This window comes from Schistocerca piceifrons, chromosome 2 (assembly GCF_021461385.2).
Source record: "Schistocerca piceifrons isolate TAMUIC-IGC-003096 chromosome 2, iqSchPice1.1, whole genome shotgun sequence".
NCBI lineage: Eukaryota > Metazoa > Arthropoda > Insecta > Orthoptera > Acrididae > Schistocerca > Schistocerca piceifrons.
Window position 1 is genome coordinate 989646317 of NC_060139.1, and position 288358 is coordinate 989934674.

At 41.3% G+C, this 288358-nt stretch overlaps 2 protein-coding genes across 2 annotated transcripts; both read left to right on the forward strand.

The window, feature by feature from the left end:
- Positions 1-36579: 36579 nt before the first annotated feature.
- LOC124777551 (farnesol dehydrogenase-like) lies at positions 36580-163512 on the forward strand. The gene is made up of 6 exons (XM_047253007.1): positions 36580-36751; positions 104651-104813; positions 124389-124518; positions 139470-139599; positions 161577-161726; positions 163400-163512. Exons 1-6 carry the CDS (start codon positions 36620-36622, stop codon positions 163451-163453), a joined length of 759 nt encoding a protein of 252 aa, XP_047108963.1. The 5' UTR covers positions 36580-36619; the 3' UTR covers positions 163454-163512.
- LOC124777550 lies at positions 62072-63989 on the forward strand. The gene is made up of 4 exons (XM_047253006.1): positions 62072-62663; positions 62760-62907; positions 62982-63057; positions 63221-63989. The coding sequence occupies exons 1-4, from the start codon at positions 62365-62367 to the stop codon at positions 63922-63924; spliced, it is 1227 nt and encodes a 408-aa protein (XP_047108962.1). The 5' UTR covers positions 62072-62364; the 3' UTR covers positions 63925-63989.
- Positions 163513-288358: the final 124846 nt, after the last annotated feature.

Sequence of the window (288358 nt, forward strand, 5' to 3'; positions counted from 1 at the left end):
CGCTCAGAGCCATTTTTTAAAGGGTACATCTCACATTAATCCGTTGCGCAGAATGACAGAATAGCACCCACCCGCTCAGAACCAGTACATTTCGGTTTAGCCACCAGCTCGATGTTCCATGAACGTGAATGTCGGATACGCTATTTTCTGGGCCTTTTACCTATTTCATGTGCAGCCCTGTACAATATCTGCATCCAGGTGACTTAGTAAGCACACCACAGTTTTGTGAATGGTTGTCTGTACAAAAAGATGTCATGCAATACACTTTATTTACAGGTGAGGCTACGTTTACAAGCAATGACATCATGAACACTCGCAGTTCTCATGCATGCACGATGAAGAACCCATGTGACACTAGGAAAACAAGATTCCAAGTTAGGTTCTCGGTGAATGTCTTGTGTAATATGATTGATGATAGGGCCTGTGTTCCTGCCAAATCGCACGACAGCCACAGCATATGCACTTTACCTGATACAAGGCCTAACTGCATCTTTGGAAGACATGACATAAGAGGAACAACGTCAAATATACCTGCAACATGACAGATCACCGATTCACTGTACCAGGTAAGTATCCCAGTATCTGAATGATACATTTCGTCGACGGTAGTTTGACCACAGAAAACCCATTAACTAGGCTGCCAGATCACACGACCTAACCCCATTAGGCTTCTGTTTATGGGGCTGGTTGGAGGGGGATGTGCACGCTAAGAAGGCGTATAGACACGAAGAACTTGTCGCTCGGATCACAGACGCTGTTGCCAGCATTTCAGCCAGCCGAGATGATGCTAACGTGCCAAATAACACATACTCCAATGCGTTGACAAGTGCGTTCAAATGGGTGGGGGACTTTATGAGCAGCTTTTGTAGGATGTCTCAGTCATCTATCCCACCATTATTCTGTTCACCACAGCGTATATACAGCATTTCGGTAAGTAATATTCGCACTTGAATTCATACTCATTTGTGGATGTGTGTACTCTTCAACCCACTCCAGTTCTGTAACGATCGAACACCGGACACAAGTCCACTGGACTTTTTCGGTTTGTTTTCACACGTAGAATCGCCTCACAAATTATGTAACGTTTCTCCTGAATCTTCCTCTCTGTAGTGTGGCAAGAAGAGAGGAGGGGAAGCGTGTGGGAATGTTGCTCCCTTCTGATTGGTCAACAAATAAGAAAGAGCTTCGTTTGGCTGACGCAGGTTTTTATCGAAGTTATTTTTGGTGGGACCCCAGACTCGGAGAAACGAACGGTACAGAGGGCATTCGATTTCAGAGCGTGGTGGAGAGAGCATGCTGATTCGGAGTTCAGTGGAGAGAACACTCTGTTCATGGGGATGGCGGAGAACAGCAGATTTCTGGTTATGAGACTGAGGGAAAGCAGTTGGTGTTCGTTCAACATCCAAGGCGGCAGCATGAATGGCAAGTGTTCCCGATGAGGTATTAACATTTCACTGAAACTGCGATCACACGAAGTTTAGGAAAGTTGTGACCAAGTTAGATTCGCTTCACAACCATAGGTAAGATTCTTAATTTTATCACTTCAATTCATTAGTGGTTCTGGACGCAACGTTTGTTACTGTGAACCTTGGGATATTTTGACCTGCTCGTTACCTTTCCCAGAGCACGTATTGATTCCGATGCGTATTTAACCTCTCCTTAATACGATGAGTAAAGCAATTATTTTTCACACTTCATTTATAGTTGATACAATCGCGATCTCTGGAAGTACCACTTCTTTTATACTGTGTTTCCCATTTCTTTGTGGGCCCATCACATGTATATTACCTGTAACTAAGTCAGTTTACTATTTATGTGAAGAACACTGTTTCTTACAAAAGATGCAAATCATTTTAAATAACAGATAGCTTCACATCCTCCTGCAGGCATTATGGTATGTTCCTTTATTTTGTGTTCATCATTGATGCTCAGGCATCTGGCGACCCATGTACTGAATTATTAGCAAAACCAAGTGACAGCATCAATAGTTTCTCCAGAGTAATAGATCACTTTCACTCAGAACACTCTGCCAGGATATTCTTCTTATAACTGGTATGTTTCACCATGTTATGTGGCGTGACTGGTACATCTTTCCTTGTAAAGACCTCGGGTACTTCCAAAAGATGATAACTCATTTCTGCCATTCTGTGAGGTCCCCACATGGACTGATCTAGCTGTGCTGATACCGCGCTGTCGACTGTCACGTACACATCACTTCATTATCAAGAATTGCCTCAGCGTGTGAGGATCACATGACCGTCTGGTATTAATTTTGCAGTATATACATCACTGGAAAGCGACCATTGTGCTCTTTTAAGCGGGTGACTAACTGCTCAGAGAGCTTACAATCGCCGTTGGCTGCAGTTAAGAGTTACGAAAATAGGTAAAACAAAGCACCGCTGAGTTAGAATCTGCATCGGAGCGTTGCTCTGTTCTTGAAATCAGCAGACGTGTCCCTCTGTATTCGGTGGAAAGGTACATTTATGTTGTGAAGAATAGAAATTCTGGAGCCTCCAATCATTGACTGAATAGTATTCGAATAGTCAGAGGAACTCTTCCTGGCTATTCAGTTCTCTAAACAAACGAACACTTCATAAATCACTTTCCTCAGCTACTCGCTTCGAGTAACATTAATCTGATATGGCGCTGGTCAAGGAGCGATTTTCCAGAGGCAGACTTTTCGAGCCATTTCAGCTGGAGCCACCGAGGAGATCCTGTTAAAAAGGGTGTGTGAGAGGATTTCAAGCAGTCGGCCACAGCCATCTCGAGATAGTGTCGTTTCGTCGCAAGTCAAGTGCAGGGTGAGGCATTTACTCGTACTTCACTTTAGATGCTTCTGATACGCTAAAGATATTGATAATATGTTTTCACTTCGATGATTAGCCACTTTGACCTTGTAAAACAGCAAATAACATGATATCGTAACAGCACTAACCACCGACCGGTAGTCGTCCAATTTATATACTTTTCTAGAAATGCATTTTTTTGTTTCATGAACACCAGTTCTGTATGAATTCTGCTGCTGTTACAATAAATACACTTCTGCATATGTCATAAGTCTGATCCACACTGTCTTTCATTCCTCTGTAGTTCCTTTAGATCTTCAGAAGGACATTACACAATTAATCGATTACCTGACTTACACAGACTTCGATTCCACACTACTTCACTCAAATCTTAAGAATGGCATTACGCAATTAATCGATTATCTCAAATTTCGACAAAGGATTTTGATTCTATCTGTTGTGGGTTGGCAGGAGAGCCAACACCGGGTACTAGAGGAAGCTTAGCTCACGTAGGCTGGCGTGAGGTCTGGAACAGGACAAGGAATTTAGACGTTAGAAAAACGGACGTCGCTGGTGGAATACTTAACTTTAATCCATTAATGATGAGCGTCGCTCTTGACGGAATATGATTACAGTATCAATAGTAACTGGTAATGGCGCCTTGCTAGGTCGTAGCAAATGACGTAGCTGAAGGCTATGCTAACTATCGTCTCGGTAAATGAGAGCGTATTTTGTCAGTGAACCATTGCTAGCAAAGTCGGTTGTACAACTGGGGCGAGTGCTAGGAAGTCTCTCTAGACCTGCCGTGTGGCGGCGCTCGGTCTGCAATCACTGATAGTGGCGACACGCGGGTCCGACGTATACTAACGGACCGCGGCCGATTTAAAGGCTACCACCTAGCAAGTGTGGTGTCTGGCGGTGACACCACATTATCCATAATGCATTATGTATAAAGCTTTCATTTTTCAAAGAAGTTTCACCGACCTAGTGGGTTCTACTAAAAATTGTGCAACATACTGCATACACTATGAAAGTGATACAGTGATTTTCAGTATGTAAAATAAGAAGGGGTATTGCTATGTGGAAAAAGGTATTTTAGAAGAGAAACAGGAACTCTGATTTTGCCCATTTATTGCCTTTCACGTGAAGTAGATGGCTGGATGTTAGGCAACACGCACTGCATATAACGCCGCCGAGTACCTCTCCCCGTCGCCTCTCAGGGGCATAACCAACATTAAACAATGCCTAGTGAACAGTTAGTTTCTAACTAACGTTGTTCCCCGTGACGTGACCCAGCACCGCTAGACGTTTGTTGAAAGAAAATTGAAACACCTTGTATAACATATCGACTGTGTAGCCGTGACACAACGTTCACAGAAACAAGTTCACAACGAACAAGTCTGCAGAAGAGCGCACATCATCCGGGATCACTGCCTTGTGTGGAAAGAATATACCGCAAGAGAACATACTTTCAGCAGTTTGAAGCATAAAGGATGCAAGAAACTATTGTAAAAGAGGAATATGAGAAAAAAGGCAGTCTCTTGGGAACAGCTCCAAATCAAGATTATACAGTAAGCCAGGAAGCTAATCCCGTGGAAAAATAACACGAAACACCTTTGTTGGGAGTCAACATATGAAGACACTTTGGAAGAACGACAGAAATCCCTTCTTAAATATAATAGTGAAAAATCATCTGAGACTGAACAAAAATTTTTTGAGTTCAGGAAGCACAGGTCCGAATTATCAGACATCACACAGGTGACACACAAAAGAATAACTGGACTCCGCTGAAAAGAGCTATGCCTCGGCCAACTTGACTTCAGAGCGGCGCATTGGCAGCATCATGTGCGGTCTGCGTAAACACAGTAGATCACACCTTCCTCCCCTCCTCCTACCCCTTTCCCCCATCACCAGTCCACCTACCTTCCCAAATTTCCACACCATCGTCGTGTTTTCTGGGTGCAGGTGACGACGTGAGGAAGGCATGTATTGTGGCAGAAGCAATGGAGCTGGATGGATGATTACGGCAGATGGCGCCGCTCAAACCATATCCCGACGTTCGTCTTGCGAAGTTCCTGGAAATATCTGCGGAAAAACAGGAAACAGAACGCACATCCACAATCACTGGAGACTGCAGCATTGGAGGTCATGATAAAAGCACTTACCGTGATGAAGAGTCAATGACTGAAAGACGTCTTATGAGTTACCACAGCTTGTGTTAGACTCACAGACAGCAGTAGCCTTGGAGGGTTTATAAAGTACTTCCAACGAGGGGGGGGGGGGGGGGAGATCGTTCTTGTCGTAATGTAATAACAGAGCGATTTATCTGACACTCAAAACGGCATTATCATTAGCCGGGCCAAGGGTGGAAGCATTTTCGAAACGTCTAAGTTTCTAAACTGTTCGCGTGCCGCCGTTGTTAAAGTGTACCGTGCATTTCAAAATGGTGCTTTCCAAAATCAGAGCCGAGACAATTATGATTCACCATGGACACAGGTGACAGGGATTAACGACGGCCCCGGTGATGTTTACGGACGAATAGACGTGCAACTGTTGAGCAACCGACCACCCAGAAGACCCAAGGGGCTACCAGTCGTCTTCTCAGCGACCACTCAGCGAAAGCTGCTGCGTATTGGCCTCTGCAGCTGGCGCCTGGTTCATGCACCCACGCTAACTGCTGTCCAACAGTGACGAAGGCTTTAATTTGCACACCAGCACCACAGCTGGACGTCCACTGAGAGGTGACTGGTATCCTTTACAGCTGAATCATGTTTTATGCTCCATCGGACAGATAGCTGTTGGCGTGTACAACGTGAAACATCTGAAAGGAAACACCCTGGAACACTCGTCGAAAGGGTCCGGGCCAGAACAGGGAGCGTTATGGTCTGGGGATGTTTTTGTGGCAATTCCTGGGTGATCTAGTCATTCTGGAAGGCATAAGTATGCATATATGCTTGGGGATCACATTCATCCCTACATTCAGTTTATGTTTCCTCAGCACCATAGCATCTGCCAGCAGGATATCATCACTTAATTCCGTTCAAATTATCAGTGGTACGATCTACAAAATAAAACCTTAATAAATTTTAAGTACAATTGCGATACTTCCTAATCGACTGTATTCCGTATTAACAGTGCAGTAACACTGGCAGAATCTCAACTTGTGAGCATGTGTTTTGATGTTCCAAGAAAGGGATATAAATGAAAATATAAATTAACAGAATTTGACGATTTTGGTAAGAAGTTTGTGCGCAGAACTATACTTCGATATGACGACAGAGGAGACCATCCCACAGCTTGAAAAATACAGAATGATCTCTGTGAAAATACTAATTTTCCTGGGTTTGTCTTCTCCGCTGACTTGGTTCTCGATTTAGAAAGTGTAATGACGGATAAGAAATTGTACTGGAATCCAGAGACCTTGCAGCAGCTAGAACGAAGTTTTGTGTAAAATACACTTACTGTGTGCTGAGGACAATATTGTTGTAATATACGAGTACTTAGGTAAAATTTGAGTTTCTTAAAACCACATTCAAAGACACATTTTGCTCGACTTCAAAGGAAATATTGGCCTGAAAGTACCTATCATTACTTTTGTATAACGTATACTGGCGATTTGAGTGCAGTGACAAACGGTCAGGAAGAGCTGCAAATGAAGGATTTTAGAGCTACAGACAAAGAATTTTCGAGAGGCAGGGAATCTTTTCGGTCGTATTACGGGCAAGCCGTCGGAACTCCACTGAAGCGCCAAAGAAACAGGTGTAGGCATGTGTATACAAATGCAGAGACTTGTAAACAGGCAGAATACGGCGCTGCGGTCGGCAACGCCTATATAAGACAACAAGTGTTGGCGCAGTTGTTAGATCGGTTACTGCTGCTACAAAGGCAGCTTGTCAAGATTTGACACAGCACCTCCGAGGCAGCGATGAAATGAGGATTTTCCCGTACGTCCATTTCACGAATGTACCGTGAATGTCAGGAATCCGGTAAAACATCAAATCCCCGACATCGCTGCGGCCGGAAAAACATCCTGCAAGAACGGGGCCGACGACGACTGAAAAAAATCGTTCAACGTGACAGAAGTGCAACCCTTCCGGAAATTGCTGCACATTTCAGTGCTGGGCCATCGACAAGTGTCAGCGTCCAAACTATTCAGCGAAACATTATCGATGTCGGCTTTCGGAGCCGGAGGCCCGCTCATCTACCCTTGATAACTGTACGACACAAAGCTTTACGCCTTTCCTGGACCCAGCAACAATGGCATTGGACTGTTGATGACTGGAAACATGTTGTCTGGTCTGATAAGTCTCGTTTCAAATTGTATCGAACGGATGGACGTGTACAGGTATGGAGACAACCTCAAGAATCCATAGACCCTGCTTGTCATCAGGGGACTTCAGGCTGGTGGAGTCTCTGTGATGGTGTGGATCGTGTGCAGTTGGAGTGATATGGGACCCCTGGTATGTCTAGATACGACTCTGACAGGTGACACATACGTAAGCATCCTGTCTGATCACCTGCATCCATTCATAGCCATTGGCATTCCGACGGATTGGGCAATTACAGCGGGACAATGCGACACCCCACACGTCCAGAATTGCTACAGAGTGGCTCCAGGAACACTCTTGTGAGTTGAAACACTTCCGCTGGCCACCAAACCTCCAGACATGAACAGTATCGAACATTTCTGGGATGCGTTGCAACGTGCTGTTCAGAAGAGATCTCCACCCCATTGAACTCTTACGGATTTATGGACAGGCCTGCAGGATACATGGTGTCAGTTCCCTCCAGCACTACTTCCACACTAGTCGAGTCCATGCCACGTCGTGCTGCAGCACTTCTGCGTGCTCGTGGGGGACGTACACAATGTTTGGCAGATGTACCACTTTCTTTGGCTCTTCAGCGTAAAAGCCTGGCGGTGGGACACAAGTACTCGCTCACTGTAGTGCGTGGAGTCCCTCATAAATAAAATGCGTTCGTTTGTGACACGATACAGCAATGATGTCTCAGATGTTACCAAAATTAATTTCGTAGTTTCCTTAACAACTTTCTCGCTGAACGTTTCCACTAGGTCCAACAAAACGCAGGTTCATCATCGAGAATATTTTTCATTACGCAGGCGGAACAGTTTTACACCTCTTACAGTATTTTCTTTTATCTCTCGCATTTTTTTTATATTTTCAAGATAAAGTGTGTATCACTTCTCTTTTTGCCACAGGCTGAAGTAAAACAAGAATTTCTTCAAAATTACCTGTAGCGTTACTTTTTATTTATTTATTTTTCGTAGCAGATGATAACAATTTTCTTTTGAAAGTACTCCATACTATTCTAAACTAAACATAGAGATGTCTAATATTTTTTTCGGAAGTTTCACTAGAATCTGAAATTGTCACTAATTAGCACTGCTGTAGAACAGTGAGATGCCTTTGAGGTGCCTAATTTTCGTGACGACCGCCATTGTAATATACAGGATGAGATTTTGTTGCCCGGCGGCCAGCTAGCCGGCGTTGGTGCTAACACGCAGCTCAAAAATGGCTCTGAGCACTATGGGACTTAACATCTGAGGTCCTCAGTCCCCTAGAACTTCCAACTACTTAAACCTAACTAACCTAAGGATAGCACACACATCCATGCCCGAGGCAGAATTCGAACCTGCGACCGTAGCGGTCGCACGATTCCAGACTGTAGCGCCTAGAACCGCTCGGCCACCCCGGCCGGCTGGCACACAGTATATTTCCCCTTTGTTGCTAGGCCTTTGTTTGCGCAGGTAGCACATGTTTATTTATTTATTTATTGCCAATTCTTCACATTGTGTAATTCAAAGTGTCTCAATTGAAATGGTGAAATGCGAGTAGTCTATTCGCCATAGAGTATACAGGTGTGATACACATGCATACGAAATGAAATGGAATGATCGTGTGGCATTAATGGCCGGGAGACCCCATCCGGGGAAGATCGTCCGCCGAGTTACAAGTCGTATTTCAGGTGACGTCACATTGGGCGACTTCCTAGTTGATGATGATGAGATTATGAGGAGGACAACACATGCATACAGAATCAACACGTAAGGAGATTATTGCAAGAGGAATTTCCTGATGTTAAGTTTCCTAACCGGAGTAAAATTCATAGATTGATAAATAAATTTCACAAAACGGGAAGTGTTCTTGACAGGAAACACAATACTGACACAAGATAACATTGACTATGCTCTGGAAAAGTCTTTTAGGACATCAGTTCGATATCTTTCTCAGCAAATGGAAATTTCCTATGTCTCTGTTCAAACGGCTACTAAGTTACAGAAGTTACAGTACTATAAAATAACTGCAGTGCAAGAATTTAAGCTGGGTGACGCTGCAGAAAGAGTGAGGTTTTGTGAACGGATTTGGAACAGCATGCATGATGAAGAAATTGACACTCACCTAACTCTCTTTCCAAACGAATTGTGGTTCCATCTAAGTGGATACGTTAATTAACAAAACAACCGTTACTAGAGTTTTGGAAAGCCTAACGTAATATACGAGACACCCTTCCGTGATCAAAAAATAGGAATGTGTTGCATTACTAGGGGTTAATGATTAATAGACCCTATTTAGTACAAGGAAACAATGAACAGTGAGAGGTATCGCTACCTCTCAGCAGTACTCTCCAATGGCACGTACAGCCAGTTTTTCATTAGAGGAAATTCATGATGTGTTTCAGGATGGAGGTATCACTAACAACAAATGCCCCTTCCTTCCCCCGATACAACGTCCTGCGATTTTTATCTCCGGTAGATATTAAAAGGGAAGGTGTTCAAATCAAATCCGCACACTTTAGATGAATTTAAATCTAACATTTGTCAAGAAATTCCTGCCATTCCTAAGAGTGATCTACAGAGTGTAATAAGCAATTACCTAAACAGCTGTTAGAAATGCTTGAACAACAAAGGGAGGCCGTTCCACCATTTCATTACTTAAAATATCTGAGTATTTTACTTTTCTTTTTAAATATTTATGTTATGTACGTTATAAATAACTGACGCGACAAACTGTACGATACTTACTGCGGACCTTCTGTCGCCCTCACCATCGGCACAGTGGTTAGCCTCGCCGGCCGCTGTGCCGAGTGGTTCTAGGCACTTCAGTCCCATAGTGCTTAGAGCCATTTGAAGTTTTTTTTTTTTTTAGTCGGCCTCGCCGGTCGGCAGCTCGCCTCGAAAGTGGTAGCGTTATGATTCATTACCTGGTACTTTCTTTCACATCTATTGTAGATTCTGAAGATGGTTATTACAAAGTCGAAACAGGTAACTCTGTTCAAGAAGCTTTGCTACCAACAGATTGTATTATGTACAATATGATCGCTCCCCATGTGTCGTTTTATGCCAATTCTGTACAGTAAGACAAGTGTTACAGTTAGAAACTGTGTATGTGTCTAGGAGCGACGTAACTCATTGAGTGCAAATACCTTGACTTTTTTTATTCAAGAAGTGAGAATGAGTGCAAAAAACTTTAAGCATAATTTCACACATTTTCGGAAGTTTTCTTGCTGACACTCCTTCTCCCTCGAAATGAAGAAAGCAAGGTAGTTTGCCACCTATTACATTTTCGCTGTTCCTGCCGTAAAACTGCCGCATCACACATGAGGTTTAATTTACTACTTCTCTACTGCTAACAGAGTTTCGCAACATGGTTTGCAGACGATATCCACTTATGCTACTGAATGTACCTGCAAAATTATATCATTGTACCTACCATAGTTCAGGAGATTTCACGTCATAAACATTGAGATGCCTGGAAAACTAAGTTTTGCTTAAAACTGGGCACAAATTACGCAGACTATACTTGTCCAGTGCTTGATAATGAGATCACCTATAGTCCAGTGAAATCAGACAAAAATTCGCGCCAACCCAGACATTACAAAAAACAAGCTGAAATTTGGCCGAAACGCTCAGGATGGTGTCGAGATCAAAATCCTAGAGTCCCCAAAAATCCACTTTGGGGAAAACCTGCAACTTGGAATTGTCGATTTTAACTGTGGTAACTTACCAACCGTCCGATTGGCTTTATTTTTGCTCCAAATTCTTTGTTTTGTCGACTACTATTACTAAAAGCAAAGATAAAAATATAACAAGATTTTAAACATGGCTGCAGCAGCAACTGTTAAAATTCTTCACAATAAAGGATGGCAGCCAAAAACAGTTGCAGGATAGAATTTTTTTATTAAAATTCTTGACCAAGGTTTCGGTACATATAAACATACCTTCGTCAGAAGTACATTTCTAAAATTACATCATGCACTGGAGAATAATGAAACAATTATGCCAAAAGGCGTCGTCAGTAATTAAAATATCATCTCCATTTGTACGACATGTGTAATGGGTACAGGATCAAAGCGAACAGTTTAACAATGTTACTTCACCTATCCACTGTTGAGACACGAGTGTGAAGGCACTATAACATTGTGTGTGAATTACTAGCAGATTTGTTTAAGCTGTTGTCTGTTGCCTTCACACTCGTGTCTCAACAGTGGATAGGTGAAGTAACATTGTTAAACTGTTCGCTTTGATCCTGTACCCATTACACATGTCGTACAAATGGAGATGATATTTTAATTACTGACGACGCCTTTTGGCATAATTGTTTCATTATTCTCCAGTGCATGATGTAATTTTAGAAATGTACTTCTGATGAAGGTATGTTTATATGTACCGAAACCTTGGTCAAGAATTTTAATAAAAAAATTCTATCCTGCAACTGTTTTTGGCTGCCATCCTTTATTGTGAATAAAAATATAAATGCTACAATGATCGATTGCACTCTGTTTAAACGTTATTTTAGATGCAAAAGCCGAGTCAAAAAGAGTTAACATCCCATGCACTTTGCCACAATATTTGTTTTGTGGCCTTTTGATTAAAAGCAATAATAAACACTGGACGAAGTACTCAGCGAGAGTCGCGCACAGAGTTTGCCATCGCATACTGTAGTTCTCTCTCTTGTTGCTAGGTGGCAACCTGTTTCCCGCTACGTGACCACAGCTCCTGGATCTCCTTGGCGGCTGCGACAGTGTGTCCTAACTAGCGCAAAATGTCGCTTGTTGACTGCAGTGTAACTGAAAAATTGTTGTGGATATTTGCATATGAAAGTGATGTTTCATGTGTCATTGTGTGTGAATTACTAGCAGATTTGTTTAAGCTGTTGTCTGATAAGGTAAACGGTTTCACACCCAAGACATTCAACTCATAAGTGTCGTTTTGATGAAAATTGTTGTTTTGATGAAGCCACGAATTGCACTAAGTGAACTTTGAGTGTGTTACTCCAGTGCACGCAGGTGAGGGCGAAAATTTTATAAAATCTTTCATATGAGATACGGTTTTGTTTTAGTTCATGTGGTTTTGTTGCTTCAAATGTGTGTTGTTTTAGGAGATGTAAAGTCTGTAGTTATCGGTTGCCATTGTTGTGGTGATCTGATTACTTCCTCAGTCCAACAGTCCAGTCGTCTGTGGTGGTTGATTTCAGTACTGGGAATTGCCTTTGGTGTAAGAGTTTTTGAGTTGTATGTGTAAATACTTGCAATTCTTGTAACGTATATAAACGTGGAAACGATGGACAGAATTTCGTGTGTGTTATGCGAAGATCTTGAAAGTGGTGAAGTTGTAAAAAGAGGCCTGTACACTTACTGTTGGATGAGTGTGGAAAGGAATGATGACATTGCTGGCTTACTGTATGACAAAGAAAGTGTTACAGTGCATGTCAGTTGTCTTAAGGCTTACACTCGTCGTGTTCCCTCAAGTACTAACAGTGAAGATGTACAGCAACTGAAATAAAGTACTCATCTGAGCTGCATGAGTGAGTTCGATTTCAGAAACACTGCGTGTTAAAGTATTCCTTTAGGAGGAAGTATATACTTTCGTTAATGTGTGTAAAGAGACAGTCATCTATGCGTAAGTTTTTTCTTTAATAGTTTCTGTATGAGGAAGAAGAAAAATCACACACAATGTCTAGTTGTACAATGAAATGTAATAATAAGAATAATAACTATTGTATTCAGTGGTTGGAGATTATGTCAGTCTTCGCCCATTTAAAACCCTGGCCCTCTTTAACAATTAGATGGTCCACATCTTACAATGATGTGTTGTTCCCCTGTGAAATTATAACGGTAAAGTAAAAGCAAAGTAAAAAAAAAAAAAAAGAGGTGCAACACATCAGTGTTTTGCAGAGAGGTCATTGACATTGTTGACATCCAAAAGCATCCAGTCGCCAAGTATCATTTAGTACTGTTCATGACATTCCCATTATTATAATCATTTGCGAGATAACTAAAAAGGCAGCTGACTTATGGGGAGAGGAAGTTTCACGAAGACTATGCACCGAAAACGACTCCAGGGCTGTTTAGGTACACTGACACTGTCCCTGCTACTCAATATTTTCCTGGCCAAGTTTGCGTTCATCTACCTGCGAAACTGCCGCATTTGGATCTACAAACGCACAGTCGTCTCATGCTGGACGCCCTGAAACCAGCGGTAAACTCACAGGCTTTCAGAACTTATCTGATCACCTTGAGAGCAATGGTGAGTGCCACCACACATTTCAGGAACTGGTCGACTTCTTGAGAAACGCCTGTCCTGACGAGGAACCTTGTAGCAAAGAGCATGTGAAGTGAACACTACAAGGTGTCTACAGAGAATGCATCACTATTACACAGGTAGTTTGAGGGATTCTCAGTGAAGTATCGGACAGGAAATGAAAGGCAAAAGAAACGGAAGAAAGGATGAGAATCGTCAAAACAGCGGCAAAATTTATTTACGAGGGCAAGCGCTCCCAAGTTTATGAGAGTTCTATTAGCGATTTCCAACAAACTTCAAACATAACTTGAAACCTGTTCTAACCTTCTTCTCACTTACGTGTTTAACATCAAACATTTAACACATTAATTCATCTATTAAGTAATTAGAAGTTTAGAGCTGTCTTACACATGGGAGTTCGATTCCTTAAAGAATCGCTGTTTCCTGGTTTCAAGTAATCTGAGACACAACATGGATGAATTTTCGTTCGGCTTCTATTGTTGTAAATATTAGAACATTTTCCTGAGTTTATACCAGGGACACGACTCTTTATCCTCTCTTCAAACCAAAATTGTCGAATACCTGGGAGCATCAGATCGCCCTCCAGAACGTCACCGACGCCCCGTTGCGCTGCTAGACCGTTGAAGCACCACAAACGACCTTAAGAAGAGGATGAAATAAAGTAACAAAAAACTCAAAATAAAATAAGTTCCTCAACCCGTCCCACTCACTGCCCAGTATTACACACAAAAATAAAGTTTAACACACTTCCCAATCCTCTGAAGATGAAGGAAATGCCTACCGGTAAACCCTTCACCAACCAGCTGTACACAGCCTGAAGAAGTGAGAGTAATAGAATGGTGCGGCAGAGGACCAAACAGTAGCTTGGCGCAATCGCTATCACATATATTGCTGTCTCTTTTAACAATTAGAGTCGTCACTCGTCATGCAAGAATCGTTGCTTCTCCACAACTGGTTTCATCTTTGCTAACACTTCAGCCTTCTTAAGAAAAAAATTATTTGTGTAAGGGACTTCACGAACGCACTGCCGATCCTATCCCTCCAACTATGACAATGAGACCTTCTACTGCTCCACAAAAATATGAAATAGATTTCAAACATTAACGATGACCTGCAACATTCTGCCACTGTGATAATTTACAAAATTACACTACTGGCCATTAAAATTGCTACACCACGAAGATTACGTGCTACAGACGGGAAATTTAACCGACAGGAAGTAGATGCTGTGATATGCAAATGATTAGCTTTTCAGAGCATTCACTCAACGTTGGCGCCGGTGGCGACACCTACAACGTGTTGACATGAGGAAAGTTTCCAATCGATTTCTCATACACAAACAGCAGTTGACCGGCGTTGTCTGTTGAAACGTTGTTGTGATACCTCGTGTAAGGAGGAGAAATGCATACCATCACGTTTCCGACTTTGATAAAGGTCGGATTGTAGCCTATCGCGATTGCGGTTTATCGCATCGCGACATTGCTGCTCGCGTTGGTCGAGATTCAATGACTGTCAGCAGAATATGGAATCGGTGGGTTCAGGAGGGTAATACGGAACGCCGTGCTGGATCCAAACGGCCTCGTATCACTAGCAGTCGAGATCACAGGCATCTTATCCTCATGGCTGTAACGGATCGTGCAGCCACGTCTTGATCGCTGAGTCAACAGATGGGGACGTTTGCAAGACAACAACCATCTGCACGAACAGTTCGACGACGTTTGCAGCACGGACTATCAGCTCGGAGACCATGGCTGCGGTTACCCTCGACGCTGCATCACAGACAGGAGTGCCTGCGATGGTGTACTCAACGGCGAACCTAGTTGGACGAATGGCAAAACATCATTTTTTCGGATAACTCCAGGTTCTGTTTACAGCATCATGATGGTCATGATGGTTGCATCCGTGTTTGGCGACATCACGGTGAACGCTCATTGGAAGCGTGTATTCGTCATCGCTATACTGGCGTATCACCCTGCGTGATGGTATGAGGTGCCATTGGTTACACGTCTCGGTCACCTCTTGTTCGCATTGACGGCACATTTCAGGTGTGTTAGTACCCGTGGCTCTACCCTTCATTCGATCCCTGTGAAACCCTACATTTCAGCAGGATAATGCACGACCGCATGTTGCAGGTACTGTACGGGCCTTTCTGGATACAGAAAATGTTCGATTGCTGCCCTGGCTAGCACATTCTTCAGATCTCTCACCAATTGAATACGTCTGGTCAAATCAAATGGTTCAAATGGCTCTGAGCACTATGGGACTTAACATCTATGGTCATCAGTCCCCTAGAACTTAGAACTACTTAAACCTAACTAAACTAAGGACAGCATACAACACCCAGTCATCACGAGGCAGAGAAAATCCCTGACCCCGCCAGGAATCGAACCCGGGAAAAAACGTCTGGTCAATGGTGGCCGAGCTACTGGCCCGTCACAATACTCCAGTCACTACTCTTGATGAACTGTGGTATCGTGTTGAAGCTGCATGGGCAGCTGTACCTGTACACTCCATCCAAGGTCTGTTTGACTCAATGCCCAGGCGTATCAAGGCCGTTATTACGGACAGAGGTGGTTGTTCTGGGTACTGATTTCTCAGGATCTATGCACCCAAATTGCGTGAAAATGTAATCACATGTCAGTTCTAGTATAATATAATTGTCGAATGAATACCCGTTTATCATCTGCATTTTTTCTTCGTGTAGCAATTTTAATGGCCAGTAGCGTATTATATAACCCTAATAGTCACAGGTTCAGTATTTCAATTAATATATTAATGACACTCTGCGCCTTTAACCTGTTCGCTGCAATTATTACCTCCATTTGAGTTTTGATTTCTACACACTTGCTTCTCCTCTTCGAAAAGGTGGTGAACCACCTCTTTCGTTCTCGATTAGTACCGTTAGGTCGATTTCTGACAGAACGATGTCTGTGGGAGACATTTATTATGGAAATGGAACATAAGATATTGAAGTTGTGTGACTAAAGTAAAAATGCGGAGCAGAGATTCATTCGAACTTGGCATTTACGAACCAAAAGCAGTTGTCAGTTACTCTCTAAACAAGTAAGTGAATGCAGCGCTACGTTCTTTCCATCAGCAACAAACCCGACTAAATACACTGACGGAAAAGAATCGCAACACCAAGAAAGAGTTGTGCAACATGTGGCGTGTTCCTAGACGGGAAAGATGATGCCCATTCAAATTTCGTGCCAGTGGCTTAAGACTGGCGCTAATACACGCTGTAACGGTCTTGAGCGGTAGTTACCTCTGGGGCTGGTCGTGCTGAGTTGCTATTAGTCAATAATACGCGAATTTTTTACAGGCGAATGGCAAAACTGGTAGAAGCCGACCTCGGGGAAGATCAGTTTGGATTCCATAGAAATGTTGGAACACGTGAGGCAATACTGACCCTACAGCTTATCTTAGAAGCTAGATTAATAAAAGGTAAACCTACCTCCTTAGCATTTGTAGACTTAGAGAAACCTTTTGACAATGTTGACTGGAATAATCTCTTTCAAATTCTGAAGGTGGCAGGAGTAAAATACAGGGAGCGAAAGGCTATTTACAATTTGTACGGAAACCAGATGGCAGTTATAAGAGTCGAGGGACATGAAAGGGAAGCAGTGGTTGGGAGGGGAGTGAGACAGGGTTGTAGGCTCTCCCCGATGTTATTCAATCTGTATATTGAGCAAGCAGTAAAGGAAAAATTCTGGCAGGGACAGCAAAGGACTTGGAAGAGCAGTTGAACGGAATGGACAGTGTCTTGAAAGAAGGATACAAGATGAACATCAACAAAAGCAAAACGAGGATAATGGAATGTAGTCGAGTTAACTCGGGTGATGCTGAGGGAATTAGATTAGGAAATGAGACACTTACAGTAGTAAAGGAGTTTTGCTATTTGGGGAGCAAAATAACTGATGATGGTCGAAGTAGAGAGGCAAGCAAAGCGTTTCTGAAGAAGGGAAATTTGTTATCATCGAGTATAGATTTAAGTGTCAGGAAGTCGTTTCTGAAAGTATTTGTATGGTGTGTAGCCCTGTATGGAAGTGAAACATGGACTATAAATACACTCCTGGAAATGGAAAAAAGAACACATTGACACCGGTGTGTCAGACCCACCATACTTGCTCCGGACACTGCGAGAGGGCTGTACAAGCAATGATCACACGCACGGCACAGCGGACACACCAGGAACCGCGGTGTTGGCTGTCGAATGGCGCTAGCTGCGCAGCATTTGTGCACCGCCGCCGTCAGTGTCAGCCAGTTTGCCGTGGCATACGGAGCTCCATCGCAGTCTTTAACACTGGTAGCATGCCGGGACAGCGTGGACGTGAACCGTATGTGCAGTTGACGGACTTTGAGCGAGGGCGTATAGTGGGCATGCGGGAGGCCGGGTGGACGTACCGCCGAATTGCTCAACACGTGGGGCGTGAGGTGTCCACAGTACATCGATGTTGTCGTCAGTGGTCGGGGGAAGGTGCACGTGCCCGTCGACCTGGGACCGGACCGCAGCGACGCACGGATGCACGCCAAGACCGTAGGATCCTACGCAGTGCCGTAGGGGACCGCACCGCCACTTCCCAGCAAATTAGGGACACTGTTGCTCCTGGGGTATCGGCGAGGACCATTCGCAACCGTCTCCATGAAGCTGGGCTACGGTCCCACACACCGTTAGGCCGTCTTCCGCTCACGCCCCAACATCGTGCAGCCCGCCTCCAGTGGTATCGCGACAGGCGTGAATGGAGGGACGAATGGAGACTTGTCGTCTTCAACGATGAGAGTCGCTTCTGCCTTGGTGCCAATGATGGTCGTATGCGTGTTTGGCGCCGTGCAGGTGAGCGTCACATTCAGGACTGCATACGACCGAGGCACACAGGGCCAACACCCGGCATCATGGTGTGGGGAGCGATCTCCTACACTGGCCGTACACCACTGGTGATCGTCGAGGGGACACTGAATAGTGCACGGTACATCCAAACCGTCATCGAACCCATCGTTCTACCATTCCTAGACCGGCAAGGGAACTTGCTGTTCCAACAGGACAATGCACGTCCGCATGTATCCCGTGCCACCCAACGTGCTCTAGAAGGTGTAAGTCAACTACCCTGGCCAGCAAGATCTCCGGATCTGTCCCCCATTGAGCATGTTTGGGACTGGATGAAGCGTCGTCTCACGCGGTCTGCACGTCCAGCACGAACGCTGGTCCAACTGAGGCGCCAGGTGGAAATGGCATGGCAAGCCGTTCCACAGGACTACATCCAGCATCTCTACGATCGTCTCCATGGGAGAATAGCAGCCTGCATTGCTGCGAAAGGTGGATATACACTGTACTAGTGCCGACATTGTGCATGCTCTGTTGCCTGTGTCTATGTGCCTGTGGTTCTGTCAGTGTGATCATGTGATGTATCTGACCCCAGGAATGTGTCAATAAAGTTTCCCCTTCCTGGGACAATGAATTCACGGTGTTCTTATTTCAATTTCCAGGAGTGTAGTTTAGACAAGAAGAGAATAGAAGCTTTCGAAATGTGGTGCTACAGAAGAATGCTGAAGATTAGATGGGTAGATCACATAACTAATGAGGAGGTATTGAACAGAATTGGGGAGAAGAGGAGTTTGTGGCACAATTTGACTAGAAGAAGGGATCGGTTGGTAGGACATGTTCTGAGGCATCAAGGGATTACCAATTTAGTATTTGAGGGCAGCGCGGAGGGTAAAAATCGTAGGGGGAGACCAAGAGATGAATACACTAAGCAGATTCAGAAGGATGTAGGCTGCAGTGCGTATTGGGAGATGAAGCAGCTTGCACAGGATAGAGTAGTATGGAGAGCTGCATAAAACTAGTCTCAGGACTGAAGACCACAACAACAACAACAACAACAACAACAACAACATTTAGGGCGATAGAGGAACCATTGTGAACACCCGACTGAGTTTGAAGGAGGTCATGTCATAGGGCTATAAGAAGCTGCATGTTCCTTCTGCGATACTGCAACCCCCAGAAAGACTTGGCAGGAGTGGAGTCATGGAGTCATCGCACATGATTTCTGGCAGCAGTGGTCACAAGAATGTATGGTCGCAAAAAGAGCAGGCTCCAGACGGCCACGTGGCACTACCGACAGCATCATGTCCAGTGTATGGCTCCGGCGCATCGTACTGCATATAAAGCAGCAATATGAGCACCTCTTGGCATCACAGTGACACAACGAACTGTTACAAATCAGTTACTGCAAGGACAGCTTCGAGCCAGACGCGCTGTGGCGTGCATTCCCCTACCCCAAACCACTGCCGTTTACGACTTCAGCGGTGTCAAGCGAGAAATTATTAGAGGTCAGGGTGGAGGTCTGTTGTGTTTTCTGAGGAAAACTGGTTCTGCCTCGATGCCAGTGATGGCCGTGTGTTGGAAGGGCGCCAGTTGAGTGGCTACAACCGAGCTGGCTGCGTGTTAGATGCAGTGAGCCTACTACCTCGAGTTATGGTCTGGTGTGCGATTTCATGTGACGGCAGGAGCACTCTCATGGTTATCACACGCACCGTGACTGCGAGTACGTACTACAGTCTGGTGATTTGACCTGTTGTGATGCCATTCACTATCAGAAGTGCAGCGGGTGTTTTTCTGCAGGACAATGCTACCTACATACCGCTGCTGTAACTCAACATGCTGTACAAAGTCAACATGTTGCGTTGGCCTGCTCGATCATCAGATCTGTTTCCATTCGAGCACATATGGGACATCAGTGGACGATCATTCCAGAGTCACTCAAAAACAGAATTAACCGTTCCTCTATTCACTCTATTGACCGTCCAACTGCAACAGGCATGCAATTCCATCCCACAAACTGACATCCATCATCTGTGCAACACAATGCACGCACTTCTACTTGCTTGCCTTCAACATTCTGGCGGTTACTCCGGTTATTAGCGTACCAGCATTTCACATTTGTATGGCTTATCTCGCACTTACATTAACCTGTGATGTTGCAAATCAAGCAAATCAACTGCAGTCGAACACAGCCTCGAGAACAGTTATGAAACGGAATACGACCAGACTAGTATCGTGGTGAAAATGCCAAGTATCTGAATCAGCGCAACTGTCAGTACAGCGGAATAAAGACGTCGGGAAAGCCAATAGTGGACAGATGTTTCATTGTAAGCAAGGCTCGGTATTCACTTCTCAGTTTATTAACATCTCGCCTGCCAGCTCATCAATCAGAACTTGGAGAATGAGCGTTTCACAGAATAACTTCAGCGGCCCCGAAAAACAAATGAGCATCAAAGCGTGGCGCCCAAGACGAACTCGGTGCAACGCCAATAATACTAATCGTTCACTCTCGGTCCGATGGCTGTCGAAGGGCTGTATTCAGGAAGGTGGGGCTTGACTTCGGCTCGATATTCACTTGTTTCTGGTTGCTTCCAACGTTAGCTTTCAAAACTGAGTACCAAATTTCCCTTCGTTGAACATATCAACAAATTTAAGCCGTTACTTCATGTAACATTTCTATAATCTTTAATGTCGCGTCCCACATATACAGACCGAACACTGTGTTGTCTCTAGCTGAGGCTGACTGGGTTGGTTGAGCAGAGAAAGCTGTGTTCGGTGTACATGAGGATAACGAATGGGTCTGTCATTGAAATATTGTAAATTAAAATGAAGTCAACATATCAGCTGAGTAACCGAAAGGACACCATTAATCAAGCACACCGTATAAAACCTTAGAGATCACGACATTCATGATTCTACTCAAGCCAGGTGTTATTGCTGGAGTCTGTAATTTTTTCTTATTTGCATCTGTTGTCGTTTGCAAGAAGAGAAGAACTGCTCTTTTAATAGGGAATCACTCACTATCTCTCTCTCTCTCTCTCTCTCTCTCTTTCTGCGCACTCGCGCGCGGATGTGTGTGTGTGTGTGTGTGTGTGTCGGCGCGCGCGCGTGTGTGTCTTTGTCAGAGAGAGAGAGAGAGAGAGTCAGAGAGTGATAACTGTGTGTACAAACAGATAAGAAATGATATTCAGTTCACATTAAGTAGCTCGTGATATCACTTGCTTCATCGGTTAGCAGAGCGTCCATGTCGTAACAGTACGACTAACTGAAAGAATACGCCGGACTGGATGGTTTTAAACTAGTATATTTGCCACGAAAAGAAACCACCCGGCAATAAAGGCCGTTTGTGTTATCGCCATCTCTCTCTTGGCAAGGACGAGATTTCAAAGTGGCAGAGTGTCAAAGCCGTGAAGATAGCCCCTGCGACAAACGTCGTTTCAGCGATAGGCTTCTCGTTGTAGTTTCTGGGCAATCAACGTTTTATACATTTATGTTGCTTAACTTCATCGATGCTTCGACTTCTTCGTAATGACATCGGTTGCTAAGTGTAAAAATCTTTTCCGCTTCTGTTTGTACATATACCTACTGAAGATCTGTGCTCATTAGCAGTTACATTAAAGACACCGACGTATACAACCAGCAAACTCTGGAATGCATGAAAGAGACCATTTGGTACCAATATTAAAAATTTTCTGACTTCTTCCGCCCGCGTACTGAGCGATACGAATGTGTCGCTTTGCGTCTGTACTCGCCCTACTGTCTCGTTCCGCGTAATGCCTGAACGGAATAAACGACGGTGGCAACGTCTTTTACAGCGGAATCAAAATATGAAGACCCATGGGACAGAACCCTAAGTAAATCTTACATGCGTGTTATAGGCAGTGTGCAGCCACAGCCGACATCCCTAACTCCTTTCGCTTCATGTGCCGCGTTCCCAACACAGTAATATGTCAGCGACTTTGCGAATAGTTTTGTTTACGTAGATGCCGCCACATTCACGTATACACTCACGAGCCAGTACATTATGATCATCAAGTTAATAGCTTTCTAAGGTCATTTTAGAAAAGCTTAAACCATTTTCAGCAACTATCATGGGAGAATATCAGACTGGGTTCCGTCCAAACCGTTCAACTACTGACAATGTGTTAGTTCTTAGGCAAATTCTTGAAAGAGAGAGAAAAGTTCAGCTATTGTTCATAGATTTTCAAAGAGCTTATGACGCTGTTCATCGAGATATCCTCTAAAAATCTTAAAGGAGTTCCGAATCCCAAATAAGCTTACTGAAATGGTTAAAATACCTATGAATGACTCTAGAGTGACAGTAAGAACTAGTGGAGTATACCCACAACATTTTCTTATAAGAACTATTCTAAGACTGAGAGATGTACTGTTGTGCGTACCATTTAATCTCACCCTTAACAAAACCATAAAAGAGAGCAAAGTTGAAGAGCGCAATGGGCTATGAATAGAAGGTGCCAGGTCTCAGATATAAACCGACGCAGAACACACAGTGTAAGTGAGCGACAGTGAACAAGATCTTGGTGACATGCGTAAAAGGAGTGCCATAGCAACAAGTAAAGTAGGACTATTCGTCGAGAAACAAAAAACATAAGATATTCAGGTAAGCATAACTTAATAGGCGCAAGAGACAGAGACAAGTTCAAGTCTGTTGATCAGTTCAAGTACATGGGAAGTAGGTACAGTTGTTATAACCAAATACCCATAGAAAGCCAAAGAAACTGCTACACCTGCCTAATATTGTTTAGGGCCCCCGCGAGCGCGCAGAAGTCCTGCAACACAACTTGACAAGAACTCGACTAATGTCTAATGTAGTGCAGGAAGGAACTGACACCATGAACCCTGCAGGGCTGTCCATAAATCCGTAAGATTACGAGGCGGTGGTGATCTCTTCTGAACAGCACGTTGCAACGCTTCCCAGAAATGCTCAATAATATTCATTTTTGGTGAGTTTGGTGGCCAGCGGAAGTGTTTAAACTCAGAAGAGTGTTCCTGGAAACTCTCTGTAACAATTCTGAACGCGTGGGGTGTCGCATTGTCCTGCTGGAATTGCCCAAGTCCATCAGACTGCACAATGGATACGAGTGGATGCAGGTGATCAGACAGGATGCTTACGTATATGCCCGCGTCCCCCACCATTACAGAGCCTCCACCAGCTTGAACAGTCCCCTGCAGACAAGCAGGTCCACGGATTCATGAGGTTGTCTCCATACTCGTACACGTCCGTCCACTCGATGCAATTTGAAACGAGACTCGTCCGACAGGGAAACATGTTTCCAGTCATCAGCAGTCCAATGTTGGTGTTGACGGGCCCAGGTGAGGCGTAGAGCTTTGTGTTGTGCAGTCATCAAGGGTACACGAGTCGGTCCTCAGTTCCAAAAGCCTGTATCTATGATGTTTCGTCGAATGATTCACATGCTGACACTTGTTGGCTCAGCACTGAAATCTGCAGCAATTTTCGTAACGGTTGCACTTGTGTCACGTTGAACGATTCTCTTCAGTCGTCGTTGGTCCCGTTCTTGCAGGATGTTTTTCCGGCAGCAGCAATGTCGGAGATTTGTGTTGTACCGAGTCCTGATATTCACGGTACATTTGTGAAATGATTGTCCGGGTAAATCCCCACTTCATCGCTACCTCGGAGATGCTTCCCATCGCTCGTACGCCAACTATAACAGCGCGTTCAGACTCCTCTGCCTCTTCTCCCAACACACACAATCGCCGTTTTCGGTGACATATTTGACGCAGAGCACGTCCTTCCGTAACAGCTGGAGCCTCGAAGGCGGCGCGGAGCGGACCATTCCCACGTTTTACAACATCAGAATAGCACATGACTCCAATGTGGAGGTCACGTAACCCGTATTTCAGGGACCCGACTTCCTAAGTAAGATCTCATTGGCCACATTACAACAAAAACACCCCTGGGCAGGCAAAAAAAAAAAAAAAAAAAAAAAAAAACAGATGGGAAGATAACGTAAAGAAAGATACAAAAGCTCTGAATGTATCGATTGGGAGGAAACAGCAACAGACAGAATGCAGTCTGATTGTTGACGCCGTGCATGGTCTACATGGCCGGTGGCCACTGAATAAGTAAGTAAGTAAGCTTAACAGCCTGTTTGTCCATATTTGGATCCCAATACGGCAGCGATTTTGCGTAGAATGGTTTCGACAAGTTATTGGTAAGTTTCCGGAGGCATGCGGCACCAAATAACTACGCGAAGTTGGGCCGATGGTTTGCGGGTGAAGAATTGGCGTCTGCTTCAGGTCAGGCGAATGTAGTGGCCGCGACATCAACACGAGTTTACTATCATGGTCCTCAAACCGCTGCATCACTATCCTGGTCCTGTGACATGAACAATTATCTTGCTGGAAAATGCTACCTCCATCGGGAAAGACATCAATAATGAACGTTTGCAGGTGGTCTGCAACAGTGTTTAGAATGCGCACACCTATCAGGGAGTCTTCGGTTACTAACACAAGTCTCTTAGAAACTCTGGTGAATGCCCCCTTTAGCATAATACATGATGTGTCAATAAGGACTTTGGAGCAATACAGCAATTTATTGAGATGACTTACAGAATCGGTAGATGTGTCATTTTGTAGGACACAATCTAAAGTTTATTATTAAAGTGTCAACTGTCATTTTGGTTCGATGTGACTATAATTTGTGAAGCGGGAAACATCCCTCTGGTTATCAGTTTCTTCCCACACTCATTGCAGCAAACCGGCAGCGTAGATTCGGTTTTTTCAGATCTGCTAAACTGGTCGATAGGGGAGGAACACAGACATGGTCTTTAATGAAACTGCAGACAAAGAAATCCAGTGGTGCCAAGGTAGTGATCATGGCCACACGATTGCCCCTTCAGGGCCAGTCCACAGATCTGGGAGACGATTATAGAGGAAACCTCGAACTTCTGTTAGTAAATGAGGTGGTACACTATCTTGCTGGTAGTAAATCATCCCGTCTCGGCCATTTTCATCGATCTGCGGAATTAAAAGGTTTTCAAGCATATTCAGATACGCAATACCAGTGACAGGTTTCTCCATGAAGGAGAAAGGGCCATGCGCTTTCGATTCATTAAGCCCACAGAACACACTAACTCTGAGGCCGTCACGAAAGTGTTCCAGTCTTGCATGTGGAATTTCGCTGCCCCATGTTCTGCAGTTGTGGGTGTTCACCATGCTACCGAAAATGAAATGGAAACTCATTGTCGAAGATTATTGTGTTCAGGAAGTCTCATTGTCCTCTACCCGATGCAACATTTCTGCAGAGAATTCGCCACGAGCATCCTTATTTGCATCACTAATGTGCTGTACAATTGTGAACTTGTATGGTGTCAAACATAAAACGTCTACGCAGTACTCAGAAAACAGTCTTTTGTGGAACGCTAGTCTTGCGAGACGCACGTCGTGCTGATTTTTGTGGACTGCGGGCAAAGCTCTCCCTAACCTTTTCGAGATAGTCATCAACATGCGAGCGGCCTGGTGATTTACCATGTCGCAGTGATCAACCTGTCTCAACAGAGTTCATTTCGTGAAACTAAAACACACAGCGAGCACACTCCGCACCAGTGAAAGTAGCCATTTTAACTGTACACTGCGCTGGTGCTCCTGATGGTGGAATGGGGTACTGACGCTCTCAATGAATCAAACTTTAGGTTGTGCGCTACAAAATTACATGTATCATTCCAAAGTTGTAAGGCCCTTTTTGACTCACAATGTACTGCCGCCACCATCCCGCCTCCTTGGCGCGGTGCATTTTTCAATCAGCCTTTCTTCTGGATGCCGGCGTATCCGTGCACGACGATCGATGTGGTGTAACAAGAGACATGATTCATCCGACCAGGCTATAGGTGACACTTTTCCATTGATCCACAGTCCAATCTCGATGTATTGCAATCCTCATCTGCTCCGAATCCCATATTCAACAATGTACGCTGAACGGCGTGTCCCGAAACACTTTTTTGCACCATCACCGCACTGTGTCGTTATATCGACCACAAATCACCGCCTACCCTGCTAGGGTGCAAGCGTCCACATTCATTTTTGTGATGCGAGGACGTCCAACAACTTGGCACCCACTTGTTGTTTTACTGCCGTCAGCCAATTTCCACTAATCTTCACCACAGTGCCACGCGAACAGCTAACCTCTTCGTCAGTGCTGCGATATTCATTCCGAGGTAGCGGGCAGTAAATTTTTTGCCCTTTGTCGAAGTAGTTTACGTCTGTGGATATCCCCATTCGTGACCTGTATTGTCGTCATACTGATTTCCTATTCATCCCTGCTCCTCTTATATACTTTCCTTACAGCAATGGTTCGCAGCCTGGGGGTAGTTACACCATCAGGATGAATATTTTTGACGGGTAAAACAACGAGGGATTCAGTTGCATTTCACCAATTTTTAAAAGATCATTATCATTATCACTGTGTCGTAGGGCTGTAACAATGATTACGTAAGTTATCAATAATTCTTTCTTTGAAAAACTTTTATAGACGGGTGACACGACGTGATTACAGTTCGTGAAACAAATGTATGAATATTTTCCTCACACAGTCCATCCGTTTCAAACATACTTCGTACTTTGTATCATGTATCTGTGACAGTAAAATTGATATATACCGTATTCGGGGTGAGCCACGTAAGAAATAACATCTGTTCCAGACACCTAAACCAAGTTTTCGCCAAACGATAGTGCGCAACGGGGTTTGTCATAAAGAGTCTTTACCTCTTGCATCGATCGAGATATTGAAACAAGTACGGTCAAAAGAAAATGGAAATAAAGGAATAAAGGAAGATTGTGTTTAACGTCCCGTCGACAACGAGGTCGTGCCAGCTCGGATGGTGTCAAGGACGGGGAAGGAAATAGAAAGCCCTCTTTCAAAGGAACCATCCCAGTATTTACCTGGAGCGATTTAGGGAAATCACGGAAAACTCAAATCTGGATCGCCAGACGCGGGTCTGATCCGCCTTCTTCCCAGAAAAACGAAAACATTAAGACAAATTCGTTAGAGAAGAATGGAAAAACTGGTAGAAGCTGCCCTTGGGGAGGATCGGTTTCGGAGAAATTTAAGAACACGCGAGGCAATACTGACCCTGCGACGCATTTTAGAAGATAGGTTAAGGAAAGGAAAACCTACGTTTATAGCCTTTGTAAATTCTGAGAAAGCATTTGACCATGTTGACTGGAACACTCTCTTTGAAATTCTAAGGCAGCAGGGGTAAAATACAAGAAGCAAACCAGACGGAAGTTATAAAGAGTCCAGGGGCATGAAAAGGAAGCATTTGTTGAGATGGGAGTGAGATACAGTTGTAACCTACCACCGATATTATGCAATCTGTACGTTGAACAAGCAATAAGGGAAACCAAAGAAAAATTGGAGCAGGAATTAAAATTCAGGGAGAAGAAATAAAAACTTTGAAGTTTGCCAACGGCATTGTAATTACATCAAAGGTAGCAAAGGACTTGGAAGAGCAGTTGAACGGAATGGACAGAGTCTTGAAACAAGAATATAAGATGAACATCAACAAAGCAAAACAAGAATAATGGACTGTAGTCGAATAAAATCAGGCGATGATGAAAGGAATTAGATTAGGAAAAGAGATCTTAAAGTAGTATATGAGTTTTGCTACTCGGGTGACAAAATAACTGGACGAAGTAGAAAGGATAAAAAATGTAGACTTGCAATGGCAGGAAATTTGTTTCTGAAGAAGTGAAATTTGTTAACATCGAATATAGGCGTGAGTGTAGGGAAGTCTATTGTAAAGGTATTTGTGTGGAGTGTAGCCATCTAGGGAAGTGAAACAGCTTAGACAAGAAGAGAGTAGAAGCTTATGAAATCTGGAGGTACAGAAGAATGCTGCAGATTAGATGGGCAGAACACGTAGTTAATGAGGAGGTAATGAACAGAACTGGGGAGACAATAAATTTGTGCCACAACTTGACTAAAAGAAGGGATCGGTTGATAGCACACATTCTGTGACATCAAGGGATCACCAGTTTAGTATTGGAGGAAGTGTTTGGGGTAAAAATCATAAAGGGAGACCAAGAGATGAATACAGTAATCAGATTCAGAAGGATGTAGGTTGCAGAAGTTATTTGGAGATGAAGAGGCTTGCACAGGATAGCGTAGCGTCAAACCACTCTTCGGACTGAAGTCCACGAGAACAACATAACTTTTTAACGGCATCCGAAACCGCTTGAAAAGATGAGTAGAGTGATATAATGCTTGTTAATTTTGAGGTTGAAACTCATTGCAAAAGAATCCGAGAAATATTCTAAAGTAAAAAAGGAAAATCGACCGGAATCGGTTATAGCACTGTAAACACGCTTATACCAAGCTACTTCGTTGTATCAAGCCTTTCGGACGCTTCGTGTCCTGCGACGCAAATAGCGAATGAAAATTTTCCTAACAGTTGAATAGGACAGAATGCTCTCTCATCAGATCCACATACCTGGCGGCAGACACTATTGTTTTAGGCATTTCTACGTGATCACTTTGAACTCTGAACTGAAAAGAGCGATGTTAAGCGATCGACAGGCACACTAAAGACACTGCCCAACACGTGCGTGCGAAGTTCCATCGTATTTTCACAATGGTTTCCATTTCGCGCCTAATCGGACCTTACTATCCGAATATGCCTCATAGCTTATTTAAAGCGTTGTTGTTGTTTGTTTTCAGTCCTGAGACTGGTTTGATGCAGCTCTCCATGCTACTCTATCCTGTGCAAGCTTCTTCATCTCCCAGTACTTACTGCAACCTACATCCTTCTGAATCTGCTTAGTGTATTCATTTCTTGGTCTCCCTCTACGATTTTTACCCTCCATGCTCACCTCCAACGCTAAATTTGTGATCCCTCGATGCCTCAGAACATGTCCTAACATCCGGTCCCTTCTTCTTGTCATGTTGTGCCACAAACTCCTCTTCTCCCCAATTCTGTTCACTACCTCCTCATTAGTTATGTGATCTACCCATCTAATCTTCAGCATTCTTCTGTAGCACCACATTTCGAAAGCTTCTATTCTCTTCTTGTTTAAACTATTTATAGTCCATGTTTCACTTCCATACATGGCTACACTCCATACAAATACTTTCAGAAACGACTTCCTGACACTTAAATCTATACTCGATGTTAACAAATTTCTCTTCTTCAGAAACGCTTTCCTTGCCATTGCCAGTCTACATTTTATATCCTCTCTAATTCGACCATCATCAGTTATTTTGCTCCCCAAATAGCAAAACTCCTTTACTACTTTAAGTGTCCTATTTCCTAGTCTAATTCCCTCAGCATCACCCGACTTAATTCAACTACGTTCCATTATCCTCGTTTTGCTTTTGTTGATGTTCATCTTATATCCTCCTTTCAAGACACTGTCCATTCCGTTCAACTGCTCTTCCAAGTCCTTTGCTGTCTCTGACAGAATTACAATGTCATCGGCGAACCTCAAAGTTTTTATTTCTTCTCCATGGATTATAAAACCTACTCCGAATTTTTTTTTGTTTCCTTTACTGCTTGCTCAAAATACAGATTGAATAGCATCGGGGAGAGGCTACAACACTGTCTAACTCCCTTCCCAACCGCTGCTTCCCTTTCATGCCCCTCGATCCTTATAACTGCCATCTAGTTTCTGTACAAATTGTACATAGCCTTCCGCTCCCTCTATTTTACCCCTACCACCCGCTAGAATTTGAAATAGAGTATTCCAGTCAACATTGTCAAAAGCTTTCTCTAAGTCTACCAATGCTAGAAATGTAGGTTTGCGTTTCCTTAATCTATTTTCTAAGATAAGTCGGAGGGTCAGTATTGCCTCACGTGTTCCAGCTTTTCTGCGGAATCCAAACTGATCTTCACCGAGGTCGGCTTCTACCAGTTTTTCCATTCGTCTGTGAAGAATTCGCGTTAATATTTTGCAGATGTGACTTATTAAACTGATAGTTCGGTAATTTTCACATCTGTCAACACCTGATTTCTTTGGGATTGGAAATATTATATTCTTCTTGAAGTCTGAGGGTATTTCACCTGTCTCATACATCGTGCTCCCCAGATGGTAGATTTTTGTCAGGACTGGCTCTCCCAAGGCCGTCAGTAGTTCCAATGGAATGTTGTCTACTCCCGGGGCCTTGTTTCGACTCAGGTCTTTCAGTGCTCTGTCAAACTCTACACGCAGTATCGTATCTCTCATTTCATCTTCATCTACATCCTCTTCCATTTCCATAATATTGTCAAGTATATCGGCCTTGTATAGACCCTCTATATACTCCTTCCACCTTTCTGCTATCCCTTCTTTGCTTCAAACTGGATTTCCATCTGAGCTCTTGATATTCATACACTTGGCTCTCTTTTCTCCAAAGGTCTCTTTAATTTTCCTGTAGGTAGTGTCTATCTTACCCCTAGTGAGATAGGCCTCTACATCCTTACATTTGTCCTCTAGCCATCCCTGCTTAGCCATTTTGCACTTCCTGTCGATGTCATTTTTGAGGCGTTTGTATTCCTTTATGCCAGCTTCACTTACGGCATTTTTATACTTCCTCCTTTCATCAATTAAATTCAATATTTCTTCTGTTACCCAAGGATTTCTACTAGCCCTCGTCTTTTTACCTACTTGATCCTCTGCTGCCTTCACTACTTCATCCCTCAGAGCTACCCATTCTTCTTCTACTGTATTTCTTACCCCCGTTCCTGTCAATTGTTCCCTTATGCTCTCCCTGAAACTCTGTACAACCTCTGGTCTTTCAATTTATCCAGGTCCCATCTTCTTAAATTCCCACCTTTTTGCAGTTTCTTCAGTTTTAAACTACAGTTCATAACCAATAGATTGTGGTCAGAGTCCACATCTGTCCCTGGAAATGTCTTACAATTTAAAACCTGGTTCCTAAATCTCTGTCTTACCATTATATAATCTATCTGATACCTTTTAGTATCTCCAGGACTCTTCCATGTATACAACCTTCTTTTATGATTCTTGAACAAAGTGTTAGCTACGATTAAGTTATGCTCTGTGCAAAATTCTACCAGGCGGCTTCGTCTTTCATTTCTTACCCCCAATCCATATTCACCCACTATGTTTCCTTCTCTCCCTTTTCCTATTGTCGAATTTCAGTCACCCATGACTAGTAAAGTTTCGTCTCCCTTCACTACCTGAATAATTTCTTTTATCTCATCATACATTTCTTCAATTTCTTCGTCATCTGCAGAGCTAGTTGGCATATAAACTTGTACTACTGTAGTAGGCATGGGCTTCGTGTCTATCTTGGCCACTATAATACGTTCATTATGCTGCTTGTAGTAGCTTACCCGCACTCCTATTTTTTTTATTTATTATTAAACATACTCCTGCATTACCCCTATTTGATTTTGTATTTATAACTCTGTATTCACCTGACCAAAAGTCTTGTTCCTCCTGCCACCAATTCCCACTATATCTAACTTTAACCTACCCATTTCCCTTTTTAAATTTTCTAACCTGCCTGCCCGATTAAGGGATCTGACATCCCACGCTCCGATCCGTAGAAAGCCAGTTTTCTTTCTCCTGATAACAACGTCCTCCTGAGTAGTCTCCGCCCGGAGATCCGAATGGGGGACTATTTTACCTCCGGAATATTTTACCCAAGAGGACGCCATCATCATTTAACCATACAGTAAAGCTGCATGCCCTCGGGAAAAATTACGGCTGTAGATTCCCCTTGCTTTCAGCCGTTCGCGGTACCAGCACAGCAAGGCCGTTTTGGTTAGTGTTGCAAGGCCAGATCAGTCAATCATCCAGACTGTTGCCCCTGCAACTACTGAAAAGACTGCTGGCCCTCTTCAGGAACCACACGTTTGTCTGGCCTCTCAACAGATACCCCTCCGTTGTGGTTACACCTACGGTACGGGCATCTGTATCGTTGAGGCACGCAAGCCTCCCCACCAACGGCAAGGTCCATAGTTCATGGGGGTAGATTTAAAGCGTATTTCCTATAATTACAATTAGAGTAGTATCTGTAGTTACATTTGTCCGGCGACATATTATGTTTTACCTTTAAGGAGCAATCAGGCGTCTGTAGGCAAAGACAGATAATATATTAGATTTTTTTTTAATCTAAGAAAGTTTCTTCTGTACTGCGAATATGGCAGTTTATCTTCATGAAGTATGAACGACCGACGTTGCTGTTTAGGCTTCGACAAGTAAGCAGCAACGGCGAGGGATCAAATGAAAAAGTGCCTGACGAACTGTAGCTGTTTCCACAATAACCTAGTAGCGTATACATTTTTAGAGTAGTTTTCCTAAGCCCCATCTGACGCGCACTAGAAGCTTGCATATGCGGTAGTTCCACGTACAAAAATTATAGCTGATATTGTGTCTATGTCGTATAGGAAACAGGGTTTTGTCTTACGTTAGTATCGTAGGCTGTGTTGGTGCACATAACGACGGAGCCGCGCATGAGAGCTCTGCTTGGCGGTGTTTACACCACAATAGCTGACTCTGGCCACATAGCTTTTCAAATGTAGCACGTTTCTTGTATTCTTTTGCGAAAGGTTTCGCGTATGTATTAAGAGGTGCTCAATCACTGTAATTGTCTTTCAAAGAGCTACTGAATGCAATTATGAAAAGGATACGCTTGCATTAGAAAAAATACTTACTTCATTATCTCAATCGTTATCAGAGTTAAGATTCAACCACATACCAAATTACGTGCCCCTTAGCGGACTGTCATTTGCCGAAAACCTCATTTCGATATCTGAAACCGTTAACTTAATGAAAGAGGTGATATGTCTTATATGACTCACGTGCCTAAATAAAGAGTGCGACACGTAAAGCCGGCCCGTTGAAATAACTGACGCTCCTCTTCAGTCAAGTTTGAATTAAACTCCTCCAGGATTCCCAAATATACTGTCGTGTCAAGAAATATGGGCCCCATAACGCGTGTGGCGGAAATGGCACACCAAACACCTTCACTATGTGATCAAAAGTACCCTGACAACTGGATGAAAATGACTTACGAGGTCGTGGCGTCCTCCATCGGTAATGCTGGAATTCAATGTGTTGTTGGCCCACTCTTAGCCTTGATGACAGCTTCCACTCTCGCAGCCATATGTTCATTCACGTGCTGGAAGGTTTCTTGGGGAATGGCAGGCCATTCTTCACGGAGTGCTGCACTGAGGAGAGGTATCGATTTCGGTCGGTGAGGTCGGACACGAAGTCGGCGTTCCAAAACATCCCAAAGTGTTCTGTAGGATTCAGGTCAGGACTCTGTGCAGGCCAGTCCATTACAGCGATGTTATTGTCGTGTAACCATTCCGCCACAGGCCGTGCATTATGAACAGGTGCTAGATCTTGTTGAAATATGCACTCGCCATCTCCGAATAGCTCTTCAACAGTGGGAAGCGAGAAGGTGCTTAAAACATCAGTGCCGGCCGTTGTGGCCGAGCTGCTCAGTCCGGAACCGCGCTGCTGCTACGGCCGCAGGTTCGAATCCTGCCTCGGGCATGAATGTGTGTGATGTCCTTAGTTAGGTTTAAGTAGTTCTAAGTCTAGGGGACTGATGACCTCAGATGTTAAGTCCCATAGTGCTCAGAGCTAAAACATCAGTGTAGGCCTGTGATGTGGTAGTGTCTACATGAAAAACACGAATACACCACAACACCACCGTCGCCGAGTTTTACTGTTGGCACTACACACACTGGTAGATGACATTCACCGAGCATTCGCCATACCCACACCCTACAATCGGATCGCCACATTGAGTATCGTGATTCGTCACTCCACACAACGTTTTTCCACTGTTCAATGGTCCAATGTTTACGCTCCTTACGCCAAGCGAGGCGTCGTTTGACATTTACCGACGTGAGCTTATGAGCAGCCGCTCGACCATGTAATCCAAGTTTTCTCACCTACCGCCTAACTTTCATAGTACTTGCGGTGGATCCTGATGCAGTTAGGAATTCTTGAGTGATGGTCGGGATATATATCTGCCTATTACTTATTACCACCCTCTTCAACAGTCGACGGTCTCTGTCAGTCAACAGACGAGGTCGGCCTGTGCGCTTTTGTGCTGTGCGTCTCCCTTCACGTTTCCACTTCACTATCACATCGGAAACATTGATCTAGTGATATTTAGGAGTGTGGAAATCTCGCGTACAGACGTATGACACAAGTGACATCCAATCACCCCACGTTTGAAGTCCGTGAGTTCCGCGGAGCGCCCCATTCTGCTCTCTCACGATGTCTAACGACTACTGCGATCGCTGATATGGAGTACCTGGCAGTAGGTGGCAGCACAGTGCACCTGATATGAAAAACGTTTGTTTTTGGGGGTGTCCGGATACTTTTGATCACATAATGTATCTTCTCCTCATGCAAGGTACCTGGTGGATAGCGGGTGGATTTTTTGCCACTAATACCGGTTGTTTGTGTACCTTAAGTACCCAGACAATTGGAACCACGCCTCGTCACTCATGATGAGCCTTGGGTTAAGACACCACTGGCAACATTTCTCAACAGCCATGAATAGAAATGCACTCTATTCTGCAGGTCAGGGTCCTTCAGCTCTATCCGGTACGGTTTTAACTTCAATCCCCTTAAAACGCGTCTGCAACTTCTCTCTCTCGCACGAACTTGTTGATTAAATCTCCTAGTTGACTAACATGGACTTCTTGCCAATATCTCCTGGACCTGCCTCTTTAATTGAGGTGTGCAGACAGGTGGGTCTGTCCCTGAGAGCATTTTCAACCGATCCTGTACGCCGCTATTTTTCAATCAATTCCTTTATGGTGCATTTTGCTGGCACAGAACGTCCTGGAAATTTCTCCTGAAACAAATTATTTGTTTTCACAAAAGATCCAGTGAAACTAAACGCTTAAACAATGGCAACATGCTCGGGTAACAAATACGGGATTATCACACACTCACAGTAACCCGGCTTCTCACAATGGGGCCTTTCTCTCAGGTGGTTCGATAAGCTTCACTGGCTACGGTTCAGGTGGCTTACGCAGCAAATTTGCCAGCAGTGTCGGAACATCATAGGAAAAGGCTAATTTATGTGCGACTGTTTGGACGGCGTTTTTCAATTTCCACTAATGTTGACGCGCACGCTCTGGAACATTATCGTTGTGTGCGGCGGGGTGGTTTTACGTGCTGCGCCCTGTATCTCATGAAAACTCTTCGAGTTGTCGGCAGTTCCCGCAATGGACCAGAAACTACTTCATTATTCACTTCGCAACAACGAATGAACGTAACTGACAGCACAACACAACACTGCGTAACGGCTAAGGCACTGCTCTAGAGTCTACACAGTACTACTGCTGTTAATATTTGTGGCAATGGCCAGAAACAAAGTGTTGCCAATTTTTGTCTTTTCAGAAGTCAGGAGTCCAGCAATCAAGTGATTTACAAACATCGAAGGAAATTTATTAGCCAAGTTCGCAAAGAGTAGACTTGAGTATAGTGCACACGTTTTTACTTGACTGAATTTAAAAGCTGGTGCAGGGAATGGGTGAAGCAATTGTCGCTAGGGGCAGGAATGATAGAAAGGAAGCATGTTTTCTAACAAGTGTCTACCCTCAAAGTGGATAGCTAGCTTCCTTTTCTTAGGAGGAGTTGAACGTAGCATTCACGTTACACTGAGAACTGCTTTATCATGGCATTATTTGTACCACTGAGTCATTAGTTCGTGGTTTAATAAAACATCTACAATAATTATTTATCATTTACCTTTAATCATTTCAAAAATAAAAGCGTTCAAAGAAAATTACTTTCAGTTCAAAAGTTTAGTTGGACGCTGATGTTGATGATGTATGGGGTTGGGGAGGGAAGGGGGGTAATAACTAATATCTGATTGCACTCACAAGTAATGGGAACCACTGTCTTAGAGCATCAGCTGCCCACTAATCCATCAGACGGAATTCCGTCTCACGGTGTACAGTGACTGCTTTGGCTCAAAAATTGCTCAAATGGCTCTAAGCACTATGGGACTTAACATCTGAGGCCATCAGTTAGACTTCGAACTACCTGAACCTAACCAAAGTAAGGACATCGCACACATCCATGCCTGAGGCAGGATTGGAACCTGCGACCGTAGCAGCAGCGCGGTTCCAGACTGAAGCGCCTAGAACCGCTCGTCCACAGTGGCCGGTTCTGCTTTGGCGTATCAGTTTATTATGACCAGTTAAAGGTGACTCACCTTCACTACTTTCGCGCTTATAATGTCTGACGTGACACAACGCTGACTAGCGTTATCGACGTTTAGTGTGTAAGCCGTTTAGTGTGTAAGCCACCGTAAACAGACAAGGTTGAAGAGTTTCTCTCGGCTCTCCGTTACATAACATGACACCACGCGAAGCGTCGATTCGCGCTATGTCGGCAGCAGTAGCAGCGCGTAGCAAGCCAAGGCCAGATAGGAAGCGGAGGGGAGGGACAGACGGGTAGGCAGAGCAGAGCAGTTGATGCTGTGGCAGAGACATGGAGCGTTACGCCGGTCGCGTTGCCCTAATTACTGGCGCCAGCTCGGGCATCGGCGCCGCCATAGTGCAGGCACTGTTGCGCCGGGGAATCACCGTGGTCGGACTCGCTAGGAGGGTCGACAGAATCAAGGTAAGCCGCTGCGCACCAACTGTTAACAACAATAAAGCTATTCCCGTATTCCTGCCTATCGCGCACTGCTGTCGGTTGTCACGCTTTACAATGCGTCTTGTAGCTTTAGGCTTCCCAAATACGTGTAGGCTGAGCTCACGTTCCACCGACATCGGGGATTTCCGCCGACAACTGACGTCGGCCGAAGATGGCCGGTCTTTCCAAATAAGTACGTGTACGGTATCGGTGCAGCCGATCTCAATTCGAAAAATGTACAGGCTTCGGACGATGGTCGGTGGAATTCAGATCAGATTGTTTTTTTTCGGTCAAATCGGGCGGCATCCCACATGCAAAACATGGTTTGTTACAAGGAAACAGGACTTTGTGGCATTCTGTGGATGAGAAACAGGTCTTCACAAGGCTACATATCGGAATCTATGGCCTGAAATCGCTTCTTTGTTGGAAACCACAAGTTTCGAACAACTTAAAACAATAATTAATTGAATGTTACCTTATACTACATTATACGTGTGTGTGTGTGTGTGTGTGTGTGTGTGTGTGTGTGTGTGTGTCTGTGTGACACGTGTGTGTGTGTGTGTGTGTGTAGCCATTTCAGCCTCTGATTATGTGTAGTGCAGCATGTCATCTGCACCAAAGGCAAAATCTGTATCGGAATTTTTGGCCTAGATCAGAGGTCCCCCCCCATGAACCATGGACCTTGCCGTTGGTGGGGAGGCTTGTGTGCCTCAGCGATGCAGATAGCCGTACCGTAGGTGCAACCACAACGGAGGGGTATCTGTTGAGAGACCAGACAAACGTGTGGTTCCTGAAGAGGGGCAGCAGCCTTTTCAGTAGTTGCAAGGGCAACAGTCTGGATGATTGACTGATCTGGCCTTGTAACAATAACCAAAACGGCCTTGCTGTGCTGGTACTGCGAACGGCTGAAAGCAAGGGGAAACTACAGCCGTAATTTTTCCCGAGGGCATGCAGCTTTACTGTATGATTACATGATGATGGCGTCCTCTTGGGTAAAATATTCCGGAGGTAAAATAGTCCCCCATTCGGATCTCCGGGCGGGGACTACTCAAGAGGATGTCGTTATCAGGAGAAAGGAAACTGGCGTTCTACGGATCGGAGCGTGGAATGTCAGATCCCTTAATCGGGCAGGTAGGTTAGAAAATTTAAAAAGGGAAATGGATAGGTTGAAGTTAGATATAGTGGGAATTAGTGAAGTTCGGTGGCAGGAGGAACAAGACTTCTGGTCAGGTGACTACAGGGTTATAAACACAAAATCAAATAGGGGTAATGCAGGAGTAGGTTTAATAATGAATAGGAAAATAGGGATGCGGGTAAGCTATTACAAACAGCATAGTGAACGCATTATTGTGGCCAAGATAGATACGAAGCCCACGCCTACTACAGTAGTACAAGTTTATATGCCAACTAGCTCTGCAGATGACGAAGAAATTGAAGAAATGTATGATGAAATAAAAGAAATTATTCAGATTGTGAAGGGAGACGAAAATTTAATAGTCATGGGTGACTGGAATTCGAGTGTAGGAAAAGGGAGAGAAGGAAACATAGTAGGTGAATATGGATTGGGGGACAGAAATGAAAGAGGAAGCCGCCTGGTCGAATTTTGCACAGAGCACAACATAATCATAACTAACACTTGGTTTAAGAATCATGAAAGAAGGTTGTATACATGGAAGAACCCTGGAGATACTAAAAGGTATCAGATAGATTATATAATGGTAAGACAGAGATTTAGGAACCAGGTTTTAAATTGTAAGACATTTCCAGGGGCAGATGTGGACTCTGACCACAATCTATTGGTTATGACCTGTAGATTAAAACTGAAGAAACTGCAAAAAGGTGGGAATTTAAGGAGATGGGACCTGGATAAACTAAAAGAACCAGAGGTTGTACAGAGATTCAGGGAGAGCATAAGGGAGCAATTGACAGGAATGGGGGAAATAAATACAGTAGAAGAAGAATGGGTAGCTTTGAGGGATGAAGTAGTGAAGGCAGCAGAGGATCAAGTAGGTAAAAAGACGAGGGCTAGTAGAAATCCTTGGGTAACAGAAGAAATATTGAATTTAATTGATGAAAGGAGAAAATATAAAAATGCAGTAAGTGAAACAGGCAAAAAGGAATACAAACGTCTCAAAAATGAGATCGTCAGGAAGTGCAAAATGGCTAAGCAGGGATGGCTAGAGGACAAGTGTAAGGATGTAGAGGCCTATCTCACTAGGGGTAAGATAGATACCGCCTACAGGAAAATTAAAGAGACCTTTGGAGATAAGAGAACGACTTGTATGAATATCAAGAGCTCAGATGGAAACCCAGTTCTAAGCAAAGAAGGGAAAGCAGAAAGGTGGAAGGAGTATATAGAGGGTCTATACAAGGGCGATGTACTGGAGGACAATATTATGGAAATGGAATAGGATGTAGATGAAGATGAAATGGGAGATATGATACTGCGTGAAGAGTTTGACAGAGCACTGAAAGACCTGAGTCGAAACAAGGCCCCCGGAGTAGACAATATTCCATTGGAACTACTGACGGCCGTGGGAGAGCCAGTCCTGACAAAACTCTACCATCTGGTGAGCAAGATGTATGAAACAGGCGAAATACCCTCAGACTTCAAGAAGAATATAATAATTCCAATCCCAAAGAAAGCAGGTGTTGACAGATGTGAAAATTACCGAACTATCAGCTTAATAAGTCACAGCTGCAAAATACTAACACGAATTCTTTACAGACGAATGGAAAAACTAGTAGAAGCCAACCTCGGGGAAGATCAGTTTGGATTCCGTAGAAACACTGGAACACGTGAGGCAATACTGACCTTAAGACTTATCTTAGAAGAAAGATTAAGGAAAGGCAAACCTACGTTTCTAGCATTTGTAGACTTAGAGAAAGCTTTTGACAATGTTGACTGGAATACTCTCTTTCAAATTCTAAAGGTGGCAGGGGTAAAATACAGGGAGCGAAAAGCTATTTACAATTTGTACAGAAACCAGATGGCAGTTATAAGAGTCGAGGGACATGAAAGGGAAGCAGTGGTTGGGAAGGGAGTAAGACAGGGTTGTAGCCTCTCCCCGATGTTGTTCAATCTGTATATTGAGCAAGCAGTAAAGGAAACAAAAGAAATATTTGGAGTAGGTATTAAAATTCATGGAGAAGAAATAAAAACTTTGAGGTTCGCCGATGACATTGTAATTCTGTCAGAGACAGCAAAGGACTTGGAAGAGCAGTTGAATGGAATGGACAGTGTCTTGAAAGGAGGATATAAGATGAACATCAACAAAAGCAAAACAAGGATAATGGAATGTAGTCTAATTAAGTCGGGTGATGCTGAGGGAATTAGATTAGGAAATGAGGCACTTAAAGTAGTAAAGGAGTTTTGCTATTTGGGGAGCAAAATAACTGATGATGGTCGAAGTAGAGAGGATATAAAATGTAGGCTGGCAATGGCAAGGAAAGCGTTTCTGAAGAAGAGAAATTTGTTAACATCCAGTATTGATTTAAGTGTCAGGAAGTCATTTCTGAAAGTATTCGTATGGAGTGTAGCCATGTATGGAAGTGAAACATGGACGATAAATAGTTTGGACAAGAAGAGAATAGAAGCTTTCGAAATGTGGTGCTACGGAAGAATGCTGAAGATTAGATGGGTAGATCACATAACTAATGAGGAAGTATTGAATAGGATCGGGGAGAAGAGAAGTTTGTGGCACAACTTGACCAGAAGAAGGGATCGGTTGGTAGGACATGTTCTGAGGCATCAAGGGATCACCAATTTAGTATTGGAGGGCAGCGTGGAGGGTAAAAATCGTAGAGGGAGACCAAGAGATGAATACACTAAGCAGATTCAGAAGGATGTAGGTTGCAGTAGGTACTGGGAGATGAAAAAGCTTGCACAGGATAGAGTAGCATGGAGAGCTGCATCAAACCAGTCTCAGGACTGAAGACCACAGCAACAGATCAGAGGTCATCAAACTTCGTCACAGAGGGTCGTATAACTGACAAAACGACGATCACCTGCCGCGTCATCATTCTGTACAGTATTTGCAAGCCAAAGCGAGAGTGAAAACGAAAGCTCTGGGAAAGAAGACGAAAAACTCAGTTCAGCATTCGTGCCAAGAGAACAACGAAGAGATAAATTATGCCATATATTGCACACTGTGAATGTGGTATTGCGCAATACGTGGCAGTTTCTGCCGACAGTGTTAACCATGGTTGAGTAGCATGCAATGCAAAAAAAAAAAGTTTTTAGAGAAGGCGATGGTAGCCAAAAAGTACACACTCTTACATAAGAAATAGTGTGCAGATATCCGAATCTCGGATACTAAGCATCAGAAAACGTTGAAGAATGTCACTCTAACTTCTGTCTTGAAAATTTCTCTAAAAACATCCTTCTTCATGTCACGAATAATCTTTTTCTGAAAGTACACATTGACGTCTCCGGGGGACTGTAACGCAAAACGCTTTTAAACACTGAAAACGACAAACGTTTTCTCTGTCCATTTGCACTACACGCAATGATGGCTTTCTTCGAAATCCTTCGATGGTTCTAGAGAGATTACATACGAGGATGTTCTTTCCCCGAAATTTACAGTTTAGTTAATTCGGGTGGGTTGTGATGTCATCCATAAATGACAATCTTGACAGCGATACAGAATGTGACAACTGTGGGTGAATGAGAAAAATATCTGTTTAACGAAACGACTCTACATCAGCCGATCCACCTCAAAATGCTGTGTGATTGGGCGAGTCACAAAATTCAAAATCAGTTTCTTCAAGAAAAGCGTGGAAATGACGATGACTGAGCGCATGTCCCAACATGACATTCAAGGCCAAAAAAAAAACTGGGTTTCACTAAGTAAGAACTATCCAAATCATTCCCACAGAGTCTTGCTGATGTGTAATGCAGTGTATGAAAAGCGAACCCGGAATTTACAAAATTTCCAACTGAACCCTGATCATTGAACATGTTAGGTTTAAGACACCAGCAGTCAGGAGGTCTCTGCAAGTGTGAAGATTTCCTAATATTCTAAATACGAAACTTAAATTGTATTACAACGACTCGTGTTCCATATATTTTATCAAGCAAATTTCAGCCCCGTTGGCGGGCAGGATGAATTGACGTCGCGGTGCGGACACGGTCAGTGGAACTAGTTTGGTGACAGCTGACGTAGATCATAGCGCCAAAAAATATACGTTCAAGTAACAAACCTGGCGTATGTCAACTTTGGTGCGTGAAGCAACGGCGATTAATCTGTTCTGGATTGCGGTGGACGGGTGTTAGCTGTCTTCGAACTATTATTATTGCTTACCGCTGGATCTCTGCCGGTATGTTGGCCATACTGTTGTATGAGGTGGTTTCCAAATGTGGTGTATCTCTTTCCACTTTTCAGTGCTTTATGTGTTCAGGGTACATTATATACCAAAATTTATAATTTGTCTTTCACACTTATGGCAATGGCCTAACCGCAGTGGATACACCGGTTCCCGTCAGATCACCGAAGTTAAGCGCTGTCGGGCGTAGCCGTCACTTGTGTGGGTGACCATCCGGGCCGCCATGCGCTGTTGCCATTTTTCTGGGTGCACTCAGCCTCGTGGTGCCAACTGAGGAGCTACTCGACCGAATAGTAGCGGCTCCGGTCAATGAAAACCATCGTAATGACCTGGAGAGCAGTGTGCTGACCGCACGCCCCTCGTATCCGCATCCTCCGCTGAGGATGACACGGCGATCGACTGGTCCAGATGGGCCACTTGTGGCCTGAAGACGGGGTGCTTTCACACGTATACTGGATGACACTCACTGAAGATTAATTGACATATGTATTGCTGAATTTATTAGAAGTTGAGGGGAGTAATTTATTGTATTCTTGCTTTTCTGTATCACCAAGAATCATCAAATGGCTCTGAGCACTATGGGACTCAACTGCTGAGGTCATCAGACCCCTAGAACTTAGAACTAGTTAAACCTAACTAACCTAAGGACAACACAAACATCCATGCCCGAGGCAGGATTCGAACCTGCGACCGTAGCGGTCTTGCGGTTCCAGACTGCAGCGCCTTTAACCGCACGGCCACTTCGGCCGGCTCTAGTATGTAGTTGAACGTTTCTCTCTTCTCATATCACATAAGCGAAAATTTCTCCGTTTGTTCGAATAATTAAGGAAAAAGTGCACGTACGCTTCCCGCCAGCTTCTTTTCGGGCCAGATGTAGCTCGTTCACACGAATTCGGCGTCGTTTTGATAGCAAAAGCCTTAGTGCTGCATTCGTCTGTAAGCACACAGGTGTAGTGGCATCTGTTCAAAAATGGTTCAAATGGCTCTGAGCACTATGGGACTCAACTGCTGAGGTTATTAGTCCCCTAGAACTTAGAACTAGTTAAACCTAACTAACCTAAGGACATCACAAACATCCATGCCCGAGGCAGGATTCGAACCTGCGACCGTAGCGGTCTTGCGGTTCCAGACTGCAGCGCCTTTAACCGCACGGCCACTTCGGCCGGCAGTGGCATCTGTGTTGCCAGCAAGTAACGAAGGAGATGAATCGCACTGTGACCAAGCTGCCCCGATGTGTGTCTACCGCTGTTTGTGCTGTGTCGTCCGAACTAGAGACAGCCAGGGCAAACCCACCACAGGCGCAAAGATCCGAACTGGTGCCAGCACCAGAGAGACTCGCCACTTGCGCGACTTCCACCAGCAACATGGGCGACGCTGAGGATAAAGATATCGACTTCTCCTTGGCCAAGTACAACCCACCAATGACCGGACGACAATGGACAGAAGACTACTCGGAAAATAGAAGAGCAGTTCTCGCCCTCTTGGTTATACAGTGTGGCGCAGGGAAACTGGAAATTTCGAAATAACGCCATTTCCATGAATAAATTCATAAAACTAGTAATTTATTAACGAAAGTGAATGTATTCAGTATGCCATTATTCAGCATGTCTTTACAATCAAAATGTCCAAAAGTGTCTCTTTACTTTTTAAAGATGACATCGGAAAGATGTGCTCCCATTCGGCGTTCACACTCTAACAGCCTGTTATGAAAACTCTGGAATGCGCGGTGTAGCAAATCTTGGGGAATGGCAGTGATTTCGTTTTCAATGTTCTCCTTCAGTTCATGGATCGCTGCAGGACGTGTACGGTACACCTTGCCTTTAAGATATCCCCACAGGAAGAAGTCGCACACACTAAGATCAGGGGATCTCGCAGGCCATGCAATGTCATCGTTACGTGAAATAATGCGCCTTCCAAACAACTGACGAACTGGTGCCATCGACTGTCGATCAGTGTGTGACGTGGCTCCGTCCTGCTGAAACCCCATGTTTTCGACGTTCAGATTAAGCTCGTACAGTCTCGGTGTAAAGAATGTTTGAAGCATTTCAACATATCGAGCGGATGTTACTGTCACTGCACTACCATCCTCACGTTCAGAAAAATAAGGGCCGTTAACAAAAAATGGTTCAAATGGCTCTGAGCACTATGGAACTCAACATCTGTGATCATCAGTCTCCTAGAACTTAGAATTACTTAAACCTAACTAACCTAAGCACAGCACACACATCCATGCCCGAGGCAGGATTCGAACCTGCGGCCGTAGCGGTCACGCGGTTCCAGACTGAAGCGCCTAGAACCGCACGGCCACACCGGCCGGCGGCCGTTAACATCATGACATGATACAGCACACCATATTGTGACACTAGCGCTATGTAGTGGTCGCTGGTGAAACTCACAAGGATTGTCCTGTGCCCAATAACGAAAATTCTGTTTGTTCACGAATCCGTTCAGGTGGAAATGGGCTTCGTCTGATATCCATAAGTTACCAAGGAAATTCGCGTCCTCGTTGATTTTAGCCAATATCTGGCTACTAAACTTCATACGTGACGCTGGGTCTCGTTCATGTAAGTGTTGCACAATCTGCAACTTATAGGGATGGAAGTCTAATTCGTGCAGTATTCTTTGTAAGCTTCGTCGCTTAATCCCTAGCGAAGATGCATGCTGTCGAACGGAGCGGCGAGGACTTCTCTCGATTGCAGCTCTAGCAGCTGCAATGTTCTCTGGGGTACCTACCGTTGGAATGCCACCTGGAGGTTTCTTTTTCAAAGCAGATCCTGTTTCTTCAAAATTACGCACCCACGTTGTAATCGCATGCGCAGATGGGACACGTCCATGACGTCCAAGCTGGTAATGCTATCGAAATGTTCTCTGCACGGCAGTCGCACCATCACCATTTTTGTAAAACGCTCTCTCAGCTACTGCACATTCCGCACCAGTCCAATTCTCCATGATTACTAAATGGCAATGCGTTCACATCAATTGTGCAATGTTTCGAACATCTGCCGGCGCTACAGTGCTGCCAACTGTAACGTTCAAAATTTCCCGTTCCCCTGGGCCACCCTGTAGATCATCGTCGAGTGCTGACGCAGACAGGGAACGTCATTTAGTGAACTCTTCAAAGTGAACAGACAGTTGATGTAAATTGCATTTGCTGTGTACTGTGAAGTTTACCTACGATTATTTGCTCTTAGCCATCAAGGACCTTTTTTTGTTTTATATGACATGCAATGTTGCAGACTTCATTATTCGACGAATCATACAGATAAGTAAACGTTTTAAACTCATTTGTGTGACTTTGTTACTAATTTTTTGTTTTCATTTGAACAAAAGTGCTGCAGAGTCGCATTGAATGCTTGTCGAGGCATATGGTGATCATGTTCTATCAGAAGCAACATGCAAAACATAGTTTCGATGGTTCAGAAATAATGATTTTGATGTAAGAAATGAAGAACGTGGAAGACCACTAAAAATGTTCGAAGACGCCGAATTGCAAGCCATATTGGCAGCAATGCTAAATGTTGCACAACAAACAATTTCTGACCGTTTGACAGCTATGGGAAAGATCCAAAAATGTGGAAAATGGGTGCCACATGAATTGGCTGGCTCTGAGCACTATGGGACTTAACAGCTATGGTCATCAGTCCCCTAGAACTTAGAACTACTTAAACCTAACTAACCTAAGGACAGCACACAACACCCAGCCATCACGAGGCAGAGAAACTCCCTGACCCCGCCGGGAATCGAACCCGGCAACCCGGGCGTGGGAAGCGAGAACGCTACCGCACGACCACGAGATGCGGGCACATGAATTGAATGAAAGACAGAAGGAAAACCATTTGTCAAATTTTGCTTCAAAGACATGAAAGAAAATCAATGTTGCATCGAATTGTTACTGGCGATGAAAAATGGATTTATTTTAAGAATCCTAAACGGGAAAAATCATGGGTTAATCCGGGACAACCATCAACATCGACTGCAAAACCAGATCGATTCGGCAAGAAGACAATGCTCTGTGTTTGGTGGGATCAGAAAGGTGTGGTGTATCACGAGCTTCTAAAACCCGGTGAAACTGTGAATGCTAATCGCTACAGACATCGAATGATCAATTTCAACTAGTAATTGATCAAAAACAGACCAGAATGGGCCAGAAGACGTGGCAAAGTAATTTTTTTACACGTCAATGCAGCTGCACACAAAGCAAAATTGGTTCAGGATACAATCAATACACTTGGCTGGGAGCTGCTACCCCACCCGCCGTATTCACCAGACTTGGCCCCTTCCGACTGCCATTTGTTTTCATTAATGGGACACGCATTGGCTGAGGAACACTTCGATTCCTACGAAGAAGTCAAAAATTGGGAGTCTGATTGGTTTGCTTCAAAAGACGAACATTTCTTTGGCGTGGTGTCCACAAATTGCAAGAAAAGTGGTCAAAATGTATAGAAAGCAATGGTAAGTACTTTGAATAAAATGTTTTTACTGTTCAATTCAAAATTAGTGTTTCATTTTCACAAAAAAAAACTCTCATTTCATACCGGTACACCTGGTACAAATCTGGCGACAAGGGTTTACAAAAGCTTGTTCTTCGGCAGCCAAGAAAATTAACGCGCGCTGGTACTGTTTGGACACATTGGGTAATAACGTCGCCGTAGTTCACGTTTCCGCCTTTATAACACTCACTTCAGAAAGACAGGGATACCATACTAATCCTTTGCCCACGTGTCGGTGAATATATACCCGCATCGACGTCGCGCAGCGTTGCATATACGCTGCAGCATCGTCCTCAAACGGAAACTTTTTGATCACCTCGTATACCATTCAAATATCCCTGTTAGTTGAATCTGGGATCGGGCCCGTAAACTTTTGCAGCATTTTAGAATGGTCCGGACGTGTTTCGTGATATTTCCCGCCAAGCTGATGCCTGCTTCTAGCTGCTGCATTGGGCAAGCACACTTCCTGGCACAAAAAGTTAGATCCTCTAAAACACCTAGGGTAGCCTCCTTGACGCAGAACTGTGAAATCCAGAGTGCGTGATTCTCGTACCAATCTCAAAAAATTCTCGTATTTTAGCAAAAATGTAAAAATTCTCATATGTTTGGAAAAATATTCTATTTGCGAGAGAAACAGAATAAAAATATCAGCAAGATTTTGCACCTATGATTCAAATTCGAACTCCACTTCTTCCACTATCGTTTTATACAGAGTAACTGAAGTCATCTTCTAGTACATTTCATGTGTTGTCTGAAAAGTTATAATTGTGCCATTGTTTTCTGGATTCTCTTTAACACATTCTGTGGCAAGAAATCTTCCTTCAATGAGTTGGTTTGGAGCCAGTTTCTGATTCTGGTTGTCATGAGGTTTACCTGAAATTTAATGTCGCCTAAAAAGGATGAACAAATGTTATTAACCAGTTTATGAGCTTTAATGCTTTACATAACTTGGAAGAAACTCTTTCGCGATTAACATTTTAGTGAAGTAAACTCAGTACTGAGAAGGCGAAATGGCTTTGTTTCTTTAAAGTCTTCAGATTGATTATTTAATATATTCCACACTTTATTCGGTGATTGCTCCTTTTGTAGTGAGTCTGGGAGACACGACAAAATTGGCTTTTAATTTTTTGAACCTCGGAAACCGTATTTGTATTACAGTATCTTCATCGCGCCCTGTTCGGATCACTACAGAACTCTGGCATATTTTGTCATTTTTCTCGATTTTTTTTGCAATTTATGCACCGGACGTTTGGTTTTAGAGATTTCACTTCTCTTTAGATGTCTTTTATCCGACTTGCGCGACCGTGAACTGTTTGGGTTTTCTTCAAATTCACCATCACTTCCCATTCCTGTTTATACTCACAGCAGCACACAATGACATCAAGCACTCATAGGTACTTAGCAGTAAATGAATGCACCTGAGTGTACTGCAATTGCGAAGCACTTATTGTTAGGAGTATCGTTTGCTGAAGTCAAAACTATACCACCTGATGCAGTGTCATTCTGAAGTTATTATTACTATGACAGTTGTTTGCATTTCCACTAGGGAGTCCAGAGTATTGTAGGGTAAATTATTGTTAATTGTTTTCCACATATGTGAGAATATAGCGCATATTTAAGAATGTAGTGTTAGAATTTTTTACTAACACATCTAATTATCACCAAAGATTAATATCCAATACTATATAATCATTGTGGAGTTAATGGCAGAGGGTAGTTAGCATGAAACCAGATAATAGGGTTTCTTCCCTTCCAATAAAGCATGGGGTGCAGGTAGAATGACTGGTTAAGTGTCCCTGTACATGCAGTAATTAATTTAATCTTGTCTTTTGGATCCCTTTGGGATGGTGTAACTGTCCTTAGTCAATTACAGGTAGCAAACCTCGTGTTTATTATCTCATTTGTTAAGCGTCAACAATTGTACATATACTAAGCCTAGAAAATGAATGTGTGGCATGACATTTGTATAATTCTCACATACTGAAACTGCAGTTCTACCAACATCTCATGAATGCTGTTGACCAACTATAAGTACCATCTGCCTCTACTAAATACCAAATGATCGAAATCTCACAAATAGCACACACTTAGCACAAACAACAACTATAAGCCATGAAAGAGTGTTGAAGTCAAAGACTGTTTTTTACCACTGAACTAATGAGTAAAAATTTCGTAGAGTGGCTAATTATCAGCCATGTTTATAGTATTTCCCAAGCAGTCTATGTTTTCGTTAAAATACTCTTGACTGTAGCTGGAATAGGCCTCTGATAAACGACACACGAGGAAAGGAGAGGTCTACATTTAACGCTAGCAGCAATATGTCTGCTTGGACGGAATAGGACTCCTACTTCTTCTGAAAGCAGATTTTACATAGGCAAGCATTGTTGGGAGCTCTGAAAGTCACATGGTGTTCTGATGTTTTTTTTTCAGAAGATTTGACAGAGGATTAATATTAACTAGGCCCTATGTAGTAATTTTTGCAACCCTGTTTTGACAGATACTATTCACAAACTCCTTACCCTTTTCAAGAAATACAAACAAGCGTCTGGAAAACCCCACAATGTGCTAAACCCATGCTTTGTGAGTTTCATCCCAATGTTTCAACCCTCTACCAGAATGGCACAATGGAAACATAGAGTTTCATCTCTGTTAGTAGTACAAAATAATCCAACTTCACTTAGTTTGTCTTGACATTGCTTAATAGCTAAAGACCAGCTATCTAAGACTGCCACCCTCACAACAGATGTTCTACACTTATGGTGAGCTAACGTCTTGTCCTGCACATCACACTTTGAACAGCACAATGATGCTCATTCAGAAGATCTTGTAAGAGTATTTGGTTTCTGTGTAGATTAGAAGTATAAAAATAGGTCGACCTACCACAGGTACACTTTCACAGATATGCCTCCCCAACACCCTCTGACATCCATATGTTACAGAGAGATTTGCTTTCAAAGTTCCCTTTATATAGTGTACTCTAAAGATCCAAGATGCACTTCTGTTCACATGACCATTATGTTCCTTCTGGTCACATATTTTACATTTGTTTGCAAATGCAGTACAGTTGTAAACACCTAGTGTAGTTCCACTATTTTTCTTTATGTATGTGTGTTGGTTTGTCGTGGTGTTCCATGATAGTCCAGGGCAGATTCGAGGTGGGAAGGAAATGGGTGGGAAGTTTGATTTGCTACGCCTTACATCTGGGTAGATTTTGAATATGGATCCACCTGCGATACATCTGGGGCAGCGTGCAAAGGTAGATCCACCAGCAGTAGACCTGTGGCAGCGTGTGGAGGGTCTACTGCAACAAACTACTACACACACAAAGAAAAAATTACAGAACCTGCATTAGGTGTTTACAACTGTACTGTATGTACAAGCAAATGTACAATGCGTGACCAGAAATGACATCATGATCAGATGAGCAGAAGTGTTGGTATCTTGGATCTTTAGAGTAACTATTTATAGGGAGCTTTGAGAGCAGATCTCTCTATAACACAGTGTATGTTTGTGAGTGTTGGGGAGTTTTTTCTGTGAATATGTATCTGTGGTGTGTCGAGCTCAATTTTTTTTTTGTTTTTGTTTTTTGTTACAGTACTTGTAACCTAGCAGAGTGCAGATATTTCCGCATTCATCTCCTAAATCAACGTTGTTGTGCAGGACAATGTGTGATGTGCAGGAGATTAGACTAGCTCATGCAAAATATAAAACATATGATCTGAGGCTGGCATCAATCAGTGGTTAGGTTTTAGCTAGTAAGCTGCGTCAAGACAAATTAAGCTAATCAATATTATTTTATATTGGTAACAGAGATTAAAACCATGTGTTTCCATTGTGGTGGATGATCGAAATATTGAGATGAATGCACAAATCAAGGGCGAAACATGCTCCTTTGTTTTCCAAGTGCTCATTTGTGCTTTTTTTGAAGGGTAAGGATTTTGTGGATAATATTTGTGAGAAGAGAGATGCGTAAATCATTGCAACGCCAAGGCAAACTAAGTTAGGCTGTATTATTTTATATTGGTAACAGAATATTGTGTTGGAGGGTTCAAATATTGTGATTAAATGCAAATATCAAGGTTGGCACATTCTGTGTGTCTTTCCAAGTGCTTATTTGTGTATCTTTCGAAGCGTAAGGATGTTGTGGATAATACGTGTGAGTACAGGTATGGGAAAATGACTGCAAAGGATGCAGCTAATATTAAGCTTCTATCAAATCTTTTGGAAGCAGCATCTGGACACCATGTAACTGTGAGAGCTTCTGACAATGCTTTTCTGTATCAAATGTGTTTCTGTGAAGAAAAAGGAATACTATTCCTTCTATGCAGACTTATTTCCTCAAGTCCTGTGTGTCAAAGACCTGTTTCAATTGAAGTCAGACTATTTTTAACGAAAACATAGATTTTGTGGGAAATACTATTATACACATAAATGTTTATATAGATTCTTGTAATATATATTGTTAAAACTTACTGTGGGAAAATAAAGCACTGTCGTTAGAATGCAATTTTTTCACACATTGTTAATACTTACTGTGGAAAATGAAGCACTGTCGTTAAAATTCATTGTTTCCTTGTTTATTTTGCCTACATCAATCACGCTAAGGTCTGTTCTTAATATGATAGCTATGATTACACCCTCTGACATACGTTAAACAATAATGACTTTTTAGTATTGAAACATAGAACTAATATACAATACCACTATTCTGTCAAGCTATGCATTCTTCCGTGTGATTAAAAACATTGTTTCGTCCCCAGCAGAGTACTGTTGTTAAGACTTGTGCCACACAGTTCCATATGATCTACTAACAAGTGTCCGCTGCTTAGCTGAATGATTACGTGCTTGCTTCCCATCCAGCGAGCCCGGGTTCGATTTCCGGCTGGGTTGGAGAGTTTTTCCACTTGTGGACTAGGTGTTGTGTTGTCCTCATCACCATTTCATCCTCATCACCGGCACGCAAGTCGCCCAATGTGGCGTTGACTGCAATAAGACTCGAACTCGGCTGCCAAACTTCCCCAGATGGGGCCTCCTGGCCAGCAATGGCATATACTCAGTTCATTTCATTTGCGAACAAGTGCTTTGTGTAATGCGCACTCCTCTAAGATAGGAGCAGCTGTATTCTGTATTGGGATGTATTGCATAGAGAAAAAGAAAATCTGATTCTGTCACTGCACAAAACCATAACATACATATTGTAGAGTGCTATGTACTGTCATATGTTAAGAAGCATTACACAGTGGCTATAATCAAAATTGGAACTATGAGGTGCACGGTTTTTTAATGTATGAGCCAGATGTAGGACAAGAGGATGATGTAACATATCATCACTTTAATAGGGGATGTGAAGGGTGTGGGAGTGTATGCATTCTAGAGACATTATACTATTTCCCATGCACGGGAGCAATACTGTGACGTCAAGAGGCATCTTGGGAGAAACTGGAATGAAGAGCAGAAGGAATATGAGAAATCCATATAAAGGAGAATTGGCTGACGTTGAAAAGGACTATCAGCCTGGACTGTTGCAACAGCTTTGCATAGATGACTACTAGCTTATGGGTTCGGATAAAATGTGAGATTTGTTTAACAGAATGGATATGTGTGGCTACCTAGCGTCTGGGAGAAATGTGTACATCTTACTCCACTAAAAAGAACAAGGTTTTTAAGCGCTGATGCATAACTACAGGATGGACTGTGTAAGTTTGACCTTGTGGAGGGTTGTCTAAATGTTCTAAATGCTATTCATACAGAAGTGTTACATTAAGACAGAACCACAAAACCATCAAATATAGGTATTACTAAATTATGAATTAGTGTTGTTACAACTGTCTTGTCGATATTACTGCATCATTATAAAAGCAATGTTATTTTGTAGGTCTTAAGAGGAAGGACCACTTTGTGGAGCAGACTCAAACCATTCTCTGCTTAAGATATCTAGTATAAAGAAACATAGATGTAGTGCTACAGTTGTAACTGTTGTTTTATATCAGTAGGAAAAAAATATTCCACCAATGTGGTACTGAAAAACACTAAGCATGTAATGGCAAGTGTATTGCTTGAGCAGGCTTTCTAGTAGATTTTCTATACCTTTAATTAAGTGTTCTATAGTTCTGTGAGATTTGATAATAAAGAAACTATTTTATATGATACTTCAGATGTATGGGGAGATTTAAGATTAGTCATTTTATAGAACAAAAGAAAAAGAAAATACCATGATACACATCTTCTGGGGTTGTGGTATTGTTGGCACAAGGTGAGTGAACATACTGCTGGTATGCACCAATTGCGACACTTTGTGGGGAAAAAAAAACAACAATATAATACCTAGTGGGTCGTCATGCAGACCAAGCTCATGTTGAATGACTGCATTTGGAAGGGTAATTCATCCACAAAAGATAAAACGGCCTACAAAAAGCACTTAAACAAAAGACTTCTTTATGTATTGCTTCTTGGCCTGGAATCTTTACCAGGCTGAATTACACACATCAAAAAAAGTATTGCAACACCTCGATTCCGAGAGCGAGGGGGTCTAGGCACTTCACTCTGGAACCGCGCGACCGCTACGGTCGCAGGTTCGAATCCTGCCTCGGGCATGGATGTGTGTGATGTCCTTAGGTTAGTTAGGTTTCAGTAGTTCTAAGTTCTAGGGGACTGATGACCTCAGATGTTAAGTCCCATAGTGCTCAGAGCCCTTTGAAACATTTGATTCCGAGAGTTCCGGAACGTGTACAGAAAATTGGAATAGAGATCAACATAAACATCATTTCTGCCCTTTTTATTGCTCATGAAAACCGCTCATTGCATGTTGTACCACCATACAGCGAGACCTTCAGATGTGGTGGTCCAAATTGCTGTACACACTGTACCTCCAATACCCAGTAGCCCGTCCTCTTACATTGATGCAGGCCTGTATCCATCATGACGCACTATCCACGATTTCATCAAGGCACTGATGGTCCAGGTCGTCCCACTCCTCAATGGCGATTCTGCGTAGACCCCCCAGAGTGGTTGGTGGATCAAGTCGTCCATAAACAGCCCTTTTCCGTCTAGCCCAGGCATCTTCGATAGGGTTCATATCTGGAGAACATGCTGGCCACTCTAGTTGAGCGATGTCGTTATCCTGAAGGATGTAATTCACAAGATATGCACGATGGGGGCGCAAATTATCGTCCATGAAGACGAATTCCTCGCCAATATGCTGCCGATATGGTTGCACTACTGGTCGGAGGATGACATTCACGTATCGTAAAGCCGTTACAGCGCCTTCAATGACCACCTATGACGTACGTTGGCACCTCAAAACAGCAGGGAACCTCAACATTGCTGCACTCGCTGGGCAGTGTGTCTAAGGCGTGCAGCCTGACCAGGTTGCCTCCAAATACGTTTCCGACGATTGTCTGGTTGAAGACATATGCGACATTCATCACTGAAAAGAACGTGATGCCAAACCTCAGAGGTCCATTTGGCATGTTGTTGGGCCCATCTGTACCATGCTGCATGGTATCGTGGTTGGAAAGATCGATCTCGCCAAGGATGTTGGGAGTGAAGTTGCACATCATACAGCCTATTGTGCACAGTTTGAGTCGCAACACGACGTTCTGTGGCTGCACAAAAAGCATTATTCATCATGGTGGCGTTGCTGCCCGGGTTTCTCCGGGCCATAATCCATAGGTAGAGGTTCAATTGGTTCAAATGGCTCTGAGCACTATGGGACTCAACTTCTGAGGTCATCAGTCCCCTAGAATTTAGAATTACTTAAACATAACTAACCTAAGGACATCACACACATCCATGCCTGAGGCAGGATTCGAACCTGCGACCAGAGCGGTCGCGCGGTTCCAGATTGTAGCGCCTAGAACCGCTCGGCCACTCCGGCCGGACATAGGTAGAGGTCATCCACTGCAGTAGTAGCCCTTGAGGGGCCTCGGCGAGACATGTCTTGATTGATAGTTCCTGTGTCTCTGTATCTCCTTCATGTCCAAACAACGTCGCTTTGGTTCACTCCAAGACAACTGGACACTCCCCTTGTTGAGAGCACTTCCTGGCACAGAGTAACAATGTGGACGCTATAGAACCGAGGAATTGACCGTCTAGGCATGGATGAACTACAGACAACACGAGCTGTGTGCCTCCTTCCTGGTGGAAGGACTGGAACTGATCGGCTGTCGGACCCCCTCCGTGTAATAGGCGCTGCTCATGCATGGTTTTTTTACATCATTGGGCGGGTTTAGTGTCATCTCTGAACAGTGAAAGGGACTGTGTCTGTGAGACAATATCCACAGTCAACGTCTGTCTTCAGAAGTTCGCGGAACTGGGCTGATGCAAAACTTTTTGTGGTGTGTGCAATAGGAAATTCAACGCAGAGTGACATGCGTGCAATCACCTAGTCATAGTGGGATGCTACACAAACTCCTCTGTGTTGGCTGCTGTAAGAGAGTTTTTACTGTTAGAAATCTGAGGAGCATGTTAGAAATATATTACTTACTTGCATGTATGTCTCATTACTTTACAGGTATTTTCTGACAATCAGCTTTTCCACACGAATGCAGAATCGAAATGGGTTAAATGTCAGTTGTACAGTACCATACAGTGAAGGGTAGTATAGTATGCTAGTGTTACACATCTCAATGTAGGGACACCAGCATCGTCTGTGGATGTTCTAAGGACAGACAGCTTGACTTACATCTAGCTGTTGAATGGCCACAAATCCTAGCCACGTGTCACATAAAGACTCTGCTACTACAATTCAAATCAGTGTGTAAGTACTGGATTAAACCATATATGTCTCACTACTCTTACAGTATATAAGAATTATGAGTGGTTGTGGTTGATCTGTGAAGCAGCAGCTCCAATGTAGATATGACCTGACGAATAGTGCTGGAAGCTGTAATACTCTCAAGATCTTATGATGTAGGTATATCATATTTGAAAAAAGTGATGATGGGTTTCTCCTGAAGTATTACTGGACAAATTTAAAAGAAAACTAGGACGCTGATACCAATATGCCACTACCACTGAATATGCAGCATAGTGATCACAGGAACAGGATAAAAAAGAGTAGGACACATAAATATACATATATGTAGACAATCATTTGACAGCAGTGACTTGCAGGTGCATCTCATTTTCTCAGTGCATTCCTCATTTACTGTGAAAAGTGTGGCAGCAAGACATCTTTGGTCATTGCTCTGGGGAAACTATGCATGTTTGCTCCATTAAAACCTATCTGTAAGAGATTAGGGTATGATTGGGGGAATAAACACGATCATTATTTTACTCGATCAGTGCATGAGAGTAGGATGCAGGGGTAATCAGTACTACTGATACACTGTATACTACGCCATGCACAGTATAGCAGCTTTCAAAGTATTTCTCTAGATGTAAGATGTTCCCATGTGATTAAGCTGTCTACAAGTAATCAGGTAATCGATAACTTCTGATTTTTGGTGGTGTAGTCTATCTGAACGTACACTGATGCGTCAAAATATTATGACCACCTATTTAATAACGTGTTATTCCACTTTACAAACTCAGTACAACAGAGGTTCTGATTGACATGGATTCTAAAAGCCCTTGAGAGGATTCCAGAAGTACTTGGCACCAGGTGTCTATGCACAGGTCAAGCAGTTCCCGCAATTTGCTGGGCGGGGGGGGTGGGGGGGTGGGGTTTACAGGCTTGCAGCTGGCGCCCAATATGTGTTCCAATGTGTACGTAAGGTAACTCTAATACTTCACCCAGTAAAGACTTTCAAACACTAAATAACCTTAATAAAAACGCTTGAAACGGAGAAGGCTATACAGACAATGGTAATATCACTGTGTTGTTTATGATTACGATAACATTAAGGAAAAGAATCCGTTTTTAACTCAAATGGCATCGTTGAGATTAAAAAGGATCCTGTCAAATTATTCATAACACTCTATGGCCACACTTGGCATCTTCCAGGAGACCTTCAAGACTACAGTCTTCATGCCATGCAACGAAAGGCTCACCACATTCCCCCAGTGCTCTGCTCAAGGGGGAGGCTGTGTGGAGACTCCACATCGCATAACACTGCTGACTACCGATCCAACCAGACAGTGGAAAATCTCTGGTGTGCTGCCTGTGAAGCTTTAGTGAATTCTATACTTTCATGTAGAATAGACGCACAAGTTTTTTTCATCTACCATCTTCTGTAAATAAAGAGCATTCTTGTACTATATTGCGTAGTATATCGATTATACCATGACTTTACCATGTGAATCCACATGCACATCTAAGGGTTAATGCATATTTAACTAATTTCTCCATACTTTTGCATATATTTTACATTTTTAGCAATGATTTTTGAAATACAAATATTTCACCTCGATACTTTAAGAAGAAGAGAAAGACTCGAGCAAATTTCTCTTTCATTGCCCTGCTTGTGTAGAAGGTCTGTGGTCTACCATGCTTCTAAACCCACAAAAGGGCGCCTAAAATGAGGAGAACATAGCTACCACCAACGAGTAGCTCCTGATGTAACACAAAATATATGCTGCTCAACTGCTGAACATAATCTAACTAGCATTCCATAGTAATGCGACATATCTTTTAACTTCAGCACAGTCATCACGTCATGCAACTCCATTCAGTTGGTGTTCTGTTACAAACGAAGCCATCTGCTGCAGCGAAAACATTTCCAAGAATTAAAAAGTACGATTCTCAGTGAACTCTTAAACTTGTAATTAGTGTCCTGTTACTTGTAATGTGAGCGGGAGAAGAGAAAATATTACAACACCAACGGAGAAGAGCAGTGAAGCTTATTTGTTTCCATGGGGAACGTGTGTTGAAGCAGCTCTACATTACAGTGAACATTTAGAAGATCTGGAAAAGGTACCTCACATGCAATGGAGTAAAATGGAACAGTAAGTATCCCTGCTGCAGTTATTGCTTCCAACGAGAAGAGTCTCCTGAGTAAATTAGTATTTATGAAGACCTGTTTTAGTAAACACCCAGCCACAGTCAGGTGTTTGGAAGGAAAAGGGATGCATCTATCCTTCGTTCTGCAGGTATACTAAGCAGCTGTCGCTAGAGACTTGCCAGAAGAAATAGAAAAGTGTCTTCATGACAAAATTGGAAAAACTGAAGCAGGGAATGTAGATTTCATGTTTCTTCATTATGTGAATAAGGAGCTACAAGAAAAATCCGGAAAAAAATTAATGCTTATTCTGTAAGTGCTACAGCCTCTTTACAGGACCATCCTGTGACTTCATATGATTAGTCTACTTTCACATTTATAATATTAGCACAGATAACAAAATCAATAAAGAAAAATTAGTTAGTTACATGTTTCATGGCTCATTTTTCATGATGGATTGTAAGATATGGAATGAGTCATTTCATGTTCACATTGCAAATTAATTTGTACTTACCATTACACTCTGAACATTTCTAAATTCCTTTTTTTCTTTCTTTCTTTTTTTTTACAAATCGAAATAATATATTCAGATGTGAGTTAGTGATTCCTACCTACCACCTTTTACACTTTATAGTAATAAAAATTCTTCTATGAAATAGAATGGGGCGTCAACAAGAAACTTTCCTATTTTGTTGTAAAATTTCACTGCTATCTGTAAGACATTTTGTATCAGTGGGTAAGGGATCAAAATTTTTTGTTGCAGCATTGTGAACCCTTTTTGTGATAAAGACACCCTTAATACGGAGTAGTGACTGTCATTTTTCCTTTTGGTATTCTAATTATGTAATTCTTGTTCCTTTTGAACTGTAGTGGATTATTCATGAGGGAAAAAATATACTGTGAAGCAGTAATGAGAATGCCCACTTCCTTAAACAGATGTATACAAGATGATTGTGGATGAGCACCACATATTATTGTTACAGCACATTTATGAGTAATGAAGAGTGTCTTTGTTAAGATGAGTTACCCCAGAACATTATTCCATGTGACATTGTTGTTGTTGTTGTTGTGGTTTTCAGGCCTGAGACTGGTTTGATACAGCTCTCCATGCTGCTCTATCCTGTGCGAGCTTCTTCATCTCCCAGTACCTACTGCAGCCTACATCCTTCAGAATCTGCTTAGTGTATTCATCTCTTGGTCTCCCTCTACGATTTTTACCCTCCATGCTGCCCTCCAGTACCAAATTGGATCCCTTGATGCCTCAGAACATGTCCTACCAACCGATCCCTTCTTCTAGTCAAGTTGTGCCAAAAACTCCTCTTCTCCCCAATTTTATTCAATACCTCCTCATTAGTTATGTGATCCACCCATCTAATCTTCAGCATTCTTCTGTAGCACCTCATTTCGAAATCTTATATTCTCTTCTTGTCTAAACTATTTATCATCCATGTTTCACTTCCATACATGGCTACACTCCATACAAATACTTTCAGAAACGACTTCCTGAGATTTAAATCAACACTCGATGTTAACAAATTTCTCTTCTTCAGAAACGCTTTCGTGGCCATTGCCAGTCTACATTTTATATCCTCTCTATTTCGACCATCATCAGTTATTTTGCTCCCCAAATAGCAAAACTCCTTTACTACTTTAAGTGTCTCATTTCCTAATCTAATTCCCTCAGCATCACCCGACTTAATTCGACTACGTTCCATTATCCTTGTTTTGCTTTTGTTGATGTTCATCTTATATCCTCCTTTCAAGACACTATCCATTCCGTTCAACTGCTCTTCCAAGTCCTTTGCTGTCTCTGACAGAATTACAATGTCATTGGCAAACCTCAAAGTTTTTATTTCTTCTCCATGGATTTTAATACCTACTCTGAACTTTTCTTTTGTTTCCTTTACTGCTTGCTCAATATATAGATTGAATAGCATCTGGGAGATACTAAAACCCTGTCTCACTCCCTTCCCAACCACTGCTTCCCTTTCATACCCCTCGACTCTTATAACTGCCATCTGCTTTCCGTACAAATTGTAAATATACTTTCACTCCCTGTATTTTACCCTTGCCACCTTCTGAATTTGAAAGAGAGCATTCCAGTCAACATTGTCAAAAGCTTTCTCTAAGTCTACAAATGCTAGAAACGTAGGTTTGCCTTTCCTTAATCTTTCTTCTAAGATAAGTCGCAGGGTCAGTATTGCCTCACGTGTTCCAATATTTCTACGGAATCCAAACTGATCTTCGCCGAGGTCATCTTCTACCAGTTTTTCCATTCGTCTGTAAAGAATTCGTGTTAGTGTTTTGCAGCTGTGACTTATTAAACTGATAGTTCAGTAATTTTCACATCTGTCAACACCTGCTTTCTTTGGGATTGGAATTACTATATTCTTCTTGAAGTCTGAGGGAATTTCGCCTGTCTCATACATCTTGCTCACCAGATGGTAGAGTTTTGTTAGGCCTGGCTCTCCCAAAGCTGTCAGTAGTTCTAATAAAATGTTTTCTACTCCTGGGGCCTTGTTTCGACTTAGGTCTTTCAGTGCTCTGTCAAACTCTTCAAGCAGTATCATATCTCCTATTTCATCTTCCATTTCCATAATATTTTCCTCAAGAAAATCACCCCTGTATAGACCCTCTATATACTCCTTTCACCTTTCTGCTTTCCCTTCTTTGCTTAGAACTGGGTTTCCATCTGAGCTCTTGATATTCATGCAAATGGTTCTCTTTTCTCCAAAGGTCACTTTACTTTTCCTGTAGGCAGTATCTATCATACCCCTCGTGAGATAAGCCTCTACATCCTTACATTTGTCCTCTAGCCATCCCTGCTTAGCCATTTTGCACTTCCTGTCGATCTCATTTTTGACGTTTGTATTCCTTTTTACCTGCTTCACTTACTGCATTTTTGTATTTTTGCCTTTCATCAATTAAATTCAGTATCTCTTCTGTAACCCAAGGATTTCTACTAGCCCTCCTCTTTTTACTTACTTGATCCTCTGCTGCCTTCACTATTTCATTCCTCAAAGCTACCCATTCTTCTTCTACTGTATTTCTTTCCCCCATTCCTGTCAATTGTTCCCTTATGCTCTCCCTGAAACTCTGTACAACCTCTGGTTCTTTCAGTTTATCCAGGTGCCATCTCCTTAAATTCCCACCTTTTTGCAATTTCTTCAGTTTTAACCTACAGTTCCTAACCAATAGATTGTGGTCAGAGTCCTCATCTGCCCCTGGAAAAGTCTTACAATTTAAAATCTGGTCCTAAATCTCTGTCTTACCATTATATAATCTATCTGAAACCTTTTAGTATCTCCAGGGTTCTTCCATGTATACAACCTTCTTTCATGGTCCTTGAACTAAGTGTTAGCTATGATTAAGTTATGCTCCGTGCAAAATTCTACCAGACGGCTTCCTCTTTCAGTTCTTACCCCCAGTCCATATTCACCTACTACGTTTCCTTCTCTTCCTTTTCTTACTGTCGAATTCCAGTCACCCATGACTATTAAATTTTCGCCTCCCTTCACTATCTGAATCTGAATAGTAATGTGACATTATTGAATGAAAATATGTCAACTTTGTGGTTAGTCTCTCCTCAATGTATGCAATACTTCTGAGGTGCAAATGTGGACTAAGTAAGTTGTTTTAGGAGTCCAAAAATGTGCTTCTTCCAGTTTAAATTCTCAGCAATATAGATACCTAAGAATTTTGAACTGGGTGTAACCATCCACAGAAAACCAGAAAATGATGCATTTAAAAATATTTACCATTTCTTCTCTTTCTGTATGTACACTTCGATTGATTACAGTACTAGTGTCATCTGCAAAAAGAACTAATTCTGCTTGTTGTGTATCTCACAGAAGATCGTTTACAGTAACAGTAGTGCACCTAGGGGAACGCCATGTATGATTTCTCTCCAGTCGCAATTTTTTTCCTGGGCTGTATTGCTTGTTTTACTAGGTACAGTTTTCTGCATCATTTTGGTTAGATATGATATCATCAATTGGTTGGCTTTACTAACAGTTCCATAAAACGTCAGTTTATCTAGAAGAATGTCTTACAGAGGCCACAGAAAATACCAACCGTCCCTTGTAAAATCTGGTGAGCGTACGTGTAAATGGCATTCTCAGAAGAGCAGTCTTTCTGAAACCCGAACTGCGTTTTGCTAAGGGTGCTATTGTTGCTAAGGTGACAAACTGTTCTAGAATACGTCATCTTCTCAAAAATTTTGGAGAATGATGTCAGTAGTGAAACTGGAAAATTGTAATAAGAATTAGCTTTATGTATGTAGCGATTTAAAAACGTATTATGTGTTATTACAATGTGTTACGTGACCACTGTAATTGAATTGCAATTCTTCCCACTTTCGTCAAATTTACTGTCATGCTAATGTGAAAACAGAATAAGAATAATGAAATGTTTTTAAATGGAATTTTATTATTTTATTTTAGTGCGTATGCAAAGCATATTGAGGTCACCACTTCGAGTAAAACACAAATTTTGTGAACTGTTCCGAAATTTAAAAAGGAATATGTGTTTTACTAGCGATTTCTTTTAACTTGTCGCATGTTATTCTCTTTTCAATCTGCGAAGTTGGGTACCCTGGCGGTCGTCGCGTTCGAAAACAAACCACAAGTGTCAGCTAATTGTTTAGTGTTTACGAAGGTTTTACTGTCTTAGTGTTTTCACATCGACTGCTCGGGTGCTTTGCGCTGTTATGTTGCGTAGAGCTAGCTGAGCTTCGTATGAAGTGCTGCCGTTCGTTGCGTGTTTTATATATTATTTTAAGTTAAAAACAAAACAGTGATGTGTTCGTGATATATCGTGTTACAGTCAAGTATGCTCGTGGGTGTTAACTATACATTTTCTCAAAGTTTATTAGCAATTATATGTATTTATATAACAAAATAATATGTCAGAAGAAGTATTGGCGGCAGCGGCGTTAGCCCTGATTATTTTAGCTAAAAGGAGAAAAGAACGTCGAAAGAAAACTAAGCGTTGCTGGGTGCAGCCCTGGCTGCAAACAAGAGATGAAGAAGGAAGAGGAATTTATAATACGTTAATGAATGAGGAGAGACCAGAAGATCCGCTTGAATTTTCCAGATTTGTGCGGATGGATTGTGCATGTTTTGACAAGCTACTGTCATTTATTGGCGTGCATATTCGTAAGGCAAACACCGTCATGAGGGACTCAATTTCGCCGACCCAAAGGTAAGACAAATTCGTTTCTTCTCAGTGTGTCTTTCATTAGTATGTAAGTTGTTTTGTCTGGCGGTGCTGTATATCTTTCTTCCTATTGTGCTACAGGCTGGCAGTAACATTGCAGTATTTAACAACAGGAGAGACCTATCAGAGCCTGTCAGTTGCTCACAGAATTTCTGTTCCATGTATTTCGAAAATGGTTATGGAAGTGTGTTCCGCAATTTGCAGTACATTGAAAGACAAGTATTTAAAGGTATGTGCTTTATTTTTGAGGGGTCGACAGGTTCAATGTGCAGGGGTTACATTTTAATTCCTATTATGTTGCAGGCTCCAGCTACAGAGAAAGAATGGGAAATAATTGCAAGAGAGTTCGATGATTTATGGCAGTTTCCACATTGTATAGGTGAGCTACATGTAGATGCAAAGTCAATGAGCTTTTTAATTCTAATTTCTAAAAAAATATATTTCAGCATATGGAAACCGTTATGGGTACATTTCTATTAGTATTTCAATAACACAACTACATTGAACTGTATTATCTGTACTTCCCCTTACTTTATTTTCAGGTGCTCTGGATGGGAAACACATTGCATTCTCTCCTACACAATTTAGTGACTCTTTTGACAATAAGAAATTTAATAGCATAGTTTTGCTTGCTGTTGTGGATGCACGATATCGTTTCATACTTGTGGATATTGTTTGTAGCAACAAAGGCAATGATGTGGATGTGTATGTCAATAGCAAAATTGGTACTGCACTTCAAGAGAATTCACTCAAAGTTCCGCAGGAAAGAGTTCTTAATTGCAGCAGCATTTCAGTACCTTATGTAATGGTAGCAGGTGATGCTTTTAGCCTACAGCCATATATTGTGAAACCTTACAAGCACTGTGAAGGTGAAAAGTCCAAAACTTTCAACAGCAGATTATCAAGGGCAAGACATGTAGTTGATAATGCTTTCAGTATTTTGGCACGCCGTTTTAGAGTTGTGTTACGTACAATAAAGCTACCTATAGAGAAAACTGAAGTTCTTATCAAAACAGTGTGTCTTTTACATAATTTCTTGATAGATGAAGCAGACAGCACCTATCTGTCAAGCATGAACTCTGTGAACACTGGCCAAGACCAAGTAGAGGGTACTTCTTGCAGTGAGGATTGCATTTTGCAAAGCATCCATCAACAACAGGAAAACCACATATCATCGGCTGCAATAGATGTCCGTGACAAGTTTTGTGAATATTTCAGCACCAGTGAATATGTACCACAGCAGTAGAATTTTGTAAATAAATTTACTGTCATATATTTCATAGGAATATTATTAAATTTCTATTTTGAGTATTCTGCAGCTGGAAATACCATGTGATAATATATTTTTATGGTGTCTCCTTGTGTATGTATGATGTGTTGGTGGCAGCAGTCAGCAGATAAAAGTGCTTATTTATTTATTTGTTTGTTTATTTATTTAGCCTGCTGTGATTAGGGCTATTCAGCCCTCTCTTATGTCTGACCAGCATTTCAGACATAAAGTACTTTTTTTTTTTTTTTTACATCATAGTTACCTAAGAAATAACAACTGTTGTAAGACAAATAGTACTACAGTGATTTGAGTGTCTGTTGTGACAATGTGAATAAATAAGACTGGCTATGAACTAATAAAGTTAATACTAGCTGCACTTGTACTACTACTACTACAACTACAACTGTTGTTGTTGTTGCTGCTGCTGCTGCCACTAATAGTGATAATAACATATATGAAGTATTTATAGGTATACAAAATAGATATTTTCTGATACAGCAAGTTCTAAGACCTGCTAAGAATACTGTGAAAAGAGGATGATCTGGTTGGAAAGAGAAGTGTACAAGGGTAACAAGTGTGTTCAGATGCAATGGTAATCATTATTTTCCTTTAGTGTTCTAAAGCTAGGGATGTCATTCAGTTCTCTAATATAATTCAGGAGGTTGTTCAGAGTTGATTTGTTGCTACTGAGGAGGATTTTGAGAAAGTGGTTGAATGATGGGGTGGGCAGAATGGATTTTGTTCTGATGGCAATGGGTGCTTCTGCCGTGTTGTTCAGACAAAAGCTTTAAGATCAAGGAGAGAGATGAGGGACAGTGTACATTGGTAAGATATTAGAGAAGATAGAGGGCGTGGAAATCTGTGACACACAGTCAGGATAGCTATGCATGTTGTTGTGGTGGTCTTCAGTCCAAAGATTGGTTTGATGCAGCTCTCCGTACTACTGTCTTATGTGCAAGACTCTCCATCACTGAGTAGCTACTGCAGCCTACATCCTTTTGAATCTTGTTACTATATTCATCTCTTGGTCTCCCTCTATGACTTTTACTTCCCACACTTTTCTCCAGTACTAAATTGTTGATCCTATGATGTCTCAGAATGTGTCCTTTTAACTGATCTTTTCTCCTATTTAGGCTGTGCCACAATATTTTTTTTCTCATTAGTTGTGTGATCTACCCGTCTAATCTTCAGCATTTTTTTGTAGCACCACATTTCAAAAGCTTCTATTGTCTCTTTGTGTAAACTGTGTAGCCTACCATCTATGTTTCCCTTCCATACATGGCTGCACTCCATACAAACACTTTCAGAAAAGACTTCCTGACACTTAAATTTATTCGCAATGTTAACAAATTTCTCTTCTTCAGAAACTCTTTTCTTGCCATTGCTATTTTACATTTTATATTCTCACGAATTCGTCAGTTATTTTTCTGCTCAAATAGCGAAACTTGCCTATTGTGTCTCATTTCCTTATGTAATTCCCTCACCATCACCTGATATTACAACACTACATTCCATTGTTCTCGTTTTGTTTTTGTTGATGTTCATCTTATATCCTGCTTTCAAGACACTGTCCATTCCATTCAACTGATCTAGCAAGACCTTTTGCTGTCTCTGACAGAATTACAATGTCGTCGGCGAACTTCAAAGTTTTTATTTCTACTCACTGGACTGTAATTCCTACTCCAATTTTTTCTTTTGTTTCCTTTACTGCTTGCTCGATGTACAAATTGAATAACATCGGGGATAGGATAAAACCCTGTCTCACTCCCTTCTTAACCACTGCTTCCTTTTCATGTCCCTCGGCTCTTGTAACTGCTCTCTGCTTACCTCACGAGTTTCTCCCTGCATTTTACCCTTCATAACCTCAGAATTTCAAAACAGTATTCCAGTCAACATCATCAGAATAATTCTCTAAGTCTACAAGTGCTATAATCATAGGTTTGCCTTTCTTTAACCTATCTTCCAAGATAAGTCGTGAGGTCTGTATTGCATTGCATGTTCCAATATTTCTCTGGAAGCCGAATTGATCGTCCCCAAGTCGGCTTCTACCGGCTTTTCGATTCTTCTGTGAAGAATTTCTTAGTAGTATTTTGCAGCCATGACTTATTAAACTGAATAGTTCGTTAATATTTACACCTGCCAGAACCTGCTTTCTTTGGTATTGGAGTAATAAGTTTTGTCATGGCTGGCTCTCCCAAGGCTATCAATAGTTGTAATAGAATCTCGTCTACTCCTAGGTCCTTGTTTTCACTTGCGTCTTTCAGTGCTGTATCAGTTCTTCTCGCAGTATCATATCTCCCATCTCACTTTCACCTACTTCTTCTTCCATATATATAATATTGCCCTAGAGCACATCTCCCTAGTGTAGACCCTCTATATATTCCTTCCACCTTTCAGCTTTCCCTTCTTTGCTTAGGACTGGTTTTCCTTTTCTTCAAAGAGCTCTTTAATTTTCGTGCTGACGGTATCTATCTTTCCACTATTGATATATGATTCTAAACTCTTACAATTGTCCTCTAGCCATTCCTGCTTAGCCATTTTGCACTTCCTGTCAATCTCGTTTTTTAGAAGTTTGTATTCCCTTTCACCTACTTCATTAATTGCATTTTTATAGTTTCTTCTTTCATCAGTCAAATTCAGTCTCTCTTGTGTTATCCAGGGATTTCTACTAGGCCATGTCTTTTTACCTACTTGATTCTCTGCCACCTTCACTTTTTCATCTCTCAAAGCTACCTATTCTTCCTCTACTATATTCATTTCACCTGTTCTAGTCTACCTTTGGCTAATACTCCCTCTGAAACTCTCAACAACCTCTCATTCTTTAACTTCGTCCAGGTCCCATCTCCTTCATTTCCTACCTTTTTGCTATTTCTTCAGTTTTAATCTACAGTTCGTAGCCAATAAATTGTGATCAGAGTCCCTGGAAATGTCTAAAGGTTTAAAATCTGATTCAAAAATCTGTCTTGCCATTATATAATCAATCTGAACCCTTCCATTGTCTCCAGGTCTCTTCCCTGTAGACAATGTTCTTTCTTCAGACTGGCCTCAGCAGCCTATGAGTGTGCTCGTGTGTGTGTGTGTGTGTGTGTGTGTGTGTGTGTGTGTGTGTGTGTGTGTGTTGCGACATAAAATCCTTGCTGTATGGTGAGTAGCAATGTATCCATCTAATAATATTGTCATATAATGAACACAGACATTCATAACCAATTCCAGGCACTTTGAGCTTTCCTGAGAAAGGCCATGCAGGGTAACATTGCTCTAATGAATAATTGGCTGTATAAGTGTTTGTATAAGTTTTTTTTATTGCTTTGTTGTGGTTTTTAATGAAAATTTTTTAAAGAAATTTGACAGTCAAGTCAAATAGAGATGCAACTAATCATTACAGTTTGTTGTAACTCATTAATTTCCCTACTCAAGTAGATGAGGTTTGTGATATACTGATACCTAAAGCATTCCTGTGACAAGCACGCATTAATCGTATGCATGTCCTGCAATACACCATGTCATGATGTATACAGGCAGTCACATCACAGAACTTAGCATCATACGTAGTTTTGAAACACTCTTAAGAAAATAGTGAGGGTTATTGATGACAGAACAATGAGAAAGTTTTAAAGACGCTGGCTGAGGTGAAGTGTACAGTGAACCTAATGCAAGCTATAAAATCAAATTACTTCTTAATAAGTTTGTAGCCTTTTTAAAACACTGTTCTCAAACCAAGAATTAAGTTTAGAATTGGGAAGTGTTCAAAGAAACACTCTATCACTATAGTTTCCAGAGTATTTTCACAATGAAAAACATAAATCTACAATATAGTCAGAACAAGAAGGGGTCTCTAAATACTTCATTACTATAAACAATACAACATTTTAAGAAACACTGTAAAACGTCCAAAAGTGTGTACAACTTATTAGAAGTTGCTATATCAGATTATGAAACCAAATCTTGTTGGTGCTGCTGTTGTTATTACTGTTGGTCGTTATTACCATCGTCGTCGCCCTTAGTCTGAAGACTGGTTTGATACCGCTCTCCATGTTAGACAGTCATGTGCAAGTCTCTTCATCTCTGAATAAGTTCTGCAGCCACAATCCTTTTGTACCTGGTTGTTATAGTCAGGCCATGCCCTATATTTACAATTTTTTGTTAGTAAGTTTCATGTTGCATGGATCAAAAAATGGTTCAAATGGCTCTGAGCACTATGGGACTCAACTGCTGAGGTCATAAGTCCCCTAGAACTTAGAACTACTTAAATCTAACTAACCTAAGGACAACACACACATCCATGCCCGAGGCAGGATTCGAATCTGCAACCTTAGCGGTTGCACGGTTCCAGACTGTAGCGCCAGAACCGCTCGGCCACCAGCGGCCGGCCTGCATGGATCATTTTGCACCATAAATTGTAATGATGTGGAATGAGTCATTTTACATTCATATGTCAAATTAATCTGTAAGTATGGTTACATACTTAACAGTTACAGTTTTTTTATATATATATATATATATATATATATATATATATATATATATATATATATATATATATATATATATATATATATATATATATATATAAAGATGATGTGACTTACCAAATGAAAGTGCTGGCAGGTCGACAGACACACAAACATACACACAAAATTCAAGCTTTCGCAACAAACTGTTGCCTCATCAGGAAAGAGGGAAGGAGAGGGAAAGACGAAAGGATGTGGGTTTTAAGGGAGAGGGTAAGGAGTCATTCCAATCCCGGGAGCGGAAAGACTTACCTTAGGGGGGAAAAAAAGGACGGGTATACACTCACACACACACACACACACACACACACACACATATCCATCCACACATATACAGACACAAGCAGACATATTTAAAGACAAAGAGTTTGGCCAGAGATGTCAGTCGAGGCAGAAGTGCAGAGGCAAAGATGTTGTTGAATGACAGGTGAGGTATGAGTGGCGGCAACTTGAAATTAGCGGAGATTGAGGCCTGGTGGATAACGGGAAGAGAGGATATATTGAAGAGCAACAAACTGTCCATTCGCATGAATGGACACAGGCAGACAGTGTTTGTTGGTAATGAGGATCACCCTGTGGCTAAACATGCCTTGGTGCACGGCCAGCACATCTTGGCACAGTGTTACACCGTCCGGTTTATCTGGATACTTCCCACCAACACCAACCTATCCGAACTCCGGAGATGGGAACTTGCTCTTCAATATATCCTCTCTTCCCGTTACCCACCAGGCCTCAATCTCCGCTAATTTCAAGTTGCCGCCACTCATACCTCACCTGTCATTCAACATCATCTTTGCATCTGCACTTCCGCCTCGACTGACATCTCTGCCCAAACTCTTTGTCTTTAAATATGTCTGCTTGTGTCTGTATATGTGTGGATGGATATGTGTGTGTGTGTGCAAGTGTATACCCGTCCTTTTTTCCCCCTAAGGTAAGTCTTTCCACTCCCGGGATTGGAATGACTCCTTACCCTCTCCCTGAAAACTCACTTCCTTTCGTCTTTCCCTCTCCTTCCCTCTTTCCTGACGAAGCAACCGTTTGTTGCGAAAGCTAGAATTTTGTGTGTATGTTTGTGTTTGTTTGTGTGTCTATCGACCTGCCAGCGCTTTCGTTCGATAAGTCACATCATCTTTGTTTTTAGATATATTTTTCCCACGTGGAATGTTTCCCTCTATTATATTGATATCATTAATTTGAACCCAACAATTACGTTTGTTATTGTCACTGTTGCATTTCGAAATCTTTTCTGTCGTCTTATTTTCTCTTTCTGTTTTTGCCAGTAGTATCACTTTGTATTCACCTTCTCCTTTTTACCGTAGTCTGCTATACAAGTTCATCCCGCCTATATATACTCAATAATACGTAACCCACTTCCAAACCATAACCAAAAAAATTTTTTTTGCCACTTTCAACACTACCGCCGCTATAAAATCCACCATTTCTAGTTCACAAACAGTTCCTTTCACCTTTTAAACAAGCATTTCGGCTAGTTCTAATAACTTTTGCTTTATTTCCATTTCCGTTTTTCCCACATCACTGATAATTTGTAGCCGCTTCCCACAGGTTTTAACGTCATTATTTCTTCGTCAGACAATTGTTAGCCTCATTTTCATAATCTGCCACCATAAAACCACTCCTTTTAATATATTACCCGCAGTTTTCTCGAAATTTTCTCGAATTTCTCCGTCCTTTAACGCGTTTTGGCGGCAACACAACCACCTAACCTTTGTGCACATCGTTGTCTACCAACCCAAGTCCAACATAGCCCAGCTGTAACCAACACCTTTTCGTCTTTCTTCACACCAGTTCTCCAGTTATTTTCCAGTTCACCTTTATCTCTCCCCACATATTTTTATTTTCATTTTCATTTCAGCCTCACGTTACACTTTCCACCTTCTAATACTATGTCACCCTCACAGCACCCCCACAACGACCCCATTAAGTTTTATTTACATTCCCTCCGCAAACATGCCTTCGCCCTAGCCAGATTACGCTCCCATATTCTATTTTCTCAGGCTTGTCTGACATTTGGCATTACCCCCAAAGGCCTCACACTTAAAGTTCCTGTCTCTGGCTGCAACCCTTCTTTCCATCAGTCCCTATACCAGTTCCAAACTGAACAATCCATTGCCCTCACCCACCTAATCCTTCACCTACACATCAACTCAGCCAATGAACACACCCGTCAACTCCTATCCTTAAAAAAAGTCCTTAATCTTTCCTCTCCCACATCCACACCGGCTGTTCAGAGCATCCTCCTACAGGCCAACCGTAAATTAGAACAGCATGCCACCCTCCACCTCAAAAAACTATCCAATCTCCTGGTTTCCCACCTCCGGAAAGGCAACTCACTCACCCTTCACAACCTTTCCAGCAAACCTCAACCTCCTCTCATTGCACACAAACCCAGTCTCTCCCATCTACTTAATCTCCCACTTCCAGCTCCACTCCCTCCAAAACCTCAAAATTCCAATCAACACAATCTGGAACAACACCCCAATTCAGTAGTTAACCTTTCCTCCAAACCTCTCTCCCAATCCGAAACCTCTGTCCTATCCAAAGGCTTCACCTTCAGCCCCACTCCCAGATCGGAAATTATAAATCGTAGAGAGTATTTCACTTCAACGGTTTCTTTTAACTGTCAATTTTCTCGACAACGGCTGAGAAGTGCATCTTGGTGCTTTGCCACATTACACCTCTGGCCATGAGCTTTTATTATGCACAGTATGAATCGAATCTGAATTTCACAATTGGCGGCCTCCCCTTGTCAGTAAAAAACAAGGAAATAGTAGTTGCTGGTGGTTTTAATATGGATGTATTGAAAGTTCTGTCAGTGAACAATTTTGCAGTCAGTAACACTGTCATTCAGTTTAATTTTTACTGTGGACTTTGGGTTTGTAGATGCTCTGAGACAGCTATTGATATGCCTTTGTAGACATATGTAGGGAAAAGACACATGTCACAAAACCAGTAATAAATGGGCTATCTGACATGATGTACAGCATCTTATGTTAAATGTTGGAACTTCATAGGATATAAAATCTACTAAATCCGAGTACAGGAGGGTAAGAAATCAGTACAAAAATTGAGAATTTTAAGAGAGTGCTCAAATACACTAACTGGATGGATGTTTACAATACTTCTGACTCTAACGGAAAATACAAAGTGTTCATTAGTAAAGTTACTTCCTTATTTGAAAATTGTTTTTCCCTAAAAATAACACAAATCAAACATATCTAAAAATAAACCGTGGATTACAAAAGGGCTAAGGTATTGTGTTGGACAAAAAGGAAACTGTGTCTGCTATCTAGAAACAGCTGTGATGTTGGCATTGTAATCCATTACAAAGAATACTGCAAAATATTGAAGCAAGTAATCCAGAAATCTAAGCAGCTTTATTATGAAAAAAATGTAATTACATCAGGCAACAAAATAAAACCTATGTGTGATGTAGTGAAGACAGAGGCAGGCGGGGCCAGAAAGGGAGAGGAACAGATAGCTCTAGAAATAAATGAAAAGTTAGTAACAAGTGCATGTAGTGTTGAAAACCTCTGAAACAAGTATTTTGTTCCTGTTAATGACATCTTGGGGTTATCAGGTGAGTAAACAGTGCAATGGGATATCTGAGACCAGTGTCTACAAATAACTTCAGTAGAATGGAAATCACATACACTTCTCCCAAAGAAGTAGCACCCATCATAAAATCCTTAAAATCAAGGTATTGTATTGGTTATGATAACATGTCAACAAAGTTAGTCAAAGGGTGTTCTGTCTTAACTCTTTAAGCACCATGATCCCCATTTGGGGATTTGTCTTCGTAACAAAAATTTTGCAATTCTAGTAATGCTGGCAGCAAGTGCTACGATTTCCCATTGTTGTCCAGACCTTTGTCAAGCACTTACATTGAAGTTTCATCAGTTATTGTTAAATGAGTGAGTTGTACACTTATTTTTGTGAAGAAGCTACATTTTTAAGCATTACAAGAGTTGCACATTTTCAAAACGGTGTAAATTATATTATTATGTAAATACTTCCAATATCTGTGTAAAGGCATGTTCTGTAATGGTCTGAGAAGATATTTATCGATCATTTGTTGACCTATTTCATTTCTGCATCACACCTGTCTGACCTTCAATCCCCATTTGGGGCTCATTGCAGTTTCCACGCAAAACTTTATTTTGCTTGTATTTGCCTCTGGCATAATGAGTCACTATGAAGCACTTTCTATGAGATAAATTGAAGAAATTGTAAATGACTCAACTTCATGGATTCTTTTGGCACTGATGGTGATGAAATGAGACCACTGTCAAGCGCCTTCCGGATCATGTAGCTGAGATGTCTGACTGTGACGACATCAAGGAAAATATATTTGAAAATACGGTTCCATCTGATGTGCCATGTTTCTTGGAAATTCATGCCAATCAAGAAAAGGAAAATTAGGAACATGCAGGCCCACAAAAGAAGAAAGCAAAAGCTATTATCACTTCTAATTGGACAACATAAATTCTGACTTACTCTAAAACCTACCCTGATACAGCAGAAATTGAACAGTGAAAATTCAATTTGGTAGCAGCACTAAAAGGAAAATCTGCCGTTGGGTGCTTTGAAGAATTTTTTTATGAACAGGTATTGAACTTGATTGTCAGTGAAAGTGTCTGATATGTTGCACAGAACAATAATAATAGCTATGAGTTATCCAATAGATGCATAAAAACTTCGTTAGTGTACTACTCTTCATTGTATATCATGCTCTTCCACATGAGAAGCTGTACTGGAATGAAGATGAGAACTTTGATATAAGGTGTGTACAACAGTATGAGTCGCAACAGATATCTAGAAATAAAGCACCACCTTCATTTTAATGATAACACACGTCTGAACAGAATCCCACCTGATGAAAGGGTACACTTATTGAAATTTGTCCATTGATGGATTTACTGAATAATAATTTCCTGAAATTTCAAGTTTTTTCTCACAGCCTGAGCATTGATACTCAAATTGTCTGATATTATGGACACCATTACCTAAAACAGTTCATTCGCAGGAAAATAGTGAGATATGGGTTCAAACAGTGGGCCATGTGCTGTTCTAGCGGTTTCTGTTACCATATGTCAGTCTATGAAGGAAAATCGAAGGATCCAAGTGATGTTTCAGTTCTGGGACTTGGCAGATCAGTTGTGTTGAATAAGATTTCTTTTCTGCAGACTCCTGAATTTCACAAAATATATTTTGATAACTTTTTCAGGAGCTACTGTTTGATGACATAGTTCTCAGAAATGAGAATAAGAGCAACGGGAACTGCCCATATGAACTGAATGAATAACTGCCCAATAGAATCTTAGAACAGCACGAAGAAGAAATGAAGGGGAGTGAATGACTATAGATTTGACAACTATATGGAGATAATGGCAGTAATATGGAAGGGTAACAATTGTGTAAAGCTCTTGTCAGACCATGAGACAGTGCATCCAGTAAGCCAAGTAAAGAGATGGAGTAAAGCTGAGAACAAAGAAGTGAAAGTTCCACAGCCAAGAATGATTTTAGAATATGACAGTCATATGGGAGGTGCGGATGAACTGGACTGGACTGTGCAGAAGTATCGTGTGAGAATTCGACGTAAGAAATGGTATTTCCCATTGTTCACCAATGCATTAAATGTAACGTTGGTCAATGTGCATGTCATCTACTGCCTCTCGAATGAAAATATTTCACTGCTTCAATTCCAGAGGATGGTGGCAAGGCCATATCTTATTCAATCATCTGCTGATTCTGATCCAAAAAGGGCAGGACATCCATCATACCAAAAATCATCGCTTTCCAATTGAACTCAGGACTTCTGGAAACGGACATGTGATTGAATGCACACCACTCACACCACTGGGGAAGCAAAGAAAATGTGCAATTTGCAAGAAAAAATGAGGGAACAGTGTTTTTTGTGAAATTTGGGACCTCATATTCATTGTTTTGTTGTCTTGCACAAAAAATAAAAGAAAATGTAAAAAGATTGGCATGTGCTTTGATCTCCATTCACTACATTTACATCTATGTGATTACTCTGCTACTCACAATATAGTGCCTGGCAGAGGCTTCAAAGAACCATCTTCAAACTGTCTGTCTACTGATCCACTCTCAAACGGCGCGTGGGAGAAATGAGCACTTAAATTTTTCTGTGCAAGCCCTGATTTCTCTTATTTTATTTTGATGATCATTTCTCCCTACTTAGGTGCATGCCAACAGAATGTTTTCGCAATCGTAGGAGAAAACTGGTAATTGAAATTTCATGAGAAGATCCCGTCACAACGAAAAACACCTTTGTTTTAATGATTGCCACTCCAGTTTATGCATCATGTCTGTGGCACTCTCCCCTATTTCACGGTAATACAAAATGAGCTGCCCGTCTTTGAAGTTTTTTGATGTCATCTGTCACTCTCACCTGATGCGGATCCTGCACCCCACAGCAATACTTCAGAATAGGGCACACAGGTGTGGTGTAAGCAGTCCCTTTTGTAGATCTGTTGCACATTCTAAGTGTTCTGCCAATGAATCGCAGTCTTTGGTTTGCTCTACCCACAACATTATCTATGTGATCATTCCAATTTAGGTTATTTGTAATTGTAATCCCTAAGCATTTAGTTGAATTTACAGCCTTAAGATTTGTGTGACTTATCACATAATTGAAAGTTAGTGGATTTCTTTTAGTACTCTTGTGAATAACTTCACTATTTTCTTTATTCAGGGTCAATTGCCACTTTTCACACCATGCAGGTATCTATCTAAATCATTTTGCAATTCATTTTGATCATCTGCAAAGAACCTAATGGGGCTTCTCAGACTGTCTCCTATGTCATTAATGTAGACTCGGAACAACAGAGGGCGTATAACATTTCCTGGGGGAACGCCGGATATTACTTCTGTTTTACTTGATGACTTTTCATCTGTCACTATGAACTGTGACCTTTCTGACAGGAAATCGTAAATCCAGACACACAACTGAGGCGATATTCCATAGGCACACAGTTTGGTTTGAAAACGTTTGTGAGGAGTGGTGTCGAAAGCCTTCTGGAAATCTAAAAGTATGAACCAATTTGGCATCCCCTGTCAATAGCACTCATTAATTCATGAGTATGAAGAACTAGTTGTGTTTCACAAGAATGATGTTTTCTGAATCTGTGCTGATTATGTGTCAATAAATCATAATTCACAATATTCGACACAGTATATGTGCCAAAACCCTAATGCAAATTGACATTAGTGATATGGGCCTGTAATTCAGCAGATTACTCATATTTCCCCTTTTGGGTATTGGTGTGACTTGAGCAATTTTCCAGCCTTCAGGTACAGAACTTTCTGTGATCGAGTGGTTGTATATAATTACTAAGTATGGAGCTATTGAATCAGCATACTCTGAAAGGAACCTGACTGGCATGCAATCTTGACCGGAGGCCTTGCCTATATTAAGTAAATTAAGCTGCTCTGCTACACCGAGGATATCTACTTCTATGTTTCTCATCTTCACAGTTGTTCTTGTTTGCAATTCAGGAAAATTTGCTTCATATTCCTTGATAAAGGAGTTTCGGAAAACCATGTTTAATAACTCTTCTTTAGTGGCACTATCATCAGTGACTTCACCATAGTTATCACGCAGTGAAGGTATTGACTGCATCTTGCCGGGTGTCCGTTACATGTGACCAGAATCTCTCTGGGTTTTCTGCCAGATTCCAAGACAGACTTTCATTGTCGTAATTATTAAAAGCATCTCACATTGAAGAACGTACTATATTTTGACCTTCTGCAAAACTTTGCCAATTGTGGGGATATTGCGTTCTTTTAAATTTGGCATGCTTTTTTCGTTGAATCTGCAACAGCGATCTGACCCGTTTCATATACCATGAGGGATCAGTACAGTCACTTATTAATTTATGTGGTATATATCTCTAAATTCCGTTGATGCTATTGCTTTGAAATCATTCCACATCTTTTCTATGCTTACGTGATAAGATCAGAAGGAGTGGAGACTGTCTCTTAAAAAGGTGTTAAGAGTATTTTTAAATAGATGCACTTTGTGTTTCTTTTTTATGATTGTGAGTGTTATGGTATTCAGCCTAGCAGCAACTGCCTTGTGGTTGCAAATCCCTGTATTCTTCATGATACTCCCTATTAGTGCAGGATTATTTGCTGCTAAGAGGCCAAGTACGCTTTCGCAACCATTTATGCTTCGAGCGGGCTCCTGAATTAATTGTTCAAAATAATTTTCTGTGAAAGCATTCAGTACAATTTTGGATGACGTTTTATGCCTGCCACCAGCTTTAAATGTATAATTTTTGCAGCATATCGAGGTTAGATTGAAGTCACCACTGACTATAATTGTGTCAGTAGGGTACATATTTGAAATGTGACTCAGGTTTTCTTTGAACTGTTCAGCAACTATATCTTCTGAGTCGGGGTGGGGGGTCAGTAAAAAAATCCAATTAATAGTTTAGTCCGATTGTTAAGTATAACCTCTACCCATACTATTTCGCAGGAACTATCTACTTCAATTTCACTACAAAGTAAACTACTTTTGACAGCAATAAATACTCCACCACCAAATGTATTTAATCTATCCTTTCTGAACACTTAGGTCATATGAAAAAATTTCAGCTGAACTTATTTCTAACTTTACCCAGCTCTCCATACCTATAAGTATCTGAGCTTCAGTGCTTTCTATTAGGGCTGGGAGCTCTGGTTCTTTCCCAACACAGTTATGACAATTTACAACTACAATACTGATCGTTTCTACAACTACCTTACTGTGTTTTACCTGCCCCCTTTTAGAAGGATGCCCTTTCTTTGGTTTCCTGAGACCCTCTAACCTAAAGAACCGTCCAGTCCCCCCTACACAGCCCCCACTACCCATGTAGCCGCTTCCTGTATGTAGTGGACTCCAGACTTATTAAGCAGAACCTGGAAACCCACCACCCAATGGCACAAGCCAAGGAACCTGCAGCCTACACAGTCGCAGAAATGCCTGAGCCTCTGAATCAGACCCTCCACTTTCTCTGCATTAAAGGACCACAGTTGATTCTGCCGACGATGCTGCAGATGGTGAGCTCCGCCTTAATCTCACAAGCAAGACATGTAGTCTTTAACGTTTCCGCTAGCCGCCCGAAACCAGATAGAATCTCCTCCGATCCAAAGCGAAACACATCATTGGTACCAACGTGGGCCACCACCTGTAGTTGGCTGCACCTTGTACTATTCATGGCATCCGGAAGCACCCTTTCCACATCTGGAATGACTCCCCCCAGCATGCACACGGAGTGCACACTGGCCACCTGAAAGCTGTTTGTCAAACGAACCAGGGAGGCCCTATGATCAGCCCCTCAGAAAGACTTTCGCTGCCTGTGAGGCTTTGGAATGATGTCCCACTCGACCATGGATGAGGAGTCAACCTCAGTGCAGGCAATACCCGGGGTGGCCACAGCAGTGGACCAATCGGGGGACACACAGGACGTACTCGATGTCCCTTGCATCCACACGTCTGATGCCCAATAGTGATGCTCCTTGGCAGCAGCCTCAAGCTGGGTGAGGGAAGCCAACACTGCCTGGAGCTATGAGCAAAGAGTCAACAACTCAGCCTACATCTGTACACAGCAATCACAGTTCCTATCCAATACTGAAGTCACTCCTGTTTAAAGCCCATAGAAATATGTAAGAAATGAACAGTGTACTTGCCTTATTAGCAGCAGGAACTCGCAGTGCTCTGCCACTGATGGTCTAACTGACACTGAGCTGTTCTAACAGAAACAAACAAAAGCCTGTACGATATGAGGGTCAATACAAGGGCCGATAACGAGTGTGGTAATGTACGCTACACTGTTGTCAAAATAAAAGCCTTTGCCTAGTAAGCACTCAAACATGCAAGAAATTACAAAAATGAACTAGTAACTACACAGAAAACTGAAATTAAGTCTCTCCTGTTTGAAGCTCATATAAATATGTAATAAATGAACGGCGTAGCCCCCATTTGGGAACTGATTAAAATAAATCATTTATTTCAAGGTTAGTGCATTTTTTAAAATTTTATATTCAGTTTCCTCATCTCTATGTTAATCAGGCAACACAGAAATGAATTGATTGAAGAAAAAGATTTGGTACTTAATGGGTTAAGTTATTTGTGTAATGAATCTCTTATCTGTGGAAAATTCTGACTGGCTAAAATACGTTGAAGTTAAGCCAATGTACACGAAGGACAATACAGAGATATCATCAAACTATTGACCAATTTCAGTAGTGCTGGCTTTCAAAAATGTTTAAAAGGGCTGTGGTCAAGCAGCTTTGTAAGCATCTGACTGCAAATAATATATTGCCCATGTCGCATTAATGATTCCAATTTAGAGAAGGCTATTTACATGCACCATGGGAATGTAGTTTAGTCATTAGATAACAAGTTATAGGCTGCTGGCATTTTCTGTGACCTGTCAAAAGGCTTTGACTGTGTGAATCACAGTTTCTCTTAAATAAATTAGGACATTATGCTGTCACTGGCAGTGTTGCAAAATGGTTCAAGTCTTGCCCAGATACCAGAAAACAAAGGGTGTTGCTGTGAAATACCTGTAGAGTAATCAGTCAGTCTTCATCTGATTGAGAATTAATTATGTGTAGTGTTTCTCACGTTTCCATCTTGGATCCTTTGCTTATTCTTGTGTACATTAATGACCTCCCGTTTGTTACATTGGCAAATGCTAACTTTGTTTTGTTTGAAGGTAACACTAACACAGCATTAAATAGCAAGTCAGGTACAGATTTAGAAATGGCTGAAAATCAAATTTTCACTGACATTACTAAATGGTATAAAGGTAATTCATAGTCATTAAACCCTGAAAAAGACCCACTGTATGCAGTTCAGAACCTGTACGGGATCTCCTTCAAGTACTTATATAACATATGAAGAAATGCAGGTAGAAGAAGGTGATAGTGCTAAACTTCTGGGATAACAACTTGATGATAAATTCATTTGGGAAGAGTATACCACAGCATTGCTGAAGCACCTAAACAAGTCTGCATTTGTAATGCAGATGATGTCAGATTTAGGAAATATAAATTTTAAAAAAAAACTTGCATATTTTGCATACTTTCATTCTGTTATGTCATATGGGAACATATTTTGTGGTAACTCGCTGAAATGCGTTAGAGTTTTTAGACGGCAAAAGTTTGTGTGCAATAAGACTCATTTGTGGTGTAAATTCAAGAACATCATGTAGAAACTTGTTCTAGGAACTGAGTATTCTAACCACTGCTTCACGCCGGCCGAAGTGGCCGTGCGGTTAAAGGCGCTGCAGTCTGGAACCGCAAGACCGCTACGGTCGCAGGTTCGAATCCTGCCTCGGGCATGGATGTTTGTGTTTTCCTTAGGTTAGTTAGGTTTAACTAGTTCTAAGTTCTAGGGGACTAATGACCTCAGCAGTTGAGTCCCATAGTGCTCAGAGCCATTTGAACCCACTGCTTCACTATATGTTTATTCCTTAATGAAATTTGTTCAAATAATATGGTTGCTTCCAATCAATAGCTCAATACACAGTATCAATATAGGGAATAAGGACACACTACATAAAGACCTAAAATCACTTACCTTGATCCAAAAATTGGACCAATATTCAAGAATACTCCTTTGAAAAAATCATCAGCAACTACTAAAAACTCGGTTTCAGATAAAGCACAGTTTAAACAGAGTTTGAAAGACTTTTTAGTAGGTAACTCCTTCCACTCTATACATGAATATTTTATCAGGGACTGTTGGACCAGTGTAAGTAAAAATATCTGTTAGATTTCAGTTTTGACAGCACTCTGTTTCATTCTAATAGTGTATTGATTATGCAAGCATTAGAAGTTCCAATTTACTTTAGTATATTCACATACCTTGATAATCTCGTGATAAATGATCAGGGAAGTGAGTATTATGTTCAAAGGTACTATGTTTTTTATGTTCTACTTTCTGAAATGTTCCACATCCACGAGAATCATCTCATTTTTGTTCTATGGAATGAAAAGTAAATCTAATCTAATCTATGGAATAGGACAAGTTGTCAAGGAGGAACTTTTTCAGTTTGTTTTCAAATTTTACTTCGTTATCGATCAGACATTTTATATCAGTGGGTAAGTGACCCAAATTTGTTTCCACCATTGTGTATCTCTTTTTGTGCTAAGACAATCTTAACATGGAGTAGTTGTTATAATGTCAAGTTACACACATATATTTCAAAATGACACAAACACATATAAGTCACTGAGCAAGTTGACAAAGCAAGACATGTGAACACAATAACATTCGAATGAGCACTGAGTCCAAGTCTAGCAGCCGCTGGCTGGCTGGCCCTTAGGTGGCGCGGCTGCTGCGTGGCTGGCAGACAGCGCCGCATGTAGAGGACGCACGTAACTGCACGGCGGCACTTTGAAAGATCGGCGAGTGACAACACTTTTCCCCCCCTTTGAAAATTTTTCACTGGTTTTGATGGTGGTGGCCTGTAGATTGCTAACGTCCATAGGCGTTGTTTGACTGGCCATAAAGTCTCGAGGAGGAGGCTTCTTGTACAGACAGAAGTGTCCCCGATGATAATGGGCTGAGATTACAGGAGACGTAGGGGTCGAATCTGCTAGGGCCCCGTGCACCAATCTGCCCATCGTGGCAAGTCCAGTTGACATAACAGGAGACGTGGGTGATGTGTTGGCGTCCGTAGGAGAAGGAGGCGAGGAGATTGGCTCCGACTGATGATGGTCATCCGGTTCCTGCATGGGCACATCTCCTGGTGGCGTCGGTTCTTGTATTGGCACTGAGATGACGGTGAGAGGGCTGCGTTGTGAGTAATGAGAGATGCCAAGATCCCCAGCATCAGGTAGAGCCGAAGGTGGTGTAGCAGCATTTGGAACAGGCGTTGTAGGCACACGAGGCCGAAGCTGGTCCGAATGACGCACTGCAACACCCGTGTCCGTCTGCATTTCATACGGGCGTCGGCCAGGGTGTCGTAAGATGCGGCCCAGACTCCATTTAGGCCGCCTGCCATATCCCCGTACCCAGACAAGGTCATCGGCGGTGAACTGGCCAAGCGAAGGCACCCGCGGCCGGGAGGTGGAAGGCCACAGAAGATGAAGTAGCGTGTGGGGCTGTCGCCCATGTAAGAGCTCAGCCAGGCTGTGGTCGCCCATGGGGGTGAAATGGTAAGAACCCAGAAACTGGAGAAGTGATTCATCAGCAGCAGAAGAAGTCAGCAGTTTCCGCATCTGAGCCTTAAATGTGCGGACCAGTCGTTCAGCCTCACCGTTTGATTGTGGATGGAACGGAGGGGCCGTGACATGCATAACGTCGTGATGAGCACAAAAATCCGCAAATTCAGAAGAGGCAAATTGCGGACCATTATCAGTAACAAGAGTAGAGGGAAAGCCTTCCAAAGAAAAAATGCAGGCGAGAGCACTTGTGGTTGCCGTGGTGGTAGGCGACATGCAACGGACAATGAAAGGAAAGTTAGAGTAGGTGTCAATTACAAGGAACCAATAAGTACCTAAAAAAAGGTCCCGCGAAGTCAGTGTGAATGCGCTCCCAGGGCGTCTCAGACAAAGGCCATGGTGACAAAGATGTCTTCGGGGTGGCGGCCTGTGACACATGAGGGCCGCAGGCAGTGACCATGTGTGCTATTTCAGAGTCAATGCCAGGCCAGTACACATGACGGTGTGCCAGAGATTTTGTGCGAGAGGCACTCCAGTGCCCTTGGTGAAGGAGACGCAAGGCCGAAGCATGCAACAACGCAGGTACCACCACACGCAGGGATGCATTGTCGGTGGAAAGAAGGATAACACCATCCCTAGCCGTGAGGCGGTAGCGCAAAGCGTAGTAGTTCCGCAACGGGTCAGAAGTCTTAGCGGATGGATGATCTGGCCAACCCTTCTGAATACAGCGTAAAACCTGGGAGAGGGTAGGATCAGAATCCGTAGCAGCCGCCAGCCAGTCCCCGGTGATGGGGAATCCGTCCACAACCCGCTGCTTGGCAACACCCAGGTGGAAACACAAAAGTTCGTCCCTATCAAATGCCAGATCAGGACCCATGGGAAGGTGAGACAGTGCATCAGCATTCGCATGTTGAGCCGTCGGCCGGAAATGAATCTCATAATTGAAATGAGACAAGTAAAGAGCCCAAGGCTGGAGGCAGTGTGCAGCCTTGTCGGGAAGTGGCGATGATGGATGAAACAAGGAAACAAGTGGTTTGTGATCCGTAACAAGATGAAATTTTGAGCCATAGAGAAAAACACCAAACTTACGAAGAGCATAAATAATGGCCAAAGCTTCTTTTTCAATTTGAGAATACTTTTGTTGGGCATCCGTGAGTGTTTTGGAGGCATAAGCAATGGGTTGTTCAGAGCCGTCAGAAAAACGGTGCACAAGGACTGCACCGAGCCCATATTGAGAGGTGTCCATGGCAAGAACAAGATGTTGGCCAGGTCGATAAGTAGCCAGGCACGAGGCCTGTTTCAGCATAGTCTTCAATTTCTGGAAAGCCGCATCACATGACACGGACCAGTGAAAAGGGACGTTTTTATGCAACAGGCGATGCAACGGCTGAGCCACTGATGCAACAGACGGTAAAAACTTGTGATAGTATGCTATTTTCCCCAAGAAGGCCTCCAGTTCCTTAACAGATGTAGGGCAAGGAGGGGCATCGATCGCAGCGTCAGTTTGCTGAAGTGGACGAATACCATCCTGAGAGAGTTGAAACCCCAAGTACGTGATAGATGCCTGAAAAAATTGTGATTTCTGAAGATTACACTTAAGACCGGCAGTCTGTAAGACATGAAAAAGTGTGTGGAGGCTCTGAAGATGTTCTTCAGTGGTGGAGCCAGTGACAACAATGTCGTCCATGTAATTTATACACCCAGGGACAGGGAGCAATAATTGTTCCAAGAACCGCTGAAAGAGAGCAGGGGCGCTGGCAACCCCGAATGGCAATCGTTGGTATTGATAGAGGCCGAAAGGCGTGTTAAGGACCAGAAACTGCCAGGAAGCAGCATCAAGAGGAAGTCGATGATAAGCTTCTGACAGGTCAATTTTAGAAAAATACTGGCCTCCCGCAAGTTTAGTGAACAATTCTTCAAGTCGGGGCATAGGGTAAGTGTCGATGAGGCATTGCGCATTTACAGTGGCTTTAAAATTGCCACAGAGACTAATATCACCATTGGGCTTAGCAACGACAGGAGAGGACCACTCATTGGAAGTGACAGGAAGCAACACCCCTGAAGTAGTGAGACGATCCAGCTCCCATTTTACCCAATCACGAAGGGCCACAGAAATGGGCCAAGCCTGAAAAAACTTAGGCCGAGCAATGGGTTTGAGCGTGGTATGAGCTTCAAAGTCGTTTGCATGGCCTAACCCAGGAGAAAAAAGGGACAAAAAGGTCATCGACAAGGAATCCAATTGAGCATAAGGAATAGCATCAGAGACGATATTGACAAGAGTCATCTATGGAGAAACCAAAAACCCGAAAGGCATCGAAACCAAAAAGATTTGCTGCGTTACTCTGGTCGACCACAAATATGGGAACAGTGCGAATGATGGATTTGTAAGATACCTCAGCATTAAATTGTCCCAAGAGAGAAATCTTCTGTTTATTGTACGTCCGCAGTTGCCTAGTGATAGGAGTGGTGAACCCAACTGAAGATATGTCTGAGAATTAATGATAGTGGCAGCGGAACCAGTATCCACCTGCATGCGAACCTCTCGACCAAGTATTTGGGCAGTGAGGAGTAACTTCCCTGAAAGGGAAGTACAATGGACAGACAACACAGAATCAGAATCAGCGTCATGTTCATGAACATCATGTATGCAGTCAGATTTGCAAACAGAAGACACATGACCCTTCTTTTTGCAATTGTGACACACGGCCCAACATTGGGGACAATCCTTGTGTGAATGTTTCGTAAAACACCGCGGACATGAAGGAAGTTGCCAGGGGTTGTGCTGCAGTTTCTTAGAAGGTTGTTTACGGTTAGGCCAAGGCTGTGCTTGGGAGCGTACTGCGGCCATGTCGGCCGGCGGGGACACACCGCACACGTCGTCAACAGCACACAGAGGTTGTATTTCCCCGATGTCACCCCACACCTCTACTTGTGCCCCAGCAGCGCGAGAAATTGCAAAAGACTGTGTGATGGATAGGACTTGCCAACTGAAGAGCACGTTGCTGAACTTCTCTGTTGGGCGCCGACCAGATAATAGCATCCCGTACCATGGAATTGGCGTAGTATTCTTTGTGAACGTCAGTAACAAATTGACACTTTCGACTGAGGCCATGAAGTTCAGCAGCCCATGCACGATAGGATTGATGCGGTTGTTTTTCACAATGATAAAAGGCAACACGAGAGGCTACCACATGCGTTTGCTTTAGAAAATAGACAGAAGTGAGCACATTTCAGCAAAGGACAAAGACGCAGGATCTTTCAAAGGAGCCAATTGCGACAACAACCGATACATTTGAGGTGAAATCCAGGAAAGGAACAGACTTACATGTTTGTTCGTCCATGACATGAAATACCAAGAAGTGCTGTTGAAGTCGTTTTTCATAATAGGACCAGTCTTCCGCCGTCTCGTCATAAAGAGGAAAAGGAGGTACAGACAACAATGAGAAACGCCCCGCATTTGATGCCGCAACGAAATCGCGAATCGCCGATGTTAGAAGCGTTTGCTGTTCAATGAGACCTTGTAATAGCTGCTCAACAGTAGCCATGGAAACCTGCGGGTCAATGATGAAAAGGAAAAATCCACTACCTCGTCGCCAATTGTTATAACGTCAAGTTACACACATATATTTCAAAATGACACAAACACATATAAGTCACTGAGCAAGTTGACAAAGCAAGACATGTGATCACGGTAACATTCGAATGAGCACTGAGTCCAAGTCTAGCGGCCGCTGGCTGGCTGGCCGCTTAGGTGGCGCGGCTGGTGCATGGCTGGCAGACAGCGCCGCATGTAGAGGACACACGTAATTGCGCGGCGGCACTTTGAATGATTGGTGAGTCACAACAAATACCAGATCATTTAATCTGAATCTTTTCCCTGCTTTTGATTTATTGTTTAATTTTACTTTCATATGTTGTGAAGTCTTTCACTTCAGAATACCAGATCATTTTATCTGAATCTTTTCCCTACATTTGATTTATTGTTTAATTTTACATTCATATGTGGTGCAGAAATATGTTTAAGAAAGAATTAAAACTTTCATCTACACTGTCTTCTCAGGATTGTTCCTGTATTTTATGTCTAAACACAATGACCAAGCTTTTGTTTTCATTCTCTGATACAATAATTTTATTCTATGACCTGAACTGACCAGTATATTTTATGACAACTGCTTTATCACAATGGGCAGATAAACCATTGACTGTGGCTTCTACATCTTCAATAGTGAAGGTAGTTGGATCTAAAGTGAAACTATCAATGTTTGTTACATTATATCCTTGTGTCATTGGAAAACAAGTCTCCACTTGAATCTGTCCAGCCTCACAAAAGCTCTCTAGCTGCCTCTCTTTCTTTCTTTTTTATTTTTTATGCATAATTGAGGAGTGCAGTTGAAGAGTTTGCATTCGTCTTCTCCTAAAATCTCTTCCATGTTTCACTGAAGTTTCTCATCCACTGTTCTATCCACTGTTCTTATTGGTTTGTCTGCAAACTGATGAATCTTGGCAAGTGTTCTGAATGCATCATGTATCATGTCATCTGTGATTTCAGTTTCCTCAGGTACCTTTCAGTTTCACTTTTTTTGCGATGACAATAATTATTTTGGCGAGTCTGTCATAATTCATTCTGAGTGTGACCAAAAATTTTAATACTCTCTTCCTGAAAGTGTCAGATATTTTTCAGTATGCTGGTATAATTCCTGAATATTCATTTTCATCCAGATTCTAGCAGGTTGGGTCAAATATGTTGTTTAGAAATTTTATTTCTTGGGTTTCTGAGTATTGAATTAGTGATTTCTCAAATTATCAGTGTTTACAAAACATATACTGCAATATTTCCACTTTGATTGCTATGCTGTAGTGTCTTAGTTCTGCATTTGTGGTATTACTTTGACTATTTGTATTTATTTCCTAAAGATTCTTGAACCTACTGTGCAGTTTACTAACTCCACAGAAAAATCACTTCCATTGACAAAGAAGTTCAACAAACCTGTTTTATGTAATCTCTGCTCTTGACCTTGCTTGTTTTTTGTCAGTAGATATGTGAATGGATCAGAATGGATTAAAAATTATTTAATGACACAATTTCTTTAGTTATCTCCATGATAGAGAGAGAAGTTGGCAGGAGAAAAGCATAGATGGTGACAGTGATTGAATTCTTCAACTTGCACTACTGTCGATTAACTCAAATACCACCTCAGATTGGTAGAGAGTATATACGTGTAAAAATTTCCACAAATTTACCGTATCACTGTAAAAATCTTTCCTTATATGAAGTATGTTCAAACTTGTTACAAAATCAACCATAAATTCCCATTAAAAGATTCTATAAAGACTTCCTTTAACTTTGAGGGTTGCAAAAATAAAATAAATCATTCACAGAAAATGTTCCTTGCAATATTAATCAATTACTAATTAATTAATAAATAATATTATTTAACTTCTCAGAAATAAGTACTGCCAAATTGCAGTTAGCATTTAACTTGTATTATATCAGGAGATTTTTATGAAGAATTTAGAAAGCAAATTTCCCTTCAAATTAATAGTGATCTGTGTAAGAAAATCATGTTGTATAAGAGGTTCATAGATATTTTCATAGCCTTCAGTGGTGGTATAGAAGAAACTGGTGAGTTGAATGTTGCCTTAAATTCCTTGAATGTAATATAACTTTTATGAAAGAACTGGAACAAAACCGTTCGCTCAGTTTTCTTGACCTACATATGATGAGAGTAGGTTCAAGGCGTTAACACATCATCTTTCAGAGACAACAGCTTCTGACATGATTATTACAGCAGATTCACGCCATACACAATCACAGAAAGGAACATTTTTTACTCAATGTTTTCACAGGCTCACTGGGTTTCAGTTAGAGGAGGAGGATAAGAATAGAGAAATGGACATCATTATTCAGATAGGCACAGAAAATAGCTACGGGGAAAGTGATATTAGAAAGCTAGGGGAAAAAGTGTTCAGGAAAATAAAAATTAAAAATTCTTTAATAGGTGTTGATAAGAAATACAGATCTGTGCCATATTATGGCTCATTATCAGAAAAGATTACAAATACTTTCAGAAAACATAACATACAGGTATGTTTCCGGAGAAATAGAAAGTTTGGGCAACTTCTGCACCATAGTTCAGGGTACTCCCTCCCCCTTCCCAAATAAATTTTCTTATTTGATGGTATATAAGATTAAATGCTGGTCATGTAGCTGCTACTAGTTTGGGCAGGTGGGTAGAGATATTAGAAAATGGTTAGGCAACATGACTACACAAGCAATGACAGCACCCTGGGAGATCATCTATGAGTCCATAACCATAAGCTAATAGAAAGAAAATTTACATACTTTGTTGAATGTTGAGAATACGGATGGTAATTTATATATATTTGAGGTATTAGAAATTTGCATTAACAACTGTTCAGATCCCGATTGTTTGATAGGGGCCGTATGAACATTTGGCATTTAGCCAGAACTGGTTTTTTCAGAATATTTGATGGGTTATTTTTTGATCGAAATGAATAAGACAGTTACCTTCCTGAGTCACTTCAGTTACATATGATTTAGTTCAGTGTCTTTTCAAAGCCCCTTGTTAAACCTGAAATACCTTCATGAAACAATAAACCAATTGCACTGATCCGACGTGAGCAATGTATTCCACTTTGTAAAGTAACAAGTCCCTGACATTTTATTTATAAACTTAATATGTGCTTTGGTCTTATTTTAAAATACATATTTGTAAATTAGACAAACAAGTTAAGATCTGATGTGTAAGCTTTTTTATAAAGGATTTCCATAATTTTTGCGATTATTTGTTATGAATACAGACAATTTTATTCTGTAATGTTTTGCAGTAATTCCATGCAAAAATTGCCTGTGATCTGGACTGTGGACCAATTTCATGTTTTATATACATGCATGCTAAGTTGTTTGCTTGACCAGTACTTTTCACATAAGCCACACAAAGTCGTAGCTCTTGGCTGTGCTCCAACACCATCTAGTGAACATCATGCCTTCTGCAGTGCAGACAGTCCAGCTTGACACAACAGTTCTAGCCTTATGCCTCTTAGATTTCTTGTTGGCATTAAGTGTTTAATTGATGACGCTTAAGGTTCAATTGACAATACATGACTGGTATAAGAAAGTTGTGTTGTACATACATACTCTATGGTATGTTTCAGAAGTTTGCATTTTATTACTCTGGACTGTTGTTTTATGTAATGACCATTGTAAGACTCTTGTAACATAAATAATATGTAAAAAGAAACTTTTGTTTATTTATCAGGTCATGAGATGATGGGATGATCCTAAAATGTGTGTTTCTTGAAACAAGGTTATGACATGGTGTTTTCAGAGCTGTTCAGTATAGTATTAATTAAACTGATGGAGCCGAGAGTTCATTATGTATCCACTTGAACTGTTTTCTTACTGATTGTATAATAGTAAGACGTAATCAAACAGTGGAATGTCCAAGTTGGAATACCAGTGATTATTAAAAGGACAGATTGGGAATCATCATAAAGATGACATGTTGAGCTGCAGGCAGGCACAACAACAAGAAAATTGTTACAGACTAAGCTTTCAGAGAAAGCCTTCTTCAGAAAAGGAAAAAAAAATTGCACAAGTAAACACACCTCACACCCTTGGGATCACTGTCTCTGACCATTCTGACCAGAATACAACTGAAATGTGTAGAATGGCAGCAACAATTTGGAGTGAGGCATGGAAGTGGGAGAAATAGCAGGGTATGGATGGGGAAGAGAGATTAGTGCTGCATGTTTTAGCATGCAGGGACTACAGATAGCATGACAAGGCTGGCAGGTGCAGCATATCGAGGCTGTGGAGGAGGGAAGAGGGTGTGAAAAGGGGAGTGGAAAGGAGGGGAGCAGAGAAGGGTAAGAGACCACTGAGTGCATTGGCAGAAAGCACCACACAATGTATGTGATAGGATTTGAATTGGGAGGAGTTGATAGGACAGAGGGGACAGAAGCAGTTGGGTGGGGGGTATGGGGAAAGTAGGTTACTGTAGGTTGAGGTCAGGATGATTTCTGGAGCAGAGATTGTGTTGTAAGGGTAACTCCCATCTGTGCAGCAACTTATTTTCAGCTGCATATTGTATGACAGGATGGTCTATTTTGCTCTCAGCCACAGTTTTGTGGGGGGCATTCATCCTAGTCGACAGCTGGTGGGTAGTTGTACCAATATAAAAAGCTGAGCAATGATTGCAGCAGAGATGTTATACAACATGGTTGCTTTTACAGGTGGCTTGGCCTCTCATGGTGTAGGATAAACCTTTGACAGGAATGGAATAGGAAATGCTGGATAGGTGATTTGGCAGGTCTTGCACCTAGATCTTCCACAGGGATATGGTCCCTGCATTTGGATTGGAAGTGGATGAGTGATGGACTAGGATGTTGTGGAGTTTGCATGGGTAAAGGAACACCACTTAACCTTTTAAGTGGGCATGATGGATACATCCATCCATGCTCTGCTATTGCACAGTGGGTTCGACAGATATATCCGTCCACTGCGTTCTGTGGCTAGTAGCTAGTGGGAATGATGAGTTATCAACCTGCCGTTGACACTATGGTATTAGTTGAGCTTCATCCACTAGATGGCAGCTCTTGTCACGCAACACAGCGTGTTCTAGGCTAGTTATAACATTGTCCACCTGAACGCGCGTCGAGAAAATGCGTCCTGTGAAGCAGCCGCAAAAGCGCGCCTTTTTCGTCTGTGTTTAGTGAGTGATCTTTTGCTATGGCGAAAAGAAGTCGTTTATCAGATTCTTAGAATGAGAAGCTGCTTTTAGAAAGTGGTGATAATTTCAGGGACAGTTCTGAAAGTTTTCAAGATACAGATGTTGAGGCTAGTGAAAGTGACTTTGATTCAGAAATGTCTTACGACGAGACACTACTGCAGCAGATGGTACCTAGTGAATTTGAGAGTGCTAGTTCAGTTTGTATTCAATATTTGTTCAGTGGTAATAGTGGTACAGTTGTGCCTCTAAAACAAAATGATGTGATGAGTTGTTTTATGTGTTTTGTGGATGATGCTTTGTGCACAATGATAGCTGAACAGACGAACTTATATGCAGAACAGTTCATAGCTTCTCATCCCAATTTAGCAGCACGCTCCAGGGTTCACAGTTGGCAGAATACTACACGTGACGAGGTAAAAACACTTACTGGAATGCTTGTACTTCAAGGAATTCTTCACAAACCATACCACAAAATGTACTTTTTAAAGAGGGAATCAGTTGACACACCTTTCTTCAGGAAAGTAATGAGTGAAAAGCAATTTCATCTTCTATAGAAATTCCTCCACTTTGCTGACAATACCTCATATGATCCACTAGGCAGTATCAGCAGAAAACTATTCAAAATTCACCCCATTATGGAGCATCTGCGGCGTACATTCAGATCAGTGTATATGCCAGAAAGGAACATCACCGTTGACAAATTGTTGTTGCTCTGGAAAGGGCAGCTTGGATGGAAGCAATATATTCCATCAAAGCGTAGCAGATTTGGCATAAAATTGTACGAACTACGTGAAAGAAGTTCTGGGTATGTATGGGACTTTATTGTTTACACTGGAAAGGACACTAATTATGGTAGCCACTATCCAGATGAAAAAATAACCTCTCAAATTGTTTTGGAGCTTGCACATGATCTACTCGGGAAAGGCCACTGTATTTATCTTGACAACTGGTACACCATTACAGATTTGGTGGACAAACTAACGAGCAATAGCACCAATGTTGTCAGCACAATGCGGCAAGACAGGAAGGGGTTCCCTGACTCTGTAAAAAAGGAAAACCTGAAGAAAGGGGAGTACATAACAGGGTACAAAGGCAAGCAGATGGTAATGAAATGGGAAGACAAAAGAGACGTTGTTATGGTCAGCACCTTCCATTACGATACATTTGTAAATGTAAACTCGAAGAAGGGAATCATTCAAAAGCCACAAGTTGTCGTTAACTACAGCAAGAATATGGGGGGGGGGGGAGAGGGGGGGGGGGTGTGGATAGGTCCGATTCTCAGTTAGAAAGCTACCAGATGGCCAGAAGCAGGCTGAAAAAATACTATCAGAAGCTTTCCTGACACTTGTTGGACATTGCATGCTACAATGCATACATTCTGTACAAGAAGCATGGTGGCGAACAAAGTAGAATGAGCCTCCTGATTAGTCTTGGTGAACAGTTGACCATATCTTCACCACATCAAGGGACATCTGTAGGACGCCCACCTCGAACACCAAAAGCAACACGCCTTACAGCCAGGCATTTTCCAGACCTTCTGCCACCCACAATGAAGAAAAGACCAACAAGGAGGTGTGTGGTGTGTACGAGAAAAGGCCTTCGCAAAGAGACTTCATACTGGTGCCCAGAATCCAAAGTTTCCTTGTGTGCAGCACCTTGTTTTAAAATGTTTCACACTGAAAATGATATGTAATATTGTGAAAATATGGTTTTGTTAACTTCTGCAATATATTTTGTGCATTTTCACCCAATATCAATTTAAATTCAACAATGAAAACGCAAAGGAAAACGTGAGAACAGTGCGCAGCCCCACCGCGAATGGGCGCGCTGGCGTATATTACCCACTGTGGAAGAGGCACGCGTGCGCAAACTACCCACTTAACAGGTTAAGAAGGGGTGGGAAGAATCTTGGGTAGGATGTCCCTCATTTGAGGGCATGATGATAGATAATCAAAGCCCTGATGAAGGATTTAGTTAAACTGTTCCAGTCTGGGGTGATAATGGGTAACAAAGAAAAGGGGGTGCTCCTTTGTAGCTGGTTCTTGGGAATGTCAGAGGGACTGTGTGTGTGTTGAGGAATATGGCATGGGAAATCTGTTTGTGGGCTAGGTTTGAGTGGATAGTGCCCCTTTGTGAAGGCCTTTGTGAAACATTCATCATACTTAGCAAAGGAGTGCTTGTCACACCATGTACACTGTCCCCACGTGACAATACTGTAGGAAGGGATTTTTTTGGTGTGAGAGGGATCGTAGCTGTCAAAATTCAGGTGATGTTGGTTGTTTTATTGTGGACAAAATTGTGGATAGAGCTATCAGAGAGGAGGAGGTCACATCCAGGAAGACGGCACACTGGGTTGGGGAGGACCAGGTAAAGTGGAGGAGAGAGGTGGTGTTGAGGTTGTGAAGAAATGACCCTGGGTCCAGATCAAGAAGATGTCATCAACAAACCTGATCCAGACCATGGGTTTGGGGAGGCTAGAAAAGTTTACGCTGGATATCTCAAACACGTTAACGTAGGAGGGTGCACTTCAGGTGCCCATGGCTGTACTGCAGATTTGTTTGTATACTTTCCCTTCAAAGAAAAAGTAGTTGTGTGTTAGGATGAAGTTGTTAATGTGTATGAGGAATGAGATACTAGGAATGGGGTCTGAAGGACACTGGGAGAGGTAGTGTTCAATAGTGGCAAGACAGTGGGTGTGAGGGATGTTGCTGTTTAGGTAAGTGGCATCAACAGTGATGAGTCAGAATCTAGGAGGTAAAAGGGGGAGGGGTGGCAGATAGTTTCTGAAGGAAGTGATTGGCATATTAGATGTGGGAGGCTAGATTTTGTGCAATTCCTTGAAGGTGTTGGTCAGTGAGGGCCAAAGTTATTTCAGTGTGGCACAATAACCAGCTACAACAAAGCATCCAGGACTGTCAGGCTTATGGATTTTGGAGAACATATAGAAGGTGGGTATGCACTGTGGTATGGGGAAGAGAAGGTAAACGGATTCAGGGGATGGGTTCTGGGAAGAGACCGAGTCTTTAAGCAGGGATTAGAGGATATGTTGGACTTGTAGGATGGGATCATTCTGACAGAATTTATAGGTGGTGTAGTCAGATAATTGGTAGAGGCCTTCTGTCAAGTAGTTACTGAAATTCATAACAACAGTGGTGGAACCCTAATCTGCAGCTGGCCACTGTGGCCGAGCGGTTCTAGGCACTTCAGTCTGGAACCGCGCTGCTGCTATGGTCGCAGGTTCGAATCGTGCCACGGGCATGGATGTGTATGATGTCCTTAGGTTAGTTAGGTTTAAGTAGTTCTAAGTCTAAGGGACTGATGACCTCTGATATTCAGTCCCATAGTGCTTAGAGCCATTTGAACTACACTCCTGGAAATGAAAAAAAGAACACATTGACACCGGTGTGTCAGACCCACCATACTTGCTCCGGACACTGCGAGAGGGCTGTACAAGCAATGATCACACGCATGGCACAGCGGACACACCAGGAACCGCGGTGTTGGCCGTCGAATGGCGCTAGCTGCGCAGCATTTGTGCACCGCCGCCGTCAGTGTCAGCCAGTTTGCCGTGGCATACGGAGCTCCATCGCAGTCTTTAACACTGGTAGCATGCCGCGACAGCGTGGACGTGAACCGTATGTGCAGTTGACGGACTTTGACCGAGGGCGTATAGTGGGCATGCGGGAGGCCGGGTGGACGTACCGCCGAATTGCTCAACACGTGGGGCGTGAGGTCTCCACAGTACATCGATGTTGTTGCCAGTGGTCGGCGGAAGGTGCGCGTGCCCGTCGACCTGGGACCAGACCGCAGCGACGCACGGATGCACGCCAAGACCGTAGGATCCTACGCAGTGCCGTAGGGGACCGCACCGCCACTTCCCAGCAAATTAGGGACACTGTTGCTCCTGGGGTATCGGCGAGGACCATTCGCAACCGTCTCCATGAAGCTGGGCTACGGTCCCGCACACCATTAGGCCGTCTTCCGCTCACGCCCCAACATCGTGCAGCCCGCCTCCAGCGGTGTCGTGACAGGCATGAATGGAGGGACGAATGGAGACGTGTCGTCTTCAGCGATGAGAGTCGCTTCTGCCTTGGTGCCAATGATGGTCGTATGCGTGTTTGGCACCGTGCAAGTGAGCGCCACAATCAGGACTGCATATGACCGAGGCACACAGGGCCAACACCCGGCATCATGGTGTGGGGAGCGATCTCCTACACTGGCCGTACACCACTGGTGATCGTCGAGGGGACACTGAATAGTGCACAGTACATCCAAACCGTCATCGAACCCATCGTTCTACCTTTCCTAGACCGGCAAGGGAACTTGCTGTTCCAACAGGACAATGCACGTCCGCATGTATCCCGTGCCACCCAATGTGCTCTAGAAGGTGTAAGTCAACTACCCTGGCCAGCAAGATATCCAGATCTGTCCCTCATTGAGCATGTTTGGGACTGGATGAAGCGTCGTCTCACGCGGTCTGCACGTCAAGCACGAACGCTGGTTCAACTGAGGCGCCAGGTGGAAATGGCATGGCAAGCCGTTCCACAGGACTACATCCAGCATCTCTACGATCGTCTCCATGGGAGAATAGCAGCCTGCATTGCTGCGAAAGGTGGATATACACTGTACTAGTGCCGACATTGTGCATGCTCTGTTGCCTGTGTCTATGTGCCTGTGGTTCTGTCAGTGTGATCATGTGATGTATCTGACCCCAGGAATGTGTCAATAAAGTTTCCCCTTCCTGGGACAATGAATTCACGGTGTTCTTATTTCAATTTCCAGGAGTGTATTTGAACCTAATCTGCAGGTAGGATGATAAGGCGAGGATCTCTTTTGAGGCTGTGTATGGCTGTCCATTCTTCTGCTGAAAGGTTGGTTTCCTTAGTACAGGACTTGGGGAAGGCTGGTAAGGCCAAGTTGGAGACAAGGAATTCCTGGAAGATGCTGAGGGGGTGGTTGGTTGGGAGGCAGGGGAGGATCACAATTGGATGGTGATATGAACTGGAAGAGGCAGGGTTCAATATTGGGATTAAGGTGGCTTTGGTTGGAGGAACTGATGGCAAAGAACGCTCCACCAAGTGATGTGGTGCAGTGGCTAGCACACTGGACTCGCATTTGGGAGGACAATGGTTCAAACCTGCATCCAGCCATCCCGATTTTGGTTTTCGATAATTTCCCTAAATTGTTTCAGGCAAATGCCAGGATGATTTCTTTGAAAGGGCACAACTAACTTCCTATTTATTCCCCTCCCCCCCCCCCCCCCCCCCCCCCAAGCCACTGACCAACTGACTAAAGAATGCTCCATGGTGAACTGAATTTTGTTGTGTATGGAGATGGAGCAAAATGATCAGCTGCCATTCTTGGATGCTCTGGTACACAGAAAACTGGGCGAACACTGGGACACAGCATCTTTCGAAAGAAGATCCACATGGACCAGTACCTTCATGGTTCTAGCTGTCATCACCCATCTCCAAGGGAAGAAGTGCTAAACACCCTGTTTCACAGATCACATGTGGTTCTGATGAAGAAAGCATGGAACTGGAAATGGACTGCCTCAGGAATGTGTTCCAGAAAAATGGCTACAGTGAGCACCAAATTTTATGTGCCTTCATGTAAAAGACCTCATCGTAGCCAACATCTGATGAAGATGAACTGAAAAACATAGCCTACATTCCATACACAGACAGATCGGTAGAATTTTATGAAGACACAATATCAAATGTGTATACATGGTGTCAGTAAAGACCAAATCCCTTTTAAGGACAGTAAAATATGACCTGGATCTCCTGAAATCTGGAGTATATTACATACCATATGAGTGTGGATGCATGTGTCAGACAAACAATTTGTACAATTGAAGAATGGTGTGTGGAATACTGATGACACACTGACCTCCAACTGACCACAAAATCAGCAATTGTTGAACATTGCCTTGAAACCAGCAACAAAATGAAATGTGAAGATACAAAAAATGTTCTCAAAAATGCATCCCACTATTGGGACCATGTATGCAAGGAGGCTGTCAAAATCCAGCTACATGAGAACTTCATAAACAAGGCAATGGATCTCAAACTAGTCAAGCATAGGCTCCAGCAGTGAAAATTCTCTACATGGCAGCAGAAATGGAACACTGTGCATGGCAAAGGCGGAGTACAGAATGTGGACCACCACTCAATTGCTGGGCACGAACTACTCCTACCACCACAGATGACACATAGCACAGTCCACGCATGTGGTCAGTAGAGGGGGTAGATGACTGGTATATATGTCACACCCAGTGGTCTGAGACATCGGTCGGCAGAGTAGTCTGATGATGATGGCATGTTATGCCATAGAAAAGTCATTCTACGGTGATCAGTTAATCTGGCTGCAAGCTCAACAGACTCCCAAGCACCATTTTTCCCAGGGAAACCTATCAACGCACATAACCAATATATTACAAACTTAATCATATGTTCTTAATTGAGTTCAATTACCTGAAAGAGGCAGTAAAACCAAGAAACTACAATGTGGCTCAGATGTGCAGGGCACAGATAGGTCAGCAACATATAAGTAGCATCAAGATTAAATGACAAAAAGTTTGATGGAAGAGCATTTGGAATAATTTTTACATGGGTGTATTACATTCCTCTATTAGAAGTACATGGTATATGGGAATAAGTAATGTGATATCAAAAATCCAAAACTGAAATCTCTGGACTTACATAACACTGACAAATGCTTATATTATCAGAATGAAGTCACGATAGAACATATATTTACTCACAATGCATAGGCAGAAATATGGATCTAGCCAGGAGGTAGAGTTGTATTAATTAGCTGTGCTGATTTTAACAGTATAAGAAAAAAATACTTGCTGCTCAGATGCGTGGTTGTATCCTGAAGCTAAAAGAATATGTCCAGATGTACAGTATACAATAAAAAAAAAAGCACACACACAAATCACTCTATAACTTCTAGACACAAGTACCAGTGGATTTCAGGAACTAGAAGAGGATATGTTATTTTAAAAACATGCAAAACTTCCCTGTGGGAATATTCCAAAATAGACTACACTGTAAATTAAATGGATAGAGTGTTGGTAGGGCCAGAAATGAAGATTTTCACAAAAGTAATAAATACTGTTGGTAAGTTTCTGTTTTTTGTTGTTTTCAGGTTTATTATATTCCACCATTTGTTTGGATAGAATTTGTTGCAATTGCATCAGAAAACATGATGCCAGGAAAATAATCAGAATTGGCAGTTCCAAAAGACATAACACTTACAGTCAACACTGGATGCATCTCTGTGAACCATTTTTGTGCACCTTCTTTTTGTTCAGCAGTTAATCTTCTCCCTCTGAATCTTGGATGTAACATATTAACAAGCTAATGAAAGGGTTGTAGTGCTTTTTCCTTTCATTATTTTCGTAAGTTGTTATAGTATTCCACATCAAGACTTTCTAGAAGATCAATCTATAGTTTGACAGCCTGGACAGTATTTGTGCTGTGTGCCTGAAGAATGTCCAGGTCTCTAAAAATCTGGCACTTGTCAGAAAAGATGAGTGGCATCTTTATAAATTATAGCATTATCCAATATTCTGGTAATGTTAGCAGGGACATCTCCAGAAAGCTCTTCTACAATTTCTGCATATTTATAATAAATATCAATAAAGGTGCTTAGGAAATCCATCTAGTTGAATTTTGGAGCTGTGACATAAAACCATTCTTTTCCTTCAATCAACCATGTAGTCAATGGTGTTTCCAAAAGTACTTACAGACTCCACCAATGTGCTTTAATTCATAGGCATAGATTAACATAATGAACTGAACAACCATATGTTAATAAGCAAGGTGGGTCTTCTTTAAAAAGCTATCACATTTTGTTTTCACTAGCAGCATAAATAGCAATTTTTTCTGAAAATTATCTTCATGCATTTTAATTGAATATTTCAGAGACTCCACACAATATATAGCTGTCTTTTGGTTGGCTTCACAATCAATTGTATTTAATACAAATGCTTGTTGCCCTGTGTGGATACAGATTGTCATAATTGGGTCATTCTTTATATTAGACAACCCATGTTTTAGTAGTATGTGCTATTATGATCTTTTAACTTAAGTTTTATATTTGAATCTACCTTTGCAACTTTATCAAGCTACATACCACTTAATTTGAAACAGTCGGGACCAACGTAACCAGGTTGCAGTGCTTGGATCATGTCTTTTTATTCTTGACTTGAAGCTACATTATGGCTATGTTGTTCGTGTAAAAGAACTTTGCTAACAATATGTCCAGTTGTTCCTTTCATTGATCATTAGTTTTAATTATAAAGTTCCCCCGGGCTAGCCTGTTTCCCCCTCAGTGGTGTTGAAGTCAAATTTTGACTGCCATGAGCTACTATTAGTGTACCACCATTACTGCTGAAACTGGAGCAGCCAGGGAAAGAATCCATTTCCAATACAGTACTGTTATTGTTGCTGGAACTAAACTTTGTGTTTCTAATTCCAGAGGAGTTGAAAAGTCATTTCTCTCAGTGCATTTTTTCAGATGACGTTTTATTCTTTCAATTTTGCCACTGACTTCAACATTTCACTGCTTGCAAAAAGCTTTAATTTTGTCTTGATCATATGTTACTTCTGACCACTCTGCTGATTTTTACATTAAAATGAACAGTCAAGATCACATTAATGTTTCCTTATTGGCTGGTTTCAGCTTATATACAAGCCATCTTCAGAATTTTGTGGCCTCCTATGGCTGGTGCTGATGGCGTCTTGGGTGTCTCGTGGTAACCATGATCGTACACTCGTGGTTACCATGACAAACCCAAGGGGCCATCAGCAGCAGCCATAGGGGGCCAAGAAATTCTGAAGATGGCTTGTCTATAAGCTTAAACCGGCCAATAAAGAAATATTAATGTGACCTCAACTGTTCATTTTAATGTAAATGTAACATCAGGTTGCTGTTCTCCACATACTGTTTTGTCAAACTTTATTAACTCTGCTGACGCCTTTCTTCCAGTCCCAAAGACAATGATGTTGAAAATTTGCCTATAAGAAAATAATTTTACTGGTATTTAATTCAGTTATAAAGGAGGTTATTTTCCGTTGCAGTTATGTGATATGTACGTTGTTTGCAATTTTTAGGTTAGTAATATACAACAATGAATTTTTAATTTTCTTTGACAAATGTTCAGTACATTTTGCCTGCTGTGGAAGAAATTGGAAATTCAACAAAAACATGTAACTAAAGTAAATTCACATTTATGGTATGGATCCAGTGCTGAACAAAGCATGAATTTTCATACTACATGATCTTTAAAGCCATGGGCTTAAACAGAGGATTATGATAACTGTGAAGGGCTCTCACTGACAACATAAGAAAATTTTGTTTACCAATTTCTGTGTGGTTAATTTATTAATTTTGTCAACTAATAAAGCAGTTTTAAGAATGAGTTTTGAATAAAGTGTTTTGAATAATGTAACCATAAGAATATAAACTGGACTGTTTAATTGTCATTACAAAAAAATCTCCAAAACCCCGTTTATCCCAATGTTTTTTTTTTTCCCCCCCCCTCAACTGTTGATGTCTCCCAAATAGAAGTCAAAAGAAGTTATTTCCATGTGTAATTATGAGATATGTCAAGGAAGTAATTTGTGTTTGCATTTCTTTCCACAACAGCCACAGTTTGGTACATGCACAGCGGATGCTGTGAATCAAGGACAAGGAAATGCCACCATTTAGAGATCTCTGCATGTTGTTATGCTTGTTTAGAATGGTAAAGTTGATTGAAACTCTGACTACTTGTGATATTAGATCTTTAACTCATATTTTGGATGTAGAGAACACTGCATCAGTGTACATTCATCAACAGAATTGCAAGGTTTATGGAGAAAATGCAATTACATTGGAGATTGGTCCAACAGTTCAGTGAAGGATATGATCAAGTGCACAATGACAGATGATGTGGCCACCCATGTTTCACTAATGAAGAACTGGTTCACACAATTGAAGAACTTGTGAACAAACCATTGGTTTGCAGTAACCAACCTTTCTAAGAACTTCCTGCAAATTTCAGAATCACTTCTTCATGAAACAGTTTATGATAAACTGTATTTTAGAAAACTGTGTGCTCAGTGGGTGCCAAAACCTTTTACAGAGGAACACAGTAGATTAAGGGCAGTGAATTTAACTTTTTGGCCTATTACAACAAAGATGGTGATGATTTTGTAAGCAAGATAGTAACCAGGGTGAGATCAAGTCATTTTTGAAATCCCACAATTGAAATGGCAATCAATGGAATGGAAACATATTGTGTCACCAATAAAGACGAAAGTGGAGCAAGTCTGGACACCTTGAACAGTCATGTATACAGTCTTTTGGGAGAGAGACTGCATTTTTCTGGTGCATTTTTAGTGTATGGTGAAACAATCAGTACAGATGTCTAATGTGCGATGCTTAAGAAACTGTATCATGTGAAACAGAATAACCCCTATGGAAAGCTTAGAAATGGACTAATCTTGATCCATGACAATGCCCAAGCTCACATTCAAAACAATGGACTACATGCTAAGTCTTATAGGACTTCGGCTGGAATACCACCCTCCATACAATCCTGGCCTCTGTCTAGCAATTTCCATCTCTTTTTGCACTTGAAAATGTTCATAGTGGTCCAAAATTCAACAACAATGATTAGTTCAAAGAACACATTACTACATGATTGACAAAGCAGGTGGCAACATCCTTTGAAGAAGGCATACAAAAACTTGTGCCATGCTATGATAAATGCCTACAAAATTGTGAGTTATGTGGAAAGAGAGTTTAACATTTGTAGTTTCTCTTCAGCAAATAGTTTTTCTATGTATGTACTCATTTTTTTTAATCACAAAATAGAACTTACTTTCTGCATGTACCTCATATTGAAGATTGTATTAAAGGCTTCATTCTATGAATGCTGGCATTCACATTTTTATTTATAATGTAAAAATTTATTGACAGTCATCATCATCATCGTCATCATCATCATCATCATCATCATCATCATCATCATTTATTATACATAACAGGCCATAAAGCCAAAAATTTATTGACCATCATCATCATCATCATCATCATCATCATCATCATCATCATCATTTATTCTACATAACAGGCCATAAAGCCCCATGACAGAAAGCAAAAGATATATTACAAACCAGAATAACACACTATACAAAAATCAATAACACAATTCGTGACACAGGAAGGAGCATTGTCACGATCACAGTTGCAGCTATTTCCAGCAGATGTTGTTCCACTTTCTGAGCACTTTCCTTTCAACTGTGCAAACGTGCTCTCCAAGTGTTTGTGAAGTCGTTCATGTCTCGTAGCCATATAACAGAACCAGTTTCACCAGTGCCATGTAAAGTTTGATCTTCTGTTTTGTGAGACCAAGCATTACTTGAATAAGTTATTGGGACTAAAGAAGGCATTACTAGCATTAATTATTCTCTGCTGAATCTCTTTCTAAACCTCACTTTTATTAGATGGAATTGATCCCATGTACTTAAATTTCTCTGCTTGTTTGAAATTGTGTCCATAATGTAATAATGTTAAACAGTTATTAAAAATGTAATTGTATGAAAAATTAGATACTTTTAATAAAGACTTGAAAAATAAAGAGTATCTTCAATAAAAAGTTGTTAAGCATCTGACTGTGGATTCAGATTTATGGGATTATGATTTTTATGCCACCTATTGCTTCTTCCGCCTCCAAGTACGTTTCTTGACTTGAAAAATTATGCTATACTGTAGGTTCCCTTATAACTGGCTAGGTAAGTCAGTTAAAGCATCAGAGGGCATACTATCTCTAGTAAAACCATACCTAGCATAGCACTGTCATGTTGAAAACAATCTTTGAGTTGAGGGCACCTTTACTTTGGCTGTACATAACTGATGGCATATGAAAGGAGAACATAAGTAGTAAACACATGAGCAGTTGGCAGGTGTCATTAAGAAGAGCTGGGCAAAGAATCTATACAAAGTCATCAAAATGAGGATTGATGATTTTAAAATAGCTTACTATTATAAATAAAATATTACCAAAAAGGAATGTCAGTATATGAGCAGAAACTGTCCATCATGGTTTTTATTATACTGATATGAATATGGAATTTTTCTTCAGTTATATAGCTACATATGAAAAAAAAAATAGTTTGTAAGAAGGGAAAGTAAAATGACCTGTGCTATGCAATCTTAACATGCCAGTAAAGTACAATCATGGCAATAAATTAAAAAAACAATGATATGTAGTGGATCTGAAAATTCCAAGCCCCTTAAAAAGATTTCTGTGTTTAGTTCTATGGTGGACTCCACTCATGATTCTGGCTCTTTTCTGTATGTAAAGCACTTTTCTAGCCAATGGCTGACTTCCCCCAAAATATGTTTCCATATGCCACAATGGCTTGAAAATAGCCTTAATAAGCTAATTTAATAATTTCCATATTTTTATAAGAGCAAATAATATATAAAGCATGAGTTTCCGGACACAATAGTTTACACACATACAGGGTGTGGTCTGACCAATTTAGTTTGGTATCATTGTGTAAGCCCTGGTATTTTGATGTGTCTGCACTAGCCATCTGCTGGTTGGCTTCTTTTTCTCTTATTTCTTCATTTTTAGATGATGTGTGAAACTGAATAAAGCTTGTTTTGATGAAATTAACAGAAAAGCCATATATGTTAATTGAGTTCACAATATCCCAGAAAGCTTATCAACTGACATCTAAAGTTAGTCTAATGAATTATCAGTAAATACCATAGAGTCATAAGCAGAGATGGTGAATATATAGTAATTTGTACAAAGAAGTAGATTATTAATTAAAATAATAAAATGTAGGTGGCACAGAATTGATCAGTGGGGTGCTCCACATGTGATGGTTGAAAGATTGGCAGTTCTACACTATGCTTCTTATGATGTGTTTGCTATGTGATTCATCTTTGCTGATGGAGTGTCTTAGACTTCTTCTATACATTTTGTGTACGTATATTTGTTGTAAAGTGTGTCTAATGTATTGTTTCTTATAAATAGGGTGTAGAATATCATTGACATACCACTGTGCTGTAAGGGTGGCGCAGGTGACAACCGAAGGGGTGCTGCTATGAAAAGAAATGTCATCCCAGAACTTCACTCCTGGCTGTTGGGCCAGCTGGCAACAGCCAGGTTGGTGTCTGACTGCTGTCTGGGGTATCTCCAGACATGTCTTCATAGGCCATTGGGCCCATTTCAAAGCAGGACTTATCATCGAAGACAATTCTGTTTGAGTCAACATGATTCCAAGTTGAGATGTGTCTGGAGACTCCCTGGGCAGCTATGGGATACTAACCTGACTGTTACTGTGTACCCAACAGCCAGGAGTTATGCTTGTTGGTGACGTTTATTTTCATAGCAGGACCCCTTTGGTTGTCATCCACAACACCCTTACAGCACAGTGGTGCATTGATGATGACCCATTTTGTTGCCCTTCAAGGCAGGCTATCATGGGCATACATTTCAGCAAGCTAATGCCATCCCTGCATATGGAGAGAGTTTCTACTGCTTGTCTTCATGCTTTCCAAACCTTACTTTGGTTAGCAAGCTTGCCAGATCTCTCCCTAACTGAGAATGTTTGGAGCATTATGTGTAGGGCCCTCCATCTAGCTCAGGATTTTGACAATCTAACATGCCAACTGATTACAGCTTGCCATGATATCCATCAGGAGCACATCTAAAAAGTCTACCAATTAATTCAAAGCCAAATAACTGCTTTTGTAAGGGCCAGAGGTGGACCAACATGTTTTTGACTTGCTCAGTTTGTGAAGCTCTTTCTCTTGAATAAATCATCCAATTTTTCTGAAACTATAATCATTTGTTTATCTCCACATGTACATCACACTTAACAATTTTGTGCTTGGAGTATAATTACATAATTTCAAAAGGTTTGAATTTATTATATTAGCTGACATATTTTGGGAAGTATAACTTTCTCATTCCTGGTTATAGAGCTGTCTCTATATTAGCATAAAATGAGGGCTTTGACAGTTCAATGTGACTTCTAAATCTAATTTTAGTTCTTGACTCCCTGTCCTCATCACTGATAAGTCTTTCACATTGGATGATTTCAACAAATGTGAATTGTGACTGCAAAATTCCTATCATATATTTCAGTTTTGGGGCTATATTAAAATTTTTGTTTCATGGGAGTTTTTTATACTATGACTTAATAAATATATCTGTTGTAGGCCCTGGAAATCAAAGGTGCACCTGGAAAACTGCATGCTGTAGGAGGTGATGTAAGACAAGAAGAAGATATTCTGAAAGCTTTTAAATGGATAAATGAGAATGTTGGTGGAGTTGATATATTAATTAATAATGCTGGAGTTTTAGGATACTCAGATCTCACAGGTAATAATTCCAGTGTATCTGTTTTAATATCTGCATCAAACAAGTCAATGTCCTAACTCTCAGTCTCACTTTTCATGAAAGGAAATTTACTTAAGGACATTATTGTTATCATCCATAATTGAAAACATGTTGTACATATTTATTAAATGCCAATACAGCTTCTTTTATTTATTCAGGACAAATCAAGAAATGAATTAAGAAATGGACACAGCTTACATTTTTTTACTAGTTCTGTAAAATGTATGTATATGTAACTGTCATTAATCTGGTGCTCCAAAGGACTTCTGTTGAACATAAAAAATTAACAAAGAAATGCTGCTTTGAAAAAGCTACTGCTTTTACTTATGTACTAAGCAACTGCTACTACTTTTTGTATGTATATGACTAGATTGATAATTGTCAAATGAAGATAGTTGTCCACATCCTGGTGATAGTGGAAGACTGTGTGTGTTGCTATTGTAATACTACTAACAGAGATTGTGAATCCTTGAATGTAGACATGTAAAATTTTCAGAAGGAATGTCTAATAATGCAGACTTTTCATTTACTTTGGAATTTCCAAGGAACACCAGTTTATTGTCACGTTTCTGTGGACAATGCATTAAAGACCTTTGCACAAGAAATATTGCTCTAAATGTTAGAGAAGAAGGCAAAGTCTGTGTGGTCATTTTTGTTAACTGGATTGTGTTTAAGTATATTTCAGATAACCTAATCAGAAATTGATTTTTGTTATTGACAATAAGTGAAATGAAATAATTTTATCTCAGGCTTTTTCAGGTGGACATTGCAGGATGTTCTGTTAATAACTTTACACTTTTTTTTTAACTTCTAACTTCTGCAGAAAAATATTTCTTTGAATTTCATTATTTTACCCACTTGGTCTCATTTTAGCCCACTGACTAGCTGTAGATTAATAAATTGGACTCATAAAGCTTTATCTAGTGTGTTCCCACTGATGTCTAGTTTTGAATAATTATTGTGTGTCTGCTCTTGAATATAAAAGTTTGTCCACCAAAGTACTGAAATATTGTGCTGATGGAGTAACACTGTTCTCTCTGTATGCACTTGCTGACTTGATGCACAGAAATGTGTATTAGAAATACCCAGTCATAAAAATTGGAAATGAGGAATGAATTGAAGAATGACATTATTTTTACGAGACTGTTGCTTTAAAAGTGGCACCCACCCAGAAGAAGGCAAGGAAGTAATTACTAATTACATCCCAGTACTTCCAAAAATGTATTTATCACCAGCGTAGTACGATGGAACACAGACCTGGTCCCCTCACTTTGTTGATAGCTGAAACATTTTACATGGGCTTGTGTAGAGTAGATCACATGAATGGCACATAGAATGAATGAGTGATGGTAAACCTCTGTGTTAGATCTTACTTGTGAAGAGTCTGGGGTGACTCCCAGGGTTTGTAGCACAATAACAGGAGTATTAAGTGCCATTGATAGCTACACTACATAGGACGCTGCACTGAGACCATGATGAATGGTGCAGGATCTGACAGTTTACCCTAAACCTAAATAAATGTCATGTAAGGGCTCTCGTTTTGTGTGTGTGTCTGCCATTGGAGTTTGTTGAGCATTTCAGAACGCCCCCACACTGGTAAAACAATCCTGTGCTGAAATTTTGAGAGACATATTTGAGAGAGAGTAATACGCTGCCTGACTCATCCTGAGACATACTTGCTTGGAATTTTGATAACAAATTTCTCTGTGATGTGCCTCTCTTGTTCTGTCTGCCACTGGAGATCATTGAGCATTTATGGAATGCCCTCACAGTGGCTAAGCAATGCTGTGATGTAATGTACTGCTCTCCATCGGTTTTACTTGTCTCTGGTAAAGGTTCCAGATTGAGGACCAATAACCAAGAATCAGTCAAGCAAGTCTTTTGAAAACAAGTTCTTTTGTGGATGAATTAAATTTCCTCAATATTTTTCCAGAGAATTTCAGCCTGGGACCTGTTTGTCCTACAGTTTGTTTTATGTGGTCTTTCCATTTTAGGCCCCTCCATATGTCTAATCCATATTTTATGATAATTAATGTTTCTAGTGATTTGTTGTCAGTAGTGTTATTATATAGTGGTGGATTTCTTACCTATTTATGCACAATACATTTCATTTATTTAGGTTCAGGGTAAACTGCTAGACCCAGCACCATTCATCATGGTGTCAGTGCAGCATCCTATGTAGTGTAGCTACCAATGGCACTTAATACCCCTGTTATTCTGCTACAAACCGTTGGATCCAACCTGGACTCTGCCCAAATGGGCATGCAAACATCAGGGCACCTACACAGAATGGAATGACTGCATCTTCTTCTTCTTCTTCTGGAGAGGATACAGGAGTGTCCTGTAAGGACTCTGTAAGTGCAGAACAGGGAATCAGTGATCATAAGGCCGTTGCAGCATCCCTAAATATGGAAGTTAATAGGAATATAAAAAAAGGGAGGAAGGTTTATCTGTTTAGCAAGAGTAATAGAAGGCAGATTTCAGACTACCTAACATATCAAAACGAAAATTTCTGTTCCGACACTGACAATGTTGAGTGCTTATGGAAAAAGTTTAAGGCAATTGTAAAATGCATTTTAGACAGGTACGTGCTGAGTAAAACTGTGAGGGACAGGAAAAACCCACCGTGGTTCAACAACAAAGTTAGGAAACTACTGCAAAAGCAAAGAGAGCTTCACTGCAAGTTTAAACGCAACCAAAACCTTTCAGAAAAACAGAAGCTAAACGATGTCAAAGTTAGCATAAGGAGGGCTATGCGTGAAGTGTTCAGTGAATTCAGAAGTAAAATTCGATGTACCGACTTGACAGAAAATCCTAGGAAGCTCTGGTCTTACGTTAAATCAGTAAGTGGCTCAAAACAGCATATCCAGACACTCCGGGATGATGATGGCATTGAAACAGAGGATGACAGGTGTAAAGCTGAAATACTAAACACCTTTTTCCACAGCTGTTTCACAGAGGATGACCGCACTGCAGTTCCTTCTCTAAATCCTCGCACAAACGAAAAAATGGCTGACATCGAAATAAGTGTCCAAGGAATAGAAAAGCAACTGGAATCACTCAACAGAGGGAAGTCCACTGGACCTGACAGGATACCAATTCGATTCTACACAGAGTATGCGAAAGAATTTGCCCCCCTTCTAACAGCCATGTACCGCAAGTCTCTAGAGGAACGGAAGGTTCCAAATGATTGGGAAAGAGCACAGGTAGTCCCAGTCTTCAAGAAGGGTCGTTGAGCAGATGCGCAAAACTATAGACCTATATCTCTGACGTCGATCTGTTGTAGAATTTTAGAACATGTTTTTTTGCTCACGTATCATGTCGTTTTTGGAAACCCGGAATCTACTCTGTAGGAATCAACATGGATTCCGGAAACAGCGATCGTGTGAGACCCAACTCGCTTTATTTGTTCATGAGACCCAGAAAATATTAGATACAGGCTCCCAGGTAGATGCTATTTTCCTTGACTTCTGGAAGGCATTCGATACAGTTCCGCACTGTCACCTGATAAACAAAGTAAGAGCCTACGGAATATCAGACCAGCTGTGTGGCTGGATTGAAGAGTTTTTAGCAAACAGAACACAGCATGTTGTTATCAATGGAGAGACGTCTACAGAAGTTAAAGTAACCTCTGGCATGCCACAGGGGAGTGTTATGAGACCATTGCTTTTCACAATATATATATAAATGACCTAGTAGATAGTGTCGGAAGTTCCATGCGGCTTTTTGCGGATGATGCTGTAGTATACAGAGAAGTTGCAGCATTAGAAAATTGTAGCGAAATGCAGGAAGATCTGCAGCGGATAGGCACTTGGTGCAGGGAGTGGCAACTGACCCTTAACATAGACAAATGTAATGTATTGCGAATACATAGAAAGAAGGATCCTTTATTGTATGATTATATGATAGCGGAACAAACACTGGTAGCAGTTACTTCTGTAAAATATCTGGGAGTATGCGTGTGGAAGGATTTGAAGTGGAATGATCATATGAAATTAATTGTTGGTAAGGCGGGTACCAGGTTGAGATTCATTGGGAGAGTCCTTAGAAAATGTAGTCCATCAACAAAGGAGGTGGCTTACAAAATACTCTTTTGACCTATACTTGAGTATTGCTCATCAGTGTGGGATCTGTACCGGATTGGGTTGACAGAGGAGATATAGAAGATCCAAAGAAGAGCGGCGCTTTTCGTCACAGGGTTATTTGGTAACCGTGATAGCATTACGGAGATGTTTAGCAAACTCAAGTGGCAGACTCTGCAAGAGAGGCGCTCTGCATTGCGGTGTAGCTTGCTCGCCAGGTTTCGAGAGGGTGCGTTTCTGGATGAGGTACCTCCCGAGGAGATCACGAATGTAAAATTGGAGAGATTCGAGTGCGCACGGAGGCTTTCAGACAGTCGTTCTTCCCACAAACCATATGCGACTGGAACATAAAAGGGAGGTAATGACAGTGGCATGTAAAGTGCCCTCCGCCACACACCGTTGGGTGGCTTGCGGAGTATAAGTGTAGATGTAGATGTAGAAGGGTGCCCATAAAGTAGTTCCAGTGGGCACTGCTCATTGGCAGACATGAATATGTAAGAAGCTCTGAAGTTTAGCACTGAAGCAAATTCTGCAGAACCCATTGGACCCTAAATGAGTGAACAAGGCGCTCTGCCAGCCAGTTCAGGGAAAGGGAGTTTAGTAAGGTGTTTAATACCACTGAAGATGCAAAAGCTTTTGAAATTGATTGCTGTAAATTGGGGACCATTGTTGATCGCCAGCATACTGATGCACCCTGTACTGTGATGATCCACTCCAAGACTCCCATTGTGAATATCCTTGTTGTCAGCTGGAGATAGGTGACACACAGAGAGTGGTAGAAGGTGTCCACAATAGTTTACCTCATGGATCCCATAAAAGGGACTGTGAAGTTGGTATGAACTTGGTCCCATGGCTGTGTTAGTGTGAGCTATGATCAGAATATCTGGGGTTAGGTCAGTTAGTGTGCTTGGAAAATTGCACACTGTTGCAACAATTTTAAATCGTTGTCCATACAAGGTTTGCTTCATCCTAGAAATGCCCAGGTGGGATTAATACATGAGCTGAAGTACCTGATGCTGCAGAGAGGACAGAGAAAGCAAGAAAAGGTCAAGTGGATCTGCACCAGAGAACATGTAAGGCCAACCTGGCTGCACCGACACTATCTGATGAAAAGTATACGGACACCTATTAGTGGATGTTTCTTCTTACTTTACATTTATCATGCCTTGAAAATGGCAGGGGACACTTTCAACTATGTGTCTGGATGTTTATGGAGGACTGACAACCCTTTCTTCCTCAAGAGCCTAAACCAAAGAAAGTAGTGATGTTGGACATTACAGCCAGGGGTGAAGTTGACATTCTAACTCATCCTGGCAGTCCACTGATTTCAGTTCAGGACTCTGAGCAGGCCAGTCCATTTCAGGAATGTTATTGTCCACAGATCATAGTCTCACAGATCCTTCTTTATGACATGGTGCATTTTCATGCTGTTACAAACAGTCATTGAGTCCAAACTGTTCATCTACTGTACACAGTACGTAATGCTGTAAAATGTGTTCATATCCTTTTTCATTTAGCTTTTTCATAAGCACAGTAAGGGATCCATACCATAACTATGGAAAACATCCCATACTGCAACTCCAATTACTTCACACTTCATTGTTGGGTACTATACAGATTGTCCAGCAATTTGCCAAACCCAAACTCTTCCATCAGATTGACATAGTGTGTAGCATGATCCACCACTCCAAATCACTCATTTACAGTCATCCACTGTCCAATGGCATCTCTCCATACACCATTTCAAGCTTCTTTCACCACTGACAATGAAAGTGTGTGGCATATAAGAACCTGGTTGCCCATTGTACACCATACGTTTTACTTCTCAGTGCACAGTCATTGAGCTAGCTGGACTGCTGGTAGTAATTTGGAACAAACACAAGTGACCCTTTCTGCTGATTTTATGTGATTTTTTACAACCAATCTCTGCAATGCTTGATGGTCTAGATCCTGCAGTACATGAGGTCTATATCTGGTTTTGGTTTAGCTGTGAGTGTTCCTTTGTGTTTCCAGTTCACCATCACATCACCAACAGTCAGTCTGGTTAGCTTTAGAAGGATGAGATGTGTCTGGTGGTGATATCCAATGATTGGTCCATGTTGGAAGTTAGTGGGCTGCATGCTCAATCAGTTCTGTTGTTACTGTTTCTCTATTGGCAATACAATACTCCCACTGCCTTTTATACTGGTGGGACTGTCTCTCATAACATCTAGTGGTGACTTCCACATTAAAAAGATGTGTCTGGATACTGTTGAACAGGAAGTGTACTTCTGGGCCTGTTGAAGAAGTGAGTTGCTCTGGACATTGTAGTATGTCCTAGGAATTTATAGGGAACTCATTAAGCAGTTGCTCCAGTTGACCATTTAATTGAAAACAAATTATTTCATAGTGCTTAAATTCAGGATCCAGACCTACTGGAAGGTGAGGTAGGAAAAAAAATTATGGACACTAAAAAGGATGGCCAGCAGTTCCTTTGTGATCTGAGATGTTACTCCTGAGCTGGAGTAAGCATCTTTGACATACTGATATCCATGTTAACCCCACTGTTTCATCCTCTAACTTATGAGAGAAAAAAGACCTGACACCATGTCAGCGTGCATCTGTAGTCAACACCAATGATGGTTGACATTGGGAGGTCACTAGGCATGGGGCTAATTGGAGGGCTGATTTTAACTTCTAAGAAGCCTGATTAAACACTTCGGATCACCGAAAAGCACTTCTTTTCTATTAAGATGGGTGAGCAGGTGGGTTACAGATATTGCTTGCAGAAAAAGTAGTATTCACTGTTCATAGGTATACCTGAATGTCCTTAACAGATTTAGGCGCAGGGATGTTCTGAATAGCCTCTAATTATTGTGTGGTGAACTCATGACCAATGTCATAGAGGATATAACCTAAACAAGTAACCAAAAGTTGAAAGAAAATGCATTTGGAAAAGTTACACATAAGTCTTTTTTGTGCCAGTGTCACAAAAACTGGATGGAGACTGCACAAATATTTGCTCATTGTATTACCAATGACCAGGATATCATCAAGATAATTTACACAATTTGGAATGCCAGCGTAGTCTGTACAAGAACTCTTGAAGATGGTGGGGCCTCTAGTAGTGCCAAAAGGCAACTTGTTCTATTTATACAATCTAAACATTGTGTTCAACACTAATGTCTTCAGTGAGTGCCCCTGTAAGATTAATTTTAGAGAACAGTTTACCCCACCCAAGCTTAGGAAAGAAAATAATCAATGTTGGTTTGAGCATTAATGGTTTGCTTAAAGTCTTTACACACTTGGAGAGATCTCCCACATTTCCTGACCACCTCTTATGGAGAAGCCCACTAACTGTAGGAAATGGGGGATAAAACTTGTTGTTGTACTAGTCTATCAAGTTCAGTCTTAATGTGATCATTAATGACCAACCAATTTGGGGACCCTCTGCAAAATCTTGTAGTTGCTGTCAGTTTAAAGACAGTGTGTGCCTTAAAATTCACTACTTTCACCTAACCAGGTTCAAACAACAGTGCAAATTCCATATTAAGTGTGTCAATAGCAGTTCATGGTACTGACAAACGGAAGGAGTGTACTGTATGATTTAATGAAAATCTGAAAGCTGAATGTGTATTGAGGCCAAATATAATCTTGATCAACAGATCTGACTCAGCCAGAGCTGTCAGTGTCAAGACACCTGATTATAAATGACCGTGAGTAACACATGACCACATACATCTACATCTAAAAACATACACACTCAACAAGCCAGCACATGGTGCTTTGTGGAGGGTACCCTGTACCACTACTAGTCATTTCCTTTCCTGTTCCATTCACAAACAGAGGAAAAATGACTATCTATATGCCTCCATTGAGCCCTAATTTCTTGTCTGTGTGGTCTTCACACAAAATGTATGTTGGCGGCAGTAGAATTGCTCTGCATTCAGCTTCATTCAAATACTGTCTCTCTAAATTTTCTCAATAGTGTTCCTTGAAAATAACTTTGCATTCCCTCCAGAAATCGCCATTTGACTTCCCAAAGTCTAGTACCTCCCTCTGCAGAAGTCGTACACACGCCAGAACAAATGGACGTGGCCAGCCCGTAGAGGGCTCTGCATCCGCGGCGGTTCTTCCGCGCAGCGGCTTTCGCGCGGCGAGGGCGCCACCACCACACCACGTGCAGACCACGGCCAATAGCTGCTCCCCCCGGTTTCATATATAGGGACCCGCTCTGCCCTAGTCCAGTCAGTCTGGTACTCGCTCTGGATTGCGTCTCTATCTTGGTGGTACTGCGTTCTGGTCGTTGCTCGTTGTTGACATTTGCCTGGCTCTGGTTCCGAGTGGATTTACTGTTGTTGTTTGGTGTTGTGGTTTCTACAAGCCTCCATTGTTTATCTCTTCCTTGTTCTGTCGGTCATAGCCGGTTGTTGTTGGTTGTCGTTGGTCTGTCGTCCGACTCATCCTTGTGTTTACCCGGTGGTGAGTGCTCCACCGCCGGCGGCTTCCCCGCCTGGTGGCTCTGATCTGCAGCCCAAGGCGTTCCCGCGGTTGGTTTTGGTTACCACACAAAGCATCTCCTGAATACTTGCTTGTTGTTTAAGCCTAACGGTAACAATTCTAGTAGCCCACCTCTGAAATGCTTCAATGTCTTCCTTTAATCTGACCTGATGTGTATCCCAAACACTCAAGCAGTAGTCATGAATAGGTCACACTACCATCCTACATGCAGTGTCCTTTATAGACTAACTATACTTTACCAAAATTCTTCCTATAAACTGAAGTAAATAATTTGCCTTCCCTACAACAATCCTCACATACCCATTCGATTTCTTATTGCTTTGCAATGTTATTCCCAGGTATTTAAACAATATGATTGCCCAAAGCAGCCAACTAATAATGCCATATTCAAACATTACAGGTTTGTTATCCTACACACCCACATTAACTTACATTTTTCTACATTTAGAGCTAGTTGCCATTCACCATAGAAACTAAAAATTTTGTCTAAGTCATCTTGTATCCTTCTAAAATCTCTCAATGAAGACATATTCTTGTGCTCCACAGCATCATCTGCGAACAACTGCAGATTGCTGCCCACACTGTCTGCCAGATTTATGTATATAGAAAGTAAAGGTTGTCCTATGACACTCCCCTGGGGTAGTCCTGACGATATTCTTGTGTATAATGAACACTTGCTGTTGAGGACTGTGTACTGGGTTCTATTATGTTAGAAGACTTGAGCCACTGAAATATATGGGTAGGTATTCCATAGGCTTGTACCTTTATCATCAGTCTGCAGTGGGGCACTGTGTCAAATGCCTTTTGGAAATATAGAAGTATGGAATCTGCCTATTGCCATTCATCCATAGTTTGCAGGATATCATGAGCTTTTTGGCTCAAGGAAATGTATTATATTTAAACTCAGAATATGTTCAAGAATTGTGGAGCAAATCAAAATTAAGAATATTGGCTGTAAATTTGCGTGTCTGTTCTTGTACCCTTCTTATATACAGAGTTGCCTGCACTTTTTCCCAATTGTTTAGGAATTTACACTAGACAAGAGATTCATGATAAATACAAGCTAAGTAGGGGGACAATGATGCAGAGTAATTAAAAAAAAAACTGAATTGGGATTTCAGGCGGACCTAGCAACTTATTTGTTTTCAACTCTTTCAGTTGTTTCTCTACACCAGGGATGCCTATTATGATATTGCCCATATGGGAATTTGTGTGATTGTCTAATGATGGTATGTTTGTGCAATTCTCAAATGCAAAATTTAAAATTTCGTCTTTACTTTTGCTATCTTCTACAGGTACTCCAGACTGGTCAATGAATGGCTAGATAGAAGTCTTAAATCTTGTTTGTGGTTTTACATAAGACCAGAATGTCCTTGGTTTCTCAGCCGGATCTTTTGCTATGGTGTGAGTGGAGTAGTTGTTGTATGCTTTGTATACAGATCTTTGCCTCTACTAATCTTTGCCTGATATCATTTGTGTGTGAAACATCCTTTGCTTCCTCAGCATTTTCTGATTTCCATTATTAAATAATGATGGGCCTTCTCTATCCTTAATCCACTTACTAGACACACACATCTCCAGAACATGATTTACAGTCCATTTAAACCTTGCATATACAGTAAAACTTTGTTGACACAAATCCAAAGGGACCAAAAGATAAGGAGTTTGTGTTAAAAAAATTTGTGTTAAGTGAAAAACACAAATTTTAATAAGTATGCATGTACAGCAGTACACTAATGTGTAATACACTACACTATCAATCACATTATTGTAGACTTATAATACTATAAAGTGATTATAAAATCCAAGTACTCACAAATTATGTACGTTACTTTCTTGGAAAAAATTCAGTCATGGTTTGATGACATTCATGGGAACGATAATATTTTGTAATTTCACAACCAATTGTAATGATATCATTCGTAAACCCAGCAGTGACGTCGGATGTTGAAGCGAACTGTTCTAAACAGGCCAAGGCTGTAAACACCTCCTGATGGGTAGGTGGAATGGTATCTGTATTCTCTTCCTCTTCACTTTCTTCTGATGGCCCGTCTTGCACCTTGTTCACAGCTTTTGGCACATCCGATTCCACAGAAGCACATATGGCAACATCGTCATCTACACTAATGAATTTCTCAAAACTAATCCCAGGGTTCGCAACATCCTGCAGAACTGTCCATTCATCAGGTGAAGTAGCATCTTCTAACTTGTGGACATCTTCAGTGTTGCTATGTCACCAAGCTCTGTTAAAGCACTTCCCCATATGATGCAGTGGTATTAAGTTCCAGGCTGCTGCGATGGCTTTTATTGCATCAAGCAGATTCCAATTTGGGGTTGCACTGTTGTTTTCAGCAGCACGAATTGCAGCTCATACAGGTCGCTTACAATAAGCTCTCTTTATGAGAGAGATTATGCCTTGGTCCAAAGGCTGAAGGTGGCTTGTGATGTTAAACACATCACACGAGGCATACTTTTCCCTCACTCAGTTGAATTCATGCAACCAGCTGTTCGCACTTTCTTCATCAACTTTATTTGCTTCACCACAAATTTGTACAGATGAAATTGAATGTCTCTTTTGTAACCAATACAACCAACCAGCAGAACAACGGAAGTCTTCGATGCCCATATCTTTAGCAATATTATTTGCTTTTTACTGATTCACAGGGCCAGTTAAAGGTATGTTAGATGCACGCATATGATTGAACCATTCTAGCAGTGATGTCTCGATGTCTTCATACTTGGTGGTATGAAGTCATTTAGATTTGTTTCAAATACCTGATGCCACAGCATTAATAATTTTTTCTCGATTCTTAATAATCATAGTTAAAGTAGATTTAAGTATTCCAAACTGCTCTGCAATTGCTGTTTTCTTGGTACCATGGTCCACTTCATCTAGAATCTTAAGCTTTGACTGTACATTTAGAGCTGTCTGTTTCCTCTTTGCCATTTTCGTGTGCTACGGTACCAGTTGTAACTGTAGTTTTTATTCAGTATTCCAACTCAAAATGGCTATGACTAACAGAAAACCTGTCAAATCTGGCACTGAGTACATTCCTAAATGCTGCTGCACACATTATTGAATGTCTAACAATGTACAGCATACGCTGATTGTTGAGGTGATAATCGCAGCTACCTACCCACAATACAATAAAAACGAGTCAACAATAAGTATAATTAGCTTTGTAGCTACATTTCCTACATTCATTTCAGGAAAAAAAATATGCTTTAGAATACTCTAAGGTCGGAAGTTTGTGATACAGTGAAATTTACGCTAGGAACTGAAACAGAGTTCGTAATTCACCTTAACAAAAATTCATGTTAACTGATGAAACATACCATAAGAACTAATGTATTCCTGGCGGGACCAATATTTTTTCCATGTTAACCGTGAGTTCATCTAATGCGAGTTCGCTCTAATGAGGTTATACTGTAATTCCATTGTGTCCATCATAATGGGACTAAATGATGTCACTTCATTGTATAAGTGAAATGCTAACAACTGCTTATCTGCTCTTTCTAGCAGAAACATTACCTATCCTTCTTACCTGATGCATTAACTTTAGTAACACCTCATAGTGCCTATAATCACACAGTGTTGATTGTACTATGCTGAGGAAGTGAGTGCCCGTAGACATTGATGACTGAGACCAATGCACCAGAATCACAAAGAAAAGTTCCAGGAATGAGTTTCACTGTTACATGCAACAAGATTTTACATGGTATTAGCATTTCATCACTGTCAGAAATGTTATTTATTTGCATCAGCTGGGGCCACTACCTGGTGCCCCCCATGCTAAGGCATACTTCAGCATTGTGTCCTTTATGGAAATGCTTATAACACTTGCCCTCATTATGTGCATATTCCTACCTGGAATGCAAGGAAAAAAATTCAAAGAACTGCAAAACAAAGTGTGTTGCCATGAGTGACAGCTAGTACTAACCCAAGATCGTGGAGAAAATGACTCGTTGGCTACCACTGAATTGAACTTCACCACTTAACAGTCTGTTATGGAAGCACACTGCATTGTATCTCTACAGCTCTGGGCCACCTGTGAAAGGTAAAATTCTGACACAAAAGTATGTTATCCACTTGTGATGTTTCAAATGCACACACAGTTTGCAGCACTTTAGTAAGGGGGGAGGGGGGGGGGGGGGTTCAGACTTCCGTAGAGCTTGCACGTGAAACTCTTTATCCAGGCTGAGTGTATCACATCACAAATTGTACACCTCTAAGCAAGCTGGAACGCACATTTATGTGCAGAGATCTTAGTGGCTTCCAGGAGGTCATGTGACAAAAGCTCAGGTTAGGTTTCACATCACTGATATATTTGGATCCATGAGAGTTGGTGTGCAAGAGATTATTCTGTTCAAGGTAACTCATGGCATTTGAGCTCAGAATATTTTCTAAGATTCTACAACAGATGGATGTCAATGATAGTGGATGTTAGTTTTGTGGATCACCTCTTCAACCCTTCTTGTAGAGGTGTGTGACTTGAGATTTTTGAACTATTAGTTCCTTCCTTGGCATGGAAAGAAGGATATGTTGAACAGGAAGGTCAGAATACTCAGACTCCAGGAGGTAAGGGACCCACCAGGTAGGTCATAGACTTGTCTCATACCTTGATACCCTATGTTGTATGATTGCTTCTGACCTTCTTGATTGTCTGAATGCTCTTTTCCACAGCCTCCCAAATATTGTAGCTATTGGAAACAAGTAGACTTCAGCTACCAGGCATGGGACAACCCCTGGATCTTTTCACTGATATGAAAGGCTTGGCTATTTTGCAGATTTAATAAAGTCACTCTGTTGCAATATTTGAAACTATCCCATTACCTATTCAGTATTTGTTTGACAGAGAATGAGACAGCAAAATGGTTACAAAACAGAGCAATCATAAATCAAAGACAGATTGTGTCAAAGATAATCACTGCACAGAGTAATCTTTTGCATGATAGCAATACACTTCACTTAACACTGCACTTCACCACTTCCCTCTTTAGTGTCAATAATGTTTCATGTCGAATCAGACATGTCATCACAACGGGTCTCATGCCAGCTGCAGGTAGCCTCAGTTGTCCATTGTGGCCGGCCGGTGTGGCTGAGCAGTTCTAGGCGCTACAGTCTGGAACCGCGCGACCGCTACGGTCACAGGTTTGAATCCTGCCTCAGGCATGGATGTGTGGGATGTCCTTAGGTTAGTTAGGTTTAAGTAGTTCTAAGTCCTAGGGGACTGATGACCTCAGAAGCTAAGTCCCATAGTGCTCAGAGCCATTTGAAGCTTTTTTTTTATTTTTTTTTTTTTTTTTGTGGCTTACCTGTAGTGTGCAGCAGAGCAGCTGGTATATTTATCATGTCCATGGAGTGTGTGTCCTTGGATGAGTCTGACTGGAATGGGAGGCATTGAAAGCTGGTTAGAGTCTGTTGATGGGGATGGTGGTTGGTGTACCCATCATGTCAACTTTGAAAGTCTTTTCCTTCCTATTGATAACGCAATTATTTGTTGTAAGGTGGTTTGAGTGGCTTGTGCACCACATCATGGTGCAAAAAAATGTAATAACAGCTCCACAGCTCATAAAAAATAAAGGGGTAGTGGCTCTGCTGGTCCCTTAGAGCTATGGGATGTAACTGCCACATTTGTGCATGTAGACTATGTACAAAGTCTGATGGTTAAATGTGGCCATCTGACATGCTGAGGAACTTGATGGGCAGTTTTAGTGGCTGTCCATATACAAGTTTCATATTTGTGGCTTTCAGATGTACTTTTCCTGATGCACCGAGACCCAGGAGGACAATGGACAATGTCTTTGTCCACTTCTGCAATTCATGACATTGAAGAGACACTTTCAATTGCCAGTGCATTTGTTCAAGTAAGCCACTCACTGCTGGTTCTAATACTGTTCATATCCAGTAGGACTGCAATTGCTTTGAACAGATATGACTTGAACTGCTATCCTTGGCCTGTTGTAACTCAGTGGTACACTGAAATAGGTTATCCATCCCCAGAAGGTTGTGATCACAACATTTTTGGTGGTAATGTTAATCATAGGGAATACCAACAGCTAGCGTGTGAAATGTTCTCTTCCAGTGGTGGGAGTGGTCCAACAATGTCCAGTTTTACATGCTCAAATCCTTGGTTTGGTGGAATGAACCTGCCATGTGGTGCACTGACCTGCCTGTTTACTTTGTTCCATTGACAAGCCGTGCAATGATGCACATTTTCATACTTTCTTTGTCTGTGTTTGGCCCCACAAAAGCTTGCTTCATCATGCTTTTTGTGCCCCATACTACAGTGTGCAACAGATAATGCAAGGAGGTGATTGCCTGTTGCCAAAAGTCAACAGTCACAGATTAGTAGTTACATCACAATGCAGCAGCACATTTGTTGGTGTTACTGTAACACAATAGAACTATAGGCCCGATGGTTGTGTCAAAAAGTGTCACATCTCACTGTCTCCTTTCTGTTCTGCAGTGGCAGCTTCAAAATCAGCTGCATCAGTGATTGCTTTGGTCTGAGAGAGAGCATCCACTGGCACACTCAGGTCACCCTCAACATGGGTTATGTGGGTGGTGGACTGTCTGATATAGTCTAGTTGGTGCAGCTGACATGGTAATGCTTTCTCTGGACACTGATCGAAAGTGTTCTTCATTGGCTTGTGGTCTGTGATTAAGATGAACACCGTCCCTCTAATATGTGGGAAAACATCTTAATGGAGGTGTGTGCAGCCTACAGCATACAGTTCATGATTATACATGGATCAGTTCTACTGTGATGGCGATAACTTTTGACTGAAAAAGGCCAAGGGCTGCCAGTGTTTTCCTAATTCCCATTGCAGTGCAGCAGCAATTGCTGTGACAGACACATTGACTATTGGGGAGAGAGGTGCCTATGGGGATAGGTGTGGTAACAGAGTACCTTCTGTGATGGCAGTCTTCACCTTTTCAAATGCCTCTCATTTCCATGACAATTTGTCCTTTGGCCTTGGTGCACAATGCAGGAATTCATTCAATGGTGTAACCAGGATGGCATGTTTAGGAACAAAACAACAATAGAAATTGGTGATACCTCAACCACTCTGAAGATGCACTTTGAAGGGGTTGATAAGCAGACCATGTGCATGGAGATGAGTGGAAACTGCTGAGTGACAGGTATTTTGCCCCAAAGCTTGACATGACCCAAATGTCATTACTGTAAACGTAACAAAAATCTAGGTCATGTACATCCTCATCTGCGAGTTGTTGAAACATTTGGGTAGCAATAAAAACTCCAAAAGACACTCTAACGAATACTAACAGTCTAAATGGAGTGCAGTTGACAGTCTTAGCAATGTCATTTGGTGCCACACGTATTTGGTAAAACACATGTACTAAATCCACCATAGTAAAATTGTGCTTACCACGGACATGAAAGTGAAATCTTTGACATGCAGTTTCGGATATCAGTTGTGAATCATTTTGATGTTGAGCTGTCTTTAATCTCCATATGGGCACCTTCTGTTGTACTTCTTTGAGACCACATGCAGTGGAGATGCCAAATTACTGCTTGATGGACAGCAGATTCCATAAGTGAGCATGAACAAGATTCCTGCTTCATATCCTATGGCTCCTCCAGTGTCAGGCAGCATGGATAAGCATGAAGTGGTGGTCATGGTGTGGTTAATATATTACATACTATCAAGTGCCGCATGGGTGTTGGTGGGGGTGTCTGACATGTGATCTCTGGAAACTGCGTGAGGAATTCTGTGAATGGAGAGTCACCAGTTATCATCTGGACTGTAGTGTCATTGACACAATGTACTCACCCTTAGATTATCAGGCTGGTAGTGGTATCAATGAGGCACTGATGATGGAGGTCAGCCCAGAGTCCACTGAATGATGGGAAGTTCACTCAGAGTATGGGGTGCATTATGTATGCTACAATGAATTGCTGTTCGAATTTGCATCACATGTCTGGGATTAACATTAAAGTGACCTGACCAATTGTTTAGATCATGGAACCATGGGCAGCAAAAGGGTGGAAGTCATCACAGGTACAGCACAGCAGACGGGCAGATGGATAAGCTGACTCGTCAGTACCTGTACCTACCAGGAACTGTAGCTTTGTATTGTGCCATGTCATAAAAAGCCAACGGCTGCCATCTGGAGATTCAGTGATCATCATCACTAACTTCCTGTTGAGCCTTCCTTCTCTCATGGTGGACTGCACTTCCACATTCTCAAGCCGAACCATCAGTGGTACTAGGAGACTCTTGCTGATAATGATGTGTGGCTGCACTTTCCCAATGGGTAGTGTCAAGGGGATTGGCAGCTAGTATTCTGAGCTTGTAAGGCAGCAACTTGCGTGGTAAGCTCAGTGATCTATGCTTATGATGCTACAAAGCTGTTATCTGCCAGAGGCTGTGATCAAACTGTGGCGACATGTGGACAGATACATCTCTGCTACGCAATCCTCCATTTGCATGAGCACATCGAGATCACCAGCACACACTATTAATATCCTCTGCACCTCAGGTGCAGGCATGGTAACAAAATGTTTTGCAGGATGTCTGTGTTAACAGTGTTGTTTGCTAACATACGCAGGTGTTGCAGTAACTGTGATGGAGTGCAATGCCCTAGCTCCTTGGTGTGGAGTAACTTTACCAATCTATTCATCACAGATTGCAAGAGGCAGGTAATCAGTGCTAGGTAGTAATGCCAGAATGTCTTGCACATCCATGGCCATATCTTCATTGAGTGTAATGACAACATAACTATAATTTGTGTTGTCTGCAGTTATGTGCACTAGGACAAACTGGCATTCTAACTGCAGGCAAGGATTCTGTTGTGATGGTTTTACCATCATGTGATTGATTACTGTGCCTGTAGGCATGTCAGCAGTTGGTAGCAGGTCTGATATCATGCAGTTATGGTTACAAGGATGCAAAAGATGCATGATGCCATCTCTGCAGATGTTCCTTACGTAGCACGACACAGCACAGTATGAGATGTCAGTGACTGTTGAATATCATGTCTGGGTCACCAGTTGTTATGGGCTTAATAAATTCACTTTATACCAATATTTGAAACTATCCTGGATCTCATTCATAATTTTTCAGATGGAGAATAAAAACAAAACTGCTAAACCTTCTTCTGCTGTCACCAGATTAGCTTGAAGTTTCAAGATAAGCTGACCTTTATCCAGTACTGCACCATGATAGGGCACTCAGTGCTTCTCCTGAAGGGTCTACCTTCATTCCTCACATAGACATTATTGTAACATCAAACATGAAAACATTACTGGCATTCAATGAAAATAGAACCTAAAGGATTTCTAAATTTGATTCTTTGATAAAATCATTTGTAAATTAAAATTAACAGTAGTTAGCAACAACTGTTTTATGTAAATTAAATGTAAATTTTATTAATTAAAATTAACAACAGTTACCAGTAACTGTGTTATGTAAATTAAATGTAGATTTTAAACTTAAATAATTCGCATAAAGAAATTTAATTATGAGAAAAAATGAAAATTATTCATGAAAAATAACTTTATTCACAAAAGAGAATAAATTACTGTAGATTATGTCCTCTCAATTTCTAAGAGTAATTTATTTGATACTGAATGTTGAATAATCAAGTTCACAAACAGCCACTACACAATTGAGGGTGTTGTAATTAGGTATTAGTAAAACATGGCCAGTAGACTGAACACAGCATTATTCCATGGAAAAATTAACAACTTGAACACAGTGCTGAAGTAACATTAATCAGGAACCAGTTATGTATGCAAGGGGCTGTAGCAATACACATAGGTAACTGAGGCCAAACATAGTTCAGCTAGCCTTAAATAGACTGTGGCCCATGGCAGGCTCTGATGGTGATGTCTCTCTCTCTCTCTCTCTCTCTCTCTCTCTCTCTCTCTCTCTCTCTCTCTCTCTCTCACACACACACACACACACACACACACACACACACACACACACACACACACACACACACAAGTCTGCGGCACCCTCTGTGGATGACACAGCACTGCCACATGCATGGCCTTTTGAAGGTACACTCACGTGTCACTGCAGAGGTAAAATGTAATAACTTGTCATTTCCATTGTATTGAGCTAATAGTTTGATGAATACTGATGTTATACGAAGTAATAATGAAATGAATATACTATTTTGCAACTGAATACTTAAACTTAGTTTTGTTGGGTTAACTTGTTGTGACTTACTTCTTCGAAGTAACATGTGTTACCTCATAGGTACTGTATGCTAATACTGCTGTGATAATTTTGTCCTGTAAAATGACAAAGTTTGCCAACAAAGGCATTGTCTTATTGGCAAATATCTTCAACAGAAACCAATTCAGTATATGGCTTACTAGCTCAGTGTTCTCACAGTGCACATGTGAGGATCATTTTACTAATTTTAGTCTTCCTCTCACAGGCAGCATAACTAAAAGTATCACATATAACTGTATGTTCTGTGCTGTTGTAGTGTGTACTGATACACTGAATTGATACTCTATGCATTCTCTAATCAACTAACACAAACATAAATTTTTTTGACTGGTAATGTGTTTTTGCTGAGAAAAGGAATTTGACTGAATTTTATAGGAGAGAATAAAGCTTTTTATATAGAAGCTGTTGTCAAAACTTCATCTGCTTAATGCATTAACTGTGGTAGCATGTTTTATGCACTCACACAGTCACAATTGTTAGGATGGCAGTAAAATTTAAGAAGGAAATAGGATATGGAAAATTTATATTCATTTACATGGAGAGATTGATGTAGTACAGATACTAAGTTAATGTAGCATGTCTGAAATGTAATAAATATACTCGTATAGTGGACTAAACCATGAAACATAAAAATATGTGACAAACTGCAAAGAAACTGGTAATGCTTATTAGTTTTACTGTGACAAATATATTTTTCTATTTTTCTTCAGTAGTAAGCTACCACACAACACAAAAGAACATTTTTTATTTTGCTTTTCAGTGGCACCCTCAGAGGAATGGAAGAAGATTTTGGAAATTAATGTCATGGGATTAAGCATATGTACAAGAGAAGCTGTACAAGGAATGCTGAAGAGAGGAGTGGATGATGGTTTTATTGTACACATTAGCAGGTAAGATCTATGCTGTATCTTCATTCTTTATTGGCAACCACCATATATACAAAAATTGCATCACCTGATCACTGCATACTGAATACTGACAAGGTTAGAGAACATTAACACAAATTTTAACTGTCCAACTACATAGTCCTATCACTGACAACTTATTGCATACTGTCACAGAGCTGGTCTGACTCGAGCACATTTGGGTACAATGGGGAAGAAGCAAATGGATGAGGCCCTGCTGTCAGCAGCCTGACCTGTTCATATTTGTCAGACAGGGAGCTGGCTGTGAGCAGTGGTGGTGTGCTTGCTTCACTTGGCCACCACTGGTGCCTCCACAATACTAACAGTCTAAGTGGAGTGCAGTTGACAGTCTTAGCAATGTCATTTGGTGCCACACGTATTTGTTAAAACACATGTACTAAATCCACCACAGTAAAATTGCGCTTACCATGGACATGCAGTTTCGGATATCAGTTTGCCATAGTATAGATGTGCCTCCACAGTCTGTATACTGTGTGAAACATGATAAAATGAAAATGAAATTTTGAAAGTTCTGAAAATTCTGGTGGCCCAGTTTCAGGACAATGTCTTGAGAAAGACTCAAGTGTACACATGTCACAGACAGCTTCTACAAGGACAAGAAACAGTTGAGAATGCAGGCCATTGACATCATCTGAGGACCAGCATAACTGAGGAGTATATTCACATTGTTAGCCAAATTATTGAACATAATCTCTGAATAACAACCATCGTTCACTTTATTTACCCTACAGCACACAAATTTAAGGAATGTACTCCACAGCAAAGTGCTATGTTTTTATTTGATGACTATTTTGTGATTTTAAAGTGCATGTGTATGAAGGGTTGAATGTACACAACCAGTGGTGGGAGCTTGACTTCTGAAACCCATAGGTGTAGATTAAATTTCTCACATTTGTGGTATTTGCTAAATAATGTTACCTATGCACTATAATACTTTTACAACAACATTACTGAATCTGTAAAGAAATAGCTAACTCAAGTAAAGTATGTGTTGTGTTAGCCCCATGTGTTGTGGATGAACTTCAGGCATCACAGGGACATTTTCTATGGATGTAAAGTTCAACAAATTCAGTTTCTGATTTCAAGTTATGTTTCTCATTATTTTAGAGTTTTCCTGACTTAATTATATTGAATAGTGAAAACAAGAATTTTACAGGGCATGTGTCACTTAGATACACAATTTGGAAACTTATTACTGTGAAGCATTTACCTTGGGAGTAAAGCTACCTGCACATGCTGTCAAAACAGTCCAATTCCAAATGAATATGAAAACAACTGTATATAATTCAATATTTGAGATCCAAAATTTAATCCAAATATAAGGACGGTGGGCTTACATCACAGTCTGTTAATGAGACCATCTATTTTCTGTTATGCAAGTAAGACTCCATCCATGCAGGAGAGGTAACTTTGATGTCATACTACTTTAGTTGTACAAGTAGAATTTTGTTATCCACATGCCACATGATCAAAGGCTTTACCCCCCCCCCCCCCTCCACCCCCCCACCCCCCACCCCGCCCCCCTTTACCCCTCGAGAGTTTGAGACAGGACGTCAAAACTTTTAAATAAAATTCATTTTTGAAAGTATGTTCATTTTTAGCACATATCTTTCCAAAGAGTTTGATATATAAAACATATATCTTTGAAGAATGTAAGACTTGGTGTTGAGTCTCAGAAAGTCCAGTACCATGGCTCTTCTATTGTTTGTCTCTGTATTTTGCTCTGTGGAATTCAAACATGTGTGTTTTGTATCGGAAGTCATCAAACCTATATTAAGGACAGTGGAAATTAAAATGTTCTGCATTGCCTATCCTGCTCATAGTTGGCCAGTTTGAAAAATAGAAACAACTCACAATTAATACTGGGTGAGGTTATTTATGATCAGGAGAATAAGAGCTCGTGAGAAAATTTTCACTCTTTATTGCCTATTAGCTAATAACTTTCTCTTTTGTGTGACATATAATTAAATACAGAAAACATAAAATTAGTAAAGACAAGAGACAGCCAAGACAGTACACATTTCTTCAATCCTTAGGTCCCAGCATTTTTTTCTCTCTAATCTTGCTATAGCTTTACATAATGTGCTTTTCTTTCTGCTAATGAATCTATTAACTCATCAAAGCACATCAAACGTTTTGCTACATGAAAAATCAAAATGTCGTTGTCTTATACTGAAAAAGCTGTTGATATGGATAGTACTTAAGACTGGTGTGGTTTCTTAATCTGATTACATCTATTTTATCACTGTCTGCTGCATAAAACAAAGTAGGCCTTTCTAATATTACAGCAGTTATAACACACACAAATGAGTGAGACTGTTTTGGCACAAATGATCACTTTTATCTACCTCATTTACATAAATAACATGAATGAATATAATTTATGAATTACTAATATCAAATGCATATTAGGTCTACTACAAGAAAAAAGTTTTATGTTAGGAAATAGTTTCAAATTTCATTCATGTGCTCCAGTTTCTCAAGTATGAGATCAAAAGGTAGTAGTAGTACAAAATTTTTATATAAATTTGGAATCATCATATTCTTCCATATAATTTGTGTGATGTCCCCATTTTTTCTCCTTCCTCATTCTAACAGACAATCATGTCATCACTAATTCTGTAACTATTCCTGCCATTGTTAAAAGTTATTCTGTAGTTGATTTTGGTAACCCTGCCAGAATCACTGGTTTATTTAACCCAAATTTATTCTCCAGTTAGGCATTATTACAAGTTCTTACAATGCATTTTCTGCACTATTCCAAGAATAAAACTTAAGCAGCTGCTAACTGGTGACTGTACAACTGGGCCTTAGTAGTGTAGTGGTTTGGCAAAAATTTTCTGTTAACAGTTCATTTTCTTGGATACACTGAGAAGACAATAAGTAATCTTTCTCACCTGTTAGTCCTGTTAGTCATTTATTTCCACTATGGTAGTCTGAACCTACAAATTCAATAAAAATTATAATAATGCTTATCATTCATACACCAAATCAACCACATAAGCAAGCAGCAATTGGCAGTCAACCATTCAGGTTTATTTGGCTCAGCTTGTATAGGCCTGTCTCATTTTGTCTGTGGAAAAGTTTTTTATTTCTAGATGTGATGGGAATTTCCCTGGCAGAGATATGATGTACACTATGCACACATTTAAAAATCAACTTATGATTTGTTCAGAAATCAACTTAGAATATGTTCAAAATGTTCAAAAACCAACAGGGATGCATTTGCAAATCATGTGAATAATTGATAGACCGACACGTGCTGGAAATGAGGTGCTTTGCAAAACAAGGTTTTCAAGAATATGAATTTGGCACCCCCTGAAATTGCTGCCAAGGGCAGATACCTCAGTTTGCCCCCCCCCCCCCCCCCCAGTATTTGGCCTGTATAGAATACACCAACAGGATAAATTTTCTTGTTTATCTCTCTTATAACTTCATTTGTGAGATCTTGTATAGCTTTGTTCCTGGAGAAGCCAGTCTGAGAGGTAGTTAACAAGTCCTGCTCAGTTAAATAAGCTAATATTCTGTCATGGACCTCTTATCCAACACCTTTGAAAGATTGCAAGGTGTGGCATAGCTTTGTGGTTAGAGGTGGTTTGCTAAACCCCAGTTTTATAGATGGGTATTACTCTCTGGTAATGAAGTTTCAAATCTTTATTACAGGTAGCCCTTGGAATCTGGTAGAGCTCTCTCTTCTCTGACAAGATAGTTTAATTCAGGAAGTTATCCACCCCTTATCCTTACTTCTGTTCAGTTTTGCTCTTTTTTATCTTAGGGGAAACCAGGACACAAAATACTGTAGGAATGTGTTTAAGAAAAGATAAAATTTAATGTCAACACCAGAATTCTTCCTTCAATTTTTGTGTAAACACTGTGATCAAGGAATTGTTTATTATTCTGTGATACAATATGTTCCTTATATAGTCTGAATGTAACTTATCAGTATATTTTTTGTTAACATTTGACCATCTAGGTCAGATTGACTGTTGATTTTACAGATAAAACACTGCAGATAGTTGGCTCTAAAAACAAATTGTCAGTAGGTGTTTCATTATGTACTTCATTGTGGAAATAATCCAACACTGAGCATTAACAACTATAGGTGCCTTTGGTCAGTAACATCTGAAAGAAAATCAATGTTAAAGTCTCCACAAACAATAACTCTCCAGTTAAGTCCACTTATCCTTAATAAAACTGTTTCCAGCTGTTTTATGAAGCGTAAAATAATTCCCACTTGTTCACTAGTAACTGTTCAGCACAACATTCATTAAGTTGAAGTGTTAACTCCATTTTTTGCATATGAAGCCACCGTTCTTTTTCTTTTTTGTTGGAGAAAAGCTAATTGAAATGTGTTTGGCTGTCAAAAGAGCAGTGCTCGATCCTTCAATGACTATCATCACATGATACTGTTGAGTGGTCTGTCACAAAACCCAAAGAAACTCTGCCCAAATGTAAAGGCTAATAATGGTCCCACAGTTAGTATCATGGATGAGACAAGAACTGAAACTGAGGGTAGCAAAGCACAAGCAGAAATCCAAAACTCCATTTTCAAATGTTCCTTTACAAAGTAGAAGTACTCCAGTTTAATCCTCGTACCACCAAAAAGATGAGTGAAATAAGTATTAATGGTACTGGGAAAAATACTGGAATCAAAAACCGAACAAATCTCCAAGGCCTGATGGAATCCCTATCAGAATCTATACTGTATTTTCACCTTAGTTAGCCTCTATTTAATTATAATCTGCCATAGATCCCTCAAATGAAAAACTGTGCCCAGTAGTTGGTAGAATGCACAGGTCACACCAGATTACAAAAGGGGAAGCAGAAGTGATCCACAAAATTACCATGTAATATCCTTAACATCAGTCTTAGAATGTGTTCTCAGCTCAAACAGAATGACTTCCTCCATGTCAGCTAGCATGAATTCTGGAGACATCAATCACATGGAACCCAACTTGCACTTTTCTCAAATGACGTAAAGGACTGGGGCAGTCAGGTAAGTAGAGTATTTCTCATTTTCCAAAAAGCATTTGATTCAGTGCCACAACTATATTTATCATCAAAATTACAATCTGATAGGTTATCAAGTGAAATCTGTGACTGGATTGAGGATTTTTTGATAGGGAGGCTGCACCAAGTTATCTCAAATGGAGAATCATTGATAGAAACAGAAGCACCTTTGGGTGTGCCCCAGGGAAGTGTGTTGGAGCCCTTGTTGTTCATGTTGAATATTAATGATCTTGCAGACAATATTATTAGTAACCTTAAACTTTTCACAAATGATGCAGTTATCTGTAATGAAGTACTGTCTGAAAGATGGTGCACAAATATTCAGTCAATTAGCTAGTAAGTTTCATGTAGTGTACTGCAGTGTCTGTGTTTTATGATATGGTCCAAAGCAGTGTTCCTCCAGACAAGCATGTATGTCCATAGGAACAGACACTGTGTTGACAATAAACAGTGACATTTCAGTGGAGAAATGATTCATAAATTGTGATTAGGGTTCTGCTTCAGCTGTAGAATGTTTCAAAACAAATGAAAACTTGTCGTGTGGTTGCCTTAATCACTTTGACTATCCAAGTATGCTTCCAGGAGGGGCAAATAACTTCCATTTGCACTGGTGCTCACATGCCCTAGTCCTCGCGCTATACTACTGTGATTCCTTCACAGGTTGAGATACCTTTTTTTGATCATCACATTGCCCTGCTATGGCATGAAATACTGTATTGTAGTGCAATGTCTTTGTTGTACTATATAGTACAAAGCAATGCTCCTTCAGATATGCAGTCATATAGTACAACACAGTCACTACACTAAAATACAGTATTTCATCCCATAGAAGAGCTATGTGACTATCAAAAAACAGTGTCTCAGTCTGTGTGGGAATCACGGTAGTGTAGTGCAAGCCCTAGGAAATTTAGACACCTGGACAAATGGAAGTTTGGACTGCTCCTGGAAGGATGCTCAGATAGCAGAAATATTTAAGGGGACTGATCATGACAAACGGGAAAGCTGAGTTCCAGTTCCGGTCCATCACTAATTTTCATTTGTTCTGAAATATTCCACAGCTGAAGTGGGACCTTAATCACAATTTGCGAATCATTCCTTAAGTTAGTTTCATGTTCCATGGATCATTTGCATGATAAATCATAATGATGTGAAATGATTCACTCTTACCCACCACCTTTTGCACACTATGTTAATAGAAATTCTTCTACAGAATATAAAGAGTTGTCAAGGAGAAACTGGAGAGGCAGACTCCCAAAGAGAGCTTCAAACTATCCCAAAATAGTGTACTTACAAAGTTTCAAGAAGTGGAAGTGGCTTTAAATGATGAGTCAAGGAATATACTATGATCCCTTACATGTTGCTCCCTCAGGGGATGTAAGGACAAGATTAATTACAGCGTGCATGGAGGTAATGAAACAGTCATTCTTTCTGCACTCCATATGTGAATGGATCAGGAAAAATTTCTAATAACTGGTGTAGTGGCCTCAGCCATTCACTTCACAGTGATATGCTGATTATAGGTGCAGATATAAGTCTCCATTTGTATGATATTAGCTTGCGTCCATCAAGATGAATCTGTTTAGTTTTGGCAATTTCCAAGTGATTGATTGATTGATTTATTGATCCATTTTCATCTACAGCTGCACAATGTGCTAGAGATATTTGGATTTTTATGTTAATATCAACAGTTTTACATATAATATACCTTTGTACATAATAACATGTTAATATATCAATTAATGATGAATATTTAAATAAATGTTGTTACACTATATACAGAGAGATAAAATACAAATGTTCTTCTGTATGAGACTACATTGGGTTAACATAGAAAAATTTAGTTTTGTAGGCATTCATTTACTGTGTAAAAGCAGTGATCAACCAAGTACGACTTCAATTTAGATCTGAAGTGACCAATGTTTTGTATGTATTTAATGGTATCTGGTAAGGCATTGTATAGTTTGATACTAGGATGGATAAGGCCGTTTTGAAATAACTTTGTGTTGGCACTTTGAACATGTACATCCAATTTTTGTCTTGTATCATAGCTGTGTATTGTGTGATTTTGAGTGATGAGTGGTCTTTTTGTATGTAAGTTTTGCTTTAAATACATTATATTTTGAAATATATACATGCAAGGAAGTGGCAGGGTCATCCTTTTTTGAAACAATGGTCTACATGATTTGCGATTATCTACCCCTTCCATTATTCTTATAATTCTTTTTAATTTTTAATGTTTTGATGGCATCTCCAGAATTTCCCCAGAACATAATCCCATACTGGTGGTGAGTGTGTACAACTGCATGTTCACACATGCACGACCAGTTGCTGAAATTCCATCCATCATTTCATTTTCTTGAAGACATGTCAGAATTTCATCCGTTTTATTTATGTAGCTACTGATATTTTGATGAAAGATACTACATGAGTTTTCTTTAATAACCTTGGCATTGTGTAAGCTGCATTATTTGGTTGTGCTATTAGCTGTTACCTCTATAAGTATATTTATCCTGTCACTTTTCTTCCAAATGACTTAACCCCAAAATAAAGGCCCAAAGAATACACAGAAAATCATAAGGATAAAATAGAAATCATTTTTCCATATTGGATTATTTTAGCAAGTAGCCTCTCGAGGCAGTAGGGTAGATCATTTGGAGGAAGTTGTGGGTGCAGGGGCTAGCAGAGATAGAGACCAGAAGGATTGAGGAAACAAAGGATGTGTTGCAAGAATAACACTCTCATAGATAGTTCAAAAAAGGTGAAGTAGCCATTGAAATTGAGCTTGATGGGCTCTGCAGCATGTTCCACCATTAGGTGGTCAATTCTACTCTTGGCCACAGGGTGGCAGTGGCCACTAATTTTGGTGGACAGGTGGCTAGTGGACACACTCAAATAAAATGCTGTGCAGTGGTGGTATATGATGTGGCTGCTTTTACAGGTGGCCCTGCCTGTGACGATTTGGGATAAGCCTGTGACAGGACGAAAGAAGGGTGTGCTGGGTGAACTGGACACCTGAGTCTTCCACAGGGTTCTGATCACTGTGGGAAGGGTTTGGGAGTGGGATAGCAGTGAACCAGAATGTTGTGTATGTTGAGTGGTCAGTCAAATACCACTTTAAGAGGGAGTGAGAAATATTGTGGGTTGGATGTGCCTCGTTTCTATGCATGGCAATGAATAGTCAAAGCCTTGGCAAAGGATGTGGTTTGATTGCTCCAATCATGGATGATATTGGATGATGAGGGTGTGACCAGTTTGTTGTTGGTGTGGGTATTTTAGGGATGTGTGAGGATATGATGTGGGAAATCTGTTTGTGGACCAGATTTATGGAATAGTGCCTGTCTGTGATGGCCTTTGTGAGACCTTCAGCATATTGAGTAATGGAGTTCCCATCTGCTGACACTCTGCACATTGGTGGTGAGTCTGTATAGCAGACATTGTCTTGGGGTGGAAGGGATGGCAGCTGCCAAAATGCAGGTAATGTTGATGACTAGTGGGCTTGGCATGGCCAAAGATGTGGATGGAGCCATCAGAGAGGTGGAGATCAATGTCCAGGAAGTTGACATGTTGAGCTGAGGAGGACCAGGCAGGCAAAATAGGTGAGATGGTTTTGAGGCTGTGGAGGAATGAGACTAAGGTGTTTTAGCCGTGGGTCTAGATAATGAAGATATCACCAGTGAACATAAACTAGATAAGGTGTCTGTAATTTTGGAAGGTAAGAAAAGTTTCCTCCAGATGGCCTATAAATAGATTGGCTTAGGAGGATCCCATGAAGAGGTCCATGGCTGTGCTGCAGACTTGCCTACATATCGTAGTCTCAAAGGAGAAGCAGTATTGCGTGAGGATGTAATTTGTTAGATGTATAAGGAATGCCATGACCATCTGCATGACACTCTTCTATGCCACTCTGCTTAAGAGACATTTAGAGGAAACCTTCCTAGCCTCCCAAAATCTCGGGCACCTTGTCTGGTTCTGGTTCTTTGATGATACAAGGGGGTGCAAAAAAAAGAAAAAAAAATACATTGCTGTGTCCAGAGCTTGTGTAGTACTCATTTCCGCCACTAGGCATGCACAGCGCAACTCATATCCAGTTTAGTGTTGCCTGTGTCTTTTCAGTGACTGTTTTTGCTGCCACTATTTTGTTCTTGTTTCGTTTTTTATGATGGCAGGTTTAAGTGAACAACATGCAGCTGTGAAATTTTGTTTTCTGCTCAGTAAAAATGCTGCCGAAACTGTTTTAATGTTGAAAACAAATAACACTATGGGAAAAACCCAAGTGTATCAGTGGTTTGCTTGATTTAAAAATGGTGACATGTTGATTGGTGACAAATCTCTTTCTTGACGTCCATTAACTATCCAAATCAACGAAAATATTGAAAAATTCAACAGCTTGTGCTCATAGACCATTGACAGACAATTGATCAATTGTCAGAGACTAGTGGGTTATGTTGGAGCTTGGTTCAGTGAATTTTAATGGAAGATGAAAAGGGTTGCTGCCAAGTTTGTTCCTCAGATTGTAACTGACAATCAAAAGTAACATTGAGTTGAAACATGTGTGACACCCCCGCACTCCAACCGCGTGCTGACATTGTCGACGTCATAGAGCTGCTACTCCCACAGCTCTCGCAGTGGAGTTGAGACACGATGCACGATGACGTAGGTCCCTGTTGGTGAACGGGAGACAGAAATGCGAACTCGTATGATGGATGCTTCTTCTGATTTAAGATTGAATGATTCATTGCCCGGATATGCAGTAGTTGTTAAATCTTATCTCATCTGCATCGTGCACACCACCAATTGCGAGGAAACATTGTAATTATGAGTCTTCTTGTACATTGTTGGCTCATTGCTATGGAGTTGTTGAGCCTGTATGAAGTGAGATCCACAGATACTCTTTGATCAAGTCTCAGTGAACCTACGCCGTAATTTAAAAAGAATGTTCAAAAGTTCTCTTTTCAGTTCATGAAGTAGGTATTTTGATATTCAGATTAAATTGTCCCTGCTGAACAGTCATTGGTTAACTATCATTGATCAAATCACTTAATAATGTAGTCCACACTTGATATTTCACTTGGAAAGAACAGTTTCTTGTTCCTTGGCCACTAAATACTTTATAACTTTCACACCACATGCACACGCAGTTGGTTGGTAAAGTCCATTCTATTAAAATTAAATTTCTTGACAATTATGACAACTTGACTCTTCAGCGTAATTGTATTATCTTTGTGAAGTCGTGTAATTGTGTCCCACTCAAGACTAATTGAGTGTAGTCATGGAGAATGTACTATCCACTCTTCTTTTAGTTCCAACTATTTGAAAGTCAAGTCCAATATTCACTAGTTTCATCAATGAAGTTCAGTTTACCCATTATGCACAATTAAACGCGTCTATCAGTTCCTGTCTCTGCTTAGAAAATCAGTTTCCAAAGTTTGTGAATCACGTCATGCAAGAAACACTTCTGAATGCAAAACAATCTCGTCGTGTTCCATACTCTCAATAACTAAGACAAGAATTGTTCTCGCATGTCTTTACAGGACGAGAGCCAGCAAGCGACTTCTTCTGTGAAAGAGTTTTGTAGGCGCATTGAATTTCTTTGTTGCGTTTACAACTCTCTTCCACATAAAAGTTATCTCTGACTAACATCACCTTGGACTTAGCTTTCAAGAAATTAATTGCAATTATCACTTGGATATTTGTTCATTAATTAAATCTGAGGTTTCTTCCTTCTCTTTTCATAACAAAAACTCTCAGTGATGTATAATGTTGTTGTTATCAAAACTTCTTGGTGTTAGCTTATCGGCAAAGATGTCGTATTTGCCAAGGTATTTTGTATTATGATATTCTGCCTTAATTGACTTTAAGGGGGTCATTGGGGTGTTATACATGTCATGCTTTGAAACAACAGCTTGAAACTGATCCAGATTTTGTGTCAAAGGCCATAACTGGTGAAGAGTCATGGTACTGCAGTTATGACCCAGAAACAAATCAGCAGTCAAGCCATTGGAGGATGTCATCATCAAACACTCCAAAAAAGTCATTTGCTCTTTTGATGCCAGGGGCATAGTTCATTTAGAGTTTGTTCCTCAGGTCCGACTGTCTATCAAATCTTTTACTTGGAAGTTTTAAGAAGCTTGCACAAGAGTGTTTGTCAAAAAAGGCCTGATTTGTGGCAGACGGGGTCTAGTTCTTCTGCCATGACAATGCACCTGCACACACAGCCATCTCTGCTAGACAGTTTTTGGCCAAAAATGGCATTGTTCTGCTCCCCACTCACCTCTCTTGCCTGACCTGGCTCTGTGTGACTTTTTCTATTTCCACGCATTAAAGGGGGCAGGAAAGGACACTGATTTGACAACAATGGAGAAGTCAAGAAAGAAATGAGGGATGAGCTGTCAGCCATTTCTAAAGATGACTGCAAAAAATGTTTCAGACAGTGCATGCACTGGTGGGACAAATTTATTAGTTGTAATGGAGAGTATTTTGAAGGGGTAAGATTGTTTGTGAACAATTTGAAAATAAATAGCTTTTTAAAAATAATTTCAGCTTTTTTTGTGGTAACCCCTGTATCTTCATGATCTGGACCCATGACCAAGATATTCTACCTGTATATCTTTTTTTTTACTTTCTCTGTGTAGAGCTCCTGATAAATGCCAAAGTAATGTCTATTGCTGTTGTATATAGTAACTGTACAAGTAAATCTAATGAATCAGTATTTGGTTCTTTATTACTGGGGATAAAATTTACTGTCCTGTGAGAAAGTAACCATTGAATAACATTATTAGGTTTGTGGTGTCTGTTCTTCTGGACATTTCCAAAAGGAGAGAGGCCATTAAATTGTGTTTGCCTGGAATGTTTTATTTAGACACCTGTTGATATCTGTACTTTATCCCTGCTACCTTCTGAATCACAGCATTATCAGAAGTTGTCTCTAAATATACAAATGATGTGTACATGGGTTTGCCTTTCTTCAGCCTATCTTATAAGATAAGTCATAGTGTGTCTATTGTCTTCTGTGTTCCTACATTTCTCTTGAACCCAGATTGATTTTCTCTTAAGTCAGTTTCTATGTCTTTTCAACCTTCTGTAAATAATTTGACAGAAAATTGCACAACTTTTAACTGGTTCATATTTCTAATTCATTTTAAAGATCCATTTAAACAAGTAATAAAACGAGTCTACATGGAAAAGACTACATATTCAGTCAATGAATATATCTCAACTGCAAAGTTTTGGAAGAAGGTGTACATTATAATAAAATGGAAAGAAAGTCATTGTTTAATGTCCTGTCAATGATGAGGTAATTAGAGAAGAAAAATTACCTTGGATTATCGAAGTAAATTGGCCCTGTCATTTTAAAACAAGCTATCCTGACATTTGCCTTAAGCAGTTTGCAAAAAACACACAAAACCTAAATCTGGATTGCTGGACAGGGATTTGAACCACCATGTAAGACCAGTGTCTTAACCACTATGTCACCTCTCCCAGTTTCATTGCAATAAATTTGAAATATGTACAAAGATTGTATAGTAGATTTTAAAGTGTGTGCTAGTGCATTGTGTTGTATTAAAAAATGTTAAATTATGTAAAATCTGATTATAATTAAATATGTCTACATAAAGTTCTGGCATTACTACCCCATTGAAGTACATAGTAAAAATTAATAATTTTTGAATAGTTAACTTGGCAAGGAGAGTTTTAGAACACAAAAGCTGAATCACATCATTGCACATGAGTAATGAGAGTAGCAATGTTAATAAATAAAACTGAGATACTTATCATTGGTAGCAAGACAGACTGGTTCAGAAATTTAGAAGAGATAACAAGAGACTGGTTTGTACTTTACTATGTAAGGTGAAAAATCATACAGCAGCTTCCACCAAGGCAGTCCAAAAAGAAAAAAAAAGGCAAAATCCTTGTGGCCTCTGCCACTTATGATTTTATAGTCCTAAACAATAACTACTTTTTATTCTATATTGCTGTATCAGTCACAGTTGATTTACTTACTCACAGACTATTTCATCAGACATTTCTTATACTTTGCTTGACAAAAACAGTGAAGCACTCAGAAGGTAAGGAGTAGACAAAATGAAACCCTCTTAGGTTGAGAGGGTACGTGACATTGCTGTATTGATTATGAAATCAGATCAAAGTGAACTTGGGAGTTCAAGCTCACTTGTCAATAAGACTTGCACCTTCTTGGGCCTGAATGATACATTGAATCAGTTGGGAAGAGTGTCATAAAGGAGTTGTACTCTTGTGAGGTAAGCTGGCTTGCAACTGCAGCAATTGTTCCTTGGTATTCTGGATATTAGCAGTGGGATGGAATTGATGTCCAAGCTGGTCCCACACATGTTCTATCAGGGACAGATCTGGGGATCTTGCTGATTCAACATCAAGCAGACAGTTCATAGAGGCACATGCCATGTGTAAATGAGCATTGCCCTGTTGAAAAATGGCACCATGGTACTATCACATGAGAAGTAACACATGAGGATACAGGATGTCCATGTTGTACTGTTGACTACCAAAGTTCCAGCAATGATTACTAGCAATGACTGCAAGTCATACTCAATTGCTTCCCAACCCATGAATTCAAGAGTAACGCCACTGTGAGTCTCCAAATTATTGGAGCAATGGGACCTCTCACCAGGTCATCACCAAGCTTGCTGATGATGGTCTCCTGGGTTAGTGCAGAAGCATGATTCATTGCTGAACAAAATGCAATGCCATTCATCAGCAGTCCATGCTTCCCAGTCATAGCACCAATCTAAATGTAGCTGCCTGTGTTATGGTGTTAATGGCAGCCTAAGCATTGGACAGTAATTTGCTAGTCCAACTGCTGCTAGTCTGTGACCAGTGGTGCAGGATGACACAGAACTTTGATTGGAATCCATTATTTGTTATTGGGTGAAAGACACACATGTGAATGAGTTACAATGTGCTTGGTGCACGGTATGGCAATCTTCCTTTGTGAAGGTCAGACATCCGTGACTGGTATCTTGACAATGAGTACGCTTGCCATCATTTTCTCATGCAGTCCAATATTGAGCCATTGACACATACAAAAGCCTCACAATTTGACCAGCCAGCCAATTGGAGACCTATAGTGATGCCCCTTTCAAAATGTGTCAAATGCCAGTAATGTTATCTCACACAAGTATGTGAATCTCCATGTGATCAACACCGACACTGTTCAGGTCCCTTATATGCCCTACCAGGCTTGGTAACAACACTAAACACTAACAACACCAAGCTCTTGGAGGTCATTCTACCTGTCATGGAGAATTACAACTCTAACATTTTGTGACCATTTCATTTTATTAATGTAAATACATGGTTTGCTTTTCTGTAAATTTTATTACAGTTGATGCAATAATTTTTATGCTTTTCAAAGGCTTCACAGTTCTTGTAAAATGTTATAGTTTCTATGTTGTAACAATAAAGTGCCACAACCTTGCTTATTTATGCTTCTTTACATGTTATTAATTTTGGAGATTAAGAAATTTAATTATAAATGGTTCAAAATCCTTTAATTAGCAACAAAAATGTCAACTATTTACTGAAAACCGTATGGCAATCCACAATGGCAAAATACAGAAAAAAAAAACACAAATCAAGAAATGCTTTTGAACTGGGTTGTCCACTCATTATTTGTATTGAATACTGCATTACAACATGGGTTAGGCAGTTACATTTCGCAGCATATTTATAAAATTGTAAAATGAAAATATATACTTGTACCTGATCGATAGATGTAAATATGATGCTGCTAAATAACCAAGTTAATCTGATGCAAGTATATAAATTTCAGTATTGTTATTAGCAACGTTTGTTGCTGTATCCTTCTGAGATATACAGTTTATCATTTTTGGTTTCGTGTGACCTTGTTTTGTTTTATTACTTTTCAGTATTGCTGGAATTTTGCCTCCAAGTTCCTCAAGTATAAGCATGTATTCTGCCAGCAAACATGCAGTTCAGGTATTGACAGAGGGTCTCAGAAAGGACTTGCTTGAGAAGAAATCTGGAATCAGGGTTACGGTATGGTGTTTTATTCACTGATCAGTACCAAGATTAACAAACATATTTCTTTTTTGGTGTTATGAATATTTTGATTCTATTACAACTACAATTATTATAGTACACTTGCTTAGCTGGTTGGTAACATGCTTGCCTCCCATGCAGCGGGCCCAGCCAGGTTGGAGATTTTCTCTGCTCGTGGAGTGGGTGTTGTGTTGTCCTCATTATCACTTCAACCTCATCACTGGCACGTGAGTCATCCAATGTGGCGTTGACTGAAGTAAGACTCACACTCAGAGGCGAACTTCCCCGGATGGGGCCTCCCGGCCAGCAATGCCATACAATCATTTCATTTAATTTCCTAGTACTATGTAGAATATTATATTGTGATATAGTTTGAAAGTATTAAATCTAAATCAAATGTAGATTTTTAAACACTAAACACTGGTCCAAACAATCTAGATATCCTGATCTGAGAGAAGTGAGAGACTGGACACTTTTGAAGTATAACATGGACAGAGTAAAGCATTGTACAGCTGGTCACCACAGTTATCCATTGGCCAGTGTATTTTGAATGTTATTATTGCTATCTTTGTTCTCTACAGCATGGCACAAATATCTCCAGATACAGAAGTCCAACAGTGTAATATTTTTCTAAGTCACTTAAACTGAATCCATATTTGGTTCCTATGAAGAGGACGCATTCAGTTTCTTTCTCCATCCTTTTATTGGTGGAGATGAGGGCCAGGTGAGCCGTGAGTGGTTGTGCTGTGGCCTGTAGTTACCTCTCACTCACAGTCCATTGCAATAGGTGGGAGAATATGTCTTAAATTGGTGAGCCTTCAGCGTAGCAACAGGGTGCAGAATACCAACCCATATGGAGTGCAATTGTATTTTGAATATGGCATCTATGAATGCACAGCCAATATGTCCCATTATCAACTCATTACAATACAAACCAAAAACTTTCAGAATAGAATGTGTGGATGAAGGTAAAACCAGTTGATGCTGTGTACTGTTCTTTGTTGTGTCACACATTTGTGTTTATCTGTCACCATTTGATGTTAACTCTTATGTTACTGGTCTCACAGGTAGCTGTCATTGCCTGTTGACTGGCTAAAATATATGTTTTTTTGGAAATTATAACTCGTGTGTACAAATATGTAGTTGGAATTTCAAGATTTTTAGGTCATTTGGACTTTCTACTTTAAATACAGATGTTTTGGTATTACTAGTGTTAAATCTGATTACACATATGAAACTTCAATTTAGCAGATTCATTGCAGAAAAAAATTGAAAAAGTATTCTAGTATTCAAATACATGAACAATTTACATCTAAAGAAATGCACAAAACACAAGATTGAGGCAAAATTTATTGTTCATAGTGGATTACAATGAGATGCAATTGGCATATGGAGGGATGTGCAGTCCAAGGTTACATTCACTGGACTCATATGCTCCAATACATTTCTTGATTTATTTATTTAGCATCCATGTCATCATATAAATGAATGGCACTTGTCATAAACAGAAATAAAAAAATGTGTAATTTACAAAATGAAACTGCCTACAAGATATACCAGCAAATTTACTATTTATTTGCTTACGAATGGTGTGTAGTGATTTGTTTACCAGTAATTACTACATATAGAATAAGTAGTGATATAAAAAGTAAAGTAGTATTGTATAAACTGAAACATATTTAGATAGAAACTTCTCACAGGATTTATCACACAACTGCATTTCGTATTTTGGAGATTAGTCCACAAACTCATTTTCTTGATGTTCAAGACACTCATTTACTGAGAAGTGATATTTTACAATTAAAAATTTTCTAAGTTTTAATTTAAAATTTATATCAGCCAAGTCTTTAATATATTGAAGCAGTGAATTGTTGAGCTTAATACCCATATAGCTTACATGCTTCTGAGGGTGTGCTTTTTTTATTTGTTCTGTATGGAGATCATTCCTGTTCCTTGCATTATAGTTGTGACAGTCAGCATTTATGGGGAGTTTGCTTAGATTTGCTTTAGTTAAGACACTTATTTAAATGTATAGAATGATAGCAGAGTAAATATTCCTAATTTCTTGAAAAGAGGCCTGCAGTGAACTTGTATAGGAGTGTGGGTAATTATTTGAACATCCCATTTTTGTAAGATAAAATTTTCTTTGTAATTATAATTCTGATCTGGCCCAAAATGCTATTCCATATGAGGCAACAGAATGAAAATATCCAGAGTATGCCATTCTGATGACTTCTAACAAGCAGACATTTGCAATAACTTTCAGTGCAAAATAGGCAGATTTAAGTCTGTGTGTAATGAATCTTATGTGGTGTTTTCAATTCATAACTTCATCTATATACATTCCTAAAAGTTTTGCAAATTGCACTCTCTCTATTAGTCTGTCATCCAGTTCTAAATTAGTTTCTACATCCCTAATCATTTTACCAAGTTTTATATAATTTGTATTCTTTGTATTCAGTGTTTATTTATTTGCACTGAGCCAAGTCTCAATACCTTTTAGTATTTTGTGAACAGTGGAATGTAATGAGTTTTTTTAAAATTACTCACTTAGACTTGTGTCATCTGTGTATAATACAATTTCAGCTGTATCATATTGTAACTGTAAATCGTTCACATAGGTCTATATGAAAAAGAGTAATGGCCCTAAGATGTTGCCCTGGGGTTCTCCTAAAACAACTTCTTTTGCTTTTGAATCTAACCTTTTTGTAATTTGAATTAACAGTGGTGTGGTGTACAATCTCAGATCTGTTTCTGAGATATGACTGAAACCAACTGGCTTATCAATGAGAATTTCATGACAGAGACTTTAGACATATCTAAATTGATTCCTACTACACTTTTGTTTGTAGTCTGTAACTGCAGTTTCTCTTCTGAATTTTACTAGTAAACTGTGTTACTTATAATTTTGAATGTTATTATTGTCTAGGTAACTAGTGCCTCTCAATTTCGTCTGTTTCTCTAATATTTTGGAGAAAACAGAAAAAAGTGATATGAGACAGTATTTTCTATTTCATGTCTATCTCCATTTTTAAATAGTGGTTCCACATCTGAGACTTGTAACTGCTGAGGAAACACACCTTCACTGAAGGATGAATTTGCAATATATGCTTCAAGTTTTGCGATCTGAAACTGCACTGCTGCCATTTCTGGTTTTAAGCTCCTTTTCATCTTAATTATTTCCTGGAAAATCCGGGATGTAATAATAACTATATTATGAAAAGGATAGGATTTCTACTCACCATATAGTTTAGATACTGAGTTGCAGAAGGGATCAACAAAAAGACAACTAAACATGTAAGCTCTCAGCCGGAAGTTGTTGTACTGAAATACACAAAACACACACATACATGTCCACACAAATCCAGCTGAAACACAGATGACCTCTATCTCTGGCAGTCGAGGCCAGACTACAAGCAATTTCGAGTGGTGGGGTTAAGAAGGAGGCTGGGGTGGGGAGGGGGGGTGGGGGGGTGAGAGCGGTCTACAGGTGGGGAATATTAAAGCGAAGTTTGTAGTAGCATACAGGGACGAGGTGGAGAGAGGGCTGGGCAGCTACATGCAGTCAGAAGGTTAGACAGAGGGTGGAGGGGGAGGAAAAGGAGAGAAGCAGAAAGGCTGTCGGTGCACTTGTAGAATAGAAGGCTATGTAGGACTGTAGTGGGAACAGGGGGGGGGGGGGGGGGGAGGGATAGCTGGACGAATGGCAGTGACTAACAGAAGTTGAGGCCAGAAGGGCTACAGGAACATAGGATACATTGCAGGGAGAGTTCCCACCAACACAGTCCAGAAAAGCTGGTGTTGGTAGGGAGGATCCAGATGGCACATGGTGTGAAGCAGTCATTAAAATGAACAACACTGTGTTGGGTGGTATGTTCAGCAACTGGGTGGTCCAGCAGTTTCTTGGCACACAGTTTGTCAGTAACCATTCATTTGGACAGACAGCATGTTGGGTGTCGTGCCCACATAGAATGAAGCACAGTGGTTGCAGCTTAGCATGTAGATTATGATTGGCATTGGAAATCCTAATAATGTAGCTATCCAAAATTTATGTACTCCTTGTTCTGAATATTTAGACCTCAGTAATTTCTTAGGGAAAACACAATTCAAATTGGAACATGAGTATAGAATAAAAAATGTTATATGCATTACACTGATGAGCCAAAACATTATGATCACATTCTTAATAGCTTGGTTAGCCACCTTTGGAATGAAATAAATCACTGATTCTGCATATCAGAGATCCAACAGTTTGTTGGAAGGTCTGTGGAGGTATGTGGCTTTAGATGTCTATGCACAGGTCATTTAATTCATCTAAATAACGGGCCACTGATTTGCGTATGTGGTGATGGCATCTGATAGTGACTCAGATGGGTTCCATATGATTTACATCAGGCAAATTTGGTTATTGAGACAAGAACACGAGTTCACTATAATACTCCTTAAACCACTGTAGCACAGTTCTGGCTCCAAGACATGGACAAATATACTGCTGAAAGATGATGTCTCTGTTGCGGAAGACATCAAGCATGAAGGGATGCAGGTGGTTTGAAGCTGTCAGAGTGTCTTCAGTTATTACCACAGGTCTAATGCAAGCACAGGAGATTGTCTCTCATAACATAACACTTCTCCCATCAGCCTTTGTTCATGGCACACTGCATGTATCAAGCCACCTTTCACCTCAGTGACAGTGATCAAATGTAGCAAAATTGTGTTTCACCTGAAGAGCTGACACATTTCCATCGATTAATGGTCCCATGCCCACTGATATCATTATCAATTATGTCATTGGGTCAACAAGTGAACATGTAGGGATGGTCTGCTGTGGAGCTCCATGTTCAACCATTTATGATGGGCAGTGTGCTCCAATACACTTGTATGTGCACCAGTATTGTGCTTTCTCAGTGAAGATGCCACAGATCAACTATCCTGCTTCACAGAGCAGGCAAGCCTCCAAATGTCACGTTATGTGAAGAGTCATGGATGTCCAACCATTTAGCACTTAGTGGTAGTTTCACTGTCCTTCTCCCTCTTTCCGTAGATGCTCACAACAGAAGCATGTGAACATTTGACCAGATTCACTATTTTCGAGATACTCATTCAGGGGCTCTGCGTAATAATACTCAAAGTCACTTATCTCAATGGATTTCCTGATCTGCAGCCCATATCTTTGCTAGAGTGATCCTCCATCTGTGTCTGCTTTGCTTACATACTTTTGTTACTGTGTCATGTGCCCACAATGCCATCATGCAGCATCCAATCGTGGTGGGCAGTGGTCATAATGTTTTGGCTTATGAGTGTATTTGCCATTAGTTGTGACAGAATATCTACGCATCATCCGTGGGCTAGACAGTTAAAAAAATGTGTGCAATTGTCTTCAGAAAAAATTCTTGTACAGGTGTGGTGTAAAGCTGTTTTACAGAGGCGTTGATGGAACTGTACGAACCAGAGGGGTGGTAATCAGATAAGCCAATGCCAGTGTTAATTACCTCCACTTCATTGGAATCTAAGTTAGAGAATATGTTATCTACGAGAGTCTGTGATGTATGTGTTCTTCAAGTAGGATCTACAGGATGAGTCACCAAATGTTGCCATCTAGAATAACTCCAAAAATATGACAGTAGCTGAAATGTTTGTGGGACAAATGTTGCATGAGACAATGGGAGCCATAATATGATCTTTTTTTGTTGCTAGGTGGGGTCATGTCAGAGATATGAAGGTCAGCTTTGTTTTTTTAAAATGGGGTGCTATGTGTAACAGTAAGGTCTTTGAATTCAGTGGGAGCTAGAGACTTAAACTCTGAAAGGTATCCTCAACATACTCACCATACATGTCGTACATTTAAGTATGTGTATGATAAATTGAGACCAACTGGATCTTTAATGCATCGGAAACATATCCAACAAAGGAAAGTTACTAACAAGGAAATAGAAATTGGTACTCTTGCCACTGTGGTTCGAAATCCTTGTGTTAGTTTACGTCAAATCACAAGGGTATCTGGCCTGAGCCAGCGTAGTGTTGTCCATGTTCTGCATCGCATAAATATCATCCTTACCATATCAGTCTCCACTAAGAATTAACTGGCACAGATTGTATGCGTCGCATTGAATTCTGCCAATGGGCTCAACTTTGGATTCAGAGGCATGACACATTTATTAATTTGATTTTATTTACTGATGATGCTATATTCGTGAACCACGGAAATGTTAATTTGCATAATATGCATTATTGGGCAATTGAAAATCCACGTATGTTGCGGCAAGTTGCACACCAAAAACTATGGGCAGTGTATGTATGGTGTGGGATTCTGGAGGACAGAATTATAGGCCCGTATTTCATCAAAGGAAATCTTAATGGTTGGCAGTACACCACATTCCTGCAAGAAACATTAGCTCTGTTATTGGAAGAAATGCCTTTTGGAACAAGGAACAGCATGTGGTATCAACACGATGGATGCCCAGCACATTTTTTGCTGATGGCTAGAAGTGAGTTGCAGAGACAATAACCAAATCGTTGGATTGGATGCAGAGGAGGTGTGTCGTGGTCAGCTTGTTTGCTAGACTTGATGCCTTTGGATTTTTTCTTGTGGGGATTTGTAAAAGACATTGTTAACATAAGCATTCCAACTACACCTGAAGATATGCAAGAGAGAATTGTAAGAGCATATGCTTCAATAAGTGCCAGTATGATAAGGAATACCACTCAATCCGTGATAAGAAGATTGCAGCACTGCATTGAGACCAGTGGTAATCACTTCAACACCTTCTGTAAATGGATGTTCGTGACGCCTTTGTGACCTACAATGACCTACAAAGACCTTACTTTAAATGCGAACATGTTTGGGTTAGGCTTTACTGTGACTGTTACTGTCTAAAGGTTGGGGTAATTCATTGGTTAATGCTATAAAATATGCAGATAGATATACATTTGTGCCAGTAGTTGATGTACTTACAGATTTAAACTGACAAGGGGTACAAGCTGTTGGTGTGATGAATTATGTCTTCTCTTCTGCTATACGAACCTTGCACCCAGCTGATTCCAGACACCATATTTGTTTACAAATGTGGCAGTATATATGTGATGTGTTACGACAGCAAAAGGAACCTGTGACCACTGAAGGTACTCTAGTTTACATATTTAATGTTTACCATTAGATATCAGTTTAATTTTTTGTCAAAAGTAATCCTAAACCATATTCTGAAATAGTGTCTTGTTTCTCTACTAGGCAGTGCCACAAGTTCCTCCAAAAATCGTAACACAACACATACACAAATGCAATACTTACTAATGTAAATTCACCCGATGACGGAGGTTTAAACCTTCAAAACGCGTCATGGAAATAAATAAAACGGTGACTGGTAACAATGAACTTGTTGTTTCATTTAAAGACCTTACTGTTACACATCATTGGGTTCACCTCAATAGTTGAAATCAGAAAATAAGTACCAAACTATAGCATCCCATTTAAAAAAGCAAAATTGACCTACATATTGCTGATGTGACCCCACCTAGCAACAAAAAACCAACATCATATTATGGCCCCCGTTGTCACATGCAACATTTGTTCCACAAACTTTGCAGCTACTATCATACCTCCAGAGTTATTCTAAGTGGTAATAGTTAGTGACTTACCCTGTATAATATGGGGTGACATGTTAAAACTCAGTAAAATATACAGAAAACAATCTTTAACTGTATTACTGCACATAAGATTTATATTCAAGTCTCTGCAAAGAAGCAAAGTAGCCTTTTCATTGCACCCAGTGTTTAGCATCACTTCTAGTTTTGAAATAAATTTATTTATATCTCCAGATGGTGACCTGTACACAGTCATTACCATTGTTTATTACCATTGTTTTCCTTTGCTTGCCATACAATTCAATAGCAGCTGTTTCAAAGAGGTTTTGTACACATAACTTTTCAAAATCACATCTCCTTTTGAATTTTACCCCTGTTTTTGTTCAAATACAGATACCACCATTTTTGGCATTTTTCCCACAGTAAATGCTAGCTAGTCTAAAATGATGTATAATGATTTTGTTTAACTCATATTCCATACACCTTAGCTCTGAAAAACACAAGCACTCAGTAGTAAGCTCATCTAAGTCAACTTCTAGCTCAAGATATTTATTCCTTAGACACCAAATATTCAGATTCATAACTTGAAAATAATTTATGGGAGTCTAGATCTAGTTACACTTACAATTGGTTTTCCCAAGTTGATTGTAGAGGGTTTAGTTGCCCGTACATTTGTGGAATGATCTATACTGCAACTTTTCCTGCCCTGGTGCGGAAAAAATCCCAGGTCATTCTTGGTCATTTTGCTCTTAAGTTCATTTGTCCATTCCTGAGTGTGTTGGTTGTCACTACAGGCTGCACTGATCTTGGTTTTTCATTATTATTGCAACTATTTGGATTAGTGGAGTGTTTTCCTTGAATTATTGTTCTTGCTTTCAGCCTTCTAAGTGCTTGTCCTAGCAGACATGGACTGTACTTCACTTGTTATTCCATTGATTCTTGAAGCTGTTCGAGTACACAGTTTATCTTTGACTAGTCCTTTAGGCACAATTCACAAAGTTAGATGAAGTGCTGTGGATGTTACCTTCATTTCTGCACAAGTATTAAAGTGCTTTGATCGATTTGCTGCTTCCATTTATAATGTAACAGGATCATCATCTTTTTTTTCAGTAAATTTCCAGATGAATTTTTTAATTTGTTTACAGACATATTGTTTTCTGATGTTATTCAAATGCATACAATGTGTGGTATACCTGGTTTACCGGTAATGCACACTTTCTAAGCCATCAAGTTTTGAAAACAATGTGTTTGGGAAGGCATTGGTAATTTTTACCAGTTTTCTGTTTGTGACTTCAATTTCCTTGTTTACATATGAACTTGGAACTAGAACTTTCCTGACTGCTATACTTGATATCACTACACTTACATTTTCAAAATTATTTAAGGCCATTCTAGTAGATCTAATAGCTTCTTTGGCATTATTTTGGTAGACAGAATTTGCTTCACCAAATATTAAAGCACTGTCTTTTTTGTTAGTGGCCCTGCTAGTGTTTAGTGCTCCTGTGTAACTTGATTCATTGGAGACATGGCCCAATTAAACCTGTTGCATTAGCTTGTAGTTCTTGTAACATTTCTGCTATTTTTTGTCTGTGATTGTCAGTGATATTCAGTATTTTTCCATGAATTCCAGAGTTTCCATTTGTACTGTACTTGTGTTCTGGTCTGTCTCTTTTCTTATAATGTCTGTGGTATTTTGGCTTTTGGACCTTCATCCTGTGTTTCTTTTCCATTATTTAGAATTTTTGTAGGGTTTGGTTGGGGTAATGCATGGCATTTCAGGTAACTTAGCATTTCAGTGTTTTCCTAATGAAGTTTCATTACAACTCTTTAAAGAATGAACTGCTGATTGCATATTTACAGTATATTCCTTTAGACATTCACTATCAGCTACACATTTCACATCATGTATTCTTACCTTCAATGTCTGTATTTTCGTCTCACGGAACATTGCCCATATCCTGTACAGGACCCATCTTGTTTTTTTACAGTGTACCTGCAGGAGAATCCATAACAGCACAATCTGTGAAAATAATACAATAAACATATGCAGCAACTCATCTTTAAAAAATTTAGAATTACTGTTATTTTTACATTGCATGTAATCTGAATCGTTGACAAATGCTTTGTTTTCATCATCTACAGATTGATCAAGGACATTGTAAATCATTTGTTCCAAATATTTCCCCTCTGCATTACATAATTTCAACACCAAAGCACAAAAAACACATGAAACAGAGAACTTGAATGTCACATAATGCCTATGAAACAACAGACAATAACAACGGTTTCAGAAATGACAAATTTTTCTGTGATGCCACCACAGCCATCCAGCAGTCATAGTGGGAACTTTGAAGTCTTCAGACCTTACAGACCTTTCTGGGAGCAATGAAAATATGTTTGACACTGTGGAAAATCATCACTGGCATGACGTAATATTACTGCTGCCATGCATTCCCATTTCCCACAAGTGCTGTAATATTACATCAGTCATAGGATAAGTATTAATTGTGGTATTGTCCTTTTCATGGGTGACAGTGTTGTTGAACAGGAATGAACCAATGAGCACCCTGAGCTTGAGCTATATTTCTAATGAGCTCATCATGAATGGGTTATTAAACTCAAAATTTGTTCTTGCGTGAATTTCTTCACATTTTTCTCCATCGGGATGTACTGAAGCCTTTGTCTAAGTGGACATGACAAGTCACAGAACAGCTAATTAATTTTGAAATATTATGTTATGGAATAATGCTGAAGATTACATAGGTAGATCAAGCAATAGATTTATGACTAATTAAAGGTTATGTTGATGGGCTACATCCTGAGGCATCAAGGAGTAGTTAATTTGGTGAAGGAGGTAAGTATGGTAGTTAAAATCATAGAAGGAGATTGAGACTAGACTACAGCAACCGGGCCAGGTGGATGTACCTTGTAGTATTTATGCAGATATGAAGAAACTTGTGCAGCATTGACTAGCTGGGAGAGATGCATCAAACTAGACTTCAGACAGAAGGCAGCAACAATGATAACAACATTATGGCGAAATTGCATAAGAATGTTAAGAAACTGCTAAAGAAACAGAGATTACTGCATAATAGATGTAAACAAAGCCTAGAGCTGTAGATAGAGAAATGCTGAAGGAAATGTGTTTGGCTGTCAAGAGAGCAATAAGTGATGCCTTCAATGAGTACTGTAGCAGAATAATATCAAATTATCTTTCACAGAACCCAAAGAAATTTTTGTCATGTGTAAAGGCTGTTGGTGCACCAAAGTTAATGTCCAGTCCGTAGAGAATGAGACAAGAACTGGAAGTAAGGGTAGCAAAGCAAAAGCTGAAATGCTTAACTCCATTTTCAAATATGCCTTTGCAATGGAAAACTCAGGCAAATTGCACCAGTTTAATTCTCATACCACAGAAAAGATATTAATATTAGTGTCAGTGGTGTTGAGAAACAGCTGAGATCATTAAAATTGAACAAAGCTCCAGACCCCAAAGGAACCCCAGTCAGATTCTGTACTGAATTTGCAACTGAGTTAATCTATCATAGATCCCTTGAACAAAAAACCATGCCTAGTTCTTTGAAAAAGGTACAGGTCACACCCGTCTACAAGAAGAGTAGTAGAAATTATCTGCAAAACTACTGTCCAGTACCCTTGACACTGATTTGTTGAAGAATCTTAGAACATATTCTGAGCTCAAACATAATGATGTATCTTGAACTGAATGACGTCGTTAATGCCAACCAGGATGGATTTTGCACTTTTCTCACATGACATACTGAATACTTTGTTTCAAGGCATCCAGATAGATGCAGTGTTTTATGATTTCCTAAAGGCATTTGACTCAGTACAAAGGTACAATCATATGGGGTGTCATGTGAAATTTGTGACTAGATTGGGAACTTTTTTGTCGGGAGGACACAGCATGTTATCTTGGATGGAGAGTCATCAGCAGATGTAAAAGTATCATCAGGAGTGCCCCAGGCAAGTGTGTTGGGACCCTTGCTGTTCATTTTCTATATTAATGATGTTGCAGACAATATTAATAGTAAAATAAGGCTTTTTGCAGCTGATGCAGCTATATCTAGTGAAGTACTATCTGAGAGCTGCATAAATATTCAGTCATATCTTGATAAAATTTCTACATGGTGCAGAAATTGGCAACTTGCTTTAAATGTTGAGAAATATAAAATTTTGCACTTCACAAAACGAAAAAATGTCATATCCTATGACTATAATATTAATGAGTCATTGTTGGGATTGGCCAACTCATACAAATACCTGGGTGTAACACTTTGTAAGGATATGAAATGGAATGATCACATAGGTTCAGTCATGGCTAAAGCAGCTGGCAGACTTCGGTCTATTGGTAGAAAATTGGAGAAGTGAAATCAGTCCACAAAAGGGACTGCTTATAAATCACTCGTGGAACCCTTCCTAGAATATTTCTCAAGTGTATGGGACCCATACCAGATAGGACTAGCAGGGAATATTGTACATATACAGAAAAGGGCAGCACAAATGGCCACAGATTTGTTTAATCCATGGGAGTGTGTCACGGAGCTACTGAAGGAACTGAACTGGCAGACTGTTGAAGACAAACATAAACTATGCCAACGAAGCCTATTAACAAAGTTTCAAGAACTAGGGATATACTACAACACCCTATGTATCACTGACACAGGGATCGTGAGGATAAGATTAGAATTACTGCATACACAGAGACATTCAAACGATCATTCTTCCTGCATTCCATATGTGAATGAAACAGGAAGAAATGCTAATAACTGGTCCAATGTGACATTCTCTATGTCATGCACCTCACGGTGGTTTGCAGAGTATAGATGTAGATGTGATACATGTAAAACAGAAAAATAAGATTTAAAACAAATACACTGAAGTATCAACACAGTAGTATGAATTTATAGTGCTTGATGAACATTTAGACCTGTTAGTATCATGGTTCCGTAAGAGACCCATGTCCAGAGAACTTAACCACTCAGTAGTCTTTGGAGAGGCATTCATGAAGCATTCCAGCACCCTAGAAATCTCCTTATTGGACATTCACTAGTAATGTGGTCTACTATTCACTCTATGTATTCCCACTCACAAAATGATATGTGTACAGTCTCCCATTTATATAGGAATGCTTTGTGTCTTATATACTTGATTCTGATGTGGTTTAGGTGACTTCAGGTTTTTCTTGGCAGTTGTTTGCTTATAAGAGGCACAGTATTGTCAAACTTATTTACCAGATTTTATCCAGTGAACAGTAACCAATTACACACATTTTGTTTGATTGGACATCTACAAATTTTATTCATCATCAGTTATAAAATTTCCTACAGTTGTAAAAACAACATGATGGAGTATTCAGTTATCTTCCCAGCACTCTACAGTATCACAAGGAGCAGGCTGATAGAGATTGTTGATATCTCATACAGGCTAGCTATATTTATGGCTGGTGAGCAAAAAAAATTGTTGAATGAAGGGTGTCTAGAAATTGATCTGTTGTATTCTCTATCCACACTCCCATGCCTGTTATTGTCTAAAATCTGGTGGTGCTTTACTAGACAGAACATGAATCAAAGGAACTGATGTTGCTTTCATTGTGTCAGTGACAATCCTTGTTGTGTCATTTAGTTGGATGTCAGTCTTGCTAACTTCTTTGCGTGTAGCCTACAAAGGAGAACAGTAGTTGGCAACAGCATTCATAGCTGATTGTACTGCTGTCTGTAAGTGTTTGCTTGTGCTCCCCAAATTGTTCCCAACAGCTATGTGGTAATGTTTTTTTTTTCTAATTTTAACATTTTTGCTGTTTATTTTAGATATTTCGTAAATATTAGAGAGTGATAAAATATTATGTCTAGATATTTTAGATGCAGGTTGCTGTTTAATTGAGCTCTGTTAAACATTGACCTAAAATACAATGGTACTATGCCAGAGTTTAAACAAATCAAATTAAATTAAATATTTATTCTCATGTAATCTGCTTTACACAATCAAAGACTGTGATGTAGGTGACACATCACTTCTCACTATAGAATAAAATTAATCTAATCTTATAATAGGTATGGTACTTCTTCAGAGAGATACTATTTTAAATTATTATCATTCAAGAAACCTTCTACACTGTAATAACCTATAATAACATTTACTTTCCAGGTCTCCTTCAGTGATTTTTTTTTCTCTTTTTTAAAAAAAAAAAAAAAAAAAATTGGGGATCGCTTCCAATTACAGGTTTTATTTATAAGCTTTTGTATGCACAAAATGTGGAGTTTTTTCATGCAGTTTTAATCTGCGACCAGGTAACATGTACCTTGCACTGTGTATAGTCTCATGCTGATGCAAGAAACAGCAGTCCTTAAAAATTGTTGGTTCCTCTTTACAAAAATGACAACTCCCACCATTGCTCAGATAAACTATTACAGTAGTTTAAAAATTTGTTGAGTAAATTAGTTGGCTGGGACTCCAGTTAATTATACTGTGCCTACTAAATGACAGGAATGAAATATGAATAATATACAATTTTTACAACTAAATCAGTGATATTACATACTGGGTGTATATGACTCAGGACAAACGCGAGATCCGGGAATTTTTTTCATCCGGTAGAAAACCAGGAAAAACCCTGGAATTTTTTAGAATTCTGGGAATGTTTCATTGTTTTAGTTTTCAGTTAAATTTTTGTGATTTTGACTGGTAAGAACTAATACTCCAACAAAGGACATTACTGTATTCCACATCTGCAGGATAATACTGCAGCAAGAAAACATTAACAAGAGGAAGAAAAAACGAAAATAAAACTTAAGCCGCAAAAGAAATCCGCCATATACAACAAGAAAACGTAGTGCTCACACAAACATCTGCCAACAGCAAAGTGTGTCAAAGGCTTTAGAAAGACTATGCAATGATTCATAACGACAAGTTGCCTCCGATGAGCGTGATGTGACAGCTGTTGACATTAGATTTGTTTGAGCAGTTGCGGGTGGGCTCTTGTGCATGCACAATTGAGTCGCGATGGGTAGTACCTTCTCCCGTAGTACCTTCTCCCGCTACGGATGAGTGGCTGGTCACCACTATCTAGCATTGCCCCGGTTCAGAAATATCGTAGATCCGGGGCTGATGCACAGAGCAGTCCAAGTTGTGGTGGGTAGTCTCCACGTGACCTGTGTTTATGTTTAGTGATTTTGCTGTTTCCTCTTCATTTATTACTCTCACATCAAATGAGAACAAAATGGATTTCTGTGGCTGGGAGCTATCAAATGAATTAAAATATGTTTGCATAGTTACGGAAGGCTAAAGTATGTTATTATTTTCATGTTTTATTTCCACCTTTCTGACAGTCAAGCATTAATCACCTTGGAGAAGAATGAAGTTATTTTTGTCGCTTTGCTAAAGATATTTGGCTTTTATTAATATTTTGCACTGAGGCAGTCAATTTATTAGAAACTAAGTGTTTAATTTCACACTGTTGGCTAGTTTCAACTGTTTGCTGCATTTCAAGTGCACATTTTCCATCTTCTAGCTCGCATGGCATTGTGCCATAATAAAGAACCAAACATGAGATAATACAGTGCTGGTACTCAAGGAAATTTACATCTGAATCTGGACATACAAATGTGAACTTTAAGCCCAATTATGCATTTTAGTATGGTTCACGGAATTCCAATGAACTTGACATGTCCTCTGATGTCTTGTTTCTTTTGTGACATAGTGCAAGATCTTTAAATGCTTTACACGTACGAACATACGGGCTTCCTGTGTCATCGTAGCTGTGCAAGAACGGTGATGCCTGGTATCTGGCGCTATCTGGCAACTGCTGAAATGAATCAGTTTCCAACAGGTCAAGGTGGTTTGAAAAGCGTTGCTTCCAAAGTAAATTTCCTTTTACACAAGATGAACTACATGCGAGAATGTACGATGAATTTCTTAAATCACATAGCGTTTGACTCTCAATCAAAAATCAACTCTTTGAGGACAACCATCTAGAAGAATTTCGAGCCCAGAAAATCAGACATTTACGTCGTTATTAAAAATTTTATTGTCTCATTTGTGCGATATATCTTAAAGTGTAACACGCACAAGAAAGATCAACATTATATGTGGAAACTTAGCTTCTCTTGCAGCTTATCAATCTTTGAGACTACGATTATATGTGAAACCTCTGTTTTTCTTGTAGCAACACTACCGTATTTACTTGAATCTAAGCCGCACTCGAATCTAAGCCGCACCTGAAAAATTAGACTCAAAATCAAGAAAAAAAAATTTTCCCGAATCTAAGCCGCACCTGAAATTTGAGACTTGAAATTCAACGGGAGAGAAAAGTTTTGGCCACACCTCCAAATCGAAACAAAGTTGGTCCATTGTAATATGAGACACAATTTAGGTCGAATGAATGACGATACAGCTACAGTAGGCTCGAGTCGTAAGCTTAGCAGTTAAGCTTAAACTAGGTAGCCATTGCTATGCGTCACGCGCTCCGTCCGTTCATATACGTGTACCTTTCCTTTTTCACGTGCTTCGTCTGGTTTGATTTAATTGCTTATTTTGCTTTGATCTGGTAAGTGCCGTTCTGTTTGTTATAGGTGTTTGCGTCACTCTAAGTTGAAAATGCATTACTGTACTGTGTCATGAATTGTTTGTCGCATTCTGATAATGAGTGTTCACGGCCTGTCCCTGCTCGCGGCATGGCTTGTTTTCGTGCGCGCTACCTCCGCTTACAATTAAAAAAGAGAGGAATTGTTTCATTAGCAAAACAATGGCAAGAGACTGCTATTTGTTGTTACTTACACTGCTGCTTACTTTGATAATGATCAACAAGAACCAAATAATATATTGCTTTTGATAGAAGACGTTCTGAACGAGAGTTTAGCGAAAATTTTTCTCCGTTTGAAAATCTTTGCAGATGCCTCTTTAGTACATTACATTCTGCACAGAAATTAGTCATCTTAGATTTAAAAATCTAGTCAATTGTCGTGCTTCATTTCTGCCTGTATCACTATTAGGCATAAGAATAATACGAATATAAACATGACATGATATGTATTTTCTTCCGCGTTTGCTGTTGTCTCACCCTAGTTTCGTAGTTTATTCGGCAGATAGGATTTAAATGAGATAGCAGCAAACACGAAAGAATACATGGCAAAATGTTTATATTCGTATTATTCTTATGGCGAAGAGAATACTGTATGTGATTCACAATTCATAAAAGTTCCTATTAGCAACCATCTCTTCTCACAGGTAGGAATAAATTCAGAACGTAATGTTGGCCATATTGACAAACATCCCAAACAGTCTTGCCAGTCGGATTTTCGTACTACATTGAAATGCTGCTACATTCGAAGATGAACGATACGGAATTTGTATTTACTTTGTTGGATAATGTACACTCCTGGAAATGGAAAAAAGAACACATTGACACCGGTGTGTCAGACCCACCATACTTGCTCTGGACACTGCGAGAGGGCTGTACAAGCAATGATCACACGCACGGCACAGCGGACACACCAGGAACCGCGGTGTTGGCCGTCGAATGGCGCTAGCTGCGCAGCATTTGTGCACCGCCGCCGTCAGTGTCAGCCAGTTTGCCGTGGCATACGGAGCTCCATCGCAGTCTTTAACACTGGTAGCATGCCGCGACAGCGTGGACGTGAACCGTATGTGCAGTTGACGGACTTTGAGCGAGGGCGTATAGTGGGCATGCGGGAGGCCGGGTGGATGTACCGCTGAATTGCTCAACACGTGGGGCGTGAGGTCTCCACAGTACATCGATGTTGTCACCAGTGGTCGGCGGAAGGTGCACGTGCCCGTCGACCTGGGACCGGACCGCAGCGACGCACGGATGCACGCCAAGACCGTAGGATCCTACGCAGTGCCATAGGGGACCGCACCGCCACTTCCCAGCAAATTAGGGACACTGTTGCTCCTGGGGTATCGGCGAGGACCATTCGCAACCGTCTCCATGAAGCTGGGCTACGGTCCCGCACACCGTTAGGCTGTCTTCCGCTCACGCCCCAACATCGTGCAGCCCGCCTCCAGTGGTGTCGCGACAGGCGTGAATGGAGGGACGAATGGAGACGTGTCGTCTTCAGCGATGAGAGTCGCTTCTGCCTTGGTGCCAATGATGGTCGTATGCGTGTTTGGCGCCGTGCAGGTGAGCGCCACAATCAGGACTGCATACGACTGAGGCACACAGGGCCAACACCCGGCATCATGGTGCGGGGAGCGATCTCCTACACTGGCCGTACACCACTGGTGATCGTCGAGGGGACACTGAATAGTGCACGGTACATCCAAACCGTCACCGAACCCATTGTTCTACCATTCCTAGACCGGCAAGGGAACTTGCTGTTCCAACAGGACAATGCACATCCGCACGTATCCCGTGCCACCCAACGTGCTCTAGAAGGTGTAAGTCAGCTACCCTGGCCAGCAAGATCTCCGGATCTGTCCCCCATTGAGCATGTTTGGGACTGGATGAAGCGTCGTCTCACGCGGTCTGCACGTCCAGCACGAACGCTGGTCCAACTGAGGCGCCCGGTGGAAATGGCATGGCAAGCCGTTCCACAGGACTACATCCAGCATCTCTACGATTGTCTCCATGGGAGAATAGCAGCCTGCATTGCTGCAAAAGGTGGATATACACTGTACTAGTGCCGACATTGTGTATGCTCTGTTGCCTGTGTCTATGTGCCTGTGGTTCTGTCAGTGTGATCATGTGATGTATCTGACCCCAGGAATGTGTCAATAAAGTTTCCCCTTCCTGGGACAATGAATTCACGGTGTTCTTATTTCAATTTCCAGGAGTGTATAAAATGCAGTGGTCGAAACTCGGGGCGGAGAAGAAGGCTTGTCTTCCACCCTTTTTTTTAATTTATTTACTGACGCGGAGATTTTGGCGCTAGTATTTATCTTTGTGCCTGCGAAGCATTCCTATGCAGTGCTACATATAATCGACGGCAGAAGTCATTTGTGGCGGCACCTACCAACATTTTTCAGAACTTCCGCTTACTTTGCACTCGATTCTAAGCCGCAGGCGGTTTTTTGGATTACAAAAACCGGAAAAAAAGTGCGGCTTAGATTCGAGTAAATACGGTATGTATATTAATTTAAACCATCAACTTTTCTTATTTGTGTGTTCGCGCTACTGAAGAGTGATATTGCTATTGGCTGACTACATCATGTGTCCTATGCCGTCATCAGCTGGCGAGATCACATGACATGAGCTATAACTGGCTTACAAAAGCACCTCACAATCTCGATTTCATTGCCTTGGAAAGTAACATGTGGTGTTTGGTGGAATTCAAATTTATGTCTCCGTAACACGAAAATATTGTTGCTGCTGCACATCAAAGATCTTTCCAAAACGTGTGTGTCCCCCACCCCCTGAGTTTCGTTTTCTAAAGTGCCGGGAAATTCTACGTCGGCGTATAAAACCATAAACATTCAAAATACTGATAAGTTTTACAGTGCCGAGGAAAAGTATACATAACATGGGGAAAAATGTATTTTCACCTGGAAGAAAGTGTATTTTCAACCGAGAAAGCTGGGGAAAATCCGGGAATTTTTTTCCTTGTCCATGTATACACCCTGTACATAAGACTTTAATGAAAATGACACTATTCAGTCAACTAAGCATGTTGTCCACAACATATTTTTATATACTGTCCATAGCTCAGAAGAATGTGTGCAACAGAATTCCAGCAGTGAGCCTGAGATGTGCTCAAGGTGGAGTAGTATAAGCCATTCTAAATGTATACTGCAAAGATGACTGTGATTCATATCTGACTGATATCTGTAATCATTACAGGGTAGATCTTTTACATTAAAAAATAAATAAATGAATAAATAAACTTTATATATATGCCGGCCGGGGTGGCCGAGCGGTTCTAGGCGCTACAGTCTGGAACCGCGCGACCGCTACGGTCGCAGGTTAGAATCCTGCCTCGGGCATGGATGTGTGTGATGTCCATAGGTTAGTTAGGTTTAAGTAGTTCTAAGTTCTAAGGGACTGATGACCTCAGAAGTTAAGTCCCGTAGTGCTCAGAGCCATTCGAACCATTTTATATACATACAAGTGAAGGTGCTACATGAAAAGTCACATATTTTAATAACAATAAAAATTATGTCTATGTGATCAACACATCTGGCGTAGAGTAATGAAGACACAGTGTCATTCACTGAAAAGGACTGGTTTAACAAATCATTTTTGTGAGAGGTGAAGGCAATAGTGGGTCATGGCTGTGCGGGTAAAAGTAAAAATAGAGAGGTATGAGACTGTGGAGCAGTGTGGGGGGAGGTAACATGGGGTTCATTGAGTGTCAAGGAGAACTGAAGTTTAAAGGATTTGAAGAGTATCAGTAAAATATACAATAAGTATATATATTACTACATCCTTTATAATATACCAAATACACAACCAGTACACAAGGAAAACAATTTTTTTTTGTCACTCCAAGTTAATCTTGCAATCTATGCAGCTAATAATAAACTAAATCAAATGTATCCAACTGGGAAAAGTACAAATTTTACTATTTATTTTATAGTGAAGCAAGTTCACCGGACATATCAATTCCAATCCAAAGATCTATAAAACCAAACCTGTACAAAATCACAAGTTTTTCTTTTTAACCAACAAAAATTTTTTACAATAAAGTAAAATAGTTTGAGCCCAAAGTGGGGGGGGGGGGGGATAGAGGAGCAGAACCAGTGGACAATAGGGGAGGGGGGGGCAAGGGGTGGGGAGTAGACAAGAGGGAAGAGGGGGGGGGGGGGGAGAATTGGAGGGGTGGAGTGTAAAAGCACAGAGAGAACAGAATAGCATATAGAGTGTAGCATACAGTAATAACCAATATGATATGCATGATACCACATGACAGATCACATTAGTGAAGACACCCATTCACTTGATATTCTGATTGTTTCCGCTGGTGTGTTCTGTCAGGTGGTATTACGTACGTAGTATTGCTTATTACTGTATATCACACTCTATAATTTATTCTGCCCTCCGTATGCTTTTACACTCCACTGCTATGACCTGTCATTCTTGTCTATGCCCCCACCCCTTGTCACTCCTTCTGTACTGCCCACTGGTTTTTCTGTACCACAATCTCCCCCCCCCCCCCCCCCTCCCTTCTGCTCAAGACTATTTTACTTTATTGTAAAGAAAAATGTGAAAAGAAAATGTTGTAATTATGGACAGCTTTGGTTTTGTAGACTTTTGGATTGGAAGTAATATGTCCAGTAAAATTGCTTTATTATAACATTGATTGTGTAATTTGCACCCTTTCCAAGTGAATATGTTTGATTTAGTTTAATTACTAGCTGCACATACTGCAAGATTAATTTGGAATGCCAAAAATGTTTTATTTGTTTTGTGTACTGGTTGTGTATTTAATTCATTATATAGGACATAGTAATATACATATTTATTATGTATATTGCTGCTAATCTTTCTATCCTTAGTACCATGTTTTCTGTGACACTGTATCCCATCCTCCCTCTCCCACTTCCCTCCACCCCTTATTCTCCCCCCCCCCCCCTTCCTCCTCCCCCTCCCCACATCCCACTCCTCGGTCTCATTACTACCTATTTTTTCCTACATGCCATGACCCCATATTGCCTTCATTTCTCACAAGAAATTTTTTTCTTTTAGATTTTCATTTATAGAGAAAGTACCTGTTTATACTAATTAAAATATCTGCTGATTTCAATCAAATTTCTTAAATTCTTCACAAAAAAAGGCAAGGAGAATAGCAATTACTCTTTGGGGAATTAATTCCACTAAGTTCTAATTTACTGGGATTGAATTTTTTATACCTAATCGGGCATGGGGAAGAACTGAAGACGTTTGATCTCTGTTGTCCATTATGAATACGGGACAGTGGTTGGTGAGATCTTTACCAAAGGAAGTTTGTCAAACCTGTATATTTACAGAAGTTATTTTATTTAGACAACCTATTTTGGCATCTCATTAATGCTATATTCAGGCCCATATGCACTCCATGTATACATAAAATATCTTCAGAAAATATAGAATTGTTTGGTGACTTTTTTTTGATGAAGATGTTTGAAGTGATCAGGTTTCAGCTTGAGCAGGCCATTTTAACAAATCGAAGAGCATTATTTTTCTTTTTGTCCCCAAACCACAATGCAGGGGTGGTCACTGGTCTGAGAGGTGCAGAGATTGCTCTCCACATACCTTTTAATTTTTCATTGCCTTCTGTGATCAATGCAGAGTGATCTGTCATTGAGCAAATATATATCTTCCATTCCAGATTTGCAACCACCATCATAATTCTACCATAATTCATCATCAGAATATTCATAGTATCTGTATACGAATTTTCTAATATGGTAGAGCTCAAGAGAAATTAATGATTCCATTGTTGTTGCAGGCAATATGTCCAGGCCTAGTGAAGACTGAAATCATGGATAACAGCAAGGAAATTGATAAGGACAAAGTTTTTTCCCAGCTTCCCTATCTGGAGCCAGAACATATCGCTAATGCTGTGGTGTATGTCCTTTCACAGCCGCCAATTGTGAATGTAAGTTTTTCATTTCAGGTATAGTTTTGCTGAGGTCCATGAATGATATAAAATTTTACAGTTTGTTCAACATATTCCACAGAAAGAAGACAAAAAGGGGGAGGGGCAAAGTTATTACTTAGCTACAATCTAAAGAACTTATGAAAGTGAGAATACTGGATTGGAGTAGCATTAGAGAAAAAGAAAAAAAAAAAAAAAAAAAGAAAGTATCATAAGTTACATAAACCTGATATCTACATCTACATCAGTACTCCGCAAATCACATTTAAGTGCCTGGCAGAGGGTTCATCAAACCACTTTCACAATTCTCTTTTATTCCAATCTCATATAATGTGCAAAAAGAACGAACACCCATATCTTTCCGTATGAACTCTGCTTTTCTTTATTTTATCATGGTGATCTCCCTATGTAGTATGGTGTCAGTGAAATATTTTCGAATTCGGAGGAGAAAGTTGGAGATAGTAATTTCGTGAGAAGATTCCATCGCAATGCAAAATGCCTTTCTTTTAATGATGTCCAGCCCAAATCTTGTATCATTTCAGTGACACTCTCTCCCATATTTAACGATAATACAAAATGTGCTGCCCTTCTTTGAATTTTTTTGATATATCTCTTTTGTATGTTTTGTATTATAGTAACCTTTTGATTGCTGTTCATGAGTTAACTTGTCATGCTCCAGGTGCTGTTGATGAGTTTAAGCATGGGCTTTGGGTTTCCCTTCACCACTGTTGACAATATTAAATTTGGTGTCCTTGCTGAACCCTGTGCACTAATGACTAATGTAGTTGCACTGCCACTCAGGTACCTGAGTGCTGTTGACAAGTATAAGCATACATCAGAGTTTCCAGCTCATATATCAGCAGCTTTTCACATTACTGGTTGCTAAGTTGTGTTTTCCTGGATATGACTTTGCTTTATGTCTATTGTTCATCAGGATTGGTAAGACTGTTTTTTTCTCTTACTCCATTCCACAAAGGAAATAAAAGGGTGTCATTATTGCACTGAGTTAGAGATCGTGAAAATACACACAAAGAAAAATAGTGTGAATGAGTTATTTGATGTTAGTGTAATTGATAACTCCTCCGTCTATTCTGAAAGCAACAGTTTTAAGCCATCTGCTTCAGCAGGAGTAACACTACAGTCTTACGTTCCAACAAGAGATGTAATTCCAAATCAAAATAATCTGAAAATGATTTAACTTTGAGAATGGGTTACCAAAATGAGATCAGGAACTACTGAAGGAATCTCCTAGGATTTGTAACAACCATAAATTTGCAGAGAAGCTTCAAAGTTAGAAAAGAGTTCTTACGTCTACAATAATGTTCATCTTGCCAGCGAAAAATCTTAGAGCAGCAGAGGGACACATTACAGAAAATACTCCAGAAATGATCAGCACAGCATATGACAGGCTGCTCAGGTAATGCGACCCAAGTAGAAGCCCAAACGCAGGCTGCTTAGCCTGGGTAGATGAGTTAAGTGATGATGATGCCGCTTGTTTGTTATACATATTTTAAGTGAGAATTAATAAGTTGTGATATTCAGTCACCAACTTTACATTTTTAATTTCAGGGAAGAAATTTTGTAGAAGTTACTGTCAAATTTTTCTGTTACAATAATAGAGTGATAGTTTACTCCTATATGGTATTCAATATATGGGTTTTTTTATTGTGTAGGTGCCGCAGCTTGTAATTCAGCCTGTGGGACAAAGAAGAATAAGTGATGTATAAAGTATTGAAAAGCTGTAAAATATATGCTAAAAAATAAATTAAAAAACAAGAGGCACAGAGTTACTGAATTTTGAATTTGTAGCAGAACATTTAGAATTAAAAGATGCTGTTTCCATGGTGCTGAAGTATCATAGATTTAATATGTGAAATGTATTAAATCTAATTATAGTCACTTATTCAAAGTTGTATAGAGCTGCTCATATTTGTCCATAGCTGGCCCTGTCTCAAATAATTTTCTTGTTATCACTATTACATCAAGGAGACTGGATCACCTCTGATACAGTGAATTCACAATGCATGATATAATGAATAATTATTGATGATATTTCAAATCCAATTTTTCAATTATAAAAAATTTGTCTTTTGTCACCAAACACATTTTGTTTTATTGATACAAAACATCATAAGTGCTGGTACTTTATGTCAGACTTTTCCTTATAACAGGAAATGTCATCTGCTTGCACAGTTTTGAGGTATTTTCTCATTTGGCACTAATGTTTTTGATGAGTCTCGCAGTGTTGTCCAGAACTGTAAATTTTGTGAATTCCATAATTGTAATGCAAGTACAGACACTATGCCTACACAAATGAAGAATTAAATGAATAGTCTTTTTAATTTTTGATTGTGACTAAGCTCTTTGTAAATGAGAATGAAATTAAGTTTATTTCTAGGCATGTTGAAATCGTGCACAGAGCTTGGTGTCTGTAGCAATAATAATTTTCTTTAGATTGTGGGGTACATTGCCATATTTGATACTATAATGAATTGAATAACTGGGGAATTAAAAATGTAGATACAAGATGTGTATTATTCCAGGACTTTGCTCTGAACTGTTTGTTGGGTAGTCCCACCAGTCATCACAGCTGTGTTCAAATGGATGCACAACAAAAAATACAGCATTTGAATGTGTGCTGCCTCATAGTCCCAAAACAGTTTTTAAAATGAAACATTCTGGGAAATTAAATTTGTGCAGTGGACTCAGAATGAAACCTAGAACCTTGCCTTTCATAGTCAATGCCCTTACCAACTCAGCTATCCAATCACAGTTCATGACATATTGTCTGAGCTAGAATTCTACAAGTGTTTCTTTCCTGCAGAGTGAAAGTCTGTTCCTGAAAATTTGGTAATGCTTTCTAATTTGACAATAAAACTTAACAGCCTTTTAAAAATGTCTATATCAGCTGCAAATCTGGAGGGAAACTTCTTGAAGTTGAAATTTCTTTAAAAATCATCTGTGAAGCTCAGTGAGCAAGGAGAAAATTGGTATGATTGTTAACTGTTCCAACTGAAGATGACACAAATTACCAGCTAGTCATAATGATGTTACTGAACAACTTTCTATAATGAAAACAAGAAGTGTGTCACTGGATTGTTAAAAAGAATAGAAATGGAAGAAACTGAGCTTCTTTTAACTGCATTTGATCCCAGCTAGCTATAACAGGACATCCAGTAGAACATAGCAAATATGTTAGTTTTTGGTAACATGCAATACTGCTACATGTTCAGGAGTTTTCTATGGAATAGAGGGAGTTGTCAAGTATATATGATTTCAGTTTGTGTTTGAAGTTAATTCTATTATCTTTTAAAATTTTTATGGCTAAGTAGCTCAATCCTTTCCATGCCACACTAAAACAGTGTGATGGATACTGTAAATAGTTTCTCTTTCTAGTGTTATATGTACAAATGTTATTGTTATTTTTGGACTGTGAGTGACTGTTGATAAAAAATCATCATAAGGGAGTGTACGCAATATTGTCCTGAATGCATATTAATTAAATAGAACTGTTCATACATTTCTCCAAGAAGATGTGAGATGATACAAAGAAACTTTTACTAAAGAAACAACTGAAAACAAGAAACATATGAAAATGACAAACCAAATTTATTTTTATAATTTGGTGGATAAAAAAATCTAATCAGCAAGCACCATCTGGAGAACAGATATGTAAAAGATATTACAATTTGCAAGATTTTGGAATCAGTGGCCCGTTCTTTTGGTAGAAGGGTTGGAGGGGAAGGAAGATGGCAAAGGAAAATGACTGCTGAGGTCTATGAAAAGGGGTAGAATTTGAAAAAGTTGCCCAGAACCTCAGGTCAGGGGAAACTTACTGGATGGGATGAGAAGAAAAGACTGACTCAGACTTTCCTTCTCATCCCATATGTTATCCATTGAGTTACATTATATTTTCAAAATCTGATTATTTCCATTGACAAATTTATTTTTGTATAGTGATACACATCTTGTATCTACATTTTTAATTTTGATAGATATCACATTTTATCAACTAAGATGGCACGTGGTACAAGAACTAACAACAGTGTGACAATTGTACAAGCATTAGAATATTTCTTTGAATGTTTGCATGATTAAGAGTTCAAAGCTAGAGGAAAAGTAATATAAAACGAATTTGCAATATTGTTTACATGTTGTCTGTGAAAGAAGACAGTACTCCAAAATTGGAACAATCCTGTAGTTTTTCTATTTCACAAGAAACATGACAGACAAAACTGAAAGAACTGTAGACCTATCAGCTTCTCCTCCACAATGTTTAAGACATTCTTGAACATTATCATCAACTACATCTTCATGGTATCTGTCCAACAAACAAAGAAACACAAAAAAATCTTTATTCATCGGAGAGGTACCATGAAGATGATCAATGGAGAATAAGACTTTCAAGCAATGTATTAAAAACAACTTTCTACAAATACTTAACAACTGTGTCTTGCATCAATTCTTAAAAATGTTACAGCAAAAAGAGCATGTTGCTCAGGCAAATGAGCTTTATAAATAGATAAAGCACAAAGGAGCATTTGCAAGCGATGAACAAAAATATGAAATGGAGCCATGAAAACATGAATCTCCAAGTCACCAGGAATTCATAGGTTTGAGAAAAATTTTGACTTAGTTTCAACAAAATCATACTGAAAACTCTTGAGAAACAATATACTGAACAATACATAAATATTAAGAATTGCATTGTACATTACATTTAAGAACTACTTTATTTTTATTGGAGACAACCGATTTTGGGCCTGCAAAAGACCATATTTTGTCTTTTCCACCAAAAGGAGAAAACCAGATAACAAATGGATACAATTCTAATACATAACGTCAAGTGTATAGAAATTACATATAGAGTACCACACATTATTTCAAAATAATACTTACAAAACACAGTTTGGTGTCGAGACTGGTTCATCGTTTAGCGACGTTCAGGGTTTATAGCTACATGTAAATTACAGGTTTGTAGTCTAAATTTTGAGACTTCGGTGATGTTAGTGCACGTGAGATAACAGATATCCCATCCGGTACATGCTGGTTTGTTAATGGAGGAGGAATGATACACTACTGGCCATTAAAATTGCTACACCAAGAAGAATGCAGATGATAAACGGGTATTCATTGGACAAATATATTATACTAGAACTGACATGTGATTACAAAATGGCTCTGAGCACTATGGGACTTAACAGCCATGGTCATCAGTCCCTTAGAACTACTTAAACCTAAAGACATCACACAACACCCAGTCATCACGAGGCAGAGAAAGACATGTGATTACATTTTCACACAATTTGGGTGGATAGATCCTGAGAAATCAGTACCCAGAACAACCACCTCTGGCCGTAATAACTACCTGGATACGCCTGGGCATTGAATCAAACAGAGCTTGGATGGCGTGTACAGGTACAGCTGCCCATGCAGCTTCAGCACGATACCACAGTTCATCAAGAGTAGTGACTGGCGTACTGTGACGAGCCAGTTGCTTGGCCACCATTGACCAGACGTTTACAATTGGTGAGAGATCTGGAGAATGTGCTGGCCAGGGCAGCAGTCGAACATTTTCTGTATCCAGAAAGGCCCGTAAAGGACCTGCAACATGCGGTCGTGCATTATCCTGCTGAAATGTAGGGTTTAGCAGGGATCGAACGAAGGGCAGAGCCACGGGTCGTAACACATCTGAAATGTAACGTCCACTGTTCAAAGTGCCGTCAATGCGAACAAGAGGTGACCGAGACGTGTAACCAATGGCACCCCATACCATCACGCCGGGTGATACGCTGGTATGGTGATGACGAATACACGCTTCCAATGTGTGTTCACCGCGATGACGCCAAACACGGATGTGACTGTCATGATGCTGTAAACAGAACCTGGATTCATCCGAAAAAATGACGTTTTGCCATTGGTGCACCCAGTTTCGTCGTTGAGTGCACCATTGCAGGCGCTCCTGTCTGTGATGCAGCGTCAAGGGTAACCCCATCTGTTGACTCAGGGATCGAGACGTGGCTGCACGATCCGTTACAGCCATGCGGATAAGATGCCTGTCATCTCGACTGCTAGTGATACGATGCCGTTGGGATCCAGCAAGGCGTTCCGTATTACCCTCCTGAAGCCACCGATTCTATATTTTGCTAACAGTAATTGGATCTCGACCAACGCGAGCAGCAATGTCGCGATACGATTAACAGCAATCGCGATAGGCTACAATCCGACCTTTATCAAAGTCGGAAACTTGATGGTACGCATTTCTCCTCCTTAACACGAGGCATCAAACAACGTTTCACCAGGCAACGCCGGTCAACTACTGTTTGTGTAAGATAAATCGGTTGGAAACTTTCCTCATGTCAGCACGTTGTAGGTGTCGCCACCGGCGCCAACCTTGTGTGAATGCTCTGAAAAGCTAATCATTTGCATATCACAGCATCTTCTTCCTGTCGGTTAAATTTCGCGTCTGTAGCACGTCATCTTCGTGGTGTAGCAATTTTAATGGCTATTAGTGTAAATGCGGGTGGAATTCTTCCTGGTGAAATCGAATGTAATGCAACCACTTTAAAAATTTATTGTTTCTTGCAGTTGTCCATTGCTTCACTTCACAATGAAATCTGCGCTTAGTTATATCATTATTTTATCAAATATGGCATGCACACTGCACCGATTTTGAAGATGTGGTTCTCTTATTCTGAGATGCACATTTTTTTGTCATTCACCGTTCCTTTTATTTTTAGTTTTCTACCTAAACTAATATTGTAACATCGAGATCCATGTTTTGTAACCAATATTGCAAAAGCTTTGCTTTCATTCCTTAGAGGTGGATTATTTATCATCCATTTACTTACTTCGTTTATTTATTTATTGCTCATTTAGCCCTACCAGATGAGAGCGTTAAGGCTCTGTCTTACATCTGGTCGGGAACAACACATACAAAAGATATTACAAAACGTCACTATAATAATAATAATAATAATAATAATAGACGCCAATAAAAGTGATAAGAAAAACAGTAATTGAAATAGTCAAGGGCATTTGGAATGATGTACAGAGGTATCCAGAAAAATGTAAACACTTTTTGATACTTAATATCTTTGAACAACATGACACTTCGTTGCTATTTTGCGCGGTAGCGTAGTGCATTGTTTTCTCAACAGATCGTGGTGCGCGTTTTCCAGCAGATGATAGTGCAGCAATGAATGAAATAAGATTGTCGTCTGAGAACGCAAGGCGGTATTGTAGTGGTACTGGAAGCACAACACCATGATAAAGGTTCAACGGCAATGGCGTAATATGCACGGAACTCAGCCACCAACATGACAACAATTTATCGTATTCAGGATAAATCTGAAGTCAACAGTACTCTTCAGGGTGTGCATAAGGAAAGGTCTGTCCGATGAAAAACAGCAACAAATGGTTCAAATGGCTCAGAGCACTATGGGACTTAACATCTGAGGTCATCAGTCCCCTAGAACTTAGAACCACTTAAACCTAACTAACCTAAGGACATCACACACATCCAAGCCCGAGGCAGGATTCGAACCTGCGACCGTAGCAGTCGCGCGGTTCCGGACGGAAGCGCCTAGAAACGCTTGGCCACCTCGGCCGGCAAAAACAGCAACAAGCCCAGCTTCTAGCGCTGCCGTGCTTTACTAGATCACCTAGAAAAGCCGAGAAGCAGTGTGTACGTGAAAGCGGGGTAAGCTGATCAAATGTACGAAGAATTGTGAAGGGTGCAAACATTCCAAAATCCCTGCACGCTATGGACAAGAACGACCCGGATCGAAGGATGGAGTACTGCGAGTGGTTTGAAGGCGTGCTGTGTGAGGATGAACGGTTTGTAGGGGTACTTATCTGATCTGACGAGGCGCAATTCAAACCGAACGGTACTGTAAACCGCCACAGTTGCATGTACTGGGCTCCTGAAAATCCTCACGTTCAAGTAGACAAACATGTTAATGTATCGGGTGTTAAAGTGTTGCGAGGTCTGTCATCATGCGGTCTGATTGTCCCATTCTTCTTTGAAGGTACAGTAACTGGTGTGGTGTATCTTCGTATGCTGTAAACATCGATTTCACCTGCCATCCGAGAGTTGTTTGGAAATGAAAGATTATACCTACAACAAGATGGCGCTCCGCCACACTACCACAGAGATGTCAGAACCTATTTGGATGAGAATCTACCTGGACGATGGACAGGTCGAAGAGGAGCTGTTGAGTACCCACCACGGTCTCCAGACCCTACACTTCTTGACTTATGCCTAAGGGGGACCATGAAAAATTAAGTTTATCAACAGAAGCCAGCAACATCGAACGAGCTACGAGAAATCATCGATGCGTCCTGTGCGCCTGTCACATCGACAGCACTGATAGCTGTAGTTCGGTCAACAGTTCAGCGGCATGGACGTAATTTGGCTGCTAATGGGGGTCACTTTGAACACGTAAAATAACCTTCCCCCCGCGCCAGAATTGTAACGGTATGTCATTTTTCCCCGTTAATATTGACTATCAAAGAGTACCTACATTCTCCTGGACCCTTCTGGACATTAGTTTAGCACGTTTGAAGGCATTTTTAGGATCAGAAGCGGAATGAATAAAGGAAGAGGAGAAGATTGAAATGACAGTGGTAGTGGCTGTTGGAAAGAACAGAAAATACACAGAGAACTCAGCCGACATGGGGTAGAGGAAACTTCTGGGGGAGGGGGATTGACGAGAATGAGATGCACAGAACTTAGGAGAGATCACTATTGCGATAAAAGGTGAACGATTAACTATCTTTTGAAGTTTGAAAGGAATTTAATTTCACTGATATTTTGAGGAAGATTGCTCCAAGTCGGGTTACTAATACAGAAAATGGTTTAGAGAACGTGCCAGTACTATGCGACGGTACAGAGCGGACTTTACTGGGTTGATAACGAGTATTTCTGCTGTGCTGTTCAGATAGTAGAGTGAGAGTTGATGACAAATAAGAGGAGTGCAATGATCGACAAGGCGATAGGGCAAACATAGAGTATCACACTCTTCACACTGATCATTGCGTAGTCATAATAATTGTTCATAGGCTGGTGTGACATGGTCGAAAAAGTGTACGTCACAAGTGTATTGTACACAAGCATTTATAACCAGTTCCAGCCTGCGTGAGCTTTCGTACGAAAGTCCTTGGAGAATGGCATTACCAGCTTCTTCTTAAGCTCGACAATAAATACTTTTTTGTATTTCTGTAGAGAGTGAAGTGATAATGACACTTTCTTACAGACTGCAATTATATGTTCAGTCTAGTGTAAATGATGGACCAGAATTATCCCCAAGTTCTTTGTAGAAAAAGAAGAAGTTATTTTAGAGCCCTTTAGGAGTGATGGCGGAAGAGATTCTCTGAACTGAGGGATAAGAGGTCTTTTGTGAGCGATGAAGGAGGCTTATATTCATGCTTTGCACCAACATTGATAGGGTAAGTTACTCGGCATCTACATGCTGTATGGTTGTGCACAGGTTTGTTGGATTTGCACTTAGATATAACTGATTTTCGTCAGCGTACAGGTGATATCTGCAGTGTGAGGCAGTAGTTGACACATCATTAACATAGAAGAGTAATGAGTCCAATAATGATCCTTATGGGAATCCTGATACTACATCCTTTCATTGTGTCCTTTTTATCCCAGTCATTACACACTGTTGCCGAGATGTAACGTATGAGTGGAACCACTGTTCAGCACTTGAAGACAAAGTTTTAATTGTGAGTTTAGCAAGTAGAATGTCAAAATCTGCAGTGTTGAGTGCTTTGTTGAAATCCAAAAACGTCATAACAGTCGCCTGTTGTTTATCCATAGCTTATTTCAGTTCGTGAGTCATTGCTGTAAGAGCAGTCGTTGTGCTGTTATTTTGTCAGAACCGGACTGGTGTTCACCTAAAAGGTTATTTGATGTTAAATCACTGGTAAGCTGTTTGTTAACTACGTATTATTATAAAGTCTTAGATCATGCTGGTAGAATGCAAATGAGCCAGTAGTCGGAGGGCTGTTTGGCAGTTTCCTTCTTAGGTAACGGTTTTATTAATCTCTGCTACCAGACTGTTGGAAGGATGATGAACTCGGAGGAAGATTAAAAATGTCCGCTTTTTGCGCAGTGGAGAATCGATGAAAAGACTGATCATTTTTACTGTTGCATTAGCAAGCCCATGCAGTTGACTTCCGCTTACTGGCTGCAGAAAAGAATTTTCTTTTCTATCAACCATTGATACTTTAAAGGAATCAATGGGTTGTGCCCTTGTGGGTTGGTCAAGTAAAGATATCTGTGTGGCGAAATAATCATTTAGATCCTCAATAGGAACCAGAGGTTCAGATGCAGGTTTGGGTTTGCCTACTCGTAAATTTTTTTCACAGGATGACAGGTCTGTAAAAGTTCTCAGTTAGCGAGAGGGAATACCTGAGCTTTGCATTCCTCAAGATTGACTGACTCGGTTGCGTAGTTCCTCGAAGGTGAGATGATTATCAGAGGACGGGTGCCATTTGTAGGTCCTGTGTTCTGCATTTCTGACAGTCCTAAGGTTTTTCAGGTAGTGAAAAACAATTTGACACCAATATCTAGGCAAGATAATTTTAAACTCAGAAAAACACATCAGTTGAAGATTTAACACATTTTCCAATGACATAAGAATAATGAAGTCACAACAGGTTGAGATATATCTTGGAGTCCCAACACGTGTCTTTGCTTAAGGTGAAGGCAACAAGCTAACGGATGCAAATTCAAACTTATTTCAAGTATTAACTGAACCTGAACAGGAACATTAAGCAGGGCGGCCGCCGTTGGAGGGAACAGAGCGAAAGACAGACAGCGGTCAGAGCTGCCGAGTGTAGCCTCTCCAAATGACGTAAACAGCCGGCTAAGCAGGCCGACGAGGCGTGAGTGAGCGGGGCCCGATCCTACGTAACACGTACCAGCTATGGGGTACAAGAGATTCCTACCGACAGTTTCCTGAAGCACAAATAATTTTAACTAGACAGAATTTCAACACAAGACGTGCATCAAATAAGTTACTCTTAGGGTCGAATTAATTAATCTGAGCTCTTACCATGACAACTACCTTTTAACGAGTTAACCAAAAGATTTAAGAAACCAGCTACAAATATTTTAAATAAATAATTTCAGGAATAAGATAGTAATATCAGAAAAAAATATTTCTTTCTTGAAAACCGTTAAAGCAGCCGCAACGACACTCGTATGACATTCAAAGCTCTCCAGTACACACATTAGTCCATAGCGGTTCGGCGAAAACAAATACTCCTGGAACAGACTTAAATTTATCTGAGCCACTTAAATATAACAGATGCACTAAATAATTTCTTAGACAGTTTAGGTACTTAGCGTTAGCTTCAAAGACACGAGAACAAAAAAGCAAATTATAAAAAGCCCAATAATCAGCGGCCGGCCGCTGTGGCCGAGTGGTTCTAGGCGCTTCAGTCCGGAACCATGCGGCTGATACAGTCGCAGGTTCGAATCCTGCCTCGGGCTTGGAGATGTGTGATGTCCTTAGGTTACTTAGGTTTACGTAGTTGTAAGTGTAGGGGACTGATGACCTCAGATGTTAAGTCCCATTGTGCTTAGAGCCATTTGAACCAATAAACAGCAAAACAGACATACAAAAAATGGCTCTAAGCCTTAACATCTGAGGTCATCAGTCCCCTAGACTTACAACTACTTAAACCTAACTAACCTAAGGACATCACACACATCCATGCCCGAGGCAGGATTCGAACCTGCAACCGTAGCAGCAGCGTGGCTCCGGACTGAAGCACCTAGAGCCGCTCGGCCACAGCGGCCGGCACAGATATACATTCCGACATAAATAATTAATCATCCGTGGTAATTGGTAATAGAAAATATCACACTGAGCCTCCAGTTGAAAATTACATGACCAATCGCTTACTTCAAAAATCAGAAGAATTAAGGGGAGGTGGACAAGAACAGGTAACGCCTATACTAACGCACACCGCCAACATTCAAAAATAAGCTTTCTTCTGGAATACGGCGCTTTACACTGGTTAAAGGTTCACATGGGCCACGGACACATACGGTTAACATATAAAACAAATTATAATGAGATATCAGCCGATAAATCAGTTTAAAATGTCTACCAGATCTTGCAATCACATTGCCCTTCGAATACCATGGAGACACTTGCATCCATATCCAACAAACAGAAGGAAGACAGTCCAAAAAGACAGTGAACACTGTCATGACAGCTCGGGACCCTTCTGATAAACCACATCACAAGCCACGTCGTTACTCATAACTTTCACACGGTGACATCACCCCAATATTGGTCGCCTGCCAACAGCTAACATCCCGTCGAGAAGTCCCAATGGAGAGCTTGTTACACTTCCGTTCCTCAGCCCATACTACCCACCAAGCCGGCCACCACGCCCAGAGCCGCCACAATAGAGGGCGCTGCGCTCCAACGACAACATCTTAGTGGAAGATCACGTGAATAATGATTTTGATACAGTGGGAGAAAGCCACCACGACTCAGTCATGTCCATATGAGGTGTTCCAACCGAAACCAGTCCATTCTAGGCGAGACATATTTACGACACAGGCTAACATACGCCATCACTAGAGCTTTCAGTACTGAACTTACATAGCCTTCTTAATCTTCCCGACAATGACAGCAGTATCATCACTTGTTGCTGTGAGAACATTTCCCAGAGTGTCCTTGCCTTATTGATTTTATTGGCTGCTGAATCGTGTTTACTGTCCAGCAATATGTGAAGACCTGAGCTGAAGGAGAAATGTCGTACTGGGAAATGTATAACAGGTAACTGGAAGGCAAAGGCCTCAATATCTTGGTAATAATATTGGCTACTTATTTGATTATTTTACAGAAACTAGAAGACAAATAGCCAACTATTTGCCAACTGTCACCAGTAGCATTTTGAGTAAGATGGCGACCAGGTTGCCATGCGGCCATGCAGAAATAAGTTTTGAGTGGCTTCCTTAAATCGCCTAAGGCAAATGTTGGGATGGTCCCATTAAACAGAACACGAACAATTTCGTTCCTCTCCTTCCCCAATAGCAGCTTGTGCTCCATGTCTAATGACACTGTTATAGACGGGAAGTTTAATTTGTAATCTTCCTTCGGTCTTTCTTATAAAGTTATCGAGAAGTCACCTGAATGAAATAATGTAGGACTTACACGCTATTTGGCGTGAAACCCGTGTATCTTACATTTGTTGGGAAAGGCTGAAGTCTCTCTTAACTGTTAGAGCAATACGGAGACTAGAGATTACCAATAATTTTACATTGATGGTTAGTTCTTTACATCACAAAATGTTTCAGATTTCAATTTCGCATCCACCTATTCTAAATGTGTCGAACTGGATGTGCATAGCCCAAAGGTGGTCCTAAATAGGGAGGTGGAAATGGAAATGGATTAATAATTGCTTGAATAATTGGAAAAATTGATTGGAAAGAATAGTTAAAAAGAATCTGAAGGTAATGTATGAATCTCTGCACCATCTTGGGTGAACTTTAACTGATACCAGAATCAATAGATCTTGAATATAATTGCATTCAAGGTCAATGAACATAATTTACATTACGTATTGCAGCTTCCAGTAGCTTAATTGGAAGGAAAAGAGATTATCTACTGCCAGAGAGACGGCGCCAAGCGCGGCCATATAAGCACAGAGCGTAGCAGCTTCCTCCCTCTACCGCTGAAATCAAATGTCCCGGCTCGTCTCGTTTGTGGCCAGAATTTAATTTTAATTTGCTCTTTCGATGGTTTTATCATTACTAATCTCGTGAACATGTAACAAAAACAATGAAAGTTTCATTAGTTCCTTGTAACAATAATATGAATCATTTATTTGCCTCAAGAATTTTTATCCCAACAATTGAAAGGTCTGTTTATATTTCGCTCGGCGCCGTCCTTTAAACAGTCGCCACTGAATAGGGAGTTGGAAATGGAAATGGATTAATAATTGCTTGAATAATAGGTGAGCTTTAACTGATACTAACATCAACAGACCTTGAATATCATTATATTCAAGGTCCAAAAACATAATTTGCATTACGTACTGCAGCTTCCAGTAGTATTCAGTACCAAATAATCACCGCAATCATTGAAACTGTTGATCTGTCACACAAAGCAAAATATTTTTAGTATAAGTAATCCCAGTTCAATAGGTGCGTATCAAGTCTGAGTCATCACCTTCACATTAATTCCATTTTGTTTAGTCTTGAGTGTGAAAATGTCGATGCAGGAACGCTCCTCCAGATACCGCGTGAGTTATTCTTGTCTGCACCAAACCTCTTGATGCAGTAGCTCGGCGGCGAGTGAAATGATGAACAGTTAGGATTTCAACTTATAACCGTGCGGATAACTATTCCTCTTCCAAAAATTTTTTATAATACTTTTAATGAATGGTTAAAGTACACATTTTTAACAATGCAGGTACGACGGATCCAAGCATACGTCCGTACGCTACCACTTCCCGAAGCAAAAGGGTGAAGACACGTGAATTAACAAATTGAAGAGCGTATTTCTTACTTTGTTTCATACACATATCTAACGATATATCAAAACATGATCCTTGCCACAAAACAACTCGTTACTCTGACTTTTAATTCATTTAATTTACATATTGCTTATATATAAAGAAAGAAAAATAACATGATTCAATACAATTCCCTTCCCTATCTTTTTGCTTTAATTGTCTATGCTGCTCAGTTTACTAAAGCGGCTGGGCTGGGCTGATTTAACAGTACTATGTTCTGTAATTAAATCTTCCTGATTTCTAACCATTCTGTCTATTTAATTAACCCATTTTTTTCAGTACCAATTCCACTCCGAGGCTGTACTACTTTACTTTCAGTAAAGCTGGCTGCGTTGTCTCGCTCTCGTCAGCAGTGTCTTCTATCGAGATCTTGAAGTTTAATGTTTGACAACACAGCTCGCTGAGATTTTCAATTTCTGTTAGCGCGATTTGTTTTCCTGTCTCTCTTCTGACCAACGAGAGCATAGATTATTGCACAAATGCTACACGTACTATGTTACTTCAAATTCATAGTCTGTTATCACTTCTTTCAGCTACCGTAATGATTTGTATACGAGGGATGGAACTTAAATAGTGGCAACTATTTATTCACAACCGATATAAACGAGTTACATGTTTGTACCTGTTACTGTCCCTCAAAATAGTCACCAGCGTTTTGTAGAACCAGATGCCAGCGATGTGGAAGGCGTAGTATACCGTTATCAGAGCCTGTTCTGTTGATGGTGCGGATGGAGCGATCTACTGCCTGTCGAATCCCTGAACAGTTCTGAAACGAATGCCACGAAGTGGTTCCTTCATCTTCGGAATCAAGTCAAAGTCACAAGGACTTAAGTCCGTGGACAATGGTGGATGGTACAGTACTTCCCAGTCCCATCGACCGAACAGAGCAGCCACAGCTTGCGCTGTGTGCGCCGGCGCATTGTTGTGCAAAATGATTGGACGGTTGCGCAGAAAGTGTCGCCGCTTCTCTCGCAAAGTTGGTCGCAGGTAATGCTCCAAAAACGAACGGTAATACTGTGCACTGACGGTCTACCGTGGTGGAATGTAATGCGTTAGGATAACACCATCGCAGTCATACACGAGAATCACCATAACTTTAGACCGCTCCATTCACACCATCAATAGAACAGGCTCTGCCAACGGTATACTACGCCTCCCACGTCGCTGGCAAAGGGTTCCGCACAACGCTGGTGACTACTTTGAAGGACAGTAACAGATGCAAACATTTAACTCTTTTGTATCGGTTGTGAATAAATAGTCGCCACTATTTAAGTTCCAACCCTCGTACATGAAAAACTCTAGGCACCTGTGGAAAAGAGCCCACTTTAAGCTGTACCTCCTCTTATAACTGTCTAGATATGTTACTTTACGGACTGGAGGAATGCAAATCCAGACTAACGTTCGGGTCCAGGGAGCTTTACTTATAAAATTTCCTGGCAGATTAAAAGCGTGTGCCAGACCGAGACTCAGACTCGAGACTGTTGCTTTTCGCGGGTGAGTTCTCTACCAACTGAGCTACTCAAACACGACTTAGGACACCCCTCATAGCTTTACGTCCTCCATTACCTCATCTCCTGCTTCTTCCAAACTTCACAGAAGATCTCTTGCGTAATACTAGCATTCCTGGAATAAAGGATATTGCGAAGACGTGGCTTAGCCGTAGCCTAAGAGATTATTTCCAGAATGAATTTTTACTCTGCAGTGAAGTTGGTACTGATATGAAACTTTCTGGCGCATTAAAACTTTGAGCCGGATCCGGTATCGAACGCAAGACCTTTGCTTTCCGTGCACAAGAGCTGTACCATCTATTTTCAGTCTTTTTCTTTTTTTCTTTTTTGCTCCTTTTAAAATAACTTCTCTCCCTCACTTTCCCGATTTAAATGAACCTAAAAAAGGAAGTTGGAAAAGTAATGCCCATACTTCGAATTATGGACAATGGCGCAATGTCGCTCGTTCGCGTAAGTCCAATACTCGAGAGTACTCTTCTCGCCAGCGGCAAAAAGATACGAACTGCAAGGCCACGGGACCAATTCAGAGAGCGAGTCATCGTCAGTGGCTTGTACACGTCATCTCTAAACAATATCACTCGCGCTGTTATTCAGTAAGGAGTGGTATACGTGGGGAATACCAGAATTCCCTGAACCAAACGCCAGAAATCTGCTGCCGGGCTACAAACTAAGCGATGATCGTAGGTGTCCAGCACCCCACATGTCGCGCAAATTGGGGATCCAGCGAGGTGAACTTGGGAGAGATGAGAATGATTTAGTTGTTTCCCATTGGCGGTGACATAGAACATGGAGCACACAGCAGTGTCAGGGCAAGGGGCGCTCACCGCCAGCCATACACTGCACCATCAGTATAATGTGGGTATTTTTTTTTTCTATCACGTTGGGGACACAGGTCAACTGCGTCTCAGTATAGACTGATTTCATCGACAACAAGTGCACAGGTGGCAAAGAGGCAGAAAGTTAGCTGTGATCCAGAGAAAAGAGTCCAATGTGATAGACGGGTGCTGGAATGTCTGTCAACGTCATGACAGAAGCCAACGAGGGCAGGGCGTATGCATCAAGAATTAAGCTGATAAGGCACATCGAGGAATTGTCAGCTGTCAACTGACAAAAAGAGCCCGAGCTCTATCTGGAACATGGTAATGACTCCCACCCCTTCGAGCCTGGGAAAGGGTGAGGGACATTGCAGATCATTTCCTGGCTATCAAAGGACCGCAGCCAACATGACATGAAGGATCAGCAATGCTTTGTGGATGTTGGGAGAGTGCGTACGTTGCAGGCGGTCAGGGAGTGAAGGCGGCCCAATCTGATCCATTGCAGCAGCTGTTTGCAGTTGAGGGCTGCAGGGCAGCCTTAAAACCGATGACAAGGCAGCTTAAGATACTAGTCACATTGAGTGGATCAGCACTCCACTCAGGCAAGCCTGTACTGATACACATAGCTTGTGATTTACGTACATTAAAAGAGCTGCTCAGCACCTCACCATAGGTCACCACCCACACGAGCAGTGCCTGTGTGTTGTCGGCATTTTGAATGCAGAGGACAAAATGGTATGCATAGGTGGTGCAGTAAAATCGATGTCCACTAAGCAACATCGCAATCAGTCGGTGTCTTAGTCCACATAACAATGGTTCTAGGGTGAAGGCTTACAGCAGGGCCAAAAACAGGTACCCCTATCGCAATGAACAATTGAGTAGGATCAGTTGTATGAAACTACTTTTATACAGCACCTGGGATGTCGTGCAGTGCAGGTGCCATATGACCACTTCAGCAATAGTTTATGGGTATCCCATATGATACAAGGCAGCTGTCAGAAAAGAATGATTGACCCAATCAAACGCCTGACTTATGTCTAAGGATGAAGAAGTTGCAGGCAGATGTTGAGCCTGAGAGAAGGCAATCAGATCCTTGCAGCGGCAAAGCACTGTCCAAATGTAGTATGCCCCACCTAGTGATGCTTGACCGTCCGACACGACATGATGGGCAATCCTCTTAAGTTATGCTGCCAAAAGGTGTGTAAAGACCTTCATGTCTGTTTAGCATGGTCAAGGGACCATTGTCTCTGATATGTGGAATAAGGACAATGAGGTTGTCTAGAAAGGCCTTGTGGACCCTCGCCATGGGCGAATCAGTTATTTGCAGGTAATAGTTCATGTGGGTGCTAAGAAATGCCAGCAAGCATGATAATATTGGAAGAGGATTTCGTCAGGATCAAGTGACTTAGCAGCTCCCACTCAGTTTCGAGGACTTCGTCTTCTGTTACTGGTGCCTCCAACACCGAGGCTGCAGCCTCTGGTATTGTGCTGAAAGTGAGCTGAGAGATATCTTCATTGACAGCTGATGAACGGGGGTGGGGTTACCTTACAAGCTAGAATAATGGGCGTTGCATTGGGTGTCATGTTGTCTGTCTTTGTTATCAGTTGTGGTTCGAACAAGCGCCATTGTCACCTGTCTGCTTGAAGATGGTATGTCGACAGAGCTTCTAAAGTCATAAGGTCACAAGTGTGGGCTCGCACCTTTGTCTGTTCAAGGTGCTGGGGCATGAGGGTTGTGATCTGTGCTTTGGTACAGTTTGCTGTTGTACATTGTTTAGGCAAAAAAGGCATCATAGAGTGGTCCCTCAGCACTTCGTAATAAAAGTTCAGGGGCTGCCTCCTGCAAGCTGCCGAGTCTCTGCCATACACCATCACGGAATGGCGGAGGCAGGTTTTCACAGGACAACCACTATGACTGTGTAGATGGGTAAGTGCTATGGTGGCAGCAACATGAATCTAAAGTCACCTCAATAAGCTGCCGACATTTGCCAGTAGGGCCTTCCGAACACCTCTTCCATGCCACACCATCTGGTGGTCAACTGTGCCAGTGCAGACATATACAGCATGGTTGGAAAAAGCAACAAGAGAAATCTCAGCCAGTCGGGTTCCTCCCACCAATGAGCACCGATAAAAAAGTGGTCAAGGCGACTGGCAGAATGTGTGGTATACTGCACGAAATGAGTGCAGTCGCAGTGAACATGATCCCATGTGTCAAGAAGTTGGAGATGGTCGACGATCATGGCGTGGGAAGCTCTGTGCAAGGTGAATGACATGCCAGCTAATCTTTAGCCTAGAGGGTGGAATTAAAATGAGCACCCAATACCAATGATTCTGGCCACTCCACGGAAAAAAAGGTAAGACAACCGCTGTAAAGAAGGGAGAGTATTCCTTTCGCCTCCCCAGTTCTGAAGGGGCATAGATGTTAATAATTTGGACACCAAAGAGTGTGAGAGCCATTCCCTTCAATCCAGAAGCTACTGGACGTCATCAATGAGTAACCCTTCACAGAAGAGGGTCACCACACTGCTGCCAGTATCTTATGCATGGGAGGTGAAAGGGATACGCCCAAATGGGTTAAGAAAACCATGATATGCGCACTTCTTGTAAGAGGGCCATGACTAAGTCCACCACATGAAGTGTATCGTGGGGCATTGCCAGTTTATGCAGGGCACAGATTGAGATGACATGTATCTGTAGAGACATAGAGTCTACCAGTAGCATCCAGCTGGGGCAGATCAAACAAAATGGTCGAAGCTGTGATGTGGTAATGTGGGGGAGTCGGGGCGGGGAGGGGGGGGGCGAGGGCAGAACGAGCGTAACACACCTACCCACGGTGTACATAGACTGTTTTGAGTCCTCTTCTATGTCGTCCACCCAAATAACAGAAGCAGCACCAGTGCATTGTCCATAGGTAGAACCATCACAACGCCGTTACAGAAGACAAACTCATGAGGTAGGTGAGTAAGGAGGCACACTCAACAGCAGTCCTTCCGAGATCGGTGCGTCTTCCGATGTCGGTTCGCCATCCACTGCAGTCATCCTGAGGAGACAATCGTCAGATGGGGTACGAATACGTTTCTTGCACTTCCTCTGAGACATGCTTCCGTAGGTGTTTTTCCCTATCGGAGTGGCATTTATCGCCACCCTAACCGGAAGGAAAGCAGAGGTTGATTCGACGATTCGACGCCCGAGTCGGCATCCATCGCCACTGTAACGTCGCTTCTTGCGTTCTCACGGGCGTCCGAGGGCGTCGTTCCCGTCGAAGGTAATGGAGAGGCAGTATGAAGACTCCCCTGCCCATCAGTGTCCGGTAAGCAACAGCAGCGTAGTTGAAGGGGGCACTGTTGGTGTCACGGGTGGCACGACGTCTCCTACGGCTTCTGAATCAGCCGTCTGCGGAGGCAAGCTGACCGGACGTGACCCTCCTGGCCACAGCCCGCACAAGTTCGCGGCCGATCGTTGTACATTACGATCTCCCATCGTTAAATAATAAGGCACGAGCTTTGTCAGTTCAAGTTTGATCTGACGCACGCCATTTAATTCATGGTGGTCTCGGACGTCTGCCATTTTTTTGCGACGTCACTGATGACGTTTCCGTAAGGTCGAAAGGAAGATACAAACAAGTCTTGCGGTGCCTCACAGTAAATTCGGAAACACGCATGGGTTGGAACCCTGTGTGATCAACCAAAACAGGTCCGACATGGTCATCAGGGTGTTTGAATTTCAGTCCCTGGGTGAAACGCCACGCGAGAGCAGCGCAAATTTCTTTGGTCCACAGTTTGATGTACGCGGCGCTTCTCGTGATGGAAAAGTGAATTTCTACAACATCTTGAGGTGGAGATATAGCTCGTCACGTATGAACTGTTCCACTTGGTTCGCTCGGGGGCGTGCATGTTCCACTTGAAAGGTGATCTTTATAATCTCACGACGGTAAGATAACGTCATTGCAGGTCAGAACTCGAAGGAAGATAGTGAAATAGCACAGTGTGCCAACATGTAAACAAAAACACACCCGCGGAGCACGTGCGCCTCGTATCACGACTATGAGTCTTGTGCGCGAATTGAGCAAACTGAACACGACTCCTGACCTGTCCTCGCAGCTTTAGTTCCACCAGTTCTTCATCTCCTATATTTCAGACTTCCCAGAAGTTCTCGGCTGCGGAATGAAAATTCATTCCGGAAACAATCCTCCAGGCTGTGTTTCATCTAGGTGTCCATAACATCTTTTCTCCAGGACCTCTAGTCCTGTAGGTTACGCAGGAGAGCTTCTGTGAAGTTTGGATGGTAGGAATGAGGTATTGATGGAAATAAAGCTGGAAGTAAATTGGAAATTTGTGGTAAGGGCTTATGGGACGAAACTGCTGAGGTCACCGGCCATCTAAGCTTACACGCTACATAATCTAACTTTAACTTACGCTAAGGACATCACACGCACTCATGCCCGAGGGAGGACTCGAACCTCCGACGGGGGGGAATAAAGCTGGAAGGAGGAGTCGTGAGTTGTGCTCGGCTAACTCAGATGGTAGAATACCTGTCCAGGAAAAGGAAACATCTCCGATTACGGTTCCAGTACGAGACAGAGATGTTATCTGCCAGGAAGTTTCGTATCAGTGCATACTCCGCTGCAGAGCGAAAATTCATTCTGGGAACTTTACGTATAGTTTAACTTCATAGTTAGTCTTATGGGGGCTTTATCTTAACTTTGTTCTTAAGAATTACAGCCGGCCATTATGGCCGAGCGGTTCTAGGCGCTTCAGTCGGGAACCACGCTGCTGTTACGGTCGCAGTTTTGAGTCCTGCTTCGGGCATGGATGTGTGTGATGACCTTAGGTTAGTTAGGTTTAATTAGTCCTAAGTCTAGGGGACTGATGACCTGAGATGTTAAATCCCATAGTGTTTAGAGCCATTTTAAAGAATTACATTTCGCTAAAATTGAAAGATTTTAGTGATTGTTGTATTAGTACTACTCAAAGTGCTACTGCTCTACTGGTTGGGTAACCATTTAAAGTCTGCTTCACAATAAGCTAGTAGTTTATGTAAAATATTTCACATTATTACACATCATTCATCAACTACGGCCGGCCGGTGTGGCCGAGCGGTTCTAGGCGCTACAGTCTGGAACCGCGCGACCGCTACGGTCGCAGGTTCGAATCCTGCCTCGGGCATGGATGTGTGTGATGTCCTTAGGTTAGTTATGTTTAAGTAGTTCTAAGTTCTAGGGGACTGATGACCTCAGAAGTCAAGTCCCATAGTGCTCAGAGCCATTTGAGCCATCAGCTACGTATTCGTTTTGCGCTATTTAAAGTGCTTCATGCATTATGATCCAGAGTTTGGAAAAACACTGTTCTGTTTTGAAGATTCAGTTCTCAGTTCCCAGCATCTCGAACAGCTTCTGATACAGATTTATTCACCTACCGATTCTTAACTTGAATAAATGTATATGCGTGAGCGAAATGTGTTAAGTTATTGCTCCAGTGGTGTCAATAAACGAAATTATGTCTTTCAATAAGCCACCTCTAGTCATTATAGTAGGTACACTCTAAGGAAAAAAAAAAGAAAGCAAGGATGCACCACGGAGAATTATCCATATACCGAGCGAGGTAGCGCAGTGGCTAGCAAACTGTACTCGCATTCTGGAGGACGACGGTTCAATCCCGTGTCCAGCTTTCCTGATTTAGGTTTCCCGTGGTTTCCCCAAATCACACCAGGCAAATGCCGCGATGGTTCCTTCGAAAGAGCGCGGCCGACTTCCTTTCCTAATCCGATGAGACCGATGACCTCGCTGTCTGGCCTCCTCCCCCAAAACAACCCCAACCCAATTATCCATATTGGGCGGAAATCAGGAGACGTAATGTGCATGTACATACAAACAAATTTCAGAAACGTTGGATGATATATTGATATATTGAAGAGAAAAAGCTTCACAAAGTGAGCAAGTCAATAATCTGTTGGTCCACCTGTGGCCCTTATGCACACAGTTATTAGGCTCGGCGTTGACTGAGTTGCTGGATTTCCTCCAGAGGGTTACCGTACCAAATTCTGACCAATTAGTGCATTGGATCGTCAAAATCCCGAGCTGGTTGGAGGCCCTGTCCATGATGCTCCAAATGTCCTCGCCTGGGGAGAGATGCAGCGACCTTGCTGGGCAAGGTAGGCCATGAAGGGCAGTAGAACGGGGCGCAGAGTATCGTCAACAGACCTCTGTGCTGCAAGGGTGCTGCGGATGACAAACATAGGGATCCTACTATGAGATGAAATGGCACCCCAGACCATCACTCTTGGCAGTCAGACTGTATGGTGGGCGACAGTTAGGCTGGTATTCCACCACCGTCTGGGGCGTCTCCAGACACTTCTTCGCTGGTTATCGGGGCTCAGTTAGAAGTGGGACTCATCACGGAAGACAGTTCTATTACAGTCAGTGGATTCCAGGCTGAGAATGCCCGTCACTACCGCAAACTGGCTTGTCGGTGTACAGAGGTAGATGGCGCAAGGGGCACCGTGAGCTCAGCCCCTTCTAGTAATGGTTCTTGTGGCCACTTTTTGCACGTCGGGTCGATGATAATGATTAATATTGGGTTCTGTGTGCCTCTCTGACGGCTGCTCGGTCCTCACATTCTGTCATCTTTCTAGGTCGGCTGCTTCCTTCTCGACGCTGTGTTCAGCCATGATTCACCCACTTCTGCCAACATCGTCGAATAGTGGCATTTCTCGTATTCAAATATCGAGCGATTCGTTGATACACCCTCCAGAAAATACATTTTCCATATTACGTGCATTGTGCTACCACCTACTGCCAGGTACTCCGTATCAGCGGCCTCAGTAGTCACTAGTCATCGTGAGAGAGCTGGATGGAGCGCTCTGCGGAACTCACGGACTTCGAACGAGGTCAGGTGATTGGGTGTCACTTGTATCATACGTCTGTACACGAGGTTTCCACACTCCTAAGCGTCCCTAGGTCCACAGTTTCCGATGTGATAGTGAAGTGGAAACGTGAGGGGACATGTACAGCACAAAAGCGTACAGGTAGACCTCATCTGTTGATTGACAGAGACCGCTGACAGTTGGAGACGGTCGTAACATGTAATACGCAGACGTCTATCCAGACCATCGAACAGGAATTCCAAACTGCATCAGGATCCACTACAAGTACTATGACAGCTAGGTGAGAGGTGAGAAAACTTGGATTTCATGGTCGAGCAGCTGCTCATAAGCCACAGATCACGCCGGTAAATGCCAAACAACGCTTCGCTTGGTGTAAGGAGCGTAAACATTGGACGATTGAACAGTGAGAAAACGTTGCGTGGAGTGACGAATCACGGTACACAATGTGGCGATCCAATGGCAAGTTGTGGCTATGGTGAATGCCCGGTGAACGTCATCTGCCAGCGTGTGTAGTGTCAACAGTAAAATTCGGAGGCGGTGGTGTTATGGTGTGGTCGTGTTTTTCATGGACGGGGCTTGCACCTCTTGCTGCTTTGCGTGGCGCTATCACAGCAAAGGCCTACACTGGTGTTTTAAGCACATTCTTACTTCCTACTGTCGAAGAGCAATTCGGGGATGGCGATTGCATCTTTCAACATGATCGAGCACCTGTTCATAATGCACGACCTGTGGCGGAGTGGTTACACGACAATAACATCCCTGTAATGGACTGGCCTGCACAGTCATGACCTGAAGCCTACACCTTTGGGATGTTTTGGAACGCCGACTTCGTGCCAGGCCTCACCGACCGACATCGATACCTCTCGTCAGTGCAGCACTCCTTGAAGAATGGGCTGCCAGTCGCCAAGAAACCTTCCAGCACCTGATACAACGGATGCCTGCGAGAGTGGAAGCGTTCATAAAGGCTAAGGGTGGGCCAATACCATACTGAATTCCAGCATTACCGATGGAGGTCGCCACGACTTGTAAGTCATTTTCAACCAGGTGTCCGGATACTTTTGATCACATAGTGTAACTCCAACCGGCGTCGTTGATCCCACCTATAGGCCCACTGTCAAATGCTGACATCTGCATACAGGTATGTTGTTCAAGCTACTGTCTGCAGGGCATAGTTACTGTCCAACTGAGTATGTGGAATTAAATTTGTGAAGACTTCATGTCCTGGTATCGACATATCCTTGTTTACTTTAGGACACACTCATTACCATGACCACAATGTTGACACTTTGTCTGGTTTCAAGCCGTCCAACCGCTCGTCCACTATTACAAGCACTCAAATGATGTCTTGCAGACATGTTTTCGTAGAAGACGGAATGTTGCACTAATCAGTACCACAACAACCTTCGTCAAACACCGTACTGCATGAAAAAATTATAGGTGTTCAGCATTTAGTCATATTCACAAATTAATTTCCGATATGAATGTAAAATGATACGTTCCACATCATTACAGTTTACAGTGCAAAGTGGTCCTTGGAACATGAAACTACCTAACTAACCAATGCGTACAGAACATTTGTGCACAAGCTTTACTGCAGTTAACACGTCCCGCCCTCTAGTTTCTGTTACAATTATTGGTTAGGTGTTCCATAGTAATTGGCAGTTGTTCTTTAGCTGTTGTTCCTTAGTAACTGTCAAGCAGTGTAGTACTTTGTCGACTTGTAGATATAGCTTAATGCAAGGCGAACAACTCCGCGATTAGTGTCGACGCTTCAGTAGGCTACAGGAAAAGTTATTATGTCCTGTGTGATCTTCAAAAAATGCAGCTTCCACAGAGGTGTACACTCTTTGACATAAAACTCGACCGGCGGCCGGCGATCACGACATGGGACAAATAAACTGGCCAACTCGCTTATTCTCTAAGTCCGGTTATCTGCACAATCTGGCAACACAGTAGACAGCGGCACTTCCTGGAGGAAAACTTGTCCCATGATAGAGAAACCATAGGTCGATTACGCCTGTGGTCTAGCGGTAGCGTGCGTTGTTTCTCTTCATAGTGTCACTGGATCGAGTACAGCTGGCGCCAAATATTTTTATAGCCTCTTCTGTCTGAATGCTGAAGATGTGAATGTAATGGTAGCGCGGATTCAAACTATTTCGCTTTCTGACACACCGATATCAAAATTTTATCCAGTAACGATTTTGCGGCAGATTTCCTGCAGACTGTCCTCCTCTGGACGCCGTATGCGGCAAAGCTCCGGGATCCACTGGCTGGCTACCGGCAGCGGCCGTGGCGACAGCAGCGGCGCTGCACTCCCCCGTTCTTTATCGAAAGCGCCTGCTACCGCTCATCGCTTTTGATGATTTGAAACGCTTTATTATTAAATGTTGCTCCACAGAAAATTTCTACGATTCCCATTCACGCTCAAAAGCAACGGAGACACATGCCGTGATTAGTAGGCGGGTATTATATTACATTAATCGGCAAGAGATGAGTATGGCCCGAAATTAATTTTATAGGCTGCGACGAAATTAAACCACCTCACTACAATCGACGAATTTATAAATGCTGCATACCTCTTTTCTTTTCCTTTCAAAGTCAATTATTTGTGCAACTTTTGGCCAATATTCGGATCTTTCCGTCAAGCCAGAGTGAGCGCCTGTGGTGTAAAGTGTATTACAGTTCTTGTTTCATTCCTTATGGTAAGTCTATGCGATAAACTGTGTGAATACCTTGCAATGCATGCTCTGTAGCAGTGCAGAAACACTGCGCATTTGGAGTTCCATGTATGGGTTCATGAAGTATTTAATGTTGGTCGGAAGTGATAGTTAACGTCAATAGATTTAAACTAGCAAAATTTATCGTTTTGGAGGTTTCAGTGAACGGAAAGGAATTGCTAACGCCGGTGTCAGAAAACGTCTATAGTTAAATGCTATTGCAAAAATTTAGAAGAGAGGAACGATATTAATCAACATGTGCACTTCATAAACAACCTCCTGACATGTTAGACCTATATGACTAAGAAAGCTCAAATTCGTACCGTTGACAGTCGGTTTGAATCTTTTCAGGATCTGTTTTACAGTGAAGCACCTTGGCATTTGCAAAGCAGACATCCATGATATTAACATAACTTACTAAGTCGAAATCGGACGAAGATTAGTGTTTAAAGGCATTCTTCAGATTTCGTATAAGGAATTTTTACTAGCAATTTGCAACTCCACTAATTCAAATGGAAAATAAAAGGTTGTAATCAGCGGCTTCCACCGAGATTGGAACTGCTATGTCATATAGTACGAGCACCGCAACGCACAAGGGAACCTCTGAGCTAACGACAGACTGGCAGCAACAGGCGGACTGTAGTCACTGCGATGTTGCCTTAGCTTCAAAACGCAACCTTAAACACACAAACAGGTGTTACTTAAGTGAAGAACGCCGTTCTTGGAGTCCTGAAATTAAATATACTTCCTGAGTGTCTCATCTTACAGTGGATTATATCGTATGTGTCTTCGATGTGGAAAACGTCCGGCCGCGGTGGTCTAGCGGTTCTAGGCGCTCAGTCCGGAGCCGCGCGACTGCTACGGTCGCAGGTTCGAATCCTGCCTCGCGCATGGATGTGTGTGATGTCCTTAGGTTAGTTAGGTTTAAGTAGTTCTAAGTTCTAGGCGACTTATGACCTCAGCAGTTGAGTCCCATAGTGCTCTGAGCCATTTGAACCATTTGTGGAAAACGAATGTCAAGTGAATTTAGCGAGGAAATGCCGGTCTACACCCGGAAGTAAGTGCACTATCACAGTGTTGACAAATACTTGCTACGATGCTGCCAATTCTCGGCTCTCTTACGAGGTAACTCTTCAGCGAAATGCTTGTCGTGATTGTCCGAGACGGTTCTTCAGAGTGGACACGCGCGCGCACGTTTAGGTTTTATGCGGCGTTCTTCCCTGATGGTTTCTGACGTCGCCTTGTGGGCTGTGTATACATTTGAGACATTCAATTATCATTAATCCAGAATGAAGGCTGTGGACGTCGACATTATATCATTTCAACGTAGGGAAAGCAAAACGGATGATTCAAGTTTCTCATTCAACATAAAGCGTGGGAGATAATTTTCCGTAACGTTCATAATCATCTAAAAATACAAACGAAGTAAAAATACATCGGAAGCTTATTTGAATTGAACATAATGTAAGATACCAAACGCTTTGCACCTCGATGTCGCATGTGTCCACGTGCAATCTTTTGCAGCATACATATAGAATGTCATGATTACCACGAGAATGAAGAAATATGTTGGTAAGGATGGAAGCAAGAAGAGACGCAGTCAACAAATATTCGATTCCTCATGGCATTTATTTCATTTGGGATGTAAGAAGAGGTAAAGCGGGATATTACTTTCGTTAACACGAAAGATATGCCGCACATATTGATAACGAGGAAGTCTGCGTCTTCTTACGTTTCCTCCTTGAAATCTGTATGCTCTGTTATATACTACGCAGCCTGATGATTGTTTCAGTAATGTTACCCTCTTGTTTGACCCCGTAACGATGAACAGATTCCAAATGCATGTCTCTGCATGAAAGTAGTTTCAGGTTTCAGGGATTAAAGGGACCAGACTGCTACGGTCATCGATCCATGAAAGTAGTTGTTCGAACCCTTTCTGCGTTGTTTTTTGTGTTTTATTGCTTGGAATTCCTGAAGCAGACCACTGTGCCTTCCCCCCTCGAGGGTTATGTCTCGAAACTCTTGCCAGTGAGAGATTGACAATAACAATCGTAACAAGAACAAGCAAATAATGAATGATGTTTATTCCAATGCAGAACGAGAATGGCTTTAAATATAAAAATCTGTATCTATATCTATTGATCTTTGAGTTGGCACAATGCAAATATATTTTTAGCATTTAGTTCAAAATGGTTCAAATGGCTCTGAGCACTATGGGACTCAACTGCTGAGGTCATAGGTCCCCTAGAACTTAGAACTACTTAAACCTAACTAACCTAAGGACAACACACACATCCATGCCCGAGGCAGGATTCGAACCTGCTACCGTAGCGGTCGCACGGTTCCAGACTGTAGCGCCAGAACCGCTCGGCCACCAGCGGCCGGCTAGCATTTAGTTACTGAATTTAGTTCTGGATGTTTGCAGAGAAAAGGAAAAGTCGGTACTTCTCGCTAGTGTAATAGAATGTGAACCAGCAACTACCCTTTCCTTAGAACACGACTCAAGCGGGTCCCCAAGTGGCTACCAAGGCACTGCTGCATTCTGTTCCCTGACATTGCTCTGATGACGGTTAATGCAGATAGTTCCGATTATGAAATACAAAACGTATTGCAGGTTAGTTCCTAGGATAGTAACATTAAATTTGCGTTGTAGACGGCACATGAACGTGACGACTATCCATATCACTCATCAATATAAAAAGACAATATTATGGGAATTTAGCAGGATTACTCAACATTAAATCTGAAATTGGGTGACTGACCGCACAGGTGCTAAACGTCGTCAAGAATATACGAAGTCCCAATTGCACGAACAATATGAAGATCGTCTTCGACAGCTCGCACCTTTCACATTTCTATCTCCGCCCTACTCCAGACAGCCCTCGGTGGAGTTGCACTACGTTGCCGATGTAATGAAAGGCCTTCAAACCGACAACAGACCACATATTGAAAAATACAAGCGAATTCTCTTGCAGCGTAAGCTTATTGTAACTAATCTAAAAATTATTGGAGAGGAACATTGTCCTATTCAAAAAAAGTAAAATGTTAAACACTGTTGACGTCAAACGGACATTATCTATGTCCTGTCTTGTGTCCTACTCATCTATAATACCAAGTGTACTATCAAAATGATGATATATAATGGATGATAATGAAATGCACTGATACCAGATGGTGGGTTCACAACATTATTGATGCGAAAATAAAACAGAAGTTCGCAAAAGTGCAGTTGTGCATTTTCGTATGTTTTCACCTCGAGGTGTACCACAGATAATGCATACTAACAAACTTGGTCACTGTCCCTGTAGTTTTTTCCCTCTTGTTTCAGACAGAGTTGATTAAAAAAAGTACAAATTCGTGACTCTTATAGATGCTTCGAATCTGTTCAGTAATTTTGTCATTAATTTTGATGTGACTTAAGATTAGTGAAGTCTACGGTCATGGCAACCCCTGCGAGCTTGCTAGGACACACTTATATGTGACACCGAAACTTACCGAAAGGAACTGATACATCTTTTGCAGCAAACCTGGAACTGCTTTCGGAGGCAACTACCATTTTATAAAGTCACTGCTTTACAACTACGCTGCCAAGGAATTCCTGCATAAACACTATCATTGCCATAATAGCGGCTGCAGTAGATAACTGATAACTCGCAACGTGAAGGATGAGACAAGGGGTAGCTTCTGCATGACTCAAGGATGGTCAAGATGGTGTACCCAGTGATAAAACATAGCACTAGGATTTTACCAGAAATATTGACGCTTAGACAATGTGTCTAATAGTGTATTTTAAATACGACAGTAAGCCATCTTAGGCACTGTATAACATTAAAACACTTGATAATGGCATTTAAGCCGAAATCATGATCGTGTAAATGTAACACTGCAAATAGAAAAAAATAATCTAATGGCGGTACTGACTTTAAAGCCACACGTAATTGCTAGAATACCTTGTTACGTCAGGTATCAGGTACCTGTTATCAGACGCTCGATCTGAGTTGTTAGTTTTTATTGAACCAACCTGCTGTGTTAAGGAAATTGATCAGAGCAACTGGATGACTTTATTATTTTGGTATAATGTATGAAAACCCACTTTCCCCACTTATCCTATCCTAAATAGTCGACGATTGGGTTGAGAACAAGGTAAATAGTATGCAATGTGGATAGAATGGGAGTAAATATTGAAACTAAATTATTAGACTCATGGGAAGGCAATGACGTATCGATATGTAGCGAGATGAGAGTTTTCTGAGGTAAAGGTCTGTCTCTGACATTGGAGAGACGGGGGCCTAGGTTTGTCTGTATTCTTACGTTAAGCTCATTGAGTAGAAAAGCGCGGGCAGATTTTATTGTGTGCTGGGGAGAAGACAGCCAGGAGTTTCAAATGCTTGAAATTCTGGAGCCTTGATTGACCAGAATGCACACCACCCTCGCCGTAGGCAGGGAGAGAGCGGTAGCGTGGTAAGAGAAAGGCACTTGCCTGGGGACGACTGAAGCAGCCGGATGGACTAAGGAAGTGGCGGAGCAAAATGTTCTCCGCAAAGAGAGAGGAAATGAGTTATTTAAGGCTTTACTGCTCCACCTTACGTAGAAACCTTCTCTTTCAGGGTAGATTTAATTTAATATAATATTTTGGAGGGAACCAAATTGTTTATAGGCAGGTAAAAGATAGGCGAATGTGAGAATACTATGTCGCGACCGTGAAGAGTAACTTGAAAGTTAACGGAATTTGATATTTCGTTTGAGTAATTCGATGAACAGTAAAGTGTTAGAATTCAATTGTAAAGCAGGTACGACACAAACAGGATGCATGTGGTGAACTATTATAGCCTAAAGACTTGGCACTCACCACATGGGGCTGATGAGGAAAATGGTGAAGTGTGGATGACAGAGTGCTAGGAACTATTAGTTTATAAGTAGAAATGTGTTGATTTACCATAATTCTTTTTAATAATGGTCAATTTAAATTCATGATTTTGGTCAGTTTGTTTAAAAATCTGATCTGGAAGTGCAGGAAAATATTATCTCGTGGCTTTAACTAATCGAGCTGCTAACAGAAATTCATGGTAGAAAGTAATGCTCTTAATTTTGATCTGAAAGAATTGGTTTTCAAAGAAGCCATTTGTAGCTTGCATGTGTTTCAGTTTGTAATTTGACGAGTTTCTGAAATTCATGGATAAAGGCAAAGTTGCTAATTTAATATGAAAGAATAAGAAGTCACCTTTTGTGAAATGAGTCAGTAGAAATTTACTTGTGAAGCTGATTTTTAGAACAACGGGACTTGAAAGATACGTGGGAATCAGTGAGATCGCTTTCCTGACTTAAATAAAGGGAAAACAGCATAATAGTAATTCGTGTAGCCATGCTATGCACGCTATACACGAACTGTAACTATTCAAAATGTTCAATTGTGTGTGAAATCTCATAGGATTTAACTGCTAAGGTCATCAGTCCCTAAGCTTACACACTACTTAACTTAAATTATCCTAAGGACAAACACACACACACACCGATGCCCGAGGGAGGACTCGAACCTCCGCCGGGACCAGCCGCACAGTCCAGGACTGCAGCGCCATAGACCGCTCGGCTAATCCCGCGCGGCTGTAAGTATTCTGGAAAGTTCTGTGTGTGTATTTATTTATCTTTTGGAGGGGAGGTTTTGGATGGTATATTATTTAATGGTGCCGAGAAATAATTAGGAAATCAGTCTAAGTAACTTGTGGGTTTTTTTTAATTTTTTATTTTTTTTATCAGTTGCAATAACGTGCCGTGCACGAATATGAGGGGAACGTAAATTTCAGAATCGCGACCGCGCGAACTTTCCAATCGCGCGAGACTTTGTTAACATCGAGGCACGTCAATAAGTAGAGGTGTTTCTGGGATCAGTCAGTGATTGAAGCAGCTACAGAATATTTCTAATACTAGTCCGCGTGGAGATACGATAATTGCTTTGGCCAATGGTAATAAGAGTGATAGTGTGTTGCTGTGACGTTATGAATCAAGCAGTGTGGGCTATCCTTCATTCCTTCTCGTGAGTGAGAAAAAGGTTATCTTCGCAAGAGACCATAGGAAGTAGAAATATCTTTATATGTGCTGTTACAAGATCAGCTGTTAGGCAATTTAATCCGGTATGTTACTGGTAATACCGTTATTATGCTTTGAGAGATGAAAGTAAGACAGAATGAAAAGAAATAGCTTACAGAACGGAGAAGGAGTTATTATGCAGGTCCAGTTACGATTCCGCTTACTTACGTGTTTTCGTTAAACACAGTCGGGTAATTAACAGTGTACCAAATTTGGGGTTAATACTACAAAATCAAACTTTTATCCGTATCGCATACATTTGTTTATTTATTTCTTTGAGTAAAGAATTTAATTAGTAGTTACAATCACGCAGTGACACATTTAATGAGAATGCGACCATTTAGCTTTAGTAGGTTTCCGGAACACTTTAAGACCTCGCAACTGGTTTGACCTTTATTTTTCTTTCAGTACCCTACCCATCCTCCCTCGTTTTCTATAACTGCTCGAAGGCGTCTGGGAAGTGATAAAGCTAAATTCCTCGAGAGATTGTGATGATCGTTTATCTCCCACCATGTATTCTCTATATTTTCCCACAGAGTTTCTGAATTCCTTGACCCAGGTGGTAACGACCTCGTAACCTCCGCCCACATATTTTCAGTGGGGTTGAGGTCTGGTGATTTTGGCACGAAAGGAAGAAGTTTCATTCTCTGCTGACCTTGGAACCAGTTCTGGACTGCTCTGCTATTATGAATCGGGCTATAGTCCTGTAAAGAAATGATCATCCATGAACTTAGAAATTTCAATACTTATGATACTATGAATACTTAATTTCCATACCGTGAAAAAATTCGACAACTGCAAAGGCTGTGTAGTCTAAGTTACAGGTTACAAATTATTCGGAGGATTCCACAGTCCAAAATACTTTGCTGACAGCTGTTGACAAAAACCTACATTGACAAGGGGAGGGTGCTGGGACGGAGATCAGAATACAGAGTGAATGGTAATACAGTTAAGGGCGCCAGTTATAACACGCCGGTGGGCCTTCTTTCGGAATATACTGCCTCCTATACTTTGGTAATGGTGAGGTGGGGTGTAAGTTGTTCAATACAGTGCGGCAGTCTGTTGGACTGTTAGACTCTGTTGCATGGTTGTGAAGCTAATCTGCTTCGCTTATTCAAAACGATTGCTAGCCTTCACTATGGAATTCTTTTTTCTATCTTTCCACTGACAAAGATATATAGAAGAAACAAATCTGTTTTATAGCGAGATATTCTCTACGGACTTTACAGGTGCTCGTTCACTCAATGTGCTGCATTTACCGAAGGCGACCGTGGCCGGTGACGTCGCCTGTTCACACCTCGTGTCAACGCGGCCCCGCGCTCGGAGTAAACGCCTGCAGTTGAGATAAATAGCTGATTTCAGGAATGTTCCCTTCATATTAGTAAGAAAAATGGCTCAAATGGCTCTGAGCACTATGGGACTCAACTGCTGAGGTCATTAGTCCCCTAGAACTTAGAACTAGTTAAACCTAACTAACCTAAGGACATCACAAACATCCATGCCCGAGGCAGGATTCGAACCTGCGACCGTAGCTGTCGTGCGGTTCCAGACTGCAGCGCCTTTAACCGCACGGCCACTTCGGCCGGCTATTAGTAAGAACTAGATACCACTACGTATACGTTTCTTTATGTAATGCTCATTGGAAAGAACAATTCGTTTATGCAACGTTGCTGTTTTGACTAAGATCATAAAATCTATAAATCGTAACCCAATTCATATATTTGCATGCACCTACGGGATATTAAACATGGAAACAATTTGTTTCTTTTTCATACAATTTTTAATCAAGGCAATTCGGGCAGTTGCCAGCTGATATCAAAATTGAATGCAAAGGAGGAATAAAGGAAAAGATATACGAGAAACAAATCTCGAACCCATGAACAACTGTGTACTATCCTGGAAACGTGCTGATGCGGCTATCTGACAATTTGAAAGAATGAGAAAACCATCCTGTCCACTTTTCGAGGACGACAGTTCCTGGCAGCAGGCACACTAGGGTGAACGGCTTTAGCTTGAGACACCAGGAACCTCAAACTACGTCACCAGTAATTTCACACTCTGATTCCTAGCCCCGTCACCACGCACTTCCCACGTTAAAGTGGCTGGCAGAAACGAGCACGAACGACATGGGATTAGGTGATACAGTCCTCGCCTCTCCTGTTTGACAGTTGTGTTATCATTCACCCATGCCAGGAGGTGAGGAAATACACTTACGAAAACGCTGAACACATTTTAATTTTACATGTGGACATTACTGCACAATTATATTCTAAGTTACGAGAACTGATCTGGAGAAAAAGAGTGTATACCTTGGTGGATATGTTATAGATCATGATTGTAATAAGAAAAGTCAGCCAAGGCAGTCAATAGTGAAAACTACAGCATGCCTCCAAGAAACGTACGAATATCGTACAACTTTAATAAAAGGAAATATAGATCGATTTATTGGGGCAGGCCAATTCGGGAAAAAAGTAAGAACAACCAAATCGATTACAGATTTGTATGTTCTGCTAGTTAAAACAGAAGAAATGAACCGATAAAGAAATAATTCCTTCATTTATTTAGGAATGGTTCAAAATGGAAGGTGTAATTTTACTTTCATAAAAACTGGCCTGGATTGAGTCGATTAGTCCCAATTTTTGAATACATTACAGCCCAATAATCGATACAAATGGAATAAAAAGGGAATATAACGTCTGGAAATGAGTAATCGAGGACGTCCTTTGTCTACATATCTGCTTCGAATATAGGGTATTAAAAACAAGTAGTCTGTATCTCGCGAGCTGATAGGATGGACAGAAACAAGACAAACATATCCATTAAACAAGAGCAATGAGTCTGAAATGAATATCTTAAGAGCAATGAGCATTTCTTCACCTTTACCACTGTGAAACACATCTGTTGTTCTACTTAAAACACTTTTCTTGTACTGAAGAAGTGCGTGTAGCTCTTACGATATGCACTTTGTCTTGTTTTAGTCCATACTACCGACTCGCAAAGTCTGGAATACCACTTTCCTTAACACCGTGTGTATATGTATTACAGAAGCAATACAAACAGCGGAACAGTTAACATTAACAGTTAAATTCAACTGTGAAAAGATACGCTGCATCACATTTGTTAACAATTTCGTAATAGTTCCATATTTAGAAACAAAATGAACAACATTTTGCAAGTACTATCCGAAAATCGAGAAAATAATAACACTGGAATGTAAGAACAACAACAAATGGTAATGGCAATGAGAAAAAGTAATAAACATATGAACACGGAAATAAAAACTGGTGCCATTAGAAGTATAGCACTTCTGCCACGTCAGGACCAGAATGAGAGAGAAATAGATGCTTAGCAAAAGTAAAACGAAGAACAGCGCTAGCAAACCATTAATGTTTACGAATAATGTTCTTTCAAGTAAACATACAAGACACAGGAATATAGAAACACACTGCAAAATGGATTATGTAGAGTACTCTTTTCTTTGTAAGTGAAAGATGGGATCTGAAAAAATGAAGTATGGTCCGCCTACAGGTAACAGGATACTGAATGTAATGTAAAATGACCAAAACAAGGTAGAAGGAGATAGAAACGAATCGCAGGGTCGTATAAGAAGTAACTGTGGAGAGAAGCCTAGGAAGAGAAAAGGTAAGTAGGAAAATGAAATTTATATATATCAGTTATTTATACACGACGTCTTCCGTACACATACAATTATGGAACGAGGCACTAAGGAAGAAACTAAGATGACGCCCGGGAAAGCTGTATTTCACGGCCATCAATATCAAAGTAAGGTGGAGAAATCAAAGTTATACAACTGACAGAGTAGACACTTCGATAAGAAGTAGAGCTTATCAAAGTAATGAATAAATCGTAGGAAAACCCGGAAATACTCTTAATTGTTCCACACGTCCACTGTTCATACCTGCAGAAGATATATTTCACAGTCTGGGTACGGCATTTCAGCACTCGGCTTCTTAATGGAATTCAGTATGTTAATGTAGGCCTCTCCGTTGAGAATTCCCTCTGTTCTCCAGAGAGGACCTGCCTCATGAGCATAAATATAGCTCCATACAGCTACAGAGAACCATCCACTTCTTTGTCTTTCGTTAAGATACATTGGCTGGAAGGGTTGTTCAAAGTGGTTCAAATGGCTCTGAGGACTATGCGACTTAACTTCTGAGGTCATCAGTCGCCTAGAACTTAGAACTAATTAAACCTAACTAACCTAAGGACATCACACACATCCATGCCCGAGGCAGGATTCGAACCTGCGACCGTAGCGGTCGCTCGGCTCCAGACTGTAGCGCCTAGAGCCGCACGGCCATTCCGGCCGGCCTGGAAGGGTTGTCCTCGCGGGTGGTATACCTAACGCAAAAACATTTGCGTGTTAATGCAAATATTCACAAATTCAGGGGTCATATTTACTTATCAGATGAGGGATGAACTACTAAAATCATGATATAGGGAACTGTTTATATTTATTATTTTGTGCCTACTACAAATGTAAAGTCACTAACAGCATAAACTAGTAAATTTATGGAGAAAATTTAGTGTGTCTCCTGAACAGGGGCGTCGCTACAGGAAGAAACTATTTTTTCATCCGAAAAGATTACTCTCAAAGTCGATATATTTTGCTGCAAAAGCCATGCGGTCAATCCTCTGATAGTCGGTCAATGGCTGCTTCATAGCAGCTCTCCGACAATATAATCCGAAGTCTTTCTGTCTCCTCGCAAGAGTCTTTCCGCTGCCGGGAAACTGAGATATCTCTTTCAGGCCACGGCAACTGAGGAATGGATTAGCATGTATATTCTCCAAAACACGGTTATCATCTGCTGCGGTAGACACAGAGGGCCGGCCACATCCTCTTTTCCGCCCTATACAGGGTGTTACAAAAAGGTACGGCCAAACTTTCAGGGAACATTCCTCACACACAAATAAAGAAAAGATGTTATGTGGACATGTGTCCGGAAACGCTTAATTTCCATGTTAGAGCTCATTTTAGTTTCGCCAGTATGTACCGTACTTCCTCGATTCACCGCCAGTTGGCCCAATTGAAGGAAGGTAATGTTGACTTCGGTGCTTGTGTTGACATGCGACTCATTGCTCTACAGTACTAGCATCAAGCACATCAGTACGTAGCATCAACAGGTTAGTGTTCATCACGAACGTGGTTTTGCAGTCAGCGCAATGTTTACAAATGCGGAGTTGGCAGATGTATGGATTAGCACGGGGCAATAGACGTGGCGCGGTACGTTTGTATCGAGACAGATTTCCAGAACGAAGGTGTCCCGACCGGAAAACGTTCGAAGCAATTGATCGGCGTCTTAGGGAGCACGGAACATTCCAGCCTATGACTCGCGACTGGGGAAGACCTAGAACGACGAGGACACCTGCAATGGACGAGGCAGTTCTTCGTACAGTTGACGATAACCCTAATGTCAGCGTCAGAGAAGTTGCTGCTGTACAAGGTAACGTTGACCACGTCACTGTATGGAGAGCGCTACGGGAGAACCAGTTGTTTCCGTACCGTGTACAGCGTGTGCAGGCACTATCAGCAGCTGATTGGCCTCCACGGGTACACTTCTGCGAATGGTTCATCCAACAATGCGTCAATCCTCATTTCAGTGCAAATGTTCTCTTTACAGATGAGGCTTCATTCCGACGTGATCAAATTGTAAATTTTCACAATCAGCATGTGTGGGCTGAGGAGAATCCGCATGCAATTGTGCAATCAAGTTATCAACACAGATTTTCTGTGAACGTTTGGGCCAGCATTGTTGGTGATGTCTTGATTGGGCCCCATGTTCTCAGTGGAGCACGTTATCATGATTTCATACGGGATACTCTTATACTCTTCCTGTGCTGCTAGAACATGTGCCTTTACAAGTACGACACAACATGTGGTTCATGCACGATGGAGCTCCTACACATTTCAGTCGAAGTGTTCGTACGCTGCCGGCCGAAGTGGCCGTGCGGTTAAAGGCGCTGCAGTCTGGAACCGCAAGACCGCTACGGTCGCAGGTTCGAATCCTGCCTCGGGCATGGATGTTTGTGATGTCCTTAGGTTAGTTAGGTTTAACTAGTTCTAAGTTCTAGGGGACTAATGACCTCAGCAGTTGAGTCCCATAGTGCTCAGAGCCATTTGAACCATTTTTTTGTTCGTACGCTTCTCAACAACAGATTCGGTGACCGATGGATTGGTAGAGGCGGACCAATTCCATGGCCTCTACGCTCTCCTGACCTCAGCCCTCTTGACTTTCATTTATGGGGGCATTAGAAAGCTCTCGTCTACGCAACCCCGGTACCAAATGTAGAGATTCTTCGTGCTTGTATTGTGGACGGCTGTGATACAATACGCCTTTCTCCAGGGCTGCATTAGCGCATCAGGGATTCCGTGCGACGGAGGGTGGATGCATGTATCCTCGCTAACGGAGGACATTTTGAACATTTCCTGTAACAAAGTGTTTGAAGTCACGCTGGTAAGTTCTGTTACTGTGTGTTTCCATTCCATGATTAATGTGATTTGAAGAGAAGTAATAAAATGAGCTCTAACATGGAAAGTAAGCGTTTCCGGACACATGTCCACATAACATATTTTCTTTCTTTGTGTGTGAGGAATGTTTCCTGAAGGTTTGGCCGTACCTTTTTGTAACACCCTGTATAGCCCCATTCCTCGTATTCGTTCCACCAGCGTCTAGCTGTTCTTTCCGGTACTCCACACTTTTCTCCAGGTTCTGACGCCGAGTAGTTGCCATGCTCAATCAGTGCAACCAAACCCTACTCTCTCTATTCCACTGAGACTGCATTGCGACTGGCCCCCTTGTTACGTTACCACGCGTTTTATAAAGAGAACCATTTACAGCTCAATGGAGAAACAAAGACCGACAAAACAAAATTATCTTTTTTCAGTTATCTGACACACAAAATATAAACTTTGTTAAAATGCTTTGTCAAGAATCACTGTTAAGAAAGGAACGATAATCATTACGGAAGATATCAAACGATGCTGTTGTTCATTTAGGTCAGACGACAAATAAGCAATGAAAGGTAAATTAAGGTTTCTGACCCATTCATGTAATCCATTTGACTTATTACTTGAGTAACATGTTGAAAAAACACTGCGCCCTTTTGACACGGCCACTCGCAGCATGTGACGTGATGAGCAGTGGGCCCAGACACGTGGTGTTCGTGCTGACGAAACAGGAACGCTGCGGCAGCCACTGTGATGTAGAAACAGCACTCGGTCTTGACCATGATCACATCACTCGACTACCCAAAAACTGATTCCCAGTCTCAAATCCAACGGAACTAGTGAAATCTGCGTTGCCCGACTTTTTATCATCACAAAAACACCCTTCCCATACATTACCAGACTCGAAAGCATTCATGAAATGAGTTTTTCGAAAAGTATATAAATCACTTCTGCATCTTGTGACGTAAAACATGGGTATTGTTACTGCCCACAGTATTGTATTCCAGGACCTGCTGACAGCAGGTCCTTCTTCAGAAGTGGTCTTCTGTATTTTCGGATCGCTGCTCAAATGATCTGATGCTCTAAAGCAAGTCAGAGCTTTATGGGTGTCTAACTTACGGTGTGACTAACACTCGATATAACGCTTTAAGAAAACTCTGAGGCCGAAAACAATGAGAAAAGTTCGAAAACATTTCAGTGCGTCATCAAGGAATGGGCTGAAATTAAAATTAATGATGGCCGCAAGCGAAACGCTACTTAACGTGACCAGGTATTCTTTCAATTACACGTTGGAAGTAGTTCCCATATGAGTACATTGATGCTTTTGTATCAAGATCATATTTTGGTCTATCAGGAACTAAATTCGACGGAAACTGGTCCAACTTCAAGGCACTACATCAAACCCTCCCCACGCTCGCTATGGTCAACTTGCTCCTCTTAACATTATTTTCTTTCATTCGGTCTGGTGTGTGCTGCAAATTGAAAGGCTCATTCAGAGGTTCTGAGTGCTTTTATAAGCACAACTTTCTGATTTCATCACGGTAAACACTACATATGGATGTTATTTCTCTTTCCTTGTTCTATAGCCTTTAATAAAAGGGTAATGAGCAGCAGTAAAATTAAGTAAGGGTATGCAGAGGGTTTTAGGATATGAGACGATGGTAGTCTTAGGCGTGGTTTCCAATGTGGGCAGCAAAATAACTGCTGCGGCAGAAGTAAGAAGGATATGAAATGTTGTCTGGAAATAGAAACAATAGCTTTATTGAAAAAGAAAACCTGCTACATACAAAAATGAATTCAAATATCAAGGCGTATACTCCGAAAGTATTTCTCTCCGTTTCTGCTGTTATTTGATGATGTAGGTAAGCACGAACAGTGGTAATACATGGGCTTTAACCATGATACGAGTTACAGACATGGGAATATTACTCAAAGGGTTAACAATTAGGTTTTCTGCTCCTTTTAGACATGTAGGCATTCCGCCATATCTGTCATTCGGACTACATTGTATCCGCATCCGTTCGTGAAGAATTCCTGCTAAGGAAACGGAATCTTCTTGCCACTAACGTAGTCAAGGACTCACAAAGTCGTACGCCTTTCTTGGCAACTGTATTGGTATGAGACTGATTTGCGGTTGTGGGACTGCATTGTATCTGCTACATCCATTTAATATTTTCTTGTCATCTCGATCAAATATTGTCAATAATTATCACAGAAGGAGTGGATTGAGTTAGGAAACGTATTTCAGTTCAAAATGGTCTTTCATGCAAAAGCTGGTCGTACTCTTCATGTTTCACGTTGGGAGCTGTATACGTCAGCTACGATTATGGTAAGGGCAGTATTTACTACTGTGCGAACAAGGCACTGCTGCAGTAAAGTGCTCCATTTATATAACTATAGCAGTTTTTTTCATTAGTTAAAGTTTTTCTGCAGAAGCTTGATCTTATCAATTCCTTCCGCTAGTGCTCTTTTTTAAGTTCAAATGCCTAAGGTACCAAACTGCTGGGGTCATCAGTCCCTAGACGTAGAAACTACTTACACTAACTTAAACTAACTTATTCGAAGGACAACACACACATCCATGCCCGGGGGAGGACTCGAACCTCCGGCAGAAGCGGCTGTGAAATCTGTAACACGTCGCACTAGACCGCGTGGCCACACCGCGCGGCAACTACTATTCTAAAGGTCAAAACTGAGAGACTATTCTTAACCCTCCGTATCATATGTTTCGAAAACCTCTCAGGATTTGCGACAGTAGTATTCTTCGCGAATGCCAATTTACAACAGCAACGAAACAAGACTAAGTCCCTGAAGAGACAAGAATTATCTGTCAGGGACCCGAATTTGTGTTGTTTACATCATCTCGGTGTCAAACAAGACGGTAACAGTCACTGAAGCAATAAACGAGGTTATTATTGATGTATTAACTATGGCAGCTGTATCCTAGTCATGTATAACAAATTTCACTGAAGCTGATGAGTATAAGTACGCAATTCATTGGTAGATTTCAGCGGTGTAATGTGCTATCGGATTGGCGTCTGGCAGCGCAGCTTCGCTAGGGCTGACAGAAACAGGCTGTGGATAGCTGTGAGGCCTTTCTGATCTGTCCAATGCCTTACTCATATTGCTACTGGTTTTGGTACTTGGTAGACGTTTTGAAAGGGTTTGGCAAGCCTGTGGTCATTCACTCTCTTTCAGGACTGGTGACGAAGGACCATGCTCAATTCCCAAAATATTATGTTTTTATATTGACGAGTAATCTGGATAGTCGTATAACGATCATATGCCATCTACATGGCAAAATTTAATATTGCGATCCTAAGACCTAACCTGCAATACGTTTTGTATTTCATAATCGGAACTATCTGCATTAACCGTCGTCAGAGCAATGTCAGGGAACAGAATGCAGCAGTGCCTTGGTAGCTACTTGGAGACCTGCTTGAGTCGTGTTCTAAGAAAGTGGTATTGCTGGTTCACATTGTATTACACTAGCGAGAAGTAACGACTTTTCCTTCTTCTCTGCAAACATTCAGAACTAAACTCAGTAACAAAATGCTAATAATATTTTTGCATTGTGCCAACTCAAAGATCAACCTATTTTTATAGATTTTTATATTCACAGCCGTTCTCATTCTGCATTGCAATAAACTTCATTCATTATTTGCTTGTTCCTGTTACGAATATTATTACCATTCTCTCACTTTCAAGAGTTTTCACATACCTATTAACTATAGATCCACATAAAGAGTAGCTATGAAAGAAGGGTCTGCTTCAGGAATTCCAAGCAATAAAACACAAAAAATAACTGCTTTCATGCAGAGACATCCATTTGGAATCTGTTCATCGTTACGGGGTCAAGCAAGAGGGTAACATTACTGAAACAATCATCAGGCTACTTAGTATATAATAGAGCATACAGATTGCAAGGAGGAAACGTATGAAGACGCAGACTTCCTCGTTATCAATATGTGCGGCATATCTTTCGTGTTAACGAAAGTAATATCCCGCTTTACCTCTTCTTACATCTCAGATGAAATGAATGCCACGAGGAACCGAATATTTGTTGACTGCTCCTCTTCTTGCTTCCATCCTTACCAACATATTTCTTCATTCTCGTGGTAATCATGACATTCTATATGTATACTGCAAAAGATTGCACGTGGACACATGCGACATCGAGGTGCAAAGCGTTTGGTATCTTACATTATGTTCAATTCAAATAAGCTTCCGATGTATTTTTACTTCGTTTGTATTTTTAGATGATTATGAACGTTACGGAAAATTATCTCACACGCTTTATGTTGAATGAGAAACATTGAATCATACGTTTTGCTTTCCCTACGTTGAAATGATATAATGTCGGCGTCAACAGCCTTCTTCCACGCCGGAAGCTGAAAGTTGTATCACTCTGGATTAATGATAATTGAATGTCTCAAATGTATACACAGCCCACAAGACGACGTCAGAAACCATCAGGGAAGAACGCCGCATAAAAAGTAAACGTGCGCGCGCGTCTGCACTCTGAAGAACCGTAATGGACAATCACGACAAGCATTTTGCTGAAGAGTTGCCTCGTAAGAGAGCCGAGAATTGGCAGCATCGTAGCAAGTATTTGTCAACACTGTGATAGTGCATTTACTTCCGGGTGTAGGCCGGCATTACCTCGCTAAATTCACTTGACATTCGTTTTCCACATCGAAGACTCATACAATATAATCCACTGTAAGATGAGACACTTAGGAAGTATATTTAATTTCTGGTCTCCAAGCACGACGTTCTTCACATAAGTAACACCTATTTGTGTGTTTAAGGTTGCGTTTTGAGGCTCAGGCATCATCGCAGTGACTGTAGTCCGCCTGTTGCTGCCAGTCTGTCGTTAGCTCAGAGGCTCCCTTGTGCGTTGCGCTGCTCGTACTATATGACATAGCAGTTCCAATCTTGGTGGAAGCCGCTGACTACAACCTTTTATTTTCCATTTGAATTAATGGAGTTGCAAATTGCTAGTAAAAATTCCTTATACGAAATCTGAAGAATGCCTTTGAACATCAATCTTCGTCCGATTTCGACTTAGTAAATTGTGTTAATATCATGTATGTCTGCTTTGCAAATGTCAAGGTGCTTCGCTGTAAAATAGATCCTGAAAAGATTCAAACCGACTACCAACGATACGAATTTGGGCTTTCTTCGTCATATAGGTCTAACATATCAGGAGGTTGTTTATGAATTGCACATGTTGATTAATATAGTTCCTCTCTTCTAAATTTTTGCAATAGCATTTAACTATAGGCGTTTTCTTACAACGGCGTTAGAAATTCCTTTCCGTTCACTGAAACCTCCAAAACGATAAATTTTTCTGGTTTAAATCTGATGACCTTAGCTATCACTTCCGATCAACATTAAATGCTTCATGAACCCATACATGGAACTTCAAATGTGCAGTGTTTCTGCACTGCTACAGAGCATGCATTGCAAGGTATTCACACAGTTTATCGCATAGACGTACCATAAGGAATGAAACAAGAACTGTAATACACTTTACACCACAGGCGCTCACTCTGGCTTGACGAAAAGATCCGAATATTGGCCAAAAGTTGCACAAATAATTGACTTTGAAAGGAAAAGAAACGAGGTATGCAGCATTTATAAATTCGTCGATTGCAGTGAGGTGGTTTAATTTCGTCGCAATCTATAAAATTAATTTCGGGCCATACTCATCTCTTGCCGATTAATGTAATATAATACCCGCCTACTAATCACGGCGTCTGTCTCCGTTGCTTTTGAGTGTGAATGGAAATCGTAGAAATTTTCTGTGGAGCAACATTTAAATCATCAAAAGCGATGAGCGGTAGCAGGCGCTTTCGATAAAGAATGGGGGAGTGCAGCGCCGCTGCTGTCGCCACGGCCGCTGCCGGTAGCCAGCAAATGGATCCCGGAGCTTTGCCGCATACGGCGTCCAGAGGAGGACAGTCTGCAGGAAATCTGCCGCAAAATGGTTACTGGATAAAATTTTGATATCGGTGTGTCAGAAAGCGAAATAGTTTGAATCTTCGCTACCATTACATTCATATCTTCAGCATTCAGACAGAAGAGGCTATAAAAATATTTTGCGCCAGCTGTACTCCATCCACTGACACTATGAATAGAAACAACGCACGCTACCGCTTTTTTTCTGAATTTTATTTTAATTTGTTTTTTGTTTTATATTTATTTATTTATTTTATTTTTTTTAATTTTTTTTGTGTAATTGATCAGAGGCCTTCTGCGCCCCGCTGGTAATATGTTGAGTCACGTCTTCTCGAAATTGATGTGTTCCGTTCAATTGTTCAGAAATGTTCATTGGTTCAAACAGGAAACCTTCTTCTCTCTTGGCTTAACACATTCCAGCTGCGAGGCGGCTCGTGGAAAGCACTCCCAAGGAAGTTCGAGAAAAATTGTCTGTATTTTGGGTGACGGACAACGACATAATGACGGTCATTGAGGTATGTCCAAAAATCGAGTACAGAGTCTACAGTTTGTCCAAATAAGTAGTGAATGGCATGTCCGCGAATCAAATTCACAGCATTGGTCTTTGTCCGAGGAAAATAGTCACGTTCCGGAAATAATAATGAAAGGGGAGTAATCCGATCCGGAATGTCCCGCGTTAGAAAAGCCACAATACGTCGAACCAAGTGCCAAACCTCCGCTGCCGGTCCGCAAACAAACCAATGTTCATCATTGTCTGGCACTCCACACGTGGAGCATAGAGGTGATTGGGCGAGGTGGATACGATGAAGGCGAAATTGGTTGATTTGCTTACCATTGACAGTTATGTACCAGACAGATTGAACATTCGTGTCAAGGTAACAGGCGAACACCGCGCGCCATACATGACGCCAGTCAACCTGGGGGAACTTTAGTTCAATCGGGTTAGGTGGACGACCTAATTGGAGGACATTGTATACTGCCTTTGTCTTGAGTAAAAGCTGTCTTGGTATGGTGAGGCGTAGATAACTGAGTTCCAGAAAGAAGTACCGTATATAATGGAACTGGGCCGGAACATCCGAGATCATCACTGGGGCTGACAGTGAGACCGGCGAGTATGCCGACAGGAGGAGACCAGTGAGGCTCGTTGGGCAACGTGTCCATACCGTCATCTGGGAGCTGACAAATAGGGCGCGAGCTCTATCCGGCACGTGAAACAGACCTATCCCACCTCGTTCACGGGGAAGAGTAAGGGTCGCATAGTTAACTTTGAACAACATCCCAGAGCTGACGAAAGATGCCATCGCTGCCAACATGTGACGTGCCACAGTAAGCGGGAAAGGTAGAACTTGCGCTACATGGGGAACTCGGGATGCGATATATGTATTGACATATCGAGCTCGTTGGAGAATATCTAGGGATCGAAGGCGATGGTCCATAAGACCTGCTCTGATCATTAAAAGGAGGCGTCGGCAGTTGATGGTGGCTGAACGCCGGAGATCAGATGAAAAATCTATTCCCAAACAACGAATGGTATCAACGGTGGTGAGAGGTGTAACGCACTCCATGGGAAGTCCCGTGCCAATGAACATAACTTGTGACTTACGTACGTTTAAAGAGCTACCCGACGCCTCACCATAAGTCGCTACCCACGTCAAAACAGCTCGAACTTCGTCGGCATTACGTAAACAGATGACGACATCGTCAGCATAGGCCGTGCAACAGAATCGGTAGCGATCTATGGACAACCCTACCAAACGTTGTCTTAGTCCACATAGCAAGGATTCCAAGGAAAAGGCGTACAAAATTGCTGAGAGAGGGCAACCTTGACGTACGGATCGACCTATTATTATCGGTGGAGTGAGTCTGCCATTGTACATAATCCTGGATGAGGCACCCCGCAGAAGGCGCATCACTACCATGATAACGGCGACCGGGAAACCCATATGGTGGAGAACGGCCTTAAGGAACGAATGGTCAACCCTATCAAAAGCTTGACTAAAGTCCAAAGACGCAAGTGCCCCAGAGAGGCGTTTTGCCTGGGTAACGGCGATCATATCCCTGTAGCGGCATAAAGCCGTGCGAATATTGTTGTCGCCTCCCAAAGATGCTTGGTCTGGCGACACAACATAGCGGGCAACGTTTTTAAGTCGTGCTGCCAAAAGGCGAGTGAAGATTTTCATATCACTGTTAAGGAGGGTGAGGGGCCGATAATCACTGATATTGTTGCCACCGTGCGGTTTATGTACAGGAATAATAATTCCTTCCATGAAAGCGTCCGGCACAGGTACTTCCGGAGACATCAGTTCCCGACAGATGGAGGTGAAGGTGGACTCTAACAAATGACGGAAGGTGCGATAAAATTCGAGGGGAAGACCGTCGGGGCCCGGGGAGCGATTGATGGTTCCTGCCCGGATCGCATCGCGGACTTCCTCATCAGTCACCTCCGACATCAAGTCAATCGCCGCATCTCCTGGGATACCACCGAAGTTGAGCTGTGAGACTTCCTCGATCAACTCTGGGGAATGTGGAACTGCGGCGTAGAGCTGCCGGTAGTGGGAGTGAAGCACATTCCCTATGGCAGATTGGGTTACTTAGCGACGCCCTTCTTGATCCGTTAGGACGTGAATCAATTTTCGGCGTCGATTTTGTCGTTCTTGGATGATATGGTACATCGACGGATGTTCATGAGGCATGCGATCAGCAGTACGAGATCGTACTATCGCCCCTTCCAAATGCCGTCGCATGAGATTGGAGATTTGGGCCTTAGCTTGGTTCATCCTTGTATGGCGCTCAGGGGAGGCTGGCATCGTGGAGCATTCTCGTAGGATCCTGTAGTAAAAGTCCATAGTGCTCTTCCTCCAGGCGACAACATCTTTGCCATACCGGATTAAAGTTTTTCGAAGAGCAGGTTTTGCACACTGGATCCACCAGGATATGGTAGACGGATACGTGGGTCGGCGTCTATTACATGTGATCCAAGTGTCTTCTATTAGAAGTCGACAGTCAGGTGAATTAAGAAGTGCCGTGTTCAGTTTCCATAAACCACGTCCGTGTCATACTGCCTGTCTTGTGAGAACAACATCACAGAAGTAAGCCTCATGGTCTGAGAAAGCAACAGGCCAGATTTCAGCCTGTCGAGTGTGTTGAATTAGGGATCGCGAGATGTAGATGCGATCCAGTCGGCTAGAGGAGTGCGCAGTGTGGTATGTAAAGCCCAAAAGATCACCGTGAACATGTCTCCACGTGTCGACAAATTGTAGCCGCGTGACGACTGTTTCCAGAGCTGCGCATGGTGAGTGACGCGGCAATTGATCCTGAGGTCGCTGGGTGCAGTTGAAGTCTCCACCCATGACCCAGTCGTCGTGTGGTCCCATAAAAAGGGGCGTGACTTCATTCGCGAAGAAGGCATTGCGTTCACGACGGTAGCTGGAGCCCGACGGCGCATAAATATTGATGATGCGTACACCAAAGAGAGTAAGGGCCATACCTCTGCCGCTGGGGAGGTATAGGACATCTTCGGCAGGAAGACCTTCGCGTAAGATGATGGCAACACCACTACCGGTGTCCGAAGCGGGAGAAAGATGCACCGTGAAGCCATGTGGTGGTGAAAAATCGGCGACATGCACTTCCTGAAAAAGAGCAATATCTATGTCCGCATCATAAATCATATCGCGGAGCAGCGCTAGTTTGTGGGGCGCACGAATGGTCGCGAGGTTAATCGTTGCGACACGATAATGCTGGTGTTGGAGCCCCACAGGCACAGGCGGGGCTTCTTCTTCAGGAGCGAGAGGTCGTCGATCTTGCCGGTCCGCTGAAGAGGCTGCTATTGTGGAGAGCGTGCGGGCGCAGGCGCAACCGATGGGGGTGCCCCATCATCAGCAGCATCCACCCCAGTCCCTTCGATCTCCACGTCGTCTGCCCAGGAGACTGATACTGCGATAGGGCATCGGCTGTGCACATCATCCACGTGGAGAGGAGACGTAGTTTTCGTCTCATCGGATAGGCTCTCTTCAACGTCGACCTGTGGGGGCGACGGCGTCAGTAAGGAGGGGTGTTCGTTGCCAGTGGTCGCCTGTGGCGGGTCTTTCGCATCAGCCTTTCGGTCATCAAAGATCGGTTTGTCGTCCATCTTCGGGTCTGCATCCCCGGTATCCATCCGTAGAATGGATTCATCAGGGGGTGTACGGCTACGTTTCTTTCTCTTTCGTGTCGACCCTTGTTTTCGAACAGGTCGTTCAGAGTCCGATTGCGGGTGGCTTTCGTCTGACTCCGGACCAGTCTGAAGGAAAGCAGAAGTAGGTACCACTCCCGGATCAACGTCCATCTCAGTAGCATTTTCAGTCACAGTGCTGCGATGATTCGGCAGGTTAGGATCTGGCGTCTGGGGCACCTCAGAAGGAATCTCAGGAGCGGTTGCATCTACCTGATCAGACGACGTCAACGGAGCAGGAAGACTCTGTGTAGACGTGCTACCTTCCTGGGCAACCTTGGCGTATGTGACAGGGATCTGAGTCATCACCGCTGGGGACGCTTCCTCGCCGACCGGCGTCTGGATCAGGCGGCGTCGCATGCAGGCGGATCTGACGTGGCCTTCTTGTCCACAACCCGCACATGTTCGGGGTTGGCCATCGTACATGACAATGGCTCGCACCCCGCCAATGGTCAGGTATGATGGAATATGTTTTTTCAGTTCAATTTTGACCTGACGCACACCATTAAGGACATGGTAGGTCGTGAAGGTTTGTCATTTTTCCTCTACGTAACCGATGACGTAACCGTATGGTTGTAACGCAGAGACAACTTCGTCCTTCGGCACTTCAAAAAGTAGTTCAAACACCCCAATCGTGCGTTGACCGTACTCTGCGAGTTCAAGTGTTACAGCTCCGACGTGACCATCAGAGTATTTGAACTTAAGTCCATTGGTATGGCGGCGAATAACATCTTCACACACCTCGGTGTTTGTCATTTTAATATGAACGACACTACTCGTGATCGAAAAATGGATTCCGATAACGTGGTTAGGATCTAAACGAACTTCTTCACGTATGAACGATTCAACTTCATGTGCACACGAGGTCGCGCATGTTCAGCTGGGAAGGAAACTTTAAGGGTCGCACGGCGGTAAGCGCTCGACATGTTGTTCACGGTGGACGGACGCAAGCCTGAAAGCTACGACGCGGAAGTAAACAACGCCTGCAGCGGAGCACTGGCCGGCGCGCGGGGCCGTCCGCACGCTGCCACGGCTGAGAGCCGACTCACCGCTAGACCACAGGCGTAATCGACCTATGGTTTCTCTATCATGGGGGAAGTTTTCCTCCAGGAAGTGCCGCAGTCTACAGTGTGGCCAGATTGTGCAGATAACCGGACTTAGAGAATAAGCGAGTTGGCCAGTTTATTTGTCCCATGTCGCGATCGGCGCGGACTTAGCCTCTGAAGCGGCCGGCCGCCGGTCGAGCTTTATGTCAAAGAGTGTACATTTTCAAACCATCCATGTGCGATTTGTACCAGTGATGCCAGTCACGATGAATTGCGACAGTATAGGAGCTCTGACATATTGAAACCTACTCCGGAATTTTTTGTACAACAAGAATACGCCGAAAGAAAACGAAGGTCAAAATTTTAGCTGCTAAGACGTACTGCAAGTATTTTTAAAAAAATTGTTGAAGATACTAATTTTTGCCGCGTGGAGAATCGCTCGTAAGTACGGTTTCCTACCTAGCGGGCGACTCGAGGAAGAGCCGAAGCAACGTTCACAAGAGAGCGCAGCATAACGCAAACATCCTGTGTGCATACTTTCAATTGTAAACACCTAAAGCACGCCAAAAATATCACGCGTCATAAATTTCTTGATTAACTGGCAGGTCATATCGATAGCTAAACAGTTTCAGATTAATGCCCACAAAGGTGACTAGCAGTGGAAAAAAAATCAAGGTCATGTTTAATGTTGTATTATAAACGACTTCCATCAACCAGGACTTTAATTTGTGGGAATGAAGTATTTCTTACACATACATCAATTTACAACAATTCCTGTAGCACAGTTCTTACTATAAAATTTGAATTATTCCCTATAGTTGTCATAAAACTTGAAATGTCTATTGAATAATGAAAACAAACATTTTTCTTATACAGAACACATATGATAAAAGATAAATTAATGCATTCAAGCTCTTCGCAGTAATTACGAGTTTCATTTGGGCAAACTGGGGATGGATGACGTTGTTTGGTGTATTACATAGCTGACCAAATTCGTGAAACGTGGTAATGTAAATTGATAATACACAAATGACCGAAGTTTAAGGATACGGTTCCGATAATAACCTGAAATGACGAAGCAGATATTGTATTGCCCGACGGTTTCATGAAAAATGCTTTCCATTGCCGAAAAATAACATGATGGAGATGTTCACATTAATTGATCCAATTGAAATCCAAATTCGATCAAGAGGCTCTTCGTTGTCCTCCTCACAGATAGAAGTGTCATTATGTCCAGACGGACTGTCCAGCAAAAGTGATGAGTTACTTTGTGCAACTGGTAAGAATACGTTCCAAATAAAATGTTTAAAATTATTCTTTCTCATTTTTCCCCAATTTTGATAGGTCCATTACAAGTTTTTTGCTTTTTAACACTCGTTTTTCTCTATTTGTGGTTTTAATTTATCTTGAGGTTTCTAACGGTGGATACAATGCTACAGGAACAGTAATCCGCTCACACGTATCAGTGGCATTATTCTATATCAATATGTAACAGCATTCATGGATCACAGAAACGACTCTATCTTTTTTTTCGTCCAGAGATGATACAGTGCGATTTACGTGCAGTTGTTTCACTAAATTTAAGCGATCGGCATTTATGTAGCATGTGTGGGTATGAAAGTACGTGTCGTCTTCACATCAGCTACGTATTTCTCTACAGTACTGCCTATTCAAGGCACCTCCTACAAAAGTTGGTCTGAAGGAAACTTCGTATTTTTGCGACGCCCCCTATTCTGTATGATTTCTTGAATATGCTTAATTGGGTCGAAGAAGCTTGGAAACCAGCAATTTTCATCGTACTTGCAGTTCAGAGGACGTGGTGTCTCACATATTCCTCGGTAATTGTGCAGCATCTCTCACAGGGAATTCTAAACATTTCTAACAGTTTTTCTTTCACATTGTCACGAATTTCATTTTGGTGCACATTTATTACTTCGTATCAACCTTTATTTTCCGTTTACACAGTTCACGTTCATATTTAACGAAATGAAACTGGCTTCACACACTGTTACATTTCAGTCGTATTCTTCCTCCTTCATTTAAGCAAACATGTGCGGCCTATTGTTTGTCCGTGAAAGATGTTATTGTACATGTTTTCTTGTTCTGGACTGTTGTGGCCAGACGAAATTACTTTTGTCTGGGTCTAACTGTGGGTTCTTTGACTGCTCTGGGAGGAGGCTTATCGAACTAGAACACATGAGATATTAGTTCACTTTATGACATAAATGAATAAAGGATTTACTCAACTTTGACACACTCCTATGGCACAGGAGTACTGGAAAATTTATCACTGTGTTCGACTAGCAAAGCATCACATGACGGACTATTTAACAAACTGTTCTCTTGCAGTACAAAACGCAACATTTACGAAAGAACAAATCCATCATAAACCTTAACAACTCGTTGGCCCTAGACGATGGTTCAAATGGTTCAAATGGCTCTGAGCACTATGGGACTTAACATCTGAGGTCATCAGTCCCCTAGAACTTAGAACTACTTAAACATAACTAACCTAAGGACATCACACACATCCATGCCCGAGGCAGGATTCGAACCTGTGACTACAGCGGTCACGCGGTTCCAGACTGAAGCGCCTAGAACCGCACGGCCACACTGGCCGGCTCCTAGACCATGGTGTTAACTGCTGTAACTGAGGTCACGAAATTGGCAGAGGTCTTACTAGCTCGACACTATATTGACCTCAGTATGAGGGCGCTGCTATTCCGAGAGGGTGGTGTGGTCTTCTGGAATGACTCCCATTGATTGTTGCCGATTGCAGCGACCCCTCGCTAGTTTCTGTGGTCAGTAGCCGTTCGTGCGTTTAAGTTCTGAGGAGGCCAGGAAACGTATTCGAAAATCCCCTTTCCTTGCCTTTTAATGTACACATGTGTAGCGTTTCCAACGACGTCGACGACCTCCACCACCACTTCCACCACCACCACCACCACCACAACCACTACCACAACCATCACTAAGATGACAGCGACAACCACTACCACTACTACTAGTACTGCTATTACTACTACAAATGTGCGACTGCTACGGTCGCAGGTTCGAATCCTGCCTCGGGCATGGATGTGTGTGATGTCCTTAGGTTAGTTAGGTTTAAGTAGTTCTAAGTTCTAGGGGACTGATGACCACAGATGTTAAGTCCCATAGTGCTCAGAGCCATATGAACCATTTGAACTACTACAAATAATAATAATAATGACACTTTTATTAATAAATTGGGTATTCGAGCTTTTTTGCTTGTAAAACATAGCTCGACGATATTTCTCTTTCCCGAATGTTTCAAAGACATCGACAGCCCATGGGTCTCGGCTTTCAGGTATTCAGAGTACTGGTTTATCAGTTGAGGAACTATCAAGAGCTGATAACGAGCGTGAGCCGTACTGTTCCTCAAATAGGTTTTTACACGTTTGAGAGCAGAAAAACTCCTTTCAAATCAGGAACGGTAGCAGTTAGACAAAATAGTCTGACAACTTCTGGAAGAATTTGGTCTCTTTCATTCTCAATCATTCTTTTGATGACATCTCCCATACTGATAGGGTGAAATGTTACTTTATGCTGGGAAGAAAATACAGTCTCCAGTTCTACTCGCAACTGCGAACGACTGAAGGAGGCACCATACGTTTATGATAATGAACCCGCACTGCCTACGGGGAAATGTCGACCATAACTGACGAACTGAGTGGTACCGCCTAATTTAAAGAAGAGCAGTTTATCAGTGTGACAATCTTGTTTCCAGTTACCAATACCTGGAAGTACACCTACTTTGACATCACTGGATTGTCAATGTATTCAGCCATCATTTCAGCAATAGTCATGGAACCTTCAGCTTGCGAATTAGTCGAGCGTTTCGTAGAATGTAAAAAGTCGATCGCCTTATCATCATTTCTTAAGATTTTCATGTAATTTATGCATTCTGAGACAACGTTGCTGCAAAACTACAAATCATGGACTTTTTTCTGAAGAACGTTGAGAACCAGATCAGTCTTTAAAAATATGCTTTCAGAAACAAAAAGAAGAAAAGGCAAAGCACAGGAGTGTCTATTTGAAACCACAGGCTTCTCTTGTAATCGTCGAATACAAGAGTCCAGATTGTCAGTTATTTCATCTAAAACTTAGATTAGCCCTGGACTGTTTCCGTGAATGGTAGACACCATTCTGGCGTTACAGTTTCATCTCATTTGGCAGTTGGAAGTAATGCATATACCAACAAAACTGTCGAGAATTGCTGTGCGTTTGAAACACCGGTTGAAGAACACAGGAATACACTGAAACGTGGACAAAAAAATCGTTATTGTTTTCATACAAGAACAGCTCTGCTGCAAAACTCAAATGATGCGCAAAACAGTGGGTAAAAAGTGCTTCGGGGAGGGGGCGGAATTTCACGATCTTAGCTTGAAGGCCATTTAATTGTACTGCCAGAACAGAAGCACGATCATTGGTTTGTTCTTCTTATCATAATTTTGAAACACGCCACTGAGCAGAGTGAAAAACAGAGCGGCAGTCCTAGTTTGGCTAGCATCATGGAAACCAAAGATGTTCCTGTATCTCGCCTAAGGAGCTCACTGGGCTCACGACTTCCCTGAAACGTCGGTTGCTTCGTCCGTAATGCAGGCATAAAATGACGTTCTATCCAAACTTGAATTTACATACTCACAAATTTATTCATTTACACATTCAATCTGTTTGTTCGGCATAGTTTTTGAAAACGACCGCGAATAGCCCAATTTCTTCCAGTATGCTGTCAGGTCTTTGTTTCTGTTTTGCACAGGTTTAAAAATGGATTTGAAATTCCCGGAATTTGAAATTCCCGGAATTTAAATGTTCAAATCTGTGTGAATTCCTAAGGGACCAAACTGCTGAGGTCATCTTTCCCTACGCTTACACACTACTCAAACTGACTTAAACTAACTTATGCTGGGAACAACATACAGGAAGGACTCGAACCTCCGGCGGCAGGGGTCGTCCGGAATTTAAGGAATCTTCTGCCTCATCATGACATCTGAAAGCTAGCTCCTGCTTAAACAAAAGATCTGTGACGTCAGTTAATATTTTCGTGATGTCTCAGCTTTCATTTCATTGTAATATCTAATTCCATCAGTTTTTGATATTGATTAAGTAGCTCCGAAATGCTAAACGTTTGTTTGGTCATCTCTTTATGAGAAGTAAAACTACTTACATGACCTTCAGATGAAGCATACCATGCTAAATCTCTAAACAGATTATTCACATCATCGAAACTTCAGCAGACCATAAAGTTTTCCTTGTACTTAACAGCTAATGTGGCCAGCAGAATAATTTTCCTTTTCTGGGGTTAGCACATAACCACTGGTGTTGCTCAGACCACGAACTTCGTAATCCACGTGTTTGAACTTATCTTTTTGAATGTAACGCCGGTGTTGGACGTCCTTTCTTCAAACTCTAATGTGTTTCAGCTCCACATCTCTGTGAAAGTGAAAGTTTATGAAAGGAAGTAATGATGTCATCACTGCAGAGTGTTACTTCCGTAGTTGTAGAAGAGTGTGCTTTATCCACATTCAATGCCCAAGGGACAACTAATGTGAAAGAAACCTAGAGAGGTGCCTCCACTGCTGCGGAAGCGCACGGCAAGATGGCTACGACAGTGTCTTCACCTTCTTCTGTTCCTGGCAGGGACCTCAGTTTGCCATGACAATAGAGCGTTTCCAGGCTGTCTGGCATGTGCCTGGCCACTTCGCCATCTGGCTTAGTTAGGGCAGTTTAGAAGGAATAACACAAGCTGTTGTCTTTCACTCTCACTGACAAAAGTACATAAAAGTTTATTGTACAAATAATTATTGCTACTACTACCACCACCACCACCATCACCACCACTACCACCTCCAACACAGAAACGTGAGGAGGTCCCGTCTCCCTTGTCTCCTCTGATCAGCCGCCGTAGTCTGTGGCACAGACTTAACGTTGCCGACCTTGATGTGGCAATACGATCTCCGGACAACACAACATGGACTCATACTGGAACAACAATCATCGTTCAAACCACAGCTCACAAAATAGTTATTACCTGTTTCTTCTAACGTTTCCACGGTTTCTAACGAAAGGTCGACATCATTCCAATCAGTGTCCAAGAAAGAGAGAGACGCTGTTACCAGGCAGATTTTATCTCCATGGTTAACACTTATCGAAAATCACATTCCAGTTATGATCGCGTTGTGTTGTTTCATCTATTTTTCGATGTGCCGTCGATGAAGTACATGCACCTGCCATGTAGCACATCTGCAGTGTGCCACAGTTCTAGGAGGGTGTAATATTTGCAGTGAGTTTTACCTGCCAATATTTTGACAACATATTTCTTCAGCTGTACTCTACCCACACAAAATATTTCAGTGCAGGTTTCGACAGGTCGGATTGGACTATTCCCTTGTCGGTTCATTCGGGGTTGCAGATGTTTGAGATACACGACTGTCATATACAGCACAGTGAATTTTTGAAGCGATATCGTTTGCTTGGTACCACATGTCCTTTACGAAACTTACATTAATTGTGGTGTCATCATAAGAGGCACATTGAAGGTGGAGAGGGTAAGAAAGGAAAGGAAGGGGAGGGGATTAACGCTGTCAGCTGCATTGGGACATTACTTGGAATCAGTGGCGACAATTGAAAATGTGCACTGGACCAAAATTTGAACATGGGATCTCCTGCTTACTAGGGATGCACATTAACCACTGCACTATCTGGGACACAGCATTACCACAACTTCACAGACTGCCTTAGCACACCTTACAGATGGTCCACAATCTCAGTGAGTGCCGCCTATCTGCGGTCTCTGTTCATTTCCTCCATATTCACTAACTGTGATTCCCACAGGAGGTCGGACATATTTGTGTATCTGCGCTTAAGAAGGTGGATCAATTGCCCAGCTAGGCCAATTAAATTATGTGAATGTGTGGTGTCTGTTCTTTGGGACACGCCAAAAAAAAAAAAAAAAAAAAAAAAACAGACACCACGCATTCATACAACATCGGAAGACCCATCTCGTACACTGGGCATCAAAAGGGAACCAGCATGAATTTCAGTATCTGTAGATGCCAAGTGGTGGCCGCACCTCCTCTTTCTGGGAAGACTACAGGATACCAACATCCTCTCAGGTGATGGAATAAAGGACACCAACGACAGTGCTAAGAGCATCCTTCCACCATACAAATCCTTGATCCACCCCATACTTTGTTATGCCAGCCTCACTTGGATTTCTGCCCCTCCCAGATACTATAAAGCTCTCTAAATCCTAGAATGCCATGCACTCTGCCTCACCTTCTGTATCCACCTTCTGCCTCCCATGTGAATCCTCTACTACCTCATCCCCTTCTCCCATCTTATTCTTTTCCTCAAACACATTTGCACCCTGTACATCATCCACCAACTCGAACCCCCCCCCACCCCCTGGTGTCTTCACTTCTCTGCACCCCCAGCCCAATGCCGTGCCTTTACCATTATGTCATATCCTCTCTCCATCTCCACATCCACCACTTCCTTTCCCAACACAACTTCCAGATCCTACCCCTCCTGGCTGATGACCTTTGCCCTGACCTCTACCCCTCCTACGAGCTCTAACCCCACCTTCCCCCTCCTACTCCTCAGAGGTCACTCTCCCCTCCTCTTCCCTTCCCCTGAGCGTTTTTCCTCCCTCCTAAACCTCCTCCCTTTCCCGTGACCCCCTTCTGGGTCTCTGCACTCCCTCCTCACTTGCCTTCCCTCTTCATCTCCTGACCCACCTCTTGGTGCACCCTGTCTCTTGGTTCGCGCCCCCCCCCCCCCCACCCCATTTTTCTTTTCCTCCCACCACTCGAACCACCCCTCTTTTTCCCTCGTCTCAGGCCTCCCATCCCTCGGCAGGTCCCTACCAGCGGTTTTTATTCTTTGTGTGTACTCCATCACTTACAGTGGTTTTTTTAAGTATCTCTCAGTCTGTCTGTTTTTATACTGTGGCCGACTTTTAACTTGTATGTGTGACTCCAGTGTATTTTAAATGCCCCACAAATCGCCAACTGTGTTATTTTAACTTTATGTCGACTTTTTTTTAACTTTCCCCCAATGAAAATACCCATGTCAATGTATATTTTCCATTTACTGTGGTTTTATATCCCTCGTTTTCCGCCCTTTCTTGCGTATAAGTTTCCACTTTTTATTTTTTGTAATGCCGCTCGACTGACGAGCAGTGGATTGTGCCGCTGCCAGCCCTCCCCTGCCCATATGGGGCAGGGGAATGAAACTACAATAAAGAAAAAAAGCACTAGATGCCAGTTTGTCAGCATAGATCGTCTCCTCAGTTCGACAGCTCATCTCCATGGGGCAGCGGCTGCCGACGTCATAGTTAGTTAGGTCCGCAAGAACCAGAGCAGCTTGAGAGACGTTTACTGTTCAGTGGACAAAAGACTCCATTCAGAGATTGGAAATGCTTGTTATGTTCTACATGACTGCTTCTCAAAAGATAAGCAGATGTGTTTGATTATTCAATTATAGCAATGTCTGTTGATATTCTGTAGTGTGCACCAGGTACCTTGGTCTGTCTCCCGTTTCCCAGTCTATGAATTACTGTTGTGACCACCCGAGATACAACATTGGCATAGTGCTGTTGGATGTTCCAGGCTTTCAAAATACTACATAGTGACAGGAAGGTTTTGGGTTTCTTCTACCAATATGATTTACTCTGCATCAGATGTAGTAATCGAGGTAATTTCTTATGTAAGAGATGATTGATAGAGGATTTGACCCTCAACATGTATCGCCTGCATAAGAGCTCCCATCTTGTAACATGTGAGGGGTCTGCCAGTTGTGTTTGCATGACAGATATGGATGTCAGATATAGCCTCCAGAAATACACACAGCTGCTGATTTTATAAGGTCTAGAATCTTCAGTCATGACTTGGGGGCCGAGTCATACAACATGCAGCCATATTCCATCTTTCTTCTAATTAACTGTTTATACGGGTGTAAGAGAGTCATATAGTGTCAGCTCCCCAATCAGTGAAAGACAAAGCACTCAGGTTGTTAATTCTCTCATGTACCTTAGGCTGGAATCTGTTGATATGTTCTTGTCATGTCAGTCGAATGTCTAGCCACATATGTAGAAATTTAACATGTGGAGATTCTAAAATAGTTCTGTTATTAACTTGCAAGGGAACTGCGTCTTTGTGTACCATGTATCTAGTAAAGACAGCCAGATCACATTAGTCATGCACCAGATTCAGCACACTATTGACACATCGTGCAGGCAGTTGAAGGCTCGGTTCTGGCCTTTGTTTTAGGCATATATCACAAAGCCGCCCACTTACTGTTGAAAGGTGACAGGATAACAAAATGGTTTGTCAATCTCCCTGATAGGTATATTGAAAACTAACGGATTCCAGCGATCTCCCTGTGGTACTTATACATGGTTCTGGAAATTAGCTGTGTGCCCGTTTTGCTTAATCGTAAGATCTTATGATGTAGAATATGCGAGCTCCAGTTGACATTCTTCGATGTTATACCCAGATGTGCTATGTCATAATACAGAAATATCTACATTGCTGAGTGCATCTTTTATATCAAGAAAGAAGCTGATAGATCGTCAGGGAAGCTGAGTTGCACGTTCTGTTGTGAAGTATTTGGTTGTGCTCGAAAAACCACTCCAATCTGTTACTGATCATCGTATTCATAATCTTACAGATACATAAGGTTAAAGATATTGGGCGGAAAGAGTGAATTAACACTGGATCTTTCTCCGGTTTAGAAACTGGTATCGTTTTAATTATTCTCCATTGCTCAGGGACATGGATGCTGTGAAATATATCGCTGATGAGGTCGAGAAGGGTGATCTTTATTTCTTAGGGAAGATTAAAAATCATAGAATACGAAATGTTGTCTGACACTGGCGCTCTGTCTTCATCTCCAGAAAGTGCTGCAACTCATTTACACTGAAGCGCCAATGAAACTGGTATAGGCATGCGTATTCAAATACAGACATACACTATGTGATCAAAAGTATCCGGACATCTGGCTGAAAATGACTTACAAGTTCGTGGCGGAAATGCTGGAATTCAACATGGTGTTGGCCCACCCTTAGCCTTGATGACAGCTTCCACTCAGTCAGGTGCAGGACAGTTTCTTGGGGAATGGCAGCCCATTCATCATTGAGTGCTGCACTGAGGAGAGGTCTCGATGTCGGTCGGTGAGGCCTCGCACGAAGTCGGTGCTCCAAAACATCCCAAAGGTGTTCTATAGGATTTAGGTCAGGGCTCTGTGCAGGCCGTCCATTACTTGGATGATATTGTCGTGTAACCACTCCGATACAGGCCGTGCATTATTAACAGGTGCTCGATCGTGTTGAAAGATGCAATCGCCATCCTCGAATTGCTCTTCAACAATGGAAAGCAAGAACGTGCTTAAAACATTAATGTAAGCCTGTGGTGTGATAATGACAACCAAAACAACAAGGGGTGCAAGCCCCATCCATGAAAAACACGACCACACCATAACACCATCGCCTCCGAATTTTACTGTTGGCACTACACACGCTGGCAGATGACGTTCACCGGGCATTCGCCATATCCATACCTTGCCATCGGATAGATACTTTGTGTACCATGATTCGTCACTCGACACAACATTTTTCCACTGTTAAATCGTCCAATGTTTATGCTCCTTACACCAAGTTAGGCGTCGTTTGGCATTTACCGGCGTGATCTGTGGCTTATGAGCAGCTGCTCGACCATGAAATTCAAGTTTTCTCACCACCCGATTAACTGTCATAGTACCTGCAATGGATCCTGATGCAGTATGGAATTCATGTGTGATGATCAAAATAGATGTTTACCTATCACACATTACGACCCTCTCCAACTGTCGGCGGCCTCTGACAGTCAACAGACGAGGTCTGCCTGTATGCTTTTGTGCTGTACGTGTCCCTTTACGGGACACGGATCTTTAGGAGTGTGGAAACCTCGTGTACAGACGTATGACACAAGTGACACCCAATCACCTGGCCACGTCTGTTCCGTGGAGTGCCCCATTCTGCTCTCTCACGATGTCTAATGACTACTGAGGTCGCTGATATGGAATATCTGGCAGAATGTGGCAGCACAACGTACCTAATGTGGAAAACGTATGTTTTGGGGGGTGTCCGGATACTTTTGATCACAAAGTGCACCCTTTGCTATTTCTTATCTGACGTTAATAACATACATAGAAACTATCATGTATCAGTCATTTTCGGTACGTAGTTACGTATTTCTGCAATATATTGATATAAACACCGAAAGAAATGAGTATAGTGTACACGTCAAACTGTGTGTTAGTGTTACAAACTCTACCTATGATACAGAAAGAAGACATACACTTCTTCGCAACAAGCAAACTCATAAAACTGTAGCTCGACACAGTTCAGTCCGAATCTCCTCATAGTTTCCTTCCACGCATCTCCATTCTCTTCCCATTTTAGTGGCATCATCTTCTTTTTTACATGAGTGGTGTCTGTTCCGTCGGATATGTCCGATAAAATATACACCAGTCTCGATGAAGCAGCTGGGGCTCATACATGAACAACTGGAGTGACAGGAATTGAAAGGAAAGGGGATAAGTAAGAGATAGGAAGGAAATAATGACTACTAGTCGTATAGGTCGTTGTGGCAACGGAAACGGCAACGGTGAGAGTATAAAATGTGTACCAGACTAGGATTCGAACCCAGAGCCTCCACTTCTCAAGAGTAATTGCATTAACCGCCTCGCCTTCCGGGTGCACCTTCCAGCGGACCAAAATTTCCAACTTCCCATTATCTGCACACTATGACCCCTCCCATTAACCCCCTACTCACAGATTTATGATTTCTGTAGGAGTTTGGGCATTGCCTGTGGATCCACACTGAAACTTTTTCATCAAACAGCCGTCGCCCTCATTTAATCATAGGCAGTCGGACATGTCCAACAGAACGGACACCACTCATATGTATTGGCGCGGCGGCTCATTGATGAAAAAGTTTCAGTGCGGATGCACAACCAACGTCCAAACGCCTATGGGATCTGGAAATTTGTGAGTAGTGTGTTAATGTCGGGAGGAGGGGGGGGTGGTTTTTGTGATGCGGCGAGTGGGAAGTTGGGAATTTGAGTCCGACGGTATGTTTGTTCAGATGGACAAGGCAATTAAGATAATGATTACAGAGAAACATATCATCTGGTTAGGAGTCCAAATTAGGCGCAAATTTTCATCTCTCACTGTAGCATTGCTGTACTGCCTACTGCGGCTGGAACTCATAGTTTCCTTTCCGTTTCTTTCACGCCAAATATTCATCCTCTTCTTCAGCGACCTACTTCGTCCTTCCTTCTCTCATTTCATTTGCTGTTACTCATTCATATCGACTGTCATAAAACTGCGCCCCCAGCGGAATGGTTCCCAGTTCACGTGCCTCTACTTCCATGCCGTAATTTCGCCACTGACCGTAGCTCCTCTATAAACCTAAGTTTAGAACACGTGACTCAGGGACACTTTACATTCACGCGCTTGTAGTTTCATTACCTTTTAACTGCTTGTGTTTACCATTTCCAGGAATGGCGTGGCGTCTGATCCTGACGATGGCTCTGCTGTTGCTGCAATCGTCCATCATCTTCACACAAGGAGCGCCAGAGGAAAACGAAGTATGCTTGAAGAGGATGGCCAGGTTCAAGTCCATCACATGGTGGTGCATCCAGAAGCGGCTGTCATGGCATATTGTAAACAGCACACGAGAGCGACTACAGCGCAACGAATTGAAGAGGGAACTGTCGAGCACACAATGTCATAATAGGATTTTCATCTAATGATCTCCAACGAGCCCTTGTCACAAACAGGTGGATAACGTGTCACGTGGAGGATGGACGCTGGAACGAGAATTCCATTGCATACTTCGGAGCCATCACGCTCGAGGGTGAAACCAGAAGGCGGGCGAGTTCTCGTCTTTGGTATGCCGTTAAAAGCCACAACCAGTGCTGGGAGAGATCGTACAGGAAGTACTTCGAAAAGATAAAAGTAAAACACTTCACGGCAAGTAAAACTTTCCATATGTTTTTTTTTTTCATATGAACATCTTGCATTCTCCATTTGTGGTTTATACACATTCCTGCACAAGCAAAATGCGTTGAGAGCTGTCTCTACGAGTCTGTTCCATTCGGGGATCTTTCGGGCCGAGAGTTTTGTGACACTCTTGCTCTGAAGTACATGTACAAGACTATTCTGCAATAACACTTAAAGGGAATTGTAACGCCCTATCCCGACAATGTTGAATTTAGTGACTTGGCTTCTCTGCATTTCAGGAACCACTGTAGCCATTGACATGAAACTTTTACAGGACATTAAACTGTATGTTTTGAGTCTACTGAACTACAATAATTGCATTTCAGCCCCTGCTTTCGGAAATACAATCTTTTTAATTACACAGTTAAAATTTTGTGTAGGTTCTTTGTACGTATATCTTTCCTAACACATGGAACTTACCTTTTATGTTTTGGATTTCTTCATTTAATTCTTTTGTGCTAGCATCTAATAGTTCGCATAACTTCTTGTTTTGTCCTATTACATCAGTTCTGCATTTTCTTACTAATGGTAAGCTGCACACATTGTGATCAAAATTAAGTAACGAAGATGAAGCGATATTCAGATGTTCAGCGCTAAAATTACAGGTAGGGTGGATACAGACCATCTAACAGAATTTCTCATCTGTTATTGGATGCAAGTGAAGTCACCATTTCTGTGCCACCAGTGTCTCCCTTACCATATTAACACAACTTCTGCTTTGTATTGTGACACTGGCATTACTAACATCAACTATTTCCCCTTGATTGTCCAACACTAGAATATTTAGGTGTAATATTTTTGTTGTATCCAGAAAGTGCTGAACAACAACGACCTGGAGGATTGAGTGGAATAACAAGTTTAATCTCTCAAATGAAGTTCACATAAAATCTGAATCAAAACACTGTCAGACAAAACTGTTCACTGTGTCCCTGTCACAATCATACAGCACTGTCACTTAAGTCTGTATACGTCTGTCGTTACAAGTGGTGTGTCCAAACATTTCGCGAGATTGCAGCCTGCCTTCACACTGCCGTCCATAGTGGAGTGTGCACTTTTAATTGGTGCAGGGCCATAAGAGTGCATGGGCACTGTTGAGCCCATGGTGGCACAGCATGGCATGGTTGGCCGTAGTCGGTAGGTTGCTATTCTCAGTGTGCATGCTGGCTCTCGTTGCTGAGATTACTGCAGAAGTGGTTTAGGGGTGGTTGATGATACTACAATTTTACTATCTTGACCTGCAGACGAACAAAAGTACCCCTTGTACTTGGTTGTGATGCAGGGCTATATTTTTCATTCCTGTCAGCGCTTCTACCCAATCTCCTACTTCTACTTTCTCTCTGGTACCCAATAATTCCTTACATTTTGCCGTAAATGATGAGAACAACAAAATAATGAACAAGCTTCCTTATGATTTCATCACTGTGTCATGGACAAATCTGATAATTATGAATCAGACAACTGACAATTAGGAAATAATGCGCCATTATGCAACCAGAATCTCTATATAGCACCAAAAACGCAGAAAGATAAAACAATAATAATAAATATTGTTCCTCAAAATCCAAACATATGCTTAAAAACCAAGAATGAACTCAAAGAACACCTTAGAATGAATGTTTCCCTTAAGGGACACAAGAAATCCGAAACTTAATCAGCAAAGTGCTTATATTAATCACAAGTAGTAAATAGTGAATGCTACTAGAGGCAGACACTGTTAATCTCAACAGCCAAGATACAGGAACAATTAACATTTAAAAACATGGCAAAAATTTTGAAAGTCCAATACATTCCTCCAGACCTTAATAAAGTAAGAGAAATTTCCAAAATTATTACTGTCAATATATTTAGCACGCACAAGATGAATGAAAATGATTGTAAATTTCAGTGTAGAAGACACTGGGTTGGGGGGGGGGGGGGGGGAGGGGAGGCTGACCACTTTTGGTACGAAGTTAAGACTTCTAGTTTCCCTCCATAATTGTGTAACTAACAGTCAAACCTTGCTCTATCATTTCATTGTCACAGTACAACTTATTGCAGCAAGTCACATCAACCCCAACACTGTACTTCTTCGAAAAGATTCAGTCTGCAAGTCGATAAATCGTACACCACATAACCAAATGAACAATCAGCAGCATAAATATAATTCCAGTTAACTAGCAGAGAAACTATCTAACACAAACCCCAATAATAACATGTAATAAATTTAGAGAAATATCCCTTAACCTCAACTGAAGTAGTGTCAGTTTATAGATAGACTTCGAAATCGACATTAGATCTGCATACAACAATCCCATCAACAAACTCAATGATAAACATCCATGCCAAAAGAACAAAACAACAACACAGTGCAAAATTAAATTGATATGTACTTCACAAAGAAATTAAGTATAACACAATGTGAATAGAATTTTCACTAAGAGTGAACTGCCTCTCGAAAATCACCATTTTCAACCTTCCTATTTATTCGACATTACCACTGCAAAACTTTAATAAATTCATCAAACTGGGCAACATACCTAGAATTCCATGTGCACAAAGCAGCCACCAACCCCATGAATACTCACCAATATGGGAATGTGACTTCAGGGTAAGTGTAAGTAATTTTCAGTCTGCATTTGACATGTCCCAGAGATTAACACCGCTCTTAGTTCCCTCTGCAGGAAAAACACATGAAAAGTGTTAAATTTAAGTAATTCAGTAAAGACAAACGTTGAGTTGACATAAACAAACTTTCCCCCGTGACATTCCACAAAACAAGTTCAGAATTTTCAGCACAAAGTATTGAACATGAAACCCAAAGTCACCTAAATCAATACACACAATTTACTCATATACTACTCCTGTACCATTCCATGTCACTGACAAAGACAGAAAATTATTCGTCAAACAACTGCATGCAGTCCCTACACTACACTCCAATAGTACAATACAACTCATTTAAACAATTAACAAAACCTATAGATAAGCATGAAGAATTGAAATTCGCAGTGTAAGGAATTGTAAGGAAAATTTTAGTCACTTAAATGTTAGTCCCAGAAAGCCAGATGAAATATGAAATAAAATATATTAATCCACCCAGCTGTGAAGCTTCAAACCCCAGCGCTGTTACAGAAGTAATGCTGGATCACCAAACTTAATCTCAGAGTTAATATTTAACAATTTGCAGATAATCACAGATTGCATGAGCCATTACATAAACAGAAATATTAATTTGCGGCCAAAATCAATTATTAATTGCGTTAAATCACTATTAATCAATGCTTAACAAGCTTCCCAGTTAAGCATCAACATTGAATCACTACAAGGCATTAGTTAATTATACAACACTGAATAGAACTCACTGAATGTACATATTTTTGTACTATTATTTAATGAATGAAGCATGACTATAAATTAAATTAATTATAAGCATATTATCATAACAATGTAGGCAATAGAATTATCAACATGAACAATAGTCACTGCACTTAGCAAAAATTCTCTTGTAAAAGGAAACACATATCTTAAACTTCCTTTTACACTTGGAAATTAATTTAAAGTACCAGATTGCTTGCTTACACACAACATATTGATTAAAATATAGTTTTCATTGAAATTGTTCAAAATATTCCTCACAATTCCACAAAAATCTTCCCATTACCAAATTTAATGGAAATGAATAAGACAGACAGAACAACTTGATTCAGCCTCTGCAAGTAATAGAACATTACAGTAAAGAAATCTGCAGGGTGTATGATTTTCACAAACTGCCAGAAGCACATTCATAGCCATTTGAAGCTGTCATAGTTTGAAGTGTCCAAATATCTTCCAAAGTATATTTTGGAGGAATCAAAAGTGTATAACTATCTATAGCATGACGAATCCTAATAGAAGCATACTTGTGAAATTATGCACACAGGAATGAACGTTATTTATCCGAAGATTGTGAAGTGATATTTGAAATGTATACACTAACGGGATAAAACGTAAACAATATGCTAATTACAGAACTAGATCCCATCTGAATAATATATCCATTAGAAAATTCCAAACAAGGATGCTTGGGAGGGTTTAACACAAAATCATTACAAATGCTGCTGAATGAATAGCAAAAGGTTACAGGGAAAGATTCCCAAGAGGTGGAAGCCAGATCAAAGCCTTTCCACTTCATTACGATCTAACCTAAGAGTGTATAGCAGTTATGATCCCAGCATATAGGCCTAGACATTTTTGTATGAAATTTGTTTCATGAATGAACAATAATGCGATGTTTCAACTGTTAATGAAATATGAGGAAATGCGTGAACTTTCATATTGCAATGTAATATGTACCTGTAAAGGGACCTGAAATATGAGTTAAGTAATCTAATATTAACACCAACATTCTAAGCTTTTCTAATACAACCATTGTGTGTAATTGTGTCTCTTTTTATAGAAAAGGCGCATGCAATGCAGATGTGACTGTAATTTGTATGCTTTAATGCCTGTCTACAAAAAGTGTGAGTCACTGAACTATAAAGCCCCAATATATTCGTTGACTACACCATATGTCTTCAAGTTTCTGCTACTCGCTTCTTCCCTTAAATGGGTTGAGAATTATCTAGAAACCTAGCAAATAATTCATCTCTGAATACACATTATACTGTTATTAATTGTACTGAAGGAAGATTAGTTGTAGTAAATGAAGTTATGCGCTGTTGACTCTAACAAATAGCAAAAATGTAACGTTATTTTGGGAGGGAAAATATTTTATGACAAATACTAAACGAATTTCGACAATTATTCTAAATAGTTACAACATTCCATGGTTAGAAGATACAAATTCCTCAACTTGACCACATGGATATACTGTAACACATATTCATTAAGAGCAAAAATTAATCCCATAAATGCTCAGAGCCCCCTTTTACTATTAATAAGTAAGTGAACCATACTATGAAAGGCACCTTAAAAACATGGATGTTTAAATGAAAGACTGGTTTTTTATTGGAACAGAGAGACGTAACACTGCACTCTTGGCTACACAATCCTATTCAAAAATGATGTAACACTAATTATACCAATGCAGAGCAAGCAAGCGACACTTTCACCAAAGCATTTTCAAGCTGCAGTTTAGAAAACCCCAGCTTCAAATCATTCATAATACGAAAGTCTGATCATTCATTAAGTCACCAGCAAACAGCACAATGTAAACGTCTCTCCGGCTCCGAGTATAGGAAGTAAGTCTGCGCACCCATCAGCTCAATCGAAACTTTGAGCCAAGCCACCTGATTGGTTGACAGTACTCTGCTTTCAAAGTGTCTCTTGCGGATACGCTGCATAACCGATGCTTAGACTGCAGTAATATGCATAAGCACTGACTAAGTAGTCCTTGCGTCCTATAAGAAACTCGCGGTCAGGGACTGACATATAATGCGAAGACTATCTAGAAGACTTATAAACTAACCCTTGGCAACTAATCAGATTTATTCTTCGTCGGGACGCTTTGCCGTGTATATCGCTCGATGGTGATGAATGTTCTCTTCCAGAATGCGATGTGACCATAGTGGAGCGATTTTATTCGGTGTTCTTAATAGCAACACTTAGTATGCCATGGCAACAGGGAAGATGGTTGTCCCTCAGTGCTACAAGTCAACAAATCACATCCGCAGCATGTTTCTGTATAATGCTCTTTCTCTCTTTCTCTCTCTCTCTCTTTTTCTCTCTCTCTCTGCACAGTGAAGCTTTCCCAGTATGCATCGTTCACACTGCAGCCAAATGTGCACTGCTATAAAACTTCTTGGTTGGCAGGTTAAAACAGTGTGCCGAATCTGGACGTGAGTTTGGAACCTTGCCATTTGTGGGCAATGCTGTAAACAACTAACTTATCTTTGCTCGATCCACATTCGCAATATTTGTCCTGCTAGTGCCTTTCTACTGATTTACAAACCTCACTCAGCTCGTAACCTTCCCTCTTTCTTTTCGGTTGTGGAAATGATCGTGCTAGCGTAAGCCCGGTCTAATCAGGCAATTAACGCAATCGTATCGGAAATAACAACTGACTGGTGGGGGTACAGAAAGTTACTTCTACGAACAACTTACTTTACCTTCCTGTTATATACTGTAACATGGATGTTTTCGAAACTTCTCATGACTATGATTTTTGTTGCTTGCTTGGTTTTTCGTATTTCGTTGTTGCAGTTGCATTTAATTTTGATTACTACTAATTCATGTAAAGAGAACTAACCTAATTGAAACCATGAAATTCTGTGATCTCTACTCACGTGAAAATATGTTATTCAGAAAAACGTTATTGTAACGTAATTTTCATTGTAAATGAAGAAGCTGATCATTTAGCCATTTAAGTAACGGTTGATTGCATCGTTTTCGAAATTATTACATTCGGTTTGGATGCAGAAGACAATGTGAACTCGATCCAGCTTCAACATCAAATGATTAAAAACGCAGTTTTCCGATCTCCAGTGGTTTCGTACGTTCATAGAAAAGATGACTAAATTTGACTAAAAGGGCTTCTAAGAAAGGAATCCAATCATCAGTGTGAAACTCAAGTCATCCGCTACTAAAGAGTGCCCATTACCATTTCCACAGTAAACCACTTGAGACTGTAACCAACTCTCACGACAAAATCGCACAATTCCAAAAGTACGACACAAGCAGACACCGTTCTTTATAGACGAGGCTCTGCAGTGTGAACTATCACGTACCGGAAAGCAATAGGATATTCCTCCAATTTTAATTAATCATCCTTCGAGCCACTCTAAAATCAAGTACGAATGCAGCTAAATGATACTCCTTGTGTGGTTTAGATCAACCTATCCTCTATTCTTATTCTCTACATCTACATCTACATAGACACTCCGCAAACCACCGTACGGCGTGTACCACCACAAGTCACTTCCTTTCCCGCTCCACTCAAAAACAGAGCGAGGTAAAAACGACTATTTAGACACCTCCATATGAGCTCTAATTTCTCGTATCTTATCTTTGGCGGCAGTAGAATCGCTCAGCAACCATCTACAAATGCCGGTTCTCTAAATTTTCTCAATAGTGTTGCTCGAAAACACCTTCACCTTCCCTCCAGATACTCCCGTTTGAATTCCCAAACTTCCCGTAGCACTTATATGTTGTTCGAACCTACCGGTAGCAATTCTAGAAGCCCGCCTATGAATTAATTCGATGTCTTCCTTGAAACCGACTTGTACGGATCGTAACCACTCTAGCAGTACTCAAGAACAGGTTTCACCAGCGTCGTATATGCGGTGACCTTTACGGATAAACCAAATTTACCTAAATTCTCCCAATATACCGAAGTCGACCTTTCGCCTTCCCTGCCACAGTCCACACATTTCATATCTCTTTGCAGTGTTACGCCCAGATATTTAAACGACTTCACTGTGTCAAACAAGACGCTACTAATGCTGTATCCGAATATTACGGGTTTGTTTATCCTACACATCCGCATTACCTTACGTTTTTCTACATTTAGAGCAAGCTGCCATTCGTCACACTACCTATAAATTTTGGTTAAGTCACTCAACTTCGACACCTTGCCGTACACCACAGCATCATCAGCAAACTCCATAAAAAATGTGTATGCATTACTAAACGACCAAAGTGCTGAAGTCATCGGTCCCTAGACTTACACACTACTTAAACTAACTTACGCTAAGAACAACACACACACCATGCCCGAGGGAGGACTCGAACCTCTGGCGGGAGGGGCCGCGCAATCCGTGTCATAGCACCTCAAACCGCATGGCCACTCCGCGCGGCGAACAACACCAGATTGCTGCCCACCATTTTTGCCAAATCATTTGTGTATGCAGAGAACAACAGCGGTCCTATTACACATCCCTGGGACATTCCTGAAATACACTTTAATGAACATTCGCCGTCGAGGACAACATAATGCGTTTTATAACTTAAAAAAGTCTTCGAACCACTTACATATCTGTCAAATTATTCCACACGCTCGTACCTTCTTTAACAGCCTCCGATGGGGCAGCCTACCAAATGCTTTCCTGAAATCTAGAAATATGGGATCCGCCCGTTGCCCTTCATCCATGGTTCTCAGTATATCATGTGAGAAAAGAACAAACTGAGCTATGCTTTGTAAAACAAAGCTTATGCATCGACATAGCTTCTCGGTCTCAAGAAAATTTATTGTATTCGAACTGAAAATTTAGCTTAGCTGATATGATCTTAGTCATATTTGGTGACTTCACTCTTTCGTAAAAGTACCCAACTTCACTTATGATCGAAACTCTATGAAATAATAGTTAAATATAGTCCCGAAAACGGGAGTTGTCGCTGCTCTAGTAGGACTTCAAAGAACTCCAGTGACGCTACGCCCATTCTAAAACGCTAAGAAAGAATTTACAAACGACAAAAGAATGTGGTTTTTAGCACTTTTAACAAGAGTTCAGTTCTTGCTGATTTATGTCGCTGCATCTTCAGACGGTCAGTGTCTCGACTTCAGGTGATGATTTTCCTCTCAGGAAATTCCGTTCTATTGTTGCACATCCGCTTCTGCATTCGCGCCGCATCTCTCTTCTCTTATAAATCTACAACATATGTTTATTTTTACAACGTTTTGCGTAAACACATGATTAAATTAGCACAAATGAATCAGTGCATTATCCGTTATTAGGGCTACTAACATTGTTCGGATGAAACATTTACGAGTTATAATAGTAATGCAATTAACATCTTCAACTTTTGTGGTCCTGTCCTCCTCAGTTGCGCGCAATACTACGGTATATTGATAATTTTCACTTATGGATCAGTTGCTGTCAGACGGTCCATAAGTGAAAATTATCAATATACCGTAGTAATGCAATTGTTTGCAAAGGGCATCTGCGCATTTGATATTCAACGGTACTGCTTTTAAGGTTAGCTTAACTAATTTTTGGTGAGTAAGCTGTACGTTTTTATCTCAAGGTAAGTAAATTTTATCATTTTTCCTGCGGGTACGGCACGCACCAAAGGTGGCCTAGCAAATTTTAATTTTCCTGCTAAGGATACAGTGGGTCGGCGGGCGACCATTACACCTTGTCAGTCAACAACTGCAATATCTAACTGCCTGTAACAGCAATGTAAGTAGGTCCGGAACACCACAATATTTGTTCAAAATCAATATGCAAAACTAGCCTTTTATCGCGCCTCATAGTGCAACCACTTTATTGACATTAGGCAGATTGGTACACTGGTTAATCCATGTCCAGTTTCAAATGTTATTTTTTTTTAAACCAGCCAACCCACAAACAATTTATTCCGACTATATAGTTACTATTCTCTGGTAATGTTTATGCAGAGATACGTCAGAAGATACAACTAAAAATGTTGCCAAACCGGTAATGCCAATCTACAAGGACTTCAATAAATAAAGCTATGGTGGATTAACGAACTTTAATTCAGCTGTATGTTCATTACTTTTACCGATTTTAACATTAGGATATTAATGATTGAAAATTCCGTAAACGAGGGTTCCCCCTCTACTATTCCAGTTTCGTGTCTGCGTTTTCGCCGCCTCTCCCATCTGTTACAAATCTACAATATATGTTTATTTTTTAGTGTTTTGATTTTGAGACATAAATACATGAACTTGATGAAACTAGCACCATATTAATCAGTTACCAATGATCTGTAATTGAAGTCGTACAACGGTGTTTTCTTGTGACAGCGCTCGCCCTACTTTGGACCGTCACAGTATTTACAGATTTCTGTTAAGTCGCGAGGAGCCACCAACGTGTCAATGATGTGACCCACAGCTGTCGATACAACATCATTGTATTCACTTAAAACTTCCGGGCTGATAGGCCGTGGTCGAAGTATAAAACTGTCTCCTGACGTTTCGTCTCCGACTGCGGGAGACATCCTCGGAGGTAAAGCGGCGAACATTGTATGATCAACATCATTGTATGTTTATACTGAGTTTTTTTTTATATGACAACCTTTGGGCACACTTGTTTCTCTGACAGGACCTGTCCTGTATTTTGAAGAAGAGGCGAGTATGCGTTCGCATTTGTAGGTTTTGTGTGATGTCAGGACTCCTTCCCAAAACCTTAGGTGTGAGAAGTGTCGCAGAGTTGCTTCGTCATGCATTATTTCTATGTAGTCATCCAGCCACAATAATCTGGGCCATTTTCCTTGTATCTGTACTGGAGATTTTCGTTAACATTATATAGATAATCTGCTATACTGTATCTGCATTTTATTACTGGTCTTATATCAATCTCAAAATGCCATCATTGAATTTTACTCGTAAATTCCAACGTGCTGACATGATCCGGCTTTGAGAAGTACTGTTATTTTTAATAGAATTTCATCGTCTCTCGTTTAGTGCTCTTAAACGCTAATCATCATCATCGTCATCGTCGTGTGTTCTTTTCTGCATAGATTTGGTCGAATAAGTAGAACTGACGAAAACGAGAGCAGTTGTACATACAATGAATAAGTTTGATCTCCTCCGTAGTATGGATTACCGACTAAATGCCCTCATGCTTTTGTATTCCCATCCTTTTAGCAGGACGTCTCTGGGACGACGGCCGTTTACTATCTTGACGAAAAATAAAAACACCTACAGCCGTACTTACGATTTTATTTTATTTTGTCGCTACCAGTTTCGACGCTTCATAGCGCCATCTTCGGCTGTTTAGATGCGGTACAGGTGGATACGATCCCCATGCATAACCCATCAGTTGCCAGCCTTACTGGATTCGCAGATAATATGAAACTCTCGCGTCAGCATTCCAACCATCAACTGTTGACAGTTGCATGGGGATCGTATCCACCTGTACCGCATCAAAACAGCCTGAAGATGACGCAATGAAGCGTCGAGACTGGTAGCCGCAAAATAAAACAAAATCATAAGGACGGCTGTAGGTGTTTTTATTTTTTGTCAAATGCCCTCTAGGTTTTCCCCGTAATTTGATAAGAGTCAGCCGTCGTCCTCTGCTGTGATGAAGTACGAATAAAGCTGATGTTTGCAGTTTACCTACTGACAGAATCATAAACGCTCCCTAATTACCACTATGTCAGCCACATGTACAGGCTGATCCTGTGACAATGGCACTAACATTTCTGGATAGTGGAAAAGGGCAAATGTATCAATCTGAGGTAGGGACCCTGATCAGTAAGCTACTAAATTGCATATTATAGGCGAAATTCGTTCTGATACCTCTGACAATGGAATATATGCAAGGTACTTTTGTTGCTAAGACTGTTGCGTAAGCAACTTTCAGAGGTGGTAGTATGGACCGAAACAAAGTAATCGTCTAGTAAACATGTGCTCCAAAATGCGTAACTTAAAGAATTTGAGTAATTGTTCACCGTCGATACCGCGACACACATCTCTGCTATTGCAAGCCCTTTGGTTTCTCTATTTTTAGAACAGGTAATAGCGACCAAAATAAGAAAAAAAACGCCCAGTATATACGGGGTCTTAAACGCACACCTTAAGAGCTGTAGGTACCTTTTCAATAAAGTACTCCCCACTTTGGAGCCATTGTTTGTCCTATGTGTGTATCTTGTTTTGGCCTCCTCCAAAAATATGGAAACAAAAGAGCTTGTAGAAGAAGAGATGTGTTGTACTGTACTGATGATGAACAAGTGCTCGTAGAGAGGTATTAGAACTATTTTTGCTCGTAAATTTCGACTCAGTTGTTTCCAGGCCAGGGTCGCTTACCTCAAAGTGGTACATATACACTTCTCCATCATCCCTGAAAATTTGTAACATCATCACAGAATTATCATGAATTCGGTAAAATGCTATAATTGCCGTAATTGTCTAAATTCCAGAGATACATATGATAGACCCTATCTTCATCGGTTGTGTGTGTTTCCACTACAGTAACTGTAACTGTTCCGCGAAACGCATTATTGCTTCATTTGTTGCAACAAAGTGATGGGTTGCAAAGTATATGTGTGCAGCGGACAATACCTGTCTCCTATTAGCTGGTTAAAAAATAAAGTAGAACATTGCATAATTGTTTTAATTGAAAACCCCACACCTTAATGTAATTACTTATGATAGCGCACACAGCCTTAGATTGCTTAGGTACTGACAGGAGCGGGAGGATTCTCCGTGATATTCGACAGTGATCAGGAATATCTAAGTCAGTGTAATAAACAATGGAAACTCGAGCTAGAAATATCAACAAAGTAGGAAAAGACAGATTGCTACTTACCGTAAAGAGAACACGACAAGCTGCATAATTAAAAGACACTTCTGTATTCACACAAACAAGCAAGCACACCTCACGTACACACGACCGCCAGCACCAGTATTCGAGCCAGAATGCCCAAGACGCTGGAATTGGCGGTCGTGTGTGCTTGAGGCGTCCTTGTTTATGTGTGTGTATGGTGCGTGTGTCTCATTTACTGATGAAGGCTGTGGTCTAAAGCTTTATGTAAGTGTCTTTTAATTAAGCCTGTCTGTAATAAGTAGTGTCCTCTTTACGGTAAGTAGCAATCTACACTCCTGGAAATTGAAATAAGAACACCGTGAATTCATTGTCCCAGGAAGGGGAAACTTTATTGACACATTCCTGGGGTCAGATACATCACATGATCACACTGACAGAACCACAGGCACATAGACACAGGCAACAGAGCATGCACAATGTCGGCACTAGTACAGTGTATATCCACCTTTCGCAGCAATGCAGGCTGCTATTCTCCCATGGAGACGATCATAGAGATGCTGGATGTAGTCCTGTGGAACGGCTTGCCATGCCATTTCCACCTGGCGCCTCAGCTGGACCAGTGTTCGTGCTGGACGTGCAGACCGCGTGAGACGACGCTTCATCCAGTCCCAAACATGCTCAATGGGGGACAGATCCGGAGATCTTGCTGGCCAGGGTAGTTGACTTACACCTTCTAGAGCACGTTGGGTGGCACGGGATACATGCGGACGTGCATTGTCCTGTTGGAACAGCAAGTTCCCTTGCCAGTCTAGGAATGGTAGAACGATGGGTTCGATGACGGTTTGGATGTACCGTGCACTATTCAGTGTCCCCTCGACGATCACCAGTGGTGTAGGAGATCGCTCCCCACACCATGATGCCGGGTGTTGGCCCTGTGTGCCTCGGTCGTATGCAGTCCTGATTGTGGCGCTCACCTGCACGGCGCCAAACACGCATACGACCATCATTGGCACCAAGGCAGAAGCGACTCTCATCGCTGAAGACGACACGTCTCCATTCGTCCCTCCATTCACGCCTGTCGCGACACCACTGGAGGCGGGCTGCACGATGTTGGGGCGTGAGCGGAAGACGGCCTAACGGTGTGCGGGACCGTAGCCCAGCTTCATGGAGACGGTTGCGAATGGTCCTCGCCGATACCCCAGGAGCAACAGTGTCCCTAATTTGCTGGGAAGTGGCGGTGCGGTCCCCTACGGCACTGCGTAGGATCCTACGGTCTTGGCGTGCATCCGTGCGTCGCTTCGGTCCGGTCCCAGGTCGACAGGCACGTGCACCTTCCGCCGACCACTGGCGACAACATCGATGTACTGTGGAGACCTCACGCCCCACGTGTTGAGCAATTCGGCGGTACGTCCACCCGGCCTCCCGCGTGCCCACTATACTCCCTCGCTCAAAGTCCTTCAACTGCACATACGGTTCACGTCCACGTTGTCGCGGCATGCTACCAGTGTTAAAGACTGCGATGGAGCTCCGTATGCCACGGCAAACTGGCTGACACTGACGGCGGCGGTGCACAAATGCTGCGCAGCTAGCGCCATTCGACGGCCAACACCGCGGTTCCTGGTGTGTCCGCTGTGCCGTGCGTGTGATCATTGCTTGTACAGCCCTCTCGCAGTGTCCGGAGCAAGTATGGTGGGTCTGACACACCGGTGTCAATGTGTTCTTTTTTCCATTTCCAGGAGTGTATCTTTTCCTACATTGTTAAGCCTGTGTACGTATTAGTGTGGTCTCCTCTACCGCTAACTAACCGTATAACCTACAGCGCTGTTAAACTTGACGCCTGTACGATTGTTAAGTGACGTAGCAGTGCTCTCTATGTTGTTTACCGCCGGGCGCTGTTACTTCAATTGTTTAAGTGGTGGTGGGGCGTGGTGCGTCATCTCACAGACCCTTGAGTCCATTTGAGCTACTGAAGATGAGCGCCGTACAATTGTAAATGGCGCAGCAGAGATTTCTAAATTGTTCTGTGTCAAGGCACTTGTTTAAATAGAATAATGGTAGTCACGGGGGCCGCTACTGCAACCTCAGGCATTATTACAGTAGCCAAACCGCGCTGGTAACCATAACGGTATTTTACTTAATTTGCTTAAATGAAGGTGGTGAGGAACGCACGGCGGCAGCCACTGTGGCGGAAGTGATGGCAATGGTCAGAGAAGCGGTTTGAAGCGCTACCTATTTTTAAGGTTCTACGTCTTTTATGGGAACACAAGCTTAATTGAAGATGGAGGGTCCAGAAATGTGATTTAATACACCTTGCAGTTCACTGCGAAAGAGATAGTTAACATTCGTTTATTATTTTTTACCTCAAAGTCGGCCACTTCCTCTGTTTCCGTATCAGACCATTGAGCAAATTCACCTGCAGAACCAGTATCTTTGACTCCTGTTAGTCCTTTTGACAAATTCCCACCACCCATAACTGCAAAGAAAACAAGCAAAAGAGGTTGGAAATCTACAAAAGCTTATTTGATTACAGGACCATCTTACAAGGAAGAGCTCACAAGTTCCTTGGGCATTTCACTGAAGCGAAGACACAGCTAACTTTTGCTGCTAAAAATAAAAAATTGAAGCAGATTAAGAAATAAATACGGCATGAAAAAAAAATCTACGGAAGGAAAAGAAAGTAGACTTATCTTCGTCTGACGAATTATCTAATGAGGATGTGCCTACCATAGACGACGAGGAAAGTGATTTCCAGCCTCCTGAAGACCGCACGTCTTCTCGGACAGATGTGTGATGCGCATTCTGCTACAGCCCATTTTCAGCGGATGCCAACGGAGAAATTTGGATTCAGTGAATCCAGTGCCGCATGTGGGCCCCTACTGAATGTGCAGGGATGGACAATGGAGTTTATATTTGTGATTATTTGCAGATTAGCTTGCATTTGTTTTTAAAGAGTTTTTCCTTCATGTTCCAGGTAGCGCATATCTGGACACAAGAAAAAAATCGGCGTTTTGTATTAGTTTTTTAAATAAATAATTTAAAATAAGAAGGATGTTTTCGATTCTTTACTCCCCCATAACTTTGAAGGTCACATGTTTTTGTACCATTCCAGGGCTTCTTCAATAATTTAATCATCAACAGGAAAACGTTACTGTGTAAAAATCTTAGCTAGTCAAATATGTGGACCTTCTCCTCTGCTGCAAAATAAGTGATCGAAATTCGCGGAAAACAAATGACATTCTGTTCCCAAACGTAATGTCTCTCACTTTCGTCATATGATATACTGAAATGCATGGATCAAGGCAGTCCAGCTGGTGCAGTACTTCTCGAAATCAAAAAATCATTTGACTGAGTACCACATCTACGTTTATTATCAGAAGTACGATCCTGTGGGCCATCAACCTTAATTTCTGACTGGATTGAATTTTATTTTGTTAAGGAGGAAGCGTCATGTTACGTTACATGTAGAATCATCAGCAGATGTGAATTAACTTCCGGTGTACCCCGTTAAAAATGTTGAAACCCTTGTTTTTGATGATGTGTATTAATAACCTTGCAGATATTAACACTAACGTCAGTGTTTTCGCAGGTGATGAAGGTATCTATAACGAAGGGCTGTTTGCAAAAACCTGCAAGAGCTTTCATTCAGATCTTGATAAGATTTGAAAGTGGTGCAGACATTGGTATCTTGCTTTAAAGGTTCAAAAATATAAAATTGTGCACATCACAAAACGAAGAAATGCAGTATACTATGACTACAGTATCAAAATGTCACAGAATCGGCCGCTCATACAAATACCGGGCTATAACAGTTTGTAGGGATACGAAAAAGAAGGATCATGCAGGCTCATTTGTAGCTAAAGCGCATGGTAGATTTCAGTTAATTGGTAGAATATTAGGGAAATCCAATATTTTACAGTGGAGTTTGCTTACAAATCACTCGTGTGACCCATCCCATTATAGTATGCAGGTGTGTTGGACCTGTACCAAATAAGATTAGTAGGGGATATTGACTGATTTCAGAGGACGGTAGCCCAGACAGTCACAGGTTTGTTTGTGCCATGGGACAGAGTCACAGAGTTGCTGAAGAGACTGAAATGACAAACATCCCGAGAAAGCCTACTTTCAAAGTTTCAAGAAACGGCTTTGAATGATGAGTCTAGGAATATATTATAACCCCGCACACACCGCTCCCGTAGGGATCATGAAGGCAATGTTAGATTAATTATAGCGCTCACAAAGTGATTTAAACAGATATTCTTCCCGCACTCCATACGTCAATAAATCGAGAAGAAGCCCTAATAACTGATAGAATGGGAAGTATCCTCGGTCAAGCACTTCACAGTTGTTTGCAGAATATGGATGGAGATTTAGATGTCAAATTTTAGAGAGTTAAACATGACGGGTTCGAAAACAGAAATCTCCATCTCCACCACCTATGATAAGTGGCCATCTCGGATTTGGGGTAGGGCGAGGAGTGGGGAATTCGTGTCGTGGGTCTGGAGGGAGAGATGGGGTTGTAATGAGAATGTGACTTTTGGGCTGTCGTTGTTTCGGCATAGACTCACTGCATATACACTGATGGAAAAAAGAATCGTAACACCAACAAGTAGTCCTGCAACATATACGATGGCTGGAAGCCAAGTTTGTACATCTGCAGGATTACTTTTATTAAAATTTCATTACAGTCGCATAAGAGTGGCGGTAGTAGCACCCCTATGATGATGAAAACCAGGTTAGCTTTAAATATACAGTGTAACGGTCGTGAGCGTTAGCTATCTTCGAAAATAGTGAGTTGATGTTAGTCAAGAATGCGTTTAACGCGACGAAGATGCCATTATCAACACCTCACTGAGTTAAGCATTAACCATTTCTGTACTGACCGACCAAGTGGAAGAGGCGTGCCGCGCGGAGTGGCCGCGTGGTTAGAGGCGCTATGTTACTGATTGCGGGGTCCCTCCTGCCGGAGGTTCGCGTCCTCCCTTGGGCATGGGTGTATGTGTTGTCCCTAGCGTAAGTTAGTTTAAGTAGTGTATAAGTCTAGGGACCCATGACCTCAGCAGTTAGGTCCCTTAGAAATTCGCACATTTTTGAACATTTTGCGACAGTCGTGGAACTCCATCCCACACAATGACATCCGTCGGGTGTACAACGCAATGCATTCAACATTCTGCCGATTATACCTGTTGTTAGTGTACCAGCATTTCACATTTGCAATGTCTTACATTAACCTGTGATCTTGCAATGTTAATCGCTAAATATCTGTCAAATATCAATTCCAGAAATTTCATCACCCTACATTAATTATTTTCTGATGTTGCGATTTTTTCCGTCAGTGTATAACACAAAATATTTGCGATCACAACATAGTAAGAATATACGGCAGGCTACAGATCAACGGAAAGGATGTTCATTTTACTATCATACAATGTAACGCGCAGAGCTTTAGGCACTACTGGAACAACTTGATTGCTACCACTAGCGAATAGCGTGCCAGAATAGCAGTAATTTCTGAAACTTGGTTAACTGACAATGTGCAGCCAAAGGAAAAGCGTTTCCAAATTTTTGGAAAGGACAGAGATGACACATACGGGAGAGTTGCGGTTGTGGTGGAAAAACATTGTCTGTTCTCGTCGTGGTATATAGGCAAATAATACTTTTATAGATATTTTGTCGCTCGATATAAGACATTTTGAATAATGCAACTATATCAGGCGTAGAAGTATGAAACCGGAATTTCCCTGTAGATGGTGTTAGCCGTCAGTGAAGGGCCCATGAGACCGCGTCTGCAGCGCCATCTCCTTCCTGTAAGGGCTGACGACGACTATCAACACACAGTAACCCAAGTTCCATACATCGGTAGCTGTTTCAAACCAGTAAACATGTCGAATTTTATGCCTACGAACTACGATTTCCGAAAAGCATTGGTTTTCTTATATTATTTGAAGAAAACTGCTCCAGAATCGCATCGAATGCTTGGCGAAGCTTTCGGCGAACATGCTCTTGGGAAAACAGTGTTTCGAGTGGTCTAAAAATTCAAAAGTGGTGATTCGGGAGAAACGACGATCGCAGGAAACCACCGAAAAAAGTTCGAAGACAACGAATTGCAGGCCTTATTGGAAGGAAATGATACTCAGACTCAACAGGAACTCAACAGGAACAATTGAGTGTGAGGCGAAAAGCCATTTCTCTTCGGTTGAAAGCTATGAGAAAGGTGCAGAAGTGGGAAAATGGGTCCCGCATAAACTGAATGAAAGTCAACAAGCAAATCGAAAGAGCACTTGTGACATGCTGCTCGCCAGATACAAAATAGAGTCGTTTCTCTATCGAATAGTGACAGGTGTTGAAAATGGATATATTTTGAGAATCCTAAACGTCGTAAATCATGGGTGAATCCAGACAAACCATCGACATCCACTGCAAGACCAAATCGCTTTGGAGAAGAGACCATGCTCTGTATTTGGTGGGATCAGAAAGGTGTCGTCTATTAGGAGCTGCTAAAATCTGGTGAAACCGTTACCACCGATCGCTAGCAACAGAAAATGATCGACTTAAATCGAGCATTATGTGAAAAACGACCGGAAAGGGGAAAAATCGCAACATAAAGTCATATAGCTCCATCATAACGCCCCATCATACACAGCAAAACGGGTCAGGGAAACGATCGTTGCGTTCAGTTCGGAGATACTAGGGCACCCGGGTTATTCTCCAGACTTGGCTCCGTCTGATTATTTTCTATTTGCATCCCTGGAAAATGCACTCTCTGAACAACGCTGCAATTCGAATGGAAATGTACGTAAATTGTTCGCTGATTGGTTAGCTTCAAAAGAAGAACTGTTATTATGGCGTGGCATCATAGCCTGCCGGACAGGTGGGAGAAATGTGTAAATAGCAAAGGAGATTGTTTTGAATTAAATATTGTTTATCAGTTTCAAAGAACAGACGTGTAATTATTGGAACCAAATTCGGGTTTCATACTTCTGCACCTGATATACTGTCCTGTTTAAACCCAAGTTTCTGCAGCCACATGGTTACGGATATTCTGCCAGCTACCGAAGAATTGCGTGCACAGTTGCTTGCAGGACTACTAGTTAAGTATCTCAGTGATAATGAACTAGCGAGCTGTGTCGCCAAATCCGATCTGGTTTTACTACACAATAAACAATCAGCCAGGTTAGCGACAACGACCATACTCGACAGGTGTTACACAGGAACCGTCCGAATCAACATTAAAATGCCTATGGGGACCTATCACTAACTTTCCAGGCTATGCCCACAATCTTCGTGGTGGCACTTACAACTTGTTCTAATGGTTCAAATAGCTGTAACCACTATGGGTCTTAACATCTGAGGTTATCAGTCCCCGAGACTCAGAAGTACGTAAACCTAACTAACCTAAGGACACATCCATGCCCGAGGCAGGATTCGAACCTGCGACCGTAGCAACAGCGCGGTTCCGGACTGAAGCGCCTAGAACCGCTCGATCACAGCGGCCGGCTTACAACTTGTCGTCAAGGATACACATAGGATGATGGAATAAACTGTAAGTATATTAACTGGCCTGGGTATCAAGTAACATTAAACGAGATTTTTAATGCTTATACACCCAACAATAAAGTTAATTTGAGAATGAAAACATCCTTAAAATACAGCTATGTACAAATCGGCTAGTACCAAATATCACATCGGAGATCGTGCTGGAATGCAGTGTGTTCTCCTGTGATTGCCAAAAGATGGCCTCCAACCAAGATATTTAAATGAATCCTACCTATAATAATTTGTAGACATTAAAAAGAAAATGGCTGATTCTAAAAAGATCTCACGCAATACAGAAAGAAAGGGTGGACTGAATTTTGTTCCGTACGTGGACTAGATATATTATATGACTCTAGTCAGATCTGGGTAAATAAATAAATAAAATAAAAAAATCTAGCATCAATGAATTCCATACGTGATTGCGCCACAGTGAGAAGGATCGGCCCTGATTCCGTCGGTTGATTTACTAAGTACGGCTTTATATACTCTTTTGTTTAGATAAGATATTATCCTTTGTTGGGCTATACGATCAGGTCCACAAAACCTCTGCTTGCCTAAGAGAATACTGTGATTCACACAGTCAAATTCCTTAGACAGGTCACAGAAAATACCAACTGCTGCTACTTTGTTATTTAATTCTTGTGAAATTTGGTGACTGAATGTGTAAATGGGGTTCTCAGTAGAGCAACTCTGCTGGAATCCAAACTGTGTTGTACTGAAGATATTATAGTTGCTCTGGCGGGGTACTGTTCTAGAATACACCGCTTTCTTAAAATTTTTGGGAAAATGATGTCAGTAATGGAACAGGTTGATAGTTATTGACATCTCACCTCTCACATCTCTTATGGAGGGATTTAGTAATGGGATATTTCATTCTCTCTGGAATAATGCCTTGAACTAATGATGTGTTACGTATTTCCGATGAGACAGGGCATATTATATTGGAAGAAATGATTACAGCTCTGTTGGAAACACCATCAAATCCAGATGAGCTTTTATTTTTAAAATATATTTAATTTTCTTGATTTCAGAGGGAGAGGTTTGTGATACATTTATATGATGTAATTTTATGAGAGCTGATTTTTTAACATACTGCCCTGATTCTTCTCTCGAACTGTTTGCCTCCATATTTTCTACTGCATCTAAGACTTAATTATTAAACACGTTTGCAACCTATGCCCCATAATTTTTAGATTTCCATTTACTCAGTTGTGATGCTGTCCTTTTCTTTGATATGTGGTCCTGTCTCTCGCTTCACTGCATTCCATACGCTGAATCGTTGTGGGAATTACTGATTTCTGGAATAAAGAGCACATTGTTGATTTTTTAAAACCTTTTCTTAGAATTTCGAATTGTGGCGTGAAATTACTGCAGGATCTCTACTATAGCACAAATATTTCGCGAAAACTGGGATGGGAATACAGGAAACGTAAAGGAGCAGGGAGGAATCAAAGGACGCTTTTCAATGGTGCAGAACGTCGAGGGCGTCACTAAGTGGAATCGACTTTAGCTAATGGACTAACTGACGACTTCCTGCTGTCGAACTGAGCTAATGCGTCACGCACAAGGCAGCGATTCGCGAACCCTAATGGCAGGGGCAGACGCCTTTGCAGGGCTCACTTCAGACGGTGGGCAGTTGACAAGTATCCTCTCACTGGCGTGGACCGTCTGCAGCAGGTACGTACTCGGTTTCTTATAAGCGAGTCTCGATTCACTCCGAAAACTTGCCTAAAGCAGTTTACGATTGAGCGAATTCTATACCTCCTCGCCGACTGTGATTCATTCTGTCTGGGATCATGAGGTAGATCGGAGACACTGGTTCGAGGCTACGTGGCGTGTTTGCTCAACACACTGCGTAACAGTGAAATCACACATAGTTGAAAGACTCCATGGTCTGCACTATTTATATGTACACTCGCCATCGCCTTATCAGAGAACGGTGTCATATAATAGCAGGACACCGTTTCACTTCTTGTAAACTGTCTCACAGAAAATACTGCCCGGAAACGAGCTTTACCAAAAACAAATGTGCAGCACACTCTGCAGCAAAACATGTTAAGCATTATCAGGAGTAATGAATGAATCATTTTGTTCGCATCAAAAAACTGTTAGTGAATTAGTGAAATTATCCTGTTTGTAACCAAATCTTTCTCTACTCCAAGTTGGGTTTATGGATTACCTTTCGCATTCTAGCTACGTCCAGTCTTGCCTAATGCGTGTTTCCGTTTTTCCCCATATTTTGTTATTAGTCACTCAGGATGACTAATTTTAAAATTCCGGTGTCAGTCACAAAAAAATCATCAAAAATTTGATATGTGTATTTACAGTTTACGGCGAAGGTGTTATGCATAGAAGGAGCCTGTTTAAGTGGTGTAGGGAGTTTAATGGAGGCAGAACAAATGTTCACGACAAACACAAGGGTGGACGACGAGTGACGAGATGGTGCAGAAAATCGAGGAAGCTCTTTGTGAACGCCGCCCATTGACAGTGAATGAGATCTCTGCGAGTTTTCCACAACTCTCTAGAGTCATCTTATACGAGGCACTCACAGAAAGGCTGGGATACAGGAAACTGTGCGCAAGACGAGTCCCAAAACAGCTGACAAAGCAGCCAAAGAAAAATCAGGTCAATAAGGCCCGCGATTTTCTCAAGCGACGTGGATTGGAAAGTGAGGTTTTTCTGAGCCCTATTGTGAATGGGTACGAAAGGTGGGAGGCTCATATCTGGCCTGAGATTGAAACGCAGAAGTCACAAAGGCGTCACGCAAATTCGCCGTTTGCCAAAAAATTCCAAAACCACAATTTCGGCCAAAAATATCACAGCCTCACTATTTAGGAACCGAAAAGGCATCCTATTAATTGAATTTCTGTCATAAAGAAAATTAAATGGAGCGTTCGAAACAAAAGGGGCGGAATGCTGACGAGAGTATTCTTCTTGCACGAAAATGCCGATCCTCACACAAACTTAGCTACCAAGGCGTTCTTGGACTCATTCGGCTGGGATATTTCGAAGCATCTCCCGATTCCCCTGACTTTGCGTCTTCAGATTTTGATCGTTTCACCTACCTGAAGGCACACATGCGCGGAATTTGAGTTACAACCGACGAGCAGGTGTACAGATAGGTTTTGAATTCCTTCTTCGAGGAAGGCATAAAAGAGTGCAACGGTTCACCACAAGCGTCGAACGTGATGGCGATTACGTAGAAATATAGTAAACAAGTGTATGAACAGAACCCAACATTTTTCCAAATACATTTTTCTAAAAACAAAATATAAAAATACACATCTACCTTCTGAACATGCTTCCTAATATTCCGCTACGTTTGCCAAGAGCAGCACCATGAAAATTCTAGGTTTATAATTTAAATTTCAAGACTTCAGAGAAACGACGGCAGATGAACTAACTCCTGGTGTCACCTCTGGTGCAGGTGTGTTTGCTAATGGAATACGGATGAAGAATGTCCAACACTGCAAACCTAGATGCTAAGCCCCAAATGTGCCTGAACGCATTCCCTCCGAAAAGCTACTGGATCTGCAGCAGTTGGACTACTGAGACTCAGGTCGCTATAATCCAGTAAACTCAGCTACTGATTTAATAAATATGACGGAACCGGTATGATAATCTCGAAGAGATTGGCGCTGGTAACTGGGTCAAAGCTTTTGACCTCACATAATCAATAAAAGTACGCAGCATAGAAAAGGAGTTCGCTAACTACTAAATTAAAATCTTGGCCCAAGTGAATCCAAAATTTATTCCAGTCATATTCAGTGTGCATAGGTCAGTCAGTGACATTACTTTTTAGTTCAGCAAATGATGAAAAAATCATCTAATAAGAACAGGTTATTGAGGTACACCAACATTAATTAACTTGGCAAACGTTTGTGAAACGGAAATGGAGCTCAAAGACAATCAAAGCCCTATAGTATTCGTTGTATGAAACATAGCCTCAGTAGACATGCTGTGATAGTAAAATTGTACCAAATTGAAGCACACTTAACAGCTGTTGCCACTCAATATTCTCACCATAATTGTTGTGTCGAAGTGTACACTGTTGAGGGTGTACTTAGCTGCCACTCGAACTTGTCAGACAATGGCCAGGCTTGTTGCTGCATTACGCCCTCCCACATCACCGAGAGAAAAGTCAGCTGTAAGTCTCGAATCGAAGTGAACTGCAGTAAGCCTGACAAAGAAGAGGTGTCTAAAAACTGCATCTGCTGCCCCTGCTCTGCACCGGGTCCGTGCCAAGAAATATCATTCACCAATGAAAAGATTCTGCACAGCACTGGCCAATTGCACAACTGTTCAGTCGCTGTTATTCTCCCACCAAAGCACTGTGTAGAAGGCGTTCTCCTAACAACCGACTTTCCACGTACAGTCGGAAGTTCGAGTCCTCCCTCGGGCATGGGTGTGTATGTTGTCCATAGCGTAAGTTAGTTTAAGTTAGACTAAGTAGTGTGTAACCCTAGGGACCGATGGCATCACATGTTTGGTCCCACAAGACCTTACCACCATTACCACCACAAAATCCACGTACAGTATTTCAAAAACATTCTGAGCCTCTAACCTACAACATTTATTCTCTTTTTAGCCCAACAATGTGCGGGTTCCCCACGTGCAGCTTTTAGAAATACGGCTCCAAACATGCCACTCTCAACAGACCTTTAAGAGTGGTCACGGAGTTGCGTTCTAGCACGTCGGTGGAAGTATCTCTCACCCCACCAGTGCTTGGGGTCAGGTAGACCCAATGTGCTTCCACATGTTGCCAGTAGAGAGAGAGAGAGAGAGAGAGAGAGAGAGAGAGAGAGAGAGAGCGAGAGAGAGATATCCCCTCACCCCTCTGCCGACCAAGAAGTCACCAGACTGTGCGCAATGCCAACAATTCATGGCTTTGGCGTACCTGGACCTATTTTTAAAAGTGGCCATTTATTTGCTACTGGCGAGTCTCCATCGTTTATCAATGTTTGTCTTATGCATTGAATTCTCCCTTTCTCTCTTGCTATTTGTTTTTCTTCTTTTTTAGTCGTAATTCTTCAGACTGCTTCAGACCAGTTTGATGCGGCTGGCCACCAATTCCTCTCCTCTGCCAATATTTTCATCTGAGAGTAGCACTTGCAACCTACGTGCTACGATTATTTGCTGGATATATTCCAATCTCTGTCTTCCTTTACTGTTTTTGCCGTGTACAGGTCTCTCTACTACCACGGAAGCTATTCCCTGGTGTCCTGTTTCATCAAGCAAGTCCTCCCTCTTATGGAGGTCTTCAATGCACTCTTTCCGCCTTTCCGCTCTCTCCTCTGCATATAGCAGTGGAATTCCCATTGAACTCGAGCAATTAAACAGACAACCGACTCGTGGAGATAACATATTGGACCTACTGATAACAAACAGACCCGAACTTTTCGAATCTGTATGTACAGAACAGGGAATCAGTGATCATAAGGCCGTTGCAGCATCCCTGAATATGGAAGTTAATAGGAATATAAAAAAAGGGAGGAAGGTTTATCTGTTTAGCAAGAGTAATAGAAGGCAGATTTCAGACTACCTAACAGATCAAAACGAAAATTTCTGTTCCGACACTGACAATGTTGAGTGTTTATGGAAAAAGTTCAAGGCAATCGTAAAATGCGTTTTAGACAGGTACGTGCCGAGTAAAACTGTGAGGGACGGGAAAAACCCACCGTGGTACAACAACAAAGTTAGGAAACTACTGCGAAAGCAAAGAGAGCTCCACTCCAAGTTTAAACGCAGCCAAAACCTCTCAGACAAACAGAAGCTAAACGATGTCAAAGTTAGCGTAAGGAGGGCTATGCGTGAAGCGTTCATTGAATTCGAAAGTAAAATTCTATGTACCGACTTGACAGAAAATCCTAGGAAGTTCTGGTCTTACGTTAAATCAGTAAGTGGCTCGAAACAGCATATCCAGACACTACGGGATGATGATGGCATTGAAACAGAGGATGACATGCGTAAAACTGAAATACTAAACACCTTTTTCCAAAGCTGTTTCACAGAGGAAGACCGCACTGCAGTTCCTTCTCTAAATCCTCGCACAAACGAAAAAATGGCTGACATCGAAATAAGTGTCCAAGGAATAGAAAAGCAACTGGAATCACTCAATAGAGGAAAGTCCACTGGACCTGACGGGATACCAATTCGATTCCACACAGAGTACGCGAAAGAACTTGCCCCCCTTCTAACAGCCGTGTACCGCAAGTCTCTAGAGGAACGGAGGGTTCCAAATGATTGGAAAAGAGCACAGATAGTCCCAGTCTTCAAGAAGGGGCGTCGAGCAGATGCGCAAAACTATAGACCTATATCTCTTACGTCGATCTCTTGTAGAATTTTAGAACATGTTTTTTGCTCGCGTATCATGTCATTTCTGGAAACCCAGAATCTACTATGTAGGAATCAACATGGATTCCGGAAACAGCGATCGTGTGAGACCCAACTCGGCTTATTTGTTCATGAGACCCAGAAAATATTAGATACAGGCTCCCAGGTAGATGCTATTTTTCTTGACTTCCGGAAGGCGTTCGATACAGTTCCGCACTGTCGCCTGATAAACAAAGTAAGAGCCTACGGAATATCAGACCAGCTGTGTGGCTGGATTGAAGAGTTTTTAGCAAACAGAACACAGCATGTTGTTATCAATGGAGAGACGTCTACAGACGTTAAAGTAACCTCTGGCGTGCCACAGGGGAGTGTTATGGGACCATTGCTTTTCACAATATATATAAATGACTTAGTAGATACTGTCGGAAGTTCCATGCGGCTTTTCGCGGATGATGCTGTAGTATACAGAGAAGTTACTGCATTAGAAAATTGTAGCGAAATACAGGAAGATCTGCAGCGGATAGGCACTTGGTGCAGGGAGTGGCAATTGACCCTTAACATAGACAAATGTAATGTATTGCGAATACATAGAAAGAAGGATCCTTTATTGTATGATTATATGATAGCGGAACAAACACTGGTAGCAGTTACTTCTGTAAAATATCTGGGAGTATGCGTACGGAACGATTTGAAGTGGAATGATCATATAAAATTAATTGTTGGTAAGGCGGGTACCAGGTTGAGATTCATTGGGAGAGTGCTTAGAAAATGTAGTCCATCAACAAAGGAGGTGGCTTACAAAACACTCGTTCGACCTATACTTGAGTATTGCTCATCAGTGTGGGATCCGTACCAGGTCGGGTTGACGGAGGAGATAGAGAAGATCCAAAGAAGAGCGGCGCGTTTCGTCACTGGGTTATTTGGTAACCGTGATAGCGTTACGGAGATGTTTAATAAACTCAAGTGGCAGACTCTGCAAGAGAGGCGCTCTGCATCGCGGTGTAGCTTGCTCGCCAGGTTTCGAGAGGGTGCGTTTCTGGATGAGGTATCGAATATATTGCTTCCCCCTACTTATACTTCCCGAGGAGATCACGAATGTAAAATTAGAGAGATTAGAGCGCGCACGGAGGCTTTCAGACAGTCGTTCTTCCCGCGAACCATACGCGACTGGAACAGGAAAGGGAGGTAATGACAGTGGCACGTAAAGTGCCCTCCGCCACACACCGTTGGGTGGCTTGCGGAGTATCAATGTAGATGTAGATGTAGAATATTATCGCTCTTTCTTTTGATCTCACCGAAAGTTGTTTTCATTTTGCTGTGTGCTGAATCAGTCGTTCTGACGATCATTTCTTTATCGAGTTCTTCACATTTCTCTTGCAGCCTCTTCACCTTCCCTGTGAAACTTCTTTCTTTAAATGAGTGTGTCCGTACTTAAATTACAGAATGACTGAGAAGATAAAACTGCGTTATTTTATTCTGAAACAGCTGAGTAACACTGAACGTACTGAGCCTACTTTCTCTTTACTTTTTCTTATCATGTCAACACTGACCGACAATATTCTTGCGCAATGCAATCTGACTGCTCAAAAAGAATTGCAACCTGACTATAAATAATTAATTCAAAAGAATGGCCCAAACTAAAAAGAAATCTTAACAATAACCTATACATTTCATTAAGCACTTACCCCACAAAAATCTTCATTACGCGAACTACTGCAATACAGCGAGCGTCAATAGTGCCAGCTGAATAAAAGATTCTAACTACTAACTACTGATAGGCATGTGGTTAGCAAAGGAAAGATTTTGTTGCAAACCAAATAATGTATTTTTTTACCTTAAGAACGTGACATCCAGGTCAAACGCGAATATAAATCTTCATTGAAATCTAGTACAAAGGTATATCATCATGAATAATATTCAGTCTCCAAGTAGAACATGTACAGATCGTTAGCCTAAGCTAACACTTCAGACCTCTACTCTCCATCAATGCTGACTTCTCACATCTAACATCCATCACTGCTGGCTGTTCACCTCCAACTGCCCAACAGTACTTCCGTCACTGCTGGCGACTAACGTCCAACTGCCCAACAGTACTGGCAATCAACTTCCAACGAGTCCAACCAGCCACAGAGTCTCTTAAGGCCGGTTCCCACTAGGGCTGCCGCGCGTCAAAACCGCACGTCAGCGGCGTGGTTGCCATGGAAACGGCGTCAGCGGCACGGCGCGGCGGGCTCTGCGTCGCGGTTTGACCATGTCGAACCGCTTCCGCTGCCGCGTGCCGCGCTCCAGGTGCGCGCCGCCAATCACAGAACGCGCTGAGCGTGACGTCAGGTACGGAACCCCGGGCCACGCGAACTTTCGCCGAACCGCTGGCGCGGACGCGACGGCAGCTATGAAATACTTATCATCCGATTCCAAGGAAACTATTCTGTAGAAAAATTTGGTTCTTGGGCATGTTACAGCCTGATATCTTCTCTCGATAAAGAACCGAATTTCTTTTCGTTATTCGTGGTGGTTACTTGCTGTATCGCATTTACGTAAACCTTTACACGAAATTTTAATGAGTGTGCAGAGGTAAAAACACATTGCGTGGACTTTGCGTACAGTTCATTTTAGGTAATACATTATTGCGTATGAAATTTAGTCAACATATCGAAATTGTTTTTAAAGCTGAGAGCAGATCGATAGCTATCACCGTTCTCGAGATATTGAATGATATGTCGGCGGACGGGCTGTGCCGTCACCGCTCGCGGGTTGCTCGCGACGCGACCGATACTTCGTCCTGCTCGTCGTAAACAATGTGGTTGTATCAACCGCAAATTTCGTAAACGTTTCAAGAAATCGAAACGTGTTTTTTTGCAAACGATAACTTGTGAAAAGTCATGTATTTCGTCGCATGATAAATATCCTAAATCTGTTTATCTACCAAGATATGAAAGTAACTACAGTTTTTCAGAAGGGATAGATGAATTTTTTTAAACAGCATTTAATAGCATGTCGAATGAGAAGTTAAACCGAAACTAATTTGCTGGTATGTCATAAGATGTAATTTACTAAATATCTAGAGCTATTGATTATTTCCTTTGGTAAGTAACAAACTTTTTTTACTTTATCCAGTGTACTTTACTGATTCAAGACGCGTTTCGCCTTTTACTTTAAGGCATCTTCGGTGGAATCTAGAATGATTCAGTTTTGTTTTGATATGTGATACTTGCAGATTATAAAACAGTTCACATATTTTTTTACGTGAATGACTGATTACTTACAGTGAATCGAGTTTTTGGCGGACATATACGTTTCCCCTCACCTGGTCACATGCTGGAGGTTGAACTAAAACTTAGATTATGGAACATAAGCGCATTTTTATGTTCGCTCTTTTTTCTTCTGTCACTAGCAGTAGACGTTTTACCGAAAACTCTGATTTGAAGTCGTAACTACAGTGTGTTCACTTCATGTCCCTTCCTGTCTGGTTTGTTTATGTGCATGTTGCCAAACTGCAGAATTATATGCTGAAAACTAATGTTTGTTTATTTTTGTTCTCTTTATATCTGTATGTGTGTGTGGCTAGCCAGCGATAGTTATAGAAAGTTGAAAGTGAATCCAGTAGTTGTCAGACAGTGGTTGAAAGATTTGGTGTTCAGCTGATTTCAGTTTTGGTTTAAATGTTTTGTGGAGGAGTGCGTGGAAGAGTAAATTCACTGCTTACATTAATAGATAAAATAGTAGAATAGTATTTCAACAGATGATTATTATCAGAATAGTATCACTCAACCCCTTTGTCCTCACTCTTTGACGCCCCATAATACGTCCTGTCAACTAACCCCTATTGTTGTCAAAGTTGTGCCGTAATTTCCTCTTCCTCCTCTGTTTAATTCCGTACCTCTTCTTTAGTCACACAATCCTCGTATCTAATGTTCAGCATTCTTATGAATCACCACGTTTTGAAAGCGTCCATTGTCTTCTTGACAGAACTGTTCATCGTCCACGTTTCACTTACATACAAGGCTGCACTTCACACAAATACCTTTGTAAAATAGTATCCAACCATTAGAATTTATATTCGGCGTGAACAAATTTTCTTTTTCAGAACGCTTTTCTTGCTATTGACAGTCTTCAGTCAGGTTTGCGTCTGCAGCAGGAAATGCCTTACAATTTTAAATATGGTTTCGAAAACTGTTCCAAATGTATTTTATTCTTTCGTGATTCTTAAGCAAGGTGCTGGCGATGAATACATTACGCTCTGTGGGAAATTCTATCAGGTGGCTTCCACATTCATCCCTTCGACCTAGCCTTTGTGTTCCTACTGTTTTCGTGTACCTGCTACCATATCAAATTTTAAATTTTTGTCTCGCTTAACTATCTGAATAGTCTCTTTTGTCGTACATTGTTTCAATGTGTTAGGAGATAGTGAACAATCGTGAACGGTAGTCATGAAATCTGTTTATGGTGAAATGAGAAAACATGAATAATGAAATATGTGAAAGAGTACATTGTACAGAAAATGAAAAATTGGTATGTCTTCACCCAACTTCGTCTTTCCTTCATGTAGGTGTAAGATATAGTTAATCAAACGCACCGCGCGTTTCAGTGGGTCCTGCCCCGTACCTCAGTGGCTGTCCGTCATTGGCTACCGCTAACGTCTGCCGCTCCCAGATGGGAACGCCAATTCCGCGAGCCGCCGCGTCAAAGCGGAAAACGCTTGCCACTGCTGTTGCCGCACGCCGCGCTGCCACGCTCTAGTGGGAACCGGCCTTAACAAAGAAAGCGCAGTCAGAGATCCAATGCAAAGCGCTATACAGCGCTGCCAGCACAGAAGCAGTCCACTTACAGAGCCCCCCCCTGCTGCACACAAAACAATTTTACTGTTTATTTTGGGCAGTGGCCAGGATCAATTTGTTAATTTTTTTATATTAACAATATCAAATAGATCAAATGCACACAACTATTAATGCACTGTTGTTCAAAAGCAAATATTGTCTTCACAGTCCCTAAAGACAGTCCTAATCATATATCAAAATAGTAGTCTATGACAGTTTCATGCACAAACTCTGAGCAGGAAAACAAAATACACACACAAGTAGTGGATCACCATACAGTCTTGAAGAAGTGTTGTCCTCCCAACGGAAACACAGTGCTGACTCTTGACATGGAAACTGGTAATGGGCCACAACAGAACAAACTCACAGCAGACTCAGTCGAAGTCTTGAAGAATATTGATAGAATTAGTAGGTCACCACAGAGCAGACCCACAGCATTTCTTGTAGAGATTATGGTAGTAGCGGGTCACCAAGGGTGCTGACCAACTGTAGTCCTTGTAGAGATTATGGTAGTAGTGGGCCACCAAGGGTGCAGACATACTGTAGTCCTTGTACAGATGGCCAGCAGCCATCCATTGCGACTGTGCAGGTGCACAGTCACAACTGAAGAGTCTTGCCGATAATAAAGCAAGTCCATAAACCACAACTTGTATACTCACTATTTTTTTTTTTGCGATGTCCTTAGAACCAGCAATGCTGTTAACCAGTCCGTTTCTGAATTATCAACACACCTCCAAACACTAACACAGTCAATTAGCCTTCAAGATTTAACACATACAGTATCTCTAACAGAAATGTGTGCAGTAAAATGAATCCCTACTATTTACTTAATTTGAAGCACTGGTTTCTATACAATTTACAATTTTACTGCATATGAATACAATTACAAAGTTACAGAAAACATCATTAAAAACATGATAATACAGGTAACATTTATAGTAATACTGGCTTTACAAAGAAATAGAAATAAGCGTATACATGAGTATTCCAGAAATTGTGATGTAAGTAAATAAATTAAAAATGTGAATATCCATTGAAATATTAACTTGATACATGAGCATTAAAAGAAAACAGAACACAACAAATAATGTCTAAACATATTTCCAAAGTAAAGAATATTTTAGATTTGAGGATAACAGTACACCTCATCATAGTAAATGCAGCTTAGTACTAGAAGAGAAAATTAATCTTATCAGGTAAATACACAGAGACAGGAAGAACACAGACACACTAGGGTACAAATAAACGCATAGCAAAATAACACAAAAGGAAAGGACAGGGTTTGTTTTCAGTGTAACATTAAGTACTACAGTACTTGTGATACTTCATCCCAATCAGAACTTCGTTTTCCAACAGATCTTTTCTTCTTATTCCAACTTTTGTTTCCACAAAGAAAAATCCTATCTAACCATGCTTTCTGTATTTACTTTCACATATTTCTTACCTCATCATTTATTTTCCATTATCTTACCTCATAATTTGTTCCCAAGAAAATCATACCTAAACCTGTTGTCCCTAAACCCTACTTATCATTTCAATTCCTCTTTCAAAACAACTATTCCTCAATATACAATACTCTTTGGCCAAATCTTTTTTTTATAGCTTCTCAATACATTTCTTTCCAATCCATCACAACTCATTCTCTTATATAGCCTACTCCTCCTTAAGAGAACTTAAATCTACTGAGCTCAGATACATAAACTAGAGAACGAGGCAATGCAGCAGCACAAAAAGTTAACACAAACAGCAATACCAAAAAAATGCAAATTGGCAAAAAACAAAGCAAATGCAACATTATAACTAATGCAAGGCAATATGCAGCAAACAAGAAAAATAAATCAGTGGTAAAACTGGCTTATAAGAGTAGTGTAAAGTAAAATTCAGTAGGACAATGGCTGACAAATAGCAGCAGCAAATGCAATAACTTACGCTCAAACATGACAAAGCACAAGCAAAAAAAATATTACAGTAAAGATAGCAATGCAGATAAGGGAATGCCTATTTACGTCTTAATGCCTACGTCACATCTTAACACGAAAGTGATGCACCACAACAACCTATTTTACCAAAAAATTACCAAGTATTTGAAAAGTAAATTATGTATACAGTTCCTGTTATCAATCACTTCTCCTTCTTATGCTTTTTTCGTTTCCTAGTGCTCCTTTTTTTAAGAATGTAGATCATAAAATAATTATTTAATAGATCTGTAGACAGAAAGTGTGTACGTTAGTATATGTATTAAATTTTATTTTATAAAACCAGTGCTACAGCGCAACTAGAAACTAGATATCAAATAAAATAAACAAATACGTACAAGGCAAAGCATGAAAATATTCAATAGCCATATAGCATTTGATAAGCCAGTAAAAGTTCTCTCAAATCTTAAAGAAAGGCACTTGTCGTAATCAGGTGTGTAGGTCTAAAAATATTTCTCATCACTTCATAAGTATTTCAGTAAATAGCACGAAGTACAAGCTCCACACTATAATCATATGTTCCCAAGTAATAACGTTTCGTGTTTGTGATGTGTTCTGCAAAGAAATGTCAATAACGAGGTCAGCAGCTTCACTTTTCTACAGCCATGCGAGCGCTTACGAAAGTACAGGTAGCTTTAGAGTGACTAAAGCAGCACAAGGAAAGTTTAAAGTCCACACAACAACAAGTATATTTCAAAGCAAGTAGCGTGCTGCCCAGTGCAGCGTTATGTCAAGGTCACACACACACTTTACCGAAATATTTACGACAGCAGTCTCCGCTACAATAACAGCTTGAAACCAATATAAAATTTCACAGGTTGAAAATTTACATTAGAAGTGTATAGAACTGAAATCTCGTGAATAACAGTGTCCAAAAATTTCCGTCAGCATTGTGGTACTGACATTCACACACACACACACACACACACACATATATATATATATATATATACATATATATATATATATATATATATATATATATATATATATATATATATACACACTCCTGGAAATTGAAATAAGAACACCGTGAATTCATTGTCCCAGGAAGGGGAAACTTTATTGACACATTCCTGGGGTCAGATACATCACATGATCACACTGACAGAACCACAGGCACATAGACACAGGCAACAGAGCATGCACAATGTCGGCACTAGTACAGTGTATATCCACCTTTCGCAGCAATGCAGGCTGCTATTCTCCCATGGAGACGATCGTAGAGATGCTGGATGTAGTCCTGTGGAACGGCTTGCCATGCCATTTCCACCTGGCGCCTCAGTTGGACCAGCGTTCGTGCTGGACGTGCAGACCGCGTGAGACGACGCTTCATCCAGTCCCAAACATGCTCAATGGGGGACAGATCCGCAGATCTTGCTGGCCAGGGTAGTTGACTTACACCTTCTAGAGCACGTTGGGTGGCACGGGATACATGCGGACGTGCATTGTCCTGTTGGAACAGCAAGTTCCCTTGCCGGTCTAGGAATGGTAGAACGATGGGTTCGATGACGGTTTGGATGTACCGTGCACTATTCAGTGTCCCCTCGACGATCACCAGTGGTGTACGGCCAGTGTAGGAGATCGCTCCCCACACCATGATGCCGGGTGTTGGCCCTGTGTGCCTCGGTCGTATGCGGTCCTGATTGTGGCGCTCACCTGCACGGCGCCAAACACGCATACGACCATCATTGGCACCAAGGCAGAAGCGACTCTCATCGCTGAAGACGACACGTCTCCATTCGTCCCTCCATTCACGCCTGTCGCGACACCACTGGAGGCGGGCTGCACGATGTTGGGGCGTGAGCGGAAGACGGCCTAACGGTGTGCGGGACCGTAGCCCAGCTTCATGGAGACGGTTGCGAATGGTCCTCGCCGATACCCCAGGAGCAACAGTGTCCCTAATTTGCTGGGAAGTGGCGGTGCGGTCCCCTACGGCACTGCGTAGGATCCTACGGTCTTGGCGTGCATCCGTGCGTCGCTGCGGTCCGGTCCCAGGTCGACGGGCACGTGCACCTTCCGCCGACCACTGGCGACAACATCGATGTACTGTGGAGACCTCACGCCCCACGTGTTGAGCAATTCGGCGGTACGTCCACCCGGCCTCCCGCATGCTCACTATACGCCCTCGCTCAAAGTCCGTCAACTGCACATACGGTTCACGTCCACGCTGTCGCGGCATGCTACCAGTGTTAAAGACTGCGATGGAGCTCCGTATGCCACGGCAAACTGGCTGACACTGACGGCGGCGGTGCACAAATGCTGCGCAGCTAGCGCCATTCGACAGCCAACACCGCGGTTCCTGGTGTGTCCGCTGTGCCGTGCGTGTGATCATTGCTTGTACAGCCCTCTCGCAGTGTCCGGAGCAAGTATGGTGGGTCTGACACACCGGTGTCAATGTGTTCTTATTTCCATTTCCAGGAGTGTATATATATATATATATATATTCACATCTCATAACTCTTCAAGTAGGATTCTATGTTAACATCTGATAACGGATCAAACACATCTCAGAATCGTCGTAGCTTCCTTCAGTAATCTCAAAACCTCTAAAAAAAATCTCTCTGCTCGCATCAATAGTCATCTACCACAAACGTACTTCAAAAATCATGATCTCATACAAAATACATCACTCTTATCACTCGTAATATCACAGTGGTTTCTAAAGTAAGTGTGAAAAGTTCCCAAAATGCAGACAAAGTATAATTTTATAAGTGCGAAGTAATCTATGTAATTATGTAAATATGTGTCACTGACATAATAAAATAATGTTTGACTCTCTCTCAGTTAAATGATCAGATAACTATGTAATTCAATGTTAGAGAAATATGCTACCGATGTGTAAAGTTGTATAAGCAAATACCATATTAGCTAGGGCTCCTTGCGCTTGCCACACGCATGGTACAAAAAAGTAAGCGTGTACCCCCCCCCCGAGGGTTAATGTAATTATACCCTCAGATGTTACAGATAACAACAACGGAATGAAACGAATCGCCGAAAACCTTCTCTGTATCATAGTAGTTGTAAAATATTTCTAAAAATATTCCAAGTACGAAAAATAATCACTCAAATGCGTGTCATGAAGAGCTAAACTGTGAGTCTTGTTGTAAGATAATTTCAGTCATTGGCTAACGGTGATAATGTGCTAAGTGTCGTAGTTATCATCGTTCATAAGCAAAGTTCTCCAGAAGCCAATGTACTTACCTTCTCATGTACAAAAGTAAAAATGCTATGCGTATGGATGTCGTAGTTATTACATACATTACCATAACCAAGAAAGTACTCTACTGTAATGAATTATTTGTTACGAAAAATACTTATCTCATTGTAGCTATGTCACAAGAGTCATTAGAAAAATATGTTTTACTTTTCAGAAGAACGCAGAAAAACTGTGCAGACATAAAAAATATAGCGCAAAAATAATAATGAAAACTGTGTCACTCATTAGTAGCATCGTACTATAATTGTGTAACCATCAAACATACCAAATACTGTGTCTACTATAACCTCTCTGAAAGTACTTGAAACACAAAGTGTCTTTTCAAGTAAGCCAAAATGTAGCAGTAGTACCTCATTATCAGTGTATGTTCCAAGAATGCGGACTTTATAGTCGTGACGTAATCGTGCAACTAACAAGTAAAAATGTACACACACAATAACACTGTGTCGTCGGTTCACTATAACAATGCATTCGTAATTACTGTCTTACTAAGTTCCATAGGTTCTTAACTGGATAGTTGACTTCAAAACATTGTTGCATGTTAACAGTTTCTAAGTGTGACAAATCGTAATAGTAACATTAAGTAAAAAATTTTATGGCAAAGACTAAGTTAGAAAGTAAATTATCTCTCAACAAACGGTTTTGCATGAGAAATGTGGAGTAGTGCTTCACTTTTCTTAGTACACAGAGTTTCAACTTCAACACAATTATCATGCAGTATAAGTCGGATCCTATAAGGCCCATTGTAAATCAGACGGAACTTGTGGCTCAAATGTTCTTCCTTATGTGACAATGAATGGGCTTTAATGAGAACTTTCTGAAATATGTAGTTTCTTTGCACTTGTCTTGCCGTGTAATTTTCTCCTTTTGTCTGCAGCAGAATTTATATTTTTAATAGCCAAATCAGTTGTGTCTTTATGTCGAAGTTTACATGTATCTGGAAAACGTACAAGCTCTCTAATTATGTTCAGTGGCTCCTCATTCTTCAGTACAAGAATAGGTGGTAAAGCCGTGGAGTCATGAGGCATTTCATTCAGCACGTTTTGAAATAAAATGTAAGTATCTGTTCCAATACTGGTGCTTCCTGTGACAATAAAGTCTGCCAAACTCATTGATTTCTTTCATAATCCGCTCAGGCGGGTTACAATGTGGTGAGTACAATGAAATAAAAACAAGTTTGATTTTACGATGCCGAAGCATGCGTAACCAAACAGCAGATCTGAATTGTGGTCCGTTATCTGAAATAACTTCAGCAACGTGTCCAACTTCATGTAAGAAATTTTTAATTAAGGCGTTGGCTACAGACTGTCAGTTGGCTTTGCATAGCGGTGTGAAAGAAACAAATTTCGAAGTTAAGTTCAACAGGGACTAGAACGTACGAAAATCCATTCGATGTTTTGACAAGGGGTCCCAGAAGATCAACAGCAGCAAATTCTTTTAATCTAGTAGGAATGACAGAAAAGAATGGAGCACAATGTGAGATGGTTTAGCTTTTTGACAAAGTCTACAAATAGACAAGACTCTCCGAATCCTCTTTTCCATATTGTTAAAATAACAAGTCGTTGATAGAATATGATAATATTTTCGTGGACCGAAGTGTGCGTAACTGAAATGAATGTACCAGAAGAGCTTATTAACAAAATCGTCAGGAACACAAAGTACCAATAACTTATCATCAACAGTGCAACGTTTGAAGAGTATGTTGTTTCTAACCAAATAATAATTTTCATGCCATTTACTTTTTATATCTGTTCAAATCGGATCTTTGTCTTGTTCATAAGCAATGTCCCTTAAAGATGCAGTGATGAAAGTTTTCAAAGGCAACTTTTTGAATTTAAAGACTACTGAAATTTTTCTCAATGTTAGCTCCTGTGTTGCTTTTCTCAAGGCCAGCCGGTGCACGAGACAGTGCGTCTGCAACAAAATTTGCGTTTTAGGAATGTAGACTATTGTGAAGTGAAATTCTTGCAGAAACAATGCCCAACGTTTCAGCCTATCATGATTTAATTTTGATGATATAAGAAATTGTAATGTACGATGATCACTATAAACTTTTATGTGTTTCCCAGAAAGAAAAAAACGAAATTTGTCAAATGTCCAATCGATAGCTAAAGCTTGTAATTCAGTGACGGAATAATTTTTTCAGATTTTGTTACCACGCGGCTAGCAAAAGCGATGGTTTTCTGAACAATAGTGTCATTTTCTGTGGCTTCTTGAAATAAATCAGCACCAAGACCAACTTTAGAGGAATCCGTGATAAGGCAGAAATCTTGTGACAGATCTGGGTGAGCTAAGATTTTTTCAAAGAATTGAATTCCAACTGTGCCTGTTCGTCCCAATTCCAAACAGTATTTTTCCCAGTGAGAGAACAATGTTTTGGTGTTACTAGAATTTACATATTCAGAAAAGAGGGTAAAAATTCAGAAGACCTAGAAAACTGTGGACTTGTTTCTTTGTAAATGGAACTGGTATGGCTCTGACTGCTTCTAATTTTTCAGGATCTGGCTGAATGCCTTCAGAAGAAATAATGTGTCCCAAAAACTTCACCTTTATCCTACCGAATTCAGACTTTTCCAAGTTAACTGTGATTCCAGATTCTGAAAAAATACGTAACACCCTGTTGAGGATACGATTATGTTGTTCCCAAGAGGTTCTGCTATTAAAATATCGTCCACGTATGAGGTGACGTGACGTTTTAAGAACTCAGGTAATATGGAATCTAGCCCACAAATGAATGTTGCCGAAGAAATGTTCAAACCCAAAGGAAGTTTCCGACATTAGTAACAAACGCCGAAACAAAGAAAAGCTGTGTATTTTCTACACTCTGGATGAAGTTCAATCTGATAGGACCTGGATCTAAAATCAATAGAAGACAACACTTTTACACCATTGAAATTTTGAAGAAGTTCTTCCAACATCTGCGGCCTGTCTGTTTCAGGAATGATGATGGTATTTATTTGTCTCGAATCTAAGACAAGTCTGATCGATCCGTTTTTCTTCTCAACAACATGTAAAGGATTGTTGTATGAGCTTACCACTGGTTCAATAATGCCCTCGTCAAGCATAGATTGTATTTCTGTTCTAACATGGTCCCTACAATGAGCCAGAATTACGTATGATCTGGCGCAAAATGTAGTGTGCTCACGAACACGAAACTGGTATTTAATATGTGAGTAAAAACTGTGGAATGTGCTTGTAAAATGTCAAAAAGGTCCTGCCTATCAGTGTAATTACAGTTCTCAATTGTTTGAATTTTATTCTGAATTAAATCGTTAGTATCTAATACGTCATCAAAATCATCCCTGTCAATACTTGCAAAGTGATTATCAGTGTCAGGTTCCATCGAAAGTTTACAAGAGGTAAAGCCGAATAATTTCCTCGTCATGGTTTGAAAACCAGTCTTCGAATTTAAAAGCTATTGACTTATCTTCTTTCTCTAAACTTGTTTCAGCATCGTGAAAATTTAAAACTGCTTTATATTCATTCAAAAAGTCTACACCCAATATAATTTCCGCTGACAATAATGGAACAATAAGAAAATTCATAGTAAATCTGTGGCTTTAACAAAAGAATTCTAAGTTGGTCTGTTGGCGTACATCTACACTTTTTTCCAAAAATTGCACCTTGTAATTTAATCTTATGTAAACGAAGTGTGAGGTAGTAGTTCAATTTGTTGCATTTACTAAAAGCTGTTTCCCTAATTACTGAAATAGGACTGCCAGAGTCAAGTCCAGCTGTAAATTTTATGTCATTTGCTGTGATGTGAATCACAGGATATGGAATATTGTTCTGTTTCATGTCATGTTCCTCGAGTAAAATGTCGCTAATGTCTTCCATTTCCACATAATTGATAGCCACAGCAGCTACGTCGTCAGCTTCATAAGTACGTTTTGTGGCTGCCAGTGGTGCGAGTCATTGTCTGTTATCTCTTTGTTGTCGCGCGTTTTACTGGGATTTGGAAATCCTACAATTTCAACTTGTTGAGAGGGCCCTGCCCTGTTTGAATCCCGCCAGTTCTGATTAAAATCAGGTCTGTCGTCATGATTATATCGTCTGTCGTCATGTCGGTAGTTTCTGTAGTTTCTTTCTTGTCGAGTAAGTGGTGAAAATTTCTGCCGGAATCGTAACTACTAGGTGGACATTGCGTCTGAAGTTATTCTGTCTCCCTTGATAATATTCATTCTGGTTCCCATGTTGTCTGTTTCTACGATTGTCTCTGTCACAATCATTACCATGAAGAGGTGATCTTCCCTGGAACTATTGTTATTGTGCCAACCGTTTTCGTACGGGTGTTGTCTATTTTGTTCACGATTTGCATTATAAAAGTAGTCTTGTTGTGTACGGTTATTATTTCTGTCGTCACAGAATTGTGATGGATGTGACCTGTAACTGGTGTTTTCCTGTTTTTGCATCCCGCGACTGTCTGTGTAGATTTCCATTTATTGTAAAAGTCCCTGAAAAGCTTCATTGTCTTCTTTGCAAAGACCTGCCAGAATACCATGTCTCAAATGTTCCGGCAATTTAATTAAGCAAATTCGGATGAGTTCTGAGGGGCTGTATGGGTTTCGCAAATACTGATTTTTGTGCAACATATCTTCAAAATATTTAACCTGGCTAGAGGAATCAGACTGTTCAAAATGTTTCATCATTATAATGCTGTGTTTTACTCTATCTTAAGTACCCTGTGACCAATATGCAGAAAGGAATGCATGATAGAAATCTCCTTCACAATGATCGGTTTTCTTAAATTGTACCTGGTTTCTGATAATTCTTCTGCTTAGTCCTATTTCCGTACGTATGCAGTATAGTAATAATGTAACATACAGAGTATTAAATAAACTGAAGCGCCAAAGGAACTGGTATAGGTATGTGTATTCAAATACAAAGATATGTAAACAGGTAGCATACGGCGCTGCAATTGGCAACGCCCATACAAGACAACAAGTGTCTGGTGCAGTTGTTAGATCGGTTACTTCTGCTACAATGGCAGGTTATGAAGATTTATGTGAGTCTGAACGTGGTGTTACAGTCGACACACGAACGGTGGGACACAGCATATCCGAGGTAGCCGTAAAGTGGGACTTTTTCCCGTACGACTATTTAACGAGTGTACCGTGGGTATCAGGAATCCTGTAAAACATCAAATCTCCGACATCGTTGCGGCCGCCGAGTCTCGTTTCAGATTGCATAGAGCGGATGGACGTGTACGGGTATGGAGACAACCTCATGAATACATGGACCCTGCATGTCAGCAGCGAACAGTTGAAGCTGGTGGAGGGTCTGTAATGGAGTGGGGTAGAGATGGGCAAACTGAAACACTTAACTCTTTCGAAACAAATGAAACAGTGCAATGTAATGTTTCGATACGCTGTTTCGAAACAGCGAAACAGTTTGTGTTTTGTAATCTAATAAACCTACAGATTTTATCATCTCGAATGTCTACTGTATAAGTATGTCCATATAAACACAAATGAGGTGCGAGAGCGCTAACCATTTCTCAGAAAGTATGAAACTATCACTTGGTCGTCTTGGCAGTTTCGTATTTCCTGCAGCAAATGCGCTGCTCTCATGCTGTGTGACTTTCATACTTTTCAATTGCCTGAGGACAGCCATAGCTGAAGACAGAAGAACCACCACGAACGGAACTGGAGCTCGGAGCAAATTTCAGAAACAACGGATATGCTACTGGGATTCTCACATCCCGTTAGTATGGGTAATATACCCATCCTGCTAATTTCCATGCACACAAAGGGAATCATTGTGGATAATAGGCACAGTGACTATAGACTCACAAATAACGCCAAATAATTCGAATAAATAACAAAATGTAACAGAATAAAATTTTGTCTTTCAAGGTGTTTCGAACCATTACTATAAAGTCACCATGCTTCCCAGCCCTTCCCGTTCACCATTACACTATCAGTGGTATGTCAAACACATTGCTTGCAATTATACCTAGATCAAGTTTGTGTGTATGTCTAATAACTGGCACTCTACGCCTTTTTTTATTCAAAATGTTGTAGGTTTACTTGCGTTTCTTAATACGATTACTGTACATGAAAAGAGAAGCGTATATTATAAAAAAAGTGTAATTTAATCGCATGATTTTGACATATTTATTTTGAGTGTGAATAGTATGCGTTGTTTTATTGTGTGGTTAGCGTTTATAAAGCAGATGTTACGCCATTTCGTAATAGGACAGTCAGCTAGAAACGAAGCTTTATTTTCGGATATCTTAAGCTTCATTCTATTGCTTGTCAAAAAGATTTCGACACTCTTGAAAGTGTTTCGTGAAGTGTTATGTTGTGTTTCAGTATCTGTGCCGAGCCCGAATCTCGTACGACACTAAGCGGAATGAAACATCACTGTTTCGATACAATTAGTCCGTTCCAAGCGCAGGTGGACTGAAACAGCCTTATTTTGAAACAACGATACAGTTTCTGTGTCTGGCTCGAGATCGACTCTGGTGCGGTTATCCGAGACAGGGGCGGAATGAAACAGCACTGTTTCGAATCAGTGAACCACAGCCGTTCCGAAACACTGTAACAGTTCCACGTATCGATACACTGTATCGAAACATGGAAACAATGGCCAAGTCTAGTGTGGGGTGTATGCGCTTGGAGTGATGTAAGACCCCTGATACGTCTAGATACGGCTCGAACAGGCGACACGTACGTAAGCGTCCTGTGTGATCACCCGCATCCATTCATGTCCGTTGTGCATTCCGACGGACTTCGCAATTCCAGCAGGACAATGCGACACCCAGCACGTCCACAATTGCTACAGATTTGCTCCAGGAACACTCTTCTGAGTTTAAACACGATCACTGGCCACCAAACTCCCCAGACATGAACATTATTGAGCAAATCTGGGATGCCTTGCAATGCGTTGCTCAGAAGAGATCTCCAGCCCCTCGTAATCTTACGGATTTGTGGACAGCCCTGCAGGATTCATGATGTCAGATCCCTCCACCACTACTTCAGACATTATTCGAGTCCATAATAAGTCGTGTTGCAGCACTTCTGCGTGCTCGCGGGGACCCTGCGCGATATTAGACAGGTGTACCAGTTTCTTCATCTCTTCACTGTATAATACAAGATTTTCTCGATTAAAACGCTTTTGAATTTCAGTCGAATATCTGTTCCTAGGTACATGACCGTGTGTAGCGTGGAACGCATTTTCACAATTACAAGATCCTATATTTTCCGGATTAATTTTTGTAATTTCGGAAAAACATTAAAGCACGTAAATATCGAACGACAGTACTGAAAAATGAAATAAGAAAATATGCTGAACTTCTGTTACAACCCTGGCTGGAGACGAAAGTCTGAGAAGTGTAGCAAAGTACGCGTAGAAAGCTTTCCCTCTGCAATTGTTACTCTGCCTGAAGATGGTGATAAGGTGCGCTGAGTCGCACGTAGACATTTACATAGCGTAAGCAACTTCATTGCATACATGACTCACTTGCAGCACATTTTTGGGACAGGATATCGACCCTTCATACCAGTGCAACCGTTTGTCGCCTGCTAAGGTGCCTACTATGTCTTCTTGTTATTCCACAGGCATAATTGCACTAGTATCCAAAATTAGAGCAACAAACCACTATTTAATTGTCCAGTAATTCACAATATAATCGTACAGACTCTCAACGTACTGTCCGTAGGATCATATTCTGCTCGGAAGATGGCATTCCGGTCAACGATGAAGCCAGGGCTCTTTATCAAAGGGGGTGTGTTTTCCAGGGAAGTCTCACATCTCACATCCAAAATCGCTGCGTACACAGTCATATACGGTACTGTATGGCACAGTAAAGGCGCCTACCAGACTCTCTGCGGCGGAGGGACTATGAAGGATGGAAGCAGGACAGTTGAAAACTGACGTGGACCGATGGATTAACGTGAATCGTTCTGTTGTTTTTCGGATGTGGTGACAGCTCATAGAGACCGGAACTGTATCCCGAAGACCAGAGCAGGGCCTACCACGTGTGACATCAGAGAGAGGGGACCGTTATTCTGCTGACGGTACGGCCTTAGTAGATGGGTAGATCACATAACTAATGAGGAGGTATTGAATAGAATTGGGGAGAAGAGGAGTTTGTGGCACAACTTGACTAGAAGAAGGGATCGATTGGTAGGACATGTTCTGAGGCATCAAGGAATCAGCAATTTAGTATTGGAGGGCAGCGTGGAGGGTAAAAATCGTAGAGGGAGACCAAGAGATGAATACACTAAGCAGATTCAGCAGGTTGTAGCTTGCAGTAGGTACTGGGAATTAAGAAGATTGCACAGGATAGAGTAGCATGGACAGCTGCATCAAACCAGTCTCAGGACTGAAGACCACAACAACAACAACTGCCTTAGTACTGCACGGCAACTGGCATCTGTCTTCGCAGCATCCACTGGACGTCTTGTATCAAGGCAAAAGGTGTACAGAACGCTTCTGCAGAGTGGCCTTTATTGTTGGAGACCTGCTGTGTGTATACCTCTAATGCGTCTTCACAGAAGGGAACGTCTAGAGTGGAACCGTAAGATGCCACCTGTTCTTTTCACATATGAGTTCCGATTTGGGTTGGAGAGTGATTCTCCACGGAGTTACACCTGGAGGGAACGTGGAACACGATTTCGGGACCCAAACAATGTGGAATAAGACCATTATCGAGGAGAGTCCCTAAAGGCGTGAGCAGCGATTATGTTGACCACTCGAACACCTCTTCATGTACTTGTACGATTGAATTGATAAGACTTAACTGCTGTCAGGTACTGTGACAAGATCTTGGGACCTAATACAGGGTTGTTGCGGGGTGCTATGGTCCCACACTTCTTACTGATCGTCGATATCGCTCGATCTCATAGAGCACAGGTGGTTGATATTTTCTTGCAAACGGAAGAATCTGCACGCATGTCATGGTCTGCTTGCTCTCCCGATTTGAACCCCATGGAGCAAGCCTGGGATGCACTAGCGACACGGGTTGCATCACGTCAGCATCCATAAACGGTTCTCAAAGACTTGCAAGCAGCTGTGCAGTGCGAATGGGCTTTATTGCCTCGACATGAGTTTGTTTACATCATTTACAGCATGTCCCATTGTTTTCAGGGCTTTACTGCTGGCACAGGTGGTCATACCCCATGTTGAACACCTTAACCAGTTGTCGGAATGTGTGTCTAAATCCCTGAAATTGGAAAAAACGAAGAACATTTTCGTGTGCTATTATGCATGTTGCAGATGCGTGCGTTCTGTATTCTTTACATTATTTCTACTTTACTGTCGCCTGTTTATACTGTTTTGTGGCAAAATAGACGCAACTTTGCAAATTTCTGTTTGTTGCTTTAATTTTGGACTGCAGTGTATATTGATTATCCCAGGTTTTTACATCATTTTCCTCATACAAGTTTAGCATAACTCCACAGGTGAGTTAAGTGTTCGGTAGCTCCTATCCGACAGTGTCTGTGCTGGTTTGTCGCACTATCACAAAAAGCCGAACACTGAGTTTTGATTATTTGCACCACATCCACCCATCCACCCTACCACATAGGTACCGGGTGGTCAAAAACTCAGTTTTAATTTGAAAACTAAATAAATCACGGAATAATGTAGATAGAGAGGTACAAATTGACACACATGCTTGGAATGACATGGGGTTTTATTAGAATCAAAAAAATACAAAAGTTCAAAAAATGTCCGACAGATGGCCCTTCATCTGATCAGAGTAGCAATAATTAGCATAACAAAGTAAGACAAAGCAAAGATGATGTCCTTTACAGGAAATGCTCAATATGTCCACCATCACTCCTCAACAATAGCTGTAGTCGATGAATAATGTTGTGAACATCACTGTGAAGCATGTCCGGAGTTACGGTGGGATATTGGCTTCGGATGTTGTCTTTTAGCATCCCTAGAGATGTCGGTCAATCACGATACACTTGCGACTTCAGGTAACCCCACGTGCAATAATCGCACGGACTGAGGTCTGGGGACCTGGGAGGCCAAGCATGACGAAAGTGGCGGCTGAGCACACGATCGTCACCAAACGACGCGTGCAGGAGATCTTTCACGCGTCTAGCAATATGGGGTGGAGCGCCATCCCGTATAAACATCGTACGTTCGAGCAGGTGTTTATCAGCCAGGTTGGGGATGATGCGATTCTGTATAATATCGGCGTACCTCTCACCCGTCACGTAGCAGTTGCAAAACCAGAATCACGCATTTCCTCGAAGAAAAAAAGGCCCGATAACGATAGACGTGGTAAATCCAACCCATACCGTGACTTTCTCGTCGTGCATTGCAGTTTCCACGACAGTTCTAGGATTTCCTGTAGCCCAAATTCTGCAGTTGTGGGCGTTGACAGATCTTCGGAGCGTGAAATGAGCTTCTTCGGTCCACAACACGTTACTCAACCAATCGTCATCTTGTAACCTCCCCACAAAATTTGAAAAGACAATAATTTGAGTGTAACCTCCCCACAAAAATTTGAAAGACAATATTTAAATGTTAACGAGAATAGAACCTAGTGTAACCTCCCAGCAAATAAAATAATTTATTGACAATGACAATTAAACGAGAAATAGCAATCTGAACCAAATGTAAGCTGCCAACAAAAATGTAAGTCAATTCAATAAAAAATGAAATCTCAGTGACAATGAAAACGCAAATAGACCGAAATGTCGATCTTAGGCCCTGATTAAACTCAAATTCTTACCTCAGTAAAATTGCATCTGCTCTTATTTTTCGCCATAGCTGGGAGGAAATGCATCGCAAATTATTCTTTGAATTTAAGCAAATTTTTTCTTAAAGGAAATGCATGGGAAATTATCTTTCAATAAAATGTTTGTTTTGTTAAAATGCTTGGTTTGAAAACAAAATTATTATTGGGGTGATTCTTGAACAAATTATTTATAGTTAATATACATTACATTATCATATGAGCGCAATGCTACTTCATTACCTTATTTGAAAAATATACCTCGTCCTGAATCTTGACCAGAGTCCCATGTCGACGCCCGCCGACTCCTCACACACAACTGCGACTGTCTCTCGCGCGCTACTAGCACGAACGAACTACATGCTCTCTCTACTCGCTACGTACAACAACTGCCTCGCAACTGCACTGAACTCTCGCGCGGTCAAGCGCAGACTAGCCACGATAAATAACTCTCTGGTCAGAGATTCTGTCATGCCTCGCCATCGCTGCATACGTGTTTCATAACCCTCCACTGGGGGGGCAAAAATTTGGCAGCGATGGTGAGTCATTTGGACTTGCCATGAGCAACAAATTTTTTCTCAACTAATTAACTGTGCAATTACAAAGAATATACCGATGTATCAAATACGGTGCACATGCACCGAGTACATAACGTGTTAGACAATGACAAAATGTGAGTACGAAACATATTAGCAAATCAGAAAAATGTATATACAAATTATTTGATAGATAACAAAAGTGCACACGCACTGAAAAATTCTTTAGCATTTTCGGAACAAATAAACAGAATGGCAAAAAATCATGTTGACAAGTGCACATGCACTGCAGTTCAGAACATATCAGCAAATGAGGAAATGTATATACAATGAGTAACAAATGCCATAAGTGCATACGCACTGAAGTATTGAACATATCAGGAAATCACAAAATGTATACAGAATGAGTACAGATCATATTGAAAAACGTGAAAAGTGCACAGGCACTGAAGTTCAGTAGAAAACATATTAACACATGACATAAGTGCACATGTACTGTAGTTTAGAACATATCATCAAATCAAAAAAAAAAAAAAAAAAAGTATATGTTCATAAATACAAATCATGTTAGCAAAAAAATGTTTCTTTTACTGTGTTACAAGAATTAGGATTGGAAAGGGAAGGATTGCATCATGGTTGTAGCACTTTAGGTTGCACGCAGCTGCACTGAAAGTCCATATCTTTCCATAGAAGTACAACACCAAGTGAGACAATCTGAAGTTCTTTTCCCAGAAGTATTTATCGGCGTAGCCAAGACACAGAAATGTCGTAGTAATATTCCATGTTATCATTTTGGTAGTACATTAGGTACACCAAACAGTGGGACCATAATAACGTCTCCATCGCTCACGGTGGTGGACAGCATGTCGTGTCAACACCACGCTCTTACAAGGCACACCAACGTAGAATTAGTGCGAAAACCAAATATAGTGCTCAATGATCATGAGGATGGACAGGACCAATGGATATTGCAGTAATTCAGGGTAGTTAGCTCAGAAGGTGAAGGACATTAAGACACATAGTAGTCTTCATTGAGAATTACAGTAGTAGTTTGCGGCATTCGTAGCCCAGTTATTGAACATTTCTGTACCATGTATTTAGTATTACAGAATAATGTTCATAAAATTAACTGATTATAGCAATTATTGGCATCATGGGTAATTGTATTACAATAAACAGTGGCAGTCCTTGGCCAGTTACAAAGCATATTTAGTCATTGAAAAGGAGAGTCAATTATTGGCATAGCATTAACATAATTCATTAAGTTATACTAATTATTGGCACTCATTGGCCAGCTACCAAACATCAAAAGTCATCATTGAAAACAGGAGCTAATGAATGGCATAGTATTAACATAATTCATTTAGTTACACTAATTATTGGCACTCAGTAGCCAGTCACAGAACATCAAAAGTCATCATTGAAAACAGGAGCTAATGAATGGTATAGTATTAACATAATTCATTTAGTTACACTAATTATTGGCACTCAGTGGCCAGTTACAAAACATTAAAAGTCATCATTGAAAACAGGAGCTAATGAATGGTATAGTATTAGCATAATTCATTTAGTTACACTAATTATTGGCACTCAGTGGCCAGTCACAAAACATCAAAAGTCATCATTGGAAAACAGGAGCTAATGAATGGTATAGTATTAACATAATTCTTTAGTTACACTAATTATTGGCACTCAGTGGCCAGCAAGTATTGAATAGTACAACATTTTTAATTATTGGCAGTCATTGGCCTGTTACAAAACATCAAAAGTCATCATTGAAAACAGGAGCTAATGAATGGCATAGTATTAACAAAATTCATTTAGTTACACTAATTATTGGCACTCAGTGGCCAGCAAGTATTGAATAGTACAAAACATTGTTCATCATCCAGTATTATTCAGAACTCTCTTAAATGGGTAGCATTATTTGGAACTGGTGATACACACCTTTTTTTTGTTAGCAATGCATTGCTTTGGGTAATTATAACGGAAAGCAAGGAGAGAAAAGAAAAAAAATTGCTTCTGGGTTGTTCCTGTAAATGAAAAATGTGTAACGTCATTCGTCATGAGTCAGCTGTAGCACGGTTATGAAACAAGGAAGTATATGTGATCACATTCATAAATGATAGACACAACTGGGTAAACAAATGCAAGTACCAGTACAGGTTTAATAAGTAACAAGTTTAGTAAGTATCATGAAAGGCTTCTCCCGGAAAAAATACAAAATGGATTATTGAGCTGAAAGAAGAAACGCGTACTATGCTGAAAAGTAGTAAACTTCGAATTAACAGGTAGTGAAATGTGTATAAAAAAATGTGTTCCATAGCTGTCCTTTCCAAAACCTTCAGTCATCATACCATGCAATATAACACCTGCTGTCAAAGCGAACTGCAACAAATACTTAAATAACTACGTAGCATAAATACATAACTTCAACATTATCCTCATCTGCAAAGAAATCTTCATTATCCATATCATCATAGCTTCATTATTATCATCACGTGTAAAGAAAAACTTCATTATTCATAGTAGCATATTCTTCATCATTACTCTTCATCAGCATTCATTATCATCTGCAAAAAATCACTTCATTACTCATTACACAACTATTCCTTATCTCTACCATATTTCATCACTAAAACTAAGATGTGTAGTTCTGTCTGACAGCCTGCATCAATCGCCTTGTATTCTGAAAGAAAAAATTAGTTAAGACTGCTATCCTACGATGTGTATAGTATATTCTTGTTAATGCTTGTTAATTCTGATCCATTTACTCTTCCTCATATGGTTTTTGTATCTTCTTTCGTCTATTCCGTAGTTGAAATTCCCATTTCTGTTTAATTTATTTCCTTTACACATCATTTCTTTCTGAAATTGATGAACAAAGATTAATGTCTTGCATTTAAATCATATACCCACTAAATAACGACTGGTTTATGGTGACATAATTAAGCATACAGCATAACATGACAGAAAACGTAATATGTCAAAAGCATAGACAGTGTTCAAAGACAAAAATGTACAGAGAATATCACAATGCAGCACCAAAAAAAGAAAAATGTGAAACAGTCACGATGTTGAGATATCATAGGACAAAAAAATGTCAAAGTCAACTGGTGTGTGTTATACCTTAACTATTTCACAGTGCATACAATCAAAACATGAAAACAATCGTACATACATTAAAAAAATGGAAAATGTGCACGGTCTGATGTGTAACGACAAGAAAAGCGACCTGCTAACCTTACCTTGCCGGGCACTTGTCAAGAAAAAGTACGATAATCATCAGTAATTGTTCATGTGAATATAATTGCAGAAATGATCATAAAAATTAGTAAATAGCATTACAGTGTGATAAATCATAAAGTATGTTCACTCAATAAAGGATTTTATGTTGGATAAGTGGTGGTTTCCTTTCGATTTTCTGGTTCTCAGAGTTTCGACGTGTACAACATTGGAGTGAGGAATGCTGCGAATCCGATATGGACCTGCGTATAGAAGTTCAAATTTACTGCACGTACCTTTTATTTTGCTGGATAAATAGTGTGTACGTACTAATATCTTCTGTCCCACGTGAAAGTCTCGGCGTGTACAAACCTGTTTTTGCTGTCTTCTCCGGCGCTCTGCGGAACGTTTGATGTTGTTCAGCGCAATGTCAATTATTTCGTGGTGTCGTAATCGACGAGATGTAGGAAATGTTACTAATTCTTTAATTTTGTTAGGTGGTTCAGTATTTTTCAGTATAACAGACGGAGATAGCATAGTCGATTCATTTGGTATGGAATTAATTACATCCTGGAATGAGAATATGTGTGTGTGTCCCAAACAATATGTCTTTTGTGGCAGTATATTCTACACAGTTTACCAATTTCTTTCATTAATCGTTCACAGGGGTTCGAAGAAGCATGGTACTTGGATATATAGATCGGAGAAATGTTTCTAGCTCGTAACATGCGTGACCATATAGCAGAACGAAATTGTGATCCATTGTCAGAAATTACTTTCATCACATGCCCTACATGAAAAAGAAAATGTTTTACAAATGCTTTCGAAACAGTTTTAGCAGTAGCTTTGCGTAACGGAGTGAAAGTAACAAATTTTGAAGTGAGTTCAACAGCGACAAAGATGTAGAAAAAACCTCTATTAGTTCTCGGAATTGGACCAAAAATGTCTACTGCGGCCATATGTCTTAATTTAACGGGTACAATGGGATATAATGGAGGAATATGTGAAGTGGTGTCTGACTTAGCTTTCTGGCAAATTTTACGTGACGCTAAAACTCGTCGTATACGTTTCTCCATGTTGGCAAAATAACAGTTCTGTCTCAGTATAAGAAAACATTTTCAGGCTCCGTAATGTGCATAACTTAAATGAGTGTACCAGATTAATTTGTTAACCAGTTCGTCAGGAATGCATAATAACCAATCGTTGCTGTCAGGATGAGAGCGGCGAAACAGAATGTCATTGCGTACAGCGTAATGGTTTCTAATCGTAACATTATTCTTATCTTGCCAAAGGTGTTTAATTTCTTTCCACACATTGTCTTTACTTTGCTCTTTTGCGATGTCCTGTAATGACGACGAAATAAAATTTTCAAATGCAACTTGCTGAATGTACATGACACTGAAATTTGCTTTGCAGAAGTTGGTTGCTACGTCTTGCTGATTGTTACTGAGAGAACGCGATAGTGCGTCTGCTATAACATTTTGTGTGCCGGGAATGTGAACAATCGTAAAATTAAATTCCTGTAAATAAAGTTTCCATCTGCTTAATCTGTCGTGAGTGAATTTAGCCGAAAGTAAAAATTGTATCGCTCTGTGATCTGTGTAAACGGTGGTGTGTCTGCCATAAAGAAAATGTCTAAATCTCGTGAAAGCCCAAACAACACATAATGTTTCCAATTCCGTAACGGAGTAATTTCGTTCAGCAGGCGACAGAATGCGACTTGCAAATGCGATATTTTTAATTACTGTTGAGCCATCTTCTTCAATTTCCTGAAAAATATGTACGCCTAAAGCGGTGTTAGAACTGTCGGTGGCAATGGAAAAATTTCTGGTAAGATCTGGGTGTGATAAAAGTGGTGCATTCAACAAAGCATGTTTCAGGTTCATAAATTCAGAATGTGCTTGCTTATCCCAAGACCAAATAGTGTTTTTACCTGTCAGTTGACATAATCTAGGCGTCTCTAAGGCAGAGTGATGAATAAATTTACGAAAAAAGTTAATTAAGCCCAGAAAACTGCGTAATTGTTTTTTCGTTGTAGGAATAGTAATGTCACGTAGAGCTTAAAGTTTTTCCGGATCTGGCGCAATGCCTTCTGCTGAAATTACGTGTCCAAGAAATTTTATGGAAGTTTTGCCAAAATGCGATTTACTGAGATTAACTGTGAGTCCTTGAGCATGAAAAGTTTGTAACAGTCGTTCTAGAATCAGATTGTGTTCAGTCCAGTTAGCTTCTGCAATAAGAATGTCATCTACGTACGTCGTGATTCTGTCTTTAACTTCTGTCGGAAGTATTGTGTTCAAACCGCGAATAAAAGCTGCAGAGGAAATAGTTAAGCCGAACGGTAATTTACAAAACTGATAACAGTCACCAAAACAGAGAAAAGCTGTGTACTTTCTGCAATTCGGATGAAGTTGAATTTGCCAAAATCCCGATTTGAGATCTAATGTGGAAGAAAAAGCTGTACCGTGAAATTTCTGTAGAAGTTCCTCTGGTGTCTGTGGTCGATCTGTTTCATTAATAATTATGTCATTGATGTGACGTGAATCAAGTACGAGGCGAAGTGCGCCATCTTTTTTCTTAACAATATGTAGCGGGTTTATGTACGGACTAACTGCTGGTTCTATGATTCCTTGGTCGAGCATATCCTGCAACTCTTTTTTAACCTGTTCTCTGTGGATATATGGAATGGGATAATGCTTTGCTTTAAATGTATCGTGCTGTTTGACTTGAAATTCATACATAAATCCGGACATAGTACCAGGAATGTTGTCAAAAACTGGAGCTTGCTGTAAAAGAATTTTGCGTAGTTGCGTGCGTTCGTCGTCTGTATTTGCACTGCTCTGTTTAACTTTATCAGAAATCGTCTGTATTACGTCATAGTCAGCTTCGTCTGGAGTATTATAGTTATGTACGTAAGTATCCGTGAACAATGTGGAATTACAGTCTATGTTACGTGATACGGAAATGACCTCTGTACGATTAATTGTTTGTTTTTTCGCAGATAAAGAATGCTGAAATTCTAAAGCCAATTGCACATTTTCATCCTTCAACATTAAATAAGAATTCTGAAAATCAACCACTGCGTCGTGTTGTACCAGAAAATTAGTGCCTAAAACAACGTCTGTTGTCAATAAAGGAACAATCCAGATATTTGAGTGAAATTTGTGACCTGTAATACAAAATGATTAATGTGTCTGTAATTTAACGTCTACTCCTTTACTCGACACTGCTCCTTTCACTTTCGTTTTGCCTAATGATAATGTGGGATAGGTATTCTCTTTGTTACACTCGTTAAAAGTTTCTTCATTTATTACTGACATAGGTGATCCGGAATCGATTACTGCTGAAAATTTCGGTGAACCTATTTTAATTTCGATGACAGGATGTGAAATGATTTTCTGAACAACTGGTCTTTCCTGTAAAAGAGTGTCTCGGATGTCGTCGAAAGTAATAACATTTTCGTGAATAACATTCTGTGTATCTGAAGTATTGCTTACGTTGCTGGAAGATGCAACCTGTACAGTATCTAGTCAGATTCTATCTGACGTGTTATTATTATCTGGAGGATGTTGTGGCATTTCTACTATTTGAACTGTTCTATTACTTCTTACAGACGTATTACGCTCTGGAAGATACCTACTGTCGGGTTCATTCACAAGAATATGTTGTTGTTGATCATTTTGTTGCTGGTAAGACCGACTGTTATTATACGTACGCTGATATTTGTGCTCATTATTTTTACGTCTGTCGTGATAGTCATTCCTATACGGTGCATTGCGATAGCAATTGAAATACTGTCTTCTCTGTACGTAGTTATTTCATGCTGTTGTGGTGGAAAACGTCTATTGTTACTAAAATGTGGTTCCTGTCGCTGAAAATTTTGACGTTTTTGATAATTATAATTTTGTCTGCTATTAAAGTTCTGGTAGTTGTCGTGCCTAAAGCGCCTGTTACTTTTACTATTGAAATTACGTGACTGATCGTAATTATTGTAAGTTTGTTGGCCATGGTTGTTATATGAAAAATTTTTGTTTACAAAGGAATAATCAGATTGTTGTACTTCCAAGAGCTGTAACAGATCTCTGAATGCCGAAATATTTTCTTTTTGTTGACCCGTTAAAAGTGGGTGAATCTGTGTTCTGTCAGTTTTAAACACTTTAAATTTTCTCACTGACAGAAAATGTTTGTAATCAAAATTATCGTCTGTGTGTGATGGAACAGGTTCAGGATTGTAAGAGAATCTGTTGAACTGCGGTTGTTCGGAATCTAACTCCCGTACTCTCTGTAGATTACCCAAATTATATGCGCTGCGTGAGTCTGACAAATGATCGCAAAGTGGCGTCTGCTGTGATGTATTAAACCCAGAAACATTGTTTATCTCTGTTACCTCTTGCTGTAAACTTGACAATTTTCTACGTAGGGTGTCATTAGATGAATCGATCTCATTAATTGTCTGCTGTAAATTTTGAAATTTAGGTGTTTGGTTAAATGAAACCGGTGAAGTATCGTCTGATTTGCTGTCATTATTACTTTCAATAACGTCGATACGACTGGCCAGTTCATCACATTTTTCAGTCAGTATTTTTACCTGATCATTGGTTTTAGTATCAGAGGCATTAATCTGTTTTTGCAATTTACGTGTAGTTTCATTCAGTTTTATAACATCAGCCTTGACGACATCAGATTCTTGTGTTAGTTCTAATTGTTTGAGTCTGTCGGTCACTGTCTGAATATCTGCTGTGTGTGTATCTGTTTTCGATTTCAGATCGGAAATTTCGTCACGTAATTCTGTGTTCGACTGTTTGATGGTATTAATTTCGTCGGACACTGTAGCAATATTGTTGTCTACATACGTTTTTGCCTTCACAAACATTTTACGTTTGTCTTCTTGTCTCTGAGCAGTGATTGTTTCCATGACTTGACGTTTGACTTTATTTTGATCCTGAATAAATTTGCGAAAACGCGTATCACTGTTTTGTATGTGAAGATTAAAACGTTCGTCAATCTGTGTGTTCTGTTGCTCGAATTTCGCATCTATCTTTGCATCCATTGTCCGCGAAAGTTCTGCTGTCATTGCTTTAAACTCGTCGCATAATTGTGTAGCCTTTTCAGAGCATTGTTTACCGACTGTGCTAATTTCCTCTCTAAGTGTTTCTGTTGTAGCTGTTTGCATATCCTCTAATTCTTGAGCAACAGATCTAATTTCTTCACTACTTTTTCTTGAACAAGGCTCAATTTCCGCGCGTAACTGTTCCTTAGTATCATGACATTGCGCAGCAACATCTCTAATTTGTTCACTAAGCTGTCTGGAATCGTTGTCTAATTTTTCATTTAACTGTTCGTACTGTTCACTAAGTTGTTGTTTGAGATCTTCTTTAAGACTGTCTTGTTTTTCATTCTGTTGTTTGGAATCGTTATCAAGTTTTTCAATACGTTCATTAATTCGTAGCAACAATGCCGTAATTGGATCCGACGCAAGATTAGCATTTCTATTCTCTGTGCTGTTTAAAGGTGGATCTGGAATTGTCTCGCTTTCTATAACCATTTGGTTATTTTGAGATTTACAAAAAGGTTTGCCAGTCGAATGTACACTATCGGTCACTATTTCGGAATTAAATGGATCTGTCGTACTCCAGTACACTGTCCATTTTCATTAGAGAAATTTGTCTGTACGTTATTTGAATTTTCCAAACCGGTTGTGTTAAGCTGGGCACCGCTCATTACAATAGAGCGTCCCGCGTCATCAATTGTCGTCAAATTAACAGAGGAGACAATTGAGTTCCTTTGTTCATCAGTAAGATAATAATCATCATTAGTGGTTGGAATGCATTGATTGTCAGTGAATGCAGGATTGTCATCATTACACTGTGTGTCACAATTACTATCGGTCACATTGTTTAAGTCAGTAATTTCATTCGTAATACCTCGCGATACACTATTCATACTATTTCGTGGCATTTTTACAATAGTCACAATTATTCACAAAGGAAATAAGCACAAATGCGAAAACCAACAAACAAATACAACACAGCAACGAATTGCCGATGATCTGAGGAAAGAAAGTCACAAAATTAGTAAAAGCGTTGCGCCAAATGCTAATTATATTTAAGCAAATAAGAGCAGATATCTGACTGTTTCTTAGAAGATTCCCAAAGAAATACGATCCTGGCAGGGTCGCCAACTGTAACCTACCCACAAAATTTGAAAAGACAATAATTTGAGTGTAACCTCCCCACAAAAATTTGAAAGACAATATTTAAATGTTAACGAGAATAGAACCTAGTGTAACCTCCCAGCAAATAAAACAATTTATTGACAATGACAATTAAATGAGAAACAGCAATCTGAACCAAATGTAAGCTGCCAACAAAAATGTAAGCCAATTCAATAAAAAATGAAATCTCAGTGACAATGAAAACGCAAATAGACCGAAATGTCGATCTTAGGTCCTGATTAAACTCAAATTCTTACCTCAGTAAAATTGCATCTGCTCTTATTTTTCGCCATAGCTGGGAGGAAATGCATCGCAAATTATTCTTTGAATTTAAGTAAATTTTTTCTTTATGGAAATGCATGGGAAATTTTCTTTCAATAAAATGTTTGTTTTGTTAAAATGCTTGGTTTGAAAACAAAATAATTATTGGGGTGATTCTTGAACAAATTATTTACAGTTAATATACATTACATTATCATATGAGCGCAATGCTGCTTCATTACCTTATTTAAAAAATATACCTCGTCCTGAATCTTGACCAGAGTCCCATGTCGACGCCCGCCGACTCCTCACAGACAACTGCGACTGTCTCTCGCGCGCTACTAGCACGAACGAACTACATGCTCTCTCTACTCGCTACGTACAACAACTGCCTAGCAACTGCACTGAACTCTCGCGCGGTCAAGCGCAGACTAGCCACGATATATAACTCTCTGGTGAGAGATTCTGTCATGCCTCGCCATCGCTGCATCTGTGTTTCAATCTTCCGCCATCTTTTGTAACGCCCACACCGCATATGCCCTCCGCTTCACTAAATCGCCAGGTAACAGTTTATGATGCCGATGGATTTTGTACGGATAGCATCGGAGGGTACGCCTTAGTGCCAACCAAACAGTAGTGTACGGAATGCCAGCGAGACGTGCGACTGCACGAGCGCTGACTTCCCCATGCATAGACGAACCCGCTACAGTCTTAATTTCTTCCTGAACTGTCTCAGCAGCATTACCCCTTGTGCTCGATCGGCCACTACGGGGTCTATCGTCGAAACAACCCGTGGCTTCGAACTTCGAAATCATTCTCGCCACAGCTGTATTTGTGAACGGACCTTTACCCGTTCGAATCCCCTTCCTATGGCGATAGGATCGTAACGCTGAACTAGCACATTCTCCATTGTGATAATACAGCTTCACTAAAAGCGCCTTTTCTCGTAACGTCAACATGCTGCGACTGCTGGCGCATCTGATTCTCTCTCTCATTACAGCTCCTTTTATACGCGATTGTCATGCGCAGTCACTGACATTTTGCTGTCCAGCGCCATCTGTCGGACTGCTGCTGCAGTTTATTAAGTTTCCAAATTTATACTGACATTTTGATCACCCGGTACATGTAACATTAGTGCTGGGAATGTGAATAAATATAATTATTATAACTGCTAAATAGTAATGGTCACGTTGTAATCGCAGTAAGTAGTCTCACCAAAAATGAGTTACAAGGAAGTTTCTTCCACCAGGTACAGAACACGATGTGCTTGTACATAAAATTTAGACTAAAACTAATAAGAATGTAAGCGTCAATAAAGTTCTTGGATGAAGTAAACTCACCAGTAGAATATAATGCGTAACTTTTAGATCCTCATATCTGCTCTGCAGCTGATGTCCTGATGTCCGTAATATGTTACTGTAAGAAATTGCAGAAATCTTTCCACATCGTGCAAATCATCAACGAAAGTTCAGAAGCTGCAGTGAATTCTGTTATTACTGCGCAGGTGGTGTGCAGCAATGAACAATTGGCGTTACAAATTGACTACCTCATGACTTTCTGAAAACTGGCTACAGTCTGCATAATGACAGTGCTGTTGCACGTTTATTTATACTTTTAGTAACATTCAGTAGCATTGTAGAAGATACAAATTTACAAAATTACAATAGAAACTTGACACACAGAAATAAACTGTGACAGCGTAATTCAGGTACGTTATTTCTTGATGAGTATGTATAGATAGTTTGTGGAATAAACAATTTAGAGGCGGGAAACAAGATAATGTATGGAAATTAACAATTTCAATTACATATGATTAAATTATAAGCAAAACATAGGTTGCATCGTTTTCTTATCATTAACTAGAAATACAAATTAAATATACTTCCACTTAATGGTAGCCACATAGTTCAAAAGGACTGCTAAGGCTGAAAATCGGTATACGTATCCAATTGTAATAAGGGACTGCATAATTTCTCTTAACGTACAACCGATGTGGCAAGTATTTTACACTGCTGAGCTATTATACCTCAATAATGCACGTAATGCGAACAGAATGAGAGCAAATGTAAATTCTAGTCAACATTGCCTGTCATTGAAGAATTTAGCTAATTAGTGGATTCAATGTTAAGAACAAAAAAAAATATTCCTACCAATTACAGATTCTGGGTATGAATCTTATGCAGTTATGAGCTTTCTATTTGGCTTCTAACCAGAACTTCCTTAGTAACTGCAGTGTAATTCACTATGTAATTAGTATCAAACTGCAATATTCTAATGACTGACAATAATTTATACGCTTAACTGTGGCCCGAGTGGTCCCTTCAGAGGGTGTTCTGCAACACACACCACCCTTTATTATCTCTGTCTAACGTTAATTACATCAGTATTATAAATCGAAGCTATTATGGATTAGTTATTAGTTATTCACGTACTTTCGAATTTCACTTTTATAAAATGAAAAGCTTCGGAAAGTGATAACACAGTGTGTTGGTTTCACAAACTCCATCATTTAGCCAAAGAAGAGGTACAAGCATCTTTGTACCTGTGAATACAGATTAATTCAGATTCCTCGTGGTTTTATCTACACATCTCCGTTCTCTTCCCATTTCAGTGCCCTCCCGACGTTTTTTTCCTTCTTCATATTTTTATGTCGCCCTCCTTCTTCCTTATTTTCTATTGTCACGAAACTGCGCCCCCACAGGAATGACGCCCAATGCATGTGTCCCAACTGGCGTGCCCTACAATCGTCAGTGACCGAATCTCCTTTATAAATCTAACATGTAAACTTACCCAAGGGACACACTTTATTCCGATTGGCTACTAATATGTCGTAGTGTAGAGCAAAATAAGAGTGTCATAATTTTTTGTACATACCCGTATGGCAACTAAGGGGTGAAATACCCCCTTGTAAAAAGTGTAATCAGCAATTTTTGACCTGAAAAATTCTGCGCCCCCTCATTACTGTACAGATTTACAGTAATGTTACAATAATAATATACAAAAAATTTCAAACATAAGTGAATCTGAAAAAAGTTTAGCATGAAAACAAACAAATACTGTATATATAGTGTGATCCGGAGACCCCCAAAAACATACGTTTTTCATATTAGGTGCATTGTCCTGCCTAGTCATTAGACATCGTGCTGCCTTGTCATTAGACATCATGAGAGAGCAGAATGGGGCACTCCACGGAATTTACGGACTTAGAACGCGGTCTTGTCATTGCGTGTCACTTGTGTCATACATTTGAACGCAAGATTTCCACTGTCCTAAACATCACTAGGTCTACTGTTTCCGATGTGAGAGTGAAGTGGAAGCGTGAAGGGACACGATCTGCACAAAAGCGAACAGGCCGACCTCGTCTGTTGACTGACAGAGACCGCTGACAGCTGAAGAGGGTCGTAATGTATAATAGGCAGACATCTATCCAGACCATCACACAGGAATTCCAAACAGCATCAGGGTCCACTGCAAGTACTATGGCAGTTAGGCGGGAGGTGAGAAAACTTGGATTTCATGGTCGAGCGGCTGCTCATAAGCCACAAATCAGGCCGGTAAATGCCAAACGACTCCTCACTTGGTGTAAGGAGCGTAAACATTGGACGATTGAACAGTGGAAAAACGTTGTGTGGATTGACGAATCACGGTACACAATGTGGCGATCCAATGGCAGGCTGTGGGTATGGCGAATGCCCGGTGAACATTACCTGCCATCGTGTGTAGTTTCAACAGTAAAATTCAGAGGCGGTGGTGTTATGATGTGGTCTTGTTTTTCATGGATCGAGCTTGTACCTTTTGTTGTTTTGCATGGAACTATCACAGCACAGGCTTACACTGATGTTTTGAGCACCTTCTTGCTTCCCACTGTTGAAGAGCTATTCGGGGATAGCGATTGCATCTTTCAACACGTTCCAGCACCTGTTCATAATGCATGGTCTGTGGCGGAGTCGTTATGCGACAATAACATCCCTGTAATGGCTGGCCTGCACAGAGCTCTGACCTGAAGCCTATAGAACACCTTTGGGATGTTTTGGAACGCCGACTTCGTGCCTGGCCTTACCGACCGACATTGAAACCTCTCCTCAGTCCAGCACTTCGTGGAGGGTGCCACGAACTTATAAGACATATTCAGCCACGTGTCCGGATACATTTGATCACATAGTATATATATATATATATATATATACACTCCTGGAAATTGAAATAAGAACACCGTGAATTCATTGTCCCAGGAAGGGGAAACTTTATTGACACATTCCTGGGGTCAGATACATCACATGATTACACTGACAGATCCACAGGCACATAGACACAGGCAACAGAGCATGCACAATGTCAGCACTAGTACAGTGTATATCCACCTTTCGCAGCAATGCAGGCTGCTATTCTCCCATGGAGACGATCGTAGAGATGCTGGATGTAGTCCTGTGGAACGGCTTGCCATGCCATTTCCACCTGGCGCCTCAGTTGGACCAGCGTTCGTGCTGGACGTGCAGACCGCGTGAGACGACGCTTCATCCAGTCCCAAACATGCTCAATGGGGGACAGATCCGGAGATCTTGCTGGCCAGGGTAGTTGACTTACACCTTCTAGAGCACGTTGGGTGGCACGGGATACATGCGGACGTGCATTGTCCTGTTGGAACAGCAAGTTCCCTTGCCGGTCTAGGAATGGTAGAACGATGGGTTCGATGACGGTTTGGATGTACCGTGCACTATTCAGTGTCCCCTCGACGATCACCAGTGGTGTACGGCCAGTGTAGGAGATCGCTCCCCACACCATGATGTCGGGTGTTGGCCCTGTGTGCCTCGGTCGTATGCAGTCCTGATTGTGGCGCTCACCTGCACGGCGCCAAACACGCATACGACCATCATTGGCACCAAGGCAGAAGCGACTCTCATCGCTGAAGACGACACGTCTCCATTCGTCCCTCCATTCACGCCTGTCGCGACACCACTGGAGGCGGGCTGCACGATGTTGGGGCGTGAGCGGAAGACGGCCTAACGGTGTGCGGGACCGTAGCCCAGCTTCATGGAGACGGTTGCGAATGGTCCTCGCCGATACCCCAGGAGCAACAGTGTCCCTAATTTGCTGGGAAGTGGCGGTGCGGTCCCCTACGGCACTGCGTAGGATCCTACGGTCTTGGCGTGCATCCGTGCGTCGCTTCGGTCCGGTCCCAGGTCGACGGGCACGTGCACCTTCCGCCGACCACTGGCGACAACATCGATGTACTGTGGAGACCTCACGCCCCACGTGTTGAGCAATTCGGCGGTACGTCCACCCGGCCTCCCGCATGCCCACTATACGCCCTTGCTCAAAGTCCGTCAACTGCACATACGGTTCACGTCCACGCTGTCGCGGCATGCTACCAGTGTTAAAGACTGCGATGGAGCTCCGTATGCCACGGCAAACTGGCTGACACTGACGGCGGCGGTGCACAAATGCTGCGCAGCTAGCGCCATTCGACGGCCAACACCGCGGTTCCTGGTGTGTCCGCTGTGCCGTGCGTGTGATCATTGCTTGTACAGCCCTCTCGCAGTGTCCGGAGCAAGTATGGTGGGTCTGACACACCGGTGTCAATGTGTTCTTTTTTCCATTTCCAGGAGTGTATATATATAAGTTCGTACAACCAATAGAGTGCATTCCCACGTGAGAGCCACTTCACTTCTTTGTGGAGGAGCAGGGAACGATGAAGGCTTCCCATATCTTCACACAGTATTGTGGAAAGTCTTGACTTCAACGGCCTTTTTATGTAGGTAATGATTTGAATGGATTCGTCTAAAACTTTATTGAACGAAACAGGCATTTGTTTCGTAGCTAAAGCGTATCTGTAGAGAGCACAATGACTACTGCTCCAGTTCTTGGTGTTTTCTTTTATTTTCGTTATTGCTCCAACTGTAGGACCTGTCATAGCTTTTGCACCATCTGTGCACACATCTATGCAATTAGACCATGAAACTTCGTTAGTCCATAAAAAATCATCCAACAGACGGAGTATTTCTGCACCTGTTGTGTTGGCAGGTAGTGTTCTGCACAATAAGAGGTCCTCCTCAAAACATCCAGAATATTCATAACGGACAAAAGCCAATAAAATCGCTAATTCTGCAACAGCAGTGGATTCATCTATCTGCAGAGAAAATGAAATTATTGGATGCAAGAAACAAGAGTGTCTTTCACATCATTCGACATGTCAACAATGCATCACTTGACAGTATTGTTTGATAATGGCATCAAAGATACAAGAAGAAACAATATCATTAACACACGGCTTTATGAGATTTTCTGGAATGGTATGAGCTTTGCCTGTTTTTGCCTCTCGATAACTAACCAAGAAAGAAGCTTTTAATGAATTTTCATTAATTGTTTTTGCATGAGT

Excerpts from the sequence above, each read along its gene's own strand:
- LOC124777551 (XM_047253007.1), top strand. The coding sequence starts at position 36,620 with ATGGAGCGTTACGCCGGTCGCGTTGCCCTAATTACTGGCGCCAGCTCG. Across the intron at positions 36,752-104,650 it reads GGAGGGTCGACAGAATCAAG|GCCCTGGAAATCAAAGGTGC; the intron begins GTAAGCCGCTGC and ends TATCTGTTGTAG. Across the intron at positions 139,600-161,576 it reads AATCTGGAATCAGGGTTACG|GCAATATGTCCAGGCCTAGT; the intron begins GTATGGTGTTTT and ends TTGTTGTTGCAG.
- LOC124777550 (XM_047253006.1), top strand. The coding sequence starts at position 62,365 with ATGTCAGAAGAAGTATTGGCGGCAGCGGCGTTAGCCCTGATTATTTTA. Across the intron at positions 62,664-62,759 it reads TCAATTTCGCCGACCCAAAG|GCTGGCAGTAACATTGCAGT; the intron begins GTAAGACAAATT and ends ATTGTGCTACAG. Across the intron at positions 62,908-62,981 it reads TGAAAGACAAGTATTTAAAG|GCTCCAGCTACAGAGAAAGA; the intron begins GTATGTGCTTTA and ends ATTATGTTGCAG.